Here is a 288358-nt window from a genome sequence, read left to right as displayed (position 1 = left end):
TACCGCAACAAAATAATTAGAAGCAAGGCAAATACACAACTAGCGGCAGCGTTGCGGATAGTCTGCAAGAAAGAAAACAATTAGTAGCAATGCTCCTCTGAAAGAAAGAGGGACGGAGCGGCAAAGAGCGAAGGCAGCGTTGGTTCTGCAATCTGTGGCGCCAGACACAAACAGGGAAGGAGGGAAGTTGTTATGGCTGGTGGCGGGAGTCCCAAAATGATCTGTACATAACACTTTCAAAGCATTACAATACTTCATTTCTAAAAATGAAAGAAACGTAACACTACTTCTCGTTATGATGTGCCTTCCTGTGCCCCCTATGTGCAGCTACATTTACTCTCTATACTACTCCCAGAACGCTTCCTATTACTCGGTACTGATGCTCTCGAAGTCTACGACCGAACAGAGCCCAACCAGCCATGAGCCCCTTTGAAAGACGGGGGTGGGGGCTTATCTCTGTGATCGCAGAGCTGTGGCGCTGCCCACTCTTTCCAGCGGCGCTTGCGCCAGCGCCCTCTTGATGCCGTTTCGCGGCGCTGCGCTGGTCGGTGTGCAGTCAGTGAACATGTCTGAACACACAGTGTACCGAACACTCCTAACGTGAGACCTCCACAGCCGACGACCCATGCATGTGCCAATGTTAACGCAATGACATTGGCAATTACGACTGAGATGGGCACATGACCATTGGTACTGGATGTTGGCGCCTCAGCAGAGCATTCCATGGTCTGATGAATCCTGATACCTTCTTTATCATGCCAATGAGAGGGCGCGAATCAGTTGCCTTCCAGGGGAACAGCTCCTTGATATTTGTACTGCAGAAAAGAGACAAGTTGGTGGCGGCTCCATTATGCTCTGTGGAACATTCACGTGGACATCCATGTGTCCAGTGGAGCTCGTGGAAGGCACCATGATGGCCAAGGACTGTCATACACTGGTCGCAAACCATTTACAACCCTTCATGACAGTCATGTTTCCTGATGACAGTGGCATTTTTCAGCAAGACAATGCGCCATGTCATGAGGCAAAGACTGTGAATGGGTGGTTCGAGGAACACAGTGGCGGGTTTCAATTGATGTGTTGGCCCACCTAAATCGCCAGATCTGAACCCAACCAAACACATCTGGGATGTGACTGAAAGTGGCGTCAGAGCTCATCGTCCCTCTTCTCGGAATTTAAGAGAATCAGGTGGCTTCTTTGTGCAGATGGGGTGCAAACTCTCTCTAGTGACCTACCAGGGCCTCATTGCTTTCATGCCATTGTTATCCATGCCGAAGATGGACATGCCAGCCATTAGGTAGATGGGCATAATGTTCTGGCTCATCAGTGTGAACTGTCAGTATTCAGAGTCACTATTTACACTGATGATGTAGACACTGCCCTTCTCAAAGGAGTGATCGTTATTGGTTTCTGTACTCTCGCCGCCAACACAGCCTGCATTTCCGATGTCTCTGACAATGGTAGTGGAGTGTCCATCCTCCTCCATGCAGGCACCCTGCCAAAGATTTAATGTGCCTTCCTGAAGCTAGGAGTATGGCCCTCGCGCTGTTTGGTGTCTGCATCCTAAATGTGTATGCACCATCTGGCTCCAGCCGACATCTCGAAGGGCACATCTTCTTTGCTGATGAAGTAATGCCGCTTTTTGAGAGTTCTCTGGATGATCTGGTTCTCATGGGGACTTCCTCAATGACATTCCCTGTGTGCGACCATCTCTGTTGTTATTGATGACTTCAGCTTGTCGACATATGGTCGAAGCAAAGGTTTCACATACTATATGGCGCACTTGTCCAGTTGCCTCGACTGCATCTAACTCATACGCTCGCTCCTCTCTGGGGACACTCGACATGCCAAAGTTTGGTGTATGGCTTTCTCTAATCATGAGGCCTACAACTGCGATGTCGCCCTTAGCCACCAAGAGGTATGGCACAGTCGTGGCCTGTGGAAATTAAAGGTGGCCCACCTGACTGCCCCTCTGTGCCAATGGATCACTGAGGATGCAATGGGCCCTCTCTCATCGATGTCACCCCACCTACACATCCACCCTCTCCTTGTGGCTATACTGTCCAAAACCAGCTCTATGCAGGGCATTGGTGGGATATGGCAAAAACGTCAAGGCTTGACATTTGAGCACCATTGACTCTTATTACAGAACCTACGGAATGCTCTTTGATGGCATTCTCTCCCATCTGTCAGCTGACAGTACAATGTGCTAAATTATGGATCACTTCACTCATACAACAATGCTTGGAAGGGACCATTATTAGGGCCTGTATCCACGACTGTATGCGTCATGGAACTCTGTCGACGTACCCCCTCATGACAGTACACAACATCACTGATGCAGACAGATGATGGTATACTAGACAATGTTCCATTGCTCATGCTTTACATTCCAATTGCACTCAGTTGTACATTGCCATACCGCATAGCCAAACCTTAATTGTGGAAGTAGTGGCAATCACCGTAAATACTGTACTGGAGAACGTTACTTTATAACTTCAGGAAGACATGACCATGGTTGAAGTCCTAGACGCTATCAAGGTGGGAGCTGCCAATAGGTCTACAGGATCTGAAGGCCTTTCCATCGAATTTTTCGGTTGTTTTAGCTATCGGTTGGTACCTACTTGGACATCCATCTGTTGTGAAGTCTCCAACTACGACGGTCCCAACCATCTTCCCTGATGTGGTCACTATCCTGGTCCCTCAACTGCATGGGTGATCACGGATCTCTGATTATTATCCCATCACTCAACAGCGACAAAAAAATTTATTGGTTGGTTGGCATCACGACTGTAGAAGGCAGCACGATAAGTTACATCCCTTGATCAGACTTCCTTGGTTGGTGACAACAGTATTTATGTGGCCCTTTGCCACTACAGATACACAATTACACTGGCCAGGTCGCAACATCTGCCTGGTGCACTGGTGTCGTTTGACTTCAGTCAGGCATTCGACTGGGTCGATCACACCTTTTTGATGACAGTCCTCCAGCACATGAGTTGTCCAGCTCATATAGTAACAGTGGCACGACTTAAAGAATATAATGGACGCTTCACCGCGCCTGTAGCTATCGAGCGCTATGTCTGACAGTGTTTCCCACCTTCCCCAATACTGTATGCTTGTCGTTAGAGCCCCTACTCCAGGGGCTTCGTCAACACCTGGTGGGGCTGTCTTGCAGCATTCTATGCTGGCGATCTCGTCCTCTACCTACGCTGTGAAGATGATGTCCGCACAGCTCTGATATGGGTGGCAAGGGCCATTCTCGTAACGTTTCGAGATCGCGGGTTCTGCTCATTGGAGAGGGCCTACCTGAGAGATGGTCTCACCTCTATATGTGGCCACCACCATCCACTGCTTGAGCATTGATTTTGTGAATGATCTTCGTCGTTCGGAGATAAAAAAAGCTGAGGTTTCCTCCAAACTGTCAGGGCTGAATTTATTGATCACTAGCTTAGATCCCTCGACATTGTACAGTATACACGATATGTGAGTCTGCCACACTTCTCATATCCTTCACGTCCCGATTACTGTTGCCCATCATATGTTAACGGCGATGGGATCATTTGAATGTACCAGGATGTGATTCAGATGGATGGCTCTGAGCACTATGGGACTTAACATCTATGGTCATCAGTCCCCTAGAACTTAGAACTACTTAAACCTAACTAACCTAAGGACAGCACACAACACCCAGCCATCACGAGGCAGAGAAAATCCCTGACCCCGCCGGGAATCGAACCCGGGAACCCGGGCGTGGGAAGCGAGAACGCTACCGCACGACCACGAGATGCGGGCCAGGATGTGATTCCAAATTCAGTATGCCTTCCTTGTCCTCCCATGGGGGCGTGGTAGGGTTGGCTTATTCGACTTTATGGTCACAGTTACGGCAATGTTTGTTAGTTCCGAACTGAGAGACAAGTGCCTGCCGTTGCCGGACGAGCCTCATCGGACTGATTTTACATGAATATGCGCCGGTGTCCATGTCAGCCTGTCATGTTATCAGACATTTCACTCCATTTACCACTTTCAGCATTTCTTTCCGGAATTAAGTTAAATCCTCCAATCCTTACCACTCCCCTGACTTTTCCAGACAAAGACTGTACAAGACACATTATAAATGCATCGGCCTCCAATCTCATCGAACACAAGTTTCCCTAGGTCATATGGTGTCGTACATGGAAATCAGAGCATGCAGGCTTTCTCGACACCGGCGTCCAAACCTGCCTGGTACGTCACCGTCAATGACAAACAGGTCAACCCGTTTCGTTTACACCGCGTCCACCTCGCCAACACATCCCTGTATGTTCACTGCAGTGCGGTTGACGGTCACCCAACGATTCTCATGTGGTCCATCGTCTGATGTCTGGAGGCTTGCACAGTATATCTGGGCTTTTCTTACCCGATAGACCCCTGCTCAGAACACTTTCCAGATGCTTTTTTTTCCAGCAACGAAAACCAGAGCTGTGAATTGGATACGCTACCTTTATGACCCCAACGAGGAATCGGAACTGGGTTATTGGACGTACCTTAACGGTTGACGCAGCACACTTGTTCGCAACCCCATATACAAGCAGTTTTTTTAAAATTTTCTATGGAGCACCTTTCATGATCCACATTCCAGATAAAACGTTGATGCCATGAGATGCTGATGTTTATTTTGCCGACATGATTCTCTGAACGAATTACAAACTGAATCTCCATAAAAATTTAGAGAATCACGTTTGGAAGTTCCACCATGAGGAAGCGCGAACGACTCCCGGAACTTCGGTCCATAAAGAAAGCAGTTACACAGCTCCTTTCATTGTCATAGCTCCCCTGTTTGTTCTCTTCCCATGCTTTCTTCCTTTCCCACCTCCATTTTAGTAATTAATAAATAAATATTTTGGGTTAGGTTTAGATAGGCGCCAACGCCTGACGAGATCAGTGCTATTTTATTTTTCGAAGGACATATGTGTGATGGCAAGTAGATCTTTTTTTTGTAGTTCCCTTTCCTGTCCAGAAAAAAAAGCATTTAACGTAACCAGAGCATTCAGATTCGAGTCCCGTTCAGGCATAAATTTTCAACTCGCATCATTGATTGATTTTCATTGTTCCAATGCGGCCGCCGTCGAGAAAATTTCCCTGAAATTGATATTCACGGCCGCTGAATTAATATAGTGTGCGGCTTATGTTGTGTCTTATCTGTCCAACAGATCCTGTTATACTCTTTGTTCTTGTAGCTATTGCATATTCGCCGACTTTCCCTATCGCTTACCTTTGTTTTTCCCATGATTCCGAACATCTTGCACAATTTTACAGTGTCGGACGCTTTTTCCAGATCGACCAGTCCTATGAACCGGTCCCGACTTTTCATTGGTCTTGTTTCAATTATCAGCCGCAACGTCAGGACTGCCTTTCTGGTTCCTTTACCTTTCCTAAAGCCAAAACGATCGTCAGCTAACAGACATTCAATTTTTTTCCTCAGTCTTCTGTATATTATAATTGTCAGCAACATGGATGCATGAGCTGTTAAGCTGATTGAGTCATAGTTCTACATACCAACTTAAATAATAGTTTTGGTGCCACTTTCGCCAATGATTTTAGAAGCTTTGGTGCAATGTTATCCATCCCTTCTGTCTTCTTTGGTTTTAAGTCTTCCAAAGTCTTAATTTCGCCGAAGGTTGTTTTGACTTTTCTACATACTGAAACAGTTCTTCTGACAATCATTTCTTTTCTGATTTCCTCACATTTTTCCTGTAGCCATTTCGCCTGAGCTTCCCCGCTCTTCCTATTCATTTAATTCCTTAGTGAGTTGTATTTCTGTATTCTTGAATTTCCATGTACGTCTTTGTACTTATTTCTTTCGTCCTTAAACTGAAGTACTTATTTTGTTTCCCACGCTTTCTTTGCAGTTACTTGCCTTGTACCTAAGTTGTCCTCTCCAACGCATGTGATTGCTCTTTTTAGAGATGTCAATTCGTCTTCAACTTAACTGCCTACTGAGCTATTGATTATTGCAGTGTCTGTAGCCACAGAGAACTTCAACCGTTTCCCTTCTTTCGTTAGTACTTCCGTATTCCACTTCTTTGCCCACTGATTCATCCTGACTATTCTCTTAAACTTCAGCCTTCTCTTCACCATTACCAAATTGTGAACTGAGTGTATATCTACCACTGGGTATGCCTTACAGTCGAATATTTGATTTCGGAATCTTTGTCTGACCGTGATGTAATCTAACTGATACCTCCTCATATCTCCTGACCTTTTCCAAATACACCTCCTCCTCTTGTGGTTCCTGAAAATAGTATTCGCTATTTCCAGCTGAAATTTAATCTTGTACTCCTTCCCCTCTATCCGCATTCCAATACCCCATAACTATTAGATTTTTATCAACCTTCGAGTAGTGGGTTACCGGTTCAGTACCCTCACACACTTTCTCTATCACTTCACTCTCTGCTTGCGACGTCGATATGTGTATCTGAACTATCGTTGTCGGTATCGGTTCACTGTCGATTCTGATGGGAGCGACCCTATCATTGAACTGTCCACAGCAACTCACTCTCCGCTCTACTTTCCTATTCATAATGAATCCTATTGCTGTTATACCACTTTCTACTGCTGTTGATATTGCCCTTTACTCGTCTCACCAGAAATTCTTACCTTATTTACAAAAATGTGTGTGAAATGTTATGGGACTTAACTGCTAAGGTCATCAGTCCCTAAGCTTACACACTACTTAACCTAAATTTTTACCTTATTTCCATTTGAGTTAAATGACCCCCAGTGTATCTAGATTGAGTTTTAGCATTTTCCTTTTAACACTTTGGTACTTCCCTGTTGAAACTTATGAAATTGCACGCCTGGACTCATGGAACGTTATCGACCCGCCAGGGTAGCCGAGCGCGCTAACGTGCTGCTTCCTGGCCGGATCGAATCTGCCCGGCCGATTAACGACGACGGCCGGTGTGCCGGCCAGCCTAGACGTGACTTTTAGGCGGTTTTCCACATCCTCCTAGGTGAATACCAGGCTGGTCCCCTCGTCCCGCCTCAGTTTCACGACTCCCAGACATTTGAAACGCATTCTCCCTTCTCGTCTCGTATTGTTCGTGGAAAGAAAGATTGTCGGTATGCCTCTGCGTGGGCTCTAATCTCTCTGATTTTATCCTCATGGTATCTTCGCGAGATATACGTAGGAGGGAGCGATATACTGCTTGACTCTTCGGTACAGCAGTGCAGTAGCGAGTCCCATATTTAGCTGTCATATTTGTTTTGTAGTTTGATTCTTAATTTCTTTCCGAGTGTTCGTGCGCTTGCATTTTTAATTACATAAAATCCTTGCGCATTCTCGTATTTGAGAGGAGTTGTTTGTTGTTCTTGTTGTGGTCTTCCGTCCTGAGACTGGTTTGATGCAGCTCTCCATGCTACTCTATCCTGTGCAAACTTCCTCATCTCCCAGTACGCACTGCAGCCTACATCCTTCTGAATCTGCTTAGTGTATTCATCTCTTGGTCTCCCTCTACCATTTTTACCCTCCACGCTGCCCTCCAATACTAAATTGGTGATCCCTTCATGCCTCAGAACATGTCCTACCAACCGATTCCTTCTTCTAGTCAAGTTGTGCCACAAACTCCTCTTCTCCCCAATCCTGTTCAATACCTCCTCATTAGTTATGTGATCTACCCATCTAATCTTGAGCATTCTTCTGTAGCACCACATTTCGAAATCTTCTATTCTCTTCTTGTCTAAACTATTTATCATCCATGTTTCACTTCCATACATGGCTACACTCCATACAAATACTTTCAGAAACAACTTCCTGACACTTAAATCTATACTCGATGTTAACAAATTTCTCTTCTTCAGAAACGTTTCCCTTGCCATTGCCAGTCTACATTTTATATCCTCTCTGCTTCGACCATCATCAGTTATTTTGCTCCCCAAATAGCAAAACTCCTTTACTGCTTTAGGTGCCTCATTTCCTAATCTAATTCCCTCAGCATCACCCGACATAATTCGCCTACATTCCATTACCCTCGTTTTGCTTTTGTTGATGTTCATCTTATATCCTCCTTTCAAGACACTGTCAATTCCGTTCAACTGCTCTTCCAAGTCCTTCGCTGTCTCTGACAGAATTACAATATTGCTTATTGATAACCGTAGAGTATAAATTCGCGGAGTCGTTAGGTATTAGCAGTAGGATGGATAGGGTGTGTGCGTGCTGTGTGCGGGCGCAGGAGGAACTGGCCGCGATTCGCGAGTAGCTGAGCGTGCTGTTGGCCACTGCCAGCCGCCTTCAGGCTGCTGCCTCGAGGTGAAGCGACGGCGGAGGGTCTGGCGCGTCGCTGGAGACACCCCAGGTGTCGCTTGCTGCGTCCGCTGACTCAGCCGCCGAGGCACCTTCTAGTGTACCCGGCGCGTTGGGGCCGCCCTCACCTCAGGGTGAGTGGCGGACTGCAACGCGTTCGCGTCGCTCGAGGCGGAGGGTGAATGTGGAGGCTGGCCGGCTGGCCTCGCCCGTTCATCCTGTCAGTGGGCAGGTGGCCGCTCCTTCAGCAGGGCCCGAGCAGGCACACGGGGGCAAAGGCTTGCTGGTTATTGGGAGCTCCAATGTTAGGCGGGTGATGGAGCCCCTCAGGGAAATTGCGTACAGGGCTGGAAAGAAATCCAACGTGCACTCGGTTTGTCTGCCGGGGGGCCTCATCCAAGATGTGGAGGCGGCCGTGCCTGCGACTATCGAGCGTACAGGGTGCAGTCATATGCAAGTAGTTGCTCATGTGAGCACCAATGATGCCTGTTGCTTGGGTTCTGAGGCGATCCTCAGTTCGTACAGGCAAGCAGAGCTCTCTATTTGCAGCATTGTTCCCAGAGTGGATCGGGGTCCTTTGGTTTGGAGCCGAGTGGAGGATCTCAACCAGAGGCTTCGTCGACTCTGTGACGGTCTTGGCTGCAGATTTCTAGACTTGCGCTATTGGGTGGGGAATTGTAGGAGGCCCTAGATAGGTCAGGGGTGCACTACACATAGGAAGTGGCTACTTGGGTAGCAGAGTACTTGTCGTGTGTACATGGTTTTTTTTTAGGCTAAGCAGTAGTGCGAGGTGTCCTGATGAACACTCACCAGTCGACGTGCCGGCAGGGAAACCAGGACGCGCTCAGTGTAAAGACACTTCAGCTATCAAGATATTGGCAGGAAATTTTCAGAGTGTTCGGAATAAATTTCCTGAATTTACTGCCCTCCAGGAAGCTTGTGGAGCGCAAATTATTCTCGGGACTGAGACTTGGCCGAACCCTGAGATAGGAAGGTCTAAAATATTTATTGAGGGTTGGAACGTGTATCGGAAAGACAGATTAGACACCAAAGTTAATTGTGGGGTGTTATTACCGGCCACCAGGTTCCACCGTGACAGCTCTAGAATCATTCAAAGGGAGGCTACTCTCTGTATCGCAGAAGTACCCGGATCATGCTATGTTAGTCGGAGGCGACTTCAACCTATCAAGTATAGACTGGGATGTCTATGGATTCATTACAGGTGGTACAGACAAGCCGACTACATCTACATCCACATCCATACTCCGCAAGCCACCTGACGGTGTGTGGCGGAGGGTACCTTGAGTACCTCTATCGGTACTCCCTTCTATTCCAGTCTCGTATTGTTCGTGGAAAGAAAGATTGTCGGTATGCCTCTGTGTGGGCTCTAATCTCTCTGATTTTATCCTCATGGTCTCTTTGCGAGATATACGTAGGAGGGAGCAATATACTGCTTGACTCTTCGGTGAAGGTATGTTCTCGAAACTTTAACAAAAGCCCGTACCGAGCTACTGAGCGTCTCTCCTGCAGAGTCTTCCACTGGAGTTTATTTATCATCTCCGTAACGCTTTCGCGATTACTAAATGATCCTGTAACGAAGCGCGCTGCTCTCCGTTGGATCTTCTCTATCTCTTCTATCAACCCTATCTGGTACGGATCGTGTGAATTACTTTTGAACACATTATCCGAAAACTGTCTTGAGCAGCTACATCGACAGCCAACGCGTAATGGAAATATTATAGATCTGGTAGCCACGAACAGACCTGACCTCGTCGACGGTGTCAGTGTTGAGACAGGGATTAGTGATCATGACGTTGTCATTACGACTATTGTTACGAAAGTTAAAAAGTCGGTCAAGAAGGCTAGGAGAGTATTCTTACTAGAAAGAGCAGATAAGCAGTTGTTAGCATCCCACTTAGTAAATGAATCGACTTCATTTACTTCCGGTACGATAGACGTGGAAGAATTATGGGCAAATTTTAAACACATTGTAAATCACGCATTGGACAAGTATGTGCCGAAAAAGTGGGTTACGGACGAAAAAGACCCACCGTGGTTTAACAGCGCAATTCGGAGAATGCTGGGGAAGCAAAGGCAGTTGCACTCGCGGTACAAGAAAGTTCGGGAGAATGAGGACAGGCAAAAGTTAGTAGAGATTCGTGCTGCTGTAAAAAGAGCGATGAGAGAAGCATTCAACCACTACCACCGTCATACCTTAGCAAAAGATCTTGCTGAAAACCCAAGGAAATTCTGGTCTTACGTAAAATCGGTAAGCGGGTCGAAGGCTTCCACCCAGTCACTCACTGATCAGTCTGGCCCGTGCAACGGAAGACAGCAAAACGAAAGCTGAAATTTTAAATTTAGCATTTGAGAAATCTTTCACGCAGGAGGATCATACAAACATACCGCCGTTTGAGTCTCGTGCAGATTCCCGCATGGAGCACATAGTGATAGACGTCCCTGGGGTTGTGAAGCAGCTGAATGGGTTGAAAATAAGTAAATCGCCAGGTCCTGATGGGATTCCAATTCGGTTTTACAGAGAGTACTCTACTGCATTGTCTCCTTACTTAGCCTGCATTTATCGCGAATCTCTTGCCCAACGTAAAGTCCCGAGCGACTGGAAAAAAGCGCAGGTGACGCCTGTATATAAGAAGGGTAGAAGGACGGATCCTCAAAAACAGACCAACACCCTTAACATCGGTTTGTTGCAGGATTCTCGATCATATTCTCAGTTCGAATATAATGAATTTCCTTGAGACAGAGAAGTTGCTGTCCATGCATCAGCACAGCTTTAGAAAGCATCGCTCCTGCGAAACGCAACTCGCCCTTTTTTCACATGGTATCTTGCGAACCATGGATGAAGGGTATCAGACGGATGACATATTTCTTGACTTCCTTAAAGCGTTTGACTCGGTGCCCCACTGCAGGCTCCTAACTAAGGTACGAGCATATGGGATTGGTTCCCAAGTATGTGAGTGGCTCGAAGACTTCTTAAGTAATAGAATCCATTATGTTGTCCTCGATGGTGAGTGTTCATCGGAGGTGAGGGTATCATCTGGAGTGCCCCAGGGAAGTGTGGTAGGTCCGATGTTGTTTTCTATCTACATAAATGATATTTTGGATAGGGTGGATAGCAATGTGCGGCTGTTTGCTGGTGATGCTGTGGTGTACGGGAAGGTGTCCTAGTTGAGTGACTGTAGGAGGATACAAGATGACTTGGACAGGATTTGTGATTGGTGTAAAGAATGGCAGCTAACTCTAAATATAGATAAATGTAAATTAATGCAGATGAATAGGAAAAAGAATCCCGTAATGTTTGAATACTCCATTAGTAGTGTAGCGCTTGACACAGTCACGTCGACTAAATATTTGGGTGTAACATTGCAGAGCGATATGAAGTGGGACAAGCATGTAATGGCAGTTGTGGGGATGGCGGATAGCCGTCTTCGGTTCAGTGGTAGAATTTTGGGAAGATGTGATTCATCTGTAAAGGAGACCGCTTATAAAACACTAATACGACCTATTCTTGAGTACTGATCGAGCGTTTGGGATCGCTATCAGGTCGGATTGGGGGAGGACATAGACACAATTCGGAGGTGGGCTGCTAGATTTGTTACTGGTAGGTTTGATCATCACGCGAGTGTTACGGAAATGCCACAGGAACTCGGGTGGGAGTCTGTAGAGGAAAGGAGGCGTTCTTTTCGTGAATCGCTACTGAGGAAATTTAGAGAACCAGCATTTGAGGCTGACTGCAGTACAATTTTACTGCCGCTAACTTACATTTCGCGGAAAGACCACAAAGATAAGAGAGATTAGGGCTCGTACAGAGGCATATACGCAGTCATTTTTCCCTCGTTCTGTTGAACAGGGAGAGAAGATGCTATTTGTGGTACTAGGTACCCTCCGCCACGCACCGTATGGTGGATTGCGGAGTATGTATGTATATGTAGATGTAGTAGATGTACAAGGTATGTTCTCGAAACTTCAACAAAAGCCCGTACCGAGCTACTGAGCCTCTCTCCTGCAGAGTCTTCCACTGGAGTTTATCTATCATCTCCGTAACGCTTTCGCGATTACTAAATGATCCTGCAACCAGGTGCGCTGCTCTCCGTTGGATCTTCTCTATTTCTTCTATCAACTCTATCTGGTACGGATCCCACACCGGTGAGCAATATTCAAGCAGTGGGCGAAGAAGTGTACTGTAACCTACTTCCTTTGTTTTCGGATTGCATTTCCTTAGGATTCTTCCAATGAATCTCAGTCTGGCATCTGCTTTACCGACGATCAACTTTATATGATCATTCCATTTTAAATCACTCCTAATGCGTACTCCCAGATAATTTATGGAATTAACTGCTTCCAGCCCTTAAAATTAACCATGCGAAATCCGTACTTAACCCTGCCAACCCTGCGCACAATGCGTGATAAAGGCAGTAGCAAAAGAAGAAAAGAAGACTCATGGAACGTTATCCTTTTGTTGGCTATTCAGTCTTTTTCTCGTGGTCACCTACCTCTTGGCGTTGCGCCGCCCTGTCCCTTCCCTCCCCTCCCCTCCCCCGAGATCCAAATGGAATGTTTTGTTAATGGAATGACTATCATGAGACTTTTTCTATTGCTGGCCACATGTCCTGTCGATATGCGTTATGTGTGTTTAATGGAATGGTTTCCATTGCTTTCTGCATCCTTATGCCGTTGATCATTGTCGATTCTTCCGCCTTTTAGCGCCTGTTTCTCACCACCTGGGCAAGAGAGTGTCCTGAACCTCTGTCCGCTCCTCGGCTCTCTTTTGCAAGGCAATTGGCAGAATGAGGGTGACTTCTTATGCTAGTAGTCTTCGGCCGCCCTTTCTGATGATTTTCATCCAAAATTTAAGCAGTGGCCAAGTTCGAACCCGGGACGAAGGACTTCTTGGTTACTACCCCTAGAGATTGACTGCAAATTCCTTACCACGAATTTAAGGATGTCGTCCATTAGAGGCCTGAATTACGTTGTTGAAGGCAATTTTTTTTGGTGTTCTAGGATATGTGCTTGTTTCAAAGGATATTGAAAAATTTAATTAGCTTTTTAAATAGTTGCAGTTCATGGATTATCTCTTGTGTTACGGTGTCAGCGAGTGTTAAAATATTTTCATCTGTCCAATGTGCAACGTTTCCGTAAGGAGTGAGTAAATTGCTCTTTTTCAAAGTAAACTACTTGTTGTGTCTGGTTGCATTCCATCTGGAGTCATTCTGCCGTCGCTGACCCCGGAGACACGGAAGTATTCGTCCTGAAGAGACGGGGAGACTTATTTTCTAATAGCTAAGCCCTGGCGTTGCCCGGGTATGTATTCCAATCATTTCCACCACCCCTTTGTCCATCTCCTGATTCCTCCTATTTCTGTCCATCTCCTGCTCCCCTCTTTCTCAATCCATCTCATCCTCTTTCCTTCCTCTGTCCATTTCCTCCTCCTTCTCTCTGAACATCTCCTCGTCCGCTATCTTGGTCCATCTACTTTCGAGACTGTCTGCAAAATTTGTTGCGAACAGTGTTAGTCGTAAATATGTAGTAAAACGTCGTGCATGGTATGGCATTTTTTCATTCATCTGTGTTTAAGACGTCATATCTCATGGACTATACATCGTACAGTGATATATTTGTGTAAGTATATTCAGCGGCATTTGTGGATGCTGTCTGTGACATGTGTTTCGAATAGAGTTAATAACGAAGAAGCAATGAATTTAAAGGTCATGCGTGATTCGGCAATTTTCTTACGAACCTCAATGTTTATGGCGTCATATCTCTTTATCTACACTCCTGGAAATTGAAATAAGAACACCGTGAATTCATTGTCCCAGGAAGGGGAAACTTTATTGACACATTCCTGGGGTCAGATACATCACATGATAACACTGACAGAACCACAGGCACATAGACACAGGCAACAGAGCATGCACAATGTCGGCACTAGTACAGTAGATATCCACCTTTCGCAGCAATGCAGGCTGCTATTCTCCCATGGAGACGATCGTAGAGATGCTGGATGTAGTCCTGCGGAACGGCTTGCCATGCCATTTCCACCTGGCGCCTCAGGTGGACCAGCGTTCGTGCTGGACGTGCAGACCGCGTGAGACGACACTTCATCCAGTCCCAAACATGCTCAATGGGGGACAGATCCGGAGATCTTGCTGGCCAGGGTAGTTGACTTACACCTTCTAGAGCACGTTGGGTGGCACGGGATACATGCGTACGTGCATTGTCCTGTTGGAACAGCAAGTTCCCTTGCCGGTCTAGGAATGGTAGAACGATGGGTTCGATGACGGTTTGGATGTACCGTGCACTATTCAGTGTCCCCTCGACGATCACCAGTGGTGTACGGCCAGTGTAGGAGATCGCTCCCCACACCATGATGCCGGGTGTTGGCCCTGTGTGCCTCGGTCGTATGCAGTCCTGATTGTGGCGCTCACCTGCACGGCGCCAAACACGCATACGACCATCATTGGCACCAAGGCAGAAGCGACTCTCATCGCTGAAGACGACACGTCTCCATTCGTCCCTCCATTCACGCCTGTCGCGACACCACTGGAGGTGGACTGCACGATGTTGGGGCGTGAGCGGAAGACGGCCTAACGGTGTGCGGGACCGTAGCCCAGCTTCATGGAGACGGTTGCGAATGGTCCTCGCCGATACCCCAGGAGCAACAGTGTCCCTAATTTGCTGGGAAGTGGCGGTGCGGTCCCCTACGGCACTGCGTAGGATCCTACGGTCTTGGCGTGCATCCGTGCGTCGCTGCGGTCCGGTCCCAGGTCGACGGGCACGTGCACCTTCCGCCGACCACTGGCGACAACATCGATGTACTGTGGAGACCTCACGTCCCACGTGTTGAGCAATTCGGCGGTACGTCCACCCGGCCTCCCGCATGCCCACTATACGCCCTCGCTCAAAGTCCGTCAACTGCACATACGGTTCACGTCCACGCTGTCGCGGCATGCTACCAGTGTTAAAGACTGCGATGGAGCTCCGTATGCCACGGCAAACTGGCTGACACTGACGGCGGCGGTGCACAAATGCTGCGCAGCTAGCGCCATTCGACGGCCAACACCGCGGTTCCTGGTGTGTCCGCTGTGCCGTGCGTGTGATCATTGCTTGTACAGCCCTCTCGCAGTGTCCGGAGCAAGTATGGTGGGTTTGACACACCGGTGTCAATGTGTTCTTTTTTCATTTCCAGGAGTGTATGTGCGGTACAGAGATATAATTTTGTAGTTACATTCAACGGAATATGTGGATACTTCCTGCTAAATGCGTTGGGAACAGAACCAGTAGCACAGAAGTAATATAATCAAAAGTCATGCTTGAAGCAGCAGTTTTTCACGCATCTCACTGTTTACGACGTCGTGTCTCCGCAACTGTAATAGCTAGGTTGTCAAATTAAACACCTTTCAGCCGTCAGTTTTCAACCTTATTTTATTAGGCAACCAGTTTCAGCTCTTTATTACGACATCTTCAGGCCTCTGACCGACGTGTAAGAATAATCGCATGTGATCGAAGCAGGGGACGGCAATACTGGTATTAGCAGATATCTACTTGCTTAAGTGACCAATTCAAACATCACCCGCCTGACGTCGGTCAGGCGCTTGAAGATGGCGTAATAAAGCGCTGAAACTGGTTGCATAATAAAACAAGGTTGAAAACTGACGGGTGAAAGGTGCTTAATTTGACGTCCTCAATCAAACAGCCGAGTCCCGCGACCATCGCTAAAAAGATGGACATAGACATGATAGCTAGGAGATGTGGTGTCACCGCCAGACACCACACTTGCTAGGTGGTAGCCTTTAAATCGGCCGCGGTCCGGTGGTATACGTCGGACCCGCGTGTCGCCACTGTCAGTGATTGCAGACCGAGCGCCGCCACACGGCAGGTCTAGAGACTTCCTAGCACTCGCCCCAGTTGTACAGCCGACTTCGCTAGCGATGGTTCATTGACAAATTACGCTCTCATTTGCCGAGACGATAGTTAGCATAGCTTTCAGCTACGTCATTTGCTACGACCTAGCAAGGCGCCATTATCAATTGCTATTTATCTTGTGATGCATGTACCGTCAGACCGATGTTCACCAATTATGGATTAAAGTTAAGTATTCCAGAAGCTACGTACCTTTTTTGCTAGTCTCAATTCCTTGTCATTTTCCAGACCTCACGCCAGCCTGCGTGAGCTTAAACGTGTGTCTTTCGGCTATCTCATAGTGGCTTGGCTGTCTTGCCAAGTCACAACAGGAGGTTCTTACATCCACAGCAATTGTTTTCTGACAGCGGGGGATGTGTGTAACAACTTTGGCTGAAATCGGTCTAGTGAATTAGATGGAGATACACACACACACACACACACACACACACACACAAACACACACTAACAAACATACGCACACACAGACATACATACGTAGATTTTTGTAATTAAATATTTTTGTAATTAGAGATTTAAATAAAGGGAAGACATGGTACAGCTCAACTGACTACCAGTTTTGTAAAACCTAGCGCTCACTCCCAACCACATTGTTAATACAAGAGCTTATCTCTGATGAGCACTTTGGTTTATGGGGGTTGGAGCTGCAGCTGCTGGTGGAACAGACTATGGGAGCCGCGGGATGTCGCCAGTACTTCTTGAACGTCTCCGCAGCTTTTAATTATGTGTTACATGGTGGCTTCATGTAGGAGCTTTCAAAGACGGTAAAATTGACGGTTTCGTCGACTTTCACATTATCGAAGTTTGAGATACAAATTGTATAGAGTTATATGTATGTCCAATTAATTTGATTTGAAAATAGTATATTCCTTTATTTTTATTTAAGATTATCCGATGGTGAACGCCAATACACGATGTACTTGTAGGCCATGTATTTAATGAGAATTAAGTTTGGCTGGGGTGCAGTTTCGCAGACAGACTGCAGATCAAAGCAGGGGGAAGGGCACCACTAACTTAATACAGGTCGTAAAAGGTGACCCCGACGGCACGTAGGACGGTGTTCGTGAAAGGCTGTTGTGTGTACTGAACAGGACGAAGGGACTCTGTCGTGATCCGACACAATGCAGTCGGCGTGTAACACCGTGGATGTCCGGACTGTTGCAAAGGAATCGTCAGAATTCTGCACGAGATGACCGCCGCTCCCATGTACCTGAAGCGTTTTTGTGCTGTGATAGCGTCGTAAAGTACAGTAATGGCCCCGGTAAGTGGACAACGGTGAGCCTTGGGCAGAGAATGTATAGAAGACGGCTCCAGTCTGCTGATGGGAGAGCAATATACCGGTGGACACTACGCAGGCTCAGTGAAAGCTACGAGTGTTTGCCCTATGCTCCCGGCAGAACACGGCAGACCAGGTGTGAGAATTCTGTATGTGCTAGACTGTAAATTTCTCCTCACAAAAATACCTGTAGCTGGTCCCTCATGCATATCAAGCAGATAGGTAGCTTAGGAGGAAACAACATGCTGTAACACAGTAACATGCTCCTTTGAGTCACCGACTGCACAGAGCCAAAACAACTTCCCTTCTTTAGCTGTAGGCCTCAGGGTCCCAAAAAGGAGGGAATATCATTGGTAAGCCTAGTCTGATGCAGTAGTTTTGGAAAATGATTGACGAGTGAGATGACGCTCCAGGAGAACTGACACTCGTCATTGGATGACTGCTTGGCTGTGGAAGAAGGGCGAATGTCACGAGGGCAGACAGGAGGAACTAAGGACACGCTTCTTCCGCTGCTAGTGAGAGAATCACTTTGAATTACGTTCGCAAAATTCTGTGTGAGAAGTAGTCATCCCACTTTTCAGCTCCCACTGTAGCTTGATGTAAAGTTTACTTCAATCACTTTTTCAGGATTCATAGACACTGTTAGGGAAGTGGTAAGATCTGCGATCTTCGGTGTGTACAGGTCGCAATGTACTCAGTCAGTGCAACTACAGCACTTGTTTTGAGTGAGGAATTGTAAAAAACAACAGTTCTTATGGCAGCTTTTACTTTTTCTGCCGCTAATTAAATAATACATGTATGTGATATTTCAGCTTTCTCTGGTCTGTGTGGATTTTGCTCCTTATCCTCTCGATCTATCAGCATTGGTACAGCTCCGAAAACATTTTAGGTGGGTTTAGTAATATTTTATGTACCAGTATATGAGGCGTTTTGAATGAGAACTCACTCGTGAGTTCCAAAGTGCTACCAACAGTCTAGACAGCACAGTGACCGTGCGTACGGGGGGTTAAAAGGATGGGGTACAATGATCGAGCAGCGCCATTTATACCACACATTTCTGAAGTGCAAACAGTGACTGACGCCAGTGGACAGTAGATAATTGGAAATGAGTTATTACACTGTGTAGCAGTCCGATGGAAGTGTTTGCGTTTGGTGAACACCTACTTTCAAATATAGTGAAAAGAGTGATGTATGGAGGAGATAGTATTATGTCTGCGACAGCGTTTATGGCCTCTGGGCCGGGGATGCAGCTAGCCGACCAGCGCTCAGTCTGTTTCCGGGTTCCGTACTGTGTAAACGTCCGTCTATTTGAGCGTTCCGTTGTGTTTTATGTGCGCGAAACTACGACTCACTCTTTCTGTGGTATTGTGTATGTTCTGTGAATTTTCTCGTAATGGATAAAACACCTAAAAGGCTCCAAGTGTTTCAAAAATAGGCAAAGGACCTTATTTTTAAAGTGTACTCGTTCTTCAAACGTGAAATAGAGTCAGGCGAGCGGGTCTGAGACGTTGCCAAGCTGCAGAAGCGTAACGCACTTGCTGTCTATGCACTCTCGGCCGAGCTGACAACGCAGCATCCCTTGTGAGCTGTGGCCCGCAGGCCATTAACGCCGTCGCCGACTACAAGATATGGGGTTGTTTTTCATGGTTAGGGTTCAAAAATGACTCTGAGCACCATGGGACTTAACTGCTGAGGTCATAAGTCCCCTTGAACTTACAAGGGAACCTTCCCATCGCACCCCCCTCAGATTTAGTTATAAGTTGGCACAGTGGATAGGCCTTGAAAAACTGAACACATATCAATCGAGAAAACAGGAAGAAGTTGTGTGGAACTATGAAACAAATTAGTAAAATATACGAACTGAGTAGTCCATGCGCAACATAGGCAACATCAAGGAAATCGTGAGCTCAGGAGCGCCGTGGTCCTGTGGTTACCGTGCGTTGCTGCGGAATGAGAGGTTCTTGGTTCAAGTCTTTCCTCGACTGAAAATTTTTCTTTCTTTATTTTCGCAAAGTTATGATCTGTCCGTTCGTTCATTGATGTCTCTGTTCACTGTAATAAGTTTAGTTTCTGTGTTTTGCGACCACACCACAAAATCGTGCGATTAGTAGACGAAAGGACGTGCTTCTCCAATGGGAACCGCAAACATTTGATCGCAAGGTCATAGATCAACCGATTCCTCCACAGGAAAACACATCTGATATATTCTATACGACACTGGTGACGGCATGTGCGTCACATGACGGGAATATGTTGTCGACCCACCTAACTTGTACACTTAGCGAATGGGAAAAAGATTCTTCTACCTTGCCCAATTTAGGTTTTCTTGTGGATGTGATAATCACCCCCCAAAAAGTGATGAAAACGTAAGAATTTGTCACATAATCAGAAAATAAAAAATTAAACTTTTCACTCGAGGGAAGACTTGAACCTAGGACCTCTCGTTCCGTAGCTGCTCTCGCTAACCACGGGACCACGGTGCTCCTTCAGTCCCATTGTCCTTGATGTTGCCTAGCTTCGCATGGACTACTCAGTTTGTATATTTTACTAATTTTTTTCATAGTTCCACACAACTTCTTCCTGTTTTCTCGATTGATGCGTGTTCAGTTTTTCAAGGCCTATCCACTGTGCCAACTTATAACTAAATCTGAGGGGGGTGCGATGGGGAACTTCCCTTGTTAGAAGTACTTAAACCTAACTAACCTAAGGACATCGCACACATCCATGCCCGAGGCAGGATTCGAACCTGCGACCGTAGCGGTCGCGCGGTTCCAGACTGTAGCGCCTAGAACCGCTCGGTCACCCCGGCCGGCCATGGTTAGGGTTTCATTTCCTTATGGCGCTTAAGAAAACGGTAAATGTGAAAGATTATATACAAATTTTACTGTATTGTGTGCTATGAACAGTAGAGGAACGGTTCGTAGACTGATTATCGTGGTAGTGCACCCTGTCACAAAGCAGTATCTTTAAGACAATGGTTTGTAGACAACAGTGTTCCTGAAATAGACTAGCCTGCACAGAATCTCGACGTGAACCCAACGGAACACCTTTGAGTTGAGTTAGAACGTTGGGTTCGCTCCAGCCCCAGCGTCCAACGCAACTACCTTCTCTTATTTCGGTTCTTGAGGAAGAATGGCTGCCCTGCCAGCTCTCCCCCCCCCCCCCCCCAGGCCCCCACCCCCCCGACACTACATTCAAAGTGTCCCCAATAGAATACAAGCCGTCATGAAGGCGAAACGGACACACCACATATTAATGTCCACTGACAGGTATCTGGATAGTTTTGATCAGACAGCGTATCATCATTGGTCTTTTTCTACTCTAATTTGGCATTTTATTTTTAAGTACCAGTGAATATTTTATTTCATATTTTTATCGAAAAAAGAGGAGTAATCGTCTTAGAACGCTAGTGGCTTAGGTAAATAATTGCAGTAATGCCAACACTTACATTGTTGATTGTTATTACTGTTTACATTCCACTCTCAGCATTTCGAGTTTTACGCAGTTTTCCGCTGTTGGATATTGGACAGCTGTAAGGCTTATCAAGATGCTCGTCGCCTACAGATTGAAAACCAGTGGAAAACATACACTCACCTCATTTACATGGGGATCTCAAAACCGGATTTCAGGACCCAGTTTCACAATAACGCCTCGGGTGGTCACGTAAATAATTGAAAATAGATTCTGGAATACCACTTCTGGCTGCCGGTTTCCCAATTCCGCAAGAGTTATTTGCTTCCACGTAATCGCAACCGGTTTTGAAACGTGCCTGTGCTGTCTCGTTTTTAAAAACTTTCGCCTATAAGGACAGCGTGGCCTTTCGTTGTTGTTGTTGTGGTCTCCAGGCCTGAGACTGGTTTGAAGCAGCTCTCCATGCTACTCTATCCAGTGCAAGCTTCTTCATCTCCCAGTACTTACTGCAACCTACATCCTTCGGAATCTGCTTAGTGTATTCATCTCTTGGTCTCCCTCTACGATTTTTACCCACCACACTGCCCTCCAATGCGAAATTTGTGATCCCCTGATGCCTCAGAACATGTCCTACCAACCGATCCCTTCTTCTAGTAAAGTTGTGCCACAAATTCCTCCCCAATTCGATTCAATACCTCCTCATTAGTTATGTGATCTTCCCATCTAATCTTCAGCGTTCTTTTGTAGCACCACATTTCGGAAGCTTCTATTCTCTTCTTGTCTATACTATTTATCGTCCACGTTTCACTTCCATACATGGCTTCACTCCATACAAATACTTTCAGAAATGACTTCCTGACACTTAAATCTATACTCGATGGTAACAAATTTCTCTTCTTCAGAAATGCTTTCCTTGCCATTGACAGTCTACATTTTATATCCTCTCTACTTCGACCATCATCAGTTAGTTTGCTCTCCAAATAGCAAAACTCATTTACTACTTTAATTGTCTCATTTCCTAATCTAATTCCCTCAGCATCACCCGACTTAATTCGACTACATTCCATTATCCTCGTTTTGCTTTTGTTGATGTTCATCTTATATCCTCCTTTCAAGACACTGTCCATTATCCTCGTTTTGCTTTTGTTGATGTTCATCTTATATCCTCCTTTCAAGACACTGTCCATTCCGTTCAACTGCTCTTCAAAGTCCTTTGCTGTCTCTGACAGAATTACAATGTCACCGCCGAACCTCAAAGTTTTTATTTCTTCTCCATGGATTTTAATGCCTACTCCGAACTTTTCTGTTGTTTCCTTTACTGCTTGCTCAACATACAGATTGAATAACATCGGGGAGAGGCTACAAACCTGTCTCACTCCCTTCCCAACCACTGCTTCCCTTTTGTGCCCCTCGACTCTTATAACTGCCATCTGGTTTCTGTACAAATTGTAAATAGCCTTTCGCTCCCTGTATTTTACCCCTGCCACCTTTAGAATTTGGAAGAGAGTATTCCAGTCAACATTGTCAAAAGCTTTCTGTAAGTCTACAAATTTAAGATAAGTCGTAGGGTCAGTATTGCCTCACGTGTTCCAACATTTCTACGGAATCCAAACTGATCTCCCCCGTGGTCGGCTTCTACCAGTTTTTCCAATCGTCTGTAAAAAACTCGTGTTAGTATTTTGCAGCCGTGGCTTATTAAACTGATAGTTCGGTAATTTTCACATCTGTCAACACCTGCTTCCTTTGGGATTGGAATTATTATATTCTTCTTGAAGTCTGAGGGTATTTCGCCTGTCTCATACATCTTGCTCACCAGATGGTAGAGTTTTGTCAGGACTGGCTCTCCCAAGGCCGTCAGTAGTTCTAATGGAAAGTTGTCTACTCCCAGGGCCTTGTTTCGACTCAGGTCTTTCAGTGCTCTGTCAAACTCTTTACGCAGTATCGTATCTCCCATTTCATCTTCATCTACATCCTCTTCCATTTCTATAATATTGTCCCCAAGTACATCGCCCTCGTATAGACCCTCTGTATACTCTTTCCACCTTCCTGCTTTCCCTTTTTTGCTTAAAACTGGGTTTCCATCTGAGCTCTTGATATTCGTACAAGTGGCTCTCTTTTCTCCAAAAGTCTTTTTACTTATCCTGTAGGCAGTATCTATCTTGCCCCTAGTGAGATAAGCCTCTACATCCTTACATTTGTCCTCTAGCCATCCCTGCTTAGCCATTTTGCACTTCCTGTCGATTCATTTTTGAGACGTTTGTATTCCTTTTTGCCTGCTTCATTTACTACATTTTTATATTTTGTCCTTTCATGAAGTAAATTCAATATTTCTTCTGTTACCCAAGGATTTCTACTAGCCGTTGTCTTTTTACCTACTTGATCCTCTGCTGCCTTCACTACTTCGTCCCTCAGAGCTACCCATTCTTCTTCTAGTGTATTTCTTTCGCCCATTCCTGTCAATTGTTCCCTTATGCTCTCCCTGAAACTCTGTACAACCTCGGGTTTTGTCCGCTTATCCAGGTCTTTTTGCAGTTTCTTCAGTTTTAATCTACATTTCATAACCAATAGATTGTGGTCAGAGTCCACATCTGCCCCTGGAAATGTCATACAATTTAAAACCTGGTTCCTTAATCTCTCTTTTACCATTATACAAGATGTTACAAAAAGGTACGGCCATACTTTCAGGAAACATTCCTCACACACAAATAAAGAAAAGATTTTATGTGGACATGTGTTCGGAAATGCTTAATTTCCATGTTAGAACTCATTTTAGTTTCGTCAGTATGTACTGTACTTCCTCGATTCACCGCCAGTTGGCCCAATTGAAGGAAGGTAATGTTGACTTTGGTGCTTGTGTTGACGTGCGACTCATTGCTCTACAGTACTACCATCAAGCACATCAGTACGTAGCATCAACAGGTTAGTGTTCATCTCGACCGTGGTTTTGCAGTCAGTGAAATGTTTACAAATGCGGAGTTGACAGATGCCCATTTGATGAATGGATTAGCACGGGGCAATAGTCGTGGCGCGGTACGTTTGTATCGAGACAGATTTCCAGAACGAAGGTGTCCCGACAGGAAGACGTTCGAAGCAATTGATCGGCGTCTTAGAGAGCACGGAACATTCCAGCGTATGACTCGCGACTGGGGAAGAACGACGAGGACACCTGCAATGGACGAGGCAATTTTTCGTGCAGTTGACGATAACCCTAACGTCAGCGTCAGAGAAGTTGCTGCTGTACAAGGTAACGTTGACCACGTCACTGTATGGAGAGTGCTATGGAAGAACCAGTTGTTTCCGTACCATCTACAGCATGTGCAGGCACTATCAGCAGCTGATTGGCCCCCACGGGCACACTTCTGCGAATGGTTCATCCAACAATGTGTCAATCATCATTTCAGTGCAAATGTTCTCTTTACGGATGAGGCTTCATTCCAACGTGATCAAATTGTAAATTTTCACGATCTACATGTGTGGGCTGACGAGAATCCGCACGCAATTGTGCAATCACATCATCAACACAGATTTTCTGTGAACGTTTGGGCAGGCATTGTTGGTGATGTCTTGATTGGGCCCCATGTTCTTCCACCTACGCTCAATGGAGCACGTTATCATGGTTTCAAACGGGATACTCTACCTGTGCTGCTAGAACATGTGCCTTTACAAGTACGACACAACATGTGGTTCATGCACGATGGAGCTCCTGCACATTTCAGTCGAAGTGTTCGTACGCTTCTCAACAACAGATTCGGTGACCGATGGATTGGTAGAGGCGGACCAATTCCATGGCCTCCACGCTCTGCTGACCTCAACCCTCTTGACTTTCATTTATGGGGGCATTTGAAAGCTCTTGTCTACGCAACCCCGGTACCAAATGTAGAGACTCTTCGTGCTCGTATTGTGGACGGCTGTGATACAATACGCCATTCTCCAGAGCTGCATCAGCGCATCAGGGATTCCATGCGACGGAGGGTGGATACATGTATCCTCGCTAACGGAGGACATTTTGAACATTTCCTGTAACAAAGTGTTTGAAGTCTCTCTGGTACGTTATGTTGCTGTGTGTTTCCATTCCATGATTAATGTGATTTGAAGAGAAGGAATAAAATGAACTCTAACATGGGAAGTAAGCGTTTCCGGACACATGTCCACATAACATCTTTTCTTTCTTTGTGTGTGAGGAATGTTTCCTAAAAGTTTGGCCGTACCTTTTTGTAACATCCTGTATAATCTATCTGATACCTACTAGTATCTCCAGGATTCTTCCATGTATACAACCTTCTTTTATGATTCTTGAACTAAGTGTCAGCCATGATCAAGTTATGCTCTGTGCAAAATTCTACCAGATGGCTTCCTCTATCATTTCTTAACCCCAATCCATATTCACCTACTATATTTCCTTCTCTCCCTTTTCCTACTCTCGAACTCCAGTCGCCCATGACTATTAAATTTTCATCTCCCTTCACTACCTGAATAATTTCTTTTATCTCATCATACACTTCATCAATTTCTTCGTCCTCTGCAGAGCTAGTTGGCATATAAGCTTGTACTACTGTAGTAGGCATGGGCTTCGTGTCTATCTTAGCCACAATAATGCGTTCACAATGCTGTTTGTAGTAGCTTACCCGCACTCCTATTTTTTTAATTAAAAATTATTATTAAACCTACTCCTACATTACCTCTAGTTGATTTTATATTTATAACCCTGTATTCACCTGACCAAAAGTCTTGTTCCTCCTGCCACCAAACTTCACTAATTCCCACTATATCTAACTTTAACCTATCCATTTCCCTTTTTGAATTTTCTAACCTACCTGCCCGATTAAGGGATCTGACATTCCACGCTCCGATCTGTAGAACGCCAGTTTTCTTTCTCCTGATAACCACGTCCTCTTGAGTAGTCCCCGCCCGGAGATCCCAATTGGGGACTATTTTACCTCCGGAATATTTTACCCAAGAGGACGCCATCATCATTTAACCATACAGTAAAGCTGCATGCCCTCGGGCAAATTTACGGCCGTAGTTTCCCCTTGCTTTCAGCCGTTCGCAGTACCAGCACAGCAAGGCCGTTTTGGTTGGTGTTACAAGGCCAGATCAGTCAATCATCCAGACTGTTGCCCCTGCAACTACTGAAAAGGCTGCTGCCCCTCCTCAGGAACGACACGTTTGTCTGGCCTCTCAACAGATACCCCTCCGTTGTGGTTGCACCTACGGTACGGCTATCTGTATCGCTGAGGCACGCAAGCCTCCCCACCAACGGCAAGGTCCATGGTTCATGGGTGGGGCCTTTCGTGCAGTAAAGGAAAAATAGAAGTATTACACTGAAGCTGTGTACACGTCCTCTAAATGAAGAGAAATAGCGATTGTACCGACTAAATCATAAACTGTAACAGCGGTTTTCCAGGCGCCGTATTTAACTGGGCGCTTCAGACCTTAACATGTAAACATGACAGCGAAAAACGGTTTCCGAAATTCGGTTTTCGTGTTTTGAAAGATGTGTCGCATGTAAACATAGCGAATGATTATACATTCTATCGCAAAATTTTGTCTGATTGTTGCAATTATCCAGAGGAAAGTAAGTGAACAGCACTCTCAATACAGCGCCTAAATCTTACTTCATAAGCTGCTACAACGGTAGTCGTAAGCTGGAATGAGGTGCACACATGTCTATCGTACTTTCACAGTGCCTAAACAGAAGTATTTCAGAGCACTGATCGAAGGCAGTAGAATATCGAGCAGTTTAAAAGCGAACATTTACATGCAATATGTTCTGGAGCTAATCGAGAGAAAAAGGGCAAGTGGTAGACCGTGAATATGTTATGGATTAAGGCTCATACAGGCATTCAATACAATTTAAATGTTCAGCAGTTGACAAAGCGAAGCGTTCAGGATGGGACTCCCAAGATTTATTCAGCATCCTTAAAAGGATTTTTTGTACAACGTTAAGTCACTTCCATTAGCGATTGCTTCACCACTGCCTTAAACGATAGACAGAATAGGATTTGTGTTATGTCTCATTCCACTCATACATGCTGATATACAACTGGTTCAATTTCTGTTTCAAATCTGAAAAAATAATCCTATCCGTGCCTAAAGGTTAATACGTAGCACTCTTTCCACAGACAGAACCAACACTGTGCTGAACATCAGCATAAACAGTTTATTTGGAGAATTTAGCTCTCGACTGCTAAAGTTGTGTGAGTAACGCTACAGTGGTTGTAGCTTTCATCAGGAGCCTGGTTTGATGCAACTCTTCATGCTAGTCCGTCCTGCGTAAACCTCTTCATCTCTGCATGACTGCTGTAACCTACATTCATTTGAACCTACTTGTTCTAGTCGAGCCTTGGTCTCGCTCTAAGCCTTTTACCCTCTCCTACCTTCCCATATGCTTCCATCCATTAACAAACTGGCGAATCCTGAATGTTTCACCGTATGTCTTATCAACTGATTCCATATTTTAGTCAAGTCGTGCCATAAATTTCTTTCCTCTCCAATTACATCCAGTAATCCCCCCCGCATCATTTATGAGGTCCACCCATCTAGTCTTCAGCATTATTCTATAGAACCATGTTTCAAAAACTTCTATTTTCTTCCTCCCTGAATTGTTTATCCTCCATGTTTCACTTCCGTTCAAACCTACACGCCAGGACGTTCAGGGAGCAGTAACTTTTAACTCAATTTTGTTCATGTTATATGGAATATAGTTGAGGTCAGTGACTATTATAAATTTACGAAATAATTACTTTCTGTTTCAGTAAAATTTTGCTAATATTTACTAGCCCGATGCGTTTCGGCAACTCACTGCCATCATTAGGTTCTTAACAGTTACAAGTACATTAATCTGAAGTTTGATGAGGTTTGTTTTGATGCGGGTGCCAGGGAGGTAAGGTAGTGAAATATAACACTGCACAGAAAGATTTATATATTTCAGAGTATACCTGAAGTGAGTTGCATATTTAAATGATCTTACTGATATTCTTACTTACATTTTTGCTGGAGATTTGTGTGGTGCACAGAGCACAGTAATAAACACCTCACTTGGGAATTTGACACTCAGATGTTTACATTTCAACTTCCAGGATAAACCTATTTCAGTTGCTGAGATTGCACAATTATATAAAGGCTTTTTATATACAAGCGTTTTTATGTCATGGAACACATTAAATAATAGTATTATCGAGTATTTATGGGTTATTCAGCATTTTAAGGCTTTTTATTCAGCTAAATCCATTTACATTAATATTAGTAACATCTTCGTTTTACATAGGAGAAATTTTTGAAGGCGTTGACATTGTTATCTTCTCATTTTACCACTTGTCATGCACTATGCTACGAATAAACTTTTATAGTTCTTCATACAAGTCTATTGGATGTCCCATGTCCATTTTATGTTCCATTATAAAGATCACTCTCTGTATCTTGGAATGGGTGGTGGTGTCCTCAATGAGCTTGTTTATTGTTGACCCAGTTTGGGCTATATAGAGAGCTTTACATGTATTACATACTCTTTTATAAATGGCTAATTATGTGTGTTTACTCCTGTGTTTTCATGTTGTCTCTCAGTATGTTCTGCAGATTGTATTGTGAAAGTGATGTTAATGTAGTGCAGTCTGGAAGTGTTTCTTATTTTAAAGGAGGGTTTACTTGTGAATGGTATGCGAGCACTTAGTTTCCTTTTTTTCTGGGTAACAGATGGTTTGTTATTGTTTTTTGTTTTCTGTATGACGATGTCAATAAATGTGTCATCACAGCCATTTACTACAGCTATTTGACTGTGACCATTTCGTCCTCCTCCACACATTTACCCAGTGGTATATTAGCGGCTCTGGTAACTAGTACTATGTATGCAACATATTTGTGTGTTGTGGAGTGGCAAGACGGGCTGTGTATGTTGGTGCCTGCTGTTTTACTGTGGACTTTGACGGTATATCTGTTGTTTTCCTTAGTGATGTTCAGATGGAGGAAGCTGATGCTACCATTGTTTATGAAAACAATGGTAGCATTATATTTCTGTCCTGCTTACTGAACATACTGAGAATGATTTTAATAGCTGCGCGGAGTGGCCGTGCGGTTTGAGGCGCCATGTCACGGACTGTGTGGCCCCTCCCGCCGGTGATTAGAGTCCTCCGTCGACGTGGGTGTGTTTGTTGTTCTTAGCATAAGTTAGTTTAAGTAGTGTGTAAGTCTGGGGACCGATGACCTCATCAGTTTGGTCCCTTAGGAATTCGCACACATTTTAACATTTTGAATGATTTTAATATCACTTAAAATCTATTTTTCAGATATGTGTTATTATCATTGTCATTCTACGTGTTATATTCTCTCTAGGCAGCCATCGTGTTATCTTGCTGCCGAAGTAACTAAACCCATCTACTGCATTTAGTATCTCATTTCCCAATATAAGTCTCTCAGGATCACCTTATTCCATTTTTGTTGATGTTCATCTTATAGACTCTTATCAAAGCACTATTAACTCCGTTAAACTGCTCTTCGAATTTCTTTGCTGTCTCTGACTGAACTACAATGTTATCAGCAAACCTGAAAGTTTTTATTTCCTCTCCACGAACTTAAATTCTTTTTTTAAATGTGTCCTTCGTTTTCTTGACAACATTCTGGATATGCAAACTGAACGATGTCGACGATAGGCTACATCTCTGTCTCTCTCGTTTCTTAAAAACTGCCTTTTCTTGCATTTCCTTCGACTCTTCCTAACTGCGGCAATAGGTTAATATCTACTGGGGACGGCATAGCACGTATAAAAAACAGTAATGTTTACTTATGTGTATAGTTTCAGAGTGACATTTCTCTGACTAGAATAAATAATATGTACTTGCGATTTAAGATTTTTCATTGCAGTCGACCTGAATGCCATCCAAAACCTTAACCGCGGCGCTACCTCGCTCGGTACTCGAGTCGTATAGTTTTCGATTGGATACCCATTTCTTGCAGTACTGGTAGTGATACAATCTCTAAGGAGAATGAGGCTACATGTAAAGTGATCCAGAAAGACATTAAGCGGAAACGTCCTTGCTCGTGATGAAGTTATTTATATATCAGAAAATTTTTCTGTCAGTATGTTAAAGATATCTCACACCATTCTGTAGTTCCTGAAATGCCATTTATGTCTCATGATCGCTCTTCATGGAAATAATGCCAGATATCGGTGAGAAAATACTTTTGCTCAGAACGTAGTTTACTAACTTAAATGTTTTCCATGCCTTAGCAAGTCATAGGCACCTGAAGGTTTATGCTTTGGCTCTACAACTCAAGCGACAACGTCAAATACTCGTTAGCAAATGTATGCAGATTTGTTCACCAATACTGAATGATGGTGCATACCGATGGAAGAGTTAATAATCGCCTTTTCGTACCGAACTTCGGCAATGGCATGAAGCAATTTGCCATGCATTTAACGGGTTGATCGCGCTACTCTCCGTCCAATGCTTCATTCTGCGCACGTCGTCTGTGAAGGACGAGGTACTGATGGTTAGGCTCTGGTGTCAGCTGAGTCAACTTTTGGTCCTGCCAAACAGATTTCCCCCTGGCACGTTGTTCAAGTTTACTCTCCGCCCTCGAGTTTGCTGATGCTATTGGAAACTGCGTGTGGGAGGTGCATATCACTTTTCGCTTCGTCTCTACCGCATCTTTCTTTTCTTTCTCTTTGTATTCGCAAACAAATGCACTTGTAAGATTGAATTTACTTTTAATACAACGCACAACCCATGTCCAAGGAGCAACAACCTCTCAGACTTTATTTTTAAACAGTCCGTTAACGTGGAACAATGTTTATCATAGGATGATTTTACAATGAATCAAGTATTTCTCACTTTTTGCGTCGCTCACATTCAGTTGATAATAATTATACATCTGTAAGACTTTTCTTCCTTATTATTGGACTTGAAATGTTGTCTTTCCATGCGCGTTTTATTCGCACTGAATAGGCATTGAAGCTTTTCGTGAGATCTAATTTTTAGAGACTTCGACACACGCACTGTTGATATTAAGATACTTCATGTAAGTAATATGGAATTTTGTGATCTAGAAAGTTCATTTTACAATTTCAAACCGTTCTGTGTCTCCATAAATATTAGAAAGCACCGTATGGTGCGTGGCGGAAAGTAGTTTGTACCACTGCTACTGAAATAGAGCCAGGGAATGAGGACTTCCCATACGCCTCCGTGCGAGCCCTAATTTCTATCTTATCATCGTACTTGTCGTGCGAAATATACTTTGACAGTAGTGAAATCGTCTTGCAGTCAGTTTCAGATGCCGGTTGCCTACGATGTGGACACGTTTCACTAACGATATTTCTGGAGACAGAACCTCTCTTTAGGAATTAACATGGGTGGCGAAAATAACGATCGTGTGAAACCCAGCTCAGTCTGTTCGTCCACTAGACCCAGAAAGCAGTAGATACCGACGTCCAGGTTGATGCAACCGGCATTTGAAGCTGACTGCAGGACGATTCCACTACTGGCAAAGTATATTTCGCACGGGAAGTACGATGATAAGATAGAAATTAGGGCTCGCACGGAGGCGTATGGGCAGTCCTCATTCCCTGGCTCCATTTTGCTAGCAGTGGTGCAAAAGTAAAGTTGATCGTCGGTAAAGCAGATGCCAGACATAGATACATTGGAAGAATCATAAGGAAATGCAACCCGAAAACAAAGGAAGTAGGTTACACTACACTTGTTCGCCCACTGCTTGAATACTGCTCACCAGTGTGGGATCCGTACCAGATAGGGTCGATAGAAGAGATAGAGAAGATCCAACGGAGAGTAGCGCGCTTCGTTACAGGATCGTTTGGTAATCGCGAAAGCGTCACGGAGATGATAGATAAACTCCAGTGGAAGACTCTGCAGGAGAGACGCTCAGTAGCTCGGTAGGGGCTTTTGTTGAAGTTTCGAGAAATGGTTTCACCGAGGAGTCAAGCAGTATATTGCTACCTTCTACGTATATCTCGCGAAGAGACCACGAGGATAAAATCAGAGGGATTAGAGCCCACACAGAGGCATACCGACAATCTTTCTTCCACGAACAATACGAGAGTGCAATAGAAGGGAGAACCGATAGAAGTACTCAAAGTACCCTCCGCCACACACCGTCAGGTGGCTTGCGGAGTATGGATGTAGATGTAGATATGTTCCCTGACTTTCTGAAGGAGTTTCCAAGAGTTCCGCACTGCCGTATAATCTTTTTAGAGTTATAAACCTCAAGATTTAAAATTATAAAATATTTCAGGTCAAGGTATGGAATATCAGTGCAGCTGTGTGACTGGACTGAAGATTTTCTAGCAAACAGAAAAAAATCATATCTTTTTCAAAGGACAGAAGCGTTCAGACGTAAATGTAACTTCGTGTGTACCCAAGGGTATGTTACACTACCGTTACTTTTCACAATATGTAATAGTGACCTAGTGGAGATATGAGCAAACAATGGCTCACGGGTCGAATGCGGCCCGCGTAACGGTTTTTTCGCGGCCCGCCAAGACAGTCAGAATATTTATGTAACAATTTATCCTCTTTCTGAAGTGCTAAGTTAACTAATGTGTGCAATCATTTTAAAAGGTGTGGACCTCCGCTGATCTCTGCTACCACAAAGAGGCCCCCGAGCTAAATGTATTGCCTGTACTTGACGTATTGGATAGTATCGGAAGTTCCATGACACTTTCCGCGGACCATGTCGTTGTATGCAGAGGAGCCACAACTTAAACAAAATTGTAGCGAAATACAGAAGGATCTTCAGAGGATGGTCGATTTGTGCGGGAAATGTCAGTGGATCCTGAACATCGATTAGTTAGTACTCGTATACTGCGCATAAATAGACGAAGAGACCTACTAGTGTCCCATTACACTATTAGTGACAAATAACTGGAAACCGTAACTGCTATAAAACACCTAGGAGTAGCCATTCGCAGCGACCTTAAAATGGAATGGCCACATAAAACAAATACCAAGAAATAGTAGATGCCACACTGGCATTCATTGTCGAACTAATACGAGAATGTAATTCCTTCGTGAAAGAGGTGCCTTACAAAACACTACAGCATATTCTTGACTACTGTTCATCAATCTGGGACCCTTACGAAGTATGACTAATAGAAAAGATGCAATAAAGAGGTTTGTTTAGTGAGTACGATAGCGTTACGAAGATGCTTGACAACCACCAGTGGCAGACGGTACAAGAAATGTGTTGTACGGAGCATTACCGAGAGTCAGTCTTCCCACGCCCCATTCGTGAATGGGACGGAACTGGAGAGAGATAATGTTGCCAGAAGGTACCTCCGTAAAACAGCTTGGCCAATACAGATGTAGATGTGCATGTAAAGTAAATACCAGGAGTGTTAGTTTGAAAAAGTAACTAGCAGTTTCACTACGCATCATTAAATACCAGTTGACAGGACTTCATTCTTAAAGTTCATTGCTGTCCTGAAGGATTTATTAAATGTGAGTCACGTTCCAGAAGAGTTTTACCATCCCTTCTTTACAGTTCCATATAGGTTTCACCAATTTCAGCCACCATCCTGCTTCAACTAACCATCACCATCCATCATCCTCATTGTCTTCAACTTCTTCACTCTCATTTTCTCCGTCCCTCCTGCTCCTCATCAACATTCTCATCACTTTCTTCATTTTTCCTCAAAAATCGAATCGTACTAGTAAATATAATCATCCTCCTGATCGGCATTCTTCTTGTAATCCTCATCCACCTCCCCTCCTCCTCTCATCATCACCCTCACCATTTCACATACCCATCTTCCGCCTTATGAGGGGAAGACAGACATTGTAACGGTTGTTGTTGTTGTGGTGTTCAGTCCAGAGACTGGTTTGATGCGGCTCTGCATGCTACTTTATCCTGTGCAAGCTTCTTCATTTCCCAGTACCTACTGCGACCTACAGCCTTCTGAATCTGCTTAGTGTACTAATCTCTTAGTCTCCCTCTACGATTTTTACCCTCCATGCTGCCCTCCAGTACTAAATTGGTGATCCCTTGATGCCTCAGAATATTCCCTACCAACCAATCCCTTCTTATAATCAAGTTGTGCCACAAATTCCTCTTCTCTCCAATTCTATTCAATACCTCCTCATTAGTCATGTGATCTAATCTTCAGCATTCTTCTGTAGTACCACATTTCGAAAGCTTCTATTCTGTTCTTGTCTAAACTATTTAGCGTCCACGTTTCACTTGCATACATGGCTACACTCCACACAAATACTTTCACAAACGACTTCCTGACACTTAAATCTATATTCGGTGTTAACAAATTTCTTCAGAAATGCTTTCCTTGCCATTGCAGTCTACATTTTATATCCTCTCTACTTCGCCCATCATCAGTTATTTTTCTCCCCAAATAGCAAAACTCCTTTACTACTTTAAGTATCTCATTTCCTAATCTAATTCCCTCAGCATCACCTGATTTAATTCGACTACATTCCATTATCCTTGTTTTGCTTTTGTTGATGTTCATCTTATATCCTCCTTTCAAGACACTGTCCATTCCGTTCAACTGCTCTTCCATGTCCTTTGCTGTCTCTGACAGAATTACAGTGTCATCGGCGAACCTCAAAGTTTTTATTTCTTGTCCATGGGTTTGAATTCCTACTCCAATTTTTTTTTGTTTTCTTTATCGCTAGCTCAATGTGCAGACTGAATAAGAAACATACAGTATGTAACTGTAATAGGAAGTCTGTTAGAAAAGCATTCTACCATATTTTTCTTTTGCGGCCATCTAATGGATTTGAATTAGCTCATTTGCATGAGCCGATCTTGAACCTTCGTGCACCTGTGTGAATCTTTTTCCTGCTTGTCGATAGCGTCAGTTGCTGGAAGGCAGCAGCTGAGTGAGATAGTGTGTGGTGGTCGCATTGAAAATGACGGAACGGTTGTAGCAGCGCTACTGCATCAGATTTTACCAGAACCTGGGCGACAGCCAGGTGGAAACCTTTCGGAAGATTGAGAGGGCTTTCAGGGACGATCACAAAGATTAATGAGTAGTACAACCGGTTTAAAGACTGCTGCACATAGGTGTAGAGCGAGCGACGCTCCGGTTGGCCATCGACATGTCGAAACCACCAATTCATGGTCAAAGTGAACGCTATTGCGAGATAGATGGGCGTCAGCACTTCTCCGGCACATTGCTTTTTGGCGGAAGATTTGGCCATCAAGGAAGTGCCAGTGAAGCCTGTGCCGAAGCTGCTGATGGTAGAGCAATAGCAACTTCGTGGTGAAGTCTTACAGGACGTGCTGGGCTCCACAAACAGTAAACCTGACTACTTGAACACCGTCATCACTGGCGACAAGTCCTGGGTGTACGCTTGAATACTGTAATCACTGGCGACGAGTCCTGGGTGTACGGGTAAGACCAGGAAACCAAATCCCAGTGCAAGCGTTCCTCCTCTCCAAGACCAAAGGAGGTCCGCCAAGTGTGCAGGAACGTCAAAGTGATGCTGAATGCTTTCTTTGACTCCCATGACGTGGTACATCACGAGTACGCACCACAGGGTCAAACAGTTACTAACAAGGGAACCTCCCCATCGCATCCCCCTCAGAATTACTTATAAGTTGGCACAGTGGATAGGCCTTGAAAAACTAAACACAGATCAATCGAGAAAACAGGAAGAAGTTGTGTGGAACTATGAAAAAATACGCAAAATATACAAACTGAGTAGTCCATGTGCAAGATAGGCAACATCAAGGATAGTGTGAGATCAGGAGCGCTGTGGTCTCGTGGTTAGCGAGAGCAGCTGCGGAGTCAGAGGTCCTTGGTTCAAGTCTTCCCTCGGGTGAAAAGTTTACATTCTTTATTTTCGCAAAGTTATGATCTGTTCGTTCGATCATTGGCGTCTCTGTTCACTGTAATAAGTTTAGTGTCTCTGTTTTGCGACCGCACCGCAAAACCGTGCGATTAGTAGACGAAAGGACGTGCCTCTCCAATGGGAACCGAAAACATTTGATCGCAAGGTCTTAGGTCAACCGATTCCTCCACAGGAAAAGACGTCTGATATATTCTATACGACACTAGTGACGGCATGTGCGTCACATGACAGGAATATGTTGTCGACCCACCTAACTTGTACACTTGGCGAATGGGTAAAAAGATTCTTCTACCTTGCCCGATTTAGGTTTTCTTGTGGATGTGATAATCACACCCATAAAAGTGATGAAAACATAAGCGTTTGTCACATAAACTGAAAATAAAAAGTTCAACTTTTCACCCGAGGGAAGGCTTGAACCAAGGACCTCTCGTTCCGCAGCTGCTCACGCCAACCACGGGACCACAGCACTTCTGAGCTTGAGCTTTCCTTGTTGTTGCATATCTTGCGCATGGACTACTCAGTTTGTATGTTTTGCTTATTTTTTCATAGTTCCACACAACTTCTTCCTGCTTTCTCGATTGATCTGTGTTCAGTTTTTCAAGGCCTATCCACTGTGCCAACTTATAACTAAATCTGAGGGGGGTGCGATGGGGAGGTTCCCTCGTAAGAATACGACAGGAATGTCCTGTGTTGCCTACGTGGTGCTGTGCGGTGCAAAGGGACTGGACTACTGGTCAACAAGAAACTGGCGCCTTCCTCACGACAGTGCTCCAGGATATTCCTCGTACTCGAATCGGACTTTATTTGGTAAAAATCAGATTCCTCTGCGTCAACAGGCTGGTATTCTCCTTGTATGGGTCCCGGTGACTTCTGGCTGTTGCCCAAACTGAATAGTCTATTGAAATGAATGGCACTTCAGACATGAGAGGACATTATGGAAGCAACGGTAGCCGAGCTAAACTTAATTCCCAAAGAGGCTTTTTCGGCATGCTTCCAACAATGCCGGCATCACTGGCAGAAGTGTGTGAACTTCCAAGGAAACTACTTTGAGAATGACTAGATGTCTAACGCATCAAGTAACCTAATTTTTTTCCCCAAGACAAAGGTCGGATACTAGTCTAACAGAACTTGTATTTTTCTTATGATGTTTAACCTGTAACATAAGATTACACACAGAAGCGCCAAAGGAACTGATATAGACATGCGTATTCAAATACAGAAATATGTAAACAGGCAGAATAAGGCGCTGCGGTCGGCAACGCCTGTATAAGGCGACAAGTGTCTGGCGGAGTTGTAAGATCGGCTACTGCTGCTACAATGGCAGGTTATCAAGATTTAAGTGAGTTTGAACGTGGTGTTGTAACGGTGGACGAGCGATGGGACACAGCATCTCCGAGGTAGCCATGAAGTGTGGTTTCTTCAGTACGACCATTTCACGAGTGTACCGTGAATTTCAGGGATACGGTAAAACATCAAATCTGCGACGTCGCTATGGATGGACGTGTAAGGGTATGGAGACAAGCTCCACGGACACTGCACTTCAGCAGGAGACTATTCAACCTGCTGGAGGCTCTGTACTGGTGCGGTGCGTGTGTTGCTGGAGTGGTATGGGGCCCCTAATACGTCTCACAGATGACATGTACGTAAGCATCATGGTTGATTACCTGCATCCATTCATGTCCATTGTGCATTCCGACGGACTTTGGATATTCCAACAGGACAATGCGACACACCATACGTCCAGAACTGCTACAGAGTGGCTCCAGGAACACTCTTCTGAGTTTAAACACTTCCGTTGGGCACCAAACTCTCCAGACATGACCATTATTGAGCTTATCTGGGATGCGTTATAACGTGCTGATCAGAAGATAACTCCACCCCTTGTATTCTTACGGAGTTATGAACAGCCCCGCAGGATTCGTGGTGTCAGTTCCCTCCAGCACTACGTAAGACATTAGTCGAGTGCATGCCACGTTTCGAGGCGGCACTTCTGTGTGCTCTCGGGAGCCCTACACGATATTAGGCAGGGGTACCAGTATCTTAGGCTCTACAGTGTTCCTCTTAATTATTAGATAATGATAGCATTTTAAATTTTTAAATTCAGTTGATAGTTCCGAGAAATATTGAAAATCAATTTCGTTTGCTCCTGAAAGCCGTTAGACAGGTATCCGGCAACTGGTACTGTATTTCGTGTTGCAGGTTCCCCGATACCCTCATAATGATTTCCTGACGGAACAACACGAAAAAATGATTAATGTATAGCAACGAAATTTCGGGAATACATTGGTCTGGGTAACAAATTTAATTGATTAACGTTGCAAGAGAATAGGTTAATGTAAGCACGAAATAAGCCGCTGCAAATGTGAAATACTGGTACATTAATAACCGGTGTAAACACCAGAAAGTTGAATGCAAGAATGCAGACCCGCGTACATTGTGTTGCACAGGTGTCAAACGTCATTTTGTAGGATTGAGTTCCATAGCTGTGGCGCTTGGTCAGTTAATACAAGGACGTTAATGCTTTCACAAAGTTTTGAACATGGCTGCTTGGTTCAGTGACCGTTTATAAATTAAAATTGAAACAAATGAGCCGTTGGTTACTATTGTTTAGTCTTATTAACCAGCTTCAAACACTTCTAAGAGTGCTTTCATCAGAATTTAGACATTTAAAGTGGTCTATCACATAATTACAAATTTACGGGAAATTTTTTTTTTATATAAAGAAGAGTAACTACTGTCTCTGTCTTAGAAGTGTTGAACCTGGTTAATAAGACTAAAAACTTGTGACCGAGGGCTCATTTGTTTCAATTTTGGTTAACGTTTGTTCTGGATGACGCTGCAGTTGTTGTCCGATGATGACCCATATCCATATGTGCTTGATTGGAGACATATCTGCTGATCGAGCAGGCCAAGGCAATATGTCGGCACTGTGTAGAGCATGGTGTGTTACGCAGGCGAGCGTTATCCTTTTGAAAACCGCACCTTCGAATGCTGTTCAGGAAAGTAACACAGATTTGCAGTCAGGGTGTGTGGGATAACCACGAGAGTGCTTCTACTGTCATACGAAATCGAATCGCACCCCAGACCGCATCTAGGTCCAGTGTGTCTAGCACGCAGAAAGACTGGTTACAGGCCCTCAGCTGGCCTCCTTCTAACAAACACGTAGGCATCGTTGACAGCGAGAGAGAACCCGCTTTTGCCAGAAAACTTAAGAGACCTGCAGCCCGCCGTCCAGTGAGCTCTGCTTGACACCACTGAAGTCGCAAATGGCGATGGTTTGGGGTCAGCAGAATGCAGGCTGCAGGGAATCTGGCTCCGAGCCGTCCTTCAAGTATGCGATTTGTAATATTTCGTTGTGTCACTATGCCCCCGGCTGTTGCTCAGTGATACGTGGTACTTACTGGAATTAAGGAAAACGTGGAAGGGAGGACCCACCATCTATTTATTTAACAATATACTGTTGTTGTGGTCTTCAGTCCTGAGACTGGTTTGATGCAGCTCTCCATGCTACTCTATCCTGTGCAAGCTTCTTCATCTCCCAGTACCTACTGCAACCTACATCCTTCTGAATCTGCTTAGTGTATTCATCTCTTGGTCTCCCTCTACGATTTTTACCCTCCACGCTGCCCTCCAGTGCTAAATTTGTGATCCCTTGATGCCTCAAAACGTGTCCTACCAACCGATGCCTTCTTCTAGTCAAGTTGTGCCACAAACTTCTCTTCTCCCCAATCCTATTCAATACCTCCTCATTAGTTACGTGATCTACCCACCTTATCTTCAGCATTCTTCTGTAGCGCCACATTTCGAAAGCTTCTATTCTCTTCTTGTCCAAAATAGTTATCGTCCATGTTTCATTTCCATACATGGCTACACTCCATACAAATACTTTCAGAAACGACTTCCTGACACTTAAATCTATACTCGGTGTTAACAAACTTCTCTTCTTCAGAAACGCTTTCCTTGCCATTGCCAGTCTACATTTTATATCCTCTCTACTTCGACCATCATCAGTTATTTTACTCCCTAAATAGCAAAACTTCTTTACTACTTTAAGTGTCTCATATTCCAATCTAATTCCCTCAGCATCACCCGACTTCATTCTACTACATTCCATTATCCTCGTTTTGCTTTTGTTGATGTTCATCTTATATCCTCCTTTCAAGACACTGTCCATTCCGTTCAACCGCTCTTCCAAGTCCTTTGCTGCTTCTGACAGAATTACATTGTCATCAGCGAACCTAAAAGTTTTTACTTCTTCTCCATGGATTTTAATGCCTACTCCGAACTTTTCTGTTGTTTCCTTTACTGCTCGCTCAACATACAGATTGAATAACATCGGGGAGAGGCTACAACCCTGTCTCTCTCCCTTCCCAACCACTGCTTCCCTTTTGTGCCCCTCGACTCTTATAACTGCCATCTGGTTTCTGTACAAATTGTAAATAGCCTTCCGCTCCCTGTATTTTACCCCTGCCACCTTCAGAATTTGGAAGAGAGTATTCCAGTTAACATTGTCAAGAGCTTTCTCTAAGTCTACAAATGCTAGAAACGTAGGTTTGCCTTTCCTTAATCTTTCTTCTAAGATAAGTCGTAAGGTCAGTATTGCCTCACGTGTTCCAACATTTCTACGGAATCCAAACTGATCTTCCCCGAGGTCCGCTTCTACCAGTTTTTCCATTCGTCTGTAAAGAATTCGCGTTAGTATTTTGCAGCTGTGACTTATGAAACTGATAATTCGGCAATTTTCACATCTGTCAACACCTGCTTTCTTTCGGATTCGAATTATGATATTCTTCTTGAAGTCTGAGGGTATTTCGCCTCTCTCATACATCTTGCTCACCAGATGGTATAGTTTTGTCATGACTGGTTCTCCCAAGGCCATCAGTAGTTCTAATGGAATGTTGTTTACTCCCGAGGCCTTGTTTCGACTCAGGTCTTTCAGTGTTCTGTCAAACTCTTCACGCAGTATCATATCTCCCATTTCGTCTTCATCTACATCCTCTGCCATTTCGATAATATTGTCCTCAAGTACATCGCCCTTGTATAAACCCTCTATATACTCCTTCCACCTTCCTTCTTTCCCTTCTTTGCTTAGAACTGGGTTGCCATCTCAGCTCTTGATATTCATACAAGTGGTTCTCTTTTCTCGGAAGGTCTCTTTAATTTTCCTGTAGGCAGTATCTATCTTACCCCTAGCGAGACAAGCCTCTAGCCATCCATGCTTAGCCATTTTGCACTTCCTGTCGATCTCATTTTTGAGACGTTTGTATTCCTTTTTGCCTGCTTCATTTACTGCATTTTTATATTTTCTCCTTTCATCAATTGAATTCAATATTTCTTCTGTTACCCAAGGACTTCTACTAGCCCTCGTCTGTTTACCTACTTGATCGCTGCCTTCACTACTTCATCCCTCAGAGCTACCCATTCTTCTTCTACTGTATTTCTTTCCCCCATTCCTGTGAATTGTTCCCTTATGCTCTCCGTGAAACTCTCTACAACCTCTGGTTTAGTCAGTTTATCCAGGTCCCATCTCCTTAAATCCCCACCTTTTTGCAGCTTCTTCAGTTTCAATCTCCAGTTCATAACCAATAGATTGTGGTCAGAATCCACATCTGCCCCTGGAAATGTCTTACAATTTAAAACCTGGTACCTAAATCTCTGCCTTACCATTATATAATCTATCTGATACCTTTTAGTATCTCCAGGATTCTTCCAGGTATACAACCTTTTTTTATGATTCTTGAACCAAGTGTTAGCTATGATTAAGTTATGCTTTGCGCAAAGTTCTACCAGACGGCTTCCTCTTTCATTTCTTCCCCCCAATCCATATTCACCTACTATGTTTCCTTCTCTCCCTTTTCCTACTGACGAATTTCAGTCACCCATGACTATTAAATTTTCGTCTCCCTTCACTACCTGAATAATTTCTTTTATCTCGTCATACAGTTCATCTATTTCTTCTTCATCTGCAGAGCTAGTTGGCATATAAACTTGTACTACTGTAGTAGGCATGGGATTTGTGTCTATCTTGGCCACAACAATGCGTTCACTATGCTGTTTGTAGTAGCTAACCCGCAATCCTATTTTTTTATTCATTATTAAACCTACTCCTGCATTACCCCTATTTGATTTTGTATTTATAACCCTGTAATCACCTGACCAAAAGTATTGTTCCTCCTGCCACCGAACTTCACTAATTCCCACTATATCTAACTTTAACCTATCCATTTCCCTTTTTAAATTTTCTAACCTACCTGCCCGATTAAGTGATCTGACATTCCACGCTCCGATCCGTGGAACGCCAGTTTTCTTTCTCCTGATAACGACGTCCTCTTGAGTAGTCCCCGCCCGGAGATCCGAATGGGGGACTATTTTACCTCCGGAATATTTTACCCAAGAGGACGCCATCATCATTTAATCATACAGTAAAGCTGCATGCGCTCGGGAAAAATTACGGCTGTAGTTTCCCCTTGCTTTCAGCCGTTCGCAGTACCAGCACAGCAAGGCCGTTTTGGTTATTGTTACAAGGCCAGATCAGTGAATCATCCAGACTGTTGCCCCTGCAACTACTGAAAAGGCTGCTGCCCCTCTTCAGGAACCACACGTTTGTCTGGCCTATCAACAGATACCCCTGCGTTGTGGTTGCACCTACGGTACGACCATCAGTATCGCTGAGGCACGCAAGCCTCCCCACCAACGGCAAGGTGCATGGTTCATATATAACGATAAAATTTTCTGTAACAAAATGAACAAATTTGCAAATGTCTTTTGACCTTAAACCTGAAGTTGAACAAGCTTTTGCAAAACAGCAAACAATATGACAATGATTACAAGACGGCCGGATCTGAAGCCTGCCCGTTATCGGCTGAAACAGCGCTGTTTACTACCACGCTCGACACACTCTGTCTCATTGAATACCCTTCTGCAACACATGAAAACTATACAAGCACCATTGATGACAAGAGTGATTCAGTTACTCAAAACAGATGACGTAACTTTTTGTCTGAAAGCTGCATGACGAAATATTCGGGGCTAAGATGCGTACCTGCGCTTACAGGTTAGTCAGATTGGGAAACAATATGACAAAGATAAGGATTGCTTCAGAGCAACCAACCTCTTCATCTCAATCGGCAGCTAAGGTGCAACTGGATCCCCACCCGTCCCTTCTGACAATTTTATTTTGGCTGAAGCCCTGGTGACAGTTGGCTGTTAATATTTTCAGAGTTAAACTGACTGTCAGCTGTTAAGACCGCTCTGAAGGAACGTCTTGAAAAACATTAGTTGTGAACACTTTTTACAAGAGGACTCCCCCGACGGAACCACAAGATCCACCTAAAATACACCAATAATAACCCGGTCTTTCAAACACAGCACCGACCAGCTGAGTACAACAAGTTGTTCAGGTTATAACTAATGGCTGAGAAGTGCAATTACAACCAAAGAATTTAACCGGTTAACATCTAAATCTAGCCACAAGGTCACTCTTTTACTCAACAGCAAACTGTGCCTTAGTACAATTGTTCCGGCTATATTTACGACCTGGAGCTGATTCATTAGAACATTAATGATCGTACATACACCGGCAAGTAAAGACCTTCTAAGGACACAAACCACAGATACCAACTCTTCCTCGTAGATATTGCCAGTGGGGCCGGAAGAGGGATAGTCGATTCTACACCTGAGCCAGTGGCGCCAGACACAACACACTGCTAACTCAATCTCGCCACGGCTCACACAGATTCCTCTTACATATGCAGTACGCTGCGCCGGAGCCATAGGCCGAAAACGACGGTTTTTCTTCCCGGTAGTGCGACGTGGCCATCCGGAGGCCGGTCTTCTTGCAACCGTACATTCTCGTGACCATTGCTGCCAGCAGTTATGTACACTGGCTACATTCCTGCCAAGTCTTTCTGCAATGTCGCAGAAGGAACATTTAGCTTCTCGTATCCATTTTACACCATCTCGTTGAAACTGACTGAGGTGCTGATAATAGCATCTTTATCACTTTGAGAACATTCTCGACTGAAATCAGCTCATCACGTTCAGTCTAAAAAGGTAACTAAAGCTCATGACTGTTACAGTGTGTTTTTAAAGCAAACCTCATTTGCATCCTCATAGTTGCGCTACTCTTATGCGACTGACGTGAAATTTGAACAGACGTCATCTTTTAGAGGAGAGATGCCTTCCAACTTTCATTGAGGCCACACATCTTCTTTTTCATGTCGTGATTATTTTCCGTCAGTTTGTTTAAAAATCGTTTTCTAGTGGTCAAGAGAAAACTGCTTGACGTCAATAGTGCTCTTTTCTGGAGAAATGATTCTTGCTTTTAGGTCCATTGTACTTCGATCTATCTCTATGGTATAGCCTAATTTCCAGGGTATCTTAAAGATGTCACTTGTGCCAGTTGCACGACAGCGTTCTGTTTTCCATCTCTTGCGTAATTCAGAACTTTCGTTTTGATTCTGTCAGTCACGTCTGTGATGGCTTGAGCTGTCGTCAGCACCCCGGTCGGCAAAGACGAAGCGCAAAGGTCGGTAGTAGGCGCTGGGTCAAGCGCGCCTATCGCGAGAGCGACCAGTGACACGCCACAAGCAACACGCCGCCAACGCCCTCTCGACAGCAAGTATTTAGGCCCCCGCCCCTGACTGGAGAGCCTCCCTGAGTTGCTCCTCTTCTAATTTGGCGTCTGTCAGTATACCTGCAGAGCGGGCTTGGTTCATCACAGGCTACGAAAGTACATAGCGACGAGATTAGTGACCATAGGGGGACTAGCAGTGGAACACTAAGGTTTGTAACAGTAAGATTGCATGAGTCTGCAAGAGGACTATTATTGATGAGCTTGTATCACAACACATTGATTCTCGTCAAGTTAAGTTTCCAGTACACGTAAATAAAGAGCCGTGTTAATCCACGTGTGCATTTGTGTTGTAGAAAGAGGATACTGGCCACCCGTAACAACATCCGCTTCCTCGCTTCCTTGTGGCACAAGACTCTGCAGTGGCGACGAGAATGGTTAGAGGTAGTTTCTCAGGATGGACCAGGATAAGGTTACGATGGCCGTAAACAGTTACTCTCAGTAGCACAACAAATAGGGAAACTTTAATTAATGAAATTAAAATTTTAAAACAATCTCTTAAAAAAACACAATTGGCTGTATGACTGCTGAAGGCCTTATCACAGAAAAAAATTTCACAATTTTAGGGCCAAAGGCCATCAACAATAACCTCAAACAACAAACGACTGAAGGCCAGAATTAGAAGTCAAAGAACCATTCCAAACAGCACTTTTAAAATGAATCCCTCGCTTTTAAAACAAGTTTGCTTGAAAAAAACTTACTGTAGCACGGCTGAAGGCCTTATCACGAAAGAAGTGAAATTATTGCTCGGCTGAGGGCCACATACAAATTAAAATAACAATGGCTCAAGGTCTGAATTAGAAGTCAGAAGAACAGTTCCAAATAGCACACATTTCAACAAATACCTTGCTTTTAGAACAAGTTTGCTTTAAAAAAATATTATTGTAACATGGCTGAAGGCCTTATCATGATAAAGGTGAAATTATTGCTCGGCTGAAGGCCACACGCAATTTCAAATCACAAACGGCTGAAGGCCTGAATTAGAAGTCAAAATAATAATTCCAAATAGCACTTTTAAAGTAAATCCCTTGCTCTTAAAACAAGTTTTCTTAAAAAAACACTGTAACATAGCTGAGGGCCTTATCACCAAAGAAGTGAAATTATTGCTCAGCTGAAGGCCACACCAAGAATAATGAGAAAATTACAAATGTCCTCAAAACAAACAAACATCACAATCTAAGGAATCAGGACAAGCGGTTCTCAGCAAGTGTTCTGAGGGTCGGCCTGGGACAGTAACTCAAACATAAGGTAAGGTGAGACAGGTAGCAAGAGTTGCACTCACATAACAGGATGGCAACTCAAACCAGGGACATCTTAAGCGCCGACCGGCCGACTAACCAATCCGCCTAACGCCCGATCACTGGTACAACGATGGAATATTTTTAGACAGGGCGAAGAGACAGACAGCACTACATCTTCAGAAAACACCCAAGGCCGAAGGAAACACTAGAACCAAGGTTGACCTCCCCAATAAATACGCACAGTACAGTGCAAGAGGCTGTCGAACTACACGCCGTGTCAGACAGCATAAACACGATGAGGAAAGGTACACTGCCGGAAAAGTACGCTAACCTCCAGGGCAGGTAACTGGGGCGTTAGCGGCCACAAGGCAGAAAAGACAGCTGGATGCACTTCACTAATAACAATAATACTAAATTCAATGATGAGTAACAAATAGCGAAAGACGGTTGCAATATTTCACCGCCTCGAAACACTTCACTCGTTGCTGCCAGGCTCGGCGGCCCTGCGAGCAACAACCCGCTGACCAAAGCCGGGATCTCAGAATAGTCGAGCTTGAATTAGCAGTTAGCTCTTGACTCAATTTAAACGTCCAGGGTACGGTGTGCAATGAACGCACTGCTCTCGCAGCTACCCCTCCTCGATCCGGCAGTGGCAGCACGCCGCCAGCGGCCCCGGATTGCCCTCGCGCTGCACGGAGCTGCCCGCTGTTGTGCCCCAAACCGACCTGGTGTCCCTTTCACAACTGCCTACTCCACTCGACGCGACCCGGAAATACTAGCGGTCGCTCTGAAAATAGTACCATAGTACTCGTATCGATAAGCGCTGCTGCTGCCACTCACAGGCAAGTAAGCCAGCAACTTAGTGACGCCAGTAAATCGAATAAGAAACGAGATGCCATAACCGCAGTGACAAAATGCCAAGCAATAAACGGCATGAACACGAGCTGCGCACGGCTCAGATGGGATATTGGCGAACGAGGATAATTCAATGGCGATCGAAGTTAATCAACTTGGCCGGAGATTTTGCTTGCTTCTCCTGTGTTTTAACTTGCAAAGGTGATCGTTGCTAATTTGTTGTTGTCTTCTTGCATGTATTCCAGGAGGGGCGCTGCAGAACTAATAAAATTTCTCTTTTCAGACTGTTTGCTCTCTTTTCTTTTTGATATAACGTATTTGTGTAATGCACGAATTCCCCGCCCCTCCACCCTGCCCCCCCCCCCCCCCCCCCACCGCCTCAACCGCAGACGGCCATTGTGATGGATCTAACACAAGTTTTCACTTTCAGACCCAACAAATTGCTAGCCTGCAGACGGCGGTACAACAACTACTCGCTGCACAAGCTGTGTCGGCTGCACAACCGGCCAACCAGTTTTCCCAACAAGTGCCGCCGACCGGCATACCGCCGTTCCGGCAATTTAAGGACACAGAAGGGGAACGGATTGAATGACTCAGTTTCAAGCACATTGTCAAGTTCACCGTCTTCAACGTGCTGTTAAGTTACATCACTTCCTTTCGATTGCGGGGTCCCCATTGTTCAGGCCAATACAAAAACTGTTCCCAACAGCGTCTCCCGATGTACGCAGCTATAACCAAGTAATCGCTGCATTAACTCAATACTGTGACCAGCAACATATCAGTTCTTTCGCTTGCAGAGAAAGCCGGAACAGACGTACTACCAGTGGAACACAGAACTTACGGGCATGACTAGGAAGTGTAAATTTAAGTGTAGTTGTGGCAACTTTTACAGTGATTTAATGATACAGGACGCAATAACAATGCCCCAGACAGTAGAATATGGGAACAGATCATAAAGTACTCTGATCCATCACTTCCCCAAGTATCGCAAATCTTAGGGCAGTCTGACTGAGGTGCCCTAGCGGCCGATAAGTTTGACCAGGCCGCGACTTCTCGGGTCGAGTGGTCCCTTGGTCACGACCACTCACGCCCCCCCCCCCCCCCCCCCCCCGCCTCCTCGCCCCCAAAGCAGCCACAACAACGAACGTGTACACAGACTCGCTTGTAGACATTAAACAGTCCTGTGAATTTACTGAAATCTTGTCCTAGATGCTTTGCTCGCCCTAAAAGACAGGATTGCCCATCACGTAACGCAATTTGTTACACGTGTTGAAAGAAAAGGCCATGTCCAATGAATTTGTTTCCAACGTCACGAAAACGTCAATTTTGCCCGTTCCCAGAAAAAACAGGCTCGTGCATATGCCTACAACAGGTCCTGGCTAAAGTAAGATTAAGGTTGTGCCTCCTTCTCGCCCTAGTGCTGTGCAACGGCGGTCTAACAAACTATTTGTCTCTCTACGAATTGCTGGCTGTCGTGTGAACTTTCAGCTAGACACACGTATCTCAGGAACTTTGCTTAATCGTGTCACGTACGAACAGTTCGGCTCACCACGCCTTTCTAAATCTAGCAAGCACCTCACTGCTTACGACGGACAGGAAATTCCAGTGTTTGGACAGTGTAGTTTACCTGCCATTTACAAATCTCACACTAGGACTGCTGAGGTATACGATTGGTAAGCAGGGCATATGGGCTGCTGGAGTGGAATGCTGACCCCATTTGAGGATACAAAAATTTATTTCCACCACGTTAATTAAAGCAGATCACTTGTAACAACACAATGAATAATTACTATTTACGAAATTGCGGTGATCTACTCCGATTATTGAATTGTATAAAAGCAACAAGAATAATTCTAAAAATAATTTTAGTGAAAAACAGCCTTATGGCCCTAACTTTAAATTAATAAAAAATTACTTTACACAAATGTGACTGCAGCTCATGGTCTCGCGGTAGCGTTCTCGCTTCCCAAGCACGGAGTCCTGGGTTCGATTCCCAGTGGGGTCAGGGATTTTCACCTGCCTCGAGATGACTGGGTGTTGTTGTGTCGTCTTCATCATCATCATTCACTCCCATTATGGTCGGAGGAAGGCAATGGCAAAGCACCTCCACTAGGACCTTGCCTAGTACAGTGGTGCGGGTCTCCCGCATCCTTCCCCTACGCTCTGTCAGGGAGTATGGGACTTCATCATCATCGTTACACAAATGACCTTAACGTAACTAGAGATCTGAGCTCACTAGCCAATTATTAGGCCTTCTGAATATGAAAAATAACAATTTGTAAAAGCTATTAAGTTAAAAAAATACTCAAATAGAAAGATCTCATAAATACGTGAATTAACTATCATGGAAAACATTTGGCAATGTGTTATGGTAGCCTGAAAGATCTACAGAGCAATCAGCACATTTTCTACGTTTGGCTTTCACATCGGTCGCGCGTCTGAATTCCGTGCTTGAGAGCTCAAGTGACAACAACAGGCTGGAGGGCCTGCGCACACCAATAACGGCTTCTAGAACACACAAACCCAGTATTAATACGCAGTGCACTAAAATATTAAAACCAACAGCCAAGCACTGGGTAGCGTCAAATGCAGGAAGAGATGTTAAAAGTTATAGTGTGACAGCTGCAGTTACTATTAAAGCAACAGTTCATTACACAATCTCCAATGACGTATAATTTCACTTGATAAATTTATAAACCACAACCTTAAATACCAAAGCACCGGTTATGGCGCAAAATTGTTACTGTTATAGTTGCCAATAACAAGAAAGTTGGCAATTCCAATTTAAATAGGCGGCTGAAGTTTTATACAGAGAATAAACTTTGATTCATAAAACTGACTGTGAGAGATTGCAGGGCATTCTCACTTCTGATTCGGTGTAGGGAATACGATCTACGGCTATTTGACTTCATACATTGTGATGAAATGGTCGGCAACAGTTTATGGTCTTGTTTGCGTGATCTAGGGAAAGAAATACGGTACGCTTTACCTGCGTTCAAAGGAACAGGGTACCGACTTAAACGACTGCAGTAAAAGCACGGCGTTGGTGGGGCGACAAAGCGAGTTTTTTCTGGAGAACGGTGAGGAGACATTTCCAGACGGCCCGTGCTGCGGTCGCATTGTGCAGAAACACATTAAGCTTTGGCGCCAGACGCCCAGGTATACAGCCTAGCGCCGAAAAGTCGCCGACAGCGTATTGTATGCCTTGTTAGCGAGCAAGCCGCCAAAAGAAATGTAAACGTTCTGCAACTGTCCAGGGGACAGGGAAACTGGGGCCCAGATGTGCAGACTCTGTTTCAAAACATCTTTTGTCAATGCGAGTTTATGGCTGTTTCCTGCAAACTTTGAAATGGACGCAACAGGGGAGATAACAGGCTATTTATGGAGGGTTGTGCTTCCACCCTGTATTGTGTTAGCAAAAGACATGGTAAATGTGTGGGAAAGAGGCCGCGAAGCTGAATTTTTCTCCGTTTTCTGCCAATTAACTTTAAGTGTGTGATTGGTCAAATCGGTTTGCAGTGCAAAGACCATTCACCGAGCTTCGAATGCCGAGCTCCAGCTCGTGATTGGCTTGTGTGAAAATGTGGGAAGTCAAAAAAGAGAGCAGTGTGCTTTTAGAACCGAGCTGATGAGGAAACGGGGAGAAAGGGAGGTCGGCACTCTTGTACAAGTGTCTTGTACTGGCGCTTCGCTAGTACTGAACTGCAGCTGTCTACCTAAAAGGTGAGACTTGTGTCCTTTGCTAGGGTGCTACTTGGAGCCTGTGCCAGTTACCTTCTGAGCCGTCAAAGGTACTGCTTATATCATCACGGTCACAATGAGTGACGTGTGGGTGTACTTATTTGTCTTGAGTCAGCCGTCTAAACATTTGATGTATTCCGACATGCACAGTCATGGCACAGAGTCAAATTGGTTTGGCAGACCAGCGAATGGGTCCACCTGCACACTGGAGTCCGTCAGGGTTTCAGAGGCTGTTAGGGAAGTACCTGCATTCTGAATTAACTGAACGCAAGACCGCGTACTTGCATTCCAGTAGGATGGTAAAGTATCTGCTGCTGCGACGTAGGGCTATAATATCTATTTCTCGGTACCCTGTTCTTTGGAACCATATTTTTCCTTTATTTTGTATGGCAGAATATAGATGCTTGGTGGTGGCGTAGTTTGATGCCATAAACTGGATTCACGTGTATGAAGTGAGATAGAGCGAGTGGTGTTCTGGTTAGTGTCATGTGTCGATCCCCAGCAGATCACTTTGTCCACCATAGATCCCATTTTAGTAAGGCTTTTGTTAAATAAATATTTTTGTATGATGTTTCTTTAATAATTTTGCTGTCTTGTCTTGTTTAAGATCAATAAATCGATTGTGAATTAGACTACAACTTCTCCCTGGGTTCTGATTAACAGTTCCTCCGCATTTTTATGGCAGTCTAGATCAGAGACATAAGGAGTAGCTTTTTCATTTGGTGTCCACTGCGTGGATCTTTTACTTCATGAACAGTAATCTTCTTTCAGACTACTTAACATATCAACAATAATAATAAAAAAAGGGATCGCCGAATATCGGCCACACCTGCAATGCAACAGAACCGGGTCACGGCACACTTACATGGACTTGCAGTACCAAGTGTCCCGGACCGTGTTCCATGTGGTTTAAGGAATGACTGGCGAAAATCAAGTGGCTACACAGAGCAATGACATCCAGAGGTTTCGCCACAAAAAGGCTCACCATTTAAAGTTAATATGCACGCCAGGGTAAACTCCCGCGTCAGGATTCGAGACAGACACGACTCTTAAGCAGAGTTGACCGGTGACTGCTTCCGCACTTAACTTCCGCTCGCCACCAGACCCAGGCGCCGCAAAGCCAACACCGGGCGTCCTCGCGGTACACCAAGCTCCGACTGACTGCTCGCGATGCTCCGTGCGCTGTCTTCCCTCAGTCACTGCCGCCAGCTGACTCTCTGTCATTGTCCCGACCGAATCTCTTCTCGCGAGCCGCGGCCGCCCTAAATAGATGGCGCTAGCCAATTAGGACGCCGGAAAGCACCTAACTTGGACAGAGAAACTATCTTGCCGAGAGCATCGCAGGAAGTCACTGCTCAAACAACAGTGAATTCTACTGTTTTGAAATCAAGAGGCAGTGGGAACGTATTCTGTTTAGATACCTTTGATTTGTTTGGACTTAGCATCTAATACTATGTACTTTCAGGTTCTTCTTTTGCACCAAGAGACAGTGATTAAAGAATTTCCTGAGCTATTTTCAGAAGGAATGGGAAAAGCTAATAATTTTGTAGCGCATGTTACATTGAAGGCAATGCACAGCCTAAGTTTTTCCGGGTCCGCCCTGTCCCAGTTGTTTTAAGAGACAAAGTAGCCAGTGAATTGGAAGAATGGCAAGACAATGGTGTAACTTCTCCCATTCAAGCTAGTCAGTGGGCAAATCCTCTGATTTTGTTGACTAAGCTTTCTTGTCGCATTCGCATTTGTGTTGATTTCAAGTCTACAGTCAACTCACAGACAGTAGTTGACACTTATCGGTTACCTCCCCCTGAGGAGCTCATGGACAGAATTGGTGCAGGAAGTTACTTTTCTAAGATATATTTGCGTGATGCCTACTTGCAAATTACATTGGATGAAAAATCACTGAAAGTGTTTCTCGTAAGTACACACTCAGGACCGTCTTCGACAGTGCTTCCACACCCGCCATTTTTGAACGTTACTTGGAACAGCATTTTGTTCAAATTACCTTGACGACATTCTCGTCTCAGATCGTACACCAGAGGAACACATTATCAATTAGCGAACTCTTTTTCGAATGTTGTCAGAAGCAGGACTCAAGTGTTGTCTCGAAAGGTATGACTTTTTTCAAACTGAATTACAGCACTTAGGTCATGTGATAAACAGTCAGGGTGTGTACCCACCTACAACCTCATTTGCTTGCAATCCTTGACCTGCCCGTTCCTCGCAATGTGTCTGAACGGCAGTCAAAATGGTTCAAATGGCTCTAAGCCCTACGGGACTTAACGTCTGAGGCCATCAGTAGCCTAAACTTAGAAATTACTTAGCCTAACTAACCTAAGGACATCACACACATCCATGCTCGAGGCAGGATTCGAACCTGCGACCGTAGAAGCAGCGCGGCTCCGGACTGAAGCGCCTAGAACCGCTCGGCCAGAAAGGAACGGCATTCGGTACTAGGCAACATGATATGCTACATTTGCTTCATCCCGCATGTAGCTCAGACCACTACTACATTGCATCGTTTGCGTCGCAAAAATTTATCTTTTGCGAGAACTAAAGACTGTCAAGACCCATTTCAGAAATTGAAAAATGTGCTCAGCGACAGATGTTTAGTCATTTTGACTCTGCCAGGCTAATAGTTTTGAAAGTCGACGCTTCTTCCTACGGAATCGGTGCGCAAGACAGACATATTGCTTTCCCCTCGAAGCTGTTAACTCAAACTCAGAGCAGTTATACTCAAATAGAAAAAGAGGCTCTCGGTATTGTGTATGGTACGACCAAATTTCATCACTATTTGTATGGTCGCAGGTTGCTTTTAGTGAGAGATCACAAGCCTTTGCAGTCCTTGTTTCATCCGTCAAAGCCGGTTCCTAAACGCTCTGCTCAGGAATTTCGTGGTTGGACTTCGTTGACTTCGCGGTATCAGTATGAAATTGCGCATATACCTACGGCAAAGCGTGACAATGCAGACGCCCTATCTCGCCTTCCGATTGGCCCAGACTCTGACTTTGATGCATCTGCCGCATCTTGTTGCCAAATCAATTCGCAGGACTCCGAATTGCTGGAATCTTTTCCCTTGCATTACAGAAAAATTGCATATGCCACGGAAACGGACCCTGATCTGAAGATTTTGTTGCATTACATTCTCACGTTTTGGCCTCGTTCATTGAACAGTATCCAGAACTCAGTTGGCCGGCCGAAGTGGCCGTGCGGTTAAAGGCGCTGCAGTCTGGAACCGCAAGACCGCTACGGTCGCAGGTTCGAATCCTGCCTCGGGCATGGATGTGTGTGATGTCCTTAGGTTAGTTAGGTTTAAGTAGTTCTAAGTTCTAGGGGACTAATGACCTCAGAAGTTGAGTCCCATAGTGCTCAGAGCCATTTGAACCATTTTTGAAGAACTCAGTTGTGCGCCGATATTTTGCACTTCGGTACAACAAGGCGTGCTTTTAGTTCAGAATGCCACTGGACAATCGCGTGTGTCTATTCCCAAAGTGTTGCGAAGGGATGTATTGCGGTTGCTCCACCAAGGACATTGTGGAATTATTCACACTAAACAGTTAGCATGCCGGCACTGTACTTGGCAGGTCATAGACGTTCTTATTCAACAGATGACATCACAGTGTCGCGCATGTGTGGAAAACCGACCCGCTCCGACACAGACATTGCCAGCTTGGCCTAAGACTCAATCGTCGTGGCAATGAGTGCACATAGACTTTGCAAGACTATTTGCAACACTCGTTGGCTCATAGCGGCAGACTGTTTCAGCAATTTCCCATTTGCGGTTACTATGGCTCCTACCACATCACGAAGTACCATTCAAGCGTTGTCCTCCTTATTTTGCATAGAAGGTTTTCCAGAAGTACTTGTGCCTCACGTGATTTTGACCAGTTTTGTGAACGAAATGGCATTCTTCATCTAGAAAGTGTTCCGTTTCACCCACAGTCCAATGGAGAAGCAGAACGCTTCGAATGCGCTTGTAAACAACAGATGGCCCATCTTCGCACCACACACACACAGGAACAGGCGCTGAAGCTCTTTCTCGCCTCTTATCGCTCCCACCCAAGAGACGGACCATCAACGGCAGAAGTCCTGCATGGCCGTCGCCATTGGACGGTCTTCCACTTGCTACACCCACCGCAGCATCCGGCGCCTCCATTGGTCCGCAAGTATCGCTTTGCAACGCGCGATCCTGTTATTTTCAGGATTTATGGCAACTGTGGGCGCTGGGAAAGAGGCGTGATCCAGGAACGCAATGGATCTTTTATGAATTTGATTGGAAGCCCCGATGGTTTGCAGCACCGCCACGAGAACCAAATTCGTGCTTTTAATTTGCCCCGCGATTCTGCTGATTCTTTTCCCCCAGATGCACGGCGTCAAGGGATGGGGCGGCTTTCGCAGTCGCCCTCTGGTGCCACCAGGACACTCCAAGAGGAGCGGATGGGCGACGCGTCCTCGCCGTCCCCGCTCGTCGACTCGATGGACCTGCAGCCGCCGTCGCTGTCGTCACCCCAGGACACGCCCTCAGACCTGGACGTGTGCCCTGGGAGCAGTTTTCAGGAGGATGTCCCTGTTGCCTCGCAAGCCAGATGACGGGGTACAGTTGGGAGTACATCTTACTCCATAGTCAGGGCTTCCGGCTCCTCTCTGCGTCCAGCGTCCTGACTCCCTCCCCACTGCCGTTCGCGTCCTCCCTGCATGACAATAGTGCAGCATTTCAGGGGGGGGGGGAGGGGGGATGTACTGGCGTAGGCTCTCGCCAACAGACTGGTCGGTGCAAAAATGAAGCGCGAAGATCGCCTATCACGAGAGAGGCCAGAGCCACACCACAAGCAACACACCGCCAGCGCCCGCTCGACAGCATGTATTTAGACTGCCGGCGCTGACTGGAGTCCCTCCTCACTCACTCACTGACTCACTCTTCGAGTTTGGCGCCTGTCAGTATACTCGCAAAGTGAGCTTGGTTCACCGTAGGTACGACAGTATATAGCCACCAGATTAGTGACCATAGCGGGACTAGCAGTGAGAAACTGAAGTTTGTAATAGCAAGATTACATCAGTCTGCAAGAGGACTTTTAGATTAGTTTAGATTAGTTTTCGCTCCATAGATCCGTGCTGAGGAGATCCTAGTGGATGTGGAACATGTCAATTTTTTTTAAAGCTGAAATAACAATACTAATAGTATGAATATATACAATACATCATTTGTTTCTATTAAAAAATTCGTCAATGGAGTAGAAGGAGTTGGCCACTAGTAAGTCTTTCAGGCTCCTTTTAAACTGATCTTTATTTGTAACTAAATTTTTTATGTTTACTGGCAAATTATTGAAGATGAGTGTTCCTGAGTAGTGGACCCCTTTTTGAACTAAAGTAAGTGCTTTTAAGTCCTTGTGCAGATCATTTTTGTTCCTGGTATTGTATGTATGAACTGAGCTGTTTGTTGGAAAAAGAGATATATTATTTAGGACAAATTTCATTAAGGAATAAATATACTGAGAGGCAGTAGTTAGTATACCCAGTTCTTTGAAGAGGTTTCTGCAGGACGTCCGTGAATTTACTCCACAAATAATACGTATTACACGCTTTTGGACCCTGAAAACTTTTGTTTGACTTGAAGAGTTACCCCATAATATTAAACCATATGACATTATGGAATGAAAGTAGGCAAAGTATGCAAGCTTTTTCATTTTTATGTCGCCTATGTCTGCTAACACTCGAATTGCAAATACAGATTTGTTAAGGCATTTATGCAGTTCTGTGGTGTGCTCTTCCCAACTGAATTTATTATCAAGTTGTAATCCCAGGAATTTAAGACTGTCAACCTCTTCTATCTGCTCTTCTTCGTATTTTATGCATATGCTGGGTGGAAACCTCTTACAGGTTCTGAATTGCATATAGTGAGTCTTTTCGAAGTTTAATGTCAGTGAGTTGGCTTTAAACCATTTATTAATATCCATGAAAATATCATTAGCAGATCTTTCTAGAACTACACTTGACATACTATTTATTGCAATACTTGTGTCATCTGCAAACAAAACGAACTCTGCTTCTGGCAGTGTAACTGATGAGAGATCATTAATGTACACAAGAAAAAGCAATGGCCCTAAGATGGATCCCTGTGGGACACCACATGTAATTTCTTCCCATTCTGATGATGACTGATGACTTAATTCACTAGTCCCTTCCACTGACACCCTTTGTTTCCTGTTAGTGAAGTATGACTTGAACCATTTTGCAGCACTGCCCGTGACACCATAGAATTCTAATTTACTTAAAAGGATGTTGTGGTTCACACAATCAAATGCCTTTGACAAATCACAGAAAATACCTGCTGCTTGTAATTTGTTATTTAATGAATTAAGTACATTTTCACTGTAGGTGTAAATAGCCTTCTCGATGTCAGAACCCTTCCGAAATCCAAACTGTATTCTTGATAATATGTTATTTGTGGTCAGATGGTTGAGCAGCTGCCTGTACATTACTTTTTCTAAAATTTTTGAGAATGCTGGCAAAAGTGAAATCGGTCTGTAGTTTGATGGTATCTCTATATCCCCTTTCTTGAATAGAGGCTTAACATCTGCATATTTTAGCCAGTCAGGAAATGTCCCAGTTATAATTGACTGGTTACACAAGTAACTTAGAATTGTACTAAACTCAGAAGAACATGCCTTAATTAACTTTGTTGATATTTCATCGTACCCACTAGAATGCTTTGTTTTTAAAGATTTTATTATGGACGTTATTTCTTTTGGTGAAGTGAGTGATATACTCATGTACTTGAAGCTATTTGTGAATGCTAGTTTCAGATATTCAAGGGCATTATTTACTGATCCTGAAAGTCCCATTCTATTAGTAACGGATATAAAGTACTTGTTAAATAGATTAGCCACACTATGCCCATCAGTTACTAATGTGTCATCTACCCTTAGTGCTATTTGCTCCTGTTCCTTTCTGGTTCTGCCAGTCTGCTCTTTCACTATATTCCATATTGTTTTTATTTTGTTCCCTGGCATTGCTATCTTCTTCTCGTAGTGCATTTGTTTAGACGTCTGAATTACTTTTTTTAATGTTTTACAGTATTCCTTGTATTTAGCTAAGTCATCAGCATTGGAGCTATTCTTGGTCGACAGATACATTTTCCTTGTGTAATCCATGGTTTTATTATAGACTTCTGTTTAATTTGAGTAACTTTTAGAGGAAAACAGTTTTCAAACATGGTACTGACATTGTTGATGAATGTGTTATATTTTTCATTCATTTCATGAGCACTATAAACATCTTTCCAGTTCATATCTTTGAGCAGTTTTCTAAAACACTCAATTTTTGGTTGATTGACTACTCTCCTGTACTCAGATTTAGCAGTCTTGATAATCTGCTTAGAATTTACATCTAAAACAAGGAGCTGCATGTCATGATCTGATAGTCCATTTATAACAGGTTTTATGATATGATTTTGTTCCTTTGATTTGTCTATAAAAATGTTATCAATGGCTGTCCTTGAGGATTTGGTGATCCTAGTTGGAAAGTTTACAGTGTGAGTTAGATTGAAAGACAACATTACTAACTGCAGTGAATGTTTACTGGAAGATTGCATTAGAAAATCTGTATTAAAGTCACCAGCAATCAAAATTTCTTTGTTTCTCCCTGTTAAATAACCCAAAAGAGCTTCTAGATGATCTAAGAATAGATTATAATTTCCTGCAGGTGCTCGGTAAATAGTTATTATTATATAGGATCTGTTACGGAACTCTACTTCTGTTGCACATGCTTCTAGATGCTGCTCTAAACAGAATTAATTACTGTCAATGTTCTTGAAGTTATGGCAGTTTTTGATAAATGTGGCAACTCCTCCTCCATCCATATCTACTCTGCAGAAGTAGGAAGCTAGCTTAATTCCTGAAATGTCAAACATATCTATATCAGTGGTCACTTGATGTTCAGAGAGGCAGATTATGTCAATTTGGTTGGATGAATTCATTTCATCGATACAAATGAGCAGTTCATCAATTTTATTTCTGAGTCCCGGAATGTTCTGGTGTAATAAAGATAACTCATACTGCATACTAATCGGATTGTAACTGCTTTGGCGAAGATGAACTGGAAGTTTCTGATTATTTTCTGTTAAACACTGTTTAAATGGAGGCTGTATGATAAAATCTGACTCCTGTTCATCTGTTTTCTCAAACTGAGTGTGTCTGCCAATCTCTCTTAAAACCCGTTTTCTTTCCCCCTTCCCTATCCTAAAAAAGGCATCCCTCTGACACCTGTGACCACTGGTATTTTACCACTTGTGCCAGTGTCCCCCCTTAAGTTTTCTGCAATCAACCCAGACAGTTTTCCCTTCCCTTTCCTATTGAGGTGAAGGCCAAGCCTAGTGTAGTCCCACCTATCGATAGCATCCACAGGAATCAAACCAATATGGGACCCTATATCCGTCCTAAGCAGCCACTCCCACTCCAAGTTCACCCTCCCTACGGAAGAGTTCAAATGAGGCCGATCATGGCGTCTCAACACAGACACAAATCCCACACTCGTATGCTTCGTTGCTGACGCTATCTTCACCAGGTCACTCTTAGAGTCTCTGCCAATGCTATTTCCCGGACCACCCACTATAACCACGGCATCATCCTTTGTGAAATCCTTGCATAAAGCACCTACATCCTTTGTTACCTGACCCAGATCTGCACTAGGCTTGAAAAAGTTTGTGACCTGGTACTCTGGACCTAGATTTTCCTGCAGTAGTTGGCCAACACCTCTACCATGGGAACTACCTAACAACAGAACTTTCTTACTCTTTACAAATTTCCCTACCTTTTTCAAGTCCTTGAAAGCTTGTTGTGCCCTTTCTACAGCTTCAGCTACATGAGGCTCATCCGATTCTGACTGAGGCAACAGGTCAAATCTATTTTCAAGATTTATGACAAAGCTGTCTGATGCTCTCCTTTACCTGTTCCCCCTATTACCTGTTGCCACTTCCCACCTCCGTTCACCCTTCTCCCTCTTTAACCTGTCCAGTTCCTCCCTTGTCTTGTCTAAGTCAGCTTGAAGAGCTGCAATTTTTGCTTCCTGTTCCAGTATTTTCCTGTCTCTACTGCAGATCCTACAATACCACTGGTGAGCCTCATTTATATCCCCATTTCCCACGCCACTACATTCGCCCCAATGAAAGAAACTACAGCACCCATCACACCATACCCCGGAACTAACGATCCTACGGCATGTCACACACTTCTCACTCATGGTTAAAACAGAAATCGTATAAGCTGATTTAAGTAGTGACTAAAACGTAAACAAAGGACCCTAGAAACTATTCAGGCAGATATAAATAAATTGAAAGAGTACTGAATAAAAAAACTGGTGATTACATATAACTCACTGTTTACTTACGATACGCGCGCGTGAAATTAAGCCTAAAATCCGTTCTATAGGCGCGAGAAGGAAAATAAACTTCTTACCCCGTTTAATCTTCTTTAACACTTCACTAACACTTCCACTAACGTAACAACACTTATATTTATACCAACTGGAAACGTTCATCTATAAGTTTAATTCACTGCTTGCTTACGATTCGCGCGCGTGAAATTAGGCCTAGGATTCATGCTACAGGCGCGAGAAGAAAAATACGCTTCTTACCCCGTTTAATCTTATTTTATACTTCACTAACACTTCCCCTAATTCAACAACAATTATATTATATTTATAACACCTGTACATGTTTGAAAATAGCTTAATAACAACGCTTTTTATAATTATTTAGTGCAGCAAATACTCGAAGAGTATGCGTCGGCGCAGGGTTGCCAACAATCACGGACTGTTTCTGATGAGCTTGTAACACAACACATGGATTCTATTCAAGTTAAGTTTCTAGTTCATGTAAATAAAGAACCATATTAATCCATGTTTGCATTTGCAGAAACAGGCTACCGGTCACCCATAACGCCATCCTCTTCCTTGCTTCCTTGCGATACAAGACTCTACAATGTGTCTCTTGCATATTAAGATTTCATTCATCTTGTGAAACACTGTCTGTAACTTGACTTCATTTCTTCACAATAAGGCAACGTCATCCTGTAAAACTGATCGTTTTACAGATTCAGCTTTGAAGCATTGTGCATTAATATTTGTCCACTACTACTTGTTGCTGAGAATTGGTTATCTGCAATCTCTTTGTACAAATTAAAGGATACTGGAAATAATACGCATACCTGCCCTACCACTTTTACTAGCCTGTGATCCATCCTCCCTTATGAAGCCTTCTGATTCTTGTAAGGAAGCAGGATTCATCTTTTGCCCCTGAATTCTATTCCTATCAGTATCATCTGTCCTATCAGTTAATTTAACTGAATGGATAGAGCCTTTCGCCGTAATGTATCATTCGTATATGATTTTTACACTACTGGCCATTAAAATTGCTACACCAAGAAAAATGCAGATGATAAACGCGTATTCGTTGGACAAATATATTATACTAGAACTGACAGGTGATTACATTTTCACGCAGTTTCGGAGCATAGATCCTGAGAAATCAGTACCCAGAACAACCACCTCTGGCCGTAATAACGGCCTTGATACAGTCAAACAGAGCTTGGATGGCGTGAGCAGGTACAGCTGTACAGCTGCCCATGCAGCTTTAACACGATACCACAGTTCATCAAGAGTAGTGACTGGCTTATGGTAACGAGCCAGTTGCTCGGCCACCATTGACCAGACGTTTTCAATTGATAAGAGATCTGGAGAATGTGCTGGCCAGGGCAGCAGTCGAACATTTTCTGCATCCAGAAAGGCCCGTACAGGACCTGCAACATGCGGTCGTGGATCATCCTGCTGAAATGTAGGGTTTCGGAGGGATCGAATGAAGGGTAGAGCCACGGGTCGTAACACATCTGAAATGTAACGTCCACTGTTCAAAGTGCCATCAATGCGAACAAGAGGTGACCGAGACGTGTAACCAATGGCACCCCATACCATCACGCCGGGTGATACGCCATTATGGCGATGACGAATACACGCTTCCAATGAGCGTTCACCGCGATGTCGCCAAACACAGATGTGACCATCATGATGGTGTAAACAGAACCTGGATTCATCCGGAAAATGACTTTTTGCCATTCGTGCACCCAGATTCGTCGTTGAGGACACCATAACAGGCGCTCCTGTCTGTGATGCAGCGTCAAGGGTAAACACAGCCATGGTTTCCGAGCTGATAGTCCATGCTGCTGCAAATGTCGTCGAACTGTTCGTGCAGATGGTTGTTGTCTTGCAAACGTCGCCATCTGTTGACTCAGGGATCGAGACGTGGCAGCACGATCCGTTACAGCAATGCGGATAAAATGCCTGTCATCTCGGCTGCTAGTGATACGAGGCCGTTGGGATCCAGCAGGGCGTTCCGTATTACCCTCCTGAACCCACCGATACCGTATTCTGTTAACAGTCATTGGATCTCGACCAACGCGAGCAGAAATGTTACGATACGATAAACCGCAATCGCGATAAGCTACAATCCGACATTTATCAAAGTCGGAAACGTGATAGTACGCATTTCTCCTCCTTGCACGAAGCATCACAACAACGTTTCACCAGGCAACGCCGGTCAACTGCTGTTTGTGTATGAGAAATCGGTTGGAAACTTTCCTCATGTCAGCACGTTGTAGGTGTCGCCACCGGCGCCAACCTTGTGTCAATGCTCTGAAAAGCTGATCATTTGCATATCACAGCATCTTCTTCCTGTTGGTTAAATTTCGCGTCTGTAGCATGTCATCTTCGTGGTGTAGCATTTTTAATGGCCAGTAGTGTAGTTATTTTCAGTTTGTAATATTTAAACTTTTTACCAGAATTTATCAGTAAACTCTTCCGGGCTAAGTTGCCGTGGTCGATCTGTAGAACTTCTTCTCCCTGATAGGGCCAATAATATTTGTGAACCAGGCTACTTACAAGAAGAACTAAATCATTTACGAATGGCCTTTGCGAAAAATGGTTATACAAAAAATGAGATTAATCGAGCACTTCACCCAAATAGAAAAATGCCTAAAAATGGGAGACAGCAACAACCATCAGCTGGAAAAGTATTTCTTCCGTTCATCCATAATATCACGGATCGCATTGGAAAAGTACTAGCCAAGTTTCAGGTAGAGACCATTTTTAGGCCTACTAAGAAAATTAGTGAATGCCTAAGATCAACAAAAGATGCTCGTCACCCCCTAGCCACCCCAGGGGTATATAAAAATCCGTGTAGTTGCGGCAGGGTTTACATAGGAACTACCAAAAGAAGCATCAATACACGGTTGACGGAGCACAAAAGAAACTGTCGCTTGGGACATATCGACAAATCGGCAGTAGCGGAACATGTTTTTAAGGATGGAGATCACGACATAAAATTTGGTGAAACAAGCGTGCTAGCGAGGACGTCGCACTATTATACACGTATGTATAGAGAGGCAATTGAAATCCACAAACATCAATACAATTTTAATCGTAAAGAAGAAGGATTAAAATTGGATAAGATATGGAGGTCGACGTTGCATCAATCACGTGACAATCGATTGCCTGCAATCGAGAGAACAGACGATAGCCAGAGATAGCTGCACATCGACGCCACGTGACGTGTGGTGGCGCCCCCTACGATCTCTATGTAAGCGGCGGCCCCAGCTCCTAGCAGCCAGTCGTCGACTCACCTCGGAAGATGTTCTCCGCAGTTGAGAACGAAACGTCAGGGAGAAGAAGTTCTACAGATCGACCACGGCAACTTAGCCCGGAAGAGTTTACTGATAAAGACGCCGGCCGTGAAAGCCTACAGGGAATGATTTTTACCAGAAGTTTGTGAACTATGTAGTGACGTAGTACGTGACTAACGTACGTAGATTCGTCTCAATGAAGTGTTCCCTTACAATTTGAGATACGAGAAGAGACTGCAGGAAATCTGTCTACGGTACATTAGGGTCTCAGGGAGGCTGTGAAATACGAATTTAAGCGACCTTGTTGCTCCGGTCTCTGTGATGTAGAATTCAAAGAGGACCAGCAAACTCTGAGGCCGGATTTAACCCTGATATTGGCTCAATGAATCCAATTATCTGAGACGTTGCAGTGTTTCCGTCGACGCACAGAGTCAATTACGTGCCGAGCGTGAGGCGGTGAGCTTTGTCTGCCAGAGATTTTCTTCCGACAGCCCACGAGGGCTGCCACTACGAGGATACAGAGATGTGCACTTAAATAGGGGACGGCGCACGAACGGCTATGTTCGTCGTGATAAAACACTTCCGTATTCTGCAGGACAGTCTGCTAGCAAGACATTTACTGCACTGTTTAGTAAATATCTCTAGGTTATATGGACTCATTGCATGTCGGGGTGGTGAAGCTATTATTTCCAGGTTTCTACTCTCATTAGTTTTGTGCTATTCTACATAGAAATTATACCGATTTGTACTTTTTTCATTGAAAGATGTGAGCCAAAGTCTTTGGATGAGTTAGTACATACATTATTTACAGAAAACCAATGAAAAAACTGGAAATTTACGGCAGTGAAACAAAGCAACAAATGTAAACTTTTGTGAGGAAGTCAAGTTCATAGTAAAAAATGGCCCACAATGTCGCTTTTTAAGTTGTGTTTAAAAATCTAAGATGTATCACAATTTTCCGTTCTGATGGGGATATTTGAAAATGGAACCTTCAGTAGACTGCACACCTTTCGAACATTCAGTTAGGTCCGTAACCTGTGTTGTAAAGTAATAATCCTTAGCGCCTGGGGCATAAGTGAATACATAGTGAGAATCGGTTCTCTCGCATTTCCTAAACCAGTGAATCGCTTCTTCTGGCTGACAACACACCCTGGCCCAGTTTTTATGCCGCTGTTGCCAAATATTAAGGAATGTTATCCAAGAGCAAGTCGTGTGTCCATCGTTCACTGACTGATTACTGTAGTTCATGTGGTCTGAGTATACATTATCTGTCACTGATTCGATGATGGAATATGAGACGTGGCAGTGATGGGTACATTCAACTCAAGAAAAAGGGTCACTGTAGAAAAAACGGTTGAAAATTCGAATCATTTGGCAATAGTGGCTTAAAAACTGAGCCAGGGTGTGATGTCATGCAGAAGAAGCGTCTCATTGAGTTAGGAAATGGTAGATATCCGACGCTCACTCTATATTCACTTATGCCCCATATGCTAACGATTATTACTTTACGACACAGATTTCGGACCTGACTGAATGTTTGAATCACAGCTACAGTACCTGGGTGTCAATGAATGTGCGACACAGAGGCAATAAAACTTTTAAGAACGTACGCATAGGGCCCTCTGTCTACCATTCAGGCTAACTAAGAATATACCACCAATTTTTGCAAATTGAAATGTTAAATTCGCACATTTTGGAATGCTGATTAAAGCCACTAAATTACCTTCCACGAGCATATGCACTCATGTTTGTTTCTCGTGGCGTAACGATTAGAAAAGTGAAGTTGTGATGTAACGATGCAGAAATCAAAGCTACATATTTTTTATCGTTTGTATGATTTCACTGGAAAGAAACAGACGGCGAAATTTCGGACAATGATTACCCAAATTATGAAACTGAGTGTTAGAATAAGCAAATAGTTGCTCTTACAGCATATAAGCTTCGCTGTAATTCATCAAGTAGTTAAAGTTGTGAAAGATAAGTTGTCTTATGGAAAAGAAAAAATATCCTACCACAAAAGCAATTTTTGGAGAGCTATTCGTAAAGGATAGAATGAAACATGAAACTATTACCCAATCAACGTGAGAAATGTTATAAATTCGTGCAGCTGCAACTAATAGTTATTATCCCTAAGTGTTCGCAGCGGGAATGAGGTAAGGGGAATTAATGAGTTTTTAGTTCGGTGTAACTCTTTAAATATGAACCAGACGTCATGATAAGCGAATAGAAACAGTAAAACTTACGATTTGTTTTACCTTCCAGTCACTGTCCCAGTTAAGCAATATTTTGCATCCCAGTGCTCTATTATGTACCTACAAATCTCATCCATCACATGTACCGAACTATTACTTTAGTTTCCATTACCATGACTAAAATGATTGTATACGACCACCGCAACGTCGACGATGTGAAATGTCTGTTCCACAACCCCTCCTACGGCAAAAAAGTCTACAATTTAGCCATGGAGTTTAGAATATTATTCAAGTTTTCTTCATGCAGGGTTGTGCTTTGGACGCGAATTTTGGGACACTACGTATCGTGTGAATGCGTCTGTGATTATTTACCAACAAGTTGATAACAGACTGACTGTCCCTAAAAGGAAAAACGAGATGGCTAAGCGAAGGAAGAAGATGGCGAAATGAGCTGCAATCGTGTGGTGGGTCGTCATAGTAACAACAGCATGGGAAACAGAGAAGTGGAAGAAGTCAGGTGAGGCCATTGAACAATAGCGGGACAGTAATTGCTAGTAACAAACGTTGACAAACAAACGAATACACCACTGGATGTCACAACGGACGCTCTGAGCTCAACTTGAAGGGTTGACTTCCGGTTAACAGTAATATGTTCGTGGTTCTGATTGTGGATGGATGACTGGAACCGAGGACTTGTAAAAGGTGTTCATGACTCAAGTCAGACATAGCATATTGATCTAAAGTTGATTTGTCTCTCTTGTCATATTAATGCTGTCGAAGGCATTTAAAGCAAATTTCTTCGCACATACGATCTGTTCTCCACTGTGAGCGTAGCTGCAGCTGCACGGGATGCGGCAAATATCTGTGGTACGCATAACTGTGAACTGACTTACCATTCACCAGTGTAACTTATCTGACACATTCCTGAGTTTATAAGTATCCTGCACACACACGATAGCTATTAAGCGGCAGTAACATGTTTTGCCAGAGATGATTATGGGAACTGAAGTCATCTGTGTCTTACAAGGGAACCTCCCCATCGCACCCCCCTCAGATTTAGTTATAAGTTGGCACAGTGGATAGGCCTTGAAAAACTGAACACAGATCAATTGAGAAAACAGAAAGAAGTTGTGTAGAAATAAGCAAAATATACAAACTGAGTAGTTCAAGGGAAGATAAGTAACAATATGGACGATAGGAACGAAGGTGCGTCGTGGTCTCGTGGTAACGTCAGCAGCTGCGGAACGAAAGGTCCTAGGTTCAAATCTTCCATCAAGTGTAAATTTTAATTTTTTATTTTCAGTTTATGTGACAAACTCTTATGTTTTCATCACTTTTTTGGGAGTCATTATCACATCCACAAGAAAACCTAAATCGGGCAAGGTAGAAGAATCTTTTTACCCATTCGCCAAGTGTACAAGTTAGGTGGGTCGACAACATATTCCTGTCTTGTGACGCATATGCCGTCACCAGTGTCGTATAGAATATATCAGATGTGTTTTCCTGTGGAGGAATCGGTTGACCTATGACCTTACGATCAAATGTTTTCTGTTACCATTGGAGAGGCACGTCCTTTCGTCTACTAATCGCACGGTTTTGCAGTGCGGTCGCAAAACACAGACACTTAACTTATTACAGTGAACAGAGATGTCAATGAACGAACGGACAGATAATAACTATGCAAAAATAAAGAAAGTTAAATTTTCAGTCGAGGGAAGACTTGAACCAAGGATCTCTCGTTCAGCAGCTGCTCACGCTACCACGGGACCACGGCGCTTGTAAGCACACTTCGTCCATGATGTTGCTTATGTGGCCCATGGACTACTCAGTTTGTATATTTTGCTTATTTTTTCACAGTTCTACACAACTTCTTCCTGTTTTCTCAATTGATCTGTGTTCAGTTTTTCAAGGCCTATCCACTGTGCCAACTTATAACTAAATCTGAGGGGGGTGCGATGGAGAGGTTCCCTTGTTAGAAACTGTAGACTAAATATCAACCCGTGTGATAGATGTAGTTTCCGAATGTCAAGAGTTTACTTCTAGACGTGATCTCAGGATCCAATAAATACATGGTATTCAGGACAAAATAACAACAGCCTGATATACATAATACACACTGAAACGCCAAAGTAACTGGTACAGGTATGCGTATTCAAATACAGAGATATGTAAACAGGCAGAATATGGCGCTGCTACCGGCAACGCCTATGTAAGACAACAAGTGTCTGGCGGAGTTGTTAGATCGCTTATTGCTGCTACAATGGCAGGTTATCACTATTTAAGTGAGTCTGAAGGTGGTTTTACAGTCGGAGCACGAGCGATGGGACACAGCTTCTCCGAGGTAGCGATGAAGTGGGGATTTTCCCATACCACCATTTCACGAGTGTACCGTGAATATCAGGAATCCGGTAAAACATCAAACTTCCGAAATCGCTGCGGCCGGAAAGAGATCCTGCTACAACAAGACCAACGACGACTGAAGATAATCTTTCAGTGTGACAGAAGTGCAGCCTTTGCTCAAATTGCTGCAGATTTCAATGATGGGCCATCAACAAGTGTCATCGTGCGAACGATTCAACGAAACATCATCGATGTGGGCTTTCGTAGCCGAAGGCCCACTCGTGTACCCTTGATGACTGCACGACACATAGCTTTACGCCTAGCCTGAACCCTGAACACCGACATTGCACTTTTGATGACTGGAAACATTTTGCCAAGTCGCAAGAGTCTCGTTTCAAATTGTACTGAGCGGATGGACGCGTACCGGTATGGAGACAACCTCACGAATCCATGGACCCTGCTTGTCAGTAGGGGACTGTTGAAGCTGGTGGAGGCTCTCTAATGGTGTGGGGTGTATGCAGTTGGAGTGATTTGCGACCCCTGATGCGTCTAGATACGACTGTCACAAGTGACACTTACGTAAGCATCCTGTCTGATGTCCATTGTGTATTCCAATTGACTTGGGCAATTTCAGCAGGACAATGCGACACCCCACACGTCCGGAATTGCTTCAGAGTGGCTCCAGGAACACTCTTCTGAGTTTAAAAACTTCCTCTGGCCACGAAACTTCCCAGACATCAACATTATTGAGCATATCTGGTATGCCTTGCAACGTGCTGTTCAAAAGAGATCTGCACACCCTCGCGCTTTTACGGATTTATGGACAGCCCTGCAGGATTCATGGTGTCAATTCCCTCCAGCACTACTTCAGACATTATTCGAGCCCATGCTAAGTCGTGTTGGGGCACTTCTGCGTGCTCCCGGGGGCCCTGCACGGTATTAGACAGTTTCTTTGTTTCTTCAGCGTCGACGTCTGCTGTAGCTATTTCCAATACACATAATTATTTTTAACTTTGCTTAAGAATTTGACGTTGGACACATGTGTGTTACAATGGTTCGACCAAATCTGAACTGGCACTTTCCGTGACACCACCCTAGTTCCATCTGCAACAGCAGGTCGGCCAGACAGAATTTTCTTCTTTATTTAGATATAAAGGATTGTCACAAACAGTCTGAAAAGATTGTAAGGGTGTCGCAGTAAAGGTCGTGATGAGAAATAATTGTTAAGAAAATAATTCGATACATCGCACCTTTTGCGAGTTAATTACCATTGAAGTTAACCAGTCAGGCCCCTGCGCACACAAATTCAAAGTGGCCCACAAGAGACGGTGTAGGTAAACGTGTTATTCAGAACAAGAGAGCGATATAAAAACTGGACGTGGTAGGGTAATGAGTGTAGCGCCCAGGCGAAAGGCTGAGTGGTCTCGTGCAGTATCATCTACGCTACGAGAACAACTGACGGGCCGTTTGAACTTGCTCGTACAACGCTCTAATTAGCTACCTTCAATACTAATTAGCTCGGAAACGGGGCAACTTACTGACTTTTTTCTTGACAGTTATTTCTCTGACAACCTTGGGAGAGCCAGTCCTGACAAAACTCTACCAGCTGGTGAGCAAGAAGTATGAGACAGGCGAAATACCCTCAGACTTCAAGAAGAATATAATAATCCCAATCCCAAAGAAAGTAGGTGTTGACAGATGTGAAAATTACCGAACTATCAGTTTAATAAGTCACAGCTGCAAAATGCTAACGCGAATTATTTACAGACGAATGAAAAACTGATAGAAGCCGACCTCGGGGAAGATCAGTTTGGATTCCGTAGAAATGTTGGAACACGTGAGGCAATACTGACCCTACGACTTATCTTAGAAGAAAGATTAAGGAAAGGCAAACCTACGTTTCTAGCATTTGTAGACTTAGAGAAAGCTTTTGACAATGTTGATTGGAATACTCTCTTTCAAATTCTGAAGATGGCAGGGATAAAATACAGAGAGCGAAAGGCTATTTACAATTTGTACAGAAAGCAGATGGCAGTTATAAGAGTCGAGGGGTATGAAAGGGAAGCAGTGGTTGGGAAATGAGTGAGACAGGGTTGTAGCCTCTCCCCGATGTTATTCAATCTGTATATTGAGCAAGCAATAAAGGAAACAACAGAAAAGTTCGGAGTAGCAATTAAAATCCATGGAGAAGAAATAAAAACTTTGAGGTTCGCCGATGACATTGTAATTCTGTCAGAGACAGCAAAGAACTTAGAAGAGCAGTTGAACGGAGTGGACAGTGTCTTGAAAGGAGGGTATAAGATGAACATCAACAAAAGCAAAACGAGGATAATGGAATGTAGTCGAGTTAAGTCGGGTGATGCTGAGGGAATTAGATTAGGAAATGAGACACTTAAAGTAGTAAAGGAGTTTTCCTATTTGGGGAGCAAAAAACTGATGATGGTCGAAGTAGAGAGGATATAAAATGTAGACTGGCAATGGCAAGGAAAGCGTTTCTTAAGAAGAGAAATTTGTTAACATCGAGTATTGATTTAAGTGTCAGGAAGTCGTTTGTGAAAGTATTTGTATGGAGTGTAGCCATGTATGGAAGTGAAACATGGACGATAAATAGTTTAGACAAGAAGAGAATAGAAGTTTTCGAAATGTGGTGCTACAGAAGAATGCTGAAGATTAGATGGGTTGATCACATAACTAATGAGAAGGTATTGAATAGAATTGGGGAGAAGAGGAGCTTGTGGCACAACTTGACTAGAAGAAGGGATCGGTTGGTAGGACATGTTCTGAGGCATGAAGGGATCACCAATTTAGCATTGGAGGGTAGCGTGGAGGGTAAAAATCGTAGAGGGAGACCAAGAGATGAATACACTTAGCAGATTCGGAAGGATATAGGTTGCAGCAGGTACTGGGAGTTGCATCAAACAAGTCTCAGGACTGAAGACCACAACAACAACAACAACAGTCATTTCTCAGTACAAATTACGCTGCACCACTCTTAAAAACTTTTGTGACTGTTTCTGACGCACTGTATGTCTGTTAAAGAAACCGGACTCGTATACATGACTGCTGTAGGCAGTAACTACTAGTATTTAGTAACTTTACGGTGCAGATATCAGTTATTGTTCAAATTTAACCTTGTTTCTTAAGAACTAGTTCACGAATTTTTGTTCAGGAACACACACAGACTTGCATAGACTAACACAAACTCAAGACAAAATAGTCGATGTCATGGTCGGGATTCGAGTCCACGACCGCCGAAAATGTGTGTCGTGGCATCTGCAGCCTCTGCAGGCTGGGGCCACTTTGACTTTCGGGCAGACTTAAAGCGGCGAGAAGTTTGGAGTACGTCTTCCTCCCGTTGATCACCAATGCTGCTCCTTTTGACGGCAATATTTTTACTTCCTCTGCAGGTGTCAGCATGAGAGCGGCAAGCAGAAATGATATCGCGGGCTGTGAGTTGCAATGGCTCTTTGGAAGAGTTCATTTCGAGACAGCGTCATCGCTCTGACTAATGAAGTCGAGGTTTTAGGGAGGCTGGCAGGATGTATGGCGTGCCAACTATTACTGCAAAGAAGAGGTGGAAGACTAATGTTGAAAGAGGCACTACCAGCGGAATTCCTGGCTCAGGCAGGAAGAGAACGACCGCACACCGAAATGACACAGAACTTGTGCGTAAGAACCGACAGCTTCCTTTCCTAAATGTGAAGCAGTTGCAGCGAGAGTCCAACTTCCCCGGTTGCGGTGACAGCTCGCCGAGGGCTGAGGGAAACTGGACACCACTCACGAAAATCCGCTGTAAAACAGGAACTCAGCAAGGAAGATGCTCTATACCGACTGGCATTCACAGAGTTCCATCTGAAGGTTTCGTGGGAAAACGTAATTTTCATTAATGTGAAGGTGTTTTCCACGAGCAATTGCGGTACAACAGTAGTCTACCGGTCGCAAGGTCCAAGACATGGTGAAGAATATGTAGTGACGATAAGAAGTGGGCTACGATCGATTTCCTGCTTGGGTTGGATTTCTGCGAGAGGGGCAACAATACTTCGTAGGAATGAGAGGTGTCTCGATACAGGTAGTACGCTCATATGTTGACGAACGTGACGCTGCCGTCAGTGCGAAAATGCTATACAGTGAAGGAGAGTTCACATTACAGGAAAATAATTCACTTGTGCATAAGTCTGCATTCATTCAGCAGCAGATGTCCAACAAGAGCAGCAACATCATGTACTGGCCACCACGGGCTGCTGGTAAGAACCCATTGGGGAACATGTGGGGTGAGCCAGCACGATATTGGAGCACTGAAAGCATTTTATTTTTTCTTTGCCTGTTCTTTTCTCAATTTTCTGTCATTGTCAGCCAGTATGTCAATGAGAGATCAATAAGATAACGAGAGATCAATTGGTGACGGAGAAATATCGATCACAAGACAAGAAATAAAGAATTTTCTTTTAAATATACGTTTTGAACATTACATTTTGCTCTCTGCCTTCACACATAAAAAGTAATAAACAAAAAGGCACTTTTTTAAGGCTATTATTCGTCATTTGAAAATCATCTCTCTCTTTCACTCTATTTCTACCCCCTGTACCCTCCCAAAAATATGTAGATTAGTGCTTCTAATATTTATGTATCTTTTATTTCCTCTTCCACCTCTCTCTCTCTCTCTCTTATATTCTGGTCTCACTTGCCTTTTACTTCATCCTCCTAAAAGTAATAAAGAAATCAATCAGTTTTCATTGAAATTAAACTTTTCCTTGTAATGTCTTCCTCTCCCTCACCCATTTTTTACTTTCCTCCTCTATCATTCCTCCCAAAACCTATGAAACAATTTCGCTTTAAATCATCCGTTTCATTACCTATCCTTCGTTCTGAAAACATCCTTACCTTATGACTTTTCCTTTCGCCTAAGCTAAAAGGAACTACGACATACTTTTCTTGCTTTTAAATCTTTTATTTTACGCTTCTACCCTCCTCCCTATTCCTCTCTCTCTGCAACCCTACCTTCCTCCTGGCCCTCTCTCCCTCTCTGTCTCTCCCTCTTTCTCCCTCCCTCTGCCTCTCTCTCTCTCTCTCTCTCTCTCTCTCTCTCTCTCTCTCTCTCTCTCTCTCTCTCCCTCTGACACACAAACACACACACACACACACACACACACACACACACAGGTCATAGCATCGAAAGAGTTGTCTAATTTCAGCAGCGTATCGGTTCCCCCACACAGTTATTTAGGATCAACGGAGGTTGGACAAGCTAAGTTTCGAGAACGGAAGGACTGAAAGAGGTAGTTATCTCCCTGTGCAACGGCGTAGAGGTACATTAGCAGTTACCAACTTCTGAAGGCGTGTTTTGATTAAGTACAGAGGTACGAAACGTTGTAGCAGTAATTAATTCTCAGTAGCGATGATTAGTCGGAAATTTTGAAGTTGAGATGTGGAAGGTGGGGATGTAGAAGAAGCTGGTGTTGTCAATCGAAGCTAGCACAACGTCGGAATAAGTAGCGGTCGTAGTAGGCTTCTTAAAAGAAGAATGAACTATGTTATTTCCGTTAGAACTTATGTGCTTTATTTCCTGTGACTGTTGGATAATAACTAGCGACGGGAGCTAACTTTCCTTATGAGGCTCATTAAACCTAAGTTAAAAGAGTACTGAAAAAACCATTTTATTTTCTTTACCTTTTTTTTTTTTGCTCAATTTTCTGTCAGTGAGATGCAGTGGGAGATCAACTGGCGACGGAAAAATATCGATCACGCCGAACATGCCCCTGGAGTGCGCTTTTTCGGTAATGGCGCACTCTTTACTTGCGCAGTTCACTTGAATTATCTGAGGCTTTATATTACATGTAGCTTACGGAATTTCTCTCTGGATGTTCGCATTTTGCAATTCTAGCACAAGTGCAAGAATTGATTAAGCTTTATCTGTGTTATTTTGTTTCACCTGCTTTTTTGTTTCGCTGAAATTTCTGAGTTTCTGATAACGCTGCACGATGCTCGCTGGGGGTTAAACGATGTATGTTTGTGTTCCATTTTTTCGACTTACTAGTGACTTCTTCATGTTTGCCCATGATGATGTCACTTGAGAGATCGCTAGTTTTATGTATATTGGTTTGCACTAGTTGCCTACCGAATTTTTTCAGTTAAAAAGGAAAAGCTCGTGGGCATTAATAATTGATTTTATGAAATAAGCGCCAGCAATGATTGTTTTGTTACCATTATGTATAGAAGTTACTTTTTGTTCTTTTGATTATTATAGACTGGATGACAATTTTACTTTCGAATGGCATATTAAAGAACGTACTGTAAACGTATTGTGTGCCTTTTCGTATTCCCTTCTTTCATTTCTTTATGCCTCTGTAGTGAGCTTTTTCAGCAATGGAGCATTCTTTATTTGCGCAATTCACTTGAATGGTTTGAGTCTTTATATTATTTGTGGGTTACGGCATTTCTCTGTGGATGTTTGCGTTTTGCAGTTGTAATATCAATGCAAAAATTAATTAAGCTTTTATCTACGTCCACAGGCGTACTTTCGGGACTTCATGCAATCAGTGGTGCCTCAGCGTTCTTCGCTTTTTTTAAATTGATGTTCAGCTTTCTCTGTCTCCTTCCTTCATCATCTGGCCTAGACATAGGAGCGAACTGTACAATATGACCATTTCTCTGTCCGGCTGTTTTATTGTACATGGATTCTGGATTAAGGCTGCACAGTAAGATCAGGAGCACAGGCACTGATGTAAATAGATTGTATAGCGCACCATACCTGAGAAGCTATTAAAAATATGGCTAACTGTGTTTCTTGTGTAATTCGTTGATAGTTACTCCACATCTAATAGTATTCACTATTCACATCTTTTAAATTTTTTCTAGAAAACCCTACACATTTACAGTTATGTCACTGTCTGCATATAAATGCTGATGTGGGAGATTCAGCTCCATGATGTCACATCTTACTGTCGAGAGAGCTATTTTAGCAACCTTTGGTAAGACCAAGAACTGTTATTTCCATCCAATTTCAAGAATGTTCAATGAATTTATTTCACAGATATACAGGATGTGTCACCTAACATTACCGCTGGATATATTTCGTAAACCACATCAAATATTGACGAATCGATTCCACAGACCGAACGTGAGGAGAGGGGCTAGTGTAATTGGTTAATATAAACCATAAAAAAATGCACGGAAGTATGTTTTTTAACACAAACCTACGTTTTTTTAAATGGCACCCCGTTAGTTTTGTTAGCACATCTGAACATATAAACAAATACATAATCAGTGCCGTTTGTTGCATTGTAAAATGTTAATTACATCCGGAGATATTGTAACGTAAAGTTGACACTTGAGTACCACTCCTCCGCTGTTCGATCGTGTGTATCGGAGAGCACCGAATTACGTAGGGATCCAAAGAGAACGGTGATGGATCTTAGGTACAGAAGAGACTGGAACAGCACATTATGTCCACATGCTAACACCTTTTTAATGGTCTTTTTCACTGACGCACATGTACATTTCCATGAGGGGTGAGGTACACGTACACACGTGGTTTCCGTTTTCAATTACGGAGTGGAATAGAGTGTGTCCCGACATGTCAGGCCAATAAATGTTCAATGTGGTGGCCATAATTTGCTGCACACAATTGCAATCTCTGGCGTAATGAATGTCGTACACGCCGCACTGCATCTGGTGTAATGTCGCCGCAGGCTGCCGCAATACGTTATTTCATATCCTCTGGGGTTGTAGGCACATCACTGTACACATTCTCCTTTAACGTACCCCATAGAAAGAAGTCCAGAGGTGTAAGATCAGGAGAATGGGCTGGCCAATTTACGCGTCCTCCACGTCCTATGAAACGCCCGTCGAACATCCTGTCAAGGGTCAGCCTAGCGTTAATTGCGGAATGTGCAGGTGCACCATCATGCTGATACCACATACGTCGAGGCGTTTCCAGTAGGACATTTTCGAGCAACGTTGGCAGATCATTCTGTAGAAACGCGATGTATGTTGCAGCTGTTTGGGCCCCTGGAATGAAGTGAGAATCAATGAGGTGGTCGCCAGTGATTCCGCACCATCCATTTACAGTCCACGGTCTCTGTCGCTCTACCTGTCTGAGCCAGCGAGGATTGTGCACGGACCAGTAATGCATGTTCCGTAGATTCACTGCCCCGTGGTTTGTGAAACCCGCTTCATCGGTAAACAGGTAGAACTGCAACGCATTCTCTGTTAATGCCCATTGACAGAATTGCAGTCGACGATTAAAGTCATCACCATGTAACTGCTGATGTGCGACACATGAAACGGGTGAAAGCGGTGACGATGCAGTATGCGCATGACACTACTTTGACTCAGTCTACCGGCTCTCGCGAAGTCCCGTGTACTCATGTGTGGGTTCATGGCAACAGCAGCTAACACGCCAACTGCACCCGCTTCTCCTGTGACGGGCATGTTACGGACCCGTTTGCGTGCTACGACCATACCTGTTGCATACAGTTGGCGGTAGATGTTTTGCAATGTGCGGCACGTTGGATGCTCTCTGTCCGGGTACCGTTCTGCATACACCCTGCAGGCTTCAGCTGCATTTCGTCGACACTCGCCATAGATGAGTATCATCTCCGCCTTTTCAGAGTTCGAATACACCATGGTCACAGTTCCTACAACACTACACTACACTCCTCACTTTCGAGTCTGTTCAGGAGCCCCGTTGGCTGTGCAAATGTATTATTCGTGTGGTTAGTAAAATTAACAACGTCGCATAATATGTTTGGCAGCTCTGTGATACTCGAGTTACTTACTCGAGTGGCCCAGAATTATCCTGCCCAAGTCACTTAATACTTTCTTACATCTCCACTAAGAAATCTGGGTCATTTTCAGATCAGTGCTACGGAGAAAATCAATCACTCTCGACTTTTACGTCGAAAATAATCTGTAGGGTGTCTATAAATTTTCTTTCAACTTAAGACTTTAAAACCTTTAAAAGCCATATTAGATATTAATAAATGATTTTCAACATGTGAAGACTCATGAAGTTTTGTACCTCATTCATACACATCATTGTATGCACCTTTAGTGGCACAGATAATGTCCAGTCGGAATTCCATTTAAGCACGCCCCCCCTCTTATGGTGAACGCTACATTTTCCCATAAATGGCGTATTCCAAATCCGAATAGTTGGGCTGGATGGTGGTTGCCTTCCACACTATGTTAGAAAGTTTTGTTACACTTAGGTATCGGACATCGTCTGTATGAACCAGGCCACACAATGGGATTTCTCCTCTGGTGTCCACTTTTTATCAGGTTTACAAGTTTAGTTTTGCGTCAAAACTGCGTCATCTGGAAGGAAAGAGAAACTCAATGATTTTCTATCGCATGTTGAAAACCATTTGATAATATCTAGTACAGTTTTAAATTTATTAAAGTCTTAAGTTGTAAAGATAATTTATGGACACCATGTACAAGAGCTAGCACTGTGACAACCAGAGCACAGAACGCAGCAGTGCTCACTGTCTCAGAGTTAATATGAATGCTGTTTGACGTGGGTGGCTGTGTTACCTGTTGGTTTCAAGCTAGGTAGAGGGCTGCTACTTTTCATCTGCATTTTTCCTTTTCTGACCCAAATAGGCAAGAAAATCTTAAGGAAACCCCTGCATCATAAAGCTTCTCATACCCTTGAGTCAATACCTCTTAGATTTGAAGGTGGAAAACGTATGAAAGTCCTGAATTACACACTTGTTAATATCAGCATTTCTCTGGTTTAGTCAATAATTTTTTTGTGAGTACGTGTTTTGGTAATTTATTGAATAGGTTGACAACCTTTAATCTGCAACAGACTGAGAAATTATTATTGAAACGATAAGCAACTGTTTCAAACGAGCACCGCATCTATTATCTCCAGCACGTGGTGGAACATAAATCATGTTCCTTGACATAATCTAATGTGTTACATGAATCATCGTGAACTGTTTTATCTAAACTCTCTGATGGCGAGATGTAGCTGAAATGCTTAATGGCAGATAAATGAAATAGTTTGAGTTGAACCCATATGAACCCACACAGATTTCAGCATATCCTTAACCAGTAAAAAATACACAGTAATATCTTCAAGATAAATCCTGGGAATCCTAGAAACCAGTCTGCTCATACTATCGTGACCTACTGTACTTTCACCATGTGCCTTTGATAAACAAGACCAGAGTAGGAGGGCAGTAGGCGTTCTGGCCCAAAATTTACTGACACCAACATGAGTATCCCCAGAATCGCAACGTAGGCGGATTCTTTCCAGAAATTCTCTCCCCTCCCCCTTTTCCCAGGATTCCTCCTCTTCTCCTTACCATTCCTCCCAATGACCAATAGCATTATGTGTGTGCATCAACATCATCGTGCCCTCAGTCAATTGCCTAGGGGCCCTGGGGCACTAATGTGTCCAATGGTGTACAAGCTCAGCCCTCACCCTGTGACCAGTTTTAATTTTTATTACTTGATTGCCTGAGTGGAATTATTTCTTATTTGTACTTTTAGGATGAACAGGCCCCACTGCTTTTAGGCAATATGCTCTCCATTCTAGCTTAGGTATCTGTTGGTTGGTTGGATTGGAGAGAAAGGGACCAAACTACAGGGTCATCAATCCCTTTGTGATCTGTAGTGAGAGGATTTTGGTGTGGGTATCTATTATAACAAATTAATTTTTTATTACTATTCCAATTATGTGACACTTAATGAGAAGTGGGATTAAAAGTGGTCATGTAAGGTATTTCAACACTATAAAGTAATGTTGTCATAACATAGTCTGGAAAATGTTATTTGTGTGGCACCAAATCTCGAAATTGGAAAACTGGTCTGAAATTAATAAAATTTGCTGTACAACTAGCAAATTGTGAGACCTGAAATTCAGAAATTGGTAGGATGCTAAATCTATAAATTGGCAAATTGACTGTAAAACTGGCTGTAAATCCAGAATTTGGTAAAACTGGTTTGAAAGACCAAAATGCAGATGTACCAGCCAAAAAGAATTGAACACTTCGTGTGGAAGTGTAAATGGATTCATTCTTGCAGAAAAATATGCATGTAATGCAAACTTGATTTTACATTAAATATTTGAGTGCCATGATCTATACTGCACCTTAATGATTGCTAATATAGACTGAACTGCTGCCTTTAATATGATTAGGGGTACAGCTTCCACTATGAGGTGCTTTAGAAAGAAAGACAAACTTTTACTACTTACCAAAAAGTCGACGTGATATGTCTGCTCTCAACACTTCCCCAGTCCAAGACAGCTACCATGTGCACATTGAGAATGTGTGCAAGGATACTGTAACTGCTCTATCCAGCCTAGTTTTGATAGTAACAGGAGGCATGAGTATGTCAATAACGCAATAGTGTGTGTTAAAAATGGGTGTACAGTCCTATCAACTATTACTATTAATTTAACGACGTAATTTCGTTGTTTGCAAGCACTACAAACCATGGCCACTACCCGTCTTTTTTCTGCTACATATTTATGTGTTACTATGACACCTACATTACATTCTCACACTGAAGAATTACACCTGCAGCAAAACGTTCCAAGCATCTCCTACGTTTCATGATTGTGATTCGTCCTGCCATGTGGCATCCCCACCAAATGCATAGGTCCATGTCGTCGATTTCATGACCCCCTTGCCTGCAAGAACTGTCAGCTGTGCTACCCATTGTTTAATATACATAGATAGCCTCACAGATGGGTAACAGAAACGCCATTTTATAAAAAGTATATGTACAGTCATGCTCAGAAGTATTCGAACGACCTGAATTGCATTTCACCTGATTCACATGCAACCCGCATAACTCAGCTGTCTAGCAGGTCCTCTAAGTCACGACTAAAAAACACTGCTCTGTATCGCAGTAACTCAAGATGTAAAGTAATACCACGATGCTACAAATATCAGGGAACACCTTATCACAGATAAGACTGTCCTTAAGGCTTGCTTGTAAGTTCACATTTATTACAATAAATGACATACCTGAAATGTTACCACTCTCATTATTACGCCAGTCAGGTAATGCACGTAGTAAGTTCGTTGTATTCATGATCTCCTCTTCAAAGTAACTTATCGTACTTATTATTTAACACAAAATGACATAAAAAATTTAAGTTATTCACGAGCAGCTAGTTGAGAATATGTATGAACTTCAAACGACACGACGAACCGTCTCGCCCTGTATATGGATTCAAACCCAGGTCATGCCGACTAAGCAAAGATTTCGTGACTGACGGAAACTAACACTCATTTTTGACTAGGCATACAGAGAGTGATATACCTCGATTTTAGACAGTATCAGTTAGCAAATATCAACTTTAAATTACATAACGCAAACATTTTTAACGGACGCGAATTCCTACCCAGCATCATTTGTCCTTATAAACGAACTACGAGAGATGTTACATATTGCTTCTTCACAAGTAACTTACTTGAAATGCCGTGAGGTAAAGCTTTGTGTTGGACAGGGATTCGAACCCAGAACCTAATCGGATTGATATCGAAGCACAGTCGACTGTGACATATCGGATTTCGCGGCAGTAGCTAGATGTTTTAACTTAAATGTCGAGACGAAACATTAATTTTTTCCTTCCCAGGACTCCAACCCAGCACCTACCGCTGTTATATTATAGAGAAAACGAACGTTAAACATGGGTTTGTTGCACCAGCAGCGACATGTGAGCATGTATGAACTAGAAATAATATGACGAAGAGTTTAGTGCTCACTGAATAGAGACCCACACGTATCGTTGTTGACTACACACAAAGAGACGTCAGCTACAGAATTTTTCTCCACCAGCAGCTCGGAATAACATCTTGAACTTACAGTAATCTCGCAAATAGTTATGTGCCTCACTGGGAATTAAAAACGTCAGATATCGTTAGTGTTGACAACGAATGAAAATACATTGAAAATCAAAATTATTATCCACCAGCAGATAGGTGTTCTCATGCTAGAGCTTGATAATACATAATGAAATCTATAGTGCCGGGCCAGGATTCGAACTCATTCAAGCGTAATATGTGGAGATGTTGAGGAATCTGCAGTTATGAACAAACAACAATTGTAGCCGAGCTGTATTATCACGAAGGGATCAAATTCCGCGTTAACGGCGGTCTGAGTTGCATTCCCAATTCAGAACCAATTTTATCGACATACAGAAGCTCAGATAAAAGACGGAATAAGTGTCCTGTGACCATACATAGCGTTTGTTTCGTCACTAGAAATAAATTACTAGTATAAGAAAGGTTTCTACATGTCCCCACTCCAGACTTTATTGTGGTTCAACCTAACGTCTACTTAGTAGAGAGGGAATCATATCTTTTTCACTTGGTGTAGCCAGAAGAGAACGGAATCTGTCTCTCTCTATCTAAAATCATTGAGAGGAGTGGGAATCGAACCGAGACCATATGTACAAGAACCTACCATTAGTCCAACAGACCACCAAATCCTCTTGTCGCTGACCCATTTTTCTATCGTAACGCCGTTGCGCCACACTGGATGAGAATTCTGACACACAGGCTCACTGTAGTAATTTGCAGCATGTTCAGTAAATTCGTCTACTTGGTTGACCGAATCACTATGACCTAGCTGCCTCGGCTACCCAGTGCATACATTCGAGTCTGTTTTGTAATCACCGAAATAAAATCACGTAACTGCTACCTACACACAACTGCCAACAGTGTAGGATGCAGAAATTTAAATAGGAAGTGTTCCTTTCCACTTGAGCTATTCTATTGCGCTATCTGTTTGTAGAAAACGTCGTTCAGTGCAAAAGAAAATCTGTAACTGTTTGTCTCTAAGAAGTCAAGACCCTGCCATATGCATTATCTCGCAGCGCTGTGAAATGCAGAAGTTCTGGAAGAATCGTTGTTCAGCTCTGGAGCTGTGGTAGCTGCGTGTCAGCCAGTAGTGTAATGGGAAGTGTCGCTCAACGTAGCTAAGATGGCGCGAGTTCGAATACATTCACTGCTACATTTTTTTAAACGAAGTTCTGCTGGCTGCTGAAGTTACCAATGTAATGCAACTTTGAACACAATTCCCTTCACTTCTCAACCCAAAGTAGTTGCATGTGGAAAAAGGTCTAACTTCTGCGACATTGTGTTCTTTTCAGGTTTAATAGACAGCCAGGCAGCAGATGCATCTCCAAGATGTGTAGGGAGAGCGCACCGTGCCATAATATGTCAGAAAAGTATTTTCTACATTAGCTGTCGTGTGGTAGTGGCATTTTATTCTTCCTCAAACCTTGTTTGACAGCTTTAACTCAGAACAAGTTTTCTACATGCATGTAATCAATAAACTTCATGTGCATTGTCAGACTGTTACAGATAACATCAGAGAATTCGCATATATCGTTGATGATTAATTTCTCTCTCATGTTTACTATTGTTTTAACAACACTAAAGGAAATCTTATAAAAATCGTGCAGTGTATTATAAGAAATGAAATAAAACTAACCTTACGACGAAAGTCTGTTTTAATAAAACTGAGTATCTGTACACAAGCGTGCCTCTATCGACACGAATTAGTAAAATACTACTCACTTAGATTTTGATTGGGTCTGTGTTTAATTGGTATGCTGTGTCATACTAAAGAGGTATGCAAATGTGGCATTTGATAAGTATAGTTATGTATTCCTAGAAAGCCAAAATTTGCTTGTCAGCAGCGGAAAGAGGCGTTACCTGTTGTGCAGCATTGTAAGTTTTTCACCATTGCACTATGAGCCGAAAGTATTTTCTTGCGATTTCCTTATTGATGTCTGATCCGACTGCTTGTAGCTCTTTCACAGAAGGGATAAAAATGTGACAGTTAGTAAGACTGGAACCTCGAACCACAGACGCTTTTTCACAGGTCAGCACGTTATCACAGTGCTGGCGAAGAGTGATGTGTCTCAGCTTCCTCATACAAGGCCAACAGTGACTACAACTCGTAAACCGCTATTGAAAGGGCGAGATTAGTTGCGATTTCCACGTGCAACGACTTTCCTGGGCTGAAAACGGTAAATTTACAAACTTTTGTTATACCTCAAGCGAAAATAACTCAGATTATTCAATGGAAATGACAGGTAAAATCAAGTGAACTTTGATGCTTAATTCTGTGCACACCAGGAAGTAACTAGTCGATCACAGAGTTGCCAAACATATGTTGCCTTGTTGCCAAATTTCAGTTACAGTACCAGCAGGAAGAAGACGAACCGATGTGATCCTACAACGGGCTGGGAAGTGATCATAGCTGGTGTCTCCAAGTCGCGGCTGCTACGGCCTGGAATACGTAATGCGTCTGATTCGCATTTCTGTAACTAGGTTTAGGGACTGGAGCGTAGTTACTAATAATACACAGAATTGGCTGCACACTAAGCATCATAAATCAGTAACTCTCAGTTGGATTTATACTTCTTTCGTAAGCGTACTCATAACTAAGAAACTCATTCACAGGCGTTTTTGTGCCTTGCCGATAGTCGAGCACAACAAACACATAAAATAAAAAAAGAATGTGTGTGTGTGTGTGTGTGTGTGTGTGTGTGTGTGTGTGTGTGAGAGAGAGAGAGAGAGAGAGAGAGAGAGAGAGAGAAATAAAAAAGAATGAGAGAGAGTGTATAAAAAATTGTTGTAAAGAAATTGTATCATGGTATGTAAAGAAATCTAACCATTAAAATGACATGTTCCACATCATTACGAAATGTCGTACTCATGATCTATGGAACAAGAATTAATCTATTGTAATCTAATCTAATCTAATCACATCATATTGGTGACTAGCCATGAAGAGTCATGAATTACCGAAATTTTTGCCAATACCAGTAACCAAATCTAAATATGAAAGTAAATGACGACAATTTTTGTAATAAACCATGACTCCTATCAAGACCCGTTCGTCCCTGTTAGCTAACCACGAAAGATGGATGTCTGATATACCTCCATTCTGAAGTAACAAAGTGTGCATGCATTTAAAGATGAAATGCATGGTGTGAAGTTCTGTGACGGAGATACGAACCCAACACGTAATCGGATTGTTGACTAAGAAAAATCAAATGTTACGTATCGGTTTTTCTTACGAGCCGCTAGGTGTTTGAATCTAAAATAAGGATACAAACTTTTGTGCCTAAGCGACAATCGAACTGCACACCTACCGTGCATCTACAACACATATTGCATGCTGAAGATCCAGAAGAATTAAAAAAATAAGAGTAGTTTATGAGAGCAACGTTAATTATAGCGTTGGAAGTATTCATAGTATTGTATACGTGTATGTAAACGCCTTACGATGCTCACTCAAGGAAGACAACGATACACAGTCTAGCTTCAATATTATAGATACACCTCAGTTTGTGGATGAACTCAGACTCAGGTTGATAATCATTCTGAATATTCAGCAGTACTGTACCCATTGGCGTTAAACTCGTTTTCAACCAATGATTCCCACAGCTACAGGAACACTACTTACTTGTGATACCTCTTAGGCAAAATACTTTTACAGTGTTATTAGACGAAAGGATCAACCTGACACAAACCGTGGGAAGTTTGTTTTACAACTTTCGTGCCTGGATTATGAGCTTTTTCCTATTTGAGATATGTGTGAACGTTGCTGCTTATGTCGATTTAAGAAGAAACTAAATTCCTTCAGCTACAACAATGTTTAAAGAAATCGTCTTATCGGCACTAAATCGTGGTTTGTGAATCGTTTACCGGCCGTACTCTGCCGCATTTCGCTGGTTGGAAGGCAAAAAGCTTACTGACAAATTTCTCAGAAGGAAAAGGGGGACGTAATGTCTCCCACTGGAAGGTCATGCTGTTTTATTTAAATGATTACGAAATCAGGTAAAACGAACAGTGAGGTGGTCAGTATAAGCACATTACTGTTGTCAGTACGATGTTGCACCGCCCAGGGCCTGTAATGGTAAAGGGCCTGTTTAGGTCAGACATATTGTATACAGAAGTGGAAGAGAGAGCACCCCTAAATTCTACAATCCGTATGCATTGCATACACACATAAATTACTTTTACAGTGTACTTATGGAGCCAAATGAGTGAATTGCGTATTTTCCGGTGAGAAAGAGCACTGGCAAACAGTCTTCGCTACATTAGGTTACTTAAGGGGCTCCGGAAAGGCTCAAAATCAGGAAAACTTCAATTTTTACTTTTTTGCGTTTTCTGAATCTGCAGACTATTACCTTTTAATAGATATGTAATTTATTCAATTCCGAAGACTACAACTATTTTTAAATTTTTTTTGAGATGTGTTCTGCATGGGCGTGACCCACTGTGGCGCTGTTAAACTGCTGTCAAATGGTGTTATTATTAACGTCCGTGCTCATCAGGTACATTTTAGTGATGTGAGGTAAAGTATGTGTTGTGGCTAACCTGTGATGGTTCAATATATATCGCTGGTGTGATTGTCGATTGTTTCATGTTTATTTACTCTGTCGTTATCTCGAAAATATTCGTAATTAATTCTGTTTCTTGAGTCTCTGTTTTGTTGAAGTATAATAATGAGTAAAAGTAAAGTTATTAGAAATCCTCTGAAGGCTTTTAAGAAAAGGAGAAATGTTGGAAAGCCAAAGATATGTGTTATTACTGTAAACAATAAAGACGATAACCAAGTGAGTGAACCTAACCTCTCAAGTACATCTGCCCATAGCAGTCAAAGTGGGAAAGAAAATACTTCACAGAAGAAGCTTGGGTCAATGAGTGAAAACTATGAATGTTTTATGGGAGAATCGGATGTGAATGAAATATTTGATATGTCGGTTCTCAAAGGAATTTTTTCAACCTGTGTAAGATGTATTCATTGTAGTGAAGTTGGTCTGGAACTCTCCATAATAAAGCACGTAGGACTTGCTAGTGAAATACAACTGAAATGTGATAAATGTTCATACATGACCACCTTTTGGAACAGTGTTGCAGTAACTGCAACTGAAGAAAATGGTAGCAAAATCTACGAACACAACAACGAGCGATGCTTGCTTTAGACAAGGAACGCCTTCGGGCTGCAGACAGGGCTGTAAAGAGTCTAGAAATACAAGCAAGAGTAAACAGGAGGAGGAACAAGAGGAAGCTGGAGGAGGAGTTTGCAGAGGATGAAGATAATCCATCCTATGGACCTGGAATGCACTAAAAAAGTTAATCCAATCTTTGTCGCTCGATTCCCAAAACTTTTATTTTCTCATATTAATTACATCTTTTCTAAGGATCTTCCAAACATATTTGTTTCAAACTTTCAGTAAATGCTACACAGTACCTTCTGCATAATTTAACACAGCCTTTTTCCAAAAAACTGTATATTTTTGAATATATAAATAAAAAATTGCAAAAAAATGTTGTGAATTTTCATTACAATTGAAAAAAAATCATCTTTAATAACTGAACTAAAATTTTGTAAAATCCCTGTGTTAAGTTGTAGCCCATATTCCAATAAATAATCTGTAAAAAGTTCAACTTCCTACCTCAAATACTTTGTGAGGAAAGATGTAATTTATAAGCGTTATTTTAACATTGCAAGTATAGGGCGTTCCGGAGCCCCTTAAACTGGTGTCACTCTGAGCTAGAATTTATGGTCAGCGACTAAGTGTCAGGTCAATGTGTCGGATGCGAGTTTTGCAACTGTGAAATACTTTCCTACGTTATAGAAGCGAATATTAAATTTCAACTAATATTGCGAAAATTTTGTACTTGGATAGCTTAGAATGAAAATCTTTCTGTTTATTTCAAAGGATAACAATTGATTTTCTAAAATATTGTCTGTCATACACAACTTGAAACAGGTCATGTCGACCAAATCATGTGGAAGAACTGACAGCGACGTATATCGGAAGGCCTTTTTGTTTGTCAGTACTCGATAGCCATTTCTAGGCGCAAGTAAATGAAGAAAGGCACCGCGTTTTTGTTATCAAGTAACGTTTTCGTCAATTACTTTAGTTTTAATGTAATCTACGAGTAACTGCTGATGTTTGATATTAACATGAAAAGGATTCTGTAGACAGGGAAAGAACCTTTTCTTGGAAAACTTCTTCTACAGTGACCAAAACGCATTAAATGATCTTCAAGCACATGTGTTCCAGCAGCGGTATGAATAAAATGATAGTAATAATGACAGTAATAACCGAATTATCCGGTAACTTCAGAATTCACAGTGGATTTTCTCGAACTAAGAAATTTGCTGAATTTGTGAAAAATCAAAATGGCTTCACATCGAGCCTATGATGCCTGGAAGAGTCTTTACATCCTGCTGACATGAGAATGGCATAATCTCCGCGTCAGAAGCTTGCTTCTACTTAACCATTTAATAGACTCGCATTTTTTCCACCGCGACTAATTTTGTAAGCAATGCACATCATCCGTTACAGCACACTCCTGGGGCTGGGAAATGTAGCCACAATGGTCTGGTGGAACGAACTATCACAGGTGCAATGCGTGGGTTCAGGCATTTACTTTTAATGGGCACAAACAGATTTATTTTACCTCTGGTAACCTCAAGAGAAAGACATTATAATCCAGAATCCGCATTATACATCATGTTCCTTCATTACCAACTGGGCAGAGCCGATTTACGTTGGGAAACGACAGAGCGAAAGTCATGGTAAACAGAAATACAGTCGCCAGTAAACTTACTTACATTAGAAACTTCTACTTTATTTGATGAACCGATAGCCATTTAAAGGAACAGGCCTCTTATTTTACTTGTACTTGATTGAACTAGAGACGTTGAAAAATTTGGTGCTGGACTGTGATTAGAACTAGTATCTCCTCTTTCGAGGATCTGAATCTCTCGGAACAGTATAGTTCAATCATTTCGTTTCTTTTCCCAAGGCTGCAATCTTCTCTAGGTCTCCTCCAAAGGTAAGTACGTTGGTCTGATTCCTGATCCAGTACAAAAATATTCATAATTTCATTTCAAGCCCTATCACGTGCACACCAGCTTGCTAGTGAAAATTAACGTGCATTTTAATGTCTTTTCATGTGTTGCCAACAATCGCAATAGGTGTCGTTATTTCTGGTCAAACTCGCACACATCTTACTGTTGGTGAGTAAGCAACTGATACTTAAGCTATATTCGTGGATGCACGGTAGGTGTGCAGTTCGATTGTCGCTTAGGCACAAAAGTTTGTATCCTCATTTTAGATTCAAACACCTAGCGGCTCGTAAGAAAAACCGATACGTAACATTTGATTTTTCTTAGTCAACAATCCGATTACGTGTTGGGTTCGTATCTCCGTCACAGAACTTCAGATCATGCACTTCATCTTTAAATGCATGCACACTTTGTTACTTCAGAATGGAGGTATATCAGACATCCATCTTTCGTGGTTAGCTAACAGGGACGAAAGGGTCTTGATAGGAGTCATGGTTTATTACAAAAATTGTCGTCTTTTATTTTCATCTTTAGATTTGGTTACTGGTATTGGCAAAAATTTCGGTAATTCATGACTCTTCATGGCTAGTTACCAATATGATGTCATTAGATTAGATTAGATTACAATAGATTAATTCTTGATCCATAGATCATGAATACGACATTTCGTAATGATGTGGAACATGTCATTTTAATGGTTAGATTTCTTTACATACCATGATACAATTTCTTTACAACAATTTTTTATACTCTCTCTCTCATTCTTTTTTATTTCTCTCTCTCTCTCTCTCTCTCACACACACACACACACACACACACACACACACACACACACACACACATTCTTTTTTTATTTTATTTGTTCGTTGTGCTCGACTATCGGCAAGGCACAAAAACGCCTGTGAATGAGTTTCTTAGTTTTGAGTACGCTTACGAAAGGAGTATAAATCCAACTGAGAGTTACTGATTTATGATGCTTAGCGTGCAGCCAATTCTGTGTATTATTAGTAACTACGCTCCAGTCCCTAAACCTAGTTACAGAAATGCGAATCAGACACATTACGTATTCCAGGCCGTAGCAGCCGCGACTTGGAGACACCAGCTATGGTCACTTCCCAGCCCGCTGTAGGATCACATCGGTTCGTCTTCTTCCTGCTGGTTCTGTAACTGAGATTTGGCAACAAGGAAACATGTATTTGGCAACTCTGTGATCGACTAGTTACTTCCTGGTGTGCACGGAATTAAGCATCAAAGTTCACTTGATTTTACCTGTCATTTCCATTGAACAATCTGAGTTATTATCGCTTGAGGTGTAACAAAAGATTGTAAATTTGCGGATTTCAGCCCAGGAACGTCGTTGCACGTGGAAATCGCAACTAATCTCGTCCTTTGAATAGCGGTTTATGAGTTGTAGCCACTGTTGGCCTCGTATGAGGAAGCTGAGACACATCGCTCTTCGCCAGTACTGTGATAACGTGCTGATCTGTGAAAAAGCGTCTGTTATGGTTCGCGGTTCCAGTCTTACTAACTGTCACATTTTTATCCCTTCTGTGAAAGAGCTACAAGCAGTCGGATCAAACATCAATAAGGAAATCGCAACAAAATACTTTCGGCTCATAGTGCAATGGTGAAAAACTTACCATGCTGCACAATTATGAAATGCCACATTTTCATACCTGTTTAGTATGACACAGCATACCAATTAAACACAGACCCAATCAAAATCTAAGTGAGTAGTATTTTACCAATTCGTGTCGATAGAGGCACGCTTGTGTACAGATACTCAGTTTTATTAAAACAGACTTTCGTCGTAAGGTTATCGTGGGTAGTTTTATTTCATTTCTTATAATACACTGCACGATTTTCGTAAGGTTTCCTTTAGTGTTGTTAAAACAATAGTAAACATGAGAGAGAAATTAATCATCAACGATATATGCGAATTCTCTGATGTTATCTGTAACAGTCTGACAATGCACATGCAGTTTATTGATTACATGCATGTAGAAAACTTGTTCTGAGTTAAATCTGTCAAACAAGGTTTGAGGAAGAATAAAATGCCACTACCACACGACAGCTAATGTAGAAAATACTTTTCTGACGTATTATGGCACGGTGCGCTCTCCCTACACATCTTGGAGATGCATCTGCTGCATGGCTGTCTATTAAACCTGAAAAGAACACAATGTCGCAGAAGTTAGACCTTTTTCCACATGCAACTACTTTGGGTTGAGAAGTGAAGGGAATTGTGTTCAAAGTTGCATTACATTGGTAACTTCAGCAGCCAGCAGAACTGCGTTTAAAAAAATGTAGCAGTGAATGTATTCGAACTCGCGCCATCTTAGCTACATTGTGCGACACTTGCCATTACGCTACTGGCTGACACGCAGCTACCACAGCTCCAGAGCTGAACAACGATTCTTCTAGAACTTCTGCAGTCCACAGCGCTGTGAGATAATGCATATGGCAGGGTCTTGACTGCTGAGAGACAAACAGTTACAGATTTTCTTTTGCACTGGACGACGTTTTCTACAAACAGATAGCGCAATAGAATAGCTCAATTGGAAAGGAACACTTCCTATTTAAATTTCTGCATCCTACACTGTTGGCAGTTCTGCGTAGGTGGCAGTTACGTGATTTTATTTCGGTGATTACAAAACAGACTCGAATGTATGCACTGGGTAGCCGAGGCAGCTAGTTCATGGTGATTCGGTCAACCAAGTAAACGAATTTACTGAACATGCTGCAAATTACTACAGGGAGCCTGTGTGTCAGAATTCTCATCCAGTGTGGCGCAACGGCGTTACGATAGAAAAATGAGTCAGCGACAAGAGGAATTGGTGGTCTGTTGGACTAATGGTAGGTTCTTATACATATGGTATGGGTTCGATTCCCACTCCTCTCAATGATTTTAGATAGGGAGAGACAGATTCCGTTCTCTTCTGGCTACACCAAGTGAAAAAGATATAATTCCTTCTCTACTAAGTAGACGTTAGGTTGAACCACAATAAAGTCTGGAGGGCGACATGTAGAAACCTTTCTTATAATAGTAATTTATTTCTAGTGACGAAACAAACGCTATGTATGGTCACAGGACACTTATTTCATCTTTTATCCGAGCTTCTGTATGTCGATAAAGTTGGTTCTGAACTGGGAATGCAATTCAGACCGCCCTTAACGCGGAATTTGATCCCTTCGTGACAATACAGCTCGGCTACAATTTGTTGTTTGTTCATAACTGCAGATTCCTCAACATCTCCACATATTACGCTTGAATGGGTTCGAATCCCGGCCCGGCACTAAATATTTCATTATGTATTATCGAGCTCTAGCATGAGAACACGTATCTGCTGGTGGATAATAATTTTGAATTTTAATGTATTTTCATTCGTTGTCAACACTAACGATATCTGACGTTTTTAATTCCCAGTGAGACACAGAACTATTTGCGAGATTACTGTAAGTTCAAGATTTTATTCCGAGCTGCTGGTGGAGAAGAATTCGGTAGCTGACGTCTCTTTGTGTGTAGTCAACAACGATACGTGTGGGTCTCTATTCAGTGAGCACTGAACTCTTCGTCATATGATTTCTAGTTCAAAAATGCTCACATGTCGCTGCTGGTGCAACAAACCCATATTTAACGTTCGTTTTCTCTAGAATATAACAGCGGTAGGTGCTGGGTTGGAGTCCTGGGAAGGAAAAAATTAATGTTTCGTCTCGTCATTTAAGTTAAAACATCTAGCTACTGGCACGAAATCCGATATGTCACAGTTGACTGTGCTTCGATATCAATCCGATTAGGTTCTGGGTTCGAATCCCTGTCCAACACAAAGCTTTACCTCACGGCATTTCAAGTAAGTTACTTGTGAAGAAGCAATATGTAACATCTCTCGTAGTTCCTTAACAGGGACAATAGATGCTGGGTAGGAATTCGCGTCTGTGAAAAATGTTTGCGTTATGTAATGTAAAGTTGATATTTGCTAATTGATACTGTCTAAAATCGAGGTATATCACTCTCTGTATGGCTAGTCAAAAATGACTGTTAATTTCCGTCAGTCAAAAATGACTGTTAGTTTCCGTCAGTCACGATATCTTTGCTTGTTCGGCATGACCTGGGTTTGAATCCATATACAGAACGAGACGGTTCGTCGTGTCATTTGAAGTTCATACATATTCTCAACTAGCTGCTCGTCAATAACTTAAATTTTTAATGTCATTTTGTGTTAAATAATAAATACGATAAGTTACTTTGAAGAGGAGATCATGAATACGACGAACTTACTACGCGCATTACCTGACTGACGTAATAATGAGAGTGGTAACATTCCAGGTATGTCATTTATTGTAATAAATGTGAACTTACAAGCTTTAAGGACAGTCTTATCTGTGATAAGGTGTTCCCTGATATTTGTAGCATCGTGGTATTACTTTACATCTTGAGTTACTGCAATACAGAACAGTGTTTTTTAGTGGTGACATGTTGGAACCATTTTCAATAGTCAAACGACTGTACCAAGGAGCGATTAGAGGACCTGCTAGACAGCTGCGTTACGCCTGTTGCATGCGAATCAGGCGAAATGCAATTCAGGTCGTTCGGATACTTTTGAGCACGACTGTACATGTAACAGTAGACTGGTCTACCATCTCCACTGTACAATTGACTCTCAAGGAAGAGCTAAAATATATTTCCCCACGATATTTATTCCGCAGGTCTATTAATCCAACCTGTAGCCCTATTCTGGATCGTTGAGTCGCTCTGCCGACCGGTTTGGTAGGCGAGCGTACCGAGCAGTAGTGTTACCGCAACTGAGCCTCTATGCAATTCCTTAAGCTTGTAAGTAGGCTGTTTATGTTTTCTCAGGCTGTTTATGTTTTCTCTATGTAAGTAGGCTGTTTATGTTTTCTTATTGGCAACGTTACGTAGCGCTCAATATGAAAATCACTGGCTGTGCTGTGTGCAGTCTGTGGCTAGTTTGCATTGTTGTCTGCCATTGTAGTGTTGGGCAGCGGCAGCTGGATGTGAACAGCGCGTAGCGTTGCGCAGTTGGAGGTGAGCCGCCAGCAGTGGTGGATGCGGGGAGAGAGATGGCGGAGATTTGTAATTTGTCATGAACTGATATATATATTATGACTTGTGATGATATTAAGGTAAATACATTGTTTGTTCTCTATTAATATCTTTCATTTGCTAACTATCCCTATCAGTAGTTAGTGCCTTCAGTAGTTTGAATCTTTTATTTAGCTGGCAGTAGTGGCGCTCGCTGTATTGCAGTAGCTTGAGCAGCGAAGATTTTTGTGAGGTAAGTGATTTGTGAAAGGTATAGGTTAATGTTAGTCAGGGCCCATTCTTTTGTACGAATTATTGAAAGTCAGATTGCGTTGCGCTAACAAAATATTGTGTGTCAGGTTACAGCACAGTCATGTAGAAATGTTCAAAGGGGAAGTTTCATATGTCGACCCTTAGCCGAGGATACCTCACTGGAATCTTCTGATTTTTTCTGGTAGTTTGTGTAATTAGTGTAGATTTTGTTTATTGCTAGCGCGTAACTGTAGAGAGAATCTCCTTTGTAGTTGCAGTCTTTCATTGTTGTACAGTAAAACAGTTGTGGCATGCATGTAGATTTGCACCAAGTATTTCGCAGCTGCGCTTGCAATTAACTAGATATTATTTTCAGTGCTATGTTAATGTGTTCTCTTATTTTTGATCTTCAAATTGTGTTTTTCTGTGTTGTCGTGTGAAATACTGTGACAACAATGGCGTGTGAAAAACGTAATACTAGGCTCCAAAGTAAACTGAGAAATGACAGTGAAAATGAAAGCAGTGTGTTAGCGCCACCGAGTAATGAATTAGCTGATGTTCAAAGTAGTAATTTGGTAACTGTTCATAGGGAAATGGAGCAGGCGGCAAACAATGGCGTGGACAGTGAAACAATTAGTGAAGAGGGACGCATTATCGATCGATCGGTCGGCAACAGCTTGCCTCAGGAATCGGGAATGTCAGGACACAATTTTGCGAATACTGTAGACTCAGGTTTTGGGTTCTCGCCGTTTTCTCAAATAAGTCAAGACACATTTTCTGCATGTCAAAATGTCAATGTTGCCGGTGCAAATTCACTGCCGAAAAGCACTGAGGAACATGTTTCAGACACCAGTGCATTGTTATTACAGTTAATGCAACAAATGGGACAAAAGCTACAAAAGTTAGACACAACACTTGAACAAAATCAGAAACAAATGGGACAAAATCTTAAAAAGTTAAACACAGTGGAACAAAATCTTAAAAAGTTAGACACAATGGAACAACACCAGAGACAAACACAGCAACAGCTTCAAAAGTTAGACTCATTGGAACAAACTCTTGAACAAACGCGTGAACATTTAACTACTGAGTTACATAACATTGAATCGAAATGTCAAAAAGTCTGTAATGACGTAAAAACACAAATTTGTGAGCATTTTCAACCTATTTTTTCGCGGCATGAAAATGCATTACAGAATCACGAAGCAGCCATAAAAGAGCTGCAAACCATTGTTCATGAAAATCATGAGACCTTGTGGGCTAAATTTGACTCAGTTGCATCTACCGATTCGGTTACGCAACTTGCAAAAGCTCAGGAAAACTTAAAGGACAAAGTAGATACTCTGAAACTTGGTTCAGAAAAACACGCTGAGGAAATAAGTACACTATCGGAGAAAGTAGCCGAACTTTCGGATCAATTCACTAACTTATCTACAAAGGTAGATGATGATCTGAATGACACAAGACCCGTAGCCTTCACTGACACAGAAGAGTATGAACAAATAAGAAAATTCAAACAAAATCAGAATCAAATTAATACACAACACCAAAGAGAAATCCGGGAAGTACAAGATCAGCTGACACAGGTAATACAAGAATTACGTATTTCAGAGGACACTCGCGCTCCAACACGGGAAGAGGGACTTAGAAACACGGAAAAGCTGCAAAATAATAACACAGGGCATTTCGGAAGTAATGAAAGAAATTGGGAATGTGCACCGAATTTTGAGATGGAACGGCCGACACGACCTAACAATGACCGATATGCGACTCGCCGACATGATGATTTTGACTATAAGCTGTTCATTACTACAAGTAAATTCAAAACATTTAAGAATTCTGGCAACGACATTCATCCACAAGCATGGCTCCATCAATTCTCTCATTGTTTTCCTCCCAACTGGTCATTGGAGCACAGGTTGGAATTTATGTGTGGCTACTTAGAGAATGAACCAGGTGTAAGAATGCGATCGGTCATTCACGATTGTCACAGTGAAGGAGATTTTTATCATGCCTTCCTCTCAGCGTATTGGTCTCAAACTACACAAGACCGTGTAAAACATAGCATCATGATGATGAAACACTTTGAACAATCTGAATTTTCCAGTCTTGTCAAATATTTTGAAGACATGTTGCATAAGAATCAATATCTATCAAACCCATACAGCCCCTCAGAACTCATCCGTATTTGCTTACTCAAATTGCCAGAACATTTACGACATATTATTTTAGCAGGACGCTGCAAAGATGACATTGAAGCATTTCAGGGTCTGTTACAAGAACTGGAAATTGACACTGACAATCGGGGAACGCGGAAACAGGAGCACAACAATTACAGGTCACATCTGTCACAATTCCGCGATGAAAGAAGTAATAACTTGACACGACAAGGCTATTCTCACAACACAAATCGTGACCAAACCAGACACCACCCGTATGACAACCGTTGGCAGAGTAGTAATAACTACAGGGAAAGATCACCTCTCCGTGGTAATGACTATCACAGAGACAATAAGAGAAACAGACAATATGGGAACCAAAATAAATACTATCAAGGGAGACAGAATAACTTTAGACGCAACGGACCAGCGCGCAGTTACGATTCAGGGAGAAATTCTCCACCATGTGACCGACAAGAAAGAAACTATGGAATCTACCGACATGACGACAGACGATATGATCGTAACGACAGACCTGAATTGCATCAGAACTGGCGAGCTTCAAACAGGGCAGGGCCCTCTCGTCAAGGTGAATTTTTAGAAGTTCGGTCTCCTAATCCCAGTAACGACGCGCGCCAACAAAGAGACAGATAATGACTCGCACAGCAGGCAGCTACGTGCGGCCGCTGGCTCAGGGAAAAATAACAAAGACGCTAGCCTTGAGAAAAGATTTAGCATTCTTTACCGATGTAAACAACATGATAATTGCTTTGAAGTTGAAACTCTGCGTACTAGGAAGAGTATAGGTTTACACCACATTTCACATGTAAAACCGTTTATTGAAAGATAATCTGCTTTTTAACTTTGTCTTTGCCATAAAACGTTTCACTTCACGTTACTAGTATGCTTAAGAATCTGTTAACATGTAACAATGTTTGAAGTTAAATATCCAGTCTAGAACCTAGGGAACATTTTTAAACAGAAATTACGAATGCATTGTTATAGTGAACAGACGACACAGTGCTGTATTTGTACATTCTTGCTTGTTAGTTGCACGATTACGTAATGACTATCAGGCTTACATACTTAGGACACATACTATATTGGTACTGCTAATGAGATTTTAATGCAACATTTTGGTTTACTTGAAAATACATTCTGGGTTTAAAGTACTTTCTGTGAGATACCAGACGACAGAGTGATTAGTTTATGTGACAGCTACACGATTTTTATCACGACGCTACTAATGAGTGACAATTTACAATGTTGCTTTTGCGGTGTATCTGTTTTATATCTGCACAGTTTTCTGAATTCTTCTGGAAAGAAAAACATGTTTTAATAGTAACTTTTATGGTATAGCAACAATGAGACAGCCTTTTTTCGTGGCACAACAATACGTTACTGTACAGTACTTCATCACGCCAATAAGCATAATAACTACGATATCTATACGCAAAGCATTTCACTTTTGTTTATCATGTGGTAAGTACATTGACTTCTGCAGAACTTAGCTTTCGGAGGACGATAACTACGACACTTCCACAGAGATTATGTTGTGACAAGATGCACAGTTTAGCGCTACAGTACACGCATTTGAGTGATTAATCTTATACTTAAAACACTTATTTTTAAAGATTTTTTTTAATTACAAAGAAAGTTTTCCGTGATACATTTCATTCCATTGCGGTAATTTGTAACACCTGGGAGTATAATTACATTTATCCTCAGGGGGGTACACGCTTACTTTGTGTACCATGTGTGTGGCAACCACAAGGAACCCTAGCTAATATGGTATTTGCTTATACAACTTTACACATCGGTACCATATTTCTCTAACACACAAATTACACAGCTATCTGATTATTTAACTGAGAGAGACAAACATTTATTTTACTACATCAGTGACACATGTTTACGCAATTATACAGTTGGATAACTTCACACTTATGAAACTGTATTTTGTCTGTACTTTGAAAACTGTTCATATTTTTTTTGGAATCATTGTGATACTATGAGAGCTTTGAATGATGTATTTGGTATGAGATCATGATTTTTAAAGTACGTTTGAGGCAGCTGACACTTTTGACATGAGCAGAGAATTATTTTAGGCTTAGAAATTATTGGAGGAAGTTACGACGATTTTGAGATTTGACTGAGGTGTTATGATGTTATTATTACGACGACGATGTGTATTATGTTGTTGAGGAATGTTTATTATGCTACGTATTTCTCATGATGAAATATTGAAGAAGTGTCGACGAATATGTATATGTATAATGAGGTAAGGAATAATGAGTAGTGTTTAGGGACTCTGATTTATGAAAAGGATGTTGGAAACCAAGAAACGTACTTTAAGAGTTATGAAATGTGTGTGTATATTCGTGAATGTATTACAATGCAGATGAAAATTTTTTGGACACTGTTATATCAATAGCATTTTGTTTCTACAGATTTGCAACGCTAATTCTTGACCTGTGAAATATTTTTATGTGAGGCTGTCACTGTAGCGGTAAATATTTCCGTAAGAAAGTTAAGTGACCACCTACACATAATGCGTCGTGGGCACCCAGCTGTGTCAGACGCCTGGAGAAAAAGCCATTAGCGCGTGCCTTTCAGAGCACAGGAAAACACCTGGAGAACAAGCCATTAGGGTGTGCCTTTCATCGCTAATGCGACACCCTCGTTACTTGAAAACATATGATTACTCGCACTTTGTGCTAATTGCTGAAATGCTTATGAATTGATGGGAAATATTCGTACATCTGCACACCTGATTATGACAAGTGTCTTTCTATGAGAGTTGAGAGCTACTGACTTACGAAATGCCACATGACTATTGAATGATGTTTTTATGCTTTGGTTTGCGTAATTGCTTATTTCACTTGATATCTGGTTTCCAGCTGTGTTGCAGCATTGCTTTTATAAAATAAAATGCATTTGCTAATGTGAACACTTTCTGTCAACAGATCTATTAAATAATTATTTTATGATCCACATTCTTTAAAAAAGGAGCACTTGGAAAGGAAAGAACAATAAGAAGGAACTAGTAACTGCATACATAATATTCTTTTCAAGTACATGGTAATATTTCTTTTACAATAAGTTGTTGTGGTGCACCACTTTAATTACATAGATATTAAGATGTGAATATACATTTCCCTTATCTGCATTGTTGTTTTTACTGTATTATTTTTTCTGCTTGAGCTATGTCATGTTTAGATATAAGTTATTGCATTTGCTGTTGCTCTTTGCCAGGCATAGTGCTACTAAATTTCACATTACATTACTCTGTTAAGCCAGTTTTACAACTGATTTTTTTTGTTGCTGCTCATTGGCTCATATTAGTTGTAATTTTGCATTTTATCTGTTAATTTAGATTTACTGTAGCTTGCTTTGCAATTTTCCAATTTTTTGGTCATTGCTGTTTGTGTTACTTATTTTGTGCTGCTGCATTGCCTCGTCCCTTAGTTTAGCATCTGAGCTCAGTAGATTTAAGTTAGCTTAAGAGGGGGTAGCCTCTAAGAGAATGAGTTGCGATGAATTGGAAGAAATGCATTGAGAAAACAGGTTTAGGTAGGATTTTCTTGGAAATAAATGATGAGGTAAGATAATGGAAAATAAAAATGAGGTAAGAAACGTGTGAACATATAAACACAGAAAGCATGCTTAGTTAGAATTTTTTTTGGTGGAAACAAAGGATGAAATAAGAGGAAAGATATATGAAGTTTTGGGTTGGACTGCAGTACCAAATGTTACACTGAAAACGAACCCTGTCCTTTCCTATTGGTGTTATCCCACTATGAGTTTGTGTACCCTTGAGTATTTGTTTTCTTCCTGTCTCTGTGTAGTTTCATAGAATTTTTTCTTCTTTTAATATTAAGCTACATTCACTATGATGAGGAATACTGTTATCCTCAAATATAATTGGCATTAATAATATGTTATTTACTTTGTAAAGACATTAGACATTATTCATTCTGTTTAAATGCTCATGTGTGAAGTTGATGTTTCGCAAGTTATTCTGATCTTCTATGTATGTACTCATGTCATAATTCCACTGATGTATATGTTTATTTCTATTCTTTTGTAAAGCCTGTACTACAAATGTTATCTGTATTATTATGTTTTTAATGATGTATTTTGTACCTTTGTTATTGTATTCTTATGTTATAAAATTGTAATTGTCACCAGTTCATGATATTATTAACTTGTTAGTTACATTTCACTGCACACGTTTCTGTTGGTCATAGTATATGGATAATATGTGAGAAGTTGGGACTGTGAGTGTTTGCACGTGTGTTAATAACTCAGCAAGGGACTGGATAACAGCATTGCTGGATCTAAGGACAATTCCAGAAACTTTGTGAGTGCACAAGTGGTGGTTTATGGACTTGCTATATTCTCCGCAAGACTCTTCGATGGTGAATGTGCACCTGCACAATCGCAACAGATGGCTGCTGGCCATTTCTACAAGGACTGCAGTGGGTCTGCACCTCTGGTGGCCCACCAATACCACAATCTCTACCAGGACTACAATGGGTCTGCTCTGTGATGACCTACCTACCAATATTCTTCCAAACTACGACTGACTCTGCTGTGGGTTTGCTCTGTTGTGGCCCATTACCTGCATGCATGTCGAGAGTCAGCACTGTCTTTCCATTGGAAGGACAACACTACTTCTTCAAGACTGCATGGAAATCCACTACTTCTGTGTGCATTTTCTTTTACTGCTCAGACTTTGAGAAAAACACTGCTATTCTCCTGTTATGTACGATTAGGACTGTCTTTATGGACTGTGAGACAATTTTAGCTTTTGACCAAGATTGTATCAATAAGTGTGTGCATTTGATTTCTTTGTTATTGTAATTATGAAAAGAAAAATTTTTGTCAAATCTGTATTGGCCAGTGCCCAACACCATTTGTAAAAATTTTTTGTGGGGAGCATGGGGGCTATGTAAGTAGGCTGTTTATGTTTTCTCAGGCTGTTTATGTTTTCTCTATGTAGGTAGGCTGTTTATGTTTTCTTATTGGCAACGTTACGTAGCGCTCAATATGAAAATCACTGGCTGTGCTGTGTGCAGTCTGTGGCTAGTTTGCATTGTTGTCTGCCATTGTAGTGTTGGGCAGCGGCAGCTGGATGTGAACAGCGCGTAGCGTTGCGCAGTTGGAGGTGAGCCGCCAGCAGTGGTGGATGTGGGGAGAGAGATGGCGGAGATTTGTAATTTGTCATGAACTGATATATATATTATGACTTGTGATGATATTAAGGTAAATACATTGTTTGTTCTCTATTAATATCTTTCATTTGCTAACTATCCCTATCAGTAGTTAGTGCCTTCAGTAGTTTGAATCTTTTATTTAGCTGGCAGTAGTGGCGCTCGCTGTATTGCAGTAGCTTGAGCAGCGAAGATTTTTGTGAGGTAAGTGATTTGTGAAAGGTATAGGTTAATGTTAGTCAGGGCCCATTCTTTTGTACGAATTATTGAAAGTCAGATTGCGTTGCGCTAACAAAATATTGTGTGTCAGGTTACAGCACAGTCATGTAGAAATGTTCAAAGGGGAAGTTTCAAGCTGTTTGGTAGCGAGTTGGTGCGGCTCCCGAGGAACCTCTGTGGGCCTGTGCTGTGTTGCCGCTTCTCCTCGCTCCAGCTAACCAAAGATAAGTAACCACAGCTGCAGGTATGGTCATCCAACGACTGTGCAGCTCACACGGCGCATTGCAGCGTCCCACACCCGAAGCAGCCAGCACGCACAACTGCCAGACACGCTAGTCCTGTTACTGTTTTCGACTGCAGGTGCGTTGAGAACCCGTGTTACACCTTGAGATGCTTGGCTGTTACATGGTAGCTTCACTTTTTAGCTCCTAAACCCTTTTGATCAGACCCACGTCCAAAAAAGTTTAGAGTTGTCAAAACATACAAAAAAAAAAAAAAACTCATTGCATTTGTTCACACTGCAATTTCTCAACCAAATTAGAGGCTGACTCCCCGCTTAAAGGGCTGTCATGACCTATGATGGCAAAATTTTAAAGATGGAAAAGGGTGGAAAAAACTGATTTCAAATCAGAGAGCGAAAAAATTGAGAATATGAATTGAAAGGAAACAAAGAAACAATTAAAATACCGAATTGTTTTCAAAAGTATACAGAACACTTACTTAATATGTCTTTACTTACTTTGATGAAAGTGGATGGTGAAAAAGAAAGATTTATTTCTCATTCTAAAAATATTTCAATTAAAACAGAAAAGAAATAACAGCGATTTTCCAAATGACGTAATTTGATGCTTCGGCATGTCTCCCATCACTGTAGCATAACTTCTAAATTCAAGGAAAATTCATTTAAAGCAGAAAATATTTCCACACCTTTAGCAGCCCATTTTATTTCAATTAAATAACTAATTGATGCCAAATTTGATTGCACTAGTACATTCAGTTAAACCCTAGTTTAAAATGTGCAGCACATTCTTCGTATTTCAATTATTTTGGGAAATTTCAAAAATTAAGGGCAAAAAATTGTTGTTCTCTATTAATTTTAAAGGAAGTAAGGGTGAAGCATGAAAATTGAAGGCTGACACCGACAATGAGGATATCTGGTCACCATAGTTTAATGATTTAATTATAACAGGAGATCTGCATTGTTCTGTCGTCAGATGTTGGTGGCGGTGGAGTGGGGTTGGTATTGGGGAGACGGATGGTAGTGAAAAAGAGGGGGAGTTATCTGTCAGTTCTCGCCCAGGGCGGCAAAACACATAGCAACGAGCCTGCCTGCTCAGTCTGTACCTCGCCACAAAGTTGCTCCTGGTTATTTCAAAGGGGTTCATCACGTCCCGCAGATTATGTTGCCAAATCGCATGGAACTCACTGTCCACTTGGATGCAGCCTGGTAATCCTTGAATGGAACTTAGTCATTCAATCCAAAACTAAAAATACTACTAAAACAGCAAATCATCTCGGTAATTAAAGTAAATCAACCGAAACGAACAGCCTTACTGACACCTAAACAGCTCTCGGCACTGTAAACGAACAGTCGGCAGGCGGAACTATCGCTAACAGGCCTCAGCGACGCACAGAATAGCAACGGCGGCTACCGAACCGAAAATGACACCACTACCGAGGCTAACCCAGGGAACCCAACGTTATGGACGATACAGAATATGGCTACTAGTAAGTGTTCCAGGCTGATGAATAAATTTCAGGTTTTGTGCAAAACGCACATGACGAAAATCCGAAACATGTTATGGAATTATTTTTTTGGAAATTTGTGGTCAGTTCTTATGGGACTAAACTGCTGAGGTCATCAGTCCCTAGGCTTACGCACTACGTAATCTACCTTAAACTAACATACATTCAGGATAACAAACATACCCATGTCCGAGGGAGGACTCGAACCTCCGACGGGGGGAGCCATGCCAACTGGGCCAAGGCGCCCAAGACCACGCGGCTACCCCGCGTGGCAAACATGTCATACTGGTATTAAATAATTTTAAATTGGACTTTGACTAATTGCAGTCATTCGGTGATGCATATTGTCATTAGCTTAATGTGGTGGAACCGCAACCCTTTTACACATATAATGTTATATATTGTTGCCTTAGAGCACTAAGATAACATACTGAAAAGGGACATTATGGTCTCTTGACCAGCTGTTAGACTCTGAATAGGTGATGCTTTAAGTATGCTCAACACACTGACTCCTTTAGGTATCAATATCATTGTCAGCAAGACACTCATCCCTCTCCTTTGTAAGCAGAGCTATTTTTTGCATTTTCAGAGTTAGTCATGGAAACCATGACTCCTACCAGACTTTCCGTTACTCTTAATGTGGTGTCACCGCCAGACACTACACTTGCTAGGTGATAGCCTTTAAATCGGCCGCGGTCCGTTAGTATACGTCGGACCCGCGTGTCGCCACTTTCAGTGATTGCAGACCGAGCGCCACCACACGGCAGGTCTAGAGAGACTTCCTAGCACTCGCGCCAGTTGTACAGCCTACTTTGCTAGCGAAGCTACACTGACAAATACGCTCTCATTTGCCGAGACGATAGTTAGCATAGCCTTCAGCTACGTCATTTGCTACGACCTAGCAAGGCGCCATTACCAGTTATATTGTGAAGCATGTACAGTCAAGAGCGATGTACACCAATTTTAGATGAAAGTTAAGTGTTCCAAGAACTACGTTCTTTTCTTTATAGGATAATTACTTTACCTTGTTCCAGACCACACGCCAATCTGCGTGAGCTTAACGCGTGCCTTTCGGCCACCTCCGAGTGGCTTGGCTGTCTTGCCACGCCACTGCAGTTGGCGGCGAGCTAAATCGCGTTTGTACGAATTGATCTTGCATTAATTTACTTGTGTCATGGCTTCGCCACAGTCACCAGATGTACTGTCCGAATTTTATCGCTTGCAGAATCAGCAGACGCAGGTCTTGCTGGATGCCCTTGGACAGCTCGTCCAGGGTCAACGTGCAATGCAAAACGATGCGGCCACCGCCGCTCCACCGCTACCGCAGCCACAACATGCGGTTGCACCACCTTTTCGTCCTTTTGATGCGGCACTGGAAAGCTGGACGGAGTGGTCACGTCAATTTGGATTCCATCTCGCCGCCTACAGAATTCAAGGTAACGAGCGGCAGCCTTTTTTGTTAGCATCCGTCGGGGTGCACACGTACCGTGTGATAGTGAAATTATTTCCCCAACGCGAAGTAGCAACTCTGTCCTACGACGAAATTTTGTCTGCGTTAGATGCATATTTTAAAGAATCAGTCAATGTAGTTGCAAAAAGGTATACTTTCTTTCGTACAAAACGTACGGCCAGTCAAACTAATAGGGAGTGGGTTGCAACCTTGCAAGGCCTTATTAGGGATTGTGCTTTTGAGTGTGAATGTGGACTCCCTTATTCAGATACTATGGTGCGTGATGCAATTGCACAGAACGTTTCTGATGTTCGTATACGGGAACAGATTTTGAAACTAGTCAATCCCTCCCTTCAACAAGTGACGGACATATTGGATAGGCAAGACACACTTGACTTTGCTCAGGAATCATTTGAACCTTCGCCAGCTGTGTGTCACATTAACCAGCCCGCCGGGCGAGCTGCACGGAACAGTAAACAGCCCTCGCGCCCGTCCGCGGAGGTGCCGCCAAGCTCTGCGCTAAGTGTGCCGCACAAGCACGCAAATGCAGTGCTAAAATCATGCCCGCGGGGTGCTAATAGACATTCACGAGACAATTGCCCATCATGCCAAGCCATTTTCTTTTACTGTAATACAAAAGGACATGTTCAGAGCGTTTGCCAGAAAAAGCTCAGATCAGACACTCACAACCATTCCAGGGCCTTTGCTTCGCGCCGGAATCGGAATCGAACCGAGAATACTCAGGCTTGTGAACCTTCGCCCATGGACATTCGTATAGTTAATTCCACTCCGCCCAGTGCCACTCTCTCTATCGGTGACTGTGTTTCTTCCACAAAAAGTATGCGTCGACATCGCCGGAAATCACGTCAAGTAGCAAGTGATTCTGTACCAGTGTCTGTTCACGTTGCACGAGACAGTCGCTCTTGTCGCCAGCAGGACAATAAACTTTTTGTAGACTTGGACATTAATGGCAACATGGTCCCATTCCAGCTCGATACCGGAGCTGCAGTTTCCTTGATCAATCATTCACGTACACACAGCTGGGCACACCTCCGTTGCGTGCAGGAAATGTTAAGTTAAATAGCTATTCCGGTCAGCATATCCCTGTCTTAGGACAGTGCAGCCTTCTTGCAACATACAAGGGACAAACAAAACTTGTGTCATTTTACGTTCTTCATTCTTCTTCTGCAGTGAACTTGTTTGGTTTAGATTTATTTCAGTTGTTTAACTTGTCTATAGTCAATCAGATCCTATCAGTGAACCAGACTGTGCCTTCAGCCAGTGTTTCTAGTCTATGTGAAGAATTTTCAGACATTTTTGCACCGGGCCTCGGTTGCGCTACGAACTATAAAGCACATTTGGAACTGAAAGTAAACGCGCAACCGAAATTTTTCAGAGCGCGCAATATTCCCCACGCATTGCGTGATGAGGTCGCAAGGACGTTACACGATTTGGACTCACAAGGTGTGATTGAAAGTGTGCAGGCTTCTCTCTGGGCGTCACCCTTAGTAATTTTGCCAAAACCTTCCGGAAAAATTAGAATTTGTGTGGACTTCAAGGCAACGGTGAATCCACAACTAGTGATTGCAACTTATCCTTTACCCCGCCCGGTAGATCATTTTGACAAACTGTGCCCGGGTAAATATTTTTCGAAGTTGGACCTAGCAGATGTGTACTTGCAAATACCGGTGGACGAAGAATCCCAGCGCGTTTTGGTGGTTAACACGCATCTTGGTTTGTATCGATTAAAAAAACTGCCATTCGGGTGTGCATCCGCCCCTGCATTGTTTCAGCGATATCTGCAACCTGTGTGTGCCTCGGTCCCTACTGCAGCAAACTATCTGGACGATATTGTGATCTCCGGAAAGACGGAAGAAGAACATTTAGCCAATCTCAGAACATTATTTCAGGTCTAGCGACAAAATGGTCTTCGCTTGCTGAAGGACAAATGTGTGTTTTTTGCTCGTGACTTACCATATCTGGGCCACGTACTCAGTGCCCAAGGCATACATCCTAGTCCAGAGCACCTCCATGCCAAACAAAACTTGCCTTCGCCGCAGAATTTGAAGCAGCTACAGAGTGTGCTGGGAAAAATTACCTATTATCACAGATATATCCCACACGCCTCTTCCATTTCAGCTCCGCTTCATCGCTTACGCCGTAAAGGTGTTCCGTTCGTCTGGACGACGGAATGCGAACGCGCCTTTCGCCTGTTGAAATCGGCGTTGCTTTCCAATACTTGCCTTACGCCATTCGATCCCCAGAAACCCCTTTTGTTGATGGTAGTTGCATCGGATTTCGGGATCGATGCTGTGCTTGCGCACAAAGATGGCTCGCATGATCGCCCTATTGCCTTTGCGTCCACACTGCTCTCGTCTGCGCAAAGAAATTATTCACAGATCGAGAAAGAAGCTTTGGCTCCCGTATTTGGTGTTACAAAGTTTCATGATTTATTGTATGGTCGTCACTTTACAATCATCACAGACCACAAACCTTTGACGACACTTTTTCATCCGAACAAGCCTGTACCTCCACGTACAGCGCAGAAATTCATTCGCTGGTCTATTTTCCTCTCGCAGTACCGCTACGATATCTTGTATCGGTCCACTGCTAAGCACGGAAACGCCGATGCGTTGTCCCGTTTGCCTGTTGCTGCGGAGAGAGCATTCGATTCTTCCGAACTTGCTTGCATGTTCATTGATGCGGAAACCGATGACGTGGTCGAATCCTTTCCGATTGATTTTCGTCGTGTAGCTACGGCCACAGTTGCTGACCCTGTCCTTGCTACAGTTTTGCGTTTTGTTGCTACGCCATGGCCCTTGTCAAAGTCACAGATCGCAGATCCGTTGATTCGCCGATTTTTTGCTCACAAGGAGAGACTTTTTGTGCGACGTGGTGTTTTGCTGTTGCGTTCTGATAATGATCAGTCCAGGGTCGTGGTCCCACGTTCGTTACAGTCCTCTGTCTTACGGCTTCTCCACCAAGGACATTGGGGTATAGTGAGAACGAAACAACTTGCTCGTCAGCACTGTACTTGGTTCGGAATCGATGCTGCGATTACGAATATGTGCTCTTCTTGCATGGCGTGTGCCGAACAACAATACGCACCGCCGCGGAAATTCTTTGCATGGCCGAAAGCCACTTCCCCTTGGCAACGCTTACACATCGATTTTGCTGGTCCATTCTGGAATGCTCGATGGTTGGTTGTAGTAGATTCCTTCAGTAATTTTCCTTTTGCTGTCAGGATGTCTTCCACGACGTCATCTGCCACCATCCAAGCGTTATCCGCTATCTTTTGCATTGAAGGTCTTCCACAGACTATTGTTTCCGACAATGGCCCACAATTCATATCCGCAGAATTTCAGTCATTCTGCAAGGCCAATGGTATTCAACATCTGACATCCGCGCCGTTTTCGCCTCAGTCAAACGGTGCCGCTGAACGATTGGTCCGGACTTTCAAGTCACAGATGTTGAAGTTGAAAGAGTCGCATTCTCGGGAGGACGCGTTATTGCTCTTTTTGTCTTCGTATCGCTCTCAGCCCCGAGATGGTAGCTCGCCGGCTGAGTTGCTCCACGGTCGTCCTCATCGAACCTTGATGTCTTTGCTACATCCGCCGCATCAGGTTCCTGTGCAGCGGCAGCCACCTGCTTTTGCTCCAGGCGACGTTGTATACTATCGCAACTATCGAGGTTCACGGCGTTGGCTCACAGGGCGCATTCTTCGCTGCCTCGGCCGCGCTATGTATCTGGTTTTGGGGGCCTCTGGTGAGGTGCGTCGGCATCTCAATCAGCTGCGCTTCTGTCGTCGCACGGGTTCTGCCGCTGCCCGTCTGCTTTCAGCGACGGTGCCGTCCGGTCAGCGCCCTGGGGACCCATCTACTGGCTCGCCTCATTCCCAGGTGTTACCGACGCTGCCTTCCATTTTGCCCCATGGCGACGCGCCGCCGCAGCCGCCGCCGCCGCCTGTTCTCCCGCCGGCGCCGCCCGCAGTGGACGCGTCGCTGCAACCGCCGGGCGCCTCCCTGGGTCACGCGCCGCCGATCGCTTCCCGTGACCAGCTGTCCTCCGACAAGGACCTCTTGCCCGCTCCGGACCAGATGTCGTCTTCGCCCGTCGGCTGCCCCGCCCCGATGGAGGTCGAATCTTCGGCCCCTCCTGTCTCTTTACGGGCGCATACACCGCATATTGGAGTGCACCCTGGACTAGGTTTTCAGGCGTTTCCTAGCTCCCCTCGGACCGAATGGCCGGGTGCGGGTGGCACAGCCTCGCCTGTTGTTAGGCTCCCCACCTCGTCGCATACGTCAACATGGGGTCCTCCCCACGACGGGCGGAAGCCTTATGCCACAACCGTTCGGCGAATTGCGGGGGAGGAATGTGGTGTCACCGCCAGATACCACACTTTCTAGGTGGTAGCCTTTAAATCGGCCGCGGTCCGTTAGTATACGTCGGACCCATGTGTCGCCACTGTCAGTGATTGCAGACCGAGCGCCGCCACGCGGCAGGTCTAGAGAGACTTCCTAGCACTCGCCCCAGTTGTACAGCCGACTTTGCTAGCGATGGTTCACTGACAAATACGCTCTCATTTGCCGAGACGATAGTTAGCCTAGCCTTCAGCTACGTCATTTGCTACGACCTAGCAGGGCGCCATTACCAGTTATATTGTGAAGCATGTACAGTCAAGAGCGATGTACACCAATTATAGATTAAAGTTAAGTATTCCAAGAACTACGTTCTTTTCTTTATAGGATAATTACTTTACCTTGTTCCAGACCTCGCGCCAATCTGCGTGAGCTTAACGCGTGCCTTTCGGCTACCTCCGAGTGGCTTGGCTGTCTTGCCACGCCACTACACTTAACATTAGCAGAAGACGTCTGGGAAGGTGGTGCTTTTGCCAGCCATAGTAATAGCAAAAAATAAATATGATTCCCAGCATAATCTTCTTAACTAATCTTGATTTTATAGTAAGTACCCGACCCAGGTAACGTAGCTGGCAAAACAAGTTCCACGTAGATGAATGGTTAGTCTAAATATCAAATCGCTTCCATTATTAACAAATGTTTCGCAAAAAACTGACTGTCTTGTGCAGCATGTACATCCCATACTGATATTGAAATGTAATTTACTTACGAGAAATAGACAGTCATCCAGCTGTGTGTGTGTGCTGGAGCTGAACACCCCCAGGGTCAGCTGTACTGTGCACACATACTAAGTGTTTATATTATTTCAGCACTGGTGGTCAAGGGGTAACTTCCTTGACAAGTTAAAACTCTGAGACTGCTTGAATCCTGAATAAAAATCATTAGCAATGTTAGCAGAAGCCTTCTGACATAAGAAGTCACCCTCGTTGTGACAGCAGACTTGTCAAAGGGGGGGAAGGGGCGGAGAGAGGTTCAGGGCAATCTCTTGCACTTGGGAGTGAGTAACTGCCCCTAAAATGGGGAAGAATCAGCAATGATCAAGGGTCATGAAGATGCAGAAGGCAATGGAGACCATTGCGTTAATGATACGTAATGAGTAGCCACAGAGCATCTGGATTGTAAGTGAGGAAGAGTGTTTATGATCTTTCCGTTGGCAAAAGATTCCGGAATAGTCTCCCATCCCATTGCCAAGTGGGAGATCACCATGAGAGAAAGACGGAATAACGAATGAAGGGTTAACTCTCTACTTGTCGGAGCATGGACTGTCAGAAGTTTGAATATAATAAGAAAACTAGAAAATAGAAATTAAAAGGCTCAATCTGGATATTGTGAGGAGAAATGGAAAGACCAATACAGAGTAATACCAACGGCAGCAAAAAAATGTTATAACGGAAGTAGTATTCCTTATGAATAAGAAGGTAGGGCAAAGAGTGAGTTTCTGCGGACATTTTAGTGATGGGATTGTTATTATTAGAGTCTACAGCAAACCAACGACGACCATGATAGCGCATGTGTTCATGAAAACTTCGCAAGCAGAAGACTAAGAGATAGTGAGAGTATTTGAGGATCTGAATGGGACGCAGTTGTTGGAGAAGGAAGAGAACAAGTGGTTACGAGAGAATATGGGCTTGGCTACAGGAGTTAGGAGAAATACTAATTGAGCTCTGCAAGAAATTTCAGATGAAAATAGCGAATGCTCTGTTCAAGAGTCAGAAGAGGAGGAGATATACTTGGAAACGACCCGGAAACATGGGAAGATTGCAGCTGGATTACATCATGGGCAGTGAGATACTGTAGTACTGAGAAATTATTAGAAGCGCTTGATGTTCGTTAAGGACGTATAGATAATGCGATAAGGAATACTAAAGTCGGCAGTTCAGTTGAAGAGGAGTGGTCATCCATAAAAATGGCAATTACAGATGCTGGGCGGGCCAACATATGTACAAGGAAGCTAACTGTGAAGAAACCGTAGGTAACAGTGTACTTCAACTGAATGATGAAAGAACGAAGTACAAAAATGCTAAGGCAAGACAGGAATACAGAAATGTACACTGAACTGACTAAAGTTCTGGGATGCCTCATAATATCGTGTCGGACCACATTTCCCATGCGTGTTGTTGTAACTCGCCGTGACACGAACTCGATGGAAGTACCCTGCAGAAGTATTGAGCCTTGTTGCCTCTGCAGCCACCCATAATTACGAAAGTATTGCCGGTACACGAAGTTGTGCATGAACTCGATTATGTCCCATACATGTTCGGGAGGATTCACATCGGGCGATCTGGGTGGCCAAATCATTTACTCGAACTGCTTAGAATATTATTCAAACCAGTCATTAGCAACCGTGGCATGGTGACATGACACCGTTGTCTGGGAATATGAATGGATGTAGATGGTGTCTGAGGAGCCGAACATGACCATTTCCAGTCAATGCCCGGTTCATTTGGGCCAGAGAACCCAGTCCATTCCAGCAAACACAGACCACGCCATTATGGAGCCACCATCAGCTTGCACAGCGCCTTGTTGACAACTTTGATCCATGGCTTCGTTTGGTCAGCACCACACTCGAACCCTACCACCAACGCTTACCAATTGAAATTGGGGCTTAAACGACGAGGCCACTATTTTCCAGTGTTGTTGGAACCAAGCGATATGGTTTTGATCCCAGGAGTGCGTTGCAGGCGATGTGCTTTCAGCAAAGGCACTCGCGTCGGTCGTTTGCTGCCATAGCTCATTAATGCCACATTTCGATGCGCTGCTGAAACGGATACGTTCGTCGTACGTTCCACATGGATTTCTGCTGTTATGTCACCCAGTGTTGCTTGTCTGTTAGCACTGACAACTCTACGAAAATGCTGCGGCTCTCAGTCGTTAAATGAAGGCCGTCGGCAACCGCGTTGTCCGTGATGAGAGGTACTGCCTGAAATTTGGTGTATTTGTCACGCCCTTGACACTGTGGATCTTGGAACATTGAATTCCCTAACGATTTCTGAAATGGTATGTCCCACGCTTCCAGCCTCAACTACCATTACATGTTCAAAGTTGTTGATTGCCGTCGAGCGGCCGAAATCACGTCGGAAAGCTTTCCACATAATTTTTTTTTTTTTTTTTGAGAGAACACACCTGCTTTTCATGTACATTACTTTTTTTTCTTCTCTGCAGCCTATATTGTGCTTTACAAATCGAGTACAATGCTGAAAGTTATTAGACCATTAGCACGACATGCCTGGTAAAGTCACCTTCTGCCAGTCTTATTTACCTGCTTTGGGCTTTACCGGAAATGACGTGTTAATGGTCTAACAACTTCTAGCGTTGTACTTGGTAACGGCGTGAAACACTAAGTCTAAATTGTACAGAAGAAAAAAATACAATCAAATTGCAATGCGGTCTTTCAAAAAATGCTGTATGACTGTGGCTCATTACCAACGAAAGCTTTTCATACAAGTCACCTGAGAACAAATGACAGCTCGGCCAGTGAAGTTCCGTCTTATACTTTGTGTATGCGATGCTGCTGCCATCTCTATATGTGCATATCATTATACCACGACTTCTGTCACCACAGTATAAATCACTAATGAATAATATAAATAGGAAGTACAGGGCAATCGAGATGAAATGGCTGTGAGAAAGATGTGAAGAAATCGAGGACTGCTACGGTCGCAGGTTCGAATCTTGCCTCGGGCATGGATGTGTGTGATGTCCTTAGGTTAGTTAGGTTTGAGTAGGTCTAAGTTCTAGGGGACTGATGACCACAGATGTTAAGTCCCATAGTGCTCAGAGCCATTTGAACCATTTTTGAAGAAATCTAAAAAGAAATGATCGTCGGAGGACTGACTCAGCATATACAAAAGTCAAAACAACGTTTGGTGAAATTAACTGCACAGATGGTAACATTAAGAAGGTAACGGGTATCACGTTGTTAAACGCAGAAGAGAGAGCGGATAGGTGGAAAGAATACACTGAAGATTTTATGATTGGGGGAAACCTTGGCTGCTGACGTGATAGAAGAAGGAACAGAAGTCGACAGGAAAGAGATAGAGGATCAAATAATAAAATCAGAATTTAAAAGAGCATTGGACGACTTAATATCAAATAAGGCAGAAGGTATAGGTAATATTCTATCAGAGTTTCTCATATCATTATGGAAGTGGCAAAAAAAAAAACGACTATTCACTTCGATGTGTAGAACGTATGAGACTGTCGATATACCACCAGTCTTTTGGAAAAACATCATTCACGCCCTTCCTAAGATGACAATCTGTTTGGTCTTAGGAAAATTGAAGGAACCAGAGAGGCAGTTGTGATGTTGCGGTTGAAAATGTAAGCAAGACTGAAGACAAATCAAGATATGTTCATAGGATTTGTCAATCTACGAAAAGCGTTCGATGATGTAAAATGGTACTAGATGTTCGAAATTCTGAGAAAAGTGACCTATGAGGAAAGAATCAAGAGGGAACAATACGAGCGAAAGACCAAGAACGAAGTGTTTTAATTGAAAAGGGTGTAAGAAAGGGATGTAGTATTTCACCCCTAGTCTTCAGTCTGTAAGCCAAAGGGCCAATGACGAAAATAAAAGAAAGATTCAGGAGTGGGGTTAAAATTCAAGGTTAAAGGAAATCAATGGTAAGATTCGCTGATGCCATTGCTATCCTCAGGGTAAGTGCAGAAGAATTACAGGTTCTGTTGAATTCAATAAACAGTCTAACGAGAGCACAATATGAACTGAAGGTATATTTAAGAAATACCAAGGTAATGAGAAGTAGAAGAAATAAGAACAGCGAGAAACTGAAATTCCGATTTGGTGAGCACGAAGTATACGACCTTGAGCAAGTCTGCTTCCTAGGCAGCAAAATAACCTATGGCAGACGGAGCAAGGAGGACATAAAAAGCAGACTTACACCGAAAAAAGGCATTCTTGGAAAAGAGCAGTATACTAGTATCAAACATAGATCTTAATTTGAGGAAGAGTCCGTTCCCGGTAGCCGAGTGGTCAGCGCGACAGAATGTCAATCCTAAGGGCCCGGGTTCGATTCCCGGCTGGGTCGGAGATTTTCTCCGCTCAGGGACTGGGTGTTGTGTTGTCCTAACCATCATCATTTCATCCCCATCGATGCGCAAGTAGCCGAATCGGCGTCAAATCGAAAGACTTTCACCCGGTGAATGGTGTATCCGACGGGAGGCCCTGGCCACACGACATTTTTTTTTTTTTTTTTTTTTTTTTTTTTGAGGAAGAAATTTCTGAGAATTTACATCTGGAGCACAGTATTGTATGGTCGTAAGACACAGACTGTGGGAAAACCGGAACAGAAGAGAATCGAAGCATTTGAGATGTAATACATCTACATCTACATCTACATCTATACTCCGCGAGCCACCTTACGGTGTGTGGCGGAGGGTACTTATTGTACCACTATCTGATCCCCCCTTCCCTGTTCCATTCACGAATTGTGCGTGGGAAGAACGACTGCTTGTAAGTCTCCGTATTTGCTCTAATTTCTCGGATCTTTTCGTTGTGATCATTACGCGAGATATATGTGGGTGGTAGTAATATGTTGCCCATCTCTTCCCGGAATGTGCTCTCTCGTAATTTCGATAATAAACCTCTCCGTATTGCGTAACGCCTTTCTTGAAGTGTCCGCCACTGGAGCTTGTTCAGCATCTCCGTAACGCTCTCGCGCTGACTAAATGTCCCCATGACGAATCGCGCTGCTTTTCGCTGGATCATGTCTATCTCTTCTATTAATCCAACCTGGTAAGGGTCCCATACTGATGAGCAATACTCAAGAATCGGACGAACAAGCGTTTTGTAAGCTACTTCTTTCGTCGATGAGTCACATTTTCTTAGAATTCTTCCTATGAATCTCAACCTGGCGCCTGCTTTTCCCACTATTTGTTTTATGTGATCATTCCACTTCAGATCGCTCCGGATAGTAACTCCTAAGTATTTTACGGTCGTTACCGCTTCCAATGATTTACCACCTATGGCATAATCGTACTGGAATGGATTTCTGCCCCTATGTATGCGCATTATATTACATTTATCTACGTTTAGGGAAAGCTGCCAGCTGTCGCACCATGCGTTAATCCTCTGCAGGTCCTCCTGGAGTACGTACGAGTCTTCTGATGTTGCTACTTTCTTGTAGACAACCGTGTCATCTGCAAATAGCCTCACGGAGCTACCGATGTTGTCAACTAAGTCATTTATGTATATTGTAAACAATAAAGGTCCTATCACGCTTCCCTGCGGTACTCCCGAAATTACCTCTACATCTGCAGATTTTGAACCGTTAAGAATGACATGTTGTGTTCTTTCTTCTAGGAAATCCTGAATCCAATCACAAACCTGGTCCGATATTCCGTAAGCTCGTATTTTTTTCACTAAACGTAAGTGCGGAACCGTATCAAATGCCTTCCTGAAGTCCAGGAATACGGCATCAATCTGCTCGCCAGTGTCTACGGCACTGTGAATTTCTTGGGCAAATAGGGCGAGCTGAGTTTCACATGATCTCTGTTTGCAGAATCCATGTTGGTTATGATGAAGGAGATTTGTATTATCTAAGAACGTCCTAATACGAGAACACAAAACATGTTCCATTATTCTACAACAGATTGACGTAAGCGAAATAGGCCTATAATTATTCGCATCTGATTTATGACCCTTCTTGAAAATGGGAACGACCTGCGCTTTCTTCCAGTCGCTAGGTACTTTACGTTCTTCCAGCGATCTACGATAAATTGCTGATAGAAAGGGGGCAAGTTCTTTAGCATAATCACTGTAGAACCTTAAGGGTATCTCGTCTGGTCCGGATGCTTTTCCGCTACTAAGTGATAGCAGTTGTTTTTCAATTCCGATATCGTTTATTTCAATATTTTCCATTTTGGCGTCCGTGCGACGGCTGAAGTCAGGGACCGTGTTACGATTTTCCGCAGTGAAACAGTTTCGGAACACTGAATTCAGTATTTCTGCCTTTCTTCGGTCGTCCTCTGTTTCGGTGCCATCGTGGTCAACGAGTGACTGAATAGGGGATTTAGATCCGCTTACCGATTTTACATATGACCAAAACTTTTTAGGGTTCTTGTTTAGATTGTTTGCCAATGTTTTATGTTCGAATTCGTTGAATGCTTCTCTCATTGCTCTCTTTACGCTCTTTTTCGCTTCGTTCAGCTTTTCCTTATCAGCTATGATTCGACTACTCTTAAACCTATGATGAAGCTTTCTTTGTTTCCGTAGTACCTTTCGTACATGATTGTTATACCACGGTGGATCTTTCCCCTCGCTTTGGACCTTAGTCGGTAAGAACTTATCTAAGGCGTACTGGACGATGTTTCTGAATTTTTTCCATTTTTGTTCCACATCCTCTTCCTCAGAAATGAACGTTTGATGGTGGTCACTCAGATATTCTGCGATTTGTGCCCTATCACTCTTGTTAAGCAAATATATTTTCCTTCCTTTCTTGGCATTTCTTATTACACTTGTAGTCATTGATGCAACCACTGACTTATGATCACTGATACCCTCTTCTACATTCACGGAGTCGAAAAGTTCCGGTCTATTTGTTGCTATGAGGTCTAAAACGTTAGCTTCACCAGTTGGTTCTCTAACTATCTGCTCGAAGTAATTCTCGGACAAGGCAGTCAGGATAATGTCACAAGAGTCTCTGTCCCTGGCTCCAGTTCTGATTGTGTGACTATCCCATTCTATACCTGGTAGATTGAAGTCTCCCCCTATTACAATAGTATGATCACGAAACTTCTTCACGACGTTCTGCAGGTTCTCTCTGAGGCGCTCAACTACTACGGTTGCTGATGCAGGTGGTCTATAGAACCATCCGACTATCATATCTGACCCACCTTTGATACTTAACTTAACCCAGATTATTTCACATTCGCATTCGCTAATAACTTCACTGGATATTATTGAATTCTTTACTGCTATAAATACTCCTCCACCACTGGCGTTTATCCTATCCTTGCGGTATATATTCCATTCTGTGTCTAGGATTTCGTTACTGTTCACTTCCGGTTTTAACCAACTTTCCGTTCCTAATACTATATGCGCACTATTTCCTTCAATAAGAGATACTAATTCAGGAACCTTGCCCTGGATACTCCTGCAGTTTACCAATATTACGTTGACTTTTCCTGTTTTTGGTCTCTGAGGACGGACGTTCTTTATCAACGATGATAATGTCCTCTCTGGTAAGCCGTCAGGTATTTTATCGTTTCGCCCAAGGGGGGGGGGGGGTCCCTCTAACCTAAAAAACCCCCGTGTGCACGCCACACGTACTCTGCTACCCTAGTAGCTGCTTCCGGTGTGTAGTGCACGCCTGACCTGTCTAGGGGGGCCCTACAGTTCTCCACCCAATAACGGAGGTCGATGAATTTGCAACCAGAATGTAGAAGAATGTTGAAAATTAGGTGGGCTGGTAAGGTAAGGAAAAAGGATTTTATCCACAGAATCGGCGAGAGGAGGAATATACGAACTGCCAAGAAGACAGGACAAGACGATAGGACATCAGTGAATAACTTTCATGGACTAGATAGAGCTGTAGAGGGTAAAAACAGTAGAAGAAGAGAGAGATCGGAATACATCCAGTAAATAAATGGGGACATAGGTTGCAAGTGCTACTCTGAGATGAAGAGGTAGGCACAAGTGTGAGGTTCGTGGCGGCCTGTTTCAATCCAGTCAGAACGCTAACGACTACAAAAAAAGGAATTATTAAAATATCAGCCGCGATGTCTTTAAAATCTAAACATTACACCCTACACCAAAATCTGTATGGAAGAACGAGGTATTTTTAACGTTGTGAATTACCCTTGATGTAGGATCGCCATAATGTAACGAAGACTTTGATATCGTTTTAAGTAGAATCAAGACGAGCGTTTTGATGGACAATCTAGACTTTGATACTCAGTCCTTAACTAATCTACACTATTGAATAATATGTAGTAAACGTCTCCGAACATACTATTTTCATAATCGTGTACAGCAACAGTACAAGATTATGTACTCGAATAACATGTTAAATTATTCAAACTACAGACATACAGATAATAGTTTCCATTAGAAACCATCCTATCAGACACGGCTGAGTCACATGCAGTAACAGGCTTACGAACTGTGGTGTAGTGTAGACAGAGACTAAAATAGGTTTTCTGAGCCATTTCAATAAGCGCCAAAGAAATTGGTATAAGTATGCGTATTCACATAAATAGGGATGTAAACAGGCAGAATACACTGCTGCGGTTGGCAACGCCTTTAAAAGACAACAAATATCTGGCTCAATTTTCAGATCGGTTTCTGGTGCCACAATGGCAGGTTATCAAGATTTAAGTGAGTCTGAACAGTTGGCGTACGAGCACAGATGTCCGTGGAAGCGATGAAGTGGGGATTTTTCCGTACGACCATTCCACGAGTGTACCGTGAATATCAGGAATCCGGTGAAACATCAACTCTCCGACATCGCTGCAGCCGGAAAAATATCCCGCAAGAACGGGGCCAACGACGACTGAAGAGAATCGTTCAACGAGACAGAAGTGCAACCCTTCCGCAGATTACTGGAGATTTCAGTGCTGGGTATCAACAGCGGGCGAACCATTCAACGAAACATCACCGATATGGGCTTTCGGAGCCGGAAGCACACTCTTGTAACTTTGATGGCTGCACAGCACAAAGCTTTACGCCTCGCTTCTACTCGTCAACACCGACAATGGACTGTTGATGACTGCAAACATGTTGCCTGGTCGGACGAGTGTCGTTTCAAATTGTATCGAGTTGGCTGTCGTGTACCGGTACGGGGACAACCTCATGAATTCATGCATCCTGCATATCAGCAGGGGACTGTTCAAGGTGGTGGAGACTCTGTAATGGTGTGGGGCTTCTGCAGATTGAGTGATGAATCCCTGATAAGTCTAGATTGCAATGCAGTTGGCAATTTGGATTCATATTAATGTCCAGATACATCTAAACTTATGTACACTGAAGAGCCAAACAAACTGGTACATTTCCCTAATATCGTGTAGGGTCCCTGCAAGCACGCAGAAGTACCGCAACACGACATGGTATGGAGTCGACTAATGTCTGAAGTGGTGCCGGAGGGAACTGACACCATGAATCCTGCAGGGCTGTCTACAAATCCGTAAGAATACGAGGGGTGGACATCTCTTCTTAACAGCACGTTGCAAGGCATTCCAGGTATGCTCAATAATGTTCATGTCTGGGGAGGTTGGTGGCCAGCGGAAGTGTTTGAACTCAGAAGAGTGTTCATGGAGCCACTCTGTAGCAATTACGGACGTGTGGGGTGTCGCATTGGCCTGCTGGAATTGCGCAAGTCCGTCGGAATGCACAATGAACATGAATGGATGCAGGTGATCATTGTTGTTGTTGTTGTTGTTGTCTTCAGTCCTGAGACTGGTTTGATGCAGCTCTCCATGCTACTCTATCCTGTGCCAGCTTCTTCATCTCCCAGTACTTACTGCAACCTACATCCTTCTGAATCTGCTTAGTGTATTCATCTCTTGGTTTCCCTCTACGATTTTTACCCTCCACGCTGCCCTCCAACGCTAAATTTGTGATCCCTTGATGCCTCAGAACATGTCCTACCAACCGGTCCCTTCTTCTTGTCAAGTTGTGCCAGAAACTCCTCTTCTCCCCAATTCTATTCAATACCTCCGCATTAGTTATCATACAGGATGTTTATGTCTGTGTCACCTGTGGCAGTCTTATCTAGATGTACCAGTGATTAATCAGTCCAACTTCACACGCCCCACACCATTACAGAGTCTCCACCAACTTGAATAGTCCCCTGCTGATATGGAGGATCCATAGATTCATGAGGTTGTCCATACACGACAGCCAACTCGGTACAATTTGAAACGAGACTCGTCCGACCAGGCAACATGTTTCCAGTCATCAACAGTCCATTGTCGGTGTTGACGAGTCGAAGCGAGGCGTAAAGCTTTGTGCTGTGCAGTCTTCAAAGTTACAAGAGTGTGCCTCCGGCTCCGAAAGCCCATATCTATGATGTTTCGTTGATACCCAGCACTGAATTCTGCAGTAATTTGCAGAATGGTTGCACTTCTGTCACGATGAACGATTCTCTTCAGTCGTCGGAACGATTCTCTTCAGTCGTCGTTGGCCCCGTTCTTGCGGGATATTTTTCCGGCCGCAGCGATGTCGGAGAGTTGATGTTTTATCGGATTCCCGATATTCACGGTACACTCGTGGGATGGTCGTACGGGAAAATCCCCACTTCATCGCTACCACGCACATCTGTGCTCGTACGCCACCTGTTCAGACTCACTTAAGTCTTGATAACCTGCCATTGTGGCACCAGAAACCGATCTGACAACTGAGCCAGACACCTGTTGACTTTTACAGGCGTTGCCAACCGCAGCGCCGTATTGTGCCTGTTTAAATCCCTCTGTATGTGAATACGCATGTCTATACCAGTTTCTTTGGCGCTTCAGTGTAGTTTATGCGATTCACATGGGAACAGAACGTAGAGTAAATTTCCACACTTGGCCACAGCTCAGCAGCTTGTCCCCTCTGATAGCAGTGTGAATGCTGATGCATGCATGCAGGCGGCCACCTGCTTCCAATTCGAATTACTCAGATACTTGCTGGCTGCGGGGCTGTCTGCTTCCACACAGCGGTCAGCATTTTATGCTACCGATTCCGCAGCTCGACATTCGTACTGTCAATTCTGCACAGGTATTTCGGAGGCGATATATTGAGATATGGAAGCTGCCATCTTCGCAGCTGACACGTGTTAAAGTCATTCTAGTTGGAAGTAGCCGTCAGCCTACACACATTAGGTCAGCATTTATGCTAGTGACCAAAGGCCAACTGCTGAGCTGTATCCCAGCATGAACTGTACAGACTATATTATATCACAAATATCCAAGCTTTAATATGAGTCAAAACTGGTAACTGCACTGGGATAGTCTGTACACTCTTGCTACTGACATGTACAGTAAAATACATCTAAGCTAGAAGAGCTTCAATGTCCTTATTTCCATTAAAGAAATGTAGTTTCATATGGTATTGCTATAAAATGGGGCAATTTGTGGACTGTTGGTAGCCCTAATCCAGCTGTGCTTGGAGTAGGATGCAATACATCTCGCTGTAAATAGGAGATTATACAGAATTTTTTTGGAAGATTAGAGGATGAAATTTTTTTGGTAGGTTAGGGAATACAAAGCTATATATTCTTGCAGCTAGTTAGTTACATGTTCCGCAGATCATTTTGCACAAAAGATCCCAAAATGTGGAACGAGTCATTTCACATTCATATCGCAAACTAATTTTTTTTTACAGAAAGACAAAAGGTATAAAGTTGTGAGTAACACCTACCCATCACCTTTTAGACATTACAGCAGTAGAAACTCTTCTATGGAATAGAAGGAGTTGTCAGGGAGAAACTTCCTCAGTTTGTTATCAAAGTTTACTTTGCTGTCTGTCAGTCATTTGATACCACAGGTTAAGTGATCAAAATTTTTTGTTACAGCGCTGTGAGTCCCTCTATGTGCTAAAGACAACCTTAATATGGAATAACGAATGCCATTTTTCCTTATGGTATTGTAATTATGTACTTCATTGTTCCTTTTAGGATGCAGTGTATTATTTACAACAAACTTCATGAAGAAATAAACATAGTGGGAAGCAATAGTCAGAATGCTCAACTCCTTAAAGAGATGTCTACAAGATGATAGTGGGTGAGCACCATATATTAATCTTACAACATGTTCTTGTGCAATGAAAACTTTCATTCTTTAAGATGAGTTACCCCAAAACACTATTCTATATGACTTTATTGCAGGAAAAAATGCCAAATACGTTAACTTACTGATTTGTCTGATGGCGATATGCAATGATTCGAAGCGCAAATGCTAAATTGTAATAGGAGTTCCGAAATGCGCTTTTTTTCAATTTAAATTCTCATCGATAAGAACCACCAAGGATTTTGAATTTTCTGCCTGATTTATTGTTTCCTCGCCATGTGTTACACTTACCATTGGTATAGTACCTCTGTAAGTACAGAACTGGATATATTCTATATTTTTAAAATTGAGGGTGAGACCATTCGCAGAAAACCAGTCAATGATACTTTTAAGAACTTTGTTTACCATTGTTTCTGTTTCTTTGTGTATGCTTGAAATGATTACAATACTAGTGTCATGTACAAAAAGAACTAATTCTGCTTGTTGTATACTAGACTAAAGATCGTTTACACATATGAGCAATAGTAGTGGACCTAAGACTCAACCTTGGGGAACCCCATACGTGATTTCTTTCCAGTCAGAATTATGTCCATGGACTATATTGCTTGAGTTACGAAGTACAACTTTCTGGCTTCTTTTGGTTGGATGTGACATTATCCATTGGTTGCCTTTACTATCAATCCCATAAAACGTATAGTTATCTAGAAAACTGTTATTAACACAGTCAGGGACATCACAGACAATACCAACTGGCACTATTTTATAATTTAATGCTTGTAAAACCTGGTGAGTGAATGTATAAATCGCATTCTCAGTAGAGCAACCCTTCTGCAACCCAAACTGTGATTTGCTACGATACTGTTGTTACTAAGGTGACATACTATTCTAGAATACATCACTTCAAAATGTTTGGAGAATGATGTCAGCAGTGAAACTGGTCGGTAGTTATTGAGATCTATCTTATCACCTTTTTTAAACAGGGGTTTAAGAACGACATATTTCAGCCTCTGTGGAGAACTGCTTTGAGTTAGTGATGTAATTCATATTTCAGAGAAGACTGGGCTTATTACATGGCAACAAATTTTTAGTACTCTATTGGAAAAACCGTCAAAACAGATGAGCTTTTTTTTTTTGAGTGATTGTATAATTTTCTTAATTTCAGAAGCAGAAGTTGGTGATTTATTCATATGACTGAATTTTATGGCTCTGAACACTATGGGACTTAACTTCTGAGGCCATCAGTCCCCTAGAACTTAAAACTACTTAAAGCTAACTAATCTAAGGACATCACACACATCCATGCCCGAAGCAGGATTCGAAACTGCGACTGCAGCGGTCGCGCGGTATGACTGTAGTGCCTAGAACCGCTCAGCCACTCTGGCCGGCTGAATTTAATGAAAGTTACATTTTTATATACTGCTGTGATTTTCCTCACGAACTGTTTAAAAGTAAACTAAATCTTTATTAATTTCTACATATGCTTTTACACACAGAGAGCAACACTTATTTTATTTTTGGTTGATGTCGTTACAAAAACAGCCTGCTTAATTTATAACTTATTATTATAATCTTCTTCTGAATCATGCATTTCATCTTCGAGTCAGTTAAAAAAATGACAAATACGAAGAAGATATGTGTTCGAATTCCACTACATATGTAATTTTCATTTCCTGTAAACTATCTCATTTATGGCTTTAATAATTATCTCTGTTCCTTCTTGCAGTTTTTCTAGCCAAAATCACATGGAAATTTTAATTTTACCTCTTATATCATGAATAATACTGTCGTTAAAACATCCCACGTAAGTTTGGTAACTCTTCTTATACATATTCTTGCGGAATTTCTGTGCAGAACTTTTAGCTCACAATTTTTTGCAAACCAATTGCCGTTAAATGCTATTATTCCATCGGTTTTAAACTGTTCAGACGGTTGTTTTGTCACTAGGTGCGCAACGCCCCGACCACCACATGTAGATGCAATGTAACCATCCTCTTTAAACAGATCGAGATGAGAATTGAGCTTTAAACACAGATTTTTCGTGATTCCTAAATGTGGTATACGTCCTTGATCCCGACGCTTTAGGTCAGTGCTCCACTTTTGGCCACTCACCATTGGTGTCTACAGTACATTCCCCAATTGTATTCTGAGTTTTCCATACACTGCGTTTAAAGTACTATGTGAGCCTTGCTTTTACCTTACAGCAGTCTTATATTCAAATGCGTGTGAAATCTTATGGGACTTAACTGCTAAGGTCATCAGTCCCTAAGCTTACACACCAATTAACCTAAATTATCCTAAGGACAAACACACACACACCCATGCCCGAGGGTGGACTCGAACCTCCACCGGGACCAGCCGCACAGTCCATGACTGCAGCGCCTTAGACCGCTCGGCTAATCCTGCGCGGCCAGCAGTCTTATCTTTTTCCAGTAGCAATTTATATTCATCCTTCATGGCAGTTTTCTTCTCTGTATACTCCAGTTTCCATTCCTTGACTATGAGCTCATCAATTTCTAGTTCCTTTTTCGTGCACACATCTCTCTAACTCCACTTAAAAAAGTAATTACTGTAACAGGGAATGGCTTAAGTCAGTTCGATGCATTGATTCTTTTTCATAAGATCTGTGGAATCACATAACTAGTGGAAATCAGGCCAAATCAGAAATATCTATATCTGTAGGAACTGTGGAAAAATTTTGGAGAACAGTGTCCTGGATTTAGAAAAATAAGTGTCTCCTGCTTTAATATAGCACTTCTATGTTACACTTATATCGTCTTTGGTGCAGTCTCTGTTCAGAATCTCCTTGCAGTTTACACGATGTAGACAGATGTATACGTACAAAAGTGTCCGTTTGATTGTTTGTTTGTAATTTGTGCAAATCTAAAGTTTTATATCGATCTTGATAAAGTTTTGCACACTTTACCATCAAGACAAGAGGAAGATCACTGTCTACATAAGATTCCGCAATCTGACCTGAAACATATATGTATGCATTATATGAAGAGGAAATGTTGTTACCAAAAGTCTCTAGAAGTTTTTGGCGGATTTTTATATATATATACACTAGATGCAGTGCCTGGTGTTGGCCGGAATATTTAACATCAGCCACATGAGGCTGTGTGCCTTGAGTGACATTTGTTAGTAATATATCCACGACCTGCCTTAGTTTTTGTACGGCACTGTGGATTTTCATAATAGAAACAACTGTGAAACAAGGACTACAATATCTTTTAGGGTATATTCCATACGTAACAACGGCAAATAATCAATACATAAAGGTTTTCCATCATGTTTCTGTCAAATTTTCAAGTTTTCGCTCGCACTGCGCTCTACTGACGTCTGATGGTACTGTCTCCAAGACGGGTATTGTCGTTGTAATGTATTCTTTCGACAGGAATTACAGTCGGTTTATCGCGATGTATTTCGTTTGTTAGACACTTGGCCGGCCGAATTGGCCGAGTGGTTCTAGGCACTTCAGTCTGGAACCGCGAGACCGCTACGGTCGCAGGTTCGAATCCTGCCTCGGGCATGGATGTGTGTGATGTCCTTAGGTTAGTTAGGTTTAAGTAGTTCTAAGTTCTAGGGGACTGATGACCGCAGATGTTACGTCCCATAGTGCTCAGACCCATTTGAACCATTTTTTTGCTAGACACTTGATTTTACTTTAAGCTTGTTCATTGTTTCATCTGAATGTAGGAATTTGAAGTCAACCGGAAAAGAACTTTGAAGTAAACCGCTTAAGCACTTTTCGAGATGTTTCCTAACAACCCTTCCCCTTCATTAAAAGAATGTATAGCCTGTGTCCGCCTAAATGTTCATTAGGGGATCGTTTAGAAATTTGAAGTAAATCGGTCCGACAACTTTTAGAGGTTTTAGGTAACAGTCTTTCCCCTTTATACATATATATTTCAAGTCAGATTACGAAATCTTACGTAGGCAGTGATCTTCTTGTCTAGAAGGTAAAGTATATTTATACATAACTACTTGACCTATTTACTTCGATGTTCTTGCCCATTTTATTTCAGGTTTCTACATTCAGATGAAACAACGAAGAAAATTAAAGTAATGAAAAATTGAATGAATAACAAACGCAGTACATCGTGGTAATTTTGACTGCAATTCCTATCGCGAGAAGAAATTACTGCGGCAGTACCTGTCTTGGAGATAGTACTATCAGATGTCACCAGTTCGCGAGATGAGCGAAAGCTCAAGATTTTGACAGAAACATGATCGCAAACTCTTACGTATTGGTTAGTTGCCGTTGTTAATACGACATACCTTAGAAGATATTTTAGTCTGTATTTAACAGTTATTTTAATTTTTAAAATCCGCAGTGTCAGACAAGTCTCTTGCATTTGCTATGACTCATCATTTTCTTTCGGCCTTTGTCCCGCTTCAACGCGTGGTCGGCCTTGTTACTATGGACGTGGCAGCGTTAGTTGCAGGGACTGGCCGGATGCCCTTCCTGTCGTCATTGCATTTGCTATGACTATCAGCAAGAAACATAGCTACTCACCTTGTATGGCAGGTATTAACTCGGACACGCCATATTTTTCATATGGCCAATTGTACGACGTTTGCTCAAGAGTCGTTACGCCAGATAGTTTGCTTGTTTGCACTCCTGACGGACAAACGAAGAACATTGTGTACTATCAAGCTTTGCAGGAAGAGCTTTATTTTACAGTTTTATTCGAGCCTGGTAAAATTAGACCTTTAAATATACTTTCATTATGTTTTCATGAAATGGAAGTTTCGCAGCGTGCAATGTAGAAACGGCTAAATCTGCATGACTTTTAGAGTAAATAGGAGTTTGTCGACTTCTGCTGACTTTAAATATGTGTTTGAATTCTACAAAATATTGGAAAATATGTGAAATATTTATTCATTAAGCATATGGACATATTTTTAGAGTCAAACTGTTCCTTTCAGACAGTTAAGTATATTGAAATGATAAAAATATGTATTTTGCAGTTAGATTTTAGGTACATTATGCATTAGGGATATATTACTTTAATTTTTAGTTTGAAAAGGAATCAAAGCATAATCTAAGATGTAATTGTTATTACTAAACTTTAGGTTTGAAATTAGTGTATATTTGCAAAAATCAGAACCAGAAGCCTAGAGCCCAATTATTATGAATGCCACAGGTGAAAACATATTATCTGTCACGTTTCGTTTACAATGTGTGATTCAAATATGCCGTTTGATGTAAAGATACTGCTGTTTCTCATGCGGCATGCATTCGCTATAAGTAGCAACAGGGCATAGGGTCAGTCACTTTAAACATCCTGGGCAACGCCGGGAACTGCTGCTAGTAGCTTATAAGCTTTGCTCAATCTTGTGTCTCTGGACCGCTTGCTTGAACACTAGTCGGTTTTTAGGTATTGTTATTACCCCAGTAAACGGACTACAGAACACTGTTAAACACCATGCACTAGCTTTTCCTTAAGGTATTCGTTAATTGGCACCATTGGAAGTGACTGGCACAGCATACAGCAGAGCGCGTTGTTAATACTGTTTGTTGGTTTTCAAAGCACTTAAACAGTCTTTCATACGATGAAACACACGGAATATCCATTCCCAGCTCTAAGATTCTACAGTGGCGTTTGCTAAACTGCTACTACTATACATAGGAATACAGCAGTAGACACGTATCAACTTGACGCTTCTACAGATGAAATCACTAGACGTGGTCATAACTGTTCGTCATCATTATCTTCTTGCAAGGATTAGAGCTTCTGGTCATCTCTTTAAGGGACGTTCAGTGTTTCTCTTTGCTGCCCGGCCATATTGTGTTGCAGCTGTAGCTACCCTATAGTTAGACCTATGTTGGACGCTCTCAATTCAGCTGGTAATTTTGAACTATGTTTGTAATAAGTTCAGCATTTAGTTCTTGTCTAACACTGATGTATCTTTTATGTTCCAATAATGAATATGCCACTACCATCATCTCTGACGATTTGTCGTAACTGATCAGATGTTACAATTTCAACGTTCGCTACAGTACACCAGGAAAGGTAATCTAAAGTCTCTTCTTTTCTAAGGTACTCGTGTTAAAGTGAAAAGACAGCCAGAACATGACCTATTTATTCTAAAACCATGTTGCACCTCTAACATATGTGCTTCCACAATTGGTAACTTTCCGTGTATTGAATTTTGAGCCAAAAATGAGGAGAAAATCCGAAATTTGGCTAGGTGAATGTGGAAAACCTACGAAAACGAGTCATATCACTAGTCTCGTTTTCGACTTCTGTCGGAGTCTCCTTCAAATTTTGGTATTTCGTCACGCTGCAGTTGGTTTGTGGATTGATGAAGACCCCTTAAAGTCTGTAACAGAAGACTGATGGGACAAGTTAACCACAGTATAAAAACGAAACGTTCCCATAAAGAATTTCTTAATGTGGTAACGCATACCAAATCTCTGGCTCAATAAACATTTCTTACGAATCAATGTGTCAGTTCAGTGGTATAACTTAACTCTAACATCCAAAGTACACTACAAGGCTGAATAATGCCACACTAAAACTGACAGAATTAGCCAGATAGAAATAAAGAACGTGCATACTCTGAAAACGTATGGGTACAGAAAGTGTTGGAACTGCCAGCAACATAAGAGCCGAGAAGAAGGAAACTCACAGACTATCAGATACAGTTCAAACGACATAGGCTGTCAATTATAACTGGGACATTTCCTGACTGGCTAAAATATGCAGATGTTAAGCCACTATTCAAGAAAGGGGGTATAGAGATACTATCAAACTACAGACCGATTTCACTTTTGCCAGCATTGTCAAAAATTTTAGAAAAGGTAATGTACAGGCAGCTTCTCAACCATCTGACCACAAATAACATATTATCAAGAATACAGTTTGGATTTGTGAATGGTTCTGATATCGAGAAGGCTATTTACATCTACAGTGAAAATGTACTTAATTCATTAAATAACAACTTACAAACAGCAGGTATGTGATTTGTCAAAGGCATTTGATTGTGTGAACCGCAACATCCTTTTAAATAAATAAGAATTCTATGGTTTCACAGGCAGTGCTGCAAAATGGTTCAAGTCATGACTCGCTAACAGGAAACAAAGTGTGTCAGTGCAAGGGACTAGTGAATTATGTCATCAGTCATCATCAGAATGGGAAGAAATTACATAAGGTGTCCCACAAGGATCCATCTTAGGGCCATTGCTTTTTCTTGTGTACATTAATGAACCCTCATCAGTTACACTGCCAGAAGCAGAGTTCGTTTTGTTTGCAGATGACATAAGTATTGCAATAAATAGTACATCGAGTGTAGTTCTAGAAAGATCTGCTAATGATATTTTCATGGATATTAATAAATGGTTTAAAGCCAACTCACTGACATTAAAGTTCGAAAAGACTCACTATATGCAATACAGAACCGTAAGAGGTTTCCACCCAGAATATGCATAAAGTACGATGAAGAGCAGATAGAAGAGGTTGACAGTCTTAAATTCCTGGGATTACAACTTGATAATAAATTCAGTTGGGAGGAGCACACCATAGAACTGCAGAAACACCTTAACAAATCTGTATTTGTAATTCGAGTGTTAGCTGACATAGGCGACATAAAAATGAAAAAGCTTGCATACTTTGCCTACTTTCATTCCATAATGTCATATGGTATAATATTTTGGCGTAACTCTTCAAGCCAAACAAAAGTTTTCAGAGTCCAAAAGCGTGTAATAGGTATTATTTGCGGAGTAAATTCACGGAGGTCCTGTAGAAACCTCTTCAAAGAACTGGGTATACTAACTACTGCCTCTCAGTATATTTACTCCTTAATGAAATTTGTCCTAAATAATATATCTCTTTTTCCAACAAACAGCTCAGTTCATACATACAATACTCAGTTCATACATACAATACCAGGAACAAAAATGATCTGCACAAGGACTTAAAAGCATTTACTTTAGTTCAAAAAGGGGTCCACTATTCAGGAACACTCATCTTCAATAATCTGCCAGCAAACATAAAAAATTTAGATACAAATAAAGATCAGCTTAAAAGGAGCCTGAAAGACTTGGTAGTGGCCAACTCCTTCTACTCCATTCACGAATTTTTTAATAGAAACAAATGATATATTGTATATATTCAACTATTAGTATTGTTATTTCAGCTTTAAAGAAATTGACATGTTCCACATCCACGAGGATCTCCTAAGCACGGATCTATGGAACGAAAAGCTATTCTAATCTAATCTCTAATTTTTAGTCCATGTGAAACGAATGTGAGAACTAGCGTCGAGTGAAGTGGCGCAATGCAATAGCTGACCAAATGTATGTACTAACATTTTACAAGTTCTACATCTCTACATCTACATCCATACTCCGCAAGCCACCTGACGGTGTGTGGCGGAGGGTACCTTGAGTACCTCTATCGGTTCTCCCTTCTATTCCATTCTCGTATTGTTCGTGGAAAGAAGCCTTGTCGGTATGCCTCTGTGTGGGCTCTAATCTCTCTGATTTTATCCTCATGATCTCTTCGCGAGATATACGTAGGAGGGAGCAATATACTGCTTGACTCTTCGGTGAAGGTATGTTCTCGAAACTTTGACAAAAGCCCGTACCGAACTACTGAGCGTCTCTCCTGCCGAGTCTTCCACTGGAGTTTATCTATCATCTCCGTAACGCTTTCGCGATTACTGAATGATCCTGTAACGAAGCGCGCTGCTCTCCGTTGGATCTTCTTTATATCTTCTATCAACCCTATCTGGTACGGATCCCACACTGCTGAGCAGTATTCAAGCAGTGGGCGAACAAGCCTACTGTAACCTACTTCCTTTGCTTTCGGATTGCATTTCCTTAGGATTCTTCCAATGAATCTCAGTCTGGCATCTGCTTTACCGACGATCAACATTATATGATCATTCCATTTTAAATCACTCCTAATGCGTACTCCCGGATAATTTATGGTATTAACTGCTTCCAGTTGCTGACCTGCTATCGGAATTTCCAATCAATTTCGCAGCACCAGAATAACAATTATGGTAATGACCTTGTATACTTTCTTGCTTTGTTTGATGTAATTATAAAGAAAGTTCATGTTGGGACCCAGTCTTGTTGTCTTAATTTGACGTAAAAGAAAGGTGGTCAGAAGCAGTCTGAAAAGCTTGTTATGATGTTGAAGCGTAGGTTGTGCCCATAAATAACTGTTAAGAAAAAAAATTCTGTCATTGTGCCGTTTCCAAGTTAACTAACACTAAAGTCAGCCAATCTGGCCGCTGCATGAGGAAATTCAAACGGCCCGACAGAGACGGTGTTGCCAAACGTGTTCTTCCTTTGGTTTCCTAAAACCGAACAAGAGAGCAATACAAAAATTGTACAAGGGTCGGTAGTAAGGACTGAACCCGACCCAAAGGCATCGTCTACGGTATAATAACAACTGAGATTAATTGTAGTTGGCGGGTCACTTGAATTTGCTCGTGCAATGTCTTGGTTGGGTAACTTCAATGCCACTGAACTCGGAAACGGCGTAATGTGTCGATTTTTTTGTTAACAGTTATTGCTCAGCATAACCTATATTGCAACATCCCTACAAGCTTTTCAGACGGTTTCTGACCACCCTGTATATACATATTACTAATAAGTTTAAAGTTGAGTGGAAGTCGAAGATAATACACTCCTGGAAATTGAAATAAGAACACCGTGAATTCATTGTCCCAGGAAGGCGAAACTTTATTGACACATTCCTGGGGACAGATACATCACATGATCACACTGGCAGAACCACAGGCACATAGACACAGGCAACAGAGCATGCACAATGTCGGCACTAGTACAGTGTATATCCATCTTTCGCAGCAATGCAGGCTGCTATTCTCTCATGGAGACGATCGTAGAGATGCTGGATGTAGTCCTGTGGAACGGCTTGCCATCCCATTTCCACCTGGCGCCTCAGTTGGACCAGCGTTCGTGCTGGACGTGCAGACCGCGTGAGACGACGCTTCATCCAGTCCCAAACATGCTCAATAGGGGACAGATCCGGAGATCTTGCTGGCCAGGGTAGTTGACTTACACCTTCTAGAGCACGTTGGGTGGCACGGGATACATGCGGACGTGCATTGTCCTGTTGGAACAGCAAGTTCCCTTGCCGGTCTAGGAATGGTAGAACGATGGGTTCGATGACGGTTTGGATGTACCGTGCACTATTCAGTGTCCCCTCGACGATCACCAGTGGTGTACGGCCAGTGTAGGAGATCGCTCCCCACACCATGATGCCGGGTGTTGGCCCTGTGTGCCTCGGTCGTATGCAGTCCTGATTGTGGCGCTCACCTGCACGGCGCCAAACACGCATACGACCATCATTGGCACCAAGGAAGAAGCGACTCTCATCGCTGAAGACGACACGTCTCCATTCGTCCCTCCATTCACGCCTGTCGCAACACCACTGGAGGCGGGCTGCACGATGTTGGGGCGTGAGCAGAAGACGGCCTAACGGTGTGCGGGACCGTAGCCCAGCTTCATGGAGACGGTTGCGAATGGTCCTCGCCGATACCCCAGGAGCAACAGTGTCCCTAATTTGCTGGGAAGTGGCGGTGCGGTCCCCTACGGCACTGCGTAGGATCCTACGGTCTTGGCGTGCATCCGTGCGTCGCTGCGGTCCGGTCCCAGGTCGACGGGCACGTGCACCTTCCGCCGACCACTGGCGACAACATCGATGTACTGTGGAGACCTCACGCCCCACGTGTTGAGCAATTCGGCGGTACGTCCACCCGGCCTCCCGCATGCCCACTATACGCCCTCGCTCAAAGTCCGTCAACTGCACATACGGTTCACGTCCACGCTGTCGCGGCGTGCTACCAGTGTTAAAGACTGCGATGGAGCTCCGTATGCCACGGCAAACTGGCTGACACTGACGGCGGCGGTGCAAAAATGCTGTGCAGCTAGCGCCATTCGACGGCCAACACCGCGGTTCCTGGTGTGTCCGCTGTGCCGTGCGTGTGATCATTGCTTGTACAGCCATCTCGCAGTGTCCGGAGCAAGTATGGTGGGTCTGACACACCGGTGTCAATGTGTTCTTTTTTCCATTTCCAGGAGTGTATTTTATGTGGAGTTGAATATTATTATCTAAGAGTTCTGAACTCATTTATTGAGAGTAAGGCGATGATTTACCAGTGGATAATATATTTTAGTTCCACAATCCAAATAAGTCAGGGGAAATATACACAGCATATGTTATACATTGAATGTACAGTACAGTTGTTGACGTAATATAGTACATCAGTCTTTGTGTTTTATTTTAACTTGATGAAGGCTATGGCCAAAACGGGTCACGAGATTAATGAACATATTATGATCTAGAAAAAGGTGTATGCAAAGGAAGATGGTTGATAACCAAAGTTCCTAATTTTCTACAACTCTTCCTTACACCGTCAAGTTATCTCTGCCTTAGCGGATGTTCTGTTAATTGGTCAGTTTTACTGTTAATGTTTTCATAGACATGTTTCCTCCCCCAATCTTCGTTTTGAGCTGCCTCCTATCTCTCCGTATTTAAAATGCCTCCAGTTTCATAGTCTATGTGCTATGTTCATGCATTGTACTGATTCAGAGGTACATGATTTTCATAATTATATAATAGTATTTAGCAGTAATAGAGCTTTATTATCCTACTTCGATGAACATCCATACATCCTTAATTCGGGGTAATCTTACTTTACTTGCAAGATATCTCACTGTATTTGCGTCAAACGTGTAGGTGTGACAGATGACGTCACGGGGAATAACTTTTGTTAGAGACAAAATGTTTGCTGACGCATCCTGGCGACACGAGGCATCATTTTGTACTGGTTATGCATAGGAATTCTGTGGCACGCATATGCCTTGTGTGTGTTGCGTATTATCCAGCACTCTGTTCCGTTTGTAAGGATGTAGGCCCAGCAGAACTGAAGTTTGATAAGCTTTTAAAATGTTCCTGTGCTTAGAGACACCCATTCTTAAGCGTTTCTTGTTTAAAATTACTCAGTCAGTTTAGTGAGCTACGTAGCACGCAGTATACTAGGTTAGTAGATCCTGCTAGTTAGGTGGAATCTCCTTGTCCAAAAGCCTGCGAATACTAAAACGTGCGTAGCATCGCTGGTATGCGTCATTGAACATTTTTCTCTAACAAAAATTGTTCCTCTTGACATGATTTACCACCCTAGACGTTTGACGCTAAGACTTTGAAAACCCTTGTATAGCGAGAATTCTTCTTGAACTCTTTCCCAGTTTGGATTTGAAGAGTCAGTATCCCAATTTCTACTACTCAGAACCAGTTTATTCTTAGCACAGTATTTGCATTAGGATAAACAAAACCAAGTGATACGCCTACTGAATTCAAGTATTCTTGTAAGAGTAATGATTCTTCTTTATGCCAATAGGCCATATCGACTGAAATTATTAATATCTGTACTTGTTGTCTTTCCACTTCCCCTTCTGATTCTTTTTTTCCTTATATCTTCACTGCTCCTTCGATATATGAGTGTTTGCAATTATGAGTGTAGTGCAATTAACGCAATGAAACAACTTTAAAGTGATCTTGTCTCTCTCACTTTTGCTAAGACCTCTTGTCTTTTATAGCTGCTGTATTTTGTATTCCTCGGCTGCCTCTGAACTTCTTTCCTGCAATATTTACCCTGCCTCTGTGATCTCGACTTCATTGAGATAGTTTTAAAGTTTCCTTCCTCTGTTGGATACCCTCCGAGTAGCGCTAAAGTTGCGTTAGCAAGTGTGGTTTATCGATTCCTTAGCATAGTTGTTAGTCGTTGCTGCATGTCGTAACAACTTAGAATGCGGAATTCCCGATCGGTTTGACGTACGCAAGCGTATCAAGCCAAGGATCTTCGTGTAAGTCTCTGCCCTTGTAAAATTTTAATGGGTATTTGAGAAACGTAGCCTTCTAATATCGCTAATTCTGCCATACGGTTTTGCATGTGTAGAAATATTTTGATCTATAATTACTTAAGAACTAAAGAAGGGTAGAAGATAACAAAAAGTACAAAAGCGCCTGGATTATATGTAATTAACTCAGAACTGTCAAGGTATGGTGGAGTAATTATAGAATTCAGAGTGTTTGGTCTCTGTTCCATGTGCTGGCGTACAGGTGAAGTACTAGAAGAACGGAAGGCGCTAAGTTATTTCTTGCTCAAAGAAGGAGGCAGAAGTAATACAGCTAATTACAGCGGAATCAGCAAAGTAATATCTTCAGCAAAGTAATTAATGAAAGGCTTCGAAACATCTCTGATTCAATTTTATTAGAACAGGAAGCAGTCTTGTGTAACGGAAAATCCTGTGCCGACGATGGTTTCACTCTGGAAAACACTATACAAAAAGACGTAACTTCAATTCGGAAACACATCTCTCATTTGTCGTCTATGAAAAAGTAGTTGACCGCATACACAGGAAAAAGCTCTGGGTAGTAATGGAGAAAAGAGGCTTCCCTAGGCACCAGATAAATTCTGCGTAAACTTATGTAAAAGCACAAAATTAAGAACACTTACTGGCAAAGAGCTGACGGTGGAAACGAAGACAAACCAGAGTAAGGCAAGGCTGTAGAATGTCAAGACCATGGTTCAGCATCTATATTGACAACTGGGACAATATACCTCTACATATAAGAAACGGGACAGATAAATTTTTAAATAAGGTATTTTATGTCGACGACCGGGTAATGATACTAGGCAGTGAAGACAAGTTACAAATGGCGGAACATATCTTAAACAATGTAAGCCCAAATTATAACCTAAAAATACGTTAACAAAAAGAAAAAGAGTAACATAATCATCAGTGATATAATAATAGGACAGGTGATCTATTTCCTATAGGCCTACCTCAGATGTGACGTAACTTTTGAAGAAGTGAAAGACACAAATAAAAAAATTAACACCTATCAGCATATAGGCCTATGTGGCAGTATGTTAAAGGGTAAAACGAGAATAGAGGCGCAAATTAAATATGGTAATGTTGTGGCACTACCCACAGAACGTTACGGAGCAGAAAGTTGGACATTAAGACAACTTGAAACGTCAGAAATGAACTTACTTAGGTCACCGAAAGGTTTCACAAGAGAGAAAAAATAGGAAATAAAGAAAGAAGGAAAGAACTGTTGGTACAGCCAGTTAATGAAAAAGTAGTTCAACAAAAGCAGGACTGAAAAGAGCATGCAGTGCTTGTATCACCTCAGACAATCCTCCGACAAGCGATGGAATTCAATCCTACTTTTTTTTTTTTTTTTTAGGCCAGCAGAAGAAGAAGAATATTACTGAAGTCGAAACTCTAAGTTTCACAATTTTATGGCGGATCCAGTCAAAAGATTGATTACGATGCTTGTTCATTTTCGAACTGTTATAGTGTTTGCTTAATATCGATAACTTTATGGGGATATTTGCACGCGAACAGAAGTAATGTATGTTAGTATTAGCTTGCGGGCTCGTCACCTATCGGTGCTATTGTTTCCAGTTACTGCGAATTGCTCTCATAAATACAAATTCTGTAGCATTTTCGGCTCTAGAAATGGGGAGGGTAGGGAGCGACAGGGTTCATTCAAATTGTCTTATCAGAGGAGCACCGTCACACGGTGCACACCTATAAGCGAAGATTAACAATTAAACTTTGACCAGCATAGTCGTTTGACAACTCTTTTCGCACGCTACCACTTCTAGACGTTTATTCCCAGTGCAGTGTGCATGAATCCATATTTCACCTAAGTAGAGGGCAGCGGGCGAGCTACATAACCTTTAATGACCTTTAGTGTCGTATTACAGCCTTGCATGGCGTATTGAAAGCAACTATCGGCACGTGGCAAGGTCGTCGTGGGGGGGGGGGGGGGGGGGTTGGGGGGGGGGGGCGGGAGAAAGGGAGGTGAAGGGGAGCTAGAGGGAGAAGTCGTCCAATGTGAGTCAAGCTCCATCCCACCTCCCTATTGTGCTTCCAGAATAGGAATCATTCAAGTTCTGTACTCTCCGGTGAGAGACCGTCTGGCTATTTTTGTAACGAATTATTATTTCAAAGAAATATCAGAACGATCGTGGGGGCGTCCGGAACATACTGGGACGATGTTCGTGTTGCGCTTCGGAGACGCTACCAGTGGGTGCTATACCATATGAGCAGCCCCTTCACGTCGTGCACAGAGAGAGACGTTATAAAAAAACCTATCCCGATAACCGAGATGTATAAATACGTGGTGGTGCAATTAAACTTATGCACATTTTAATTACATTGCCTGGAACCCATGTAATATTGCACATTTGTGGCGTCAAAACGTGTTTCGATTCCACATTGCCTCGTCGATGATCATCATTGCTAAAATGCACTGTATTTTTATTACTAACACTGGAGTACGCTAGTGCAACGTTTTTCAACCTTTTTTCATACGCGACCCTTTTCCGAGTAAAAATATTATAGCGACCCACAGAACCACAATAAAACTGTCAGCGATTTCAAAGGCAACGTATCTAATTTTCTTTCTGTTGATACTATACCGCTCGAGAAATCAAGTGCAAAGTGAAAAGAGGTCACAGTGCTCTGCGGGCAGAGATGTAATTATACTCTTTGCCGCGGTAGAGCATGTGGATGTGGATGTAGAAGGGGTCAGCGGGGGCATAGTCGCACGTTTTCGGTCACTACGAGGGTGAGTCAAATGAAAACATTAAATTTGTAATAACAAATCGAAATTTCGCGCCGTTATCCCGTAAGTTGGCAAGCGTGCTACAAACAGCGTGCAGAATGGCCTGTAGGTGGCAGCATAGTGCAGATGCTACATACCATCGCGGTATCAGTATAAAAATGGCCGCCCCACTTGCGACTTGCACCAGGGAAGAACTGCGTTCTGTTATTCAAATGGTTCAAATGGCTCTGAGCACTATGGGACTTAACATCTATGGTCATCAGTCCCCTAGAACTTAGAACTACTTAAAGCTAACTAACCTAAGGACATCACACAACACCCAGTCATCACGAGGCAGAGAAAATCCCTGACCCCGCCAGGAATCGAACCCAGGAACCCGGGCGTGGGAAGCGAGAACGCTACCGCACGAGCACGAGCTGCGGACGTTGTGTTATTCTGTTGTTGCGTAGTGAAGGTGTGAAACCTATTGAAATTCATCGACGGATGAAGGTTCAGTACGGTGATGCATGTTTGTCACTCTAGCAAGTCTACAAATGGAGTAGGAAGTTCGTAAATGGTGTGAAGTCAGTGGAAGATGCTCCTCGTCCAGGTCAGGCACAATGAGTTGTGACTCCTCAGAACATTGCAGCAGTTGAAGCCATGGTGAAGGAAAACCGCCGAGTGACACTGAATGACATGGCAGCAAGTTTACAGATTAGTCATGGGTCAGCACACCACATTGTGCATGATGTGCTCCAGTTTCACAAAGTGTCTGCAAGATGTATGCTACGGCAGATGACTCCTGAAATGAGAGAACGACGTGTTGATGCTTGTGAAGAACCTCTTCGGTGCTTTGAACGAGAAGGTGATGGCTTCCTTGCGGGAATCGTTACTGGTGACGAAACCTGGGTTCACTTCCACCAACCGGAAATGAAGAGAGCGAGCAAGGAATGGCGCCATTCCCCATCACCAAACCAAAGACGTTTTGAACAGAACCATCAGCAGGGAAGGTTATGCTGACTCTCTTTTGGGGCGAAAAAGGAGTCATTTTGGTGCATTACATGCCTACAGGGACCACTGTCACCAGTGCATCATACACAGATCTCCTAAAAAATCATCTGCATCCTGGAATCAAATCAAAGCGATGTGTATTGCAGTCAGCAGGTGTCCTTTTGCAATGTGACAATGCAAAGCCCCACACTGCCTGTACAACAGTTGCAACAATCACAGACCTGCATTTTGAGCGTCTCTCTCATCCACCATACTCACCAGACCTTACCCCAAGTGATTTCCATATGTCTGGACCACTCAAAAACGCAATGGTAGGAAAGAAGTTCCGTTCTGGTGAAGAGGTACGCCGCGTGGCGCATGAGTGGTTGCGTGGACTACCAAAATAATTTTTTTATAAAGGAATTTATGTACTTTGTAATCGCTGGAGGACTTGCATTGAGCGTGGGGGAGATTATGTTGAAAAGTGCTACAGTTTTGTACCACTTCTGCACAATAAATAATATTTAAAAAATATTTAAGGTCTTCATTTGACTCACCATCGTACAATCAGTTTGTCCGAGTACGCCAGCAAGTGTGAACGTGATTATTGTCTTCGCGATTCGAGCCCAGCGAGCATAAAATGGTCATGTTTCTTAAAAGATCTGTGCAACCCTACACATCTGGTACAAGTCACAGTGGCGGAAGCGAATCAAAATTGAAAAAAAAAAAATAGACTTTATGACGACAGTTATCTGAAGTATTGTTTTACTATCATGAGCAATAAATCTCAATGTGTAATTTGTGGCGAAGTATTGTCATGTGTATGAAACCATCTAAGTTTCTGCATCACCTCTGAACTAAACATTCCAAGTAAACTGATAAACCGATGGATTTTTTCGAAAGGAAACTGAAAACACTTAATCGGAAGCAAACTACTATGACTCAGGTAATAAAATAGTAATTTTTATTTGTTGATTTAAAATAGTAATAATATTTCTGATTTTTATTCGTTTTTCTGATTCAACAATATTTTAGGAATACAGTATCATCGAGAAAGCGATGATGCTACAGCTATGATTGGCAGTAAAAGTGAGCTCGTCGCGAAATTAGAAACAATTATGCCAAATTTTTCGTGGACACACTTCTTTCTTCATCTAGAAGCTCTGGCAGCCACATTATGATGTGCTTAAAGAGGAGATCAAACTGTAAACTCTCTACCAACCCGCATTCCGAATCATTAAAGCAGGGAAGCCGCATACAGATGCAGAGAATATTATATTGCCAGCAGCCCTGGATATGGTTCAAATTATGTTGGGTAAGCAACAGGCAAACAAGCTTAAAAGCATACCACTTTCTGATAATACCACACAAAGCAGAATGAACGATATCGCCGCTGACATTCGATGATAGTTAGTAGAAAAATTAAAGAAGAATTACATTTTGCTTTGCAATTTGATGAATATACAGACTGTGCTCAATTTATAGTATTTGTGCGCTTGGAAGCGGATGAAAGTATCATGGAAGACATTTTATTTTGCAAAACACTCCTTGCGAACACCACTGGCCAGTGTGTGTTTGACATGTTTTTAGAAGCACTATCAACTACGAGATTCATTGGACAAACTGTATCGCCATTTGTAGCGATGATGCTACAGCTATGATTGGCAGTAAAAGTGAGCTCGTCGCGAAATTAGAAACAATTATGCCAAATTTTTCGTGGACACACTTCTTTCTTCATCTAGAAGCTCTGGCAGCCACATTATGATGTGCTTAAAGAGGAGATCAAACTGTAAACTCTATTAAAGGTAAAGCATTGCAAACTCGACTGTTTCGGATCATTTGTGAAAACATGGGTTCGCTCCATCAATACCTCCTGTACCACACAGAGGCCAGGTGGCTTTCCAAAGGAAAGGTATTGACACGATTTCTGGAGCTAAAAGGTGAATTTTTAATGTTCCTACAAGATTCTAAATCTGGAGATGCAAATTCCTTTCGTGACACTGTTTGGATATTAAAATTAACAATTCTCGTGGATCTTTTTAACCACTTAAATATTTTATACAAGAGCATCCAAGGGAAAGAAGAAAACATTATAATAGCTACGGATAAAATGAAAGGATTCCTCGCAAAACTTATCTTGTGGTCAACGTTTTTACAAAAGATGATGTTTGAGTCTTTCCCTTGTATTCAGACGATTGTCGGAGAAATTGCGATGGACCAGTTCGTGGTACGAAGTTCTCACATTCCTTGCATGTTAAGTTACTTTCCAGAGGTGAACTCTGACGCTGACAACGGCCATAGATGGATACTAAATCCATTTTTAGATATGTCAGTACAACTGGCTGATCTGGGCACGATGAGGAAAGAAACACTTATAGATTTAGCAGCTGACGGGATGCTTAAAATGGAATTTAATCCGCGAAATATTGACGTCTCCTGGATGAAGAGAAAGGAAGACTTTCCACAGCTGGCAAAGGAAGCTTTGAAATAAGTGCCATTCGCCACTTCCTACAGCTGTTAATTAGCATTCTCTTCAATGGTGAACATAAAAACTAAGACGAGAAATAGACTTCAACTAGAAAATGATTTGGTGACTTATGTCTCAAAAATAGAACCACGATTTGACAAATTATTAATAAATAAACAGGCACAGCCTTCTCATTGAAACTGTTGTATTTATTGTAGTCTAGGACGTATAGCCCTTGTTTACTTTCATCTGCCTAGGTGCCCGTGGCAGATATCGCTTTTGTCGCCCTATGAATAAAAACTGTTCAAAACAATAAAATCGTAATAATTGTCAAGTACGATTTTTAATAACACAAATGAGAGACACTAGTCATCAGGCATAAAATTGCAGTTGTGCCGGTAAAGCTCTGTGCATTTGCGTATAATCTCTGGAACGTACCATTATTGTTACTGACTTTACTCTTGACGGTATGGCTTAAGCTCTGCGGGAAAGAAATGACAATGAAATAACAGAAAACGCGGAGGAAAAAAGAACGTAATGTTTTACGTCAGTGTTATTATTATTATTATTATTATTACGATGAATAAATTACATTAGACACTCTGACAAAGACAACGCCGCCGACAATGCAGTACTGTTAACGACACTTCTCGCGTTGCAATTGTTGTAACCGGTATCTCCGCTCGGGTGTCCTCGACGATGTTCCCAAATACTCTGTGACGGTGTTGCAAGCAAGACTCGTATTACTTCATGACCTTGAAATACCTCTATGTGAATTCCATATCAGATACGTCATCTTTAACCAACAAGAATTCAATAAAGCCGCGCATTAACCAATATGTAGACGCATGTTTCATTCAGCTAACCGTCTTCTGTGTGCATGACTCATTTTGAAGAGACGACTTCTTGTAAAAAAGGATGAACATATTATAAAAAGTTTTAGTATTTTTTCGGAATGGAATGCATTATCCTTTTTTTACGTGAATTCCAACAGAAAAAGATGTATCGCATAGCGAGTGTTTCGCAATGCAGGTAAGGCTCAGAAGTGAATTATCCTCGTTAAACGAGGTCCCACTGTATACTCTATTTGTAACTAAGATCTTTTATCGAATTTCCGACTTTTACTTATTGGATCTTCTTCATTTAGTTATCGATCGATTCCTGAAAACAGTTTTCCAATTTTTGAGTTTAGTTATCGTTATCACGGTGTGTTTATTATGAAACAAACTACATAGTGCTCGATTCAGAATTAATGTTAAACAAGAAATTACGTAGTTTTGATAAAAAATAAAAACCATTTTCCATAAGCCTATGTTTTTGTATTACAGAACCCCTAGTCTTGAGAAGTGTAGCAGGATGGTTGTTTCATTTACTTTCATTCAGTTTCAAAAGAAGGTGACATTCCTTTCTAATTAATTGCGAGAATATGTAGTATATATTTTTACAAATGATGGTACTAGTTTTTTGGAAGATATTTTAGAACTCTTTTATAAAGCAGTATCAAAAAAACAATGAGTCACTTCACGGCAATCACCAAAATTAACTACACGAAAGAAATGAGAAATTAACCAGGTGACCAGCAACGACGACTTTGTGGGAACCCCGATGAAGCCACAGAACTAGAAAAATAGAAACAACGTCAACACGCAGTGTGTGAATTAAAGTCTGAGTTGAGCTCACGCATCCTTTATCCGCTTGGTAGAAAATTCTGTACTTCATGCCTTGTCTCAATGCTGCCAGTCCTATCGATCTATTGTTTGGTTCGAAGCTTGTTACTAAATGCTTTCTAGTAACCGTGGTGTCAAATCTCGCACGTGAGCTGTGTGAGTGTTGTTGCAGCCACTTTGTATCACATTTGAACGTGAGCATCTTTCAAATGTGCTTTCATAAACTGTTCTCGTTCGGTGTGATGTTTTTATCGCAGCAGATGATTGGCACGTAAACTGAGTTGTCAGTAATATACAAGACGTTGCCACTGCACCGCTGTTCCAGCCCGGAAATTGATGTCGTCCTTTCCCTGTCCCTGCAAACCTCTCAGAGGTAAATACCATCTGTACAAGACTTAGTGACTCTCGCCGCCCTGGTTTCACTCCGCATAAGTGGAAAGAGATCGATAGACATCATGTTGCTTCTCGCTGCTGCAAGTGTTTGGCTATTTGAACTCTTCAGCAGGTTTAAACTAAATTCTTATTCATTATTATACAGTATCTGTGTACTGCACAGTACTTGCCCATATGTCTATCGATTCTGTGACGGAATGTGAGACAAACTGTTGGAGGTGGCAAGTGAGAAATCAGCGTTTACGAGAAAAGCCGTGCTCACCCTGGCCAGAGCCATGCTGACTCGCTGCACACTGATGCTTACGTTTGAGTCCTAAGTCCCTGTACCAGTACTGGGGCTGAAATGATAAATCGTAGTACTAACAAGAGAAATCTTGCAGCGCACAGTCTAAACATCAATCCTGTAAAGTTTGGTATCCATATTGTACATACTTTTTTTTTCTGCCGTGGCTCAAGCAGCGAGAGATTGATTATAAGAATCTTGTAGTACTCCTAAGAAACACTGTCATCAGCAGAAGACTGAAACTAAGTATTTGTATTGTCAACCAATTCTGTGAGTTCCTGCTACCATCTATTCCTCAGATCGAGGGTTCAAAGCAGTGGTGAGAATGCTCTCACACAACGAAAGTGTGTGTATTATGTGCCCCTTGCTACTCGTGGACAGTTGGGCTATATAGCAACTGGAATACTAAGGAGGGCACCGATATTCACGAGTGCTGCGAGTATGTGCACAGCACGATGGCGTACTGAAAAGTAGTGCCTCCGTATTTTTTGTGTGAAAACTCTTAAGGTTTGTTAAATAAAATAAATATAACTAATATTCGACATATTAATTGCTCATGTCTACATATTTGCAGCCCTCTGACGCTAGAGGGTTCCGTGCTGTAGCGTGTGACGTGCCGATGTGTAACGAAACTGTGTCGGTGTGTGAGAAACAGCGTGCTGTAACCTAGCTTCGAATTGGAAGAGTTCTTTCACACACGGAGCACCCTATCCTTCAGCGTGAAAGTGCTAGACCACACACGAACGCTGTAACATCTGCAACGATCCGACGACTTGGGATCAATGTCATCAGTCACCCTCCACATAGTCCCCACCTGGCCCCATGCGATTTGCATCTGTTTCCAAAACTTGAAGAACACCTTCGAAGACTTCACTTTGATAGTGAAGAAGCGGTGTTATCGGTGGGGGGGGGGGGGGGGGGGGGGGAGTGTCTACAGTGACGCCATCAACAAGCTACTCTCTCATTGGGAGAAATGTATTCGTCGTCAAAGTGACTAATGTTGAGAAATAAATACAACTATGCAGACATGAAGAAGACAGATATGGAATATGTTAATGACGTTTGTTTCATTTAGAAAGCTTTAGGTGTTTTCACTTACAAAATTCGGAGACTTTACTTTTCAGCACGCTCTTATATCGTCTCTACTTTAGGTAGAACACTGTTTGTACATAACGGTGAAAGGATCATCATGAAATGCTATCAGCAGAGATCAGTAAAGATGTAGAAGGTTGAAAGTAAATATTTAGCCATCAATTAATACTAATATTGTTATTAGTTATTTATAAATATCTTCCTTTATAGAATGGGATTTTCACTCTGCAGCGGAGCGTGCGGTGATGTGAAACATCCTGGTGGTAGATTCAAACTGTGCGCCGGACCGAGACTCGACCTCGGGACCTTTGCCTCTCGCGTGCAAGTGCTCTACCATCTGAGCTACCCAAGCACGACTCAGAGCCCGTCCTCACAACTTCAATTCTGCCAGTACCTCGTGTCCTACCTTCCAAAGGCAAAGGTCCCGAGTTTGAGTCTCGGTCCGGCACACAGCTTTAATCTGCCAGGATGTTTCATATCAGCGCACTCTCCGCTGCAGAGTGAAAATCTCATTCTGGAAACATCCCCCAGGCTGTAGCTAAGCCATGTCTCCGCAGTATCCTTTCTTCCAGGAGTGCTAGTTCAGCAAGGTTCGCAGAAGAGCTTCTGTGAAGTCTGGAAGGTAGGACACGAGGTACTGGCAGAAGTAAAGCTGTGAGGACGGAGCGTGAGTCGTGTCTGGGTAGCTCAGATGGTAAGCACTTGCCAGCGAAAGGCAAAGGTCCCGAGTTCCAGTCTCGGTCCGGCACACAGTTTTAATCTGTCAGGAAGTTTCACCTACCTTTACATTTACAATTCGCTATTTTTTAGTACAGTATCGTAGGACGCCCCAGTGGAGATGCTGGCAGACGATGCGCAAGTGCTGAATGTATCTTTGTTCTCACTACCTCGGCAGCAGCAGTGCGCAGACTACCTTCTACATTTATGGGACTTGCTGTCATTCAACTGCTCTGTAGCACCACTGGTGCTCTCAACTTGTTGAGCCTCAGCTAAGTCCCACAAGAGTACTGTTATTCGCCAACACATACGGTGTGCCTGCTACTGGTTCTAAACGCGTGAATCTGTGCCTAGCATCTGACAGTGATTCTGGAGCAGTTACAGAAGCAGAAAACGTTCAAAATGCTGATACTAGAGTGGGCCTATGTGTGTAGCACGACAGAATGCATAGAGAAGAAAATGACGTTGGATTTCGATCCATCCTATGAACGTTCATATGTTTGGACGTAAGCTTTGAGTGGTTGAAACTGTTCTCGAATTAACTTAAGGGGGCATGTGCATTTACCTAAAGCGTTCAAGTGTTCAGAATTTGTGTGGTTTAAACTGTGCAATAGAAATTGTGGTGGGGTGGATAACATGCTGACGCCCATATATGAGACCTGCATTCTATGACTCTGTAGAGTATTTCCATGTGAAAAGTGTCAAATACTGCAAGTGTCAAGCCTGTTGATGCAGAATGAATGAATGCCTATGTACTGTATGAAATTGCACTTACAGGCTTAAATATGATTCAGGCTGAATTCAAAGCACACAGAAAAAAAATTATTTGAAAAATATTGTAAAAAAACTGAATGGCGTTTGATTAAAGAAAGAATATGGAAATGAATTCTTCTTCTTGTTGTTCCATCCTACGACTCAAATGCATCTAAAACATCCAGCAATTTGCGCTGAGAGGTTGGGAGGTGAAAAGATAGTCTCCCAGAGGCTACCAGCTCACGTAACAGGTAAGGAGCGCAGAGACGGATATCGTCCCGATCACGTGCTGTAATGGTGGGGACACGCATTACGCACTGCGAATAAGTTCAACTACTAGGTCCTGTTGTAAATAACAGACATCCATCTAACGTTCTTTATTGACAGTATTTTTTCTTTTTTATGCAGTTTAAAGACGCATTTGTACTTTCGTTTATAAAAAAGGGGGCTCTGTATGCAGCAGCGCGTAAGTCTTATCATTCGTTTGCTGTCTGAACGCACGTCCAGATCTCACGTGCTCATATGACGAAGCACTTGTGTCGAGTAGGGAGGGCTCAAACATTATAATTCATGAAGGCATCTATCAAAGGAATGTATTCACAAGCGGCTTCATCAAGACTGGAAATAAATAATAGGAGAGCATATAACAGTCCGCTCGGATTACCCAACAATCTGGAGGTATATAAGCAGGAATATTCTTCAGCAAATAACTGCAGTGCAGCAGAAAGGTATCAAGATGCATCACCTGAGAGGGCATATCTTTTGTTATCGCCAAAGAGTCCTCTCCTGCCACACAAGAAGCAGTGAGCACACTGAGGACAGAAACACATGATGGTGTTAGTTTACTCTGATTACCCTGTAGTCAAGAGAGGTACATGTTTACGTCTCTGCATAGTGGAATCAGGATATGCAGTGCTACAACAAGTGTTCACTTCACCACATTTTTTTTTAAGACGATGAATTACTGCACTCGATGTATGAATTTACTGATGGGTGATACGGCGCGCGCCGCTATCCTGTGATCTTGTTCAGAGCGCGCACTGTAATCGATTATAGTTCGCTGTCCTGGTGCGGGTGGCGCTCCGGTTGTGATTTGGTATGACGTCGGGGAGTGTGTTTGCGGTGGCCGGCGGAAAGCGAGAGGGTAGTCGGTTTCCGGGTATTGGACGGAACGTGAAGTTCGCTCTGCCTGACCTGCTAGTGACTAGCGCTAAGGTTGTTGTGCCTCGCGATATGAGCAGAGTGATCTGGGGCGGAGGCTACTCGCCGCTCTGCTGACCATGCGGTGGTGATTAACTGGAGTCGGCGTACTTGTTCTGCCTGCCTGTCTGATGTGGAGGTCCGGTGGGGTCCTGTGGTACTCTGTCCCCGGAGACAACTAGTTGCTGAATTTTGGAGTCCTCTGCCAGGTTAGGGTGTGGGCTCGGTTGGCTCTTCAGATTTTCCCCTGGAAGCTCCAGCAGTGGTTTCTGAACTTTTCTGATGTGGGTCGGTGTTGTTGGAACTTTTAGCTGTGTGTGTGGCTCGTTACGATATTTGTTGGTACTAATTTATTTGCTCAACTGGAGTCCTGCCCGGAGTTGCGTTCATGTAAGGTACATTTGGCATTCGATGTGTTAGGTAAAGTCTGCCTAAGAAGGGCGGTTTTGTACAGTGTATACATAGTGAATTACTGCTGCTTGGTATGTGTGGTCTTCTGGGACCTGAACATCACGGTTTCGTCAATTTGGTTGTGTAACAGTATTTAGTGGTATGTTCTGCATTTTTTACTGTGTTATTAACTTGCAGGAATAGTCGCGTTTGGTGTCGTTAAGGCACTCCTAAGACTGTGGTTTGACTATTCGTGTGCGCTTGGCTTTTATTGTTTCGTTTTAAGAAGCGAGAAATGTTTGAGATTTATGTGTTGGCTTCCGGCACTTGTTAAGAGCGCCCGAGTTAACCGCGACGTGGTTATTACGTGTTGTCGGAATGTTATACGGTATTATTGAAATTTACCTTGTGTTGATATCATCTGTCGTATGTTACAGAGTATAACCAAGGTGCGTAAGTGATGGGCAGTTGTGGGAGGCATGCCGGGGAGCTCTCAGCGGTTTATTTCGGGGGCAGTTTCTAGTGGGAAGGTTCCGAAGTGTTGAGAGCTCGCTCGTCTGTGATTGCGTTGGGAGTTGCCCTCGCCCTTTGATTGTATCAAATTATTACTTTGTTATTATATTTATTGGTTGTGTGTTGCGCTTCTTTCATTTTATGGTGCCAAGCGCCATTATCTTTCTCAAAGTTTTATTATATAAATCATTTTAAATTGTAATGCCAAGTTAACTTGTTATTGGATTTTGTCTTTTGGGTAAACTCTAAAAGCACTATTGTAAAAGGTTCTTGATTTTATGGTAGCAAGCCGCCGTTATTGTTTTTTAAAGCTCACTCTTTAACCATTTGTTAAGTTTTGTAAGTTATATGAATTTGTTGTTATTTAAAAGAGTTTAGTATTGGCTATTTAATAAATTGTGTACAGAGTTTGCTGTTTGGATATTACTGGGTGGAACTCCTTGCATAGTTGTCCTATAAGAATACACATTTCAACGGGTAAACAAACAATAAATAATATTTTAATACAAAATGGTCTTACTCCTCTAAATCCCCTCCTGTGGGTACTAGCTCTGCGAGTGAGGTGTAATAACTAACGCTTTATTAATGATGAATTTATACGCATCAATCACATGAGTCTAGAGGGAGAGAGAGGATCAGGACAATGTGTTACTGTAGTTGCCCTTAAATACTCACCAATCCCTCTAATTATTATGTTCATTCCACACATAGCAAGACATGAGAGTTTGTTTGGATCTTAATTCCCCTGAGAGGTAAGATGGATAGAAAAAACCACTGCTTCTGCTGCTGTTGTTGTTCAATTGATTTACGCATGCTAATTAGCTGATCATCGCTCTACACATGAGGTACGCACCAGCTTTCAGTGCGATATAATAAATTAATCGAGCTCTTAACAAACAACAGAAGCCTTTTTATTGCAAAAGAGTGTTTACTATTGTCTGCATGGGAACAGATGCAAGTTTCTTCACAATATGTTAAATAAAATAATGGTAATTCCTAAAAAATGATCTTACTGTATCTTAAACAGATCTAAGGCACACAGCACACAAGGAAAGTGGAGTTCCACATTTAACACCAACATGCCTAGATGGGATGAGATTTACTCCCACGTTTTCCTCGATGATGCGAATTTTACACAGGTAAGTAGCGCTGGAAACTCTGCTTTCATAGGATGTGATGGAGATTTAATATGAACCACATGGCTCGTGATAATTTTTGCATCCCTCTTCTGGCAAATGTCATCCACAAAATCTTTAACCTTTACATCGGTTACGAAAAACCATACTGTGTTTTCGATCCATGGATCATGTGTTTCTTCCCAGAATCTTAACCCTCTTCCACAGCGGAAGCATGCATTTTGAGCTCCATCACCGATATATAAGAATTCAGCCTCACTTAGTTTGTCACGATACTGCTTAATAGCTAATGGTCAAACTTCAGAGGACGTCAACCTCAAATCATGTATTGTATATTTAGGCTGGGCTACCCCAATGTCTCATACATCAGATGATGAACTACACTGGGTTAGTGATCAGGGGTTGAATGTGGATATATATCCATTCTTAGATGGGCTCTCACTAGGGTCACTGGCTTTGTGAGAACGTGTGAGCCTCAATAGACGTGCAAAATAACTAATGCAACTAAACCCGTCACTAGTTTCTTCTTATACGTCACTAATCACTACAGGAGTTTGCGCATAGCATCGCAATACGATATTTCTTCTTTTCATAATGAATTTGTAATTAAAGTAAGTCGTACAGTCACAGTTTATATTATATCTCTCCATTAATGTAAAGGTAGGAGACGAGGTACTGGCAGAAGTAAAGCTGTGAGTACCGGACGTGAGTCGTGCTTCGGTAGCTCAGTTGGTAGAGCACTTGCCCGCGAAAGGCAAAGGTCCCGAGTTCGAGTCTCGGTCGGGCACACAGTTTTAATCTGCCAGGAAGTTTCATTAATGTTTCTGTTCTCTGCATCTTGTATCTATCCGTTTATATGTAAAGTAATATGACAGAGAAAGGATCCAGTGACCACTGGGGAGGGGGGGGGGGGGGGGTATTCAAGCAGACAGCAAACTGACAGTGTGAATTCAAGTCACAATATACCCTCAGATCAATGACACAGGCCTACTGGATGTTCTGTACAATAACAACCCTCCACAAACTTTGCAATCAGAACATTGGTACCAAAGCTTTCTAGGTGGGTCATAAATCATATTTCATGTTATCAACTCTTAAATAATAAACACCATACTAGGAAGGAGTGATGGAGGCTTTCAGCAGGTTTTTGTATTGAGCGCATGAGACACTCAAAGACCTTGACAGAGAGAGATGGATCATCTCCAGAGACAATGACAGACGTCACACGGACGGCGTGCCATGTGTTGACCCACCACTCCACCTCTGACAGACGCACTGTGAGCTGGCCTCCGCAGCTGCGGCCTTGGCTCGTGTTTGTGACATCAGATTCGCGCAGGCTGTAAGTTACCAATGATCTCCTCCTGCATCCTTAATGCTGTGCGCCGATGTGAAGCGAGAAGTCATTCCATGTAAAACCACATAATTTATTTCGAAATATTCTGCTCAGAAATACGCAAAAAAATTGACTTATTTTCGTGAACAATACATTATGGGGGATATCAATGAAAGTAACTAAACAGTATTCACATACACGCCGGAGGTCGACCAGCTCCTGTACCACGCACACATACTCACACATACGCACAGATACGCACACGCACACACACACACACACACACACACACACACACACACACACACACACAATCACACACAGACAAACAACACACATATGTTGGCCTCATGCACACGTGGCTGGAGCAGGTGCTCTGCGTTATCTGGGGCATGTGCCGAAGTGTGAAACAAACGAGTAACACCGCATCTCTTGGTGGCTGCAAAAACCAGGCAAACAAAGTTATTCTCGTGAAATACATGAGATCAGTATTCAGACATTAATAGACACAGGTTTTGATGTTACCTGTACTGTGATGGAAAGCTCTCCTTTTAGTCCGAAAAAGTGCCTAGATATCCACTGCGTAACAATATTACACTTTTAGAACAATGAGATATGTAGAGATGTAGGGCAGGATCCGTATATTCGATCCCCACAACCCAAATTAGTCTAGTCTAATATTCTTGTATTTCACAGGAAACATTAAACATGAACAACGGCAAGGGACATATCTCAGATTCCCAGTTCACGCTGTGCTGTGTGAAGTTTTAAGGTAGGAGAATGCCGTTTCCGCTTTAATGCTTTACCTCCAGCCAGAATTTTGTGCTGATAAAACATTAAAATAACACCTCGACAACTGCTCCCCGTCTCACACACCTTGACCACCTCGCCAGACAGGCACACGAATAATTTTTGTATGCTAGTAAAACAAGAAAAACGCTTTGATGTCCATAGTTCCAGCTTTCTTCGTTGCATTGGTGTGTCGGAAGTATGTTTCATCACATTATGGTGATGTGACGCTGTCAGAATTCATACTCCTCTGATGTGTTATATGCACCTTTTGTAGCAATATCCACTTAGACGGACGCTCCAATTCTACATTTTTATTATAACTCCTTAATGTCAACGAGTTTCTTACAGCTGGCAAAGTTTCGGTAATACTTACCTACCTACCGCAGAATACTACTTGTGATCTGTTGGTGATTGTAAGATTCAGTATCCGACGCCTACTGTCGTACATTATTGAATCAAATACACATATTTCATCAGCGTACTGTGTATTGCACTAGATTTGGTGGTGGAGTAGTGTCTGCGTGGGAAGCGATGTTGAAGGTAGAATTATTGCAAGATTTACTTTGACATTTTTCCCTGGAATACCAAAATATACGTATGGGTTGGTTGTTGTAGTGTAGATCTCTGATAGTGTTATCATTATGGAATTTCAATGACGAAAAGCCTGTCTGGGAGCAATAATGACATAAACATTAGTAGCGGTGCTTTCCATCCGTATTGTCTCGTGACACACTGCAACATTTTCTACAAAATAACGACTATAAGGCTTTTACTCATTAAAGAACTTGGTTATTTATTCTTTCAGATGTCACAAATTTGTAAAATAAATATTGATTATTTAAACCCACCCTGTATATTGACGTTTATGACTTCGGTGGATGTTCTGTTGTGGAAATACACCTACGTTAGTTGAAGGCGATTCCACTCGTCTGGGGTTAATATTACTTCAACTTCACTATGCCGCGGAGTTTTGATTACTACCACTTGATGAACCTGACTGTCAACAACATTACTTCCGTTGATATGGTTAATCTTAGAAAATTCTCACGTGACTGGGTGGGTGATTTAAAAGCAGCCTTTAGTATGGATTTAAGTGGGGAATTATCGTGTTTTTCTGTTATTAAAGTAGAATTATTTTGTCCCCCCCCCCCCCCCCAAGGCGCTACAGTATATGTGCCGGCAGGCACACCACGCCGTTATCTGTGTCTCACGTCGCGCTTCACGTGTCAAGGTCGACACGCGATCAACGCACATACACATACTCCAAAAAGTATTCGTGTAATACACCAGTTTATGTTTAAGGGTTCATAGATAATGGAAAACAGTCAGAATGAAGCACTGCGCGCACATAGAGATGTGAAAAAAAGAATACAATCAAGAAACACAGATTTCCATTTACACAAACATAGTTAAACACTCGAAAGTAAAGATAGGCGGTTTAGGATGCAAAATAAGTATTCGTCTACAGTACTAAAATGACTCTCTGAACACAGAATATTGTGGTTAGTGGTTGGTAGGCCCTCCTTTCCTCACCTGCATTCTCACTGACGTGAATTTAACCAGAGGTTCTTTTGTTTGCATTGTAATTTTACGCCATTTCTCTGGTAGCTCGTTATTTAGGTAATTTCTATTTGATGTCTGATGATCTGTCATAGTTCTGTCGAGTACACTGCACAAGTTCTGTACTGGATTAATGTCTGGAGATTGTGGTGTCGGCATCCAGTGGGGAGTGTTATATAACAACCACAGCCATGTTATGGGTCATTACCTTATGTGAAAAGATAATCCTCAAAAATACCCATGTTAGTCTCGCGTCTGGATAGACATGTTTTTGGGATGTTTATGTAAAACTTATGTCCATAATAGCATCAATAAAACCAAAACCCTCCACACTATTTGCACTCATGTAGTCCCAGACAAGTACTGACCTCCTCCATGTTTATCTCAGGTTATTGTAATTCTCTGCTCAAGTTCACAATTCTTTTTGCTCCACACTGTTACTTACCCATTTGGCGTAAACAGCTCTAACAGACTCTAGTCAGTAAACGTGACCATCCAGAAAACAGACCCATCTTATTTAGGTTCTCTTGCAAATGCAACCTGCTCCCTTCTGTTGATTTTACTGATGTGTTGTTTTCTAAGGGCTGTTCAACCTCCAAGCTCAGCTTCATAAAGTATGTTTTTTATACTCTGTGCTAAAACTAACGTTCCTGTAGGCATCTGAACTGCATTAGCAAATTCGGATTTTTAGTTACTTCTCTAAGTAGCTGTCGCTTTTTCCATCTCGGAATCAGCTGCAAGAGGATGGCTTTGTAACTGGTTTCCGTAAGTTTTGTTCTGACCGTACCTGTATATAGTCTTCATGAACTGTATGACTGCCACTGGTTTCTACCATTTCTTCGAAAGATTTTCATTTTGGAAAGAACCTGATGCAGGTTTCTCTCACTACTTCCGAAGTTTCATGTCGTTTGCGACCTATATTACTTAAATTTCGTGTAACGGCTTTGGAAACATAGAGGGAACTATCGACTTCAGTGGATGAAACACAAGTGCATAAGCAAAGGGAGAGGGACGTGTGCAACTGAGGCAGCACACCCAGGGTCTTGTTTACTAGACAACTACTTGTTTAACATCAACTAGGACGTGACTTAAAAAATGTCGATTTATTTCCAAAGTGAGCAATATACAGGGTGTTACAAAAAGGTACGACCAAACTTTCAGGAAACATTCCTCACAGACAAAGAAAGAAAATATGTTATGTGGACATGTGTCCGGAAACGCTTACTTTCCATGTTAGAGCTCATTTTATTACTTCTCTTCAAATCACATTAATCATGGAATGGAAACACACAGCAACAGAACATACCAGCGTGACTTCAAACACTTTGTTACGGGAAATGTTCAAAATGTCCTCCGTTAGCGAGGATACATGTATCCACCCTCCGTCGCATGGAATCCCTGATGCGCTGATGCAGCCCTGGAGAATGGCGTATTATTTCACAGCCGTCCACAATACGAGCACGAAGAGTCTCTACATTTGGTACCGGGGTTGCGTAGAGAAGAGCTTTCAAATGCCCCCATAAATGAAAGTCAGGAGGGTTGAGGTCAGGAGAGCGTGGAGGTCATGGAATTGGTCCGCCTCTACCAATCCATCGGTCACCGAATCTGTTGTTGAGAAGCGTACGAACACTTCGACTGAAATGTGCAGGAGCTCCATCGTGCATGAACCACATGTTGTGTCGTACTTGTAAAGCCAAATGTTCTAGCAGCACAGATAGAGTATCCCGTATGAAATCATGATAACGTGCTCCATTGAGCGTAGTTGGAATAACATGGGGCCCAATCAAGACATCACCAACAATGCCTGCCCAAACGTTCACAGAAAATCTGTGTTGATGACGTGATTGCACAATTGCGTGCGGATTCTCATGAGCCCACACATGTAGATTGTGAAAATTTACAATTTGATCACGTTGAAATGAAGCCTCATCCGTAAAGAGAACATTAGCACTGAAATGAGGACTGACACATTGATGGATGAACCATTCGCAGAAGTGTACCCGTGGAGGCCAATCAGCTGCTGATAGTGCCTGCACACGCTGTACATGGTACAGAAAGAACTGGTTCTCCCGTAGCACTTTCCATACAGTGACGTGGTCAACGTTACCTTGTGCAACAGCAACTTCTCTGACGCTGACATTAGGGTTATCGTCAACTGCACAGAGAATTGCCTTGTCCATTGCAGTTGTCCTCGTCGTTCTAGGTCTTCCCCAGTCGCGAGTCATAGGCTGGAATGTACCGTGCTCCCTAAGACGCCGATCAATTGCTTCGAACGTCTTCCTGTCGGGCACCTTCGTTCTGGAAATCTGTCTCGATACAAACGTACCGCGCCACGGCTATTGCCCCGTGCTAATCCATACATCAAATGGGCATCTGCCAAACCCGCATTTGTAAACATTGCACTGACTGCAAAACCACGTTCGTGATGAACACTAACCTGTTGATGCTACGTACTGATGTGCTTGATGCTAGTACTGTAGAGCAATGAGTCGCATGTCAACACAAGCACCGAAGTCAACATTACCTTCCTACAATTGGGCCAACTGGCGGTGAATCGAGGAAGTACAGTACATACTGACGAAACTAAAATGAGCTCTAACATGGAAATTAAGCGTTTCCGGACACATGTCCACATAACATCTTTTCTTTATTTGTGTGTGAGGAATGTTTGGCCGTACCTTTTTGTAACACCCTGTATTAACTCAAATACCGTTTAGTTGTGTGTGAATTCCTAAGGGACCAAACTGCTGAGGTCACCGGTCCCTAGACTTACACACTACTTAAACTAACTTATGCTAAGAACAACACACACACCCACGCCCGAGGGAGGACTCGAACCTCCGGCGGGAGGGGCCGCGCAATCCGTGACATGGCGCCTCAAACCGCGTGGCCATTCTGCGCGGCCACTCCGCGCGGCTCGTTTTAGTTCAAAATATAGATATTAATCGATATAATGAAAATAGTTATTGTTCATTACTTAGCTACATATTTATTATTGTGCTTGTTATAATCTAAGCGCTTAGGTTGGACAAAAGTCATTGGATAACGATATGCACATCTACAGATGGTGGTTGTATGGCGCACGCGAGATATAAAATGGCGTTGCATTGGTATTTTAATGGCGGAGCTCTCATTTGTAATCAGGTGACTCACGTGAAAAGGTGTCCGACGTGATTATATTCGCAGGATGGGGATTAACAGGCTTTGAACACGGGATAGTATTTAGAGCTGGACGCATGCGACATTCCATATCGGAAGTTGTTAGGGAATTCAATACTCCGAGATCCACTGTGTCAAGAGTGTGCCGAGAATACCAGATTTCAGGTGTTACCTCTCACAGTGGACAACAGTGAACGTTCAAGAGCAGCAGCGTTTGCTTCGAGATGAAAGTGCTAGAAGACAAGCAACACATGAGAGAATAACAGCAAAAATCAATGTGGGACAGTTGAGTACATAGTTCCGCGTAGTCAGCGCGTACACAACTTTCCCACTAGAGCGCGCCCCGCTAAGCACAACAGCGCAGGCGCAGCGCTCGTCCGTCTCCGCACTACGAGATGGCGCTGCCATAAAGACGGACCAAATTCTGCTTCCGCCGATCCGCGTATTAATATGTAACGCAGCCAGTGAGATTGCTGCTAACGTAGAACCTTTTCTGCTCGCGGATCACACTCGCGCAGTGATACCTGAACGCGCGAGGTATTATAACGAGTGTACAGACCTCCGATTAGCCAGTCTGCATCAGTCTGCAGTCAAGTTTCAGTCTGCGCCTAATAAGATTACCATATTCCTGTACATAGCCATGAAGAGAAATGTATAGACATTTTGTCAAGTATCAGAGATATGTGAGAATAAGATTAACGTACCAAGACCAAAGGAACTTCAGATTATCAATTGTAAACAGCAACCAGAATCAAGTTACGTAATGTCTATGCTTGTTATTATTTTAATAAATGTGTCTGAAAATTAATCAAGTTCTGTTTAAAGTTGGTCACCGTCAATCTGCTACTCTAAGCGTGCAAATGGCATTTCTATCGTCTGAGCTAACGGCAGAAGATAAAGACGCCACGATAAGACCACGAGACATATTGCTGACACTCGCCTACTTCGTCGTTAGAGCGACAAGTCAAATAATCTGATGGTGTGTGTACCGAAGGTCTTACAGTACGCACACCACAGGTATGTAAGACGAAAGGATCCGATAGGATAGTGCGGCGTTAATGGTCTACGGCAGCAGAGGACCGACGTGAGTGTGTTTGCTGATAGCAGCGCCTCTCGTGGGCTGTTAAAGATATTAGTTGGTCACTAGACAACTGGAAATCAGTACCTGGTCAGATGGGTTCCGATTTCAGTAAGAGCTGATGGTAGAGTTGGAGTGTGGCACAGACCCCACGAAGCCATGTTGTCAACAAGGAACTGTGCAAGCTGATTGTGGTTCCATTATGGTGTGGGCTGTATTTACATGGAATGGATCGGATCCTCTAGTCGAACTGAACCGATCATTGACTGATAACGGTGATGTTCGACTACCTGGGGTCAGTTTACAACCGTTCGTGGACTTCGTGTTCCCAAACAACGGTGCAATTTTTACGGACGACAATGTGCCTTGTCACCACGCCACAGTTGTTCGCCATTAGTATGAAGAACGTTCTGGATAACTCCAGCGAATGGTTTCGCCACCCAGATCGCCCGACAAGAAACCCATCGAATATTTATAGGGCGTAATGGAGAGATCAGTTCGTCCACAATATTCTGCACCGGCAATACATTCGCCGTTATGGACGGCTATAGAGGTAGCACGGCTGAATATTTCTACAGGGGACTCTCCTCGACTTGGCTGAGTCAGTGCCACGTGCCACTCACGCTGCTGGACTCCGCAGGGCAAATGGAGGTTCGCCACAATATTAGGAAGTATCCCACGCCTTCTGTCAGCTCAGTATACTTTTTGGAGTCACTGTACGTCTCGTCTCGTTTCGGCTAACATTGCGGAGTATACAGGTATGAATGAAATTTTATTGGAGGTGTTTGTCATTCGGAATACGTCTTGGTTATGTGATTACAGATCCAAGATGCTACTCCAGGCGGGTGTAAAAATGAATGTGCGCAACGGAAAATAATAAACGATAACATGATGATTTGGCCCTGTCTGACTACCCCCGAAGCAGGTCTTAGGACCTCTTACTGCTCTTTTTTTATCTAAATTACAATCTAAACATAAAAGAATGATGAAGGCAACTAATACTACTAAAAGACAAAAGTTGTTGTTCAATATATATTTATTGTAGATTAAAATGAACCCTTTAAGTACAATTGTTATTTCCTAATTAAAATTATTAATCAATATCCCAACTCTGCCCCTTATTATGACTGCGCAGTCTAAATCACTAAAGCAAAATGACTGACATCATCTACATACCAAACACTGGAAGACACTACTTTCAAAGGTGATCTACGGTGGTGTGGAACCTCAGTAGAATAAACTAACGTGATCACAGCTGTTTAGCTTTATGGGCCTAACAAGCCGAAGCAATTTGCGATATCACCGTATGTACTGCATCTCGTGCGTCGAAGTGATGGTTCTCGTAGTCGTCTGCGACGATGGAAGAACTCAAGCCACAAATAAACTCTTTCAAACACTAGGACGGCAGAAGGCGGTCCTCTGACTAAAATATTTTAGTACTTTCTTCTCCTCTCTGTGTTCTACAGACGAGAAACGCGAACGCCCAGCCACAAGGACGAAGTTCCGATAAAGTCTCAATATAAGTACAGGCAGAAGTAGTGCTCTCAATTACTGAACGCTGCATACTCAAGGATGACTTCCAACCTGGAGGTGAAGTCCAGAATGGTATAACTTCGCAACAGTACAGTGCCTAACTGTTCTAACTATAAACTCGCCTGAGAGCAAAGACAGCAAGTTCGTCTGTACCAACAAAGCTGATACCAAGCGACCGTCACACACGTGCGCTCACAACGGAAGACCTCGTCTTTCCAAGTCTGTCTTCCCAACAAGGCTCGGCTCCCCATCCTCTTAACTCGGAAAACGGATCATATTCCCGAAACCACCGAATATTCTCCCTCTCTACAGATTCTTCCGAACGCCGACCAACCATATTGCAGTCTTTTGTCGTCCAGCGTGGAAAGTTTGCGAGGAAAAACCTATGCTCGTAGAATGGTATGCTTCTGAGTTAAAATCCTTGGAAATAATCCAGCCTGCGTGGTTTCCGAGGTGCTGCTTCTTCGTTCCTCTCACCTGCGTCCAAGATTTGCAGAGTTCCCAGTTATCCTTCCGGTCCTGCTACAATTGCGCCCGGCCGTCACCCTATTGTGCTCGACGCCCGTCTAGCTTCTTCCTGTTTTTAAGCAGGACCAACACCTCTATAGGCCTTCCACCCACAGCCTGAGTTCTGCCTGCCGTTCCATTTCCATCGGCGCTCCAACCTCTACTAGTATAGGCAATCATTCGTTACACCGTTCTGTTAATAAAGACACTTCGTCAGCTTTCATGCAATAAGCGTTAACAATTATTTAAAAGGCGTACGTGGCAATATCAGCCTCCTTTAAATATACTACGTACAACCTATCAAATGATACCTAATTGTGGTTGTAGTTCACGGCAAAGTATGTGGATGAGTGCTTGTAAGGTGCGAAATTATGACTACCTTACATAAAAAAATATATAGTTGCATTATTTCAGCACTTCGAAAGGCTAGACTACGGTATTCCAGTGCTAATAATAAACATACAGTGCATTTTAGGAATTATGTTCGGTGAGGCAACATGGAATGAAGATTCGATCTGTGGCTACAAATGTGCAATATTCGGGGGGTTCCAGGAAACGTGGTAAAATGTGTGCATGTTTCGTTATAACTCCCATGTACTTATACATTTCGAAGATCGCGAATTTTTTTTTTTTTAATGTGTCTGTCTGCGTACCATGTGAAGTGGCCACTCATATGACACGGCAAGCGCTGGCAGCGTCTGTGGCGCGTGACAGGGACGTCGCCTCGGTCTGTTCGCAAAAATCGCGCCACAGTGCGCTTCCAAGAAAATCATAACAGGTACGAAAATCACAACACGTGCGTGCCGCAATCGTGACATGACACGCGAAGTCGTTGCTCTCGCAAAATTGTGCGCTGGTGGTGCGTCTGGGTGACGTCACGTGACGTCGGTACGGGGCCGCTGTCGGCAGCTCGTCGCTTTACGCTGGTGTGACGCCAACGTCTCGACGCCTCTTCAGTCGTTCAGATAATTAAAAAAAAATGCATTCGAAATTGGTGAAAGGGTTCTCTCACTGCCGAGCACGGAACTTGAATGATAAGATCAGCACGAGGGCGGGAAGGAGCTCGATTCACACTGGACAACCTCCCACTCCCGTCACCTCCCCCTCCACTCCTCCTCCTCTCCAGGATGACCTTGCCACGTGTCAATATTGACTTTCAATATGACCTGAAAAGTTGTAATAACACAGCAAAGGTCATTTAAATGTCATTTAGCGCTCGCGCACTGCCCCTTTACTCACCAAACTAAGTAAAAGATCTACTTTTTTAACAAAAACTTAACTTTTTTTTAAATACACTGTCCCATTCGCAGATTATGACTTGTTTATTGCGGTACCTTTTAAAATCGCCGGCCGCGGTGGCCGTGCGGTTCTAGGCGCTGCAGTCCGGAACAGCGCCACTGCTACGGTCGCCTCGGGCATGGATGTGTGTGATGTCGTTAGATTAGTTACGTTTAAGTTGTTCTAAGTTCTAGGGGACTGATGACCTAAGATGTTAAGTCCCATAGTGCTCAGAGCAATTTGAACCATTTTGAACCTTTTAAAATCAAATCACATGATCAAAACAATAATTCTCAACACATCAGTGCTAGTCTTGGAATTAATTACCATACGACAACGTTATTATGACTTATTTAAAGCACATCATATTGCGCTTACGGGTCTTGGACTAATTTATTCCGCCATTGCAGCTTTGGCGCTACACAGTCATCGAGCATAAGTAATCAGTGCCAATTCACAACACAGATACAAATTATAAGTAAAGGTACCCCTGTAGTTTGGAGTCTCCCTTTATTAAAACTAACATCTGCGACCACTGTTACAACTAAAGGAATTCGTACACTTATGCTATCTGTATGGAGATTGAAATGGAAAATACTGCCAGAGAATCCATATTTCTAGAAGTTACTAAAATTTGTGATTTTTTCCAAACTGTGTTCCTTTCTGTTGTCCATACATTGCTGCCGAAGAGTGTATGAAATCAAACAGAACCCCCACATCGTTTGGCATCGTGTCCCTCTTTCCTTAATTTGCATATTACCTACTTCCTCATCTTTCAAATTTTGTTTACGCATTCCTTCACCTCTTCCGGTCAGAAATGTCACTCCTTTCCACACTGCCAATAAATTTACGAACGTCAGCAACAAGCTGTCAAGGCTGCCCGTGATGGCATTTAATGCGATCCCTTTCCGTTATCGCACCCCAAGGTAACGGGGGCGTGCGCTCCTTTGAATTTGACCGGGGCTGTACCTACCTAGTCACGTGGACAAGTTAATTCCCTCAACGGCCTCGTCTACAGCTCGCTCTTTCGTCTGTTGACTGTGTGACTGTTTCATTCGTCACATTTGGGGTAACTGATACACCGCAGTTAACGTAATTTCCGATAGCCTACTAAAACATGCATTACAAGCCGGCCCTCTGAAATCATTCACTGAAATACAGTGGGGTGCAAAACTTAACGGATGACAGTAGCTTTCAAATGATGTTTCACTGCCAAGTAATATAACTTTATGAAATCTGGACCACACATAGAAAGAACTGCTACAGTATAGCACAGTAGCTAAACGAAAGAAATAGGCAATGAGGTGAACAGAAATGATACTTTCATTATACTCAAGTCACGGCGATTCATGTTGGTCTCTAGGACATTACAAAAGGCGGAACATGGTATTTAATAGGGTGTGTGATCACAACGGACGGTAATGCTTGCTCCTACGCTGTACAGAGGTTTGCACTGAGGTGTCCCATTCCTTCATTACTGCTGCAGTCACCACAGACGCCTACTGCACCGGAAGCGCCGCAGACAGATCAGAGATGCGGGTTGCCGGGTCCGCTGCGAAGTCTCGCCGACGCAAGAGTGTTTACCAGCAACTGCCACAGTTGACAACAAACACGTAGGTGCATTAGAGAGCATCAAACGACAGCAGAGGAAGGGGGTGCGACGATTAACAAATTATTTCCTGGTGATCACGTGTGTGTAAATAGTCCCGGAAATATCCATCCTCCCGGGGCTAGGTATGCCGGCGCCCGGCCGTTCAGTGGGCAGTTCTAAACTCGCCGAGGGGGGGGGGGGGGGGGGGGGGAGATCGGTCGATCCAGAGGTGCGCCACCTCGATGATCTTCTCTTCCGCAACGATTATGATACATCGTTTCCGATGTGTTACGCTGGCTACCAGCTGCTAACAGCCGATGTGGATCTGTTGTAAGCGTATAGAGTCGAAGGCAACTCTGATTGTAGGAATTAGTTGTTATTTGCCTGATCCGCAGAAGGATTGCTGATTGTGCTACTGGTTCTTGCTCTGTAGATTTAGCAACTAGGGCGGTTGACAACTGCTGGATGTTAGCTGGTGTATGTGGATATACTAAAATACGTCTGTCCAACGCATCATATAAGCACATGATGGGATGTAAAACTGGGGAACGGATAGGCCAGTCCATCCGCCGAATATCCTCTCGTTCCAAGAGCTCCTCCACCTGCGCAGTTCGGTGGGTTCGCGCACTGTCATCCATAAAAGTCAGGGCCGTGCAACCCTGGAATGACGCACACTTGTGGAAGGAGTACAGTGTGAAACTAATGTTCATCGGTGAGTGTACCGTGTTCCAAGATTAGGAGAGCAATACGCCCAATCAACATGAAGCCTCCTCACATCAAAGCACTTGTACCAGCAGAACGATTATGTTCGCCAATGCTGGACGTGCGTCGCACGGCGAGAGGTGGGAACATGTAACGCGCTCTGGAACGTTGTCGAATGTGATCGTTTTGGTGGTCCAGATGTTATGGAGTGTGGCGTACTGACCAAATCTTTGGACACTGTACACTCACAGGCCAACGTTATTGTGACACTGTACTTCTCCTCCTAGTGCACCTTTCCACGGGTGTATTCGACTGTGACTTCATTTTTATGGATGTCAGTGCGCTACTGCATCGAACTACAAGGTGGAGTAGAACTTTGAACTATATAATATTCGGCCAATGGATTGGCCTGCCCGCTCCCACGACTTAAATCCCATCGAGCAGGTGTTTGATGCGTTGGGGGAGACGTATTGCAGCGCCTCCACCATCCAGCACCTGTCAACCGCACTGGTGGAGGAATGGGACGCGCTGCCACAAGAACTCCTTAACTAACTTGTGGTAGCGTGAGGTGACGTTCCAGAGGAAGCACTACTATCTTTGCTGATCAAAAACTGTATTGAGAACTATGTCCTGATTTTTCTAATGTCGAGGGGAACATTATGAATCGCTGTGCGTTATTTCTATTTTTCTCATTATGTATTTCTTTCAATTATCTTCTATATTATACCATAGCAGTTCTTTCTATGGATGGTCCAAGTTTCATCGAGCTTTGTTACTTGGCAGCGTTACATAATTCGAAAATCACTTTCGTAGTTAAATCTAGAACATCAGTGTACGATTAGTAGAATGAATTAAACTATAATAGTAAAACTTGTTCCTACCGGAAAAAAAAGATCTTTAAAATTCTGCAGCCGAAGAAGTTGTGCGAATAAATATATGTTGATCTGTGTCCTGGATTTTTGTTGTAACGTGTTTTAAATACGGTAGCAAACAAACTTCTAAAGGTATGTTTAAAAATCGTTGAAACGTAATTTGAATAACTATTTCTTCGGACCGTGATGGGAACAATACTGTGGTACCCGTTTAGTTTTATTTACGGAGTGAACCCGAATCCTACCATCAAATTTGGGAGATTGTTCAGCAATAATTTCTATGTAATTTTTGGTGCAAGAGACCCAGAGATCTACCCGAGGCTCCATAGTTTGATTTATTACCCCCAATATAAATTCAGTGAATGCAATGTAATAGCGGTACAGAGAGTCTATTCTGAGCTGTCTCTGTAGCGACAATAACCACAACACAGTACTTCTGCATCCTACAAGAAACCAGATCTGTGTTTTGTGTTACACGTTTCGGTGACTGCATATCGCAGGCTTTTTCATTGTTGTTAAGGTATTTTTGTACAACCAAAGGTAACTTGAGTAGTAAACCAAATAAAGCATAATTTCATTGTAACTCTGTACCAAGTCACAGGATACCACGAGAGCCTTATACTAAAATACTCGCAATATATCCTTGAATAACTTGTGAAATTTTGTCGGTGGAATTCGAGTTTATCTTCTGTCTCTATATTGGTAAAGTTGCAAAGACATTCCGGCTACTGATGACGTCACATTGATGATAATCCACTGAGCTGGTTATATTAGCAGGCAATGCAGTTGTAGGCTTTCTGATACGGCGGATTCGTCACAGTGAAATTTCACAATGTATGTAAATTCCAGTCTACTCTTTCGTGAGTAGGTAAGTGAGAGGCATCAAGAGAAATGGGTAGTTATATTCCAGTGAGAGAACTGAAGGAAGGCTCTGCATCTCAACCCACTACCAAACAACATTCACAGTTTGTAAGTTTAAATATCATTTTGAAACTTTTCCGAACTGGCAATCAGTTTTCTTCTTACCTCATCAATTCATGGTGGTGGTGGTAAGTTCCTATGGGACCAAACTGCTGAGGTCTTCGGCCCCTAGGCTTACACACTACCTAATTTAAATTAAACTAACTTACGCTAAGGACAACACACACACCCATGCCCGAGAGAGAATTCTAACCTCCGACAGGGGCAGCCGCGCGAACCGTGTACATGTTTCAGTGCTGTTTCATTATTATCATCATCATCAGTGGGTTCCCTTTATTTTTCTGTCGAATAAATGGCAAAATATTGGCATGAGAATACATATACATGTGGAATTATTGTTATTTCAACAAAATATATTCGTTAATACTCATGTCGCTGTGTGTCATCAGCAGCACATCTACGTAATCCTACAGCACGTCATGCGCTATTAATAACGATTTCTATGCCGTACATTGCTTTAAACAGAACGAAAATTGGAGCTTAAAATGAAAGTATTGCAGGTTATTCTCACTTTGTTGATATCATTTATCTTACTGTCAGTTCTGGAGGAATCTGGAATCCCAAAGACGCCAAGAAGGCCGATCTGGGGAAAAAAAATTTAACGCTTTTATTTGTAGACACCTGGGTTCTCCTAGCAGACAGTTAAAGCGCTTTACAAGAAAATTTGTTTGCCTTGAATAAGAGTTTAAAAACTTATCAAACGTTTATATGTCTGTACATGAATCAAAAGTAATGGTAATGGAAGGGAAACTTAAGAAGAGCGAAAATAATGATATCCGGTAAGGTAACAGGACAAAATAAGTTGGTTTAGATATTTCGAGACACAAATGACAACATACAAATCTAATTCACATGTGGTGCAAAATATACAGAAATATGACGCTATAAATGGCTGTATAAGGAGATGTATTGGCATAATTATAAGGAAAGAGATAGCATTAAGACTATACAAAGTGGTGTCGAAGCCTTCTCCTATATGTGGCGGGGAAAACTGGTTTCTAAGAAGAGGAAAGGAACGCAGAGTAGAAGCTACTACGATGAGGTTTCTGAGGTCGCTTCTTTGACGAGCATTAAGAGACGTAGCGGGGAGTGAAGACATAAGACAGCCACTAGGCATGAAAACAACAGTGACATAAGAGATGAGATAAAAAAAATGGTATGACCACATCAAAAGAATGGCACTTTAGCGCCTGCCAGGATAAGCACTCCACGTCAACCAGACTGGAAGACGGGATATAGGACGGTCATTAAAGAGATGGAGAGAACACTTTTGTTAAACTGCCTTGGTTTCGGAAAGGACCAGCGCCCCCTTGTTGAATAGAAGAAGAAGAATATTGCTAGTATGTATCTGACGGTCAATAATATCTTCAGCGCGGGTGTGTCCGCAGCTCGTGGCCTAGAGGCTAGCGTTGCTGCCTCTGGATCACGGGGTACCGAGTTCGATTTCCGGCAGGATTGGGGATTTTCTGTGCCGCGGGACTGGGTGTTTGCGTTGTCCTCATCATTTCATCATTATCATTATTTGTGTGAGTGACTAGATTGGATTGTGAAAAGAAAATGGACTGTGTAAAAATTTGGACTTTGTACGGCCGCTGATGAGCGCATAGTTGAAGGCCCCACAGACCAAACATCATCGTCATCTTCAGTGCAGACTCTTACGAGAATCGGAGAAATACGGCGAATAATGAAGATAGTGAGCAGGGTGGCACTACATGAATAGTATGTGCATACGTTGAGAATTTAAATCTGACGGGGGGTGTGCTAGTTGCCTAGTAAGCAGGAGGCTCGGGTTCGAATCCCGATTTGGTACAACTTTTCAACTAATCCCATTGATTGCAATCAATGCCCGCTTGTAGCCAATGTCTGTAACTCCTATGTGTATATATTTATTATATGCTTACCAGATTATTGCAATTGTTTTCGAAAAAAATTAACACTTTTGGTAGGAGTATAGAAACACAGGAAATGCATCGCCACTTTCCTTCCAATCAACACGTAAGGAGAAAACAATCGCGGTCTGTAACTCACCGGTACTTTCCCCAACCTGATGTGTACCCTCTGGCTGCCTGAAAGCCACCGGATGACTTCCTTTTATAAACCGTCAATTCCTGTATGAAAGCGCGTGCCGCGCGATAGAGCTTGGTCGCTGACTCGTGGAAGGAGAGGTGGCGGAAGTAAGCGCGAGACTTCTTGGCCGGATGAACAGAGCGAAGGAAGACGCTCTCGTATCTTTTCACCGAGCCCAGCTTCTTTTACGTCTTCTACTGAGAGCGGTGCTGGCACAAAAGCGATACGCGCCAGGAAGGACTGTGTCACGGGCACGGTCAATACTCGCTTTGCTATATAGGGTCCCACGCGCGTAACAGGCGGCCGTGAATTCTGGCCGTTCAGTGTCGGAAGCCCGTAGAGCTCCTTTTACGTCCGAGACCTACTTCTGTCGAAGGGCGCGCTCACAACGGAACATTCCCGAACATCATACTTTGCTTCCTTTTTTCTGGGGGAGGAATATTATTTATCCGCCGTCATAAACACCAGAGCGTAAAAGTACTTTTACTCGCGACAGAGGGACAGCATATTGCCGACAAAACACGGCGGGCCACATGAACAGTTTCGGCACGTGATGCCACTGTTGCGCGGCAGTGTTTGCGGAAATACGTTTACGGGCCAGAAAGGCTTACCGTGGCCACGGTATTGCTGTGAAATTTACGAAAACGGACTAGTGGACATGAGTATTGACCTCTCTGCTTCGGATTCCACAAGAAAAAAAAAAAAAAAAACGTTAGCAAGGAAGAACACATCCGACTATGTGGATGTATTTATTTATTTTAGGGTTTCGTAGCTCAGTCGGTAAGAACGAAACCATTACAGGATCACTTTGTTGACGCCTGTCTATTTGTCCGTCCGTCCGACTGTTAAGAACGACTGCATTTTATCCGCTGTTGAACTCCGTGACTGTTCCTTTATAGGGTGTAGAAAAATTTCCGCTACCGTCACGATAAAAGATTATTTATTCTTCGAACGACCAGTTTCGGGCTTGTGCCCATCCTCAGGTGCTTTATACATTCATGTACATGTTTGTATTGCTGGAGATCACTGTATAGATACAAAGAAAATTATTTGCTGGTCACTAAACAGATGCAAGTGGAACGATTGTAAGTGGCAAGGCAGCATATATGTGTACTTACACAAAGTTGAAGCATCATTATTAAAATTACGTTCTGTCTCATCCCGAAGGGCTATCGGATCCAGGCTGGGACTCCGGGCAGGCCGGTTCATTTCAGCAATGTTATTGTCCGCGAACCATTGCTTCACAAACGATGGTGTATAACGTGGTACATCGTCATTCTGAGAGAAACATCATTGTCTGCAGACTGTTCCTCTTGTGCATGTTGTACACAGTACTGTGAAATGTATTGATATTCTTTCATTTTTAGAATTTTCTTAAGCGCAATAACAGGACCATACCGAACCGCGAAAACCGTTTTATATCATAACAGTACCGTCGCAGTATTTCACTTTTGGCAATAGACGTGATGATTGATATCTTTCCTCAGGCAATCGACAGTTTCGAACCGTTCCATCTGATTGCCGCAGTATGTAGCGTGATTCATCACTCCAAATCATTCACTGCCAGTCATCCAGTGGCGTCACTCTTCGCACCACCCCAGGCGCCGCTTAGCACTGATTTCGGAAATGTGTGGTTCAACCATTAGCGTCATTGTTTATAACTCTCTACGCGCTGTCACTGTTCTAGATGGTACTGCAGATAGCACTTTGGAACTCACGACTATTCCTTCCCCTGATTTAAAGCTATGTTTTACTGATACCCTTCGCAGTGCTCGCCACTCCCTGTATGTCAGTAAGTGGGGTCCGCCTGGTCTTGGTTTAGCTTTCGTTGTGTCTTCACGTTTCTACTTCACAGTCACGTCATCAACAGTCGACTTGGGCAGATTTTAAAGGGTCGAAATACCCCTGAAGGATTTGTTATTCATATGACTTCGTGCGACTAGTCCACGTTCTGAGTCACTGAACTCTCCTCACAGACCCACCCTGTTGTTACTTAGTCTCTACTGATAACGCAATACTCTACGCCTCCTTACGCAGTGCGGCCTCGCCTCTCGTGACATTTAGGGCTCAGTTCCGCGTTACTTAGCAATAGAAGTACCGGACTTCGCCGTACCCCTAGTAGTACCGTGTGGGTCATTTTTGACCAACAGTAGGAAACCACAATTTTTTTCAAATTTCAGTGGTATTTTGAGTGCCGCCATGTTGACAGTATGTTCATGAAGACTCTAAAGTGTAACAAAAGAATAATCTGATCTCTAAAATGAATAGTACACTGTCAAATATAAATTTTTAGAAACAAATTTTATTCTTTATTTTGAACTTTACAGAAGAAATTCCACAATCTTTCATCAATCATAATTAAAATAAGTAAAACAATATTACAGTGTTTTTCTTTATAAAAAGGTTTAAACACAATCAAAACATATTGCTTATGTTTGAAGTAATAGAATTTTTACTTTTACAGACAAATTAAGTACCGAGTATTTGCGAAAGATTCTGCGAGGGGCAGTTGGAAAATAAGTTTCCCCTGTCGACTGTGGTCAGAGTTGTGTGTGAAAGGAAAAAAAAAGAGAATGAGACATTAAAGATAAGACATATCTTTATTTTTCTACACAATTTCCAAGTTTATCGAGACATTTGTCATACCGCTTGATAAGCTTCAAAAAGCCTTCCAGGTAAAAATCAGGGCGTTGCATACGGAAGAAGCGTTGAACGGCTTGTTTGACGTCAGCATTGCTGCCAAAGCGCCTTCCGCCAAGAGTCTTCTTCAAAGCAGGAAACAGATGGAAGTCACTTGGTGCGAGATCCGGACTGTAAGGCGGATGGTGTAGGCGCTCGCAACCAAGAGTTACAATATGGTTTTGGGTTGCTGTCACCGTGTGTGGTCTCGCATTGTCATCCAACAGCTGAACACCCGATCTGAGAAGGCCAGGCTGCTTTTTCCGAATCACCTCTTTCAGTTTCGACAGAGTGGCACAGTACCGCGCAGCATTGATGGCTGCATCCTCCAGAGAGTCCAGCAGCAAAACTCTTTTGGCGTCGCAGAAAACGGTGAGTATCACTTTACGTGCAGCCGGAGTGCTTTTGAACTTCTTTGGGACAGGTGATGACAGATGTTTCCACTCCACGGATACGGTCTTCGATTCGGGCGTGGAATGGTGGACCAGTGTTTCATCCCCCGCCACAATCCGAAACAGAAGGACATTGCCAGATTCATGGTAACCCACGAGCTGTTCCAGGCTGAGCACCATGCGTTGTTCCATGTGTGTTGGGATCAGTTGGCGGAGCACCCATCCTGCTAAGACCTTCCTGTATCGCAGAATGTCGTGGATTATCTTGTGAGCTCGCTCATGTCCGATTCCAAGTTCGGCAGCTACTCCATCGATGGTGATTCACCGGTTCGCTTTAATCATATCATCCACCTTCCTGACATTTGCATCCGTAGTGACCGTGCGCGTCCGTCCTGCACTTGATGACGTCCATCACTGAATTGCTGGCACCATCTCCGCAACATTTGCCTCGATATCACACCTGGCCCATACACCTCAACAAGGCGGTTATGAATTCCTGTCCCTGATACTCAACGTGCCCATTCATAGCGGATAACAGCTCTCACTTCCGCCTTTGACCACGACTCCAAAACGCACCTTCTCTCCATAGCCCCGGGAAAAGACTGGGCGGCTGGCCTCCGCTTTGCGCACCTACTATGTCGTCTTTCGCCCATATCACACAACACTGCCCACAGACGACAGGGGAAACTTATTTTCCAACGCCACCTCGTAAAACACAGCAGGTGACTAAAATACTTGGCATGTTTTCTTGCTTATTGTAATCGAGGAACTAAAACATAAGAACAAAAACTTCAGTCTATAATTATAAATATTTGGAAATATATAGGAACACAGACTTGACAGAGCAACCTAAGCTGTGACGGACTCACAGTTCAGACATTCAACAATAGTTTCTGCTTGTCAGCTTTTGCACACATATTTGTTGCACTTGGAGCATATGTTTGATGTTTTATTCCTCTTTGTTGTTTGCAGGAATCGAAATTCGATAACACCACCTATTTCCATATTAGCCAGCGCCAATATGGCTCTTCTCTGCAGATTGCAAAGGGCAGAAATCTCATCTTTTACTCTGAGGATAAAGTCTCGGTGAGAAATCTTAGAGGTAAATAATTGAAAAATTATGTGAGTGTTGATCATGGCAAGGTCGAAAATATTGTAAACGGCATGCACAGGCCGTCGGTGGGTGCCAGCTCGGACACTGGCGGTCAACTATATCGGCTCCACCGTTATAAAACATCACCGTTTCTGTAATATAGTTTTTTCCCTTGGTATGCTGTGTGAAGATTCTCGCCTGACTTGCAAGTGTGTTGCATACAACGCGTTGTTTCCACTTCGCGTTGCAGGAGGGACCTCTTTGAGTGATCTCCGAAGACTGCCAGCTAAACTTGAGTTTGAGTTTAAGTGGATGTTTTGACAGTTGCTGACAGTTGTCAAAGGAGCACGCATGCCTGTAATAATCGTAACAAGACCAGTTAAAAATGCTGCTGTATTTTGTAACACGAAGGTTACTCAATTGAAGCAGGTCTGAAGATAACGTAGTGTATAGTCGAAACTGGTAGCCTAAAAATTAAACCTAAATAACGGAGATTGGTATAGTTTTATTGGATAAAAAAACTATGTCAGTGGGCCGTTAGGTCTTAAAGAAAGAGGACCTACTGCTCACGATATAAAAAACGAAGGCCTTGGTTTGGACACATCAACTTCTTGAAGTTACGGGATTTACCACGTTTACGCAGCTACGAAGTCCTACTAAAGACAGCATTTCATCAGGACCTGCTTCTGATCGGTTTTACAGATGTGAGCCGGAAGAATGGGGAGAAAAACTGGACTGGTTTTCCTAGCGTATATTGTACTTATTAGTTCTGGTATTATTAAAAACTTGACAGTTTGTTAATGAAATACCTCACCGAAAAACGAGTGTAATGTGGTGTTATTCCCCCTTGTATTATTGCTCTGTGGTGTCCAGTTGTGTGTAGTGTGATAATACGATGAGTAATAGCCTGTAACATCGAGCAATCTGCGCCCGGCAACACGTGAAGGTGTAAGTAGGTGTAAGTTTTATAACGGCGGTGAAAATAAAAAGAAGTTGTATATCGTGTTTTGTAGTGTGATACTGTGAGATTTTTTTTCTGTCTTGTGTTTCACGGTTCGAGAATGGGACCTGGCTGTAGCAGAACAGCCACTCTTTCTCTCCTCAAGGTGCCCTCGGGTTCCTGATCTACACTGGTGTTGAAACGACGGCCCGTTTCCAAAGAAGACCTCCCGAAGCGGCCCGCCCGATCCCATTGTTAATAATGGAAACAAATTAATGTAATTGTTGTAAATTGTAATGAAATAAAATATGTAATCAGTTCACAAGTAGTTTAATTCTGTTCACATAAGCTGTTCCTGTGTGGTATGTGACTCGCTTACTGATTAATATTATATTGTAATAACGTTATTCAAACAAGAAAGTAAATGATTTTTAAGATGTTTAGAAATACGTTTGTGGATGAATCTGAGGTGTCATTGACTTTGGGTTCTTGAGATTACGTGATGTAGATGTGGGACTTTATTTAACGGCAGTTTGAACGAAAGTGACTCAGTGAAGAACTATTCAAAGGTAAATGAAGTTCATATCTCTTCTGCAGTGATGAAAATAAACCTAACTGGGAAATAAGTTCTCGAGTGACAGTTATTAGTAATAAGCAACAATAACAGTATGGCCAGATGTTATTAAATTACGCTGCGTAAGATATTATTACGAAAAGCCATCGTGTTCAGGAAAGAAATTTGATTGACGTTATTTAAAAGCCGAAGCATTCATACAGATAGATAATGCAAACGAGTTGATTTTATAAGTGGATTAATTATGGATTACCCCACAATTAGATACTGATGTACCAGTGATAATTTACGACGCATACTTAGCATCAGCATGAACTGAATATTATTTGTGCATTACTATATAAACAGCAGTCAACAAGACCGTGATACGACGATTAACTCACCGTAAAAGTTACAACTTATATTAGTAACGAAAAGATCAAGCCCTCGACGATCGACCGTTAAAATTGAAACTGCATATTGGTTGAATAATATATTTGGACCTACTCGTACAGTGATGTGTCACTATGATAAGAATTTCACCTTATTGCAATAGAACATCGTACCTGACAGGTACCACATTTACTCTCCCAGTGAGAAGAAACAGCGAGATCAGTAGTCGTTTACGAAACACAATAGTTCGACAGTGTACCTTTCTGTCATCTACAGATGATACTTGTAGAATGAGCGTCTTTGCTACATGACGCCACTTTATATGCTTATCGCTCCTCACCCCCCTCCCCCTCAATACACGGCTGCACGCTACGTTGTGTGGTGGGGTAGGCGGGGGGGGGGGGGGAGGGAGGGAGGAAGCGATCGACGCGTGCTGGAGCCCCACTCCGGTCCCTCAGCGCTTCTACGGAAGTCGCTCTCGCCGGCTTTTATAACTTCAGTTGGCAGAGCGCTAAGCCATGCCGTTATGACTCTCTCCAGTCAACACGGGAAGCATTACCACGGAACGATTAACCCCAGTCTAGAAACGCCGTCATCCTGCCATTGTCGAATTCCGACATGTCATGGTAAATGTACTTCTTCTTATACGACGCTTAACATGATCTTCTCAGAAACAACTAGCCTTCAAATGCTCTTGCTGAATCAGAGCTTTGTTGCTTGATATTTCTTTACATAGAGTGATTCAGCTGCCCCTACCGATGTCGTTTCATGCATCCCGCACTACGTCTGTATCGAAAACGGTATAAAGACAGGCGACAGCCATGTAATCGTTGTGAAGTTCCCTCTCAGACATTTTTGCCACTGTCAGCAAGCCGACCCTTACAGTAAACTATACACTTGAGGATTGGCCATGAGTTACATGGCATATCTTTGGATCAAGGTAGTCACTACTTCTGCCTTGCTTGTCGAAGTGTCTCCAATCTTTCTTTATGCATTTAGCGGTGTAGTCATATAGGCGTTCGATGTCTCTGTTATTTCGTTTATAGTGCTTAATCTTTCGTAAATGGTTGAGAAACGTTGCGTTATAAAATGTGTTTCACCATAGGAAACAATAAAATTAACAGGCGCTATCAAAATGGGAAGCATGTAACTAACGATGTTCTGGTATATAAACCAATCAAAAGATTAATATCTGGCTGCCGTGCTAATGTGCTCAACAGTTTCAGAAACAAAATTTGTACAGTCATTCAAAGATAAGTCATATACTGTACCAGTTATTCTGCAACATTTCGCCGGCCGGTGTGGCCAAGCGGTTCTAGGCGCTTCAGTCTGGAACCGCGCGACCGCTACGGTCGCAGGTTCGAATCCTGCCTCGGGCATGGATGTATGTGATGTCTTTAGGTTAGTTAGGTTTAATTAATTCTAAGTTCTAGGTGACTGATGACCTGAGATGTTAAGTCCCATAGTGCTCGCCAGTTTTTGCAACATTTCGACGATGTGCTTAGTATCACGAGAGCGAATTGGCCAACAACATTGTTCTGTCATGTGGGGTTGCATAAAACGACATTGGTAGTGCAGCTGAATCATCCTGTATACAAAATGAAGACACTGCGCAAGGATTAAAGGTATTTCTGGAAATTCAGTCATTTTCCCCCATTGCGACGAACAAGTTTAGAATTTGGTTTATTGGAGCCGAGGAGCTTCATTCTAGAAACATCCCCCAGGCTGTGGCTAAGCCATGTCTCCGCAATATCCTTTCTTCCAGGAGTGCTAGTTCTGCAAGGTTCGCAGGAGAGCTTCTGTGAAGTTTGGAAAGTAGGAGACGAGGTACTGGCGGAATTAAAGCTGTGGGTACGGGGCCTGAGTGATGCTTGGGTAGCTCAGTTGGTAGAGGACTTGCCCGCGAAAGGCAGAGGTCCCGAGTCCGAGTCTCGGTCCGGTACACAGTTTTAATCTGCCAGGAAGTTTCAGCTTCCCATGTAATTGCGCAAAAGCGTGGCGGGCCGCAAAGTCACCCTAGGGCTCGGAATGGCGTGAATGAAACTAGTCCTTCCCCAGGAGAGTTCATTTACACTCATTTCGGGGTCAGAAACGACAGTATACCATGCACAGTGCAACAGAACGACGTTTTTGGTAATCTTTGACGCGGACGATTAAGCCTTCTCTCAGGACATCGGAGGCTGCAACCCAACTGAATGTGATAATTTGTATTTAGGCTGGAGCCACAGTCATGGGAAATTTTTTGAACGATGCTGCCGCCATTTACCTGTAATAATTTTAATTTCATAATGACACCATCCAGTACAAATGTGTACATAACTTTTTTACTTGAAAATGGTCTAAAGCCGAAATCTGTATTGTACAACAACAAAACCGGCCGTTGTGGCCGTGGGGTTCTAGGCGCTTTAGTCCGGAACTGTGGCGCTGCTACGGTCGCAGGTTCGAATCCTGCTTCGGGAATGGATGTGTGTGACGTCCTTAGGTTAGTTAGGTTTAAGTAGTTCTAAGTCTAGGGGACTGATGACCTCAGATGGTGAGTCCCATAGTGCTCAGAGCCATTTGAACCATTTTATAACAACAAAACAAAAATTATTACAGTCAAACTGAACGTGATCAGAGTGGTGTGTGACCGCACTTTTTGCTATGGTATATACTATGAAAGCACTAGAGACCGTCCAAAACTACTCGACAAGTTTGAAGGTGGTCCGACGCAGCAAAAGTTCTTCGTGCTTTCTCACTTTTCCCTCCTCGCACACTCCCGTGGCGTGACCTTGGGTGCCACACTGACATGAGCATGAATAAAATGGCAAAAGGTTGCCCCTCCGCCCGCCCAAGACCCCTCAGTTCGACAGCACCCTCGCTATTACCCGCGCACCTTCGTTGATCACTTCAGAAATGTGCCTATATAAAGGCAAGCCCTGAATGATTCCTAGGGTTCGGCACGTAGACCACACCTTCAGCTCCTGCTACATTGCTGTTCCAGCACTGCTTGTGGGCATGCGTAAGCTGAAAGGTGTCAAAGGGGCTGCCCTTAGCCCCGTTTCATTGTCGTGTCAATGTCGCACCGACTCCTCCGCCCCCCTCCCCCCTTGCCCCATCATACCGCAGGAGGGCGCAAAATAGGAGAAACGGGGAAGGCTAAACGGCCTTTACTGCTTCAGATCACATTCAAATTTCGTCGACTGATTTTGGACGGTCCCTAATAGTTCCACCCTGTGCACGAGAGCAAAAATTGCCGTTGCACTACGCTCCGTAAGGGCCAGATCATATTCAACAGGGTTCTTGGAGAAGGGGTGAATCATCCCTGGGTTGTCGGCAGTGTCAAAAGTTGGTCTGATTCACACTGCACTGTAAACTGTCGATTTCGTCCACTCTATGTGTGCAAATGAACGTCCAACGGAGGGGTGACTTCATTTCATTGACCACCTTTATCCTACCTCCTGACGCGTTTTTGTGTCGATTCTGAGCGACGGCGTCTCTCAGCCACTCACAGGAAAATTGCGTGATTTCTACGCTGCGTGTCGCGGTTCTGACGTCCACCGCAGAGGCGTCACTAGAAGGGGTGAGACGTGATTAAGATGTTTGCGAAGACCTTCCCGCGGTTGCGTTGGGCAGTATTATTATGAAATCTGGTGACAATGTGGCCTCATTAACCCACCTTACTCCTCACATGGACATCTGATGTGTCGACACCTTGCTGCTTGATGCGTCACGGAACCTGAGAGTGACGTCGTACGGCGCTAAGCGTCTGCATAATTGCAGTAGAAAATTTGTAGCAAATTTCACACTTCTGGGTCGCAACAAGGGAAAATGATGGGTTATCAAAGTGATCCTTCAATTTTTTTGCGCATTGTGCTTCGCGCAAGTGCAATAAAATACTATTGTTGTTGTGGTCTTCAGTCCTGAGACTGGTTTGATGCAGCTCTCCATGCTACTCTATCCTGTGCAAGCTTCTTCATCTCCCAGTGGCTACTGCAACCTACATCCTTCTGAATCTGCTTAGTGTATTCATCTCTTGGTCTCCCTCTACGATTTTTACCCTCCACGCTGCCCTCCAATACTAAATTGGTGATCCCTTGATGCCTCAGAACATGTCCTACCAACCGATCCCTTCTTCTGGTCAAGTTGTGCCACAAACTTCTCTTCTCCCCAATCCTATTCAATACTTCCTCATTAGTTATGTGATCTACCCATTTAATCTTCAGCATTCTTCTGTAGCACCACATTTCGAAAGCTTCTATTCTCTTCTTGTCCAAATTATTTATCGTCCATGTTTCACTTCCATACTTGGCTACACTCCATACGAATACTTTCAGAAATGACTTCCGGACACTTAAATCTATACTCAATGTTAACAAATTTCTCTTCTTCAGAAACGCTTTCGCTGCCATTGCCAGCCTACATTTTATATCGTCTCTGCTTCGACCATCATCAGTTATTTTGCTCCCCAAAGAGCAAAACTCCTTTACTACTTTAAGTGCCTCATTTCCTAATCTAATTCCCTCAGCATCATCCGACTTCACAATAAAGGATGGCAGCCAAAAACAGTTGCAGGATAGAATTTTTTTATTAAAATTCTTGACCAAGGTTTCGGTACATATAAATATACCTTCATCAGAAGTACATTTCTAAAATTACATCATGCACTGGAGAATAATGAAACAATTATGCCAAAAGGCGTCGTCAGTAATTAAAATATCATCTCCATTTGTACGACATGTGTAATGGGTACAGGATCAAAGCGAACAGTTGTTAAACTGTTCGCTTTGATCCTGTACCCATTACACATGTCGTACAAATGGAGATGATATTTTAATTACTGACGACGCCTTTTGGCATAATTGTTTCATTATTCTCCAGTGCATGATGTAATTTTAGAAATGTACTTCTGATGAAGGTATATTTATATGTACCGAAACCTTGGTCAAGAATTTTAATAAAAAAATTCTATCCTGCAACTGTTTTTGGCTGCCATCCTTTATTGTGAAGAATTTTAACAGTTGCTGCTGCAGCCATGTTTAAAATCTTGATCATCCGACTTAATTCGACTACATTCCATTATCCTTGTTTTGCTTTTGTTGATGTTCATCTTATATCCTCCTTTCAAGACACTGTCCATTCCATTCAACTGCTCTTCCAAGTCCTTTGCTGTCTCTGACAGAATTACAATGTCATCGGCGAACCTCAAAGTTTTTATTTCTTCTCCATGGATTTTAATACCTACTCCAAATTTTTCTTTTGTTTCCTTTACTGCTTGCTCAATATACAGATTGAACAACATCGGGGAGAGGCTGCAACCCTGTCTTACTCCCTTCCCAACCACTGCTTCCCTTTCATGTCCCTCGACTCTTATAACTGCCATCTGGTTTCTGTACAAATTGTAAATAGCCTTTCGCTCCCTGTATTTTACCCCTGCCACCTTTAGAATTTGAAAGAGAGTATTCCAGTCAACATTGTCAAAAGCTTTCTCTAAGTTTACAAATGCTAGAAACGTAGGTTTGCCTTTCCTTAATCTTTCTTCTAAGATAAGTCGTAAGGTCAGTATTGCCTCACGTGTTCCAGTGTTTCTACGGAATCCAATCTGATCTTCCCCGAGGTTGGCTTCTACTAGTTTTTCCATTCGTCTGTAAAGAATTCGTGTTAGTATTTTGCAGCTGTGACTTATTAAACTGACAGTTCGGTAATTTTCACACCTGTCAACACCTGCTTTCTTTGGGATTGGAATTATTATATTCTTCTTGAAGTCTGAGGGTATTTCGCCTGTTTCATACATCTTGCTCACCAGATGGTAGAGTTTTGTCAGGACTGGCTCTCCCAAGGCCGTCAGTAGTTCCAATGGAATGTTGTCTACTCCGGGAGCCTTGTTTCGACTCAGGTCTTTCAGTGCTCTGTCAAACTCTTCACGCAGTATCATATCTCCCATTTCATCTTCATCTACATCCTCTTATATTTCCATAATATTGTCCTCAAGTACATCGCCTTTGTATATACTCCTTCCAGTTTTCTGCTTTCCCTTCTTTGCTTAGAACTGGGTTTCCATCTGAGCTCTTGATATTCATACAAGTCGTTCTCTTACCTCCAAAGGTCTCTTTAATTTTCCTGTAGGCAGTATCTATCTTACCCCTAGTGAGATAGGCCTCTACGTCCTTACATTTGTCCTCTAGCCATCCCTGATTAGCCATTTTGCACTTCCTGTCGATCTCATTTTTGAGACGTTTGTATTCCTTTTTGCCTGCTTCATTTACTGCATTTTTATATTTTCTCCTTTCATCAATTAAATTCAATATTTCTTCTGTTACCCAAGGATTTCTACTAGGCCTTGTGTTTTTACCTACTTGATGCTCTGCTGCCTTCGCTACTTCATCCCTCAAAGCTACCCATTCTTCTTCTACTGTATTTCTTTCCCCCATTCTTGTCAACTGTTCTCTTATGCTCTCCCTGAAACTCTGTACAACCTCTTGTTCTTTCAGTTTATCCAGGTCCCATCTCCTTAAATTCCCACCTTTTTGCAGTTTCTTCAGTTTTAATCTACAGGTCATAACCAATAGATTGTGGTCAGAGTCCACATCTGCCCCTGGAAATGTCTTACAATTTAAAACCTAGTTCCTAAATCTCTGTCTTACCATTATATAATCTATCTGATACCTTTTAGTATCTCCAGGGTTCTTCCATGTATACAACGTTCTTTCATAATTCTTAAACCAAGTGTTAGTTATGATTATGTTGTGCTCTGTGCAAAATTCTACCAGGCGGCTTCCTCTTTCATTTCTTAGCCCCAATCCATATTCACCTACTATGTTTCCTTCTCTCCTTTTTCCTACACTCGAATTCCAGTCACCCATGACTATTAAATTTTCGTCTCCCTTCACAATCTGAATAATTTCTTTTATTTAATCATACATTTCTTCAATTTCTTCGTCATCTGCAGAGCTAGTTAGCATATAAACTTGTACTACTGTAGTAGGTGTGGGCTCCGTATCTATCTTGGCCACAATAATGCGTTCACTATGCTGTTTGTAGTAGCTTACCCGCATTCCTCTTTTCCTATTCATTTTTAAACCTACTCCTGCATTACCCCTATTTGATTTTGTGTTTATAACCCTGTAGTCAATCATCCAGACTGTTGCCCTTGCAACTACTTAAAAGGCTGCTGCCCCTCTTCAGGAACCACACGTTTGTCTGGCCTCTCAACAGATACCCTCCGTTGTGGTTTTACCTACGGTACGGCTATCTGTATCGCTGAGGCACGCAAGCCTCCCCACCAACGGCAAGGTCCATGGTTCACTAACCATTTGAATATCCAAGCATTTGACACAGTTCATGGCAATTTAACGTTTGGCGCCTGAGACCTTCATGGTGTTGCAGTTTTACTGGCCAACAGTGCAGTATCAAGATAGACAGGTAGGAGTAACAAAAAATATGGATAAAAACGTGTTAGTAGTAGAACACAAAAACGTATATTATACATAAAGGAGAAATGTTAGCTAAGTTCTTGACCGATTTACTTCAAATTTTTACACAATACTGTACTAAATTTCAGACAGACATAGGTTATATAGGGTGTAATGGGCATAAGTGAAGATATTTTTATATGTTGTACCTTGATATGTACAGAGTGTTGATTACTTTTTCTCTGCATCCAACAATCTTCACAGAAACACATCACATACTGTATGACGGTCATAACTGCACCACTCAGCAGACTAAACGTTTTGTGTCCATGCATCCACACTTCTATATCTGACCGGCTGTCCAGGGGAAACAAGCATTTATGGCTCGCTCTTGCCACATGTACTTGGAGGTACTACTCAACTTAAAAGCATACAACTTATAACAGCAATAATTATTAGGCTGCAAATGATTCGAACACTGATGTAATGGTGTTCAGTACACTGTCTTCGGTCACCAATAGAAACTGACATGGCCAATCAAAAAGTAAAAACAGTTTTAAATCAAGGTCAAGGGAACATGGAATGGCTAGGTAAGGTTCTGGCAAAACATGTTTCACCCCATAGCTTATATACTTTATTTAATTAAGACCCAAATTCTTTTAATGAAAATTATCTTCGGTGTTTTAAGAAATATAATAACAAAGCTTTCTCGCGGCCGTCGTAATTTAATTTATTATTTACTACACAAATTGATAGGTAATGGTGATTGTAGCCGACTTACGTGGTGGGCCTTAATCACAATGATATTTCATTAAATTTTGATTTACAATTAACAGCTTTTGTGAGGTTGTCTCTTTTTTAACAGTATTAATCTTCAGTGGAACTTATTTGTTACGTTAATGACTGTAAGATACGCTCAATCATAAAACATGAACATATAAGTTGAACAACGAAATAAACTTTTCATATTAATTTCCTCGGCTAGTCAGGCGTCGCCGTGGCAATCTGTTCCACCGCGCGACCGTGGCGCGGGGCGCGGACGGCGGAGGGAGCGCGCCGCGGGCGGAGGGTACTTAAATCGGCCGCCGCCGCGACCGAACCCAGTTCCCTCTGAGCAGCCATAGCGTACGGATCTGCGTGCCGGCACGTTCACAGGAGCTCAGTCCGTCAGTTCACCTGATGATGGCGACATGTATGATCGCCGAAATATTGTGCCCGTTGGACACTGCAGACCGGCAGCACACCCGTGGATATTTTGATCACTGCAATATAGTCGGAGTCCTGGCTCTCACTCTCGGCTGTTGAACTGAAAATGAAAATCTTAAAGCTACGTATTTTCTGCAACATCGGGCGGCTGTGGAGAAAAATGTATCTTATATTAACAGCGGGCGAGTTTTTCGCTTCCGCTAATTTTTATAAGTTAATTCGCCACGTAATGGCGTCGTTGACTGTATCGGTCTCTGCGATTGTTGCGCTGTAAATTAGTCGAATGAAGATTAATTCGAGGAAGGCAGACATGAAATCGTGATCACCTCTTACAAATTAAAAGTGCACAATAATATTAAATCAATATATTATGTGCTTAATTAGTACAAATATGCTACCATTTGCCGGCACTCGCAAGATGATACATGAGAAAGAGACATGTTCGCCTGAGCGGCCAGTGTCCACTTATTATTCAATTTTTAAATTCCTCTTCTTCATAAATACTGTTCTTAAGTCTTTTCCTAGTATTTCACTGGGGACTGTACCGCCTGAAGGACTTAAATATAAAATACGTAGTGTAAAATACAGGCCTCAAGCGCTTGAGGAAGATTTATAATTGCCTAATTTTTAAAAGAAGCGTTAACGATTTTAGAAAAGGGAAAAAAAGAAAACAATTTAAGAGACACCCCAAAAATGTGCTTTCAACTCAACTCTGCAAATGTGTATCACATCCTCTACGATATTTAACTGTCAGTGAATGCACAATGTTCAGCAAAATCGTACACTTTCTTCTCAGTGAAACAAGGAACAGTAAACTTTTTTATAAAAGTTATTAACCATTTAAGAAAACAGCAATTGAAGAGCCTGAAAATGTGCTTCCAGCTCACCTTTTTAAACATTTTAAAATATTTTAGTCTCAGTGGGTCAGCCATATTTAATAAAATCTTACAGTTTCTTTCAGTTAAACAGGCAACAGAAATTTTTTTTAAAAGGTGTTAATCATATAAGAAAACTACCATTTAAGACGCACCCCCAAAAATGTGCCTTGAACCTACCTTTACACATGTGTATAATTTCCTTTTAAAATATTAAAGCCTCCGTGGGTCCATCACACTTAATAAAATCTTAAATTTCCTTCAGTTAAACAAGCAACAGGAAAATTCTTAAGGTATTAACCATTTAAGGGAAAAAATAATCACTAGAGACATATCTCCAAAATTAGCTTTGAACTCATCTTTGCAAAAGAGTAAAAGCTGCTTTACGTAACTCTTGAATCGGTGAGCCGTTTGCAGAACCGTCGTCCCCCGGGAGTCTGTCCATGCTGCCAGATAACCCGTCTTCTTCTGCAAGGCGCGGCCCTCACGCCGCAGAACCAGAACACACTAAAAGGCGTGTGTTGACTGTCGCTTCCATACCACCAGTCCAGAAGAAGTCTTAATAAATACACACGGGAGGGAAAACAAGTCCGGTCGGAAATAGGGCACTGCCTTTGTGAAAGCACAGTCAATATGGAAGCACGAGCCACCTAGGGCTCGAAAGGCAACAGGCAGAAACCAACGACGCCCAAAACCCCCACTTGGCCGCATAGAACCAAAACATAAGAATAACGTTACGGACACCCAGAACAACTCAGAGAGACGGAATGTTAATCCACAGCCGCTCAACTTAGGTCAGCTCCGGAGAAGACAGCAACTTGCACAGTTCAAGGGTGGGGTTCAAGGATAGACACCCATTACCTGGAAGATGTCATTAAATATCTAGAATAGAGCAGATAAATATCTACATTAACTGAATAAATCTGAAACAACTGCCACCCAGGTCACAGTATCCAGACACATTCTTCTGGGTATTCACGTAGGCAAACAGCTAAGCCACCAGTCAGAGTTTTGCAGCCAGACTCAAAATCTGTGTCTGGGGTCACAGCACTACAGCCACTTCGCCAAATAACAGAAGTTGAAGAAAGTCATTAAGCAGTGGAAAAACGACCAGGGCGTGCGATGATCCCCTTCAGCCGAAAGCAAACACCTGTGGGCCTCTCATTCCGGAAAGCGATCGGGCCTCCTCCTATCCGTTCTGGCGGCCACGTCCTAATTTCCTCTTCCCGTTCCGTCCGGCCAGAGCCGCTCCACAAGACTGCCCTTCGTCGATGACACCGCCTGCCGTACTGCCGAAAGGGCCCTCTCGCGGCCAGCGTCACTGAAATCGAGCTACCGCCGCGAGGCCAGCGCCTCCCCCAGAACAACAACGTCTCCGTAGCGAACACGAAGGACAAGCAGACCCGGGAATTCGAAGGAAACTGAACCGCACGCCTCAGAGATGTCTGCTCCTTTATACTCATTACACCATGTATATTTTTTTAAGCGACAATGTACAGGTTTTCTGTTAAACCTCTTGGCGAAAAAAAAAATGCTGCGTTGTTTCTCCTATATACATTCTTTCTCCTTAGAATTTTAACCTAAAATTGTGTACACAAAACGTATTGTATTGTTGTCTTCCTCATTGTTGGTTTTAACAAAAGACAGGGATGTTGTGCTTGTGGCTTATCGCCTTATGATTAGGATACTACTACAGAATCTGAAATGTTCGAAACTTGGTAATCCTACCCATTAACAGATTACAATTATGTGAAATTCCATCATTGCAGCTACTGTCCACACAGACCCAGCAGCTGGACAGGTCTCTGTTATACCCCACATACCAACGATCCCAACCGATTTGCCCATTCATTTTAAGCGATTTCAATTCCATATCATTTCGTTTGCAATAACAAAAGAAAAGGGGGTTCGGGTCAGAGAGAGAGGGACAAAGAAGAGGTGGACAGAGAGGAGGGCAATAAACAGAGGAGGGAGGAGGGGATACAGGGGGGGCGGAGGGGGAGGACAGAGGGAGGACAGAGGAAGAGGGCGAAGAGAGGAGTAAGAGGTGGATGGAAAGAGATGGAGATAGAGATCAGTGCGTACATCAAGTTCCCAAGGATTAGCAACTGTGAAGCATTGCCGAGTTCGCTAGTTCGTGATATTTGCCAAACATTCACAGGAAAGAGGAAGTAAGCTGTGGAACTATTAATTACGTAATTTGTCGCTTCAGAAACTTACTTTGTCGTAGTGAATGCTGTAGGTGTAACATCTACGTCTACATCTACTTGATTACTGCGCTATTCACAATAAAGTGCATGGCAGAGAGTTCAATGGACCACCTTCAAGCTGTCTCTCTACCGTTCCGCTTTCGAACGGCGCGCGGGAAAAACGAGCAGTTAAATTTTTCTGTGCGAGCCCGGACTTCTCTTATCTTGATGATCATTTCTCCATACGTAGGTGGTTGCCAACAGAATTTTTTCGCAATCGGAGAAGAAAACTGGTGATTGAAATTTCGTGAGAAGATCCCGTCACAACTAAAAACGCCTTTGTTTTAATGTTTGCCTCTCCAATTCACGTATCATGTCTGTGGCACTATCTCCTCTATTTCGCGATAATATAAAACGAGCTGCTCTTCTTTGTACTTTTTCGTTGCCGTCCGTCAGTCCCCCCTGATACAGATCTCGCACCGCACACCAATACTCCAGAATAGGGCGGACAAGCGTGGTATAAGCAGTCTCTTTCATAGACCTGTTGCACCTTATAAGTGTTCTGCCATTAAATCGTAGTCTGTGGTTTGCTCTACTCATAATATTATCTATGTGATAGTTCCAGTTTAGGTTATTTGTAATTCTAATCGCTAAGTATTTAGTTGAATTTACAGCCTTAAGATTTGTGTGACTTATCGCGAAATTGAAATTTAGCGGATGTCTTTTAGTACTCATGTGAATAAGATCACATTTTTGTTTATTCAGCGTCCATTGCCACTTAAGTAAACACTAGCATGGTGCGATGCACTCTTGGAAGCAACTGCGACCTATAATCACAGAAACGCATGCAGCGCCGAATTTCGGAAACGATGAACCGCATCTATGGAAGAATCTTGGATTCCCGCTGTATGGACGCTACGTTGATGTGAACAGCACAAAGACGATGAGGGCGTTGTGGCTGCAACGTAATGAGCACCGAATGTGTTGAAGGCATAAGGCATCAGTGCCGGTTCATATAGGAAGCGCTGCCAGTGTAATTCCAAGCAGCACTATCGCCGAGATCTAAGTAGATGTAATAGCGGATTGGGTGAACTGAAAATGGGATGGAGTACCAAAAGGAGGGTGCTGGATATATGTTGCACATTCTGTGGCAGATGTGTACAATTCAATCTATGCACCTTTCTACTACATTGCCTGACAGAAAAAGTGAAGTGTAGTGACTTGGCCAGACAGCCAAGCCACTGTAAGGTAGCCCAAAGGCACGCGTTTAGCTCACGCAGGCTGGCGTGAGGTCTGGAACATTACAAGGAAATGAGAACGTAGAAAACGGACGCAGTTGCTGTAATACTTAACTTTAATCCACAATTGGTGGACATCTCTCGTTACTGTACAAGCTTCACAATATTAATTATCAAATGCTATGGCGCCTTGCTAGGTCGTAGCAAATGACGTAGCTGAAGGCTATGCTAACTATCGTCTCGGCAAATGAGAGCGTAATTGTCAGTGAACCTTTCCTAGCAAAGTCGGCTGTACAACTGGGGCGAGTGCCATGACGTCTCTCTAGACCTGCCGTGTGGTGGCGCTCGGTCTGCAATCACTGACAGTGGCGACACGCGGGTCCGACGTATACTAACGGACCGCGGCCGATTTAAAGGCTACCACCTAGCAAGTGTGGTGTCTGGCGGTGACACCACATGAAGCACCTAAGAGGGAAGCAGGAAACGAAATGAAACATCGGGGTTGACGGGATATGTGGAGTTACGGCAGTGACTGCAAAATCGTGTCAAACATACACAAAAATGTACGAGACCGATTACCAGTATGTCTTTACAGTTCCCCACCCCCTCCCCCAACCCCCTTGGCCTGTATGCATGCACTGATCCAGTTGTGAAAGGTGTCATAAAGTCCTCTGGCAAGCTGGACCACAACTCTTTCAGCTAGTCGTTTGTAACCGATGTACTGGTGCCGTGACGGAGTTGACGTACGGCCTGGTCCCAAATTTATTGCATTTGTTCTAATAGGGGCAGATCTGGGGACCTTGCTGCTCAAGGTCGTACCTCAATACCACGCAGATAGATCGTAGACATATTTTCTGCTGAAAAATGCCAGCACGATACTGTCGCATGAGAGGTAAAACTTCAGGGTGCAGGTTGGTCAGTGACGTGCCGTTGTGGCGTCAGAATTCCCTCAGTCGCCACCAGCCGTAACCTGTAGATTAGATTAGATTAGATTTACTTTTATTCCAATTGATCCGTAGTGAGGAGGTCCTCCAGGATGTAGAACAAGTCAGAAAGACAACAATACCTGACAAATATTTTCAACTCAAACAAATAAGCTAATGTACCATTCCACGGGTCCCAAGCGGCATGGTCGTCATTTTTTAATGAACACTATGTGAAAGAATCTTTTTACAAATACTAATGCACTGAATTTAAAATAAAAAAGTTTTTATTTATTTATAAGATAATAAATATGTAATACAACTACTAAATACTTGAAACTTCCTGGCAGATTAAAACTGTGTGCCGGACCGAGACTCGAACTGGGAACCTTTGCCTTTCGCGGGCAAGTGCTCTACCAGCTGAGCCACCCAAGCACGACTCACGCCCCGTCCTCACAGCTTTACTTCTGCCAGTACCTCGTCTCCTACCTTTCATTCTAGATACTAAATACTTATTTACAATGAACACATTACTGCACTGAAATTGTGCTGAAGTATATATATATATATATACACTCCTGGAAATGGAAAAAAGAACACATTGACACCGGTGTGTCAGACCCACCATACTTGCTCCGGACACTGCGAGAGGGCTGTACAAGCAATGATCACACGCACGGCGCAGCGGACACACCAGGAACCGCGGTGTTGGCCGTCGAATGGCGCTAGCTGCGCAGCATTTGTGCACCGCCGCCGTCAGTGTCAGCCAGTTTGCCGTGGCATACGGAGCTCCATCGCAGTCTTTAACACTGGTAGCATGCCGCGACAGCGTGGACGTGAACCGTATGTGCAGTTGACGGACTTTGAGCGAGGGCGTATAGTGGGCATGCGGGAGGCCGGGTGGACGTACCGCCGAATTGCTCAACACGTGGGGCGTGAGGTCTCCACAGTACATCGATGTTGTCGCCAGTGGTCGGCGGAAGGTGCACGTGCCCGTCGACCTGGGACCGGACCGCAGCGACGCACGGATGCACGCCAAGACCGTAGGATCCTACGCAGTGCCGTAGGGGACCGCACCGCCACTTCCCAGCAAATTAGGGACACTGTTGCTCCTGGGGTATCGGCGAGGACCATTCGCAACCGTCTCCATGAAGCTGGGCTACGGTCCCGCACACCGTTAGGCCGTCTTCCGCTCACGCCCCAACATCGTGCAGCCCGCCTCCAGTGGTGTCGCGACAGGCGTGAATGGAGGGACGAATGGAGACGTGTCGTCTTCAGCGATGAGAGTCGCTTCTGCCTTGGTGCCAATGATGGTCGTATGCGTGTTTGGCGCCGTGCAGGTGAGCGCCACAATCAGGACTGCATACGACCGAGGCACACAGGGCCAACACCCGGCATCATGGTGTGAGAGCGATCTCCTACACTGGCCGTAGACCACTGGTGATCGTCGAGGGGACACTGAATAGTGCACGGTACATCCAAACCGTCATCGAACCCATCGTTCTACCATTCCTAGACCGGCAAGGGAACTTGCTGTTCCAACAGGACAATGCACGTCCGCATGTATCCCGTGCCACCCAACGTGCTCTAGAAGGTGTAAGTCAACTACCCTGGCCAGCACGATCTCCGGATCTGTCCCCCATTGAGCATGTTTGGGACTGGATGAAGCGTCGTCTCACGCGGTCTGCACGTCCAGCACGAACGCTGGTCCAACTGAGGCGCCAGGTGGAAATGGCATGGCAAGCCGTTCCACAGGACTACATCCAGCATCTCTACGATCGTCTCCATGGGAGAATAGCAGCCTGCATTGCTGCGAAAGGTGGATATACACTGTACTAGTGCCGACATTGTGCATGCTCTGTTGCCTGTGTCTATGTGCCTGTGGTTCTGTCAGTGTGATCATGTGATGTATCTGACCCCAGGAATCTGTCAATAAAGTTTCCCCTTCCTGGGACAATGAATTCACGGTGTTGTTATTTCAATTTCCAGGAGTGTATATATATATATATATATATATATATATATATATATATATATATATATATATATATATATATATACAAATCATTTGGTTCTATTGAGAAATTCATCAATGGAGTAGAAGGAGTTGGCCACCAATAAATCCTTTAGACTTCTGTTAAACAGAATTTCATTGGTTTTAAGCTTTTTATGGCTGCTGGCAAGTTATTGAAAATGTGTGCTCCTGAATAATGCACACCTTTTTGTACAAGACTTTAAATCCTTGTGAAGATTATTCTTGTTTCTAGAACTGATTCCGTGAATTGAGCTGTTGGTTTGAAAAAGTGATATATTTTAATGACAAATTTCATTAAGGAATAAGTATATTGGGAAGCGGTAGTTAGTATCCCTAGTTCCCTAAAAAGGCTTCTGCAGGATGTTCTTGATTTCACACCACATATAATTCTTACTGCACGTTTTTGTGCCCGGAATACTCTAGCTTGGCTTGATGAATTGCCCCAAAAAATGCCGGATGGCTTCCCACACCATGACGCCAGGAGTAACACCGCTGGGCCTGTCTGAAGCACTGCAAGAGCGGGACCTCTCCGCAGGTCGCCGCCATACTCGCCGGCGATGGTCGTCCGGAGTAATGCAGAAGCGTGACTCGTCGTTGAAAACCCTCAACGCCATTCATCAGTAATCCATCCGGCCCGGTCACGAAACCACTCATAATGCAGCCGTTTGTTTTGGCGTTAACTGCAGCCTACGCGTGGGAAGTAATTCCGTAGTCCGTCTGGTGTTAGTCTCCGAGCAATGGTGCGGGATAACACAGAATGTTGGAAGGAGGCCATTTACTTGTTCTCGGATCGCAGGCACAGATGTCAGGAGATGACGATGTGCTTGGAGCATAATACGGCGATCCTTCGTTTAGTGGCCAGACGTCGTCCCGTGCAGACCAACATCGAGCCATTGTCACATCCGAATGCCCCACAAATCTGAATACCGCAGGATTCGACCAGCCGGTCAAATGGAGGCCTACAATGAGGCCCTTTTCAAACGCTATCAGTTGCTGATATCGCTGTCTCATGTGAGTGCGCGGCATCTACGTGACCTTCACAGCGATCACTAGTTCGGGCTGAAATTGAAAACGAGATGCATTAACGTTAAAACTGGAATGCATTCAGAGATTATTTAAGCGATCAATGTACACTACTGGCCATTAAAATTGCTACACCAAGAAGAAATGCAGATGATAAACGGGTATTCATTGGAAAAATACATTATACTAGAACTGAGAGGTGATTACGTTTTCACGCAATTTCGGTGCATAGATCCTGAAAAATCAGTATCCGCAACAACCAAGTCTGGCCGTAATAACGGCCTTGATACGCCTGGGCATTGAGTCGAACAGAGCTTGGATGGCATGTACAAGTACAGCTGCACATGCAGCTTCAACACGATACCACAGTTCATAAAGACTAGTGACTCGCGTATTGTGACGAGCCAGTTGCTCGGTCACCATTGACCAGATGTTTTTAGTTGGTGAGAGATCTGGAGAATGTGCTGGCCAGGGCAGCACTCGAACATTTTCTGTATCCAGAAAGGCTCGTACAGGACCTGAAACATGCAGTCGTGCATTATCCTGCTGAAATGTAGGGTTTCGCAGGGATCGAATGAAGGGGAGAGCCACGGGTCGTAACACATCTGAAATGTAACGTCCACTGTTCAAAGTGCCATCAATGCGAACAGGTGACCGAGACGTGTAACCAATGGCACCCCATACCATCACGCCGGGTGATACGCCAGTATGGCGATGACGAATACACGATTCCAATGTGCGTTCGCCGCGATGTCGCCAAACACGGATGAGACCATCATGATGCTGTAAACAGAACCTGGATTCATCCGAAAAAATGACGTTTTGACATTCGTGCACCCAGGTTCGTCGTTGAGTACACCATCGCAGGCGCTCCTGTCTGTGATGCAGCGTCAAGGGTAACCGCAGCCATGGTCTCCGAGCTGATAGTCCATGCTGCTGCAAACGTCGTCGAACTGTTCGTGCAGATGGTTGTTGTCTTGCAAACGTACCCATTTGTTGACTCAGGGATCGAGACCTGGCTGCACGATCCGTTACAGGCATGCGGATATGATGCCTGTCATCTCGACTGCTAGTGATAAGAGGCCGTTGGGATCCAGCACGGCGTTCCGTATTACCCTCCTGAACCCACCGATTCCATATTCTGCTAACAGTCATGGGATCTTGACCAACGCGAGCATCAATGTCGCGATACGATAAACAGCAGTCTCCTCCTTACATGAGGCATCACAACAACGTTTCATCAGTCAACTCCGGTCAACTGCTGTTTGTGTATGAGAAATCGGCTGGAAACTTTCCTCATGTCAGCACGTTGCAGGTGTCGACAACGGCGCCAACCTTGTGTGAATGCTCTGAAAAGCTAATAATTTCCATATAACAGCATCTTCTTCCTGTCGGTTGAATTTCGCGTCTGTAGCACGTCATCTTTGTGGTGTAGCAATTTTAATGGCCAGTAGTGTACATACACCGTTTTAAAATTACAACATAGCCGCAAATGTAAACGAACTGCTGTAGTGTGTAGATATCAGAATAAACGCCTAAACCAATAAATAAAAAATTAAAACACTGGCTATGGTTTCAGATCTTTATTTACGTTCAACGCCCAGACTGCCAAATCTTCTGGCGAATCATCAGCAGTATCAAGTAGCTTCATTCTGTAAAGCACTGAGTGCATGTAACCAGGTCAATGGTTGTATCAATTTAGGTCCATAGCCTGTCCTCTTGTATGAATGCTGGCTATGCCTCTGATTAAGTCGCAAGAATTTGAAACTTAGCTTCAGCAAAATCTTGTGACCGTGGTAACATCAATAGTTGAGATAAATTATGTACTTGCCGAAGCCAATTCTGAGCATATACCATAAACTATTTTCCCGTCGCAGTATACACTACCAGAAAAGAATGGAACGCCCTCAAGGGCAAGGTCATTTCATTGACAAGTGAGGAGACAGATAGTTCATCATTTTAGGAGTACATGAGAACAGGTTCAGACCAAATACATTGAAGCGCCAAAGAAACTGGTACAGCCTTTCAAATCCACAGATATGTAAACAGGCAGAATACGGCACTGCGGTCGGCAACGCCTATGTAAGACCACAAGCGCAGTTGTTAAATCGATTACCGCTGATAAAATGGCAGGTTACCAAGATTTAAGTGAATCTGAACGTCGTGTTATAGTCGGCGCACGAGCGATGGGGCACAGCATATCCGAGGTACCTAAGAATTGGGGATTTTCCTGTACGACCATTTCATGAGTGTACCGTGAATATCAGGAAATTCGCTAAAACGTCAAATCTCCGACATCGCTGTGGCCGAGAAAGATCCTGCAAGAACGGGACCAGCGACGACTGAAGAGAATCGTTCAACGTGACGAGAAGTGCAACCCTTTCGCTAATTGCTGCAGATTTCAGTGCCGGGCCATCAAGAAGTGTTAGCGTGGGAACCAGTCAACGAAACGTCAGCGTCATGAGCTTTCGGAGCCGAAGGCCCACTCCTGCACCCTTGATGACTGCACAACACAAAGCTTTATGCCTCACCTGGGTCCGTCAGCATCGAAATTAGACTATTTATGACTGGAAACGTGTTCCCTGGTCGGACGAGTCTCGTTTCAAACTGTATCGAGTGGATGGACGTGTACGGGTATAGAGACAACCTCATGAATCCATGGACCGTGCGTGTCAACACGGGGACTGTTCAAGCTGGTGGAGGCTCTGTAATGAATCGTGCTGATAAGTCCAGGTACGACTCTGACAGGTGAAACGTACGTAAGCATCCTGTCTGATCACCTGCATCCATTCATGACCATTGTACATTCCGACGGACTTGAGCAATTCCAGCATGAAATGCGACACCCCACACTTCCAGAATTGCTACAGCGTGGCTCCAGGAACACTCTTCTGAGTTTAAACACATTTTCTTGCCCCCAGACTCCCCAGGCATGAAAATTATTGTGCATATCTTGGATGGCTTGCAACACACTGTTCAGAAGAGTCCTCTACCCGTCGAACTCTTACGGATTTATGGACAACCCTGCAGGATTAATGGTGTCAGTTCCTACCAGCACTACTGCAGACATTAGTGTAGTCCATTCCACGTCGTGTTGCGGCACTTCTGCGTACTTGCGGGGGCCCTACACGATATTAGGCAGGTGATCCAGTTTCTTTGGCTCTTCCGTGTAAAACACCAATGTAACAGCAAAGGTCGCTCCGACAGTCGCATCAGTGCACACTGCACACCCTTCCTACCCCCTAACCCCCACCCTCTTTCTGTGACTGCACGCAAGCGTGTATTTTGACATCGAAACGATCACAAAGATGTCGAATGGTATCCTGGTAGCTTATCGCATTCATCTTGCTCCTTTTGTACAGTTGAGCAATGGTTTTTGCTGGCCCTGGAGAACGAGAAAGTTCCCGATTCATCATGTCCCGTAAGTGTTAAAGTGGCAAGAGATCTGGGAAATTTGCTGGCCAAGACAGTTGTCGTACACCACGAAGAGCGCGTCGTGTCGCAGCAGCGAGTGTGAACGTACATTGTCCTGTTGAAAAAGCACATTACCTCTCTGTCGAGAAAAAAGCAGTAGCGCGGGAACAGAACACGTGAAATGCAGCGGGCACTGGGATACTCTGTGGTGGATAAGAGCACCAAACGTGACCGCAAGCTGTAACTGATTCCCCCCCCCCGTTGAGATGGGACTCGTGTGTCGTGGGCGAATGCACTCGTGAATAGGCAGCTCACCAGGGATACGCAGAACACGTGTACGTTCGTCGCCTGCACACATACAGACCCTAATCTTATCACTGAAGACAGTCGAGCGCCATTTCAGCCTCCAGCCAACGTTTCACGACAGCAGAGTAGCCATGGTTGGTGGTGTCGTACTGACAGAAGTAGCCTGGCCAGAGGCACACGTGGTCTTAATCCTGCTGCAAGCAGACGCTTCCCACCTGCTCGGACAGTGCGACGATCTTGACATGCATCTGTATAAGCGGACGCCCAGAACTTGGTCTACAGGTGTGAGAATGTTCCACGGACCGTTGTTGAAAGCAGCGACACCCCACAGATACCCGAAGCCGACACGTGCAGCAGTTTGTTGACATGTCCATTAAGTTTCCCGCAGGCGCACAACGAGAGCCCGTTTAAGTGACTGAAGCTGTCCGACAGGAGTACATTCTCGTCGGCGGAGCGTGGTCGTACTCTGTAATGAAAGTTACAGTCGCCGTTCACCCATGAACTTAGCAGAGCTACTGCCTGCAGAGTCACAACACAGGACACGCAGACGGGTCTCCTTCGCGCCGCCGGATGGCCGTTGACCGTGACAATCGAATCACAACACTGCACTCCCTCAATGTGCACATATTATACCCCGTTGTCATTCAACACAGTCCTTGATGGTGTTCTATTTTTTTCTAGCATTGTTATTAGGAGTACTCTTCTGCTTATGTGAAATCATGCAGAGAAAAAAATGTTGCATTCAGGTCACGCCTACGTTCTTACAAAAATACAACACTTCTATTGCGTAAATAATTATATTAATACTAGAACTGTGGCGAATATCACGGAAAACGTATACGCGTTTTCTGTTCCACACGTGGAGCCATCCTGATAATTGTCTTTAATGTGTACATACCGAGCTGGAGCTAAGTTTTTTTTAAATCAAGTTGCACCTTCGGAGGCAAATGGTGTTTTGTACCATTTCCATCCCTCCTACGGGGTGTATAGTTTATGTACTTGTGTGAGTTGTTAAAATTTTTAGTTTAATGTAACCTGGTGTGTTGCAGATTTACACCAGAGTAGTCTTTCAGGGGTTGTTGTGAGCGGTCGTGACTACGGCCGTGTTAAAAGGGAGCGGCAAGGTTCTCAACCCGAAAGCTCATACCGTCAAAAAAAAAAAAAAAAAAAAAAAAAAAAAAAAAAAAAAAAAAAAAAAAAAAAAAAAAAAAAAAAAAGTTATTTCTGCCTCTGAATAAATTGTAACTTGATATTTAGAGGGTGATTTATGGTCATAATTTTTAGTTTTTTTTAAAGAAAGGGTTTTAGGAATAAAATTTCCATTTGTTGAGAGTGATTTGTTTTTATCTGTTATCCACTGGCAACTACTTCCACGCTCACATAGGGTGATTAAATGTGTTAATGTTCTTGATGAATCGCTAGTAAATAAAGCAAATTCCTTAAGAAAAGATTTTGAAAGTAAATCCACGGTTCAAACATACTATAGAATAAGCTATCTCTGAAACACTACTTGATAAGCAATTTTCGTTCGCCTACCTACTCCTTTCTGCAAAGCGATAATCTTTACGTAAGACAATTTCTATTGCAAAACATTAATACTCGCAGATACAGCAGACCGGGGAGAAACAAACACATCAGACTGATAATGTGGAAATGAAATGTCCGCATCGAATTTGCGTGGAGTTGCCAATTTGCAGCTCCACCTGAAAGAGATGACAATATGTAAAGGTCAGATCAACAGTTAATCCCCCACAGACAACTGAATTAGGAAGTAAATACTGCAGTCCGCACAAATAAAACAACTGTGCCGAAACGAAGAACGCAACATCAAAGTGTGTCAGGCAAATTATTCGCTTCACAATAGCGCGGCGTCTGTTTCAGAACGAAAATGAGGTTGACGGGACGTAAACATTCGGCACAGAAATATAGCGATACGACAGTAAACGAGTGAAATAGCAGAGGATTAACTCTCTGATAAAAACTGTCAGTTTAAACTAGTTTCAATTGTTATTGTTAGGACTGTCCTTTGAATCATTAAACACCAAACGGAACTAAAATTCTTCATAATACTCTCTCCAGTGAGATAATTCTCTTCACAGCAGTCACTCGCGCAGATTATAAAGAAGTTTTCATCACGAACGTACAGTATCCGGAGCGCTACATTCAAGCTACTCCGCATTGTATGCTGAAAAAATTTGGAAACTTGTGGTAAGGACTGTGGGACTAAACTGCTGAGGTCATCGGTCCCTAGGCTTACACACTACTTAATCTAACTTACGCCAAGGACAACACACAACCATGCCCGATGGAGGACTCGAACCTCCGACGGGGGGAGCCGCTCGAACCGTGACAAGGCGCCCTAGACCGCACGGGTACCCTGCACTGTATGCTGAAGTGAGGACGCTGTAGAGGGTAATCCATTCGTTAAATGAGCAAGCCGAGTGTAAATGTAGTGATGGTTTCAGTTTGTATGGATGATCCTACAGCTTTATATCTTTTCAGCGGTACATCGCGTTGCCTTCCAATCTAATGGATGATTACACAGGATCTTACGACCATAATTAGAAAAACATGGTCTACAATCTACCGTACAGTGACGAAAATGAATTTCTACGAGACAATGACAGTCCCAAATATTACGATACCCTTTGAAAAACTGATGCTGAACTCTAACTACAAGAACAGAATTAATGCCACAGATGCTTATGGGAGGAAACGTAGATGTAGCAACTTGGATCAAATCCCCAGCGAAGGCATCAGAAAAGAAGTGAAGAACTTATCATTACTATAAAAAAACAAGCAGGAAACCAGCAGAAATACACTACTGGCCATTAAAATTGCTGAACCACGAAGATGACGTGCTACAGACGCGAAATTTAACCGACAGGAAGAAGATGCTGTGATATCCAAATGATAAGGTTTTCAGAGCATTCACACAAGGATAGCGCCGGTGGCGACACCTACAACGTGCTGACATGAGGAAAGTTTCCAACCGATTTCTCATACGCAAACAGCAGCTGACCGGCGTTGCTTGGTGAAACGTTGTTGTGATGCCTCGTGTAAGGAGGAGAAATGCGTACCATCACGTTTCCGACTTTGATAAATGTCGGATTGTAGCTTATCGCGATTGCGGTTTATCGTATGGCGACATTGCTGCTCGCGTCGGTCGGGATCCAATGACTGTTAGCAGAATATGGAATCGGTGGGTTCAGGAGGGTAATACGGAACGCTGTGCTGGATCCCAACGGCCTCGTATCACTAGCAGTCGAGATGACAGGCATCTTATCTGCATGGCTGTAACGGATCGTGCAGCCACGTCTCGACCCCTGAGTCAACAGATGGGGACGTTTGCAAGACAACAACCATCTGCACGAACAGTTCGACGACGTTTGCAGCAGCATGGACTATCACACTCGAAGACAATGGCTGCTGTTACCCTTGACGCTGCATCACAGACAGGAGCGCCTGCGATGGTATACTCAACGACGAAACTGGGTGCACGAATGGCAAAACGTCACTTTTCGAATGAATCCAGGTTCTGTTTACAGCATCGTGATGGTCGCATCCGTGTGTGACGACAGCGTGGTGAACGGATATTGGAAGCATGTATTCGTCATCACCATACTGGCGTATGACCCAGCGTGATGATATGGGGTGCCATTGGTTACACGTCTCGGTGACGTCTTGTTCGCATTGACGGCACTTTGAACAGTGGACGCTACATTTCAGATGTGTTACGACCCGTGGCTCTACCCTTCATTCAATCCCTGCGAAACCCTACATTTCATCAGGATAATGCACCACCGCATGTTGAAGGTCCTGTACGGGCCTTTCTGGATACAGAAAACGTTCGACTGCTGCCCTGGCCAGCACATTCTCCAGCTCTCTCACCAACTGAAAACGTCTGGTCAATGGTGGCCGAGCAACTGGCTCGTTACCATACGCCAGTCACTACTCTTGATGAACTGTGGTATCGTGTTGAAGCTGCATGGGCAGCTGTACCTGTACACGCCATCCAAGCTCTGTTTGGCTCAATGACCAGGCGTATCAAGGCCATTATTACTGATTTCTCAGGATCTATGCACCCAAACTGCGTGAAAATGTAATCACACGTCAGTTCTATTATAATATATTTGTCCAATGAATACCCGTTTATCATGTGCATTTCTTCTTGGTGTAGCAATTTTAATGGCCAGTAGTGTGGCTCTCCTAAGTTCTCTGAGGATTTCCTTTGCTGAGGATGCAACGGGAGCTGCGAAACGTTAAGCTACTGCATTACATAATTTATAATTTCAGTATAAGAAAATTTAAGGTAGTAAAACAGGTGAATTTTCTGATACGATGGTGGTGTTTGGAGTCCTATTTAGCATGAGCTTAATATGATGTGGCTTTGAGACAGCTGTGTGAGGGAACAGGCATATGGAATGTATTGGAGAGGATGTTAAATGAACAAGGATGTGGGATGTCTATGTGAGAGGGAACTAATAGGTGAGATGTGTGTGTTAGAAGAAGATTCGGGTACCAGGTGGGCGAGGAAGGGTCTGAGAAAGAAAGCGAAGCACGCAGAAAGGGCGGAGGAAACGAACTTGAAGATTTCAGAGGTGTGCGATGTTATTCCAGTGATTACAAATCGAGTCAAACTGACAAAGAACTTGGCAGCACCAGGCCACTAATGAGTATGACGTTGCACCCCCGTGTGGGGTTCAGTGATTCATTTGAGAAGAGTGTCATAAAGCCATCGTATCCTCTCACGCAGGAAGCTGCCTCACAACTATTGCGTCTGGTCCCTGAGCTTCGTGGCGAGGTCGATACCTCGTACCCGGAGAACTTGATCACCATCTTTGGAAATCTGCGTAGCTAGCCCTCTCGGGTTCGATTCCTGGTGGGGTCAGGGATTTTCTCTGCCTCGTGATGACTGGGTGTTGTGTGATGTCCTTAGGTTAGTTAGATTTAAGTAGTTCTAAGTTCTAGGGGACTGATGACCATAGATGTTAAGTCCCATAGTGCTCAGAGCCATTTCTAGCCCTCTCTGGCCGAGGAGCGGTAGAGACGTCAGTCGGGTAGAGGTTTGGGTGGAGACTTTGAGAGGACGGCGCACACTTACGTGTGGGACAGCGTGGGCTTCCTTGGCCGGTGTGTGCATGTTCCAGCAGCGGGCCCCGCCTACTGGCGCTGCTGGCTTTGCGGCTTTCCAGCCGTTTGATGTGTAGTTTGAGCGGACATTTGCACGGCTTACTTCCCATGCTTGGTCCAATACAGAACTTGGGATCTGCTGCCGTCCGTTCTAGTGGGGAGCGCTTTTTTTTCTTTTTTTTTACACTTGTGTGTGCTGCACCGGTTTAAGTAATTATTGCCTGCTTGGTGCTCAACTTTCCGTCATCCGTTCTGCAACCCCACTTTGGAAATGTACACTGCTGGCCACCGTAAATGCAACACCAAGAAAGACAAGAGGTAGCACAACAAAATTTATTTTGTAGATAACATGTTGACCAAGTATCAAATGATTACGTTTACAGACGTCTGTGACTTGTGGTTCCTGCCAGAATCAGTAGCCAGAGTAGCCGCCATTGTTGGAGATCACCGCTGCCACACGTCTCGGCATTGAGTCAAAGAGACGTTGGATGTGTTCCTGGGGTACAGCAGCCCAAGCAGCTTCCACACGTTGCCAAAGATCATCTAGGGTGGCAGATGGGGATGTAATATGGGTCACTCGTTGAGCAACCATGGACCACATGTTTTCTATCGGCGAAAGATCCGGAGAGCGAGCCGGGCAGGGAAGCACTTCAATCTGGTTATTGACGAAGAACCTTTGGACAATGCGTGCCACGTGTGGTCGCGCATTATCCTGTTGAAATATGGCTGTGGCAGAGCCCTGAAGGTAAGGAAGGACAATTGGCTCCAGCACCTCGGATATGTAGCGCCGGCTATTTAAAGTACCGGCAATGCGTACTAGAGGCGTGCGAGAGTAATATCCAATACCGCCCCATACCATAATACCCGATGCAAAACCAGTGTGGCGGTGCATAATGCAGCTGTCCAGCATCTTCTCTCCATGGTGCCTCCACACTCGAATCCGACCATCGTGGTGCTGCAGACAGAAGCGTGCCTCATAGTAAAGACAACGTCATTCCATTCTGCCGTCCACATCCATCTGTAATCACACCATTGGCGACGGAGACGTCTGTGGTTCTGCGTCAATGGTAGACGAAGCAATGGACGTCTTGCGGACAGACCACTCTGCTGTAAACGGCGTCGAATGGTACGCGCAGACACTGGATGATGCGTTACAGACGCAATGTGCTGTGCTATGGTTCGGGATGTCACTGAGCGATCCGTCACTGCCATGCGCACAATTTGCCTATCAGCACGTGCAGTGGTGCACCGAGGTGAATGCGATCTACCACGTCGGTCCGTCGTACCCTCCTGCATCCAACGGTCACATATCCGCCTTACAGTTGTTTGGTTTCGTCCAACACGACTAGCGATTTCTCTGTATGATAATCCACAATCTCGGTAAGCCACTATCCTTCCTCTGTCGAACTCGGATACTTGATCAAACGATGTTCGCTGTTGTCTACGAGGCATAACTGATCGTCTTGTGAAACAACCACAAGGTAAACACACGTGCCGAACGTACACTCGTCGAAATCGCCAAGCCTTAAATGGCGCTATGAGGTGGCGCCACAGGCGCGCGTGATGTGCGTCTGCGCTGAAATTCTAATCAGTTGCATATCTCATCGCTGCAAACCCATGGTGTAAATTTCACTTGATTCGGATGCTTCCTTCAGGGTGTTGCATTTACGGTGGCCAGCAGTGTATATTTCTGAATTTCGTCACGTGTGTTCAACCCTGTCCCTCGCAGGTAAACAGCTGGATTTGTTATGGCTAATTCCTCTTAAACTAAATCAGCATATACCATAGGGAGACCAGTTTAGCTTAAATCTGTAAGTGATATTCGTTTTTAATTCTTTTAGAGGATCCTGCTACCTGTATGTTTTATTTTATTTTAAGTGTTCTGCTTTTGTTTATCAAGTAAGGAGCTCCCCTTGGTAACCGCAACAACCGTGGTGCGGAAGCATTAGTGATTTATAATTCTTGTCTAGTTTTAGTTAATAATTGCCTGCGTAAGCCTTCGGACGTACTGAAATGCATGTTAGTTATTGACGTGTATATCTCAAATTCTCAAGCCGAGCATTTGTTCATGGTTGAGGTAACCGATACTAGGTGCGTTGCACGCTCGTAATATATTTTTCATTGTTTGGTTGTTTGACGCGCATGATTCATATGAAATTGTTTGGAGATTAATGTTTGTGTTTTGGTTCTGTTAAATGTCTAGTGCCGGCTTTTGCTGGAGACTTGAGTGTTGTGTTTATAGACATGCACCAATCAACTATATTTTTATCGCTACTGTATGTAAGAGTGGCTTTTTGAATGTTGTAGTTGAGGCAGTGTTAATTTCACGCCTTGTCACCGCGGATCGGTTGACCGAGATCTGCAATGGAGTGTAATATACTGTCAGAGGGCGTGCACCTTGATCTCACCCCAGTCCGGTTCCTCATAATTTATTCTGAGCTAAGGAACCTCTTTGAGTAAATTGTTTTGTTGAAATTTTGGACGCATGAAGATACGTATTCCACTGTTCACTAAGAGAAGATTTAATGCCTGAAATTAGTAAACTGCTTCTTGTAATACTTCTGGCAAGTAAAGCAAAATTTGGATTCTCACTGTGGGCTAAACTTTTCTAATGTTGCACTGTTTTAATGGGAAACAAACATTCTTGTAGCTAGCAAATGTTTATTGTCAGAAGAAAGGAACTTCTGAAAGTTGGCAATATATTGGTTTGCTGTATTGCAGTAATAAATTTGTGAAGATGTTGTTTTGAAGAACCAAATGATGTTCATATTGTTACCCAGCCCTTCCGTAATGACCCGTTGATTGTGTGCTGTCACTGATTAACGTCCTTGTTGAGGCCGTATCGTCCCGTACACTGACACTAGCATGCAACTGACGACCGAGCTGGACCCACACAAGTTTTATCGGGGGCAGGCCGGCCACAAGAGTATCCCAGTATAGCCCGGACAGCCCATAGAGGCACGTACCGTGTGAGGACGAGCATTCTCCTGCTGAAATGTGGCTGCACCAAAAGCCGTATGAAAGATGACACACGAGGACGGAAGGTGTCCATGAGGTAGCGTAGTGCCGTCAGAGATCCATCAATCGCTACTAGTCGTGACGTCATATCATATCCGACGGCTCCCCACACGTTAGCGCCATGAGTGACATCATTTTGAGTGTCCAACTCATTGGAAGGATGGAGACATCTCCACAGGTAAGAGTAATCGATGTATTTTAACACACTGGTGGTATAAGATCAAATTCCTTCTTTCTGTAATTTATAATTTTTCGTCATCTGGAGTGCTTTTTGATAAATGCATGCTATATCAGCTGGGTGCTACACATCCACTGTAATGTCACAAAGTCTGGGCAGCCATGTTTGACTGTGACGTCAATTTTTGGTCTTAAATTGCTGTCCTTACGATAATTCAGCTAATAGGATAATGCTTCTTTATACCCGGCACCACCGAAGTGGCCTACAGGTGTGGGGGATGCGGGAGGGGCCAGGGCAATCGGAAAGATGACCATTTTCGACCATAAATTACAGTAATGAAGATAAAGCAGCTGTGTTATGATAGTGGGTCATAAACTATAGCGATTAAGATAACTGGGTCATAAATTAAGAACACAATGGTCTGTGTGTTTACATAAGGGCCTCAGTAAAGTCGTCAGTTTGTTCATACAAGGCGAACCGTGGGCCCTTTGTTAGTGAAGTGGTACAGACCCATTACTTATGAGTTGTATTGAGAGACTGTGTACGAAAATGGCACTCCAGTCAGTAGCATTATTTAGAGACAGTTTATCACAATGGCAGTCCAGTCAGTAACATCATTCTGCCATACCTCTCTGGAGTGTGGACTTAAGTGAACAGAATGGCCATTTAGTGTCCATTCCCATATTTCTGCACCTATGATGACGACTATGTTACTATATTACGATATAATCGATATATCAAGTATTACAGTGACTCCAGTGGGTTTATTAGTTCCACGTAGGATGTTTGTGCAGTCAGACTCACCGATTTTTAACAGCACACAAAATACGCGCATGCCGTGAAAAGTGGATGGGACGTCTATGACTTACAAATGCGATAAAGATTATATACACAGCTGTTTTTAAAACTAGTAAATTTGTTGTTGAAATAGTAAATTAGAATAAAATATGGTTGCTAATATAATGAGGCAACAAATAGATGACAGCAGAATAACAATGTATGAGGAAATTCAGCTGTCCCTACCCATTGGTTTCATGCAACCTGAAATGCTTTCAGATACCAGGCATGAGATTTTCAGATTCTCTTGGTCGCTACACACCGACTATTAGTCCTACAGAAAAAGTGAGTAGGACTGTTCGTAGGAAATTCAAGGTAGTTAAATTTGGTAATGGGATAAGTTTTCACTGAAGGTCACGATATTCGACTTATTGAAGGAAAACGTGCCTGAAAGTTATTTTTGTTCGTTTTTGTTGAATAATTCGAGAACTACGGCCACTAGCGAAAACGTTTTCCGGCACAAAATTAAGCTACATTAAATATCTTACCAAAAGGTCCTGTTCATTTTTTACGTAGGTATAACACTTTGCATGTAGCGAGTGACAAAAAATGAAAATCTCGCACTTGGTTTTTGAAGACATTGTAGGTGACATAAAACCCACAGGTAGGGCATTTGATTCACCCTGTACAGGTAATTCGTAACGAATAAATACACCATAAAACTATCGAAAAATGCGACTAGATAAAACATGGTCAGTGACTCTGATAATCACTGAAAATATGCTTGCTGTATGAATTAAGAAAAGCAACTGGAGAAATTTTCCTCAAGTTTACTCTTAATACTGTAATAGTAACAGCCAACACTATATTTTCTAGAGTCTATCTTATCACAAGGAAAACGTTGTTTCCATGATTTGGCAAATGTATTTACGTTTCAGAGAGTTAATATTTCCTTTAGTCATTTAAATCGGCGTTGTTTACCTTTAATATGTTGCATATTGACTACCTTAGATACTAAAAATTGCAAGAAAAAATAAGTTACGTGAGGTTAATTATGTACAAAGCAATGTGTAGTTAAAACCTGACTTATAAGCTTTGTCTCTCTTAGGGAGTAGCAGTTCCACAGTATTTTACTAATAGATCAAAGCCTAGCACCTCATTTGGCTGTAAATGTGGCGTTATTTTAATTCCTATGACTTCATTATCAACGAGTCGCAGTTGCTAGAAGGAATACGTTGCTGAAACACTCTGTAGACATATAAATGGAACGGTTGCACAGGCCCAGTCGTAGGTAAAGCAGGTAATAGTCTTCGGTTTATTGGCAGAATATTTCAAGCAAACAAACAAACACCGTCCGAACAAGCCTTGAAGGCCAAAAGATACCGATTGGCCGCCATTTCATCCTCAGTCCTTAGGCACCACCGCATGTGGATATGGAGGGGCATGTGTTCACCACACCACACGCTTAACTTTGGCGATCTTATGGGAAATGAAGTTGTCACTGCGGCAAGGCCGTTGGCTACTGGTAGAATATTAGGGAAATGTAATCATTCTAGAAAGAGGATTGCATACAAATGATTTGTGCGAACCATCCTAGAATATTGCTCAAGTGTGTGGGACATGTACCAACTACACTGAAGTGCCACAGAGACTGGTACGGACATGCATATTCAAATACAGAGATACGTAAACAGGCATAATACGGCATTGCGGTCGGCAACGCCAGTATAAGAACACAAGCGCCTGGCGCAGTTGTTAGATCGATTTTGCTGCTATAATGGCAGGTTATCAAGATATAAGTGGCTGTGAACGTGGCGTTATAGTCGGCACGCGAGCGATGGGACACAGCATATTCGGGATAGCAATGAAGTAGGGATTTTCCTGTGCGACCGTACCACGAGTGTACCGTGAATATGAGGAATCTGGTAAAACATCAAATCCCTGACATCACTACGGCCGGAAAAAGAGATCCTGAAAGAACGGGACCAACGACGACTGAGGAGAATCATTCAATATGACAAAAGAGCAACCCTTACCCTAAATGCTGCAGGTTTCAATGCTGAGCCATCAATAAGTATCAGCGTGCGAATCATTCATCGAAACATCATCAATAAGGGATTTCAGAGACGGAGGCCGACTGGCGTGCCTTCGATGACTGCGCGACACACCAACGTTGGGCTGTTGATGACTGTAAATGCATGTTGCCGAGTCTCATTTCAAACAGTATCGAGCGGATGGACGTGTACGGGTGTGGAGACAACCTCATGAATCCATGGACCCTGCGTGTCAGGACGGGACTGTTCAAGCTGATGGAGGCTCTGATGGTGTGGGGCGTGTGCAGTTGGAGTGGTATGGGACCCCTGATACGTCTAGATACGACTCTGACAGGTGACACGTGCATAAGCATACTGTCTGATCACCTGCATCCATTCACGTCCATTGTGCATTCCGACGGACTTGGGCTATTCCAGCAGCATAATTTGACACAGAATTGCTACAGAGAAGCTCCAGAAACACTCTTCTGAGCTTAAACGCTTCCTCCGGCCGCCAAACTCCCTAGACGTGAACATTATTGAGCGTATTGTGATGCCATGCAACGTGCTGTTCAGAAGAGATCTCCACCGCCTCGTACTCTTACGAATATATGGACGCTCTGAGGGACTCATGGTGTCAATAGTCTTCAGCACTACGTCAGACATGCCACGTCGTGTAGCGACGCTTCTGCGTGTTCGCGGGGGCCCTACACGATATTAGGCAGATGTACCAGTTTCTTTGACTCTTCAGTATAGTAATAACAGGGTATTCTGAAAGTAAGCAGTAAAAGGACAGCACGAAATGTCACAGTTTGACGCATGGGAGAGTGTCACAGAGATGCTGAAGAAACTGAACTGGTAGACACTTGTAAATTATTCCGAGGAATCCTACTTACAATGTTTAAAAACCGGCCTTAAGTGACGACTGAAGGAATATACTAAAACCCGCTACTCATCACCGGCTATGGCAAGATTAATGACGGCGCAGACAGGAGCATTTAAATAGTCACTCTTCCCACGGTCCGTCGGTGAATGGAAAGGAAAAATGCCGTAATACCTGGTGTAATGGCAAGTAAGTTCTGCCATGGGCTCCATAGCTATTTGCAAAGCTTAGATGTAAATGTAGACTGACTTTCCTAGATCTTTGTATAATGTAGATAACTCGAAAAATAGCTTGTGTACTGAAAGATCGTTACCTTTTTACGTTTAGAGCAGTTCACAGTAACATTTCTCTGCAGTAAGAGATAGTTACCAATCCGGTATTTGTACGAATTCCTCTGGGGAATTTGAAAGGTACCGAGAAAAGCTAGTATTGAACTGGGGCGCTGGAGTTGCTGCTCTTGTAGCCTAATTGGAATCGCGTTGTCTCCAAATGGTCGGTGACTGTGTTAGTCCCGGTAGCGCAAACAGTGTTAAATTTTCACAAACCACTCCGCGAATTTATTCTCTTTACAGCGAGCGTGATACTCGGAATCGATTGCACAGGAATGCGTCACTTTTAGTGGCCGTTTCGTAAAGCCACTTTCCCGTACTCACATCTGTCTATCAACGCAGGTAATTCTGTAGTGTACGACTGCTAGGCATAGTAATAACTGATTATCCCTGAAATACGCAGAGTTTTCACTCTACAGATACTTAATGTAAATTTACACAGCGACAGTAGTAACAACCGCACTAAGTACACTATGTGATCCAAAGTATCCGGACACATGGCTGAAAATCCCTGGAACTCAATATGGTGTTGGCCCACCCTGAGCCTTTATGACAGCTCTCGCAGGCATACGTTCAATCAGGTGCTGGAAGGTTTCTTGGGGAACGGAGTGCTGCACTGGGAAGAGATATCGACGACGGTCGGTGAGGTCTGCCACGAAGTCAGCGTCCCAAAACATCCCAAAGGTGTTCTCTAGGATTCAGGTCAGGATTCTGTGTAGGCCAGTCCATCGCAGGAATGCTATTGTCGTGTATCCACTTCGCCACAGGCTGTACATTATGAGCAGGTGCTCGATCGTGTTGAAAGATGTACTCGCAATCGCCATCCCCAAATTCCTCTTTAACAGTGCGAAGCAAGAAGGTGCTTAAAACATCAGTGTAGACCTGTGCTCTAATACTGCCTCCAAAATAACAAGGGGTGCAAACCTCCTCCATGAAAAACACGACCACACCATAACACGACAACCTCCGAATTTTACTGTTGGCACAACACACGCTGGCAGATGACGTTCACCGGACATTAGCCATACCCACACCCTGCCACCTGTTTGCCACATTATGTACCGTGATTCGTCACTCCACACAACGTTTTTTCACTATTGAATCGCCCAGTGTTTACGCTCCTTACACCAAGCGAGGCGTCTTTTGCCATTTACCGGAGTGATGTGTGGCTTATGAGCAGCCACTCGACCGTGATATCCAAGTTTTCTCACCTCCCGCCTAACTGTCATAGTACTTGCAGTGGATCCTCATGCAGTTTGGAATTCCTGTGTGATGATCTGCATAGATGTCTGCCTATTACACATTACCACCTTCTTCAACAGTCGGCAGCCTCTGTCAGTCAACAGACGAGGTCGGCCTGTACACTTTTGTGCTGTACGTGTCCCTTCTCGTTTCCACTTCACTCTCACATCGGAAACAGTGGACCTAGGGTTGTTTAGGAGTGTGGAAATCTTGCGTAAAGACGTGTGACACAAGAGACACCCAATCACCTGACCACGTTCGAAGTCCGTGAGTTCCGCGGAGCACCCGATTCTGCTCTCTCACGGTGTCTAATGACTACTGAGGTCGCTGATATAGAGTACCTGGCAGTAGGTGGCAGCACAATGCACCTGATATGAAAAACGTATGTTGTGGGGGGTGTCCGGATACTTTTGATCACATAGTGTATCTCACGTTCTGATAATGTCACTACGATCTACATTTCCATAGTATGGTCAAGAGTAGGTAATTCCTTTTCACCAGTTATGTATGTATGACTCTTCAAGACTTTTTAACAGGGAATGTCTCTGCGATCCTTGTAGTTTTCCAAGCCTTCCAGATAACTGAAGAGTGTTCCATATTGAAACTGGATGAACGTTGTCTCTATAATCAGCGTCTCGTGTTCGAATCATGTAATAATTTTCAAGAGGCGCCAGAAACTACGGTGACAGTAATATTTCACCTGTGTTACGACAGGTATATTACGACAAGGCAATCTGTGCAATGATAGAATATCCCATCGTACAAGCAGTGGTGGAACTTTTGATCGAACCTATTTCAGACTATACATTCATGACAACTTCCTCAGAACCAAAATATTTTTATGAAATGTTTATATTACTTTTAGGATTCCATGACTCAATCTGTAAAAACGAAATCCTTATAGGACTGCCTTGTTGTCCGTCTGTCTGGCTGTCTGGCCGACTGTTAAGAACCGTTTTTCTCAAGAAAGAATAGAAGTATAAAGTTCAAATCCATGTCACATATTAAGGTCTGTGGTCCCGTGGCAGTGTAAAAATTGTAAGCTTCTAATACAATGCAATCAAAAGATACGATCATTTATGTGACATTTTATTACTCGAAAATTCATTCATTAAAACCTGTAGGGTGCTTCGCGTTGAATTGGAATGATGAAATTTGGCAAGAAGCAAGGATTCTAAGACGCCTTTTCCTGTGGAACAGATTGGCGTATCATGTTCAAGTTCTTGTGGCATACTTGAATCGTTGGTCCCCTTGCGGTCTACAATAACTTAAGCTCCAAAGTCAGTGCAGTATAAAGATACAGTCATTTACGTCACACATTCTGATATTCACAAACTCACTCATCAAAACCTGTAAGGTAGTTCCCATTGAAGTAGAATCAAAAAATTCGGCAAAGTGCAAAGATTCACGCTACAAGTAAAGTAAAAAATCTGAAACTTGTTAAACGATAATTATGTCATATGAAAATACGTTGTGTCATTTCTACATATATTGCTTTCATCATCCCTGAAAGGGATAATGCACAAACATTACTCCATGAAAACTGAAATGTAAGTTTTAGTCATGTTTAGTAAGTAAACATCTATAAACTGAAGTCCCTTGTTCATTTCTTTTTGTATGTACTGGCTAGTCTGAGGATCTAGAAGTTTCGATACGGTCTTGGAAATCCCGGGACCGAAAGCTTGCCAGTATCCTTATCGATAACAGGCAAATATCATTGAGATTTGCGAGCCGAGCACGGATAAACCATACAACGTGTAGAAGTTTGCACGGAAACCCCAGTGCGCGAGTTCTGCTCGCAGTTGGACTTTATTTATATATTTCCCGACATTAAGCAAAATCATTGAAGGTTTCCACTTGTCACAGGTGCCGAGTTCATCCTACTACCCGTAAGGGCATCTATAAAATGCAGATTGGAGTAAGTTTAGGGCAGAGTCTTCTTGTTAATCATTACATTTTGCTGAAGTTACGTCTTATTTAGGAACGGTTGTTGCTTTGTTTTCTTTGTCGCACTTACCGTAAATCATTATTTTGAATAAAAGATCATTTCACATAAAGAAGTTAGTGCAACAGAATGCAGAGAAAATTCTGTGTAATACATGCATTTTTGGTTGGTGTTTCGATAGCAAGTTAGTAGAGGTGATGACTCTCGTTCTTAAAATGTGCACAACGACTTTTCTCTGAACATGAACTACACCTAATGGTTTGCTGGAAACATGAAAACATTGATGGAAACAATTACCTCTTCCTGATTTGCTTAACGTTGGCTGCTTCAGCGTTTATGCTGACAGTTTCGTCTCGCAGTGACTCTTAAATGGTTGTTACAATTCCGGCTTACGAATTACTCTTCGAAACATAGAGAGTAGTGTTGAAAGCAACGCGGCCATCGACGACACCGGTCACGGGAGTGGCACAACGTCGTTTTTTCAGACGAGTCCTTGGTCTGTGTACAGCATCACAATGCACCCATCCGTGTGTGGGTGCTCTTCGGAGAACAAACATTGCGAGAATGCATTCGTCTTCATAAGAGTCCAGTACTTCGTGTAATGGCGTGGGATGCCTCTGCGTACGGAACTCCATCCCATCCGGTTCGCAGAGCCGCCAAGTTGGACAGCATCTGACATGTTAAAGCTTGTAGCTGTAATCTATTTTGAAAGTCTCAGTGACGTCATCCATCAACAAGATGACGCAACACGCATGTGGCTCGCGTTTTGTTTTATTTATTTATTGTCGTTTGATGTTAATCATTTAGCTAGAGAGGTAACTAAAGACAGACTTGGTACACAGTATTGTGTGTACAACACAGGCGTACACTGACACAAGCTAAACCTCACGGTACACTTTGCACATTGTACTTAGTCCATGTGTCACATCTTCCCATGCTGGATCCTTGATGTTCATGGAAAAAGAGGCCTATACTTGCGGCGGGGCGGGTCATATCTTCTCATCCCTAAGTGATATTACAGTCTACTTGCCTCGGTAAATTTTTTGCTATCCGTCCCTTTCACACTGGTTAATAAATACTGTTTTAACCAAAATTGTTAAGGCTTTCGTGGCCACTTGTTGACAAACTGCCTATTGGCTTCTGTCTCGGGTTCTTCGGCCGACGTTCATCTAATGATTTTTCTGACGTTTCGCCAGCGCGAGTGGCTGGCATTGTCAAAGCTTCACCCTCCATTGCCGGCAATGGAGGGTGAAGCTTTGACAATGCCAGCCACTCGTGCTGGCGAAAAGTCAGAAAAATCATTAGATGAACGTCGGCCGAAGAACCCGAGACAGAAGCCAACAGGCAGTTTGTCACTCTTTTAACCGATGAAAAACAGTGTTCAAGAAGCATCGACTAAATACCAACCAAACAAAGGTCGCATGACTCAAGCTTGGAGGTAGAATCCTCAAGTTCGTTCAAATTTCGGGCTTTCGTGTTACTGAATAACTCGCTTGAAAATGTTCTTAAGTTCCACTAAATAGGCTTTATTGCTTCCGAAACATTTTGTAAATGGCTATCAAGTCCGCATTTACTGTTACACTAGTATTGATCCAAGTTAATAACTGTTCTGAATACCAAGTTTCACAGGAAAGCATAAGTTTTCCAGTCCGGCCCGAATAATCTCCACGTCCTATACAATGTCCCACAACTATTCGCGAGCTACTACATCAGCTCGTTCAGTAGGCTTCTTAGAAAGAAGTGCTAGTCCAAAGGTTCCGAGATGTTCACGAAACGCACTAAGCTCATATGCAAAGACCTTCCAAACAAATTCTCTTAAAATTTGTAGACCTCTCACTATAAGTTCAAAACTAAAGTCACCACATAATTCAGATAAAAGTACCGATAGAGCGTAAGATTTGCTTCATCTTAACAAAAATTCGATTGCAGCGGTTCCACATTGATCTCTACAATAATGCGGTTCACAAGCGACTCCGCTAGAGATACCGAACTGTAGCACAAAACAATACACAAATTGCTGGAAAAGCTTAATTCCTACTGAGTCATGCAGCCAATAAGAGCAGCTCCAGGACTCAAATACTAACGGAAATCCCTGAGTCATCCAATAGAATCACATAAAGCAATTTATAAAAGACGTTCTGTATTTTCGTAACCAAAATTAATTTCTATAAAACGAACAACAGCTTATCCCCAGAAATTAAATACTAAATTTTCTTCTGGCTGTATTTATACAAAAGCATGCACACTAGAAAATAAGTCAAGTGATTCATAATTACACATTAATTTTCCCACGCGTATGTTTTACGTAAGTTTTCGATCAAATAAACATCCACACTTTACGTATGTTCTCCATACACTCTCTCAATCTCTCAGTAACACACTCAACCAAACAAAATTAAAAAAATAGTTTTCAAAGTGGGTAATATTACGTCAGTAGCTACCTTAATGAAATCAAAGAAAAATCTAGAAAATTAACTTCTATGAACTGCTTCATTTAAGTTATAGTTTCCAATAAATATTATAAAGTAGCTAAACCCCGGCTTTTTCGTTCGCGTAGATTATATGGGTTGCTCAGACTTCTTTTTGATTTCCTTTAATCGAATTTGCATGTTGTGTACAAAGCGAAACACCTATACATTTCGCGCTAATTAAGGCCATAGAAGTATGGTCTTTACCGAATGTACTCCTGATCAAATACGATTCTGGAAGCTACCTTGAGGCCAATGTTTTTCTTATTAATCCCTTTTGCGTTCTTGTGGTGATATTTACATAGAAACTTTCATCCCCTAACACATAATGCTTTATAAATGAAATGTGAAATGCCAATTTTCATAGATTTAACTTTAAAAATGTTTATTATAGCGAAACATTTTCTTAAAAATTTTCATCACTTGTTTCAACTCCATAGGGGTTAAATTTCCATAAACAGTGACACACTTATTTTCAGTTCTAACAGAGAAGCCAAGTACAAATTTTCATAGACTTAGCTTTGAAAATGCTTTCATAACGAAATAATTTCATAAAAAGTTGCATCCCATATTTCTCTGCCATAGGGGATTGAATTTCTAAAAACAATGAAACACTTATTTTTTTATTTCTAACAGAGAACTCAAATACAAATTTTAAATTTTAAGAATACTTTTGTAGTTCTTTAATAATGATCTACTTAAAAAAACTGTCACCCACTATTTAACCGCTTTAGTGGTTGAATTTTCCAATATGCACAAATTTATAACTCCTTTTTTTAATTTTTAACTGAGAAACCAAGTACCAATCTTCGTAGTTCTAGCTTCAAAATTATCTCCATAGCTATATATTTTCCAAAAGTCTTTCATACCTATGTCACCTCCTTAGGAGTGGAATGTTGAACAACCTTTTCTTAAACGATGACTGGATTATGAGATTAAGACACTCTTTCAATTTCAAGTTTCTGTCCTTAGCAGTTTGGGCTGGGCGATGATGAATCAGTGAATCAGTCTGACCTATTCCACCTAGGACTTCAATTTCCAAAAACAATGGAACATATATTTTTTTTTCTAACTGAGATTCCAAGTATCAATTTCCAAAGATTAAGCTTTAAAAATGCTTTCGCAACATATTTTCATAAAGCATTTCATTCCTATTTTACCCATTAGGGGCTGGACTTCCAAAAACAATGAAATACGTATTCTTTTATCTCTAACAGTGAAGCCAAATACAATTTCCGTAGATTTAGCTTCAAAATTTTGCATAACGAAATACACTGGCGATCAAAATTAAAGAAACAAACGGAAATTTTGCAAGCTGGAGTTTATTTTGCCACAAATCAGTATAAGCAGGTGACAGTAAAGTAGAAACAATGTAGAGAATACAGAAGGTAATCAACTGCAACATGCATAACTGTAGACAAAAATGTCCTTCGTTTTTTCCCAACTTAATGGATTTGCACACACATCCTGACAACTGGTTAGCGTGCTCAGTATGGGGTGTGATCACCTCTGGCACCACTGCAGGCCTGAAAACGACGGGAAATGCTGTGAATGATGTCATCAATCTCGCGTTGAGTCAATAACGCCATCTTTTCCTGCAGAGTTGCTCACAAATCTGGGAGAACGGTTGATGGATGCTGACGTGATGCAACCCGTCTCCCTAAGGCATCCCAGATATGCAGCATGGGATTCAAATCGGGAGAGCGAGCAGGCCACGTCATGCATGCAATATATTCCGTTTCAAAAAAAAAAAAAAAAAAAAATTGTACCACCCGTGGTCTATGAGGTCGAACATTATCGCCTATCAATACGAGGTGTGGGCCCACAGCAACTTGCAACAACCGCGCATGAGATTCCAAGCTCTCCTCACGGTACCTGACAGCAATTACACCTTGCTGATTCACCTGTACGCCGGCCGCTGTGGCCAAGCGGTTCTAGGCGCTTCAGTGAGGAACCGCGCTGCTGCTACGGTCCCATGTTCGAATCCTGCCTCGGGCACGGATGTGTGTGATGTCCTTAGGTTAGTTAGGTTCATGTAGTTCTAAGTCTAGGGGACTGATGATCTCAGATGTTAAGTCTCATAGTACTTAGAGCCATTTGATTCACATGTACAATTTCACGACGAGGTGTTCGAGTGGTCATCATAATCCCTGTCCACACCATTAGGGATTCTCTTTTATTCCAATCACTTTCCGCAATGTTTGGGTCCCGAAATCGTGTTCCATTTCCCCTCCATATGCGAATCCGTCGAGAATCGCTCTCCAGACCAAATCGGGCCTCGTCTGTGAAAAGAGCATTGGCCCACTTTCGACCGTCAAGGTGGTGAGGTGACGGTTCCATTCTAGACGTTCCCTTCTGCGAAGAAAGGCCAGAGGTAATCAGGCGGCAGGTCTCCAACTATAAAGGACAATCTACTGAAGTCTTCTGTAGACCGTTTGCCTCCATACAAGAGGTCCAGCGTATGCTACGAGGTCAGATACCAGTTGCAGTGCAGAAGTTAGGCGAAACCGTCGTGCCTTTACAGCCAAATAACGGTCCATTCTTTCTGATGTCCTTATCCCTGGTCTCCGGGATACAGTTTCGGTCTCTATAAAGTGTCGCCACATCTGAGAAACAACAGAACGATTCTCATTAAGCCATCGGGCCACATCAGTTTGTGACTGTCCTGCTTCCATTCTTCCTGTAGCCCTGCAAAGCAGAGAGTCTGTAGGCGTCTTCTCCGTGCCACACTGCACCGTCTGTGAATGTGTACACAGCGACTGCGGATGCGAGACTACCTGCAAACACCAGTCCGCTTGATAGGTGCCCAGACGTCGTTGCTGGCGCCGTTGTTCGTTGACCGGAAAGCCGTCTTCCGTGCATTTGTTGACAGTGTGTATGATAATATCGTGAATTAGAAGCAGGACTAGGAAATAGCAGTTTGTTACTTTAATTTTGGACACCAGCGTATTTTCACAAAAAAATCTTGTAGGGGTTTAATTTCTAAAAGTAATGAAACCAGTGTGCTTTTTATTTGTGACTGAGAAGCCAGATACCCGTTTTCGTAGGGTTAGCACTCACTTTAGTAGGGCTTCGACAACGATATACTAAAAAAGTCACCCACTGTTTCTTCCCAATAGGGGTTAAATTTGAAAAAATACTGAAACACGTATTTGTTTATTTCTGACCGAGAAATCAAATACCACTTTTCGTTGGTATAGCTTTAAAACTGGCTTAATTGTGACATACTTTCAAAAAACCTTCATCCCCTATTTCACCCCCTTCAGGCTGGAATATCGAAACATTTTTTTTAACGACACTTACAGTACAAGATCAACACTCTCTGCAAATTTCAAGTTTCCCTACAGTACAAGATCAACACTCTCTGCAAATTTCAAGTTTCCCTACAGTACAAGATCAACACTCTCTGCAAATTTCAAGTTTCCCTACAGTACAAGATCAACACTCTTTGCAAATTTCAAGTTTCCATCCTTAGTGGTTTGGGCTGAACGGAGGTGAATCTGTGAGAGGATCAGTCAGTTGGAACACTGCATTTTATATGTAGAGATCAACGAACTACAATCCCTAGATCGCTTTTTTAACACCAGAAAAATATTGAAGATATTGAGCTGAGGTTCTTACAGCGTAGTTGTAATATCAATACAAGCATTGTGCGGCGGCTGATGGAATTAATTGTTGTTATTAAATGTTTTTGTTTTTCCCGGCCGATTAACCATATGTGGGGCGGCGGGTGGAATAATTGTTATTTAAATGTTCCTATTATTTATGCTGTTGTTTGCCGTTCTTAACACTGGCTCTCTAACTACAATATTGGCAACCAGAAAGTGATTAGCAAAACGTGAAGCTCGTAATTAGAATTCCTAGTGCCCACTTAATCTGAGAAATACACTTATAGCTACAGCTTATAGCTCTGAGGAATTAGGAGATTGTCTGGGATTCATAATCAAAAACGATTCTCTAAAAATGTTCACTATATTCTGAAAGTCACAGACCAAAAAGAATCCACACAATCCAACCACCAGAGCAGTTCAGAGTCTAATGCGCTGATGCAACTATAACTGTCCAAATTAAATGTTTAAGTGAATGCTCGCCATAATTTGATGATAATGTTCATCAAACGCCACACTAAATATTGGTAGAATGTCTGTCCCGCGACAGCACGTGAAAATACGAAATACGCAAACTGAAGATAGATCATTAAAGTCATCCCAGAATTAACACTTCACTCGAAAATGATTTCATGGTTACGCATATCTCGAGTAACTTAATACGGCATCCGAGGCTGTTTGTAGCAATGATACCGACGCGACGCGACACCCGGCACGGGTGGTGTGCTAATCAGTGTCTGGAGAGAACTGGGGCCTTTCTCTCTCGCGCAGCGTTCTTATATATAAAGCCGCGGTGCGGACGGCTAAGGGAACGCCTAATCAAATCTGCTCTCCCGACTAGCAGCAGGGCTAGTAATGCACCACTTCAAGTTATCGAATAAATCATAGCTTCCTTTGCTGATGGCGGGTGAAGCTCTCAATTTAAATGTGCAATCAACACACAGGTAAGTAATCAGAATAAAAGTCTGACGTGGCTAAGTCAAATATTTTGGGCGAGAGAATTAATTTAATTACACTGCACGCAGTAGACAAACTCTGAACTTGCCCTTTGGAGATACGGTATCGCTAAAGTTTTATAGTTATTCAATTGAAACTTCTCACATCTTTATGATTATAGCGGATCTCCCTGCTACTTAAATTTAAACATCCTAGCTTTATTTATTCGCCTACTTATCCTATCTTGCTTCCTTAATTTCTAAGACAAAAACAAGAAAATCATGAATTTCAACAAAATTTTTAATTTCTGAGTTCCAGAATACTGTTTCTACTAAATTATTATGAAAAAGGAATCTAAATATAAATTTTTAAGTTTCTAGCTCTTTCCTGTTGCGCCAAATTTCGAAAATGGTTAAAGTTATTGAACTGATATTCAACACATATTGATTTAGTATTACTCCTGACACGCTAGAAACGTTTCAGGTTATTTACTTGCTTTTTAAAGTATTGCGCAACATTTATGACGTCAGAGCTAGTAACAGCGGACTAGGCTGGCACACAATGGAAAGACTGATGAGAACTTTATAAGGCGTGAGTAGGCTGCTTCCCTACAGTATGTATGAGGAATATGAAAAAGGTCGAATAAAATTTTAGGGCTCCTTCTTTAGATTCATAGGGAGTACATAACGAACGGCACGCTCGCGGTATGCGAGCACATTGCCGGCGCAGCCATCGGCAGCCGTGCCGATGTGAGAACACAAAGAAATTCTCACTTCCCGGCTACAGGGCAAGACACAATCACAGTAAGGTGTGAAGACTCGGAGTAATTTGCTGCGCTGCGAACCGACACAATCTGCTGTGGACAGCTGCCGAGACAGGTCCGTCACAGACGTAGTTTGGGAAATTCCTGCTCTGATCAAGCCCCTTAGAAACTCGCGCCTTTGTCTGACGGAATGCGGGCCCCAAATTGCCACATGGTTGAACTCAGCAATCTGAGTTAGGTGCACTTCACAGTACGGAGACGCCTGAGTGGTCCGTATTATCCTGACATACTTCGGCACGCCTTCACTCGCCAGCCACTACGATAGTCTGTGGCCCGGAGCTGAAGTACTGTCGAGGCCGACTGATATATACGAGCCGTGTGGCGAACGTCATAGTACGTGGCACTGCAGGACATACGTGTTGCAACGACCACATCCAGGGGGGAACCAATTACTACTCCAGTCCAGTTTAATACTTTGTAGCTGCGCATTGAAATACACTCACACTCTCGATAACTTACGACAAAGTTAAGGACAACTAGTTTCGGTAATCTAAATTGCTATCTTCATATCTGAAGAGTACAATGTTTTTAAAAAATATTTAAACTGTCTAATATTCGATATTCGTTGTAACGAAAAAAAATCAAAATTCACGTATTACGTACTATCTACTCACATCAGCCATTGTTCCAATCAGTTTAGTGCACTGGCATCTAGCCATAAACATATTTGGGAGCAAGTGTAATCTAACTAATGGCAGTTGTGGAAAACACAATGTCACGATTATAAATAGAACATGCCAGAGGTGCAGATACCTTTTTGAAGAGGACACACCAGCATAACGTATTATATCATACTTCCTATTTGTTGTAATCACTGAAGTTCGTGTTAAAATGCATTTGGTTCAAATGTACTGCTTGTTGTGTCTGTATTAACAGCTGATGGCACACTGACAAGCAGTTTTCTGGAGTACCACCAGCTGCCAGCAGTGTTTTACACAATAACTTAGGAAGATAACATAATAAATTTTTCGTGTTTGTGTAATATGTACAAAGACGACGTTGTTGTGGTCTTCAGTCCTGAGACTGGTTTGATGCAGCTCTCCATGCTACCGTATCCTGTGCAAGCTTCTTCATCTCCCAGTACATACTGCAACCTACATCCTTCTGAATCGGCTTAGTGTATTTATCTCTTGGTCTCCCTCTACGATTTTTACCCTCCACGCTGCCCTCCAATGCTAAATTTGTGATCCCTTGATGCCTCAGAACATGTCCTAACAAGCGGTCCCTTCTTTTTGTCAAGTTGTGCCACAAACTCCTCCCCAATTCTATTCAATACCTCCTCATTAGTTATGTCATCTACCCATCTAATTTTCAGCATTCTTCTGTAGCACCACATTTCGAAAGCTTCTATTCTCTTCTTGTTCAAACTATTTATCGTCCATGTTTCACTTCCATACATGCGTACACTCCATACAAATACGTTCAGAAACGTCTTGATGACTCTTAAATCTATACTCGATGTTAACAAATTTCTCTTCTTCAGAAATGCTTTCCTTGCCATTTCCAGTCTACATTTTATATCCTCTCTACTTCACCCATCATCAGTTATTTTGATCCCCAAATAGCAAAACTCCTTACTACTTTAAGTGTCTCATTTCCCAATCTAATTCCCTCAGCGCCCCCGACTTAATTCGACTACATTCCATTATCCTCGTTTTGCTTTTGTTGATGTTCATCTTATATCCTCCTTTCAAGACACTGTCCATTCCATTCAAATTCTCTTCCAAGTCCATTGCTGTCTCTGACAGAATTACAATGTCATCGGCAAACCTCAAAGCTTTTATTTCTTCCCCATTGATTTTAATACCTACTCCGAATTTTTCTTTTGTTTCCTTTACTGCTTGCTCAATATACAGATTGAATAACATCGGGGAGAGGCTACAACCCTGTCTCACTCCTTTCCCAAGCACTGCTTCCCTTTCGTGCCCCTGGACTCTTATAACTGTCATCAGGATTCTGTACAAATTGTAAATAACCTTTCGCTCCCTGTATTTTACCCCTGCCACCTTTAGAATTTGAAAGAGAGTATTCCAGTCAACATTGTCAAAAGCTTTCTCTAAGTCTACAAATGCTAGAAACGTAGGTTCGCCTTTGCTTAATCTTTCTTCTAAGATAAGTCGTAAGGTTAGTATTGCCTCACGTGTTCCAATACTTCTACGGAATCCAAACTGATCTTCCCCGAGGTCTGCTTCTACAGTTTTTCCATTCGTCTGTAAAGAATTCGTGTTAGTATTTTGCAACTGTGACTTATTAAAGTGATCGTTCCGTAATGTTCACATCTGTCAACACCTGCTTTCTTTGGGATTGGAATTATTATATTCTTCTTGAAGTCTGAGTGTATTTCGCCTGTCTCATACATCTTGCTCACCAGATGGTAGAGTTTTGTCAGGACTGGCTCTCCCAAGGCCGTCAGTAGTTCTAGTGGAGTGTTGTCTACTCCTGGGGCCTTGTTTCGACTCAGGTCCTTCAGTGCTCTGTCGAACTCTTCGCACAGTAGCATATCCCCCATTTCGTCTTCATCTACATTCCCTTTCATTTCCATTATGTTGTCCTCAAGTACATCGCCCTTGTATAGACCCACTATACACACCTTCCATCTTTCTGCTTTCCCTTCTTTGCTTAGAACTGGGTTTCCATATGTGCTCTTGATGTTCATACAAGTGGCTGTCTTTTCTCCAAAGGTCTCTTTAATTTTCCTGTAGGCTGTATCTATCTAACCCCTTACATTTGTCCTCTAGCCATCCCTGCTTAGCCATTTTGCACTTCTTGTCGATCTCATTTTTGAGGCATTTGTATTCCTTTTGGGTGCTTCATTTACTGCATTTTTATATTTTCTCCTTTCATCAATTAAATTCAATGTTTCTTCTATTAATGTACGTTAATATACGTACGTTAATGTATATGTAATATATGTAATATATGTATAATATACGTAATAATGTAATATACGTACGTTAATGTACATTAATATACAATTAAAATTAAAACAATTTCAGTACAGTTTCTTATATTAAAAGATAGGTAATGGCGGCACCAATCATCTGCTTGTGAATAAATTCTACATCTATTGCTTGGAAACATATTTTCCATAATTATTTTCATTTATACTACAGTTCCTCCCAAATATGTTTACAACTAGATGGCAGTACACTACAGTGAGCAGCACAATGGTTGAAGTATGTAGATGGTAATACACGCATATGGAGAAAACTTTTCTTTTCGTTCTAAGAACATCTAAATATCAATTATTACACTGTTCAAACATTTAAGAAAATTGCTCCACTTTTTAAGATATGAATATGGAATTTAAAGTGCCAATACTAGTTGTACACATATATGTATTTACTGCGATCTGGGCAAATAAAACTTCTCTAGTAAGTTACATTTTTTCAAATTCAGAGATGACTCTCCCGCTGACAATGACAGGTAACTGTAAAGTTAAGGACATTATTGGGTATTTTTTTATTAACATACTGATTTCCCGCATGGCCCCGAACATAGCCGAATGTTTGCGATGTTTGTCGGGCAAGGGCACTTGTGTGACAGCACAAGTTCGTTTAGTGTGTGTGTTTGTGTGTGTGTGTGGGGGGGGGGGATTCATGTTGCATGTTTCCCTTGGGCCCCGAGCGCCATGTAATAATGTCTCCTGTCCGGTCATCCAAGTTCAGTTCGCCTAGAAGTCCAGCCGGGCTAAACTGATCGTAGCTACGGATTTTGCAATACAGAGTGATTTATTTCAGATAATTTACCTCTATAAATTTAAACACGTATTCTTCCCAGTTTACTGCGTGCGTGCTATAACCAAAATTTCACTCTTTGCAATCTTAATGGCCAGCTGTATGGCCGATGGAAATAGTCTACATCTATTTTATTTGTGAATATCCAACAGTTTATGTATTTTAAGTTTACCCACCCATTTATATTTGATTTTTACGGGCTTTTACCACTGCAAATTCTGTCGAGGAGTCCTCATCGTCATTCTTGGGAAATGCCTACTTCCTTATTGCACATGTGCTAGATACAGACTTTTTTTTTGTTAGTTTGCTGATACTGGGTACGAAGGAGCGATCCGTATTTTCTTTCTTAGCAGAAGAAAAATTTCCTCGCCAAGATCGCAATCCAACACTCTACTGTGGATAATCGGTTTTGGTATACTATGTTACCATCATCAGATCTTCTTACAGATTATTATAAAAATCTTCTACCAGATGCACACAAAATCCTTCCATTAAATCTCCAAATGCACAACATATGATATGAATGATGTGTTGGCACGTCAAAAGCAAAAGTTAAATTTACTATGTACACAAATCGCCACAACATTGCATCCATATGATGAAAGTTCCTCTAATAAAAGAACTACCCTCAGAAGAGGTCACGTATCCAAGTAAAGAGGTAATTAGGACATTTCATCAAAATATAAAACTTATTAGAGATAAGGTTAGTGAACTGCGTATACATAGTGACTCTGAGTTAATTTCACAATACAGAGGCTTCCTTTAACAGAATACAGATTAGTTGGCTGTTTTTCAAAGAATTCCTTAATGGGGGAGTGGGCATTTACGTAAAAACGGTATTCCATTTGAGTCCATAGACGTTTCACGTTACTGCACTTAGCAGATATTTGAATGCTGTGCAGGGGCAGTTGAATTAAGTGAAGCTAAACTTCTAATTGTTGTTATTTACAGGTCCCCTAACTCTGACTTCAGAGCATTTCTGCTCAAGCTAGAGAGTGATCTAGGTTCACTTTATAGGAAGTACCAAAAATTACTTATACGTGGTCACTTCGAAGTTAATTTTGTATGTGACTGCGCAAGAAGAAGGATGTTGGTAGATATCCTAAACTTACATGATCTGATGCAGACTGTGTTTCTACAACCAGGGTGCAGGGAAACAGTGGCACAGCCATAGGCAATATTTTTATTCGTTCTTCATTACCAGATGGGCTTTCTGTTAGTAAAAGGGTGAATGGCCTTTCAGACCATGATGCACAAGTTTTAGCACTAAAGGGCTTTTTTACTCAAACAAATGTCACATATAATTACAGATTATATAGGAAAGCTAATCCAACAGCAATACAGAGTTTTTTAAACCTCTTTAAGGAACAAGGATAGCTGGATGTTCATAGTGCCGATAGCATAGATGACAAATATAATGCTTTCCTTAACGCATTTCTCATGCTCTTTGTGAGTTACTTTCCATTCGAACATTCTAAAAGGGATGCTAGTAGTAAAAGTCGGTCTGGGTGGCTGACTAGTGGGATAAGGATATCATGTAGAACAAAGCGGGAATCATGTCAAAATGTTAGTAGTCACAATCAAGCTACAGTAGCCCATTACAAACAGTATTGTAAGATGGTTACAAATGTTATTAGGTAGAAAAAGAGTATGTGGTACGCAAGTAGAATAGCTAATTCACAGGATAAAATTAAAACCATATGATCAGTTGTGAAGGATGTTTTATGGTCAGCAGCACAAGGTCGACGATATAAAGTCAGTTTGTGGTAAAAATATTTCTGTTGCTGATAAGTCAGATATAAGTACAGCATCTAACAATCGTTTTGTGAGCACTGCTGGTGAATTAAATAAAAAGTTATACAAGGAATCATATAACTCTCTTGGAAAATGCCTTTCCGAGATTGATGTCTGAAATATTCCTCTGTGATACTGACGAAGGGGAGCTTGAGTCAATAACTAAATCAATGAAGACTAAAAACTCTCATGGGTATTAAAGTACTGTCCTGCATATGTTAGCCCTGTACTTAGTCATATCCGTTATTTTTCCTTTGAGAATGGTCAGTTTCCTGTACGATTAATGCACTCAGTAGTAAAGCCAAATTATAAAAAGAGGGAAAGTGATACTGTAGATAATTTTAGACCTATTTCTATGCCACCAGTGTTTGCTAAAGTTATTGAAAAGGCTGTGTATGTAAGGATGATTGATAATTTTATATCACATAATTTGCTCTCAAATGTACAGTTCGACTTAAGAAGTCGTTTAAGAACTAAAAGTGCTATATTCTCTTGTCTCTATGAGGTATTGGATGGGTTAAACAAAAGGTTTCGAACGTCGGACATATTGTTTGATTTAACTAAGGCGTTTTACAATTGGTTCATCTCTTACTTTAACAACAGACAGCAAAAAGTCATTATTCACAGTGTTGAGAATGGCTGTGATGTGGAGTCTGAGAGGGGTATAGTCAAATGAGGGTGCCCCAGGGGTCAGTGTTGCGGTCACTCCTGTTCCTCATTTATATAAATAATATGCCCTCTAGTATTACAGGTAATTCAGAAATATATCTGTTTGCTGACGAGACTAGGCTAGTAGAAAAGGGTGTCGTGTGCAACACTGCCACTGGTTCAAATAGTGCAGCTCATGATATAAGTTCATGGCTTGCAGAAGACAAACTAACGCTAAATCACAGTAAGATTCAGTTTTTATAGTTTCTGTTCTGGCGTAACCACAAGCGGCGGAACGAAGGTGACGAAGGCAAGACCAGAGAAGGCGGTGAAACGACGTCGGCCATTGTTGGGTTGATTAGAGCCGCGCCACGACAGGGGTGACACCTGCAGGAAGTGAATGTAAGAGCCACTCGTGCCAACCTCGGCCGCGCGTTAGTGGAACATATTCACGGAGCATAGCACGTTCTAGGTGTGAGTGCTACGAATTGAGTATTGGTGATCCACAAACTGTGTGACAAACTTGCATGTCGCCCTTCGTTTGCGACACCTTTGTAAATACAATTTAAGTATTGTCATTGTGATTTATAGAAATAAAACTACTAACGTTATTTCCTTGAATTGTTGTATAGCATTCCGAGAACTCTGCATACCTTAGACACCCTAAACGAGACGAGTGGGCGAGACCGAACAGTTTCTAACACACAATTCGACAAAACCCAACTTTTTATTTTACAGAATGGGCATATGATTAGTGAAACTAAACAGTTCATATTTCTAGGTGTTCAGATACATAGTAAACTGTCGTGGAGAGCCCACGTTCAGGATCTTGTTCAAAGACTTAATACTGCCATTTTTACTATTCGAACGCTATCAGAAGTGAGTGATCGTTCGACACGAAAATTAGTCTACTTTGCTTCTTTTCATTCGCTTATGGTATTGTATTTTGGGGTAACTCTTCCCACTCTAAAAGGATATTTTTGGCTCAGAAATGGGCAGTTTGGGCAATACGGTTACTATAAACTGGATGTTCCTTCTGCAGTAATGCAGAAAGACTTGGCAGGAATGTAGCCACTGTACATGTTTGCTGGCAGCTGTGGTCACAGGAATGTATGGTCGCAAGAAGACTGGTTTCTGCACGGTCACGTAGCACTACCCAGAGGGAAGACGCTGGTGTTCTGCGTATGGCTCTGGCGCGTCGTACTGCATCTGCAGCAGCAGTTTCAGCAGCAGATGGCACCACAGTGACACGAAGAACTCTCAGAAATCGGTTACTCTAAGGACAGCTGTGAGCCAGACGCCCTGTAGCGTGCGTTCCACTGACCCCCAAACCACCGGCATTTGCGATTTTAGTGGTGTCAAACGATAGCTCACTGAAGGACAGCTTGGGGGACTGTTGTGGTTTCTGTGAAAGCTGATCCTGCCTGAGTGTCAGTGATGGTCCTGCTGGTTAGAAGAGGCCAACTGACGGCCTGCAACCGACAATGGGCAGACAGGCAGGCTGCCAGATTCATAAACATTGAGTGAGTCTTAGAGCGCAATGCCCACTCAAAAACACAAGGCGTGGAATTCGGGTACCAATTACAAATATTAAGGACCCTTGGCTGATATCTTACACATTTGAAATATAGAACATCTAAAAAGGTAAACACTTCGTTTTTCTGGGTCACAAGAAGGCAAACAACAATGGTAGCTGTTCAATGAATGAATTAGCTAAACTTGGTGGGCGGAAGTGGCAAACAAACCATACACAATATAATTATTACACATATGGCTAGTTTAATAAACAAATACGCCAGATAAATAGCTTGAGGAAAAATTTTAACATTATGTGTCGGCTTGCATACACAGTCAACCAAGCAACAGTACCCAGTAACGAAGCAAGTAGGAATCCAAATCCAAATACAATCCATGTTCATCATAAATCACGAATACGTGTCCAGAAAATCGGCTAAACATAGCCTGGTACAAAAATTTAAACGGATACCTTCACCGATAAAAGAATATTGGAGGAACAACCGCTACAGCTGGATCCGAAAGGATGCAGTTGGTCACATGTCAGCTACTAACAAAATTACTGCCTGTTGCAGAAAAGGGTTCACTTGAATCTGCACGATACAAGCATAGAACGGTTCTCTGTGAGGACTCGCTTTCTTCAGTGGTTGAGTAACAGACAGCTGAACTCTAACCATAATGATAGCGCCAATAACACTATACAGGCTAGGCCACTGCCTTCGAGCGATGATAGGTCCAATAGAGCGCTCACTCGTCCCAGTTAAAAGTGGAGCTCCAACTCTCAATACTGCTGCCGGCAAGACTCTTCTCTTCTGCTTGCCACACATGCCCCTATATCTCTGCCCGCTGTTGGTTAAGCATCCTCTTGCACTCCGGAGTTTTCCAGTTTTCCAGCAGTGGAGCAGAGATACACACAGGGTAGATAACTGTGGATAACTGAGAGGCAAGGGTGTCGCATGCGCACGACACAATTGTGCTCACAATTACGTCTTCAGCTTTTCCCTAAGTCATTATTTCCCTGACTATCCACGATAGTTGCTAATGTATATCTCTCCATTGGGTTTTAAACAATGCTAATCTTTTTGTTTGAAATAAATTTGACATTAAAGATCATAGTCTCATTAACACAACTAAAAACTTGTAATGCATCTTGATTATAGTCTTCCCTTTACAGACCAATTAGAATCTTGGTTCTGAAACTGTTTTTCATTTACTACAGGAATTTCAACTCGTTTTTATTAGTCGCTTTCTTGTCTATCTGTATGCTTGGTACAATTTTGCAACTGACTTTGACTTAACTTCCTGATGAGCTAAGGACTTGGAATGTTAAACACAGCTCACACTAGTATGACAATGCATTACTCTCTCATTTTTTTGTCAGTCTGATTGGCAAAGAAGGGCGTAAAAGTTGATATGTAAGCTGCCCTACATGACTGACATGTTCTGCGGATAACATCACAATGTGTTTCAGGAGGTACATATGTGGGTGGGCACAGCTGAGCAGCGAGAGCGAGGAGGAGGAGACCCTTAATAAGAAGGGGGGGGGGATGCAATGGACAGAGATGGGGAGCAGGAGATGGACAGGTAAAGGTGGAAGGATGAGATGGACAAAGAGAAGAGGGCAATAGGGAACTGATAGACCGAGAAAGGGAGGAGGAAATAGATAGAGAGGGAGGAGGAAATAGATAGAGAGGTGGAGGAAATGGACAGAGGTCAGAGCAGGACATGGACAGAATGAGTGCACAGGGAGAGATGGATAAATAGGAGCAGGAAGCTGGGGATAGGGGGTGAGAGGGAGATGGTTAGAGAGGGGAGAGGAGGAGACAGAGAGTGGAATAGAAGGATAAAGGAAGCGGAAGGGAAGGTGATCAGGGAAGGGGAAAGAGGAGACGGTCAAAAACATATTCGGGGGGGGGGGGGGGGGGGGTGGCGATGTACAAAGAGAAGGAGGAAGAGATGAACAGAGAGAACAATCTCAAAATTTGTTACTAGGAACTTTTGATAACTATGAAAATATATGTAGGCGTTATAACGAAAAACAAAAATGTTCAAATGTGTGCGAAATCTTATGGGACTTAACTGTTAAGGTCATCAGTCCCTAAGCTTACACACTACTTAACCTAAAATATCCTAAGGACAAACACACACACCCATGCACGACGGAGGACTCGTGCCTCCGCCGGGACCAGCCGCTCAGTCCATGACTGCAGCGCCTGAGACCGCTCGGCTAATCCCGCGAGGCTAACGAAAAACGTTAGGTGCAAGTAATACGTAATTGAGGCATGAAGAGTTCACCTTCTAACTCTTATCTATCATATGTTCAAGGTTCTCACAAATTCACTATCGAAAATTTTCGAAAATATCTGTAAGGAACTAGGAATCTGTATGGTGCTAGGATTAATTATTTTATGGTTTTTAGTCCGATTTAAAAACTTGTTACACAAAAATTTATTTTTATTTAAAATTATTTACGCTTTTTTAAATTTCCTTTTCTGTCACCAAGTCATTGTCTCCAAGTATACATAACACAAACAAAGGAGAAAGTGTCAGCAGGAAAACAAAGATGGGTAATACATTTTCTGTTAACACATATCGTTCTTTGTTTCCCCAGTTTAATAATGTGCTGCTTTCTCTAGAACTCATAGAATAGTTATATTGATACGTAAACTCATCACCCGACCCCTCTTTGAATTCGAAATTTTTCACAATCCTGATGAGGCCTAATCGTAATGAGAAAGATGAGATGCATATACACACATCAAAAAAAGTTTTGCATCATTCCGGTTCCCAGTACTCCTGAAGATAGACGCTTACTGTGGTTATTGTATCACAAACACAGTCCCTTTGACTGTTAAGAGACGTCACTACACCCTCCCAGAGATGTAAACAACCATGCATGAGGAACGCCGACGGAGGGGGTCCGACAGCCGATAAGTTCCAGTCATTCCACCAGGAAGGAGGTACACGGCTCGTGTTGTCTGCAGTTCACCTATGCCTAGACGAACAACACCGTGGTTCGTTCGCGTCCGCATTGTTCCTTTGTGCCAGGAAGAGCACTCAACAAGGGAGGTACCCAGGCGTCTCGGAGTGAACGAAAACGATGTTGTTCGGACATGGAGGAGATACAGAGAGACAGGAACTGTCGATGACATGCCTCGCTCAGGCCGCCGAAGGGCTACTACTGCAGTGGATGACCGCTACCTACGAATTATGGCTCGGAGGAGCCTGACAGCAACCTCACCATCACTGCTTTTCGTGTAGCCACAGAACGTCGTGTTAAGACTCAAACTGTTCGCAACAGGCTGCACGATGCGCAACTTCACTCCCGACGTCCATGGCGTGGTCCATTCTTGCAACCGCGACACCATTCATTGCGGTACACATGGGCCCGACAACATGCGGAATGGACCGCTCGGTATTGGCATCACGTTCTCTCCACCGATGAGTGTCGCATGTGCCTTCGACCACACATTCGTCGGAGACGTGTTTGGAGGCAACCTCGTCAGGATGAAGGCCTTAGACACACTGTCCAGGGAGTGCAGTAAGGTAGAGGTTCCCTGGTGTTTTGGGGTGGCATTATGTGGGCCGACGTACGCTACTGGTGGTCATGGAAGGCGCCGTAACAGCTGTGCGATTCGTGATTGCCATCCTCCGATCGATAGCGCCACCATATCGGCAGCATTGGCGAGGCATTCGTCTTCATGGACGACAATTCGCGCCCCCATCGTGCACATCTCATGAATGGCTTTCTTCAGTACAACGACTTAGATCGATTACAGTGGCCATCATATTCTCCAGACATGAACCCTATGGACGACATGACCCAGCAACCACTGTGAGAGATCTACGCCTAATCGCCGTTTAGGAGTGGGGCAAGCTGGACCAACTGTGCCTTGATGAACTTGTGGATGGTATGCCCAATGCAAGAGGATGTGCTCAAATGGTTGAAATGGCTCTGAGCACTATGGGACTTAACATCTGAGGTCATCAGTCCCCTAGACTTAGAATCTATGGAAACCTAACTAACCTAAGGACATCACACACATCCATGCCCGAAACAGGATTCAAACGTGCCACCATAGCAGCAGCTTACTCGGAACTTTTGAATTCCAGTCTAAATGATTAGTCAATATGATTGCTCTGTTCTAAAGATTCAGTCATTACTTCCCAGTGGAACATTGTGTCATATATACATGTGGTACCAAATTGTGCCTGTATTCGAATCACAAACAAAATCTGCAACAGTGAAATCGAATAACGGTGTTAGTCCTTTACAAACATTATCTGGTCAAAAGTATCCAGACACCATTCTGTAATGAGGAATTATGGGTACAATGGGAATCATACAGCCAACCAGTTGCACGTCAAAAGTTTATTTAAACCTCTACATAGGCTTAGACAGATATAGACCTGTCTATACATAACGCAAAGAGAAACGAAGGTTCAGTAAATGATCTATGCAAATTCTATGGCATAACTATGAGGCAAGTGACAAAGTCTTGTGGTATTTAACACGTGTTATTATTTCTTCTGAAGATGACAGGTTTATATCTGTCGAAACCTGGGTAAGGGTTTGAATAAACTTCTGACATGCCACTGGTTGGCTTTGTGATTTCCACTGTATCCATAACTCTACAGTTGCTGGCGGCTGCCATGTTAACGATGTCTTATCATTAATATTATTTAACCTCCCCACTATATTTGTCTCTGTCTGAAATTCAGCCAAACTTTACCTCCCATCCTATGAAAGCCTACGTATTACCAAACTTACACTCGTATGATAACCTTTGACTAAACAGAACCTATTTTGAACTGAACTGTAACAGATCTGAATGCAGCTTGTCTTTGTATTAAATGCACAACGGAAATGAAACAGTTATGTGCCCCTAACCAAAATTTCCACTTACCTCGCGTCTTGACAACATTGTTGCAGATTTCTCGAAAGCGCCACAGCAAGAAGCAAGCAGGCAGCGTCTAAATTAGATTTCTGTTTCTAAATACATATTCAGTTTGTCGCATGTGGTAATGCGTAATGAAAAACGGAGGGGAGAGTAATTATTCTTGTGAAATCATAAGCCAAGACAATGATTTTGGAATGAAGTACACAATGTGATCAAAAGTATCCGGACACCTGGCTGAAAATGACTTAAACGTTCGTGGCGCCCTCCATCGCTAATGCTAGAGTTCAATATGATATGACCCGCCCTTGGCCTTGATGACAGCTTCCACTCTCGCAGGCATACGTTCAGTCAGTTGCTGGAAGATTTCTTGGAGAATGGCAGCCCATTCTTCTCGGAGTGCTGCACTAAGGAGAGGTATCAATGTCGGTCGGTGAGGCCTGGCACGAAGTCGGCGTTCCAAATCATTCCAAAGGACCCTGTGCAGGCCAGTCCATTACAAGGATGTTATGGTCGCTACCGGCAGTGCATTATGCTCGATCGTGTGGGAAGAAGCAGTCGCCATCCCTGAATTGCTCTTCAACAGTGGGAAGCAAGAAGGTGCTTAAAACATCAGCATAGGCCTGTGCTGTGATAGTGCTACGCAAAACAACATGGACTGCAAGCCTCCTCCGCGAAAATTCGACCGCACCATAACACCATGGTCGGCGAATTTTTCTGTTGGCACAACACACGCTGACAGATGACGCTCACCGAGCATTCGCCATATCTACACCCTTCCGTCGGATCGCCACATTGTGTACCGTGATTCATCACTCAACGTTTTTCCACTGTTCAATCGACCAATGTTTACGCTCCTTACACCAAGCGAGGCGTCGTTTGGCATTTACCGGCGTGATGTGTGGCTCGACAATGAAATCCAAGTTTTTTCACCTCCCACCTGTGTGATGATCTGGATAGACATCTGCCTATTACACATTACGACTCTCTTAAACTGTCGGCGGTCTCTATCAGTCAACAGATGAGGTCGGCCTGTACGGTTTTGTGCTGTATGTGTCCCTTCACGTTTCGACTTAACTATAACATCAGAAAACAGTGGACCTGGGGATGTTTAGGAGTGTGGTAATCTCGCATACAGACGTACGACACAAGTAACACCCACTCATCTGACCACGTTCGAAGTCCGTGAGTTCCGCGGAGCGCCCCATTCTGCTCTGTAACGAGTTTAATGACTACTGATGTCGCTGATATGGAGTACCTGGCAGTAGGTGACAGCACAATGCACCTAATATGAAAAACGTATGTTTTTCGGGGTGTCTGTATACTTTTGATCACATAGTGCATATATTGGAAAGACAGCGTAAGACTTCGCTTTATCTTCACGTGTCACTTTTTCTGAACAATACTATGCTTAACAGGATGAACAAAAATTTAAGAAGTTTGCAATTTTAACAGAGAATTTTCATAAAATGAAGCAGCTTAACCAATCAATATATTAATCCATGATTCAGGGAAGTGGAGTTGTCGTTCTCTCAGCTCTGAGCTGTAAGGGTATTGTCATATCGCTGGCCTAGTTGTGGAATATCTTTGCGGGTAGCCGCGTCTGTAGAGAGTCGAGCACGGGACACGGAACTGTTATGTTGTGTAGTGTGTACCTCTGCATGTGAGAGGCATTGTTAGTATGGAAGTTGAAGTGATGCTACAAGTGCTATTACAGTAAAGTGATAAAATAAGAAAATGATTCAGAGGAAAGAGAATGAGAATAGGACATAAGTGTACAACCTTTGCTGAATTTGAAAAGGAATTTTGCAACAATATTCGTCGAGACGGAAGTGAAATGAAGTATGTAACAGTCTGTACCAGGGTAGAAGGTTTGAGACAGGGTGTGACCAGAAATTAAAGAAATTTTTTCAAGATTATTATGAGAGGAACTTGTATTTAGATGAACCAGTGACGACAGAAGCAATAGTGACCCTGACCATAAGTAAGCTACCAACTGGAGTTCAGGATAACTTGCTAGCTATCCCTAAAGATTACCTGTTGTATGTGTCACAAGGAACAGGAGGAGGAAAAGATGATAGAAGAGTATCAGGGAACGATGAAACCAATACAAATACCCATTGAAACCATGACAATAGATATAGTGGACGACATTGGAATAATTATAATGACAGGAGACATTATGGTGGTTTCTGTGGCCATGGTGGTCATAGAGGCGACGTCGACGATGCATCGGATGACCAGGTGCGAAACTGGAAACATAGCAAGTGGAAAGAGTATATAACATATTTTGAGGGTGTAATCAACAGCATACCTCATGCCACAAGGGCAAACACCATGTGGAAAACATTAAACCATACCATAGTGAGCAAGATTAATGACTGTTTGTTCTCTGTGACATGTGGGAACTGTACACATGTCAGCTGCTGTTGTCCTTAAGTACAGACACTAATTTCTGATTATTATGAGGTTTTATGAGGTCACTCTAATGGAGTGAGGTTTAACTAGGATGTGTTCCCATCACATGCAATATCATTTTTTGTTTTGTTTTCGCTTTCTATTTGTTTAATCTAGATCATATGTATTACATTTGTTCTTGCCCATACAGTGATATGGTTTGAGTGATTACCAGTGTCTGGTCTTTATAGGTTGTGCTATCCAAAAGCTTTTCACTTGAAAGTTTCTTACTACTCCTGCTTAATGATTGCTATTATTTTTTGTACCATTCACTTAACAACTAAATTTAACTTAGTGGAGATCCATGTATTTTTTGGATTATTATTAGCCAAGGTTTTTTTTATACTATGTCATATAGAACATTGTAATGTCTACTGTTCGAGATTGGAACGGTAGGGAGACAGCTTGAACGTCGTTCATTGAACCCTCTGCCAGGCACTTTATTGTGAATAGCAGATTAATCACGTAGATGTAGATGTAGATTCCGAATTAAAAGAGCAGAACCGCTGTTAAGTAGAATCAAATATAACTACAAAATATTAACGGCCGGGGATCTGATATCCGCATTACAAAACTTATAACAGTCCAGCTTAAGGGCGTGCCACACATGTATTCCTATGAAGATAGATATGCAATTTTTCGGACACTGAAACCTCCAAAAAATGGTTAATATAGACCGTGCACCAGCAGAGATGTGTGAACACACAGTGTAACTATGTCAGTGAAATTTGCGACTCACTAGTGCTGCGTACAAATGAATCAGACCCATACCAAGCACAACCCAATGTTGAAATGCCAACGGGAGCAGCCGTGTGTCCGGAACATAACCGTGAGGAATGCTCTTGCCATGTGACGCTCAAAATTGGAATTAATGTATCCGCCAACAACAGGCCTAAGAAATCACAAACTAGCATCCGCTGCAGTGAAAGCCAACTCTCCTCAAGTACCTGATAGGCATTAATTACAGATTACAACTTTGTACAGATGCATATTAGTGACAGTTTGGGACTACACTCCTTAAGCGAGGAGGTTGAGTGGCATTACAGGAATTTTGTCAGTTTACTTTGGTTCGACGTTGTTGGTTGGTTTACAGTGAATCTATATGACGATGTGGTAATCTTAGATTAGTGTGCCTGTCTAGTATATGAGAGAAATTAGCTTTTACTCCAGCGGAAGTGTGGTTTCTTACACTTGAATTGGCGTCCTTTTCTTTGCAGTCATCAATCTTCTGTCAGGTTTGATGCGATATACTGCTAATTCCTCTCCTGTGCTAATCTTTACGTCTTAGACAGCACTTACAACCTGCGTTCTCAATTATTTGCTGGATATAGTCCAGTCTCTCTCTTACTCCATAGATTCTACCCTCTACAGCTCCCTCAATCATGAAGCTTTCTTTTATTTCCATCATTGCTTCTTCAGTGTATAGACTGAAGAGTAGGGGCGGAAGACTACATCCCTGTTTTACACCTTTTTCAATCCGAGCACTTCGTTCTTGCTCTTGCACCCATATTTTTCCATCTTGGTTGTTGTAGGTGCTGTATATAACCCGTCTTTCTCTACAGCTTTCCCCTTTTCTCTCAGAATTTCAACATTTTCCACCAGTTCGATTTTGGCGCTTACATTAATCCAAAATTTGACCGTCAGATGGCGTATGTAGTCCAGTCGCTTACGTGTCCTATTTCACCAAATTTTAATCTACTTTAACCTCGGTTTTGCATCCTCTATGGACTCACCTTTTGATGTATGTACAGGGTCTTTAGTCCTCAAAATTTCGTTTAGCCTTTCTTAAGTTATTGGTCCATAATTTTGCAGACGCAGCTGAAGATATGTCACAGACCCTGAAACCAGGTTTTTCTTTCTATTTTAGAAATAAATAATTTTTATAATTGTAGTAGATTTTATCATTTCTGACATTTTACAGCATTGTGTAGCGTGTACAACACAGGAACAGTTTGGAGGTGGTGGCTGATTGTATCAAGACGATAATGCACTCTGTCATAAAGCAACATCTGCAAGGGGACGGTTTGTGTACAACTACGTACATTTCTTGAATTGATTGATCTGTCGAGAGTCCCTACCTGTAGTCAATGGAATACTTTGATATTAGAGCGTCGAATTCGCTACAGATTCCAGTGTTCAACGCCACTTCTCTGGTTTCGATTCCTGAGGCCACAGACATTCAGACACCTCATTGAAAGTTCCCCAGCAGAGGACAAGCCGTTATAAAGGCGAAAAGTGGACACACTCCAAATTAATCTCCACTAATAGCTGGTTGAATACTTTCTGTAAGACATCATATTTTGGCTCTCTACTGCCTATAATCATTTCTTACAGTTCTTTCCTCTGGCCAACTTTCCGAACTGGTGACGTCAGTTTCAGGTAGACCTGAATCAAAACTACTTGATTTCGAGTTATCTCCAGGAACACTGATTAATAACACTGCTTCAAAAATTCCATCACCACAAGAAAATAATGTAAGACGTCAAGAAGTAATGATTCTCAAGCTTACTGCTACCTTTGACGAAAGTACGTTTAGAGACAGGGACGCAGCTCAAACTGTGACAAGTACTATAAAAGCACTAGGCAAAATATCTATGATTTTGTAGATAAAAGGAATACGATTCATAGGTCCCAAGAGGAACTCCACGAGAAAAATGCTACTGAAATGAAGAACCAGCTTAACGATCAGAAACTTCAGGCTGCCAACTTTCATTGGGATGTTAAATTACTAACATCATTAACACGCAACGAAACGATAAGAAGACTTCCTGTGATTCCTTCAAAAAGCGGCGCGGAGAAACATCTTGGAGCGCGTGCATTGCAACGTGCGACTGGAAAATACCAAGCTACGGCTATCTACAAAACTCTCGCTGAAAAGGGTATGAGTCCTACTCTTCTGACACAACACGTGTATTATTCAGCATATTTTAGAAAAAGATCTCTTGTAGTTTCCATGCAGACATCACAAGGACAAAATTATTCTCAAAAGTATTTTCGAGGAAAAGAAACGGAATACAAACGTTTTCAAGCAATAAATGGCTGTCGCCATCCCATGCAACGTGGGAAGATATTACACAAGATAGTACTTCGCCAAGGAAAACAGCAGTTTCCATGACGATTCTAGGGAAATATCGTCTGTAGATGCAAGGGTACGAATGTAACGATCTTGGAAAAGGTTCAAACCGCTTCAACCCAGTCAACGAAGACTAAACAAGGTCGAATAGAGAAAATCCGTGCAGTTGCAATTTCGTGTACGGTGGTAGGAGGGAGTGTGTCATGGACATGCTTAAAGTCCACACCGCTGGGTTGTTAACCAGAGAGTTTGCACGAAAACAGCGGCTTGTAGTGAGAATGCTTCCTAGCGCAAAATTAAACCACATTAACTCTCCTACAAAAGTTTCCCAATTGTTCTTTATCTAGAACTAATGGGTTTCGCATAGTATGAGATTGTAAAGTCACAGACTATTAAAAATAGTGTTTTAATGGTATAAAATTAATGTTTACTGTTAAATGAAGTATGTTAACAACAAGATATTAAGATTTCATACTAGCGCACACTCCGCTGCAGAGTGAAAATCTCATTCTGCAAGATATTAACTGCCGGCCGCGGTGGTCTAGTGGTTCTAGGCGCGCAGTCCGGAACCGCGGGACTGCTACAGTCGCAGGTTCGAATCCTGCCTCGGGCATGGATGTGTGTGATGTCCTTAGGTTAGTTAGGTTTAAGTAGTTCTAAGTTCTAGGGGACTGATGACCACAGAAGTTAAGTCCCATAGTGCTCAGAGGCAGGCAAGATATTAACTGTTTGAATTAAAAACAGTCTTGGTTACAATTTATTCTTCGATTACAGACGCATTTGGCTTTTGTGGGGCCTCTTCAGATTATCTATAGGGATAAAAAATAAAGAAAAATTAGGATATGGGCCGAGCATGCACGATTCTAAATGTGAATAACGGTTTGTTACTAGCCTTAACATCTTCCTTTTACAACTTCATAAACAGATCTGTGCTGGAATAAACGACGCGTCCTATATGCGGTCTCCTTTACAGATGAACCACACTTTCCTAAAATTCTCCAAATAAACCGAAGTTGACCATTCGTATTTCCTCTTACAGTCGTCACTTACTTATTCGTTGCATTTCATACCGTTACGCCCAGGTATTTAAGCGACTTGACGGTGTCTACCAGTATACTATTGATTTAAATTTCCCTGGTTTGCTTAAATTATTACATGCAAATTCAGGGATTGTTCCTTCAGTACATTCACAGTATTCCCGTCCCGTCCTTATGAAACAATGCGAGGAGTAAGTATGTAAATATCTAAATATGAATTACACTTGTTTCTTGTTCAAAAGCTGTAAAACGGTGACAATGTTACTCCTACAGACCATCAGAATGTTAGGGTACAGGCGATCAACCAGAGTTCACTACACCTCCAAAACGCTAAATACCGAGACAAAGCTATTTTCTTTCATGATACAGGTGTATTTCTCTCTATGTGTTTACGCTCATGACCCGTTTCCTTTTATGATTTCGTGATCAGCTCTGATTAAAATACATTTATATCTGGTAATTACGTAGGATTAATTTCCTTTGCTGAAGAAACGCTGCTTGATTGATTAAAATGGGAATTTTGAAGATGTAACACTCAGATGTTGTGGAATTCTTTTTAGCACTCACCTTTATATTAAAAACCGTAATAATAATTTAACAATGCAAAAGGCGAGAAACCTCGCAGTGCATCCGTTTTCGAGATTACGTTAAATACCAAGTAAACGAATTAAATATTGAACAAAAGAGTCTCAATAGAACAGGTGAAGAAACAGATATCGAAAAAAAAAATGTTTGATGTAGAAAACTGATGATTCAGACGAGAATAGAAAGCGACACAACGATGCTGAATAACGTATGCACTACAGCAAAGCGGTCGAAAGGATTACGGTAGGAAAAAAAAACTCTTATTGGTACACTCCTGCTGAAGATACTTTATACTTGTCGCTTTTTGAGTCGTATTTCGACTTCCTTGAATTACGTGCTCACGCTAATGTCACTTTCCAATTTCGATATTACTCTGAAAATACAAAGGCCACGTGTCACACGCTCAGAGACTCATAACAGTCGCAAAGAAAGAAAAGCCACGGTTTGCGATGACGCAGACCATGCAACCGTGAAATACTGCCGCTCCTTTGGACGTTTTGTGCCACCTCCCTCGCGGCCAGGAACTGAGAAGTTCCTTTTGTGCGGACGTATGCATGTAAAGAGCGCTGTTTACACTTTTTGCATGAAAACTTTCGGTTACACTCGGCTAAAAACGCTGTCATGCGTTCCTCACATTCTGACATTTCCACAGTGGAGAAAACAGAGAATGTAAGCAAAAACACAAATTTCGAAATAATAAAACGGAAGTACACTGGGCATGGGAAGTATAAAGTGTCGTATTAATTCTGCTAGAAGTCTCCACGTATTAGTGACCCATCTCCTTAATCGCAGTTACTAAATAGCTGTGATACTGGCTTTGGAGGCAGCTTATTCTACATCTACATCTACATCTATACTCCGCGAGCCACCTTACGGTGTGTGGCGGAGGGTACTTATTGTACCACTATCTGATCCCCCCTTCCCTGTTCCATTCACGAATTGTGCGTGGGAAGAACGACTGCTTGTAAGTCTCCGTATTTGCTCTAATTTCTCGGATCTTTTCGTTGTGATCATTACGCGAGATATATGTGGGCGGTAGTAATATGTTGCCCATCTCTTCCCGGAATGTGCTCTCTCGTAATTTCGATAATAAACCTCTCCGTATTGCGTAACGCCTTTCTTGAAGTGTCCGCCACTGGAGCTTGTTCAGCATCTCCGTAACGCTCTCGCGCTGACTAAATGTCCCCATGACGAATCGCGCTGCTTTTCGCTGGATCATGTCTATCTCTTCTATTAATCCAACCTGGTAAGGGTCCCATACTGATGAGCAATACTCAAGAATCGGACGAACAAGCGTTTTGTAAGCTACTTCTTTCGTCGATGAGTCACATTTTCTTAGAATTCTTCCTATGAATCTCAACCTGGCGCCTGCTTTTCCCACTATTTGTTTTATGTGATCATTCCACTTCAGATCGCTCCGGATAGTAACTCCTAAGTATTTTACGGTCGTTACCGCTTCCAATGATTTACCACCTATGGCATAATCGTACTGGAATGGATTTCTGCCCCTATGTATGCGCATTATATTACATTTATCTACGTTTAGGGAAAGCTGCCAGCTGTCGCACCATGCATTAATCCTCTGCAGGTCCTCCTGGAGTATGTACGAGTCTTCTGATGTTGCTACTTTCTTGTAGACAACCGTGTCATCTGCAAATAGCCTCACGGAGCTACCGATGTTGTCAACTAAGTCATTTATGTATATTGTAAACAATAAAGGTCCTATCACGCTTCCCTGCGGTACTCCCGAAATTACCTCTACATCTGCAGATTTTGAACCGTTAAGAATGACATGTTGTGTTCTTTCTTCTAGGAAATCCTGAATCCAATCACAAACCTGGTCCGATATTCCGTAAGCTCGTATTTTTTTTACTAAACGTAAGTGCGGAACCGTATCAAATGCCTTCCTGAAGTCCAGGAATACGGCATCAATCTGCTCGCCAGTGTCTACGGCACTGTGAATTTCTTGGGCAAATAGGGCGAGCTGAGTTTCACATGATCTCTGTTTGCGGAATCCATGTTGGTTATGATGAAGGAGATTTGTATTATCTAAGAACGTCATAATACGAGAACACAAAACATGTTCCATTATTCTACAACAGATTGACGTAAGCGAAATAGGCCTATAATTAATCGCATCTGATTTATGACCCTTCTTGAAAATGGGAACGACCTGCGCTTTCTTCCAGTCGCTAGGTACTTTACGTTCTTCCAGCGATCTACGATAAATTGCTGATAGAAAGGGGGCAAGTTCTTTAGCATAATCACTGTAGAATCTTAAGGGTATCTCGTCTGGTCCGGATGCTTTTCCGCTACTAAGTGATAGCAGTTGTTTTTCAATTCCGATATCGTTTATTTCAATATTTTCCATTTTGGCGTCCGTGCGACGGCTGAAGTCAGGGACCGTGTTACGATTTTCCGCAGTGAAACAGTTTCGGAACACTGAATTCAGTATTTCTGCCTTTCTTCGGTCGTCCTCTGTTTCGGTGCCATCGTGGTCAACGAGTGACTGAATAGGGGATTTAGATCCGCTTACCGATTTTACATATGACCAAAACTTTTTAGGGTTCTTGTTTAGATTGTTTGCCAATGTTTTATGTTCGAATTCGTTGAATGCTTCTCTCATTGCTCTCTTTACGCTCTTTTTCGCTTCGTTCAGCTTTTCCTTATCAGCTATGATTCGACTACTCTTAAACCTATGATGAAGCTTTCTTTGTTTCCGTAGTACCTTTCGTACATGATTGTTATACCACGGTGGATCTTTCCCCTCGCTTTGGACCTTAGTCGGTACGAACTTATCTAAGGCGTACTGGACGATGTTTCTGAATTTTTTCCATTTTTGTTCCACATCCTCTTCCTCAGAAATGAACGTTTGATGGTGGTCACTCAGATATTCTGCGATTTGTGCCCTATCACTCTTGTTAAGCAAATATATTTTCCTTCCTTTCTTGGCATTTCTTATTACACTTGTAGTCATTGATGCAACCACTGACTTATGATCACTGATACCCTCTTCTAGATTCACGGAGTCGAAAAGTTCCGGTCTATTTGTTGCTATGAGGTCTAAAACGTTAGCTTCACGAGTTGGTTCTCTAACCATCTGCTCGAAGTAATTCTCGGACAAGGCAGTCAGGATAATGTCACAAGAGTCTCTGTCCCTGGCTCCAGTTCTGATTGTGTCACTATCCCATTCTATACCTGGTAGATTGAAGTCTCCCCCTATTACAATAGTATGATCACGAAACTTCTTCACGACGTTCTGCAGGTTCTCTCTGAGACGCTCAACTACTACGGTTGCTGATGCAGGTGGTCTATAGAAGCATCCGACTATCATATCTGACCCACCTTTGATACTTAACTTAACCCAGATTATTTCACATTCGCATTCGCTAATAATTTCACTGGATATTATTGAATTCTTTACTGCTATAAATACTCCTCCACCATTGGCGTTTATCCTATCCTTGCGGTATATATTCCATTCTGTGTCTAGGATTTCGTTACTGTTCACTTCCGGTTTTAACCAACTTTCCGTTCCTAATACTATATGCGCACTATTTCCTTCAATAAGAGATACTAATTCAGGAACCTTGCCCTGGATACTCCTGCAGTTTACCAATATTACGTTGACTTTTCCTGTTTTTGGTCTCTGAGGACGGACGTTCTTTATCAACGATGATAATGTCCTCTCTGGTAAGCCGTCAGGTATTTTATCGTTTCGCCCAAGGGAGGGTCCCTCTAACCTAAAAAACCCCCGTGTGCACGCCACACGTACTCTGCTACCCTAGTAGCTGCTTCCGGCGTGTAGTGCACGCCTGACTTGTCTAGAGGGGCCCTACAGTTCGAATCCTACTGGCGCAAAGAATTATCTGAACCATTAGCGGCAGTATTGTTCCTTGCGAATAGTGTAGCTAGCAGAACAAGATGTTTTTTGGGCGTGTCTTTACTTTACTCCGGTGAACGATTTGAGAATCACATGAAGGAAAGTGCACTAGAAAAATTGTTCAAATGGCTCTGAGCACTATGGGACTTAACTACTGAGGTCATCAGTCCCCTAGAACTTAGAACTACTTAAACCTAACTAACCTAAGGACATCACACACATCCATGCCGGAGGCAGGATTCGAACCTGCGACCGTAGCGGTCACGCGGTTCCAAACTGACGCGCTTAGAACCGCACGGCCACACCGGCCGGCAAAGTGCACTAGAGACTTGAGGTTGTGTTTTGGGCAGCGCTTGTAAATATTTTTAGTTCCATACATTTAAGTGCCGCATTGTGTTAAAGCTATTTGCAAGAGATTGTTAATTCTTCAGTTAGAAAGCCGCACGGAGTGGCCGCGTGGTTTGAGGCGTAATGTCATGGACTGCGCGGCCCCTCCCACCGGAAGTTCGAGTCCTACCTCGGACATGGGTGTGTGTATGTGTTGTTCTTAGCATAAGTTAGTTTAAGCAGTGTGTAAGTCTAGGGACCGATGACCTAAGCAGTTTGGTCCCTTAGAAATTCAGCCGGCCGCTGTGGCCGAGCGGTTCTAGGCGCTACAGTCTGGAACCACGTGACCGCTGCGGTCGCAGGTTCGAATCCTGCCTCGGGAATGGATGTGTGTGATGTCCTTAGGTTAGTTAGGTTTAAGTAGTTCTAAGTTCTAGGGGACTGATGACCACAGAAGTTAAGTCCCAAAGTGCTCAGAGCCATTTGAACCATTTTTGAACTAAAATTTGCCGAAGTTGGTTTAAAAAAACTATCTGGGTGTGTTTTCATCTGACCAATCAGGGTCTCAATGTTAACCTTAAGCTCCGCCTACAAAAATTCTGTCTATCCAAAGAGAAACGTTATACTTTTCGTGGTGGGGCAATGTTTTTAAAGTTTGCAACGTAACAGAGACGCGAAAAAGTCTCACGCTAAAACTTGCAGCTGGTGTGGTCCTTTTAGCGTTATCGTAAGATCTATACTGTTCTTCTGGAGGGCTCTATCTTTTAACGTGGGCTGGGGGGTGGTCCTGACGTAACAGAGACGCGAAAAAGTCTCACGCTAAAACTTGCGGCTGGGGGTGGCCCTTTTTGTGTTATCGTAAGATCTATACTGTTCTTCTGGAGGGCTCTAGCTTTTAACATGGGCTGGGGGGTGGTCCTGACGTAACAGAGATGCGAAAAAGTCTCACGCTAAAACTTGCAGCTGGGGTGGTCCTAGTGGTTAGCTGGCGGTGTGGGTGTCCAGTCCGTCCCTCATCATAGGGCCTTCTAGCTTAACACGGTTCTGCTCTCGGCTTCTGTTCTCGTTTCTCCCCTTGGAACTGCGTCTGTCTCACGGTGGGAAGATATGACATGCATTTAGGCATTCTTGTGTTAGTCTGTGGTATTCCATTTGCTCACTCGTTACTCGTATTACTTTGGTCAATTTAATGTCACGATTTATTCGGAGCTATGTGACATACTACTGGGTTTGCTTATCATGTCAGGGTTTTCATGGAAGGTGTTGGATTTGCCTGACACCTTACAGTCCCATAGTGCTTAGAGCCTTAGAAATTCACACACATTTTTGCAGTTACAGAATTTTATGGTGAGTAAAATTCTATGCACTCTGGGTGGCCAAGTCATTCACTCAGATTGTCCAGAATGTACTTCAAACCAATCGTGAGTATTTGCGGCTCGGTGTCATGGCACATTGTCATCCATAAAAATTCCATCGGTGAATGGCTGTGAATGGTCTGCAAGCCGAACGTAACCATTTACAGTGAATGATAGGTTCGGTTGAACTAGAGCACCCAGTCTATTCCTTGTAAACCCAGCTCACAACATTATGGAGCCATCAGCAGCTCGCACAGTGCCTTGTTGACAACTTGGGTCCATGGCTTGCTGGCGTCTGCGCTACACTCGAACCCTATCATCAGCCCTTACCAACTGAAATCGGGACTAATCTGATAGTAAAGCGGTCTAGGGTCTAGAGTCTAACCGATATAGTGAGTCATGAGCCCAGGAGTCGCACTGCAGGCGATTTCATGCTGTTACTAAATGCACTTGCGTCGGTCAACTGCTGCCACAGCACATTAAGCCCAAATTTCGCAACACTGTCCTTATAGGTACGTTCGTCGTACGTCCCACATCGATTTATGAGGTTATTTCACGCACTGTCGCTTGCCAGTTACACTGTGTGATCAAAAGCATTCGGCCCCCAACTGTTTTCATATTAGGTGCATTGTGCTGCCACCTACTGCCACGTACTCCATATCAGCGACCTCAGTAGTCACTAGACATCGTGAGAGAGCAGAATGGGGCACTCCGCGGAACTCACGGACTTCGAATGTGGTCAGGTGATTGGGTGTCTCTTGTGTCATACGCCTGTACGCGAGTATTCCACACTCCTAAATATCCCTAGGTCCACTGGTTCCAATGTGATAGTGAAGTGGAAACGTGAAGGGACACGTACAGCACAAAAGCGTACAGGTAGACCTCGTCGGTTGACTGACAGAGGCTGCCGACAGTTATAAAGGGTCGTAACGTGTGATAGGCAGACATGTATCCAGACCATCACACAGGAATTCCAAACTGCCTCAGCATCCAATGCAAGTACTATGACAGTTGGGTGGGAGGTGAGAAAACTTGTATATCATGGTCGCGCGGCTGCTCATAAGCCACAACGTTGGGTGCAGTGACGAATCACGGTACACAATATGGCGATCCGATGGCATGGTGTAGGTATGGCGAATGCCCGGTGAACGTCAACTGCCAGCTTGTGTAGTGCCAACAGTAAAATTCGGAGGCGGTGGTATTATGGTGCGGTCGTATTTTTCATGGAGGGGGCTTCTTGCTGTTTTGCGTGGCACTATCAAAGCACTGGCCTACGATGATGTTTTAAGCACCTTCTTGCTTCCCACAATTGAAGAGCGATTCGGCATCTTTCAACACGATCGAGTACCTATTCACTATTCACAGCCTGTGGTGGAGTGGTTACACGACAATAACATCACTGTAATGGACTGATCTGCACAGAGTACTGTCCTGAATCCTAGAGAACACCTTTGGGATGTTTTGGAACGCCGTGCTAGACCTCACCGACCGAAATCGAGACCTCCCTTCAGTGCAGCACTCCATGAAGAATTGGCTGTCATTCCCCAAGAAACCTTCCAGCACCTCACTGAACGTATGCCTGCGAGAGTGGAAGCTGTCGTCAAGGCTAAGGGTGCGCCAACACCATATTGAATTCCAGCATTACCGATGGAGGGCGCCGCGAACTTGTAAGTCATTTTCAGCCAGGTGTCCGGACAGTTTTGGTCGCATAGTGCTACTGTGACAATTCTACGCAAACGCCGCTGCTCTCGGTCACTAAGGAAAGGCCGTCGGTTATGGCCTTGTCCGTGGTGATAGGGAATGCCTGAAATTTAGTGTCCTCGGCTCTGTCTTGACACTGTGGTTCTCGGTATATTGAATTCTGTAACAATTTCCGAAATGGAAGGTCCTATGCGTCTTGCTCCAAATACCAGTCCGCGTTCAGAATCTGTTAATTTCCCGTCGTGCGGCTATAATCACGCCGATATCTTTCCATATGGATCACCAGAGTACAAATGGCGGCCAGTGCCCTGCCTTTTCATATCTTGTGTACGCGATGCTACCGCCATTATCTATAGAGATAACAAAAATATGCAAGAATCAGGGTATGGTCCTAGTACGCACGATTCTAAATGTGAAAATGGAATTGTTACTAACCTTAAAAGTTTCCTTTTATGACATTTTAAAAAGTATAAAATGCCATAAAACGTCTCTGTACTAGACTACACCACGCGTCAAAATAGATAAATCCTTAGAGGCCTAATCAGAAACAACTGGTGCGATATCGTGTAACGGGAGGACACAGTTCTAAATAAATAATGAAACTGAACGAAACATACCTTAATAAAGCCGTAGCAAGAGGCCATAATAGTGCGACGGTGTACTCATACAGAAGTGTACACACGTTAACAGAATACACAGCCGACCGGGGTGGCCGAGCGGTTCTAGGCGCTACAGTCTGGAACCGCGCTACCACTACGGTGGCAGGTTCGAATCCTGCCTCGGGCATGGATGTGTGTGATGTCCTTAGGTTAGTTAGGTTCAAGTGGTTCTAAGTTCTAGGGGAATGATGACCTCAGAAGTAAAGTCTCATAGTGCTCAGAGCCATTTGAACCAGAATGCACAGAGGCGCGGCAGCAGGTTCAGGACAGGAGCGTCAAGCGGGAACACAGGCGGAGCGACGGAATGAGACCTGAGGACACACACATAGGTGGCGATCAAAGCAGTTGCGTGACATTCAGCATATTTAATGTTTGCAAAAAGCATCCAAAATGGATGAATCGCTACAATAAAATTAAGAGGTTACATTAAATCAAAACATAGTTGGACATAAAGGGAAACTTTGCGAGTACATCATTGCTCCATTCTGGCCCGCTGATGCGACGTTATTAAGATACTTTTCGTTCAGCTTGATTATCTGTTTAACTTATTATCACGCCGTTCCACGTTATTATCTTAGTTGTTTTTTACTAGGTTTCTGCGATTTATCTGTTTTGACGCGTTCTTTAATGTAACACAGACCTGATTTATCCTTTTTAAAATGTAAAATGAAAATCTGAATGTTACTAACAATTCCTTATTCATATATAGAATCGTGCATGCTGTCGCCAGACTAATTTTTGCTTATTTTTTGTATCCTTATACATGATATGAAGGTGCCCCACAAAGGCGAATCGTGATGTTAAAAAATAATGAATTGCAACAAAGACTGGTTTTCATTCAAATATTCAACATACAGTTGTTGTACCAGGCAGCCTAATGGAGTGAAAGATATTTTACTAAAATGTGCAGTGTGTGTACCACGACATGCGTCTCTGGCTGCGGAGTGTGTAGACATGCTCTAGGGTGTTCCTTTAGGCGAAGTGCATTGTTATCACTACATTGAATACAGGTAGAAGTTATTATTAATAGTAACGCAAGAAACCCATTTGGAAAGAATCTACACAACTCGTTGCACACTCTTCTACACTGCTAGAGGGGACATTCATTCTGTCATCCTGTACGGCAGTTGTGGCGTTCTTTCGAGGAAGGCAACTTCGCCCGTAACAAGCGATGCTCGCTTTCCAGTTTAAACACAGATAGTACCTCCGCAGCATTTCCTGTCCAGTTCTCATATGTGACTCAACAAAATAATCTCACTGATGCTCTCTGTGTGTAGGATATTTAATGTAGTTCAATTTTGTACTGAGAAACATTTTCGCTAGAAGCCGCAGTGTGAGTCATTCAAGAAAATAAAAAAAAAGTGACCTTTAAACGACCCACGCCCCTCGCTCTCGCTCACACCCAAACGGTAGGGATTTTTAGTGTGTTGTTCAGAACATTCCCTCCTACCACTGAACAATAATATGCGACTACAGCTTTTTTTCTCCTAATTTTCTTTCGTTGACTGAACAACTTGATCTACAATAGATTATAGTAAATACATTACGGACAAATCGAGTAACACTTTGTCAAGTCAATGTTTGTCGAATACTTGATTTTGGTCGAGGTACTTTGAGAGAAAGGCATTCTAGAAAGCATTATGCAGAATTTTTAGACAACTACTGTTTTTCCTTTCGAAATATGATCTTGTGGATTAACTTCCAGCGCTCCATGGGATCTCCATCATGTGACAGCCATTTATTGCTTGAAAACATTTGTATTCCGCGATGAATTTCAGTTATCTCAACACGAAGAGAATGCGGCTTATGACATTTGTACATTCTTTGTCAGTGTGTGTGTCGAGTCGTTACTCTCAGCACCTTCTGCAGTCAAAGCACATTCGTAGGTATTTTATCATTCTTTAAAAATTTACAGATACCATGTTGGCGATTGAGATGTGTGTCGTGTGTGGCTTTACAAAAACTGAAAAATCGATTGCAGTAACTGCCTCCTGAATCTCTCGCTTTTGCAACCTTTAATCCTTATTTGTTTATCGATACAAAAACGAAAATGTGCCCTAACCATAACATGAAAATATTAAAATGATTCAAGCAGGAATCGATCAAACCCTGAAATCATCAACAATGGGTTCGAACAGTTTGTTTCTGATAAAAAAGACCATTTTAGCAGATTTGGCGAGATTGATGAGTAGCTCGCGACAGATTCTTTGCAAGGGGCGTGAAAATGAAGATTCCATCTACGTAGACATAGGAAATAAACTGGAAATTGCAAATGATCTTCAGAACGGGGCATCAAGCTCATCTGGACTACAATAAATTATTTAGAAGAAACGAAAACAGTAGGAGTATATTGTTGAGGTTGTAGCCGATTGTCAGAGTAAATTTTTAGGGCATAAAAAAACACAGTAAAGAGCAAGAATTACTAAATAATCCGTTTTCTCATCATATTTGCACCACAAACATTGTACGAGGGCAGTTCAATAAGTAATGCAACACATTTTTTTTCTCGGCCAATTTTGGTTGAAAAAACCGGAAATTTCTTGTGGAATATTTTCAAACATTCCCGCTTCGTCTCGTATAGTTTCATTGACTTCCGACAGGTGGCAGCGCTGTACAGAGCTGTTAAAATGGCGTCTGTAACGGATGTGCGTTGCAAACAACGGGCAGTGATCGAGTTTCTTTTGGCGGAAAACCAGGGCATCTCAGATATTCATAGGCGCTTGCAGAATGTCTACGGTGATCTGGCAGTGGACAAAAGCACGGTGAGTCGTTGGGCAAAGCGTGTGTCATCATCGCCGCAAGGTCAAGCAAGACTGTCTGATCTCCCGCGTGCGGGCCGGCCGTGCACAGCTGTGACTCCTGCAATGGCGGAGCGTGCGAACACACTCGTTCGAGATGATCGACGGATCACCATCAAACAACTCAGTGCTCAACTTGACATCTCTGTTGGTAGTGCTGTCACAATTGTTCACCAGTTGGGATATTCAAAAGTTTGTTCCCGCTGGGTCCCTCGTTGTCTAACCGAACACCATAAAGAGCAAAGGAGAACCAGCTGTGCGGAATTGCTTGCTCGTCATGTGGCTGAGGGTGACAATTTCTTGTCAAAGATTGTTACAGGCGATGAAACATGGGTTCATCACTTCGAACCTGAAACAAAACGGCAATCAATGGAGTGGCGCCACACTCACTCCCCTACCAAGAAAAAGTTTAAAGCCATACCCTCAGCCGGTAAAGTCACGGTTACAGTCTTCTGGGATGCTGAAGGGGTTATTCTGTTCGATGTCATTCCCCATGGTCAAACGATCAACTCTGAAGTGTATTGCGCTACTCTTCAGAAATTGAAGAAACGACTTCAGCGTGTTCGTAGGCACAAAAATCTGAACGAACTTCTCCTTCTTCATGACAACGCAAGACCTCACACAAGTCTTCGCACCCGAGAGGAGCTCACAAAACATCAGTGGACTGTTCTTCCTCATGCACCCTACAGCCCCGATCTCGCACCGTCGGATTTCCATATGTTTGGCCCAATTAAGGACGCAATCCGTGGGAGGCACTACGCGGATGATGAAGAAGTTATTGATGCAGTATGGCGTTGGCTCCGACATCGACCAGTGGAATGGTACCGTGCAGGCATACAGGCCCTCATTTCAAGGTGGCGTAAGGCAGTAGCATTGAATGGAGATTACGTTGAAAAATAGTGTTGTGTAGCTAAAAGATTGGGGAATAACCTGGTGTATTTCAATGCTGAATAAAACAACCCCTGTTTCAGAAAAAAAATGTGTTGCATTACTTATTGAACTGCCCTCGTACGTAGTAGTATTAAAGATTGAATAATGAAGGTTATTGATATAAACGTAACAATCAAGTTGAAATTAGCGACTTCAGTATAATATTTTTTGAGATGAAACGTAAATGAATTTTTAATGTGATTGTTTTCTTTGTTCCGAATCATAGGACCCATGGCCACGGCTTCTTCTCTTCCTATGGAGCCCAAATTACGAACAATTCACTCTTTTGTCCAACAGAACCAAAGAAAAAAAATCAAAATTCGAAAAATAAGGGCTACACAGAAACCGAAAATCCATTTATATGTGTATACCTAAGGAACAATATTGAATAACGATATATGGGCTGATTGTAAACCACAAAAGACAGAAGTTTTAAGGAGAAGCAGAAATGAAGTTAGCGACAATCGTAACATCAGAATTGGGGACCAAGCTGTAGAAGTGAAGGAATTTTATTTGTTTGGGAGCAAAATACTGCATTACGTACAAAGCTAACAAGAATACGCAAATACTTTTTGTAGTTGGATGGAAGGAGAATCCAAATTTTCGGGTTTTATAGGCAAGAATTTCGTAATGCTAAAATTTGGAGAATATCAACTCAGAACCATGGACCCTATGAAAACACCTTGGGAGGTATTTGTTAAAAGATATCTTGTTGTACGCCACGAGTTGCAAGTTGTCTATGCGCCGAAGTTAATTGTTTTTACATGCAGCTCATGGTGTGCAATAGGATATCTCTTAACAAACAGTTGCAAGCTGCCGAGCGCCAGGCATACGACCTTTACACATTGCGAAACAGCTGTAGGGAGCACATGTAACTAGGTTTGCGGCGGTTCCAACGGGAATGCATCCATTAAGAACTTAAGATGGGTAGCGGCCAGAGCTTTTAACGGAGCAATTATCTTCCAAGCTCGTAAGAGGATATTAGCATCAACCCATCTCCATTTAACAGCTTGTTATTCGATCTGTCACTTCTGATAATTTATGTCTACATCGAGGGAGACCGGTTCGGATACCAAATTTGCATTCCGGAGGACGGAGATTCAAGGCCACACTCAAAAGTCTGGATATACGTTTCCTATCGTTTCACTAAATTAAGGAAATGCCTAGAAGGTTCCTACGAATTGTTCATGGCTAGATCACGTCGTCGATAGGGCCTTAAAATCTAATTTTCTTTCCTCCTGTCCCTACCACGTATGTATAAAACAGTTTCTTTTTGTCGATGACGTTTTTTTTCGTTATATACTTCAAGACCGAGAAAATTAAACCCACACGGATCCACTGTCACTGTAGAGCCACAGCTGAATATGCAAGAATCCATATACATTATAAAAATGTTCGTATGTGTGTGCGTGTGTGTGTGTTTGTCCCACATCTCCTCCTAAACCACTGGACGGATTTCAAACAAACTTGGTACATATATCCGTTACTATCAAACAGCCGCTGTACGGGTAAGAATCATCTCGTTTCATAATTAAGGAGGTATGACGTCATAAACGAGATGCTCGAAAAACGGTCGTTTAAATGTACTACTTCTTTCCCATTAACTGTATTCGCAACATATTGTGCAGACGGTATCCGTATACGTCGCAGAGTGTACTAAAGAAATGTATCATTTCACAACACGAGTTCAGAAGCTAATGCTTCACAAACACTAAGATACAAGAAAAATTGCAGCATCATGCACGAAGTTTTAATACTTTTATTCATTATTACTAAGGCACTCCTATAATCGAGTCAACTTAAGGAAATCCCTGACGACTTGAAGCGATTTTGACAGCTTTCAACTAACTGCCAAGCGCAAATGTCTGTAGGCGGAAACAATAGCCGTCTATAGAGCTATGAAGAAGCGTTGCCATAGAGACGTTTACAAAATGACGGTGTAGACATGCGAAGGAGCTGCGCCCAGCGAACAGAAACTGTCCGGGATATTACACTACAATCACCGTTTATTTTTGTACTAGTTTCTAACAGAAAATTGGCAAAACAAAAACCATTCCCAGTTTGTCAGCTAGTTATTTCATAAAGCAGCTAGCAAAATACAAAGCGACGTAAAGTGCAGTCTTGCTCTTCCCAGCACCGACAGAGACTGACGAATTCTTAACTGTTTCTGCTGCTGGCCCGTAACGTAATTATACAATAAATTGCCCAAGGTGATTAAAAGATTATTATAACGAGCTTAGTTAAATAGGCAGTTAAAAGGACCTCTTAAGCAATGCGTTCTATAAAGTGAGGGAATGTTTAGGGGGCAGAGAGTTGGCGTTTGCTAAAAAGGTGACTTAGACCTATATCTATTCTATACTAATAATAAATCTGTAAAACATCAGTATCTGTGTGTTGGCCTTTGAACAACCTAACACAAATTTTTTGTGGGATTTTCGTTAGTAACTATACCATAACTTGGGTCACTATATAGGCTTCAGTTGATCAAAATCCGATCACGTTATTTAAATATTTATTAAAACTTTATTGGCTGTCTGTCTGAATATGCTAATCTCCAAAATTACTAGACCGATTTTTATGCTGTTTTCACTGGTATCTTCAGTGTAGCAATGTACGGGCCATATTTCATCAAAAATATAGTCATAGATATTATAAAAATGTAATATGTATCTATGTATATACAACATCTCCTCTGAAACCACTGGACAGATTTCCATCAAACTAGGTATACAGATCACTTACAGTATGAGTACAATCGCTGTGGCAATAAGAAACACCTATCAAAGGGGTAAGGGTGGTGGCGAAAAAGAAGTATAGGCAAGACACGCGAATACCTTCATTATATTCATGTAGTGTTTATCCTAACTAGCCTCCCTTCTTGGAAGTAAGTGGGTGGTAACCACATGGGTCCTTAATAAAGTCTAACGTTACTTTCACTTACTTGCGTCAGGCTTCTTCTGCTTTCTTCTTTGCTGTCGGCCTCCCTTGGCCAACTCTTGCTTCTTTTCCACCCCAACAGCATTAGGTTTCGAGGTCTAAGAGTTACTTTCACTTACTTGCATCGGGCTTCTTCTGCTTTCTTCTTTGCTGTCGGCCTCCCTTGGCCAACTTTTGCTTCTTTTCCACCCCAAGAGCATTAGGTTTCGAGGTCTAAGAGTTACTTTCACTTACTTGCGTCGGGCTTCTTCTGCTGTCTTCTTTGGTGTCGGCCTCCCTTGGCCAACTCTTGCTTCTTTTCCACCCCAACAGCATTAGGTTTCGAGGGCTAAGAGTGACCATCATTTTCATTTTCTATCTCTGATGTTCAAAGGTTCTCAAACGATCCATTGAAACTTGATGAATGAATTAGACCTTGAAGAATTCATGGCAGCTCTGCCAATAAACCCTATTCCCACGTCCAAGAAGACGTGAGTTTTGCAACCTCTGCTCAGTGCATGGCGCACAGTGTCTGTACGTTACGTAGTCAATGGGAAAGGATGAAAGGCGAGTTTTCCGAACCAGAACATATCGACTAAGGGAGATAGCCTCGAAAAAGAAAATCCTTGTGCTTCTAGAAAGGGGATTGAGCAGATAGCTGGTAATCAAATCTCGGAAAAACATTGCTCTTGATACCCCAAGGAGTCTCAGAGACAGGGCGGGATCAAAGGTCTACGACAAAGCTGTGGAAAAGAACAAACGAAAATAGGTCAACGGATATATCAAAGTAGCAGCCTGGAATGTCAGAGGAATAACCTAGAAAGAGAGAGAACTAGCAAATATACTAAAAGACGTTGTAACCTCCCAACAGATAAAGTCCGTATCCTCGCAATAAAGAGGAGACTTATATCTGACCTTTCAAGAGAAATCTCGTAAATCAACATTTCAATAATTAAGTGACTGAATCTAAACTAGTAAATCTCGACGTCAGTAGTGCTGCGTCATGGCCCTGAAAAATCATTCTGAATAAACTGAAAATTCTTACCTCAAAGATGTCGCCGGATAACCCGTATATATCTGCTCCTGTAAGAAATTTTTCTGGCACAGCCCAGTGCAATGCTGGCCACTAGATTTTGTTATGTATGAAAAATAACTGATTTTCTTCACGATAATCGTCATGACTATGGATAGGAGAAATTAGTAAAAACTTTAAATTCAGATGAATGACTGTCAAAAGTTATCTTTATAAGAAAGATTATTATTGAAAGATGTTTTGAAAACATTTACATGGGACATTGATATAACAATAGTACAAAAATCAGTTGTAGCAATTAAAAGATGCGCGCACCAATAAAGAACAATAATACACTACTGGCCACTAAAATTGCTACACCACGAAGATGACGTGCTACAGACGCGAAATTTAACCGACAGGAAGAAGACGCTGTGATATGCAAATGATGAGCTTTTCAGAGCATTCACACAAGGTTGGCGCCGGTGGCGGACACCTACAACGTGCTGACATGAGGAAAGTTTCCAACCGATTTCTCATACAAAAATAGCAGTTGACCGGCGTTGCCTGGTGAAACGTTGTTGTGATGTCTCGTGTAAAGAGGAGAAATGCGTACCATCACGTCTCCGACTTTGATAAAGGTCAGATGTAGCGTGTCGCGATTGCGTTGCTGCTCGCGTTGGTCGAGATCCAATGACTGTTAGCAGAATATGGAATCGGTGGGTTCAGGAGGGTAATACGGAAAGCCGTGCTGGATCCCAACAGTCACCTCTTGTTCGCATTCACGGCACTTTGAACAGTGGACGTTACATTTCACATGTATTGCGACCCGTGGCTTCACCCTTCATTCGATCCTTGCAAAACCCTACATTTCAGCAGGATAATGCACGACCGCATGTTGCAGGTCCTGTACGGGTCTTTCTGGATACAGAAACGTTCGACTGCTGCCCTGGCCAGCACATTCTCCAGATCTCTCACCAATTGAAAACGTCTGGTCAATGGTTTCCGAGCAACTGGCTCGTCACAATACGCCAGTCTTGATGAACTGTTGTATCGTGTTGAAGCTGCATGGGCAGCTGTACTTGTACACGCCATCCAAGCTCTGTTTGACTCAATGCCCAGGCGTATCAAGGCGGTTATTACGGCCAGAGTTGGTTGTTCTGGGTACTGATTTCTCAGGATCTATGCACCCAGATTGCGTGAAAATGTAATCACATGTCAGTTCTAGTATAATATATTTGTCCAAAGAATACCCGTTTATCATGTGCATTTCTTCTTGGTGTAGCAATTTTAATGGCCAATATTGTATTTTGCTTTTACCTTATACTACATCGCTCAGGCACCGCCATCGTTCTCCACGACCGGCCTTGGTGATTCCATAACTCTACTGCTCTTCTCGAGCTACAAAACACCACTACTGGACTGCACTGTCCGAACTCCAGGACACAAGCGCTCTCTGTGAGCCACACAACTCGACAACTGCTCTCTACGAGCAACCTGACCCAACAGCCCGACTGCGAGCTACTACGACTACTACTGCTGGCGATTCTATTCAAAAATGGTTCAAATGGCTCTGAGCACTATGGGACTTAACATCTGTGGCCATCAGTCCCCTAGAACTTAGAACTACCTAAACCTAGCACACATATCCATGCCCGAGGCAGGATTCGAACCTGCGAACGTAGCGGTCACGCGGTTCCAGACTGAAGCCCCTAGAACCGCACGGCCAGCCGATTCTGTTGTAGCATACCTATCGCAGGCAGCGCGTGAGCAGTCCATCGAAGTTACACCTGCTTGAGTGGGCTAGCAACAAATTCCTTAGTCATGGACCTCTTACAACTTGAACATCGATACTGTAGCAATCAAAGAAACGAAAATAGAAATAGGAGGTAATAAATATGTACGTGATTACATCATGTTATATAGTGGAGTAGAATACAATGAAAGAGCAAGTAAAGATGTGGCATTACTCCTGCATAAGAGATGGGAAACACACATAAATTGTCACACACACTTAAGTGAAAGAATACTCACAGTCTGAAATTGAAAAGAGTCAACGCTACCATTACAAGCGTGTATGCACCAGAAGAAAGAAAAAAGGATGAGTATAGAACTTCCTATGAAGAACTGCAGAAGACTCTGAATAAATACAGTGCTACATATCAGATTATTTCAATGTCAAAATAGGAAATAGCCCTATAACGAGTATTATAGGGCCTTTTGGAGAAGCCGTATGTAATGGAAAAATACTAAGAAATTTTGCCACTTACAATTTTCTATAATGAACAGACCCACTTCTTGATAAAAGAGATAAGCATAAGTATGCTTTGGCCAGTAGAGACCTTAGATCAATAACTGACTACATTTTTTAGTAAATGAAAAGCTAGCGGGACAGGTAAGGAATATAAGAGTTTATAGAGGACAAGATATAGGATTACATTATTTTCTACTAATCTCCAGAAAATATCTTCTTGCGGAATGGAAGAAAGTGACAAAACAAATAAGTAACCAGAAAGTTTGAAGCGTTTATAAAGTATATTTGTTTGAAGAGGACAGCGTCAAACATTTTTATCAAAGAAGAATAAATAAAGAACTAGCGAGTTGCATACTAAAGATAGTAAAGAAGATGAATGTCAAAATTTGAAGAATGTGATATATAGAATAGCAGGAGAAGCTCTCGATGAAAAGAAAAAAATAACGAGAAGAAATGACGTAAAAGTTGGAATTAGGCTATAAGAAAAGATGTAAGAGAAACAGGATGCATATATGAAGAACTCAAGCAACTCCCTCTCTGAAAAGATGGAATCCTATAGGGAGAGAATAAATATTACTAAGTGTGTTGTAAGAAAGGTACACTAAGAACATTGGGATATCTTTATTTCCAATATCGAGAATGATGTTCATGGGAGACAGAAAATGGCCTATAAGGTTTTGCAAACTTTGAACGCAACAGCAAAATAGAAGATGCAAATAAACAATACTGAAGATGAACAAAGAGTATAACGATATAGCGTAAGAAACATAGATGACAAGAGGTTAGATGAAGTGCAGTCTGACGAAATATAATGTGCCTTAACTTCACTTCAGAACATAAAAGCGACATCAAGAGATGGTGTTAATGCTGAATTGCTAAAATATGGAATAATGATGCTAATTTTGCGACTGATACATCTCTTAAACGATTGTTGGAAGACCAAGAGTATCCCCAAAGACTGGGAGATTGCTTGAGTGGTATCAGTTTTTAAACAAAGAGTCAAAAGCCCATGCAGTAACTACAAAGGAATATATTTATTAGAATCGGCATACAAGATATATGCTAAGATTTCAAACACCAGACTTAGAAACATAACGCAAGTGGTACCGCGTGAGGAACAAATGGGTTTTAGGAAAGGACGCTGTACGATACATCCATTTTTAATTTTACAACAGATAATACAAAAACAGATAGATATAATAAAAAAACACACATTGCTTTCGTCTGTTTTAAAAAGCCTTTGACAGTGCCGATAGAAACAAACTTTAGAAGAAAATGACGAATAGTGGATATCCGAAACATCTAATAAATGTGATAAAAAGTTTACATCAGAACACGACTATCACTCTAGATCTCAATGGAAAAAATGAGAAATAAGGTACCAACTAACAAAGGAGTATGGCAAAGCTGTCATATCTCCTTAACTTTGCTTAACATTTACCTGCATGAAATAATGCATTTATGGAAAACAGAATTTCAAAAATATGTATAGCTAGACAGGAGGACTTAGTATATGCTAGTGATGCAGTGATTCTAAAGAAGAGGACTTTCAGACAGGAATTTACTTACTGAAACAAATTAGAGACAAATTTGGCACAGAGATATCAGCAGTATAAGACTAAGACAATGGTCTTCATGGAGAAGGATGTCCGCCCCGATAGCTGAGTGGTCAGCGAGACGCATTGCCGTCCTACGGGCCCGGGTTCGATTGCTGGCTAGGTCGGAGATTTTCTCCGTTCAGGGACTGGGTGTTGTGTTGTCTTCATCATCACTTCATCCCCATCCGGCGCGCAGGTCGCCCAATGTGGCGTCGAATGTAGTAAGACCTGCACCAAGGCGGCCGGACCAGCCCCGCAAGGGGCCTCCCGGCCAATGACGCCAAACGCTCATTTCCATTTCCATGGGGAAAGAACACATTAAAACGGAAATAGTGCTAGTTCAAAAGATTTTAGAGCAAGTAAACCACTCCAGTTACCTACTATGTGAGGTAACATATGGCTACAGCGAAGATATTTAAGCTCGGTAAATTTAGCCGGGTATGAGGAACAATTAACAGAAACCTTAAAAACAAAATTAGGGAAGATACTCCAATTAAATTCTACAAAACAGCTGCAGTCCCCACATTGCTCTATGGTAACGAGACCTGGGTTATTAGCAAAAAGCAAGTATTCAGGCACAAGAAATGGAGTTCATGACAGGAGTTAAAGGTTTCACAACAGAAGACAGACTGAGAATCAAGATATCGGAGAAGAACTACAATTTTTAATCTAAATGACACAATTCCAGAGTACAGAAGAAAATAAAACGAGCACCTAGAAACAAAGTACAGTGACAGACTCCCCTTAAAGGGTAGAAGTTATGAGCGACAAGGAAGAAGAGAGAGAGACAGCAAGCCCCCAGTAACGACGGATACAACAAAATGCAATTCCACATCATATTTGAAGAGAAGAAGAAGTATTTGAGAACGAGAGCACTTAGTGACTTGTAACAAACTTTACACACAATTTCAAAATCTCTGTCACTCAACAGATGAAGGCGGCCTGTAGGCTTTTGTGCTGTACGTGTCTCTTCGCGTTTCCACTTCACTATCACATGGGAAACAGTGTACCTAGGGATGTTTAGGGGTGTGGAAATCTCTCGTACAGACGTATGACACAAGTGACACCCAATCACCTGACCACGTTCGAAGTCCGTGAGTTTCGCGGAGTGTCCCATTCTTCTCTCTCACGATGTGACTACTGAAGTCGCTGATATGGAGTACCTGGCAGTAGGTGGCAGCACAGTGCACCTAATACGAAAAAATGTATGTTTTTGGTTGTGTCCGGATACTTTTGATCACATAGGGTAGAAAGGAAAGAGGAGAACATAGACGGAGAGAGGGGTGGATAGCCGGTGGACAGATAGAGAGGGGTAGGAGGAGATGAATTGAAAATGAGGAATGGAGGAGATGGACAGAGGGAAGGGGGAGAAGGAGATCGACAGAGTGGTGGAGAGGAGGAGCTGAATAAAGAAAGGGAAGAGGAGGAGATGATCAAGGCGAGGAGAGGAGAATACAGAAAGGAAAGTGGAGAGAGAGAGAGAGATAGAGAGAGAGAGAGAGGGAGTAGCAGGGGCATGACGAGATGACTAGATAAACGGAGAACAGAGAATGGAGGAGGTGGACGGAGGGAAGGGGGAGGACGAGATGGAAAGAGTGGGGGACAGAGGAGAGGGGCAAATAGAGAGACAAAGAGGAGGTTGACTAAGAGAATTGAAACAAAAAGGAGTCCGTGCAACATCAGGTATTCAATACTAAATAATAATAACAGTAGCATCTCTCATAGAATGAAGGCTTTCACGGCAGGTGTTGTCATCACTTAACACTTCCGGGCTGAGATGCTGTGGTCCGTACATAAGACTCTCTCCTGACGTTTCGCCTTCCACTGTGGAAGGCATCCTCCGAGGATAATCGGCTAACTGTCAATTCATACGAAAGTTTTTCCCAACAAATTTTTTTCTTTTCCGGAAAGCCTTGTTCTCAAACCTCTGCAATCAGTCAAACTTAAACACGTTCCCATTTTGCGGGGTCAGTGTCTCACTATTGAGGGATGCTGATTCTATTCTTCCGACAAGCAAATGGGCAACTGGGGACCAAATATCGTCACCATGGTCCTTACGTTAGCTGATAGTGTATGTACTGTTACACTATGACATAATGGGTCTGTAGTTAGAAAAGAATGAACTGCGTAGCATTAGTCTTTCACATTATTAGATTACCTCTTTGCAAAGTGTCACTTGGATAAACTGACTGAAGTAATATTGTTTTAAACAGATTGGTCTCGTATCTGGAAAGATGGAGCCGATAATCCTGATCCGGTCATCCTATATCTACGTCGAAATACATACTCCACAAGCTACCGTAAGGTGCGAGGCAGAGGGTAGCCCCTACCACTTGTAGTCATTTCCCTTCCTGTTCAAACTGCACATAAGGAGAGGGACAACAGACTATCAATATGAGTCCTAAATTCTCGTTTCTTATTTTCGTGGTGCTTATGCGAAATGGATGTTAGCAGCAGCAGAATGGTTCTAAAGTTAGCTTTAAATTCTCAAAAGTTTCTCAGTAGTGTTCCTCGGAAAGAGCATCGCATTCTCTGCAGTGGTTCCCGTTGGAGCTCCCGAAGCATCTCCGTAATTCTTGGCCGTTGTTTGACTCTTTACTTTTTTGAGCCATCAATCTTCAATCTGGTTTGATTTGACCCGCCACGAACTCCTCTCCTGTGCCAAACTCCTCATCTCGAAGTAGCACTTGCAACCTACATCCTCAGTTATTTGCTGATTTTACGCCAGTCTCTGCCTTCCTCTACAATTCTTACCTGCTACAGCTCTCTCTAGTACCATGGAAGTTATTTCCTAATGCCTTAACTGATGTATCATGCTGTCCTACTCATTTTCAGCATTTTCCAAGTATTCCTTTCCTCGCCGATTCTGCGGAGAACGCTCTCATTCCTTGCCTTAAGAGCACACATAATTTTCAACAATCGTCTGTAGCACCACATCTCAAATGCTTCGAGTCTCTTCTTTTTCGGTTTTCCCACAGTCCACTTTTCATTACCATACAATGCTGTGCTCCGAACGTACATTATCAGAGATTTCTCCCTCAAAGTAAGGTCTATGTTTGATACTACATTCTCTTGGCCAGGAATGCCCTTTTTGTCAGTACAAGTCTGCTTTTGATGTCACCATAGCTACCTCCGTCGTGGGTTATTTTGATGCCTGAATAGCAGGATTCCTTAATTTCATCTACTTCGGTATCACAAATCCTAATGTTTAGTTTCTCACTGTTCTCAATTGTGATATTTCGCATTACTGTCATCTTCCTTCGATTTTCTCAGATCGTGTAATCCTTCTTCGCTTCCACCAAGGATAGCAATGTCACCAGCGAATCTTATCGTTGATATCAATTCACCTTGAATTTTAATTCCGCTCCTGAATCTTTCTCTTATTTCCGTCAATGCTCCTTCGATGTGTCGATGAAAAGACTACTTCCCTTTCTTACTCCCTAATTAACCAGAGCACTTCGTAATTGGTCTTCCACTCTTATTATTATCCTATTTTTCTTGCACATATTGCATATTACCCATCTTTCCCTACAGCTTACCCATGCTTTTCTCAGAATTTCGAACATCTTGCACCATTTTACATTGTGAACTCTATTTCCTTAGTCTTGCTTCCATTGCCAACCGTAATGTCAGAATTGCCCCTCTGGTTCCTTAACCTTTCCTAAAAACAAACTGATCGTCATCTAACACATCCACAGTGCTCTTTCGCATTCTTCTGTATATTATTTTTGTCAGCAACTTGGACGCATGAGCTGTTAAGTTGATTGTGCGATAATTCTCGCACTTGTCGGCTCCTGCAATCTTCGGAATTATGTTTATGATGGTTTTTCGAAAGTTAGATGATATACCGCCAGATTCATACATTCTACACACCAGTGTGAAAAGTCGCTTCGTTGTCACTTCCCCCAACGATTTTAGAAACTCTGATCGAATGTTACCTTTCCCTTCTGTCTTATTTGATTTTTAGTTTTCTTTTAAATTCGGATACTCTATATGTTCTTTATTGAGTCCCGTTTCTTTTATTTGTCGTCAGACAACTTCTTCCCCTCACAGAGGTCTTCAATGAATTCTTTCAAACTGTCCGTTGTCTCCTCTGCACTTAATATTGGTATTCATATTGTATTCTTAAGGTTACCGCCCTTCGCCCTTGCTTTTAGTTCCAGCGAAGGTTGTTTTTTCCTATACAGTGAGTGAGCCCTTCCGACAATAATTTTGTTTTCGATTTCTTCATATTTTACATGCAGTCATTTCGCCTAAGCCTTCGTGCACTTCCTATTTATTTCATTCCTAAGCATCTTGTAGTTCTGTATACATGAATTTCCCTGAACATTTATGTACTTTCTTCTTTCATCTATCAACTGAAGTATTTCTTTTGTTATCCTTTGGTTTCTTCTCAGTTGCCTTCTGTGTACAGACGGTTTTCCTTCCAACTTCTGTAACTGGCCTTTTCAGAGATGCCCATTGGTCTTCAGCTGAACTTCCTATTGAGCTATTCCTTATCAGAGTGTCTATAATCTTCCCATATCTCCCAGCTTTTTCCAAGTATACCTCCTCCTATAGTGATTCTTCACCAGAGTATTCGCTATTGCTAACTGAAATTTATTGCAGAAATCAATTAGTCTTTCTCCTCTTTCATTCCCAGTACCATACCCATATTCTCCCGTAACCCTTTCTTCTTCTCCTTCCCTTACAACTGCATTCCATCCCCCCGTGATTATTGGATGTTCATCTCTATTTACGTACTGATTTACCCATTCAATATCCTCATATACTTTCTCGATCTCTTCATCTTTGGCTTACGATATCGGCATGTATACCTGAACTATCGTTATTGGTACTGGTTTGCTGTTGATTCTGATGAAAACAGCCTATCACTGAACTGCTCACAGTAGCTGACTACCTTCCCTACCTTCTTATTCATAACGAATCCTACTCCCTTTACACCGTTTTCTGCTTCTATTAATATTACTCTGCACTCATCTGACCAGAAATCATTGTTTTTTTTTTTTTTTTTTTTGCATTTCACTTCACTAATCCCCAATTTATCTAGACTGAGCCTTAGCGTATCCTTTTTCAGAATTTTCTAGCTTCCCTACCACGTTCAAACTTCTGAAATTCCACGTCCCGATTCGTACAACGTTACCCTGTCTTTGGTTATTCAATCTTTTTCTGATGGTCACCTCTCACCCCGGAGATCCGAATGGAGGATTATTCCGGAATCTGTTGCCAATGAAGAGATCGTCTTGTCACTTTTTCAATTACAGGCCACATGTCCTGCGGAGACACATAGTGCGTCTTCAATGCTGTACATTTCTTTGCCTTCTGCACCCTCGTGCCGTTGCCATTGCTGTTTCTTCCGCCTTTAGGGGCAGTTTCCCATTTCAAGAGCAAGAGCTGGTTTGAACGTCTGTCCGCTCCTCTGTCTCCTTTAATAAGCCCGTTGGCTGATTTCTTATGCTGGAAGTCTTCAGCCTTCACTGATGATGATTTTTACTCAAATTGTAAGCGGTGAGGGGTTGGTGGGTTCGAACCCAGGACCAAGAATATTTTAACTACCAGCCAAAGATTGTACCCCTAGACCATTTACCGGTAACAAATACTTCGATGTCGTCCTTTAATTCGACCTGGTGCGAATCCCAAACACTAGAGCAGTAGTCATGAATAGGTCGCATTAGAATCCAATATGCGGTCTCCTTTACAAATGAACCACTCTTTCCTAAAATTCTCCAAATAAATCAAAGTTGATCATTCGCCTTTCCTGCTACAGTACGCATTTGCTCGTTCAATTTCGTATCTTTTGCAATTTTGCGCCCAGGTATTTAAACGAAGTGACCTTGACAAGCAGGACACTACTGATTTAGATTTTCCTGGTTTCCTTAAATGACTTCATGTAAATTCCATGATGATTTCTGCTATACGTTCACGGCACAATTTCTGTCGCGTCCTTGTTAAACATGGGCAATAAGCATGGACTGTTTGTAAATGTGAATTACACTTTTTTCTTATTCATAAATTGTAAATAGACGACAATTCAAATACTGTTCTAAACGTGATCCATGAATGAATAAAGCTACTATCACTACAGTCCATCAGAATGCTAGAGTACTTGTGAACAACCAAAGTTGACCATACCTCCAACACACGAGACGTACACAGAGGCACGAGTATCTTCTTCTATGATGCAGGCATATTTCTCCCCCTGCGTTTACGACCATGAGTTATTTTCTTTTCTGCATTCGTGATCAACTCCTAAATCATCTCTATGAGTTATATAACTCTCACCAAAATACATTTGTATATGGTAATTCGACAAGATTAATTTCCTTTATTGAATACACTCTGCTTGATTGGTTAAAGCTGGAATTTTAAAGACGTAACACTCATATTTTGTGGAGTGCACTTCAGTACCCACCTCTATATTAAGTATCTAATAATAATTTATCAATGACAGAAGCCAAAAATTATGAGTGGAAGAACCTCGCAGTGCCACAGTTTTCGTGATTCTGCTAAACACCAAGTAATCTAATTAAATGTCAAAAAACAGGGTCTTAATGAGATAGTTGAAGATATGGACACGGAAAATATATATTTAATGTAAAGTATTGATGATGGTGATTGAGACATCAACAGAAAGCAACACTTGCCACACGCTCAGAGACGTATAACTCTCGCCAGAAAGAAAACCCATAGTTTGCGGGGGAGCAGACCACGCAACTGTGTAATATTGCCGCTCCTTTGGGAATTCTGCCGTATCCCTCGCAGTCAGAAACCGTGATGTTTCGTTTTTGCGGACGAGTAGACTGTTTACCCTTTCTGCATAAAAACTTTCCGTGAAACTCGGCTGAAAATACGTTGACGAGTTCCTAGCATTTTGACATTTACACAGTGGAGAAAACAGACTAGCTTGTTCGGGACAGTTGGCGATGATACAGTGAATGCTGTCGAAGTAATGAGACAGAAGTAAACTAGGCGTAGGAATCATGAAGTGTCTTATTAAATGTGGGGAAGTCTCCACGTGTTAGTGACCATCTCCTTGATCGCAGTCATTATATAACAGCGATACTGGGCACTACGGCAGACATTTCGAATCCTATTGGTAGAAAGAATTATGTGAACTGTTGGGGAAAGTATTGTTCCTTGCGGACAGTGTGCCTAGTAAAATGCCACTTCTCTCGTTCGTTATTTCAGTCCAGTGAACGATTTTAGAATCATATGACTGTTATAAGCAGTTTCCGGTATTTTCTTCTGGTTTTGTTGTGGTGAGACATGAGGTTGCGTTTTGTGCAGCGTTTGTAAATATTTTTAGTTCTACATATTTAAGTGCCGTATAGTATTTTAATGGTGTTTGGAACATATTATTAGTGCTTGAGTTACAGAATTTTATGGTGAGTAAAATTCTATATACGAGGGTGAGTCAACCTTAAATATTTTTTTAAATATTATTTATTGCGCAGAAGTGGTACAAAGCTGTATCACTTTTCAACATAATCTCCCCCACGCTCAATGCAAGTCCTCTAGCGCTTACAAAGTGCATAAAATCCTTTAGAAAAAAATTCTTTTGTTAGTCCGCACAACCATTCATGCACCGCGAGGCGTATCTCTTCATCAGAAAGGAACTTCTTTCCTCCCATTGCGTCTTTGAGTGGACCAAACATATGGAAATCATTTGGGGCAAGGTCTGGTGAGTATGATGGATGAGCAAGACACTCAAAATGCAGGTCTGTGATTGTTGCAACTGTCGTACGGGCAGTGTGGAGCCTTGCATTGTCATGTTGCAAAAGGACACCTGCTGACAGCAATCCACGTCGCTTAGATTTGATTGCAGGCCGCAGATGTTTTTTTAGGAGATCTGTGTATGATGCACTGGTGACAGTGGTCCCTGTAGGCATGTAATGCTCCAAAATGACGCCTTTTTCGTCCCAAAAGAGAGTCAGCGTAACCTTCCCTGCTGATGGTTCTGTTCGAAACTTCTTTGGTTTTGGTGATTGGTGATGAGGAATGGCGCCATTCCTTGCTCTCTCTCTTTATTTCCGGTTGGTGGAAGTGAACCCCGGTTTCGTCCCCACTAACGATTCTTGCAAGGAAGCCATCACCTTCTCGTTCAAAACGCCGAAGAAGCTCTTCACAAGCATCAACACGTCGTTCTCTAATTTCAGGAGTCAGCTGCCGTGGCACCCATCTTGCAGACACTCTGTGAAACTGGAGCACATCATGCACAATGTGGTAAGCTAACCCACGACTAATCTGTAAGCACGCTGCAATGTCATTCAGTGCCACTCGGCGGCTTTCCTTCACTATGGCTTCAACTGCTGCAACGTTCTGTGGAGTCACAACTCGTTGTGCCTGACCTGGACGAGGAGCATCTTCCACTGACGTCACACCATTTACGAACTTCCTACTCCATTCGTAGACTTGCTGCTGTGACAAACATGCATCACCATACTGAAACTTCATTTGTCGATGAATTTCGATAGGCTTCACACCTTCACTACGCAAAAGCCGAATAACAGAACGCTGTTCTTCCCTGGTGCAAGTGGGGCGGCCATCTTTATACTGATACTGCGGCGGTATGTGTGCATCTGCACTATACTGCCACCTACAGGCCATTCTGCACGCTGTTTGTAGCACGCTTACCAACTTACAGGATAATGGCCCGAAATTTCGATTTGTTATTACAAATTTGTTTTCATTTTACTAGTCATATAACTTGTGGACCGTTAAGCCTTACTTCATTGATCGTGAACCATCTTGCACCTGGAAACTGAAGAAGGCAGAAAGAGGCCTTTTACCACAGAACATTGATGTTTGAAAATGAACTAAGTTTTTTTTAGCGCCCTGACAGTTTTAATCTGTATTTTTTCAAATGGAAATTTGTCTTCAGAATGAGATTTTCACTCTGCACCGGAGTGTGCGCTGATGTGAAACTTTTCTGGCAGATTAAAACTGTGCGCCGGACCGAGACTCGAACTCGGGAACTTTGCCTTTCGCGCGCAAGGTCCCGTGTTCGAGTCTCAGTCCGGCACACAGTTTTAATCTGCCAGAAAAGTTTCGGAAATTTGTCTTAGTTTTCATTAGCTTCAACGTCTCCTTTCGGAGGCCGTACAGTTCACAATCGATACGCCAGTCACGTAAAATCACCAAGAATACTGAGGCAATCTTCCCACCGGCGCACCGGTTTCAAGATACCCGTCTGCCAAAACACTGTGTACCGCTGCGTGAAGAAACCCGTAACGGCCTGCTGCACATCCTCGTCCGACAGGAATCGTCGACCATTCGAAGGCGTTTTTAAGGAACGAAGGCAGGGCAATCGCACAGGGAGAGATGAGGACTCTAGGGCAGGTCCTCCACTGTCTCCTACCTGAGTTGTTTCAAGTTCTGCGCTACATTTGCGATGTGAAGACGTGCGTCATCATGAAACAGCAGCACGACCCCCAACGGTGCTGTTCGAGATACATGCTGCCCCAAACACATTCTTCGTTCTTCAGTGAATGTTCACCGGTGTTTGTCCTTCGGCGGCCAAGAAAAGAAATACAGCACGTTTTTCCTGATTGGACGCATTAGCTAATAACATAGGCAAAGGTCACGTTTGCGCATTAAACGCACTGATGTCAAGAAAACAGGAATGATACATGTCGGTGCTTATATACCAGGAATGGCGTCGCGCTACGTTGCATATACGCTGCAGCAACTCCCTCAAATGGAAACTTCGTGATAGACACTCACAGAACAGTAGCAATGTAACAGGTAGACTGTAAAATTCTGTACTGGCAGAATTATCCAGTCGCAATACTTTTAAATTTTGACGCAGTCTTTATTGCACTACTGGCCATTAGAATTGGTACACCACGAAGATTACGTGCTACAGTCGCGAAATTTAACCGACAGGAAGAAGATGCTGTGACATGCAAATGATTAGCTTTTCAGAGCATTCACACAAGGTTGGCTTCGGTGGCGACACTTACAAGGTGCTGACATGAGGAAAGTTTCCAACCGATTTCTCATACACAAACAGCAGCTGACCGGCGTTGCCTGGAGAAACCCTGTTGTGATGCCTTGTGTAAGGAGGAGAAATGCAACCATCACGTTTCCGACTTTGATAAAGGTCGGATTGTAGCCTATCGCAATGGCGTTTTATCGTATCGCGACATTGCTGCTCGCGTTGGTCGAGATCCAATAACTGTTAGCCAGAATATGGAATCGGTGGTTCAGGAGGGTAATGCGGAACGCTGTGCTGGATGCCAACGGCCTCGTATCACTAGCAGTCGAGATGACAGGCATCTTATCCGCATGGCTGTAACGGATCGTGCAGCCAGTTCTTGATCCCTGAGTCAAGAGATAGGGACGTTTGCAAGACAACAACCATCTGCACGAACAGTTCGACGACGTTTGCAGCAGCATGGACTATCAGCTCGGAGACCATGGCTGCTGTTACCCTTGACGCTGCATCACAGAGAGGAGCAATGGTGTAGTCAACGACGAACCTGGGTGCACGAATGGCAAAACGTCATTTTTTCGGATGAATCCAGGTTCTGTTTACAGCATCAACAGCATCATGATGGTCGCATCCGTGTTTGGCGACATCGCGGTGAACGCACATTGGAAGCGTGTATTCGTCATTGCCATACTGGCGTATCACCCGGCGTGATGGTACGGGGTGCCATTGGTTACACGTCTCGGTCACCTCTTGTTCGCATTGACGGCACTTTGAACTGGACGTTACATTTCAGATGTGTTACGACCCGTGGATCTACCCTTCAGTCGATCCCTGCAAAACCCTACATTTCAGCAGGATAATGCACGAACGCATGTTGCAGGTCCTGTAGGGGCCTTTCTGGATACAGAAAATGTTTGACTACTGCCCTGGCCAGCACATTCTCCGGATCTCTCACCAATTGAAAATGTCTGGCCAGTGGTGGCCGAGCAACTGTCTCGTCACAATACGCCAGTCACTATTCTTGATGAACTGTGGTATCGTGTTGAAGCTGCATGGGCAGCTGTAGCTGTACACGCCATCCAAGCTCTGTTTGACTCAATGCCCAAGCGTATCAAGGCCGTTATTACGGCCAGAGGTGGTTGTTCTGGGTACTGCTTTCTCAGGATCTATCCAACGAAACTGCGTGAAAATGTAATCAAATGTCAGTTATAGTATAATATATTCGTCCAATGAATACTCGTTTGTCATCTGCATTCCTTCCTGATGTGGCAATTGTAATTGGCAGTAGTGTAGTAGTTACGTGAGCACATTTTACCATGGAACATGTTTTCGCATTTAGTAAAACCTGACTTTTCTGGAGCAATTTTTGTAATGACAGGAAAGGACTGCAGATAACGAGAAGTGACAGCTAACATTTAGAAATGGAGTAAGGAAATGTATTAAACTTCTGTAACAGAACTGGCTTGAGGGGTGAGTTTGGAAAGTGTTCCGAGGTAAAATACCCTCCATATCAGTGCCTCTTGACAAAAAGAAGCTTCGTGAGAGATGGGTGTACATCTTGCGATTATATAGCGTCTCCCAGTGTATTTGTTGATCACACAGTCCATTGGTGTGCTGGCTGTTCACAGTGTCAAACGCGCATAGTATTTCGGCGGTCAGACATGTCGCGCTGTTGTCAAGTGCACTAATCTAAACTCCCTCCTTCCCCCGGGAGTCGCTCGCTAAGCGGTCCACCACATCCTACACCCGTGGGCGAGCGTCAGCGGGCGCCGGGCACGGAAGCGAGGCGAGGCGTCGGCGTCGGCGTCGGCGTCTGTGGTAATCTAGATGTAGTTACTCACTCCGGCCTTGCCTGTCCCATCGTTGTGGAAGCTACACTGGTTCTAACTAAGAAGAGATTCAGCAAACTTGGATCTTCTGGCGGCCATGCCAGACAGAGCAACTCTACCCGTGCTACTACAGATGCCTAAGCCTCGTTTCCATGGTCACCGACGCTCACCCTCGGTAGCGTACTGGTTATGGGACGGGATGTAAATCACCCGCCTGCTTCAGGTGTTCAGTTCTTCAGAGCATCTGAACATGGCGACATGTCTGATCGAGGAAATATTTTGCCCGTTGGATAGTATGAACCGGCAGTATATCTCAGGACACTTTGATTGGCAAACGTCTTGGTAGAACATTAAAAGAAATGTGTGTGTAAGTGTAATTACGTAATTGGCTGCCTCTAGTACAATGATCCATTACACCATGCTTTTTATTGTGTTCAGCTGTTCTGCACAATTACGAATTCACATATCAGCTAAAGCTGCATTCCACTAGAAATTTTTGACAGCTTTCTGACCAACTTCAGCCGCTTCATATGTGGCTCACACCGCAACAGCGCAAAATACTGAGCAGGTCGCACTGGTGCCCTCGACTGCAAGTGCTGTTGCCAGTTCTCGATAGCTCCGCACCACTGGAACAGCCGATTTAAAACTGTCATTTTGTTCTTCTCTGGCCTCCCAAAATTGCAAAAAGATTTTCAATCGTCTTCTATCGATTTATACTTTTGCTTCTAACAGTGAAAAAAATATCATTTCTAACAGGTCCTTTTATCAGACGGGCCAAGAGCTTCAGGATATTATGATTACGTTACAACTGTGTCAAAATCGGGTTTCATCTTTTCGGATTCATATGAATGTGAAGTTACGGTTTCTAAGCCAGCCTCTCACGCTCTATAATGCGCTTTCGAACACTTTGTAGGTTTTCCACATTGGAAAAGTAACAGAATATGTGCTGAGAGTAACCCGAAAAAAAAAAAACGAAACTAGTGAGAATTGGCAGAAACGAGAGCAGCGAGAAACTTACCATTAGGATTGATGATTACAAAGTATATGGAGTTAAGGAATGCTGCTACCTAGGCAATAAAATAACCAATGACGGACGCACCAAGGAGGACATCAATAGCAGACTATCACAGGCGAAAAGTGCTTTCCTGGCCAAGAGAAATCTACTAGTATCAAACATTGGCCTTAATTCCAAGAAGAAATTTCTGAGAATGTACGTTTTTGGCACAGCATTGTATGACAGTGAAACATGGACTGTGGGAAACCGAAGCAGAGGAGAATCGAAGCATTTGAGATGTGGTGCTAGAGAACAATGTCGAAAATTACGCGGACTGATAAGATAAGGAATGAGGGCACTCCTGTGGGATAATTCCTGCCCCTTGCCAGCACTTCAAGACAAATATCCACGTGCTCATCACACATGTTAAGGTATGCGCTCATCGCTGCTCCAACACGTTCTAAAGTTCCAGGCGTGTACGGAAAGCATTAACAGCCTCTCATAATGCGTTCATAAATTTTTTAAACATCACCACACAGGAAAATCCAACGGGTTTAAGTCGGCGGACGTGGGAAGCCACGGTACTGGCGAGCCACCACCGATGTGGTAAGATGATCACATCGTGCATCTGTTTCTTTGCTCAGTATGCTTTGCTCTCCTTAACTGACAGCGCAAAATATTTCAAAAAATTGTGCTGGCAGCAAACAATAACAAACAGGTCGGGCTAATGGCACCTTGGAACCCGTAAAATTTTTCATATACTGCAGATGCAAATTTTCCATCAAAAATTTTGATCAAAAACTGATCAACTTTTTAAGAACGTGTGCAGGACGGTTGCTAAAGCTCTTCAAAGATTTTCCAAAACAACATTTCATATGATAGTGACCCTTTGAGAGGTAAAACTAATGCTCAAATGTGGAGACAAGCAAGAGTAGTTAACATTACACATGATTTGAAAGGTAATAGTGGCAAATCTAATATCGGTGATGATAATGCGCTAGGGTGCATCATGCACTGAGGTGACAAAAGTCGTGGGATAATTGCTGGTATCGTGTCGGAACTCGGCAGTGGGTGGCATGGACTCAACAAATTGTTGCAAGTCCTCTTCAGAAATACTAAGCCATGCTTCGTCTACAGTTGACCATAATTGCAAAAGTCTTACCGGTGTTGGATTTTGTGCAAGAAATGGCCTCTCGATTATGTCCCATAAATGTTCGATGGGATGTATGTCGGACGATCTGGATGGCCAAATAATTAGCTGGAATTGTCCAGAATGTTCTTCAAACCAATCACGAACAAATGTAGACTGCTGACACGGCGCGTTGTCATCCGTAAAAATTCCATCATTGAAAGGCTACAAATGGCCTCTAAGAAGCCGAATACAACCACATCCAGTCAATGACCGGTTCAGTTGGACCATGTAGAGACAGCCCACACCATTATGGAGCTATCACCAGCTTGCGCAGCGCCATGTTCACAACTTGTGTCCACGGATTCTACCGTCAGCTCTTACCAACTGAAATCGGAATTCATCCGACCAGCATAATGTTTACCAGTCGTGTAGGGTTCAACCGACACGGTCACGAGCCCGGGAGACGCACTGCAGGCGACATCGTGATGTTGGCGAAGTCACTCGCATCGGTCGACTGCTGTCAAAGCACAAAAAGCTAAATTTTGCCGCACCTGTTCTCGCTCATTAAGTGACGGTCGCCCGACAGTGCATTGCCCGTGGTGAGAAGTAATGGCTGAAATTTGGTATTCTCGGCACATTCGACACTATGGATCTTGAAATATTGAATTCCCTAACGATTTCCGAAGTGGGATGTCCAATACATCTAGCTCCAACCACCATTCCGCGTTCAGAGGCTCTTAATTCCTGTCTTGCGTCCATAAACACGTCGGCAACATTTTCACACCTGAGTACAAATGACAGTTCCACCAGTGTACTGCCATTTTATACTTTGTATACGCGATACTACCGCCGTCTGTATGTATGCACATCGCTATCCAATGACTGCTGTCAGGCTTTGGAGTTAACATCTATTTAAAATTGAAAAATCTGTTACTTGGTGCTGTTATTTCCTAGGTTCGCTTAGTAATTTTGAGGATAGTTATGGGCGTCGTAGCTCATCCCCATTTAAAGGCTGCTTTCACCTCGAAAGTTGTTCTGCACAATGCAGTTCTTTATCGAGAAGAGTCTTTTTGCAGATCGTCCCCTCCTCCCCCATCTTTTCCCCTCTTGGCAGGTCCCCGGACTCGCACACGTCAAGTGAACATTCGCGCGCCGGAGACCATCGCCATCGGTTCTGTGTGTGTGCCGTCGTGTTCGAGCTTCAGTGTTTTCACCAACCCACGCTCCATCGTTCACGTGTATTCTCACAGTCGTCACTGTTCGTGTACAGTGCTGGCGGTTTTTTATCTTTTACTCCATCTGTGAACGGCTCCGTGTTTTTTAATTAATGTGTCTACAGTTTTTTGTCCACCGTTATGTTATGTTTTTCTGTGTCTTCATTGTTTCTCTTTGTCCTGACTGTGGCTGAAGAGCGGCGTAATATTGCTGCTGCCAGCCCATCTTTTGTATAAGCTGTCAAAATCACAATAGAGAAAAAAAAATTGCAGATCCTACGCCCTCTCATTTCTCCATCAGACTGATTTGTCTGGTCAGGGTAAGGCAAACCTAAGATTAATCGTACAGTTTGGTGCAACTTTAGACTTTTCTCGACGATATACCATTACCGTAGACGAGACACGCGATAGGTGACATTTCTACCTAAATGAAAATGCCTAACACGCTTTCCCGTTTGTGCACAGCACTACTTATCTTCCTATGTAGGCCTGTGTTGTCTCTTACAGTAATATGAAAGGTCCACCGCTATTTTATCATAAACAGAACTTATATGGCATAAAATGTGTAAGCTTACTACTTAGGAACGGCAACTTGCTACCAGTTTCCCTCAAATATTTTTTTAAAGATGTAGCATGACATTTTACAGATACGAAACATACATGTCTACACTGAGAGATGCTCATTTGTTTAAGCTTATTTGTTGAATTTCATAATGTGAGGCTTCTGATTAGAAAAAGATGTGTATTTTTAATAGAAAACAGACCGTGATGTCTCTTGGCATAAAACAACAAATTTTTATCTAATTATCACAGGCCAACGGTGGAAAAACTTTTTTGCTGAAAATATCTTATTTATATGTTTTTTAGGGTGGGAAATCCAAATATGATACATAAAAAACTGCATCACTCACCATTTCTTCACATTTTACAGTTAAACTTATTAAATTAAGCGATTTCTAAAGAATTTAGCAGCTTTTATATAGCTAAAATAATTTAAAAAGGAGGTGTAATGAATATAGATGACGTAGGTAGCACTGCTGAAAAACATTTGTTGACAAAAAAGGTCGATTCTATTTTTGTGTTAACAGATGGTGTTTCGTTTACTGTCAGCTTAACCTCACTTTCCCGTTTCCCGTACATGTGCTCAGTACAATGTCTAATCGTGGTTCTAAAAACTCTGCTGACAGTTTTTGATATATTTGTGATGAATTTGTGATTAAAAAACACCAAAGAAACATTACAGACTTTGTGAAAAAGGTTTATCTATCATACTTTTGGATCTAAAAAATGGTTTAAATGGCTCTGAGCACTATGGGACATAACTTCCGACGTCATCAGTCCCCTACAACTTAGAACTACTTAAACCTAACTAACCTAAGGACATCACAAACATCCATGCCCGAGGCAGGATTCGAACCTGCGACCGTAGCGGTCTTGCGGTTCCAGACTGCAGCGCCGTTAACTGCACGGCCACTTCGGCCGGCTTTTGGATCTAAACTTAGTGATCAAGATAAATCTTGGGCGCCGCATAATGTATGTTATGTGTGTTGAAGATCTGGAAAAATGGTCCAAAAAGGGGAAAAAAGCCTTTAGATTTGCTGTTCCTATCGTATGGATGGAGCCAATAAATCATTCCGATGATTGCTACTTTTTCAATGTTGATATTACTGGTCATAACTCGAAAAACAAGAAGGCAATAAGCTACCCTTACCTTTAGTCCGCCATCCGATCAGTAGGGCATGGTGTAGATTTGCCGGGTCTTGAACCACCAAATGATTTAAATTGTATTCTAACAGAAGTATTTTCTGATGTACAATCTGATTTAGATGAAGCAGATGATGGTGAATTCCATTGTAATACAGTAAGCCTAGAGCCCAGATTGTTTACTGAGACCGAGCTTAACGATTTGGTTAGGGATCTAGGTTTAACGATAGAAAAAGCTGAAGTATATCTGCCATTAGAAAATTGACGTTTGTTGTTAACTATGAATCCACAATGACCTCAAATGAGAAATAAGCGCGGGTATCATTCAATCGAGTCGTTAAAAAGTTCTTAGGACATGAAAAAGACCCAGAATATGTTTATATTATAGCTACAATGTTAAAGAAGTTTAAAGCTTTAGGATGTTTAATGAGCCTGAAAGTTCACTTTTTGAACAGTCGCCTTGATTACTTCCCGGACAATACGGGAGATGTTAGTGAGGAGCAAGGAGAGCGTTTTCCACCATGACATTAAAGTGATGGAAAAACGCTGCCAAGGCCGCTGGAACACCAACATGCTGGGGGAACACTGCTGGTCACTTCACCGAGAAGTTCAGCAAGCATCTCATCGTAGGAAAAGCTACATTAGAAGCTTCAATGAAAAAAGAGAAAGAAAATACAAACCAATTCCAGCCGACAAGTGAAACCTCTATAAAATACATATCATTGTTTTAAGTAGCTTACTTTAAATACAAAGCGTATAGCATAGGATTTTTATACTATAAATAAAAAGCATATTGCTCGAAAACTATGGGTGATACAAAAAGACTAAGGCTAGATTTGGATTCAGTTCATAAAAGTCTATAAGGATCAGATATCAAACCAAAAAAAGGTTTTACAAAAAAATTTTTTCATTGGCCTGTGTTACTCTTCCCAGATGAATTCCTCACATAATCGTATAGGTCAATCTGATTTTTGTCGCGTAGATAAACCCTGCCTATATCACTGTTCGGGGTACGCTTCTTCGCGTATGGCACACAAAAACTTTATGTGAAACAAACAAAATTGAAAGGCAAGTCATATGTGAGTTTCAAACAGTGATAAGATTTCTAAATGGACGGAACGACAGCAGTGTCGAATTTTGATAGCTTATACAAAAGATGGGCTGGCAGCAGCAATATTACGCCGCTCTTCAGCCACAGTCAGGACAAAGAGAAACAATGAAGACACAGAAAAACATAACATAACGGTGGACAAAAAACTGTAGACACATTGATTAAAAAACACGGAGCCATTCACAGATGGAGTAAAAGATAAAAAACCGTCAGCTCTGTACACGAACACTGACGACTGAGAGAACACACGTGAACGATGGAGCGTGGGTTGGTGAAAACACTGAAGCTCGAACACGACGGCACACACACAGAACCGATGGCGATGATCTCTGGCGCGCGAATGTCCACTTGACGTGTGCGAGTCCGGGGACCTACCAAGAGGGGAAAAGGGGGGAGGAGGGGACGATCTGCAAAAAGACTCTTCTCGATAAAGAACTGCATTGTACAGAACAACTTTCGAGGTGAAAGCAGCCTTAACATGGGGATGAGCTACGACGCCCATACCTACCCTCAAAATTACTAAGCGAACCTAGGAAATAACAGCACCAAGTAACAGATTTTTCAATTTTAAATAGATGTTAACTCCAAAGGCTGACAGCAGTCAGTGGATAGCGATGTGCATACATACAGATGGCGGTAGTATCGCGTATACAAAGTATAAAATGGCAGTACACTGGCGGAGCTGTCATTTGTACTCAGGCGTGAAAGGTGCAGGGCGAGGTAATGGTTCATGAGTGGACGAGACTGTACATTTCAGAACATGTGAATGTTCACGATGTATTGTGCATTTCACAACAGGCAAAGACAGCGACTAGAAACAATAGACATATCACGATGCACTTTTGGGTAATTCCCGTTTTAATTAAAAAGTAGCCCTTTGTTTGTTATCGTAGAATCTGTGGTCCGATAATTATTTCGTCTGATGAAATGTTGCGGAAAGAATGACGTCCATTATCAATACTAAATACTGTTCTTGCTGTTTGTATAGTTATAGCTATTTTTACGTAGCGTCACAATTAACCTTGTGAACATCCTTCGGAAAGAGACGAATCATAACTTTGCGTTACACCACCAACATTTTATGAACGTTAAAATTTTTGAAATATTTTTAATGCTAGTATCAGTAAATATGTTTTTGTAATCAGTATGAACTGTAAGCGGAAGAATTAGGTGAACACACGTTCAACTCGATATCATTAGAGATGGAGCGCCAAGTACCTTGTCCCAGAGAGGCGTGGTTTCCTCAAAGCAGTCTTTCCTGAATTAGTCTTAACAGGTTTTGTAACAATATTTATATCTGACAAGCCTGAGAGTCCAGATAAATTGAACCTAGAGTCAAAAAATTAATAGAAAATAGGTTTGAAGGAGTTTCTAGAGAGTTTTCCACGAGCGTGTAATTTTTCGCGATGCATTAATATTTGCTGTTGGGGAAGCATTACTTACATTGTAATTTTTTTTTATGTAAAATGACCATTATAGCTGAATACTGTGCTTAAATATTGGTCACAGGATTTAGCTTTATAATTCGCAATGAATGAATAGTCTTTGTTGTGTAACGGTTTTCTAGTTACTGGTATACTTCAACACTCGGTCTATATAGCACTTGTACACGAATTTAGTTGCTTGTAATCTCATATGCCAGTAGCTGATTTCTGTTGATTTGCAAAGCATTAACACTACCAAGTGCCTCAGTAAGTAACTTGACTTTCTTTTTGTATTTTAGTGCTCAAATTTTCATTTGGGTAGCATGTTTAGTCGGTCACACGAATACGAAATAAATTGAGTTAATGTTAATAAGCCTTTGCAAAATATCATTTCATTTCCTCTCTCGGTATGTGGATACAGGGCGTAATGGATATAAGCACAAATTTTTCTGTTGGTGACTGAGAACAATGTACTGAACCATATTACGTCAGTGTTTACGTCATTTTCATATTAATAATTGTAGCTATTACGAGAAGTATGTGTATAGATACGTGAGAACTTCCAAGTACATGTGACATGTGACAAGAGCAAGCTATTAACAGCTGTTTTCCACTGGGCACCAGGTCAGCTATCGACACTTGGGAACGTGAAAGCAAGAGGGTTCATCCATACTGTTACGTCTGCCACAGGCGGCCCCTGCCAGGCAGACTACATTCAACACACCACTGCGTACCATGTAACATACACAAGCACTGTCAGGCGCAACCAAGAGGGAGACAATTCTTGAAAATAAACAAAACTTGCTAGACTAGTGCGAACATTTTTCTGCAGAGATCGCTTCACAGACAGAGGGAAGTTGGAGTACTCCGCCGACCTCCGCGGGCTTTATAAGGCCAGCGCAGCAGCAGTACAGCCAGTTCCTCGCCGGGCTAGGACCAGCTCCGACGGACCTCAAAAAAATGTTCAAATGTGTGAAATCTTATGGGACTTAACTGCTAAGGTCATCAGTCCCTAAGCTTACACACTACTTAACCTAAATTATCCTAAGGACAAACACAGACACCCATGCCCGAGGGAGGACTCGAACCTCCGCCGGGATCAGCTGCTCAGTCCATGATTGCAGCGCCCTAGACCGCTCGGCTAATCCCACGCGGCCGACGGACCTCACCGACGCCCTTGATGAATAGTCGTCTACATGTTATTTGTTTTCTTTGTGTGTATATAGTGATTGTTCGAAAAGTGTAGTTCAGTTTTCAATAAACGACATTATACTGAGTGTTCTATAATACTGAGTATTCTTCACATACTGACAGGCGTAGTTCGCTTGGTGGTGCAGTACGATTGTGTGGAAAAAAATCAGGTGTTAAAGTTTGTCACGTATTTGTGGGAAAACTGTTAGACGCAGAGAAAAAATAAGCAACGCACTGTTGTGTGTACATATTAAGTTACCACATATAAGAAAATCTACACTTACATGAATGTATGTATTATTGTTACACATCCCCTCCTAAACCACTGGTCCGATTTGAACAAAACTTGGCACACATCACTTACTGTCTGGAAATCATAACAATGGGGATAAAAACCACCTCCATTTAAAGGGGTGGGTGTTGGGGTGAAAAGGCAGTTTAGCCCACGAGGTGCGAATACCCATACTTTAAGTCTCCAAGAATTTGAGAATGTGAGCACTTAGAAACTTTACACAAAATTTTAAACCTTTAAGAAACTTTTTGTCGCTGACGATCGCCATAATGATGAAAGGAAAGAAGTACATCGCTTACTACTTTTCGCTGTTCATGAAATAAAACTATACGACGTTTCAATTTATTACTTATTTACTGCTAATTGTATTCACGATACACTTCTCAGACAGTATTAACATATACCACCGAATGTACAACAAAAATTATATTATTGTAAGACACGCAGTTCTGGAGACATGAGGTCATAAACACTAACATGCGTGAAAAATTGTTGCATTATGAAAGACGTTTAATTCATTACTTACTTGCTACTAACTTTATTCGCCGCAAGTTTCGGTGACAATATCCACAATTGCCGCTGAATTTGCCTACAAAAGTATATTACTGTATGACATAGTTCAGGAGATACGACGTTAAATACGCAGATGCGTGAAAAACTGCGAAATTGTATATTACGTGTTAATTTATTACTTCTTTACTACTAACTCTGTTCACAATATACATCACAGACACTATCCACATACTTCGCCGAATGAACCTACAAAATTATATCATTGTGTAGCTTGTAGTTCATAGGATACAACGTCATAAAATTGAGCTGCGTGAACATGAAACTGCAGGGTGAAACTTGCTAGAGACCAGGTGAAACATGTGTACAAATACAGGTGAAAGATGTTAAATATATGTGAAATATAGTTTAAATGTGCGTACGTGGGCAAAGCTGCAGAGAGGGGTTGAGGGGAAAGTGGAAGAGAGGAGGGAGAAGGACAGAGAAAGGAGAGAGGATGAGATTAACAGGGAGAGGGTGAGGAGGAGATGAATAAAGAGAGGGGAGAGTTAGAGATGGACGGAGAGAGAGAGAGGGGCAGGAGAAGGTGGACAGAGACTGGGGAGATGGAAGTGGTGGACAGAGAGAGGGGGCAGAGGGAGATGGACTAATAGAAGATTGGAATAAATACATATCCATGCAATTCTAGGTACTCACTAGGACACAGATCTGCATGAGACAAATTGACTGATACAACTCTTTTGTAGACCTGAGAAGGAATTACACAGCAATACCGATTATACGCTTTTTCGTGCAACCTTTGGCGCTGTTTGAACGGCGCAATTGGCAGGCGTTTACACGACCCTCCAAGATTCCTAGCACCGTTCAGGTGACATTCTGTCGTTGCAAATATAGCGGCAAAGAGCGTGACTGGAAGCCAAAACGCCGTGGGATCTAATCTTGGTCGGACTGTAGAATATTTCAATTTCCCTTTAACCTAGCTTTCACCTCTCACTAATTTGACAATTCACGTTAAACAGAATGTCCCCTTTCCTTTGTAGGGTTACTAAGGTGGTTTAGGGATACATGAGTTGCCGAAGTCGCGTCCAAGACTTGCACCAGGCCGCTGAGACAAACAAAATACTTGTTAGTTTCTATTTTTGGGCATTATTCATTCTTTTTCCCTTCGGTGCGGACATATGCTGAGATAACGCACACGAGGTCTTGTGATTTTGTTTCCTGTTTATAATTAACAGGTGTATCTTTCTACTGCTGTTAGTCTTTCATTACGTTCTCCACTATATTTACATGTTTCCTTAGCTTTCTAAGATTTGTCACTGCCGTTTTTATTTTTTAGCTATTGCAGATACACGAGAGAATTAATAAGAGACAATCGAGTTGATTTTCGTACGTGAAATTATGGGATTTCAGCCTGAAAAAACAGTTACATGAATGCATGGAATGTATTCGTAGGTGTGAAAACAACCGTCAACTGTGTAAGGGAATGACGACAGTGAAAATTTGGACTGGACTGGCACTCGAACCCGGATTTCCCACTTTACCCAAGCGGTCGCCTTAACCGCTTTTATTAAAAATACATGTTATGTAATTTAAAGGTGGATGGTGGAGAAAGGTAAGGAAAGGGAAGAAAATAATGATATTAGATGTGTCACTGCTTGGGGGGAGGGGGGGGGGGAGGGGGGAGGCTTGCGGCAACGTGAGCAGAGGTCGCAACCCGAGTCCCGTTCCCCCCTCAGAGCTACCATGACCAATGTGTTGCAAAGGCCCGTGCTATGGCATGGCCAGCCGGGATGGCCGAGCGGTTCTAGGCGCTACATTCTGGAACCGCGTGACCGCTACGGTAACAGGTTAGAATCCTGCCTCGGGCATGGATGTGTGTGATGTCCTTAGGATAGTTAGGTTTAAGTAGTTCTAATTTCTAGGGGACTGATGACCTCAGAAGTTAAGTGCCATAGTGCTCAGAGCCATTTGAACCATTTGCTATGGCGTACCTCATAATACAGAGGTGTAGGTAAATGATAGCCGATTCTCGTCGGCTACCAAGCAGGAAGAAAAACAAAAGATGTCGTCTCGTTACGACTTGAGGACGCTCCACAGTGTTACTCGCTGCGGAATTATCGATGCACGTCTTTTCGTATCTCTGAGGTGGCCGCTGCTAGTTCGATCTTAAGAAAAGAAATTTGCTCGTGGTTAAACTTCTCCTGTCATGAATAATCCAGCTGCGAGGTGGGTTATGGGACGCGCTCTGGGGAAAATTTCGGAAGCACTGCTGGTGCTTAGGGTTCTGCACGATCGCACAGTGTCGTCCATTTAACTAGTGCCAAAAATCGAGGACCGTCTTCTCAACGTCACCAAACAAGTAGTGGTTGGCATGACCGCTTATTCATATCGCAGAATTCGTTTTTATCCCCGGGAAATACACGTAATCCGGAAAGAGGAGCGATCGTCTAATTGTATTGTCGAAAGTCAAGCGTATGAGGAACGCCAACATCTCGCGCACCAAATGGCAAACATCATTCGCCGTTCCACAGACAAGGCGATGATCATGTGGATGTGTGTCCATCACTTCGTAGTGACACAAAATGTAGAGCCCGCCATGTGAATATGACGTAGGCGAAACTGGTACACCTGCTTCCCGTGAACCGTTACGTATCAAGCGGGCTGAGGTTCCATATCGAGACCGACGGCGCTCACAGCCTGCCACACAACACGCCAATCTATGTGGGGGTACTTCCTTTCAATTACGATCGACGCCAACGCAGTTGCAGGTTGTTGTGTATCTCCTCCGCCGATGTCAAGCGTCTGGGCAATAGTGCAGTGCGGATGTAGCTTAGTCGGCCACTGGTAATGGAGTGGCGGTCCTCCTCCGCGAAGGTACGCCAGACGTATGGCTCCTACTATCCAAGGAGTCAGCATCTGTATCGGGTTGACGTCGTGAACGATCTACCTTCTTCGTAGATGCAGTCATGCACCTCTTTATGGGGCGGAAGATTGCGTTGGTAGCGGGATGGGATTTCAACTGCACCAAACTGCCCAAGGACCAGTTACCGCTTCACTCACTGCACGCAGAACTTTGCACAGGTGTCAATAACCTCCAGCTTGTGGACTCTATAACATTATGTGATTGCTTTACCATTTTAAATCATTCACTAATCGAGCAGTCGCTCGGCAACAGCTACAGTTAGCAAATAACATTGCGAGAATGTAAAAAACGAACGTCCCATGACGTGACGTGTCTACTGTAGAAGCGCCGTCAGAGATGCAGAGAGCTATTGACTTTGAAAGCCGGACAAAAAAAAAGAACTCTTTTACACATTCCTTTGATGTACGAGATATTATCGATGACCAGTTACTCACTCTTCTGTCTCTTGTATTTTGTGTCGGACACGCATGTCTTGCCACCGAATTATTATTGTTTAAAAATTTTTATTTTGGTGTAATGTGAAAGTGCCATACTGTATAGCAGTAGTTTATGTGAGAAGCTAGAGTGTGCGACGTGTATCTGGAAATGTCGAAGGATGTAAGTTCGTTATCTATTGATTGCCATAAATTCAAAGTTAAATGGAACTTGTTTATGGACTAATTATTTAGCATGGAACCTATGTCTCACTACTTCATGACAATACGTATTTTTTTATGTTTCTGCAAAGATTGATGCTTCACAGTCACGAATTGTTTCGTCGAAATCGTACGAAAGTTGCATACGGCGAAATATTTTCCCCGCACCTTTTTCTACTGGTAAATGCATGATAAACTTCGGTGCCTTAGGAAATTCATGTTGAGCTATCCAAAAACAATTACATTTTCAATGGTCATTTACCCTCCTCTGCAAAACAACTTCCGACTGATTAGACGATTCAACAAGAAACAGCCGCACACAGTCTGCGTAAAATTGCTGATCAGTAAAGGTATTCAAAACCACCACAATAACTACTTATGACTATTGGCCTAGTATACAATATATATCATTAAGTGGTTTTCTTTGCAAATATATTTCCACCGCCGATTATAGCTGAATGTCAATGCCCAAAAGTAAACGTATTGTTATAATTCATGGAAACACATTCATGGCGATTGGTCTGGCATTACATATTATACTAGACATTCATCCACCCGCTCTCTCCCCATCGTCAGGGGGACGAGGGCTGAGAAAGTGTGGGCCATAGCTTTTTCCAACCATGCAACCGTCAGAGGGCATGGCACAGCCGTGGTCCTTGGACGTTGATGTGGCCCACCTCGCTTCTACAGAATGTCGGCGGCTCATAGAGGACACGTGGAACTCCTGTACTCGGTGGCGGCCGCCTACCAATCTACCCTTTGGTGGTGGTTACTCTGCCTGCCCTCCGGAAGACCTTGATTGACTGTGGTAAGACGTGGCGGCATGGATGTGACATTCCACGGACATCTGTTACGGCATTCTTCTGAAATGTTCCACACTGCCGCACTCACCCACACAGCGGGAATCGATCCACGTTGTCATGACGGACGATGAACGCCAGTCATTAGGCTGTACTCTGAGCACCGCCATCCTCCAAAGATGATTGCCATGAGAGAGAATTTAGAGAAAAGTATGACAACTGGATTGCTGGAAAGGACAAATTTGTCGAAAATAAAATTAACAAAGACCTATTAGAGACTGTGAAAGCAACCACTCTTTGTATCTTGGCAGCTCCTGGAAGCTCCGGAGATACTGTAATGTTTGAACTCGATAGCATTAGGCGTACCCTTCAGCAAGAAATAACAAATTCGAAGCAAGAGGTAACGGAACAACTAAATAACTTGAAGGCACAAGTGAGTAGTAGTTCCCGAATACAGAGACCGAATTATCCTAACTCTTAAGCCTCAGAGGAAGAAGATGAATTATTTCGGCAATTCCGAATACCTGTTGTATCTAATGAACGCACTTCACCACCACATATTTCAGTTGGTCACGGAAACCAAGAATCTTACTTAGTAGTACTAATTATGAAGGAAGAAAGCATGATAAAACATCGTGTTTTCCAAACCTTTAACCCGGAAAAACTAAATATACACCCAGTTGTTTTTCTTCGTGGATTCTCTGGCATTTTTCCAAATTCGTGGACCGACAGACAGCGTATCCAATTTGTTACCCGATATATAGGTTGCGAATCGGCAATATGGAGAACCGAAATGGTTGATAAGTGTCGAACATATGAGGAGTTTGAGCATTGTTTCCTCAGCAAATTTTGGAGCGAAGGTGTTCAGAAGCGCCTTCGTAAAGAAGTTTATAACGCAGAACAATTTGACCCCAGGAATAGTAGCCTGAGAAAGCACTTCGAAAAATATTTTGGGATACCCCTGTTAATAGTAAAGATGTAATTATGATCCTCAAGTCTAAATTACCCATATCAATTCCTGAAAAACTGATAGCCGTACCAGCTGATGATCCAGATACTTTTCTGTCGACATTGGATTCCCTAGACCTGATTTACGAGGACATGAGAGCTAACAAACCACGGAACACTAGACACAATTCTTGGCCACAACCTTACGAGAGTAACGGCTATGAAAAGCCAGGGAACGGTTACAAAAGTACTAACGATTGGCAAAACGGAAATAAAGGCAATGGGCATCCGAACAAAAGTAACAGACATAATCAACACAACCGATTCAATCCCGTGTATAACACGAGTGGTAACCAGCACGGCAATCAACCGTACAAGCAGAAGTTTGGAAATGCTTTCAGTCGAAAGGGTTGGCAACAACAGAGCGGATCACAATGGAATGCACCGTACTCGCGCAGCCAACACTCAGATTACGGGCAGCGGCAGACAGCTCATAACATCCACTCATACCAACACAACTCCGCGCCTAGTAAAAATCAAGCGCAAGGAATGTATAGCAACACACAGTTTAACGACAAGCCACAGTGTGAAGATGGATTTTCATCGTAACAATTCCGGAAATCATAATGGTAATAAAAATCGTCAGATCCCGCGAAGGCAATGCAAACCCCCTGTATTTTTCGTGAACGCAGAAGACAGTAACACGTATTGGACACCAGAACAAACGCAACAACACATTGACACGAGGTTTGTACATAATAGTAATTTTGTTTCTCAGTGTTCTCATAATGTCAGATTGGTCGAACTTCCTAATAATGAAGGCCAATCAATACCACGCAAACAGGAAAACTAATTTCAGCATCTGAAAGCTCCCTAAGTGCTACTGTGAGACAGAATGGGGGCGACCACTTCGACAAAGAGAGTAACCATGACGTACTTGTACTGAGATACAGTGACAGAATTGACAAGAGAGGAGAATTATTACAAGAGAAAGAGACGACTGACGGTGACGAACCGCTGCATGACCAAGTGCAAGCTATGACTAAACTTACTATAACAGGAATTTTGATGGCTGTAATCTTAGATACAGGTGCAAATATTAATGCTATGTCCTTATGTTTCTATAAGCAAATTAATATATTAATTACAATTCCAACATTACCAGTCAAAGGATGTTCAGTAACAGGAGACATCGGTTCCCAGACACAAAAGGTCAGTATACGAGCTTAGGTCCCACTGGAGATTCAATTAATACCCATTAAATGTATTTTTCTCGTTGTCAAGAATTTGGCAATGCCATGTCTCATGGGAATGGATTTTCTAAGACGATATAGCGCCCAAATAGACCTTTATACTGGTATTTGCACACTGTTAGAACAGCAGACAGAAGTAGCACTGGATTTAATGAAAGAAAGAGTAAAAAACTTTATCACTTGCAATAGCATTAGATTACAAAGGTTATGCAGAAGACCTCCTTGCCGTAATCATTTCAATTTGTTCTATGGTAACTGTGATACATTTAATCATACAGTAACAGTCAGTGACTTACCCTCTCCACAGGAAATAGCCAATAAGACCTCAGGATCAATAGAGTTATACGAACCTCAGCGACAGGATTTATTCAGTTTGTTGTCACAATATATCTAAGTGTTTTCCAAACAACCTGGTATTATACAGGACTATGAATATACTATAGAAGTGGTGCCGCACCAAACTTTCTGTCGGACGACATACCCCATACCGTATTCAAGAAGGGAAGCAGTTCGCAATTAAATTAAGAAGATGTCGAGCTGGAAAGTCATACAGTATTCTAATTCGCCATATAGTAGCCCTTTGTTGACGATTTTGAAACAGGATAACACTGTACGATTCGTACTTGACGCGCGAAACATAAATAAAATTATTGTACCAGTACGAACGAGACCTGCAGAAATTTTATGGAATTAAATATTTGAGTATCATTGATTTGAAGGTGTCATATTGGCAAGTGAGACTAAATCCTAACTCACGAATGTATACAGCATTTGTCTACGCCGTCAGATCTTATCAATTTCGGGTCATGCCTTTTGGATTGCATGTTAGTGCTGAAGTATTCATCTCTGCCCTAGATCATGTTCTTGGTCCAGATCTTCTTGATGAAGTCACTCTCTACGTTGATCATCTTTTAATTGCTACTAAAACCTGGGAAGGCCACGTTGAACTAATATAGAAAGTGTTTCAGAGGTTCCTGGAATGCGGAGTCACTGCCAACTTGCAAAAGTCACACTTTGGCCGAGCCGAAATCAGATTCTTAGGACACGTCATTTCATCTGACGGAATCTGTCCTGATCCGGCTAAGCTAAGCGCAATTAAAAAATTTTCCATCCCATCTTCAAAACGACAACTTAAAGGTCTTACCAAAGTAAGTCAAGAACAACCCTCATTTATTGAAAAATACTCAGTGAAATTGGACTGACGACTGTCAAAAGGCATTCCTCGATATCAAAGAAGCTTTGTTAAATAGCAACATTCTTCATCATCTAGATATGGAAAAGGAATTTTGTGTGTCATCTGACGCAAGTTTTCAGGAATTAGGCGCATGTCTCTTCCAGATCCATGAAGCCAATGGAAAACAAGAAATCAGAGTAATTAGTTTTGCTAGTAGGGGCTTTACAGAAACTGAGCGATCCTACTCTGTTACTGAATTGGAAGCTCTTTCAGTAGTTTGGGCTTTCAAGAGATTCAACTACTACATCAATGGCAAGAAAATCAAAGTTTATTCTGATCATCAGGCTCTTAGTTTTCTTCTGACGTGTAAACTCTTACATCCTCGCTTAACGGTGTCTTTTCTTGCAGGAATATGATTTCGAAATAATCTATATAAAAGGCAAAGGTAACATTATTGCAGCTGCTCTATCTCGCATGCCTGAAGGCTCTTCTGACAGTAATGAACTTTCGGAACAAATGTCAAATTACAGAATTCTTCTGATGAAGGATCCAATACATCGGAAATATTTTCTTGATCTTTGTAACCAGTGTGTCCAATTACAAGAAACTGATCCAAAATGGAGAGTTGTGAAGCAGATCCTCGAAACTAATCCTACCCATCGCATGTGCAAACATTACAAATCGCATAATGCTTTTCCACCGAACATCATTGTCATCAGAAAACTGGCTAGTATGCATTCCACAGGATTATGTAGAACACTTACTCTGGTATACACATATTTCATGGGGACACCTTGGATCAGAAAAGTGTAAACGTAAAATAGCAAAGTACTGCTACATCCCTAACCTTCATAGCAGAATTCACAAGCTCTCGAAACACTGTGTCATTTGTCAAAGGGCAAAACCTTTTAATCTTTCGAATATACTGCCTTTCAATCCTATTATCACAGAGAAACCTAGGCAAATCCTAGGCATAGATTTGGCAGGACTACTCCCACAAGGTCGTGGAGGACTAAGGTACCTTGTAGGAGTCATCGATCTATTTACCAAACATTTGAGATGGTACGCTATGAGATCTGCAAACACTCAACCAACCATCAATCGTTTAGAATGTGACTACTTACCTAGATTCGGAAGACCTGAATCAATTCTCTCAGACAGTTTTCAAAAGATGGACTTTTCCTTGCAAATTAGCCAAATCTTTATCTCAAAATTTAGGCACCAGTCGACCCCGACTAAACGAGTCTTCAAGGAGTTTAATCGTTTTATTTGTATGTATGTGCCAAATCAGCAGACTTGCTGGGTTGACTTTGTGTCACCTTTCGAGGAAATTATGAATGATCTACTGCACTTATCTACTGGTTACACTCCGCGTGAGTTGATGTCTTCTGACCAAGAGAAAAATGAATGGGTCAATTCAATTCCTAAGTGTAACAACACAAGCGCTAGTTTAGACGCCAGAATAAGACAATCATTGACCACCAAAGCCAATTTACGCAAGAAGGCGTATGACAAACATATTATTAAGGTGTTAACTTATAAAGTAAGCGCAAAGGCCTTGCCAAAAGCCCACCTTAAACCATCGTTGCTCTCACGCAAAAACCAAAAATTGGCCAAGTCTTTTTGAGGTACCTTACGAGATCCTTCGTATATTGCACACATGTTGTTATCTGAGTTCTGATCCCGCAGATGGAAAAATAAAAGGATTATACCATCACTCCGATCTTAAAAAGTATCAAGCTACAAAATAAGTCAAGAGAAAGCCTTTTAACGGCAAGAGACGGTTAGCCGCTAGTAACTAAGTGAAAACTGATCTGCCTTCGTTAAAAAATTCTTAGGATAAACTATACGACAGTGAGCCTGTCTTGCTATACAGCAGAGAAATTAAAATATGTTATCTTGAGCCATAATTTAAGTACAGACAAGCTGATGAAATATTCTTGTTTAACAAAGAAAGTGATCGACTCCGAGAACTCTAGTTTTAAGATTTAGTTTTAAGTATACAATATTTATGAGGGAAAAATGAAATATAAAACGAAGGATGTGCCTAACAAGTCGGCTTCTGCGATAGGAAATGGTAAAGAAACGAAAATAAAACGTAGTATGTAAGAATTTTCTATTTTTTTAAGTCCAAAGAGCAAAGATCGAAAAAGGAAATTTATTTTCGTCAAGGACAAAGGTCGCTTGACAATTAATGGTTCATGATGCCACTAAAAAGGAAAATAAGTAGCTAGTTTCTGAGCCAGCGATGTATAGATTAAGTTCCAATGTACATAGAAATCTGGAACAAGTTCATCTCCGCTTTAAATTACTTAATGATTACGAAGAATGTGAGCTGCTTGTAAGTACCAACATGACAACGAAAGCGCTATCCTTCAGCTAAATAAACAGAGTAGCATTCATTGTAATTGCAATAAGCAGGTCAGATACATTTAAAGCCATAAGTGAAATAAAATACCAAGCATAAGAGCGTAAGTGACAAGGAGAAGGCAATGATGACTTAAGGTCATATACAGAGGTCAATGCAGCGCAACGCAAGCAGGCGTCAAAGCGAGAATAAAATGACAATGAAACCGCCACTAAAACAAAGCAGGTAGTTCTTCATTACAGTGTGTACGCAGACAAACGACGGAAAGAAAAATTAATTTCTAAGTCATAAGGAACAGGGAGATGTTTTCTATATTTCTTCTTCTATGTACCATTATATGTTTCTTCTGAATTTGTGTAAATATCATAAGCACCCTAGACCCGTCCCGTAGATTTGACGTCACGGATTGGGAAATCCGGATGACGTGGAAGGCTGGTTTGGCAAACTATTTTCAACAGGAAACGCGTGTACGAAACCGGGAAAAGCTAGTTTTGAAATGTCTTTACTGCTTCTTTTAAAGTCAATCCGAGACGCGAACTGCGATCGCCATAAGGAATTTGAATATTTTCTCGAATGGTGTTTTGTTCTCATGTAAGAGGCCGATTAAGTATGACTGATTGATCCTTGCATCTAGTAAAAAGGAATTTTTTGTCGAAATGACAGTGATAACTAAATGAAGCTAATGAATAGAAAGAACCATTCAAATGAATCCAAAAAAATAGCTGCTATCAAATCGGAGAAACTAATGTATTGTGACGGTGAATTCAAAGCGTAATTAGCCTTAGAGAAAGATGATAAATAATGAAAAGCGAAATGTTAAGGTGGTTACCAACAAAGCAACAGAAATTGAAATGGACATGATAATCGAATCTCTCAATGAGAAAGCATCAAAGTGAGACAAACTATTTGATTACAAACTGTAAATAAAAAAACTGTGTACATAGTAGTGTATAAGTGGAGGCTTAAAATGCTATGGACGTCTGCCACAGACATGAAGCAATACGTCGTTGTTATGAATAAGTGCTAATTTCATTCACATGAAAATAATAAGTGTTAAACGTGCCGACGGACAGTGATACTCTGGTTTTGTAACCGAAGGCGGTGATGTGATTAAGTGCAGCACATCGAAAACCAAGTGTATGTGTTAGCTGCCTTGCAAAGTGTGAGCGCTAGCCTACCTTAAAATTTTTAAAATCGGCTGGGAAATGTGGAGACAGGGATGGTTTCAATTGAGTCTGTGTCCCTGGTAATCGTCGTCCCTCCGCACCAGATCAGCAAACCACAAAATTCCACAACACATCAATGCAACGTGTTCACTGAACCGTACGCGGGAAAGCTGAAATAATGCGTGGAGGCTAGTGAGCGCCTGGATTTGCGATTCAGCTCTAACAATCAGCCTGTGCCAACGCCCATCGACACAACAAACGAGTTAAATTTAAAGTGGTGTACCAGTACAGCACTCGCTCTGTAGTTCAACCAAACGGACTTTCCTTGAAAGCCGCTCCCAAAATAAAAGACTCTTATATGGGTTCACAACATATCACATACTGAAATGCGAACAGCCAAACTCCACATGAATAGTGACAGAGTCAGATTCCTATGAATCCCAAGTCCTAAAATTATATTTAAGCTTACTTCTTAGACTAACAGGTATTTATATTTTTTTGTTACATGTAACGTGTGTTCGCAACGTGCGAACGAGACTCGCACACCAGAGCTGATGAAAAGTTTTCTTCTCGGAGAACGCAAAGTAGCGATCCAACTTCTCAAGGGATAAGCTTCATCTGGAGAAGAGTCAATTTTAACTTACCTGTCAAATACACACACAATGAAAGCGTAAAAATCATGACAACTAGTGAGCAATGGAAGATGGACACGTGTGAGAAATTTCATATGTGAGAATTATATGTGTGTAAAAAGATCAATGTCTATGTGTTTTCTTTCAGGAGCAAAGAGCCTGTGAGCTCTGGACAGTAACTTGAGGCCACAAAGATGGTCCTTATGAACTCTGTAAAAGGAATATAATGAGTATAATGTATAATCTCCATTGTAAGCTTTGTAGATTTATTGTCTTAGTTTTTAAATTTTTTCTGTGTATTTTTACCTTAAGAATTATCTTTTGTCTCCGAATGAGAGATCACCATATTTGTGTAATCCTAGTAGTCAAATGACAGAAATACTATGTTTAATCCCTGTAAATCCGTAAAGTACTCAATCCCACAATGTTAACGGCGACATGTGAATCTTGATAATCTCCCTGATTTCCACGATTCCCATGGAAGACAATGTAACATTATGTGATTGCCCTACCATTTTAAATCATTCACTAACTCCTGTACTCGGTGGCGGGCGCCTACCAGTCTGCCCTTTGGTGGTGGTTACTCTGCCTGCCCTCCGGAAGACCTTGATTGACTGTGGTAAGACGTGGCGGCATGGATGTGACATTCCACGGACATCTGTTACGGCATTCTTCTGAAATGTTCCACACTGCTGCACTCACCCACACAGCGGGAATCGATCCACGTTGTCATGACGGACGATGAACGCCGTTCATTAGGCTGTACTCTGAGCATCGCCATCCTCCAAAGATGATT

Source organism: Schistocerca americana, chromosome 6 (genome assembly GCF_021461395.2).
Source record: "Schistocerca americana isolate TAMUIC-IGC-003095 chromosome 6, iqSchAmer2.1, whole genome shotgun sequence".
NCBI classification, from domain to species: Eukaryota; Metazoa; Arthropoda; class Insecta; order Orthoptera; family Acrididae; genus Schistocerca; species Schistocerca americana.
Note: the sequence above shows the minus strand (reverse complement) of the source record.